Source organism: Eurytemora carolleeae, unplaced genomic scaffold, assembly GCF_000591075.1.
Source record: "Eurytemora carolleeae unplaced genomic scaffold, Eaff_2.0 scaffold317, whole genome shotgun sequence".
Lineage (NCBI taxonomy): Eukaryota > Metazoa > Arthropoda > Copepoda > Calanoida > Temoridae > Eurytemora > Eurytemora carolleeae.
Window position 1 is genome coordinate 25,665 of NW_019396274.1, and position 258,301 is coordinate 283,965.

Consider the following 258,301-nt stretch of genomic DNA (forward strand, 5'->3'; position numbering starts at 1 on the left):
GTTGGGCCCTGGAATATCATTTTATAGAAAATCTAAAATTATTGTTAAAAGAAAACCAAATTATGAAATAGACTGGTTTCATAACTGACCAATGATCATTTCACATAGACTCTATGCCTTCCACTTTACAAACGATGATTTTCCGTTTTAACTATAAATCAAATGATGTTTTTTATTCACCTAATTCATTATTAAGTTTATTTAACAGTTTAAAAAAATCGAAATTGAAATTAATAGTCTAGGGAACATACTGTATTAATGCACTCTACTCCAAATAATTTGTGAACATTTACATGATTTGTACACTTTGAACTCCCTTTCAGGCTGAAAGGGACTGAAAAAAATCATACCGAGAGATTCTTTAAATTCCCCTCTAATATATATTCTATGTATATATGTTTGTTTGTTTGTTTCCAATTAACATTTGAACCAAAAATATTATTAATTTTAAGATGTTCGAAGAAGAAATGGTAGCATGGAAAGAAACTGTAGTCACAGTTTTACTGCATAAACAAATCGCAATGTCCAATTTACAAGCCTACCCTAGAAGCTTTGTCTGATGAAGAAAGCTAAACATTGTTTTTTGAAAACTGATTATTTTCAATTGTGAATTCACTACTAAGCGACTTACGCAGTTCAACTGCAGTAAAACGTAAAAGAAGTACACACTATCAAATTAAACACTTCTACATTATTGATCAAATAAGGTTTCAAGGGTACCTTTGTGAATCGGGCATTGTCATCTTTGCATGGAGGGTCACTTGAAATTACGCTTACACACCCTTTAAGAACTTAACTTATGACCAGAAGAGGCGCGAGGCCATAAGAGAAATTATTTACTGTAAGAAAAATTTCTGGAATACCCAATGAACTCGGTTTCGGTGGCTAAAAACTGGTTTAGCAGACTGTTTACAAACAATCTAATTAGACTAATGTCAAAACAATATCTACAGTTTCGACTGGAAAAAAGGGCAGTTAGAGGAGGGGGGGGGGGGCTCTATTCTTTTAAATTCAGATCTAATTATATATATATTTCTTGTATATCTGTTTTTGGTCCATTTATTCCCTACGTTGAAATACAGAGTTTAATTTCATGTTTCGGTTCAAGTTCAAGATTAGTTTCGTATCGTTTGTTGACAAAAACTACTGTATAGAATTCATTCGTACAGCCACCGGAACTGAGTTCATTGTGAATTAAATAATTTGGTGTATTCTGAGCAAATAGAATAGAATATATTTTAGAGTGGAATTTACTTGAAAAAAGTGTAAAACGACCATTTTGTTGTACTGTTTCCATACTGCAGGTGTACTTCACATATTTGTGCTATATAACCTTTTGGGCCCTGGAACATAATTTTATAGAAAATCTTAAATTAATAATAAAAGAAAACCAAATTATGAAATAGGCCTTTCACTATAACTATAAATCAAATGATGTTTTTTATTCACCTAATTAATTCTATAAAGTTTATTTAACAGCTTTAAAAAATTCGAAATTGAAATGGAAAGTCTAGAGCCCAAAACTTAAGACCGGGTATTGTTATGAAAACCAGTTTTGAAACCCGGGTTTCAAGAATGGGGTTAGGCTGCTTAGTGGATATTAATATTTTGTTATGAAATATTCTTTTAATAAATTTCTCCATATACTCCATTTTTATAAATCTCTTTAATAAAAATCTACACAAATTTTAAGACCCCAAAAAGGAAACTCGGGAGTTTCGTTCTACGATACTCTTTTAAATTTCGGGCTTAGGGAACATACTGCATATTAATGTACTCTACTGCATATAATTTGTGAACATTTACATGATTTGTACACTTTGAACTCCCTTTCAGACTGAAAGGGACTAACAAAATTCAAACCGAGGGATTTTCTAAATTCCACTCTAATATATATTCTATTCTCTTTGATTCAGAGGTACAAAATTCTCTTACCTTGCTAAAAGCCAGGTTGCAGACGCAGTACAATGAGCAATGGATAAAAATTGTCAAAATGTAGTAAAATACTTTATTTCGAGATTCCTGGTACAAAATACAAATTGAATAAATAACACTTTGCAAATACAATTTTTTCTTTTTTTCATTGCTCCACGGTGTCACTGGGTGGAGGGGGTGGGGGTTTTGGTCCTAGAGAAAAAAACATTATAAATTTTTAAAACTTAAAAAAATGTAAAAATTATATTACCTGCAACGAATGGCGGAAGCGTGTACGCTTTGTTCATTGGTCGAATCTTCATTTCAGTAAACTTGAGGGAATAATGATAACCCTGACAGTACAGTACAGTAAATAAACAGTGCAGTACATTTATTCAACGGGGGGGAGGGGACAATTGTGTAGATTTTAATTTCGAAATTTTTAAGTTTAGACATCGTTAAAATATAATTTCTCAAAAGTTTCTTTTATTTCCTTTTATCTTTTATTTACAAAAATGTTTAGCCAACGAAATGGAATTGATTTGGTTTGCTTTAAGTTTCATTTTAAAGGGAGTGTTCGCGAAAAATGAAAGGGGGTATATGCTTAATGCGATAAAAAAGCGCTTTTGATCGCTACTAATCTTACTTCTATCTGTTGCGTCTATAAGGAGAAAATTGGTAAAGACGTCTCATACCGAATAACTTAGCCCCCATACAAATTCCGAAAATTGCAACATACGACTTAGACGGTTAGACCGTAAAAAATCAATTTAATTTCAAACAAATCATTCAGATATTACAACCTATAGTCATCGATTATCTTTCGCCACATTTGTATATAGTTTATATTTTATAATATTTTTTAATTAATTTGTTTTGAATTTGATTATTTCTCTTGTCGCTTGCGCAACTACCTAAGAATGCCGCGTACCACTCACATTTTTCGAAATCCGTTAAAACGTTTTCTAAAAAAATGAAATATTTCAAAATATAAACTATATACAAATGTGGCGAAAGATAATCGATGACTTATAGGTTGTAATATCTAAATGATTTGTTTGAAATTAAATTGATTTTTGACGGACTAAGTTGTATGTTGCAATTTTCTGAATTTGTATGGGCGCTAAGTTATTCGTTATGAGACGACTTTAACAATTTTCTCTTTATAGACGCAACAGATAGAAGTAAGATTAGTAAGGTGAGGATTCCAGGGTAAATTTACTGCCTTAAATGCAGTTTTTGAATGTGTTGTGTTGTGTAATGATTTGTCAAAGAAAGAAAAAAGTTTACAGGAAATCATGAATAAAACAAAATGGAAAGTACAAATTCCGTAAAATCTTATTTGAAATCTCAATTTTTGTGGGTAACCCTGTATTACCGAGTGCCGCTTGTGCACAGACTATTATGCAGTACAATTGCGTGGTGGTGTAGCAAGAGCTAAAAGGTTGTAACGTACAAGCCTAGGGTTTCCAGCTAACAAAACTTTTACGAAAGGAAGCGAAAACGATGCAGACATTTGTGAGAACTTTTTTTTTGCGAAACAGATTAACGCGAAATTTCGTGTAAAAAGCTAAAATTTTCGCGAAACGATTTCCCAATTTTGCTTGAAACCCTATGTACAACATAACAACAGTCAACAACTAAACTAAACCTTTACCTTCCAATCATACCAATTCACACCATTTCCAAAGGTTTCATGTTCGCCTCTAAACGCAGAAAATTTTAATGAAATATTTTTCAGAAAAAGGTTAGAAATGTTTTTCAGGCCAAATTGGTTAAAGAAAACATTTGTATCACAAGCTTCCTCATCATAAACAACGTTTATCCATTCCTACTTTACAAATGTTCGAATTAGATCAATGAAAATTGTGAAAATAATAAATAATTATTTTTGTAAAATCTTTGAGCTAAATTTAAAAATTTTCTTTTCCTAAGATATAAGCCATTCAGATTTGAATTATGGCAAGCACTGTACCACCAGGCACCTTTGAATCTAAAGTATTTAATATTAAAGGAAGCACTGAACCACCAGGCCCCCTATAATCTAAAGTATTTAATTTTAAAGGAAGCACTGTACCATCAGTCCCCGTTAAATCTAGAATATTTAATATTAAATGAAGCACTTTACCACCAGGCATCCTCGAACCTAAAATATTTTTAATTAAAGGAAGCATTGTACCACAAGGCCCCAAATTGAATCTAAAATATTAAATATTATAGGAAGCACTGTACCACCAGGCACCCTCGAATCTAAAATATTTAATATTAAAGGAAGCATTGTACCACAAGGCCCCCAATTGAATCTAAAATATTTAATATTATAGGAAGCACTGTACCACCAGGCACCTTTAAATCTAAAATATTTGATATTATAGGAAACATTGTACCACAAGGCCCCCAATTGAATCTAAAATATTTAATAATATAGGAAGCACTTTACCCTTGAACCTAAAATATTTAATATTAAAGGAAGCACTGTACCACCAGCACCTTAAATCTAAAACATTTAATATTAAAGGAAGCACTGAACCTCCAGGCACCCTTGAATCTAAAATATATAATATTAAAGGAAGCACTGAACCATCAGGCCCCCTTGAATCTAAAATATTTAATATTAAAGGAAGCACTACACCACCAGGCACCCTCGAATCTAAAATATATAATATTAAAGGAAGCATTGTACCATCAGGCACCCTTGAATCTAAAATATTTAATATTAAAGAAAGCACTACACCACCAGGCACCCTCGAATCTAAAATATTTAATATTAAAGGAAGCACTTTGTCACCGGGCACCTTTGAATCTAAAATATTTAATATCAAAGGAAGCACTTAACCTCCACGCACCCTTGATTCTAAAATATTTAATATCAAAGGAAGCACTGAACCAAGGCACCTTTGAACCTTCTAAAATATTAAAAATTACAAGAATCTCTTAACGCATGTTTCCCCAAAATACATAATAATTCAAAAATACTAAAATAGTTAAAATTTTTATTATTTATAATTAGAAAGATTTATAGCTGAAAGCAAATTTTTTTGGAGTGGGTTTTAATAGAAATATGCATAATGCGTATAGCCTAGGTTTTTAAAATTGTATATATATATATATAATCTGTAAAATGTATAATTGAAATCAATGTACAGCTGTGAATCCACCTGTGCAGATATAGACCCAGTATATTCACGATATATTGATCTTTTTAACTTTAAATATATTTTCTATTGTTTGTCTGGCTGGTTGTCTGTTTGTTATCAAAACCTTTAAATGGACTTGAATTGTTAGAAGGAAAAAACACATGCCCGAGCAAGGTCCATTTTTAACAAATTAAAATTAAAAATGAGATATCGTCAATCGAGAGAAAATATATTTCTTTATTTTACTAAAATATGTCTTGTAAATTCAAACTGTGTGGTAACATGTTGACTATAACCGTACTTAACTAGCGTACACAAACTGTACGGTAACATGTTGAATATAACCGTACTTAACCATAGTGTACACAAACTGTGCGGTAACATGTTGACTATAACCGTGTTTAACTAATGTACACAAACTGTACGGTAACATGTTGAATATAACCGTACTTAACCATAGTGTACACAAACTGTACGGTAACATGTTGACTATAACCGTACTTAACTATAGTGTACACAAACTGTACGGTAACATGTTGACTATAACCGTACTTAACCATAGTGTACACAAACTATACGGTAACATGTTGACTATAACCGTACTTAACCATATTGTGCATAAAATGTACGGTAACATGTTGACTATAACCGTACATAACCATATTGTACACAAACTATACGGTAACATATTGACTATAACCGTACTTAACCATATTGTACCCAAAATGTACGGTAACATGTTGACTATAACCGTACTTAACCATAGTGTACACAAAATGTACGGTAACATGCGGACTGTGACCGTACTTAACCATAGTGTACACAAACTGTACGGTAACATGCGGGCTATGACCGTACTTAACCATAGTGTACACAAACTGTGCGGTAACATGTTGACTATAACCGTACTTAACCATAGTGTACACAAAATGTACGGTAACATGCGGACTATGACCGTACTTAACCATATAAAGCTAAGTGGAAATCCTTTAATGATTGCAATTAAAAACATTTTTATTGAATGTATGCCGAATTTTACAGCCTTTTAACTTAAAATCTTATTTTTTAATAAAAGCGTGTTATTAAAAAATGTTTCTTTACCCGTCTAAATTATCTGTGTACTAAACCTGCCGATTAAGTAAACATACAGTCTAGGAAAGTGATTAGTAGAACAAAATACCCATGTTCAGAGACCAACCACCTCCTTTATGTGTAACTGTACAGTGTACTATAACTGTACAGTGTACAGTGTACTATAACTGTACTAACCTGTCTGCACAGTTGTTTTTCCAAGCATCGTTATCATTATCTATTGTACTAAACTTAGTTCCTTTTCTTGGGAAACTGTCAGCGAACTCTCCATCAGCTGTATCAAATATAACACGGTACCTAGGACAAATTCAAATACAGTGTGACCCATTAAACATAAGAATTGAAAAAATTATTTATATTACTGTTGCGAATTGTCGATGGCACTCTTAATTTAAAACATATTTTTTAATACTTACTTGAAGTTCTCTACGCCAATGATAAGTTTATTAACAATAATTTCAGTAGAATTATCGTCAAAATCCTTGAGTGTAATCAACAGCTGCTGACTCTAAAAATAATTCATTATTAAAAATCTTTGTGCACTCTTTTGGTTTTCGTTGGTATCATTAATATGTACAATGTACATTTTAATATTATCATATCAATGTACATTGTACATATTAATAATATCATATCAATGTACAATGTACATATTTAAACAGTTAACTCCGTAAAGTGTACTACGTACTTTTTTCTATTACAGTGTAACTTTTTACAGTTTACGGCTCTATTCATTGTACACAAGTGTGCATCTCCTCTCATTGTACAATTTTATGTACATGTTTGCTTACTGTACAGTTTGCAGGGTTACTATGTACACTATAAAGTGTAAAGTGTACAACTCTGTACAGTTTGAAGGGTTACTATGCACACTGTTGAGCTCTGTTCACTTAAAAGGGTTGGGTTAAACTATGTACACTGTACAGTTCATGTACAGTGTGAAAGGTTACTAATTAAACTGTGCAGTTTGAAGGGTTTCTATGTACACTGTACAGCTTTGTACAGTTTAAAAAAATACTATGTACAATGTACAGTTTGGATTGTTACTGTGTACAGTGTACAGCTCTGAACAATTTTAAGGGTTACTATGAACACTGTACAGCTCTGTACATGTACAGTAAGAAATACCTTTGAGAGTGTAATGTTGTTCCAATAGTGTAATCCGACCCAATGATCCTAAATAAAATTTAGGTTTACAATTTTTAGAACTATTTCAAACATGCATGCGTAAAAACTATATTTGAAAATTAATTATGTTTATGTTTAAGATAAGTTTAATGAAATACGTTATTTTATTATTTTCCTTTATTAAAATACAGGGTGTCAAACTAAATATGAGAATTTCTTCATTTGCAGAGAAGGACACGTCGTCATACATTCCCGCGAGAACTTAATAATGAACAGAAATAACCATAGCCTTGGCATTTCAAAAATAATATCTGCTTTTTAGGCTTTTTTAAAGTTTTAATATTATTGAGGTTTTCAAAAAATAAAAAATAAATGTTTTACTTTCTTTTGGAAGAACCAGAAAACTGTGGAATAGAAAGACAAATTTTAGATTAAAGTTATGACTTGAAATAGTCCAATAAATATGAGACACAGAAATTGTGCAGTGTAAACAGACCCATTTCTCTTTATAATTGATTTAATAAGTTACTAGTTAAACTATTTGCAATGTAACAACATGAAATACACTTAATTATTGCTTTAATGTCGTCTTCCTATTCCACAGTTTTCTGGTTCTCAATGTATACTTTTTGTTACAAACTTTGTCAATAGTAGTCTCGAAGAAAAGAGAAAAATCTTTAAAAGTCGTCTTTTAATTGCTAAGTTTAGTGGAACTCTCTGTATAGAAATAACCTGTGTAAGATCTCCGAATCCAAACTTGTATTCGGTCCAGTTTCTGTAGAAATAATCTTCAGGATTTCCATTATCCCCCCTTCTCTGGACCACTGTCCAGCCGCCGCCATCTTTAATTGGTTAACCATTAATTTTTAAGATTGAAAACGCAATTAAAAAACACAAAAATACGCAACTTTTAATGCTCTATGAAACCTGTTATATCTACGGTATAAAATGATAATTCTCTATCAAATTATTTATCGAAAATAACTTTAAAAATTGCGTCAGCTAAGATTGATATATTCAAAAAGATTCGCAATTTAGGTTTTTTCATTAAAGGGTTTGTTCACCTTTTTCCATATCACAGTAGACTTGGATAGTCTTGCCCGCCACAAAGATGCTGTAAACCCCACTCTCAGTCTTTCCTATAGACACCGCGGGTTCAATTAAAAGATATATCTATATCTATATATATATAATTAAAATATATTAAAGGTATTATTACACAAACCTAACTAAAGGAACAGCAAGCATAATTTCAAGGGTACCGTTGTGAATTGGGCATTGCCATCGGTACATGCAGAGTCACTTGATATTACGCTTACTGTTCCGTTTAGTTTTAGATTTTATTTCATTTTGGAAACATTATGTTTTGTATTGAACTTCCCATCTAGAGTTTGGAGATCATCGCAGGAACCTAATTCCCTAAAATGAAGAGAAGTATAACTTCAAAAATCAATGTAAAAGATCAATGTAAAAAAAAACCTGTGCTGAGAAGAAATTATTTTCAAATATCATTTTGATATTCCAATTCCAAAATTAAGAGCATATTGAATGATAGCATAGGCTAAAAGGTTTTTTTTGATTAACATAGAAGAAAACGGGGACAGATAACAAAGCTATGGTTACTTATAGAGAACTTACTGTCTTTGAACAAGCGGAGGTGAAGTAGTCAAAGCTGTTGTAGTTGTTGTTGTAGTAGTTGTTGTGGTGGTGGACCCTGGCGGAGCTGGACTGAATGTTGGAACAATAGAAGGAGGTGAAGGTGGGGCTGGTGTTGAAGACACAGTTGTAGATGGAGAAGTAGGAGGAGAGGTGGTGGGAGGAGTAGGTAATGGTAGCAATCCAACAATATTAGCACTCTCTACTTCAGCCCCAACAGGAGGGGAAGGAATTTCAGGGCCTTCACCGCCGATCTCAACGATAGTGATAGGAAATACAGGATCCACGGGAGCAGGTTCCGGGGTTGTTACACCTCCATCAATCCATTCTAATTTATTAGAATTAGTGGTTATTGCATTTTCTTCTTCTGTAGTAGCTACAGCAGTGGAAATTTCAATAATTTCAACAAATTGGGTAGTCGTTTCAGAAGTTTCATCTTCGCCAGTAGTTTCAGAAGTTTCAACTACGTCAGTGGTTTCAGAAATTTCAGCTTGGTCAGTAGTTTGAGAAGTCTCAGCTTCCTCAGTAGTTTGAGAAGTTTCAGCTTCCCCCGTTGTTTCAGAAGTTTCAGATACCGCAGTTGTAACTTCATCAGTGATAGCTTCTTGAGTAGTAGCTACAGCAGCAGAAGTTGTTAACTCAGAAGTTCCAGTTACAGCAGTAGCCACTGTAGTAGTAGTGCTTGTTGATGCTGTTGTAGAACCAGTTGATGAAGCTTGAGCAGTAACTGAAGTTGTAGATTGAGTAGAAGTGCTCCCTGATGTTGAAGTGGACCCTGTAGTTGTTGATGATGTTGCAGATGATGTTGAAGAGGTGCTGGGTTTACCAGTAACAAACACAGCAGATCCTGGAATCTAAAAACAAACTAATAATCTTGTTTTCCATATTGGCCAAGAGATATAAAACTACAAGGAGACATTGACAGGGTTTGTTTACACATTTTACTGTGCAAACTAGTTTTTTTTCAATTCAATCTCAAATATTGTACAGTGAAACCCTCAATAACAAATACATCGGAAGAATTTATCAAATGTCGTTTTGACAATTTTTCAATGAGTTTTATACTATATTTCGTAAATTTCTGTATTTGCGAAAATAAATAAATAGCCATGAATATACGGGAACAGTTTTAAAGAGTTCCATATAATCATTTAATTAAAAAACTAAATATCTGCAACATTCCATTATCAGAAAGTGAAGAATACGACATTTGATCAATTCTTTAGATGTATTCGTTATTAAGGGTTTCACTGTATAGAAAGATTGGAGTTTACATGGGGATAGCAGATATGACTAGCTTGTGAATGAAAAATCACTTTTTTTAGAATAGATCCAGTTTCTCAGCAGCCCTATAAAATCACAGTTAAATATAATCAATCATCAGCACCCTTCCTTGACTCTACCCTTATTGATTGTTTTTATCTAACCTTAGTGGTGGAGAACGTATTTTTTTCAGATGATGATGATGATGTTTTATTAATGTATGTAAAACAATAATTAAACAAATTAGAACAGGCATCTTTATTTTCAGGCCATCCTAGAAATTAGAAAAATAAAAATCTGCTTTTCTCAAATCTTAAAAATTTGACAGCTTGTAAAATATATTTTAAATTTTATAGTTTTCTTTAAATCTTAAATAAATATACTTATTTATGTTGAAATTTCTTTTTGGATGAATTTTCCCTTTACATTTTCTAAACCGTATTCCTGCATAATTTTGTGCAAATTTCTAAAGTTTCGTGCAAAGACCTGGTTTTTCATAATCTGAACAAGAGAAGAAAAGGAAAAGACAATCATAAAAGTCCTCTGGAGGGTAGTCGGAGAAATACCAGGACTAATGATAATAATAATAATAATACCTGATACAGGATCAACTTCAACCTCAAGATCTAACTCTGTTACAACCTGTCTTGGCAACTAGAAGTAAAATTATTAAAGGGTCACTCTCCACTAAAGCCCACAACATCTTCGGTCAGTGTACTGCAGATCACTGCAGTACGCGCCGAAGGCTTAGCCTAGGGTGGGTACTGAATGTCTTCATTGAAAAATGTTGATTGTCCTAGCAATAACAAAACATAGAATTCGAACCAAAATTCATATACAGGTTTACCCACAAAGGATGAGACTTCAAAGACGACTGTACGGAATTTACATAGTTTGTTCCTTACATTCAGATTCCTGCAACAGAACCTTGCTTCTTACTTTGTCAAATCTTCAGATAGGCCATACAAGAACTTTATTTAACCTTGAAATCGTCATATTTAAACAGTTTTAGGTCGTCTTTACAGTCTCATCCTTTAAGGTAACCCTGTATATTGTGTAAAGTGAAAAACTCTACACAAGAATTTGAACTTAAATCGAAATGAATGTTTTCAATTGCTACTAAAAGGCTCATTTCATCTTCTGAGGCCTTTAATTCATGCAATTAAACTGGGTTTAAGAGTATTATTGTTCAGAGTAATTTGATATTTTTAATTAGACGATAAAGTTTAATACTTCTCTCTCTACCCCCCGGTTTTATACACCACAAACCAAATATCAATCATACGCATAAACTTCCGGACAACAAGAGTAAAATTTACGTATTTAAATAAATCTCATGCGATTATATTAATACAATTAAGACGACTTTTTTATTCAGGTTTTAATTGTTTACAAGCTTTTTTCAAATTACAAGTTTACAAGTAATCAAAGAGAATCTGTTTTAATTGACAGCTTCTCTTGGCTTTTAATCACCTCCGAAAGTTTTCTGAATATTGTTTTTTCAAAATTTCCTTTAATAATGAAGAAACTGAAGAAAAAATTCGCAAGATTCATCTTTCTTTTATTGTAAACTATGAATAAATGTTTTATAAGTTAAAAAGTTCAAACATAACTTTAAATAAATGACGATTTGAGCACGATCTTTTAGTATTATCATTTTAGGTTATAGGAGTAGGGTAGGTTCGACCACTGCATAATATTCATAATTTTATTTGTAAAAAATGAAATAAAAAAATTACATGTCGGCCTTTACAGGGTTACTCGCAAGGTTAAAACTTGAATGACTACCTGCAAATCTATTAATACAAGGATTTAGAATATTCATTTAGAGTCCAGCCTTTAAAATAGTGTTTAATGGTTATTTTGTTTGACAAAGAAATGAATAACTGCAAGAAAAAAGAATAATCAAATTCTGTAGAGTTGTCTGCGAAGTCTCATGAATTGTGTATATGGATCTGTACAAGAGGTTGCGTGATAATTTTTTACTGTAAAATATTTGATTTAAATTTACTTTAGTTTAACGTGTCATATCTTATCATCTCTTAATTTATCCCACCCTAAACTTCCATGTGTAAATTTACTTTAGTTTAACGTGTCATATCTTGAAATCTCTTAATATATTCTACCCTAAGCGTCCATATGTAAATTTACTTTAGTTTAACGTGTCATATCTTGTCATCTCTTAATATATCCCACACTAAACTTCCATGTGTAAATTTACTTTAGTTTAACGTGTCATCTCTTAATATATACCACCCTAAACTTCCGTGTGTAAATTTACTTTAGTTTAACGTGTCATATCTTGCAATCTCTTAATATATTCAACCCTAAGCGTCCATGTGTAAATTTACTTTAGTTTAACGTGTCATATCTTGTCATCTCTTAATATATCCCACCCTAAACTTCCATGTGTAAATTTACTTTAGTTTAACGTGTCATATCTTGCAATCTCTTAATATATTCAACCCTAAGCGTCCATGTGTAAATTTACTTTAGTTTAACGTGTCATATCTTGTCATCTCTTAATATATCCCACCCTAAAATTCCATGTGTAAATATACTTTAGTTTAACGTGTCATCTCTTAATATATCCCACCCTAAACTTCCGTGTGTAAATTTACTTTAGTTTAACGTGTCATATCTTGCAATCTCTTAATGTATTCTACCCTAAGCGTCCATGTGTAAATTTACTTAAGTTTAACGTGTCATATCTTATCATCTCTTAATATATCCCACCCTAAACTTCCATGTGTAAATTTACTTTGGTTTGACGTGTCTCTTAATATATTCTACCCTAAGCGTCCATGTGTAAATTTACTTTAGTTTAACGTGTCATATCTTGTCATCTCTTAATATATCCCACCCTTAACTTCCATGTGTAAATTTACTTTAGTTTAACGTGTCATCTCTTAATATATCCCACCCTAAACTTCCATGTGTAAATTTACTTTATTTTAACGTGTCATATCTTGTCATCTCTTAATATATCCCACCCTAAACTTCCATGTGTAACTTCCATGTGTAAATTTACTTTAGTTTAACGTGTCATCTCTTAATATATCCCACCCTAAACTTCCATGTGTAAATTTACTTTATTTTAACGTGTCATATCTTGTCATCTCTTAATATATCCCACCCTAAACTTCCATGTGTAAATTTACTTTGGTTTAACGTGTCATATCTTGTCATCTCTTAATATATCCCACCCTAAACTTCCATGTGTAAATTTACTTTGGTTTAACGTGTCATATCTTGTCATCTCTTAATATATCCCACCCTAAACTTCCATGTGTAAATTTACTTTAGTTTTACGTGTCATATCTTGTCATCTCTTAATATATCCCACCCGAACGTCCATGTGTAAATTTACTTTAGTTTAACGTGCCATATCTTGTCATTTCTTAATATATTCCACCTTAAACTTCCATGTGTAAATTTACTTTAGTTTAACGTGTCATATCTTATCATCTCTTAATATATCCTACCCTTAACTTCCATGTGTAAATTTACTTTAGTTTAACGTGTCATATCTTGTCATCTCTTAATATATCCCACCCTAAACTTCCATGTGTAAATTTACTTTGGTTTAACGTGTCATATCTTGAAATCTCTTAATATATTCTACCCTAAGCGTCCATGTGTAAATTTACTTTAGTTTAACGTGTCATATCTTGTCATCTCTTAATATATCCCACCCTAAACTTCCATGTGTAAATTTTCTTTAGTTTAACGTGTCATATCTTGTCATCTCTTAATATATCCCACCCTAAGCGTCCACGTGAAAATTATCGCCCCAAAGAGATCCAAACAGCCATAAAAATGTGCACCAACTTTTCAGACCGGAGCCACGTTGTCGTTAGGTCTTTTCCCTTGGTTTTTTCTTAAAAACCCACTTTGTAGCCCTAGAGCAAGCCGGCGTTCCTATAGTTTTAGTTTTAAAAGAGTATTTGGCAAAAACCTGTAAAATCTCCTTTTGAAGCTCCATCAGAGGGCCTGGAAGATCAACCAGATTATCTTCTTCTAGTTCAGAACCAATCCTAACCAGAATCAGATAAAATTCAGGGGAAGAAAATTCCAAACTGTGATTTGATCCAAATCTGACAAGAAGTGTTACATCTGGCCCAAACCAACAAAGTTATTTTTTTATAAGTTTGCATCTGTAAATCAAAGTCGGGGTCGGTATACTTTTCATTTTAACAGTTAAGGCAAATTTCAGTATCTCAGAAATTCTATTACAAATCACCCTGAAATAAATAACCTCTCCCAGTTTTAGTTCTATCAAAAATGATAATGTGTAAAGTTTTGTTCATTTTGAAATAAATGATAAATTATTTTTTGTCACCAACAAAAATTACTCAAAACACTTTGGAACAAAAGCACGGTTAAAAAACGTTCGCTCCCTGGAGTTAGAAATTCATAAAAAGCCCTTCGAATGGGGTCAATGTCTACAGCTTCAGGTTCAAATAAACATTCTATGTAATTTAAAATGCACTTGAAAAAAATGAAAATACTTAATTGTATTTTGGAGGAAGAAGAGGAACCATCTAAATATGGTTTAATTACAAATTTCTCTGTAATTTATAAATTTCAGCCTCTCAAAGACGACATTTGAGGAATTCCCTAAAATTGCATGAAGTGTACCTTGTAAAAGAGTTGCCAAGGTATTCCGAGTAATCAACACTATCAACATCATTCTGAAATAGGTAAATACATTATTTATTATCTGCAACATTCAAACTTTTTGGTCATCGGTCCCTCTAAATTTGTAATATTTTCCCCAAAAAGGGAAATCGTCATATATTTCAAGGTTTATATCTCGTCATTACAGGTAACCAAAACTTGATTTTATACGAAACTTCTTTTTACAATTTTCCAGGACGATATTTTTTACGGCCATGAGCTCCAGGGGAAACGTACAGATATCCACAAAAAATTCGACTTCAGAAACGCCTATGCGGAATAGTTTTTTTTTGAAGTCCTTGTACCCTGTAGATGCACACACTTGTTTATATCTTTACCAGATAATTTTAACAACTTTATTTGGTGTAAATAAATCTAGTCTAAATTCAACCTTGATTACATCATATTTATTATTTAAAGAGTTTCAGGTCGTTATTAGAGTCTCATCCTTTATCAATAACCCTGCATTTTCCACTTTTATGTATTTAGATTTTTTTATTCGTGTTTTAATGTTTTTAAATTTTTCAGCTATTTTTATATAAAATAATTGTTAACGGCTTGTGAGCGGCTGACAACGCTAACGATTTCTAAAGTATCTTCCAACTGAAACTTGAAGAAAGAAAGGAAAATACCGTTAACGAACGGGAACTTGAAGAAAGAAAGGAAAATACCGTTAACGAACGGAAACTTGAAGAAAGAAAGGAAAATACCGTTAACAAACGGAAACTTGAAGAAGGAAAGGAAATTGCCTTTAACGAACGGAAACTTGAAGAAAGAAAGGAAAATACCGTTAACAAACGGAAACTTGAAGAAAGAAAGGAAATTACCGTTAACGAACGGAAACTTGAAGAAAGAAAGGAAATTACCGTTAACGAACGGAAAGTTCAGTTCTTAGCTAAAGACCGAGCGGCTAACAGAGCAGATTTTTTAAAAAGTTTTAACTAACCGTTAACAAACAGCTTAAATTTTTTTTTTAACGAGTCCAGCCCTACTGTGCGGTAAAGTAATTTTTATTGTGTAGGACCCAAATAAAAAGTATGTACTTGTTAAAATTAATTCGAAATATAAGGAAGACAATTTTTCCGACTCAAATTGCCGTAGCCTTTTCTCTAGATGTTTGCGTACTCAAGATCTATTTCCTCCACGTAGTGCCCACATGTCAAACCCCCCTTCTTCCCCCCCCCCCCCCTTATACAGATCCCAGCCCCGGCAGTCAGCCATGAACACTCAAGACATTAACAACTCCGTCTCAACCCTGGCTCCTCCATGATGATGATTCAGATACAGAACCAACAACAGAAGACACTGCTTACACCTAGCTCCGCGCTCCACAAAGTTCCAGAGATCCGGGCGGAACCAGACTTCCTTCCATTATCCTGTATACAGGATAAGTCCGCAATCTCTCCCTCCCACAGGAGAAGGTAACAATAGTTCGCTCCGCAATGTTCCAGAGATCCGGGCGGAACCAGACTTCCTTCCATTATCCTGTATACAGGATAAGTCCGATATCTCTCTCCCTTAGACTAAGCCTAGTTGTGAGTAAGCCTGCCGTCAAGATTGATGATCTGCACCACCATCATGTAGTTCTACAAACACCTCCAATTGATATTCGTCTATAGTTTCTTTATTAATTTCTAAACCAACCAAGTTTAATGCCACTTGGGAAACTATTTCAAAACATCCGTTTTATTAAATAAATGTTAGAAATATCCATGTAGATCTCCTTTTATTTTATCATATTGACTTTTAAAGTCAACAGTACTATATGTACAGACAAACAGGGATTTAATACCTGTCCTAAAGTTCTTAGTCTCCAGTATTGTTCTAAAGTTCTTCCAATTTCATCCAGATCCAAGGATATAGATACATCCAGTACACTGAAATATAGGATACAGATACATCCAGTACACTGAAATATAGGATACAGATACATCCAGTACACTGAAATATAGGATACAGATGCAATCAGTACACTGAAATATAGGATACAGATGCATCCAGTACACTGAAATATAGGATACAGAATACAGATAGTACACTGAAATATAGGATATAGATACATCCAGTACACTGAAATATAGGATACAGATACATCCAGTACACTGAAATATAGGATACAGATACATCCAGTACACTGAAATATAGGATACAGATACAGCTAATACACTGAAACATAGGATACAGATACAGCCAGTACACTGAAATATAGGAAACAGATACAGCTAGTACACTGAAATATAGGATACAGATACATCCAGTACACTGAAATATGGGATACAGATACATCCAGTACACTGAAATATAGGATACAGATACATCCAGTACACTGAAATATAGGATACAGAAACAGCTAGTACACTGAAACATGGGATACAGATACATCCAGTACACTGAAATATAGGATACTGATACAATCAGTACACTGAAATATAGGATACAGATGCATCCAGTACACTGAAATATAGGATACAGAATACAGATAGTACACTGAAATATAGGATACAGATACATCTAGTACACTGAAATATAGGATACAGATACAGCCAGTACACTGAAATATAGAATATTGATACACCCAGTACACTGAAATATAGGATACAAAGACAGCTAGTTCACTAAAATGTAGGATACAGATACAGATACTACACTGAAATATAGGTTACAGATACAGCTAGTACACTGAAATATATGATATTGATACACCCAGTACACTGAAATACGATGCAGATGCATCCAGTACACTGAAATATAGGATACAGATACAGGTAGTACACTGGAATATAGGATACAGAAACAGCTAGTACACTGAAATATAGGATACAGATACAGCTAGTACACGAAAGTATAGGATACATATACAGCCAGTACACTAAAATATAGGATACAGATACAGCTAGTACACTGAAATATGGAATATTGATACAGCCAGTAAACTGAAATATGGAATACATATACAGCCAATACTCTGAATTGTAGGATACAGATACAGCTAGTACACTGAAATATAGGATATTGATACAGCCAGTAAACTGAAATATAGGATACAGATACAGCCAGTACAATAAATTGTAGGATACAGATACAGCTAGTACACTGAAATATGGGATACAGATACAGCTAGTACACTAAAATATAGGATCCAGATTCCAGATACGGCCAGTACGCTCAAATATAGGATACAGATACAGCCAATACACTGAAATGTAGGATACAGATACAGCTAGTACACTGAAATATAAGATACAGATACAGCCAGTATACTAAAATATAGGATATAGATACAGCTAGTACACTGAAATATAGGATCCCGATACTCCCAGTACACTTAAAGGTACAGATCGGCTATGTAAGGTAGGTGAACTAAATATGCAGTGTTGTGGACAAATTCTTTAGGATTCATTTGATACCTATTAAACTTTTAAAAGATCTGTAAATCCTGAGTTTGAGCGCAAAGTCGACGTTAAAAATCGTACTTTTGGGTGGATACGTTTCAGAACCAGTTTTTAGTTATTAAATAACGACGACAAAAAATGTAAACAAAATTCTACAGTAAACTAATTAGTTGTCTAAGAACAGGCTGTGAAAATAAAATTAATTATATCATCGAAAATAAGTAATCTTGTTAAATTATTAATTTCTATTTTCTCATTATTCACAAAGATTTTCTGCAGATTTTCTGGAATTATTATTGAAACCATTTTCAGGGAAACACTATATAACCTTGAACTAACCTGAAGAGTAAGAATATTTTCAACATCTTGAAAGATGCTTTATTGGTTATCTATCCCTCTGCCAAGCAAAAGTTTTTCCCTGAAAAAGTTTTTAAATTCAAAAGTCGTCGTCGTATATATCAATACAATGAAGACGATTTTCTAATTCAATTTTTTTTCTAGCAATCTTTCAAACAGCAGAGAAACATAATCAAAATCTGTGTTTACTTGTCAACTGGTAATTAATTAATTAGAAATCAAAGCATTATTGATAAAGGTAGTCTTAATTTTATTGATATAATAGCCAACCACCGTAAATACATAAAAATTTGCATCCATCCTTCATTTTTAAACAAATATTAGAAAAAATCTGTATACTAGTGATAACAATAAGTACCTTTCCTTTATCCTCCGTCTTAATATGTAAACTAGTAATTAAATAACCTTGTTAGGAATCAAAGCATTATAGATAAAAAAGTCTTAATTGTATTGATATCACCGCCGACCACCGTGAAACCAATAAATTTTTTTTCTTCATCAATTCTGCATTCAGAAATGAATATTAGATAAATATATTTTAGTGATAACAATAAATAATTATCATCTATCCTCCGTCAGAAGACTAGTATATATATGCTTGGCAATAAATAATTGTTTTATCTTTAAAAATCCAGCAGTTATTACAGTAATCTATATAAATTAACAAAATACTAAACAACAACTTTGCAACGAAATTGTTAAAGACGTCTCATAACGCATAACTTAGCGTCCATACAAATTGAGAAAATTGCAACATACGACTTATAGACCGTAAAAAATCAATTTAATTTCAAGTAATCATTCATATATTACAACCTATAGTCATTGATTATCTTTCGACACATTCGAATATATTTGACATTTCAAACTAGTTTTAATTTTGTTTTAAAAAAATATTTAGCTTACAACTTGTTTTCGAACTTTCCTGGAAAATATGAAAATGTCGTCTTAATCCTCCAAACATGAACAAATGTTTTTATAACAATCAAAACATATTATGAAAAATCAACTGTATACAAATGTGGCGAAAAATAATCGATGACTATAGGTTGTAATATCTGGATGATTTGTTTGAAATTAGATCTTTCGCGAACACTCCCTTTAATAAATATAAATATTCTAGATTGATGGAAAAGGTTTGGATGTTCTCAACTCTAGGTCCAGAATACTACTGAGTGAGTACTTGCACACAACCAGGAGCAACCAAAACCATCTTGTGTCTTGAGGAACCAGCATTTGTTTTGTAATTGCCGAATTAATACATCATTTTAATTTAGAATTTACGCCGAACAATCTTTATTGAAACAAGAACAAATTTTAGGAGATTAACAAATTCAATTTATAAACATTTTTATATTATTCCCTCCCGGCATCATGCCCCTGGTAATAAACTGGACCAGATTCACTTTCCTTTACACCCGAGATTACAATCTTAGAAGGTTTTTATATCTTTCTTGTCAAACTTTCTCAAACCTATAGCTGTGTCTGTCAGTGGCAAACGCAACTTTTTTCAGTTTTTATCACGCTTAACACCAACTTTAACATACAGGGGTAACCACAAAGAATGAGACTTCAGAGACGATTGTAAGAATTTTCTTCAGTATTTTTTATATATTTATCATTCCCAGCCATTGTAAACTGGTTTATCTCTTATCGCAAATCATTGAATATATCATTTCAATTTTATACTATATTAAATTCCATTTTCATATTTCAAGTTTTTGGTCGGCATAAAGGCCATATTGAGGGTAATCCTGAACTTGATGCTTAATCTTTCTTCTTTTGGTTTCTAATCTCCTGTATAGGAACTGTTGTATAAGAAAAGAAAGTTCCTTGTGAAGCTGTGATTCGATCTTAAAATGATATTTTATTAACTCCGTGTTTAGCGTGTAATGGTAGGTTTCTAGGATTGTTTTCTCCTGTTCCGATCATATTAGAGTTCATCCTAATTTTTAGGTTTTTATCCTGATCATCTATATATGATATTTAGCTTAACTGTTTGTATCCAATAAACGTCAAAACGGCTGAACCGATCGGGCCCAATTTTTTTGTGGGACATCACGTGACCACAGGGAAGGTTTATGAATGATAAAAATTTAAAAAAATGTGTTTTAAAGGTTTTTAATTTTGTAAAAAAATTTAAATTCTTGAAAATCCGCAAATTTTTTTAAAAAATCCGCAAAATTTCTTTCTTCTTTGTTTTAAAATGTAAACAAAAAGAACATGTTCACAATTTAAATAGAAGATGGGCGCGAAGTGCCCTAAAAGCCTAGTCTCTCTAAATATAATCTAAAATAAATAATTGAAAAACATGCAGGGTTATCAAGGATCAGGATGTTTTTACATTCATGGTCATATTTTTCATTATAAATATTAATTAGTTAAAATGTCAAATGTAAAAAATAAAAATAAACACACAAAGGATGAGACTGTAAAGACGACCTGAAACTCTAAATATGTAACAATTTAAAGGTTAAATTACAGGGTGTCCCACGAAACATGACAGTTGGTAACTAGTTTAGAATGTCTTTTTCCATAATTTGTTGAGTTGTTTGGTACCAAAGATCAATAAAAATATTATATGGGAGTCATATTATATCAAAATTGATTTCAAAGTAAAAGATAATGAATCAAAAGGATGTTTTAACTAAAAATAACGATTTTTTAAATGTCATGTTTCGTGGGACACCCTGTATGTTTTGCGCCTAAAATATTGTATTTTTACGGGTTATTTGAAAGACTTTCCAAAGAATTTAAAAAGTTCACAGTTGCAGGGAATTCTGAATATAGAAAACAGACAATAAAAATTTAGGACAGAGTCGTCTTGTGAAGTCTCATCCTTCGTGGGTAACCCTGTAATAAAGTCAAAATGTTCAATTATACTAACATGTTTTTCAGTCCCTGGTTTTACTATTGCTAGATGCATAACGTTTTACGATACGATTTCTCTCTGGGTATTTAAAGTTTTAGAAAGGTTTTTATCTCATCTTAAAGTTTTTAGTGATAAGAAATCTTGTTTCTAATCTTTATCCACACAATTGGCCTTGAACCCCCCCCCCCCATAATCCAACAAAAACACTCTGACAAAATGGTTTATCAAATTCAAGCAATACAATGTTGGGTATCCAGCGTTGTCTACAGTCGTCGGCGTGTATGTCAATACACTGAAGACGACTTTTCTGTTTAAATTTTAATGTCTAACAAGCCTTTTCAAATTAGAAGTTTAAAAGTAAGAGGGCTCTCAGTAACATTTCGCTTTATAACAACATGCTATATAACATTTCGAGATAAAACAACAACTCGTCATATAAAAACAAAAAAATAATAAATTTTATTTAGTAGAAAGTAGTAGTTTATAAGTAAATATATGTACTTATATAAAATTATGAAACATTGTTCAGCTCATATAAAACTTAGGATTTAAATTTACTGCAGGAGAAGTTGTTTATGTCAACCAAAAATGGTTTCCCCCGCTGAGTTAAAGATGCGTGCAGTACTCCCAACATTGTTGGAGTTACTGTATTCGCGGATTTTGGTTTTTGATTCGTGGATTTTCTAGTATAATTTCATTTACACTACAATTTAATTTAAAAAATTATATAAAGCTAAGTTTTTGTTATATGGCGAGATGTTACTGAGCCAGTAAGAGTATCAGTTATTTGACAGCGTCACTTTGCGTCCATGTTTAAGTGTACCCAAGCTGTTTAAAAGCTTGGTAAGCATCACAATTTTAACTAAACTTAGCTTGTTCAAGCCACACCACTCGCCAATCCTAGCGTGTTCTAGAAGCAGCCTGGAAGTTGTTTATTTAAACGTAATCTTTTAATAATAATTTTAAAACGATAAAAGATAATTGGGATGATGTGTATTGTATACAAATTAACTGAAGCACTTAACTACAGTCGTTGTCGTATATATTATTACAATGAACAGGAATTTATGCTTAAATCTAATTTCCACCAAGCTTTCAAGCTTTTGTTAACTTGTAAACTTGTAGTTTAAAATAGGCTTGATAGGAAATAAAACCTAATTAATTAAAATTTGTCTTTGTTTTCTAAATATAGTTTGAGTGCATTATTAAAGTGAAGTTAAGACTATGTAGTATAGTAAAATAATAAAATATAAAATGTCTCAGTAGTGGACTAAGAACTAGTTGAACTGCTAAAAGAATGGAAAACTACCAAAATTTTTCATTAAAATTGTTTTCATGTTAAAATATTTTAACATATCAAGGGTTTGTCTTAAACTTGACACTTGACAGGAGAAATCTTGCAAATTCTTGCATTAACCCATTAAATGCAAAATATTCGTATAAACTCATTTTAAGTTTTTAACACACTTTAGCACTCTCCCGAGTGGGGGGGGGGAACCAGGCAATATCACCTGAATGCTGCAACCTCATTTAAAAAATTAATAAAAAATTAACACATGAAGAAACATTTTAAATTCAAATTATAAACTTATGTTATAAAGATTTTTAGTTGCCAAATTTTTATCATTTAGATACATGTACTGCAGGAATATTATTGTTTAGATACATGTACTGCAGGAATATTATTGTTTAGATACATGTACTGCAGGAATATTATTGTTTAGAAACATGTACTGCAGGAATATTAGTGTTTAGAGACATGTACTGCAGGAACAATATTGCTTAGATACATGTACTTCAGGAATATTATTGTTTAGATAAATGTACTGCAGGAATATTAGTGTCTAGATAAATGTACTGCAGGAACAATATTGCTTAGATACATGTACTTCAGGAATATTATTGTTTAAATAAATGTACTGCAGGAATATTAGTGTCTAGATAAATGTACTGCAGGAACAATATTGCTAAGATACATGTACTTCAGGAATATTATTGTTTAAATAAATGTACTGCAGGAATATTATTGTTTAAATAAATGTACTGCAGGAATATTAGTGTCTAGATAAATGTACTGCAGGAACAATATTGCTTAGATACATGTACTTCAGGAATATTATTGTTTAAATAAATGTACTGCAGGAATGCTGGATTAGTTTCTTAAAACAAACTGGAATATCGGGATCCTCTGAACAAAAAATAAGAAAATAACATCTGAAGGCAAGTACAGTGAAAGGCGATTATAAAATACAATGAAGGCTACTTTCCATTTCGATTCATTTTCAATTTCAATGTACAATAAACATGGGAATTAAATAACGATCCATGTGGTATTTTTTAATGAACACAATAATTGCAGTATTCCAGTTTACACAATACACTTCTAATATCGATAACGCCTGGTTTTGAGATTTTCAAAATGAGGTCTACCAGTTTTGTATATTACATATATATTAGATATTGCAAAATTTGTATCACATTTCAATTTATCTAATAAATCAAAACTGTCTTAAAATCTGATATCTTCGTAAATGTTTAAGACACGAAAAAGGTAGACCACTTTATAAAAACCTCGTAAGACGGACAGCCTTGTTTTTATACTTTCTTTGTCGTGCATTAAGTATCAGAAATTAAAGACGACTTTCAAGTCGTTTCCCAATTCCCATGTTTATTTAAATTCCACGGGCCACGGCGGGCCCTTCATCTAGAATTAGTTAAATAAATAGAGCTTTCTTAGCTTTATGCTTATTAGGACAAAAACGGGCAGCGGAAAATGTTTATTAACCTTTTTTAATACTTGATACCCATTACGATCCAGAATGGATAGATTATTGGGCAACCCACAAAAGATAAGGATAAGACTTCAAGACGACTATATGGAATTTACGGGTTCTTTTTTCATTAATTCTTGGTTCCCAGCAACTGTAAATGTGTTTTTTTTCTTTGCCAAATCCTTATAAGTACGTTTATCATACAACAACTGCAGTCAGAGAAGGACTTAAACATTTATATTTTTGTTCCCTCGTATTTTAGAGTCTTGTCCTACACAGCAAACAAACCACGGTCTTTCCTTCCTAGTCTGGTTTAACCGACTCTAACCATTTCAATTTTAAATTTTAAATAAAAAACAGAACAAAACAAATTTTATTAAAAACTAATATTATTAAAAACTAGAAAAAGATTAAATAGAAAGAAGACATAGTGGAAATAGTTGTTGTTACAAAGCAAATAGTTTTACTAAACACTTATATAAAAACACATATTGAGTGAAATCGATTTGCAAAATTGTGGGTCTTAAAGTTAATTCTAAAAGTCGTCTTCCTATTTCAGAGATTTCTTGTAATCACTGTATGATTTAGGTTTAGTTTATTTAAGAGAGGATTAAGTTTAATTAGATTATAAAATCATGAATAGAGATAATGAGTTTAATGGGATTGTTCATGAAGTTTGAATGGGGACAGATCATAAATAGATGAGTTTAATGGGATTGTTCATGAAGTTTGAATGAGGACAAATCATAAAAAGATGAGTTTAATGAGATTGTTCATGAAGTTTGAATGGGGACAAATCATAAATAGAGATAATGAGTTTAATGGGATTGTTCATGAAGTTTAAATGAGGACAAATCATAAATAGAAAATGAATTTAATGGGATTGTTCATGAAGTTTGAATGAGGACAAATCATAAATAGAAAATGAATTTAATGGTATTGTTCATGAAGTTTGAAATTTTCCTTGAGCAGTTTAGAATCCGCGAGTGTAATAGCTGGGGTTTCAAGATATAAAAACTCCAAAGCTTTACACCCAGTCACAATATTATCTAATCTGCTTATATCCAACTTCCTAAAATAATACATTCAGATTTAATCATGAAATAAATTAAAACAAAAATATTCTATAAAAATATATTCTCACAGTAAGTAAAATCGTGCTTAAAGGGACTGTTGACGATATTTCAACTTCTTGATTGAGCCACCGTTTAAAGAGTTATAATTTGCATGCATAATTTACAACGTTAACCTTAATAAACTTTTCTTAGCTACGGCTAGATTTCGTCATTTTTCTTGCTTGTCTCTACTTTACAAGGAGGGTCAATATGTAGAGAAATTACAACTGATAGAACTAATTTTCATCCTTTATGCTCAGATAAAGGTTTTCATAATGTTATTATGAGCCGGGTATACCTCTCTTTAAATGGTGGGTCAGGTGAAAATATGTTAAAAATTTGTTTTAAATTGTGGACAGGGGTGTATATTTTCAGAAAAAAATAAAAATGGGATATTAAGAGGACATTTTTTTAAAAAATTCTCTTTGATACTTTTACCCAAAAAATCATTTATTTTTCCAAAATCAGCGTGAAACCCCCTTAAAACATATCAATTCTGGGGGAAAAAATGTTTCTTAAAGGGAGATTGAATTTTAATGGAAAATATACACCCCTGACAGTGGACCTGGGAATAGCTCTGGAGTTATCTACTAGAATACAGGATTGAAGAGAAGAACAGGATTTTAATGCCGGTATTAGCTGCCGGTCCGTGGTTATCCAACTCTTCATCCCAAACCAGAAATGTCTGGGAGGTCACTCATATATATATAATGAACACCATTTCTAGATTGGATACAGTGAGATCCAGAAAAATTGGGAAAAGGAAGACGGCTTTTAGACTTCACGTTATGACTTTGAACAGTCCAAAAAACATAAAACACAGCAATTTTGCAAGGATAGATTTATATATATATGTTCCTAAGGTTGGATGTATGTAACTGTGTAGACAATTCTTGTAGAAGTTGATACTTAGGGGTCAGACTAGGGACCTGACAAGTAACAACAAAAAGTTTTTAAAGGGTCATACTAGGGACCTTACAACAACAATCCATTTAGGGGTCAAAATAGGGACCTGACAAGTAACAACAAAAAGTCTTTAGGGGTCATACTATGGACCTAACAAACAACAAGCCGTTTAGGGGTCAAACAAGGGACCTAACAAGTGACAACAAGAAGTCTTTAAGGGGTCAAAATAGGACCTAACAACAAGAAGTCTGTTAAGGGGTCAGACAAGTGACCTTAAAATAACAAGCCTTTTATTGGCAGATTCATATATTTAAGGATTTAAAAACTATTATTACATGCTTTTTTCTTCACAATATAAAGTGTGAACCAAAAAAACTTTTGAATAGGATGACAACTTTTAGACTTAATTTCTAATTTTAAAAGTCCAATGAACTGAAACACAGGAATTGTGCAGGGTAAACAGACCAATCTCACTTAATGAATTGATTTTCGAGCAACTGGTTCAATTTTTTTCTTTTAAACAGCATCAAATACATATAAGATTGATTTAATGTCAGATTCCTGTTCCAGAGTTTTTTGAGTGTCACTGTAACTCTGAACGATTTAACAATTTTTTTATTTATAGATTTCTAATAATTTACTTCTTCTAGAATCAAGTTTTCCAGCTGTTGGCATCCAGTAAACAGTTTCTCAAACAGCTTCTTCCCCACAGGAATTTTCACATTCCTTCAACCATTTTCAATTAATTTCTTTTTGAATTCTTCTAAACAGATACATTACATACCCATACATTCCTTCAACCATTTTCAATTAATTTCTTTTTAATTCTTCTAAACAGATATATTACATAGTACATACCCATACATTCCTTCAACCATTTTCAATTAATTTCTTTTTAAATTCTTCTAAACAGATACATTACATAGTACATACCCATACATTCCATCAACCATTTTCAATTAATTTCTTTTTAAATTCTTCTAAACAGATACATTACATACCCATACATTCCTTCAACCATTTTCAATTAATTTCTTTTTAAATTCTTCTAAACAGATACAATACATACCCATGCATTCATTCAACCATTTTCAATTGATTTTGAAATAAACTCCTTTCTAATGAGGTAAGATTAAAGTTTCCAGCGAACGAAACGTTTCGCGAAAAAATGCGAAAATTTTTGGTCGCATTTCGTTAAATTTCGCATTTTTTTGCGAAACAGATTGAGGGGAAATTTAGCTAAAAAAAAAACGAAAATTCTTGCATTTTCGTGAGCGAACGAAATAATAAAATGTAAGAAATGGTCGCGAAATTTTTTTTTCGCAAAACGATTTTTCCTTTTTGCTGGAAACCGCAGTTAAGATCAATCTCTCCCGTCTCTCAATGGTCAAGGTTAGAAAATTGAATCTATGCCGTAGCAACTACGAGATCAATCTGGGGCGGATACAGTTTCCTATCAACAGCTGACAGTTATCAACAATTGAACCTCTTAGGATTTAAACTCCTATTGTATCTAGCTTCAGATACGGGTAAGATTAAAAAATTCCGACCCTAATAGTTTTAAATCCGTGTGAAATGAATTTGATTTCCTAAGGTAAAGCAGAGTAAGAGCACTAAGGGAAGGAAGAGAATTAAGGATTTGATCTGATTTTTCCAACACCTCACTACTACAGGTGGCGCTGGTAATCTAGATAAATTCGATTGATTTTAAATGATAAACCATTGTAAATATAATATGTTTAAAGGAACTTTAAGAATAGTTAAAGTGATTCTCCAAAGATGGTAATGCACGATTCACAACATTAACCTAGTCATATCATACAGCAAGGGATGCGACCAACAGCTCCTTGACCTACAATGGGTATGCCATCACAATCCCTTCTAGGTGAAGGCTTTTCAGCCTGACATAGTAAAAGCTTTGTTTGATAATTACAAATTAGATATCAATGTTTATCATTTTGAAAAGTTTATGATTTTTATTTGTGATTTCTCTACGAAAGTGACTTACACAGTAGAACAGAAAATAATTACCGGATTTTTAAAACTTTGAATCACGCTCAAACTCCCTTTAAAATGTGAAGGGATTATTGAAGTTGCTCAAAGAGTATGATTATCTTAATGTTAGCGATATTTGCTTGCTTATACCAATGATGTACATAAATGCCCCCCCCCCCCCTCCCCAATTAATTCCTTCAATCACCCCTCTAAGGGAAACTGAATACGTGATATTATTATAAATCTGTGTCTTCATATGTTTGGTTTGTCTATTGGATTGTTTGTATCCAATAAACTCCAAAGCAGCCCCACAAGTAAATGTAAAATTTTTGTAGGACCTCACATGATCACAAGGAAGTGTTATAACCGGTCAAAAAAATTTCAGCTGTTGAAAAATTTCAGAAATTTACGGATAAAAAATAAAAATCTGCGAAGAAACAAAAAATACAGGTCAGTGACATTGAACAGCTTAAATTATTCCCAAAAAAGAGGGGCTTGAAGCTCCGTGGAGGCCTAGTGCAACACATTATAAAACTGCACAACTTTAGTATCACTATAATAAAGGTGACATATTTAAAATAAATATACCTGTTACAGTCCATAGTTCCTAGTCCTCATACCTGATACAGTCTCTAGTCCCCATATCTTATGCAGCCTCTAGTTCTCGTACCTGATACAGTCTCTAGTCCACATACCTTATACAGATCCTAGTCCCTGGACCCATAACTGATCCAGTCCTAGTCCCTTTTCTTAATACCTGATACAGTCTCTAGTCCACATACCTTATACAGATCCTAGTCCCTGGACCCATAACTGATCCAGTCCTAGTCCCTTTTCTTAATACCTGATACAGTCTCTAGTCCACATACCTTATACAGATCCTAGTCCCTGGACCCATAACTGATCCAGTCCTAGTCCCTTTTCTTAATACCTGATACAGTCTCTAGTCCACATACCTTATACAGATCCTAGTCCCTGGACCCATAACTGATCCAGTCCTAGTCCCTTTCTTCATACCTGATACAGTCTCACCTCCGTCAATGTGTTCTTGACTTGAAGAATAAAATCTTGAAAAAGTTGAATTCCGCCATCTAATGTTGTCAAGCTAATCACATCACACCTTAACGAACTTTTCTTTAATTTTTAGAACGTTACAGAAATTGATATTTTTCCTCCAATAAGAAGTTATTAAATTTCCAAAGAATAATTTTCCCAGAAAGGGAGAGTAGAGAGTGTAGTGCTAGAATCTAGAATTTTACTTTAAGTTTCGCGCAAAAATTTGACAACTCTAGGAAAAGTAAAAAAAAAACGAAAACACGTTAAATCAAGGTAATTGAAACACAATTTAATAAGGGCAACTAAGAAATTTAACTTTAAACACATAAATATAGATTAGATATTAAACCTATCAGTTAAATTTGAATTTTATTTGAAAAGAAAATGCTGTAACATGTATTCTAGCAACGAGATACTTAAATAACAGCACAAAACATGAATACTGAAATAAACAGTTTCAAATACAATACAAAAGCTGAAAACAATTTGTAACTTCGTAAAATTTCATGACAAAATAGAAAAAGAAACAAAAATAAACATTAAAGCCTATATCAATGTTTATTGTTTAAGTTTAGTAAATTTCTAAGTTCCAAGTAAAAAAAAAATGAAACCACTTTAAATATTACATTTAAGTTTTGAGAAGTTCAAGTAAAATGTTTAAAAAATTCTACCTAAATGAGGTTAGCCTCGTAAACTCTTGGCTGAGAAGATCACTGAGAACAAAGTTAAACACCTCCTGTTGAGGCCACACATTCAGCCTTTTAGCGGAGGATACATCGGAGGGAGAAGGATTCATGCTATTCACATTTATCTCATCCTTGTCCTTGTTTATCAGATCAGGTAAACTTATTACACTCTCCTCATTGGACTCCACTATGCACTCTGTAATGCTGTCGAAGCAAACTAAATTTAAATCATATGTTATAATAATAATATTAGTAAAAATAATAATCGTAGTCAACCCTTTTCTTTGGGATTGAGCTCCCGTCCATTTACGTTGAAATGGATTAACCCATTGATAAGCTCAGTGTAAATTCATTAGTGGTAGTTAAGTCCATGGCGGTCTGCCATATAGAGATGGGCAAGTTCGGCTTTTTTCATTTTTGTTCGTTCATAGTTCGTGAACGACCCATTTTGTTCTTTTTTTTTCAATCGTTCAAAAAAATTATATCGTTCGTTCTCAAAATTATCGTTTATTTAAAATTGATTAAATATCGTCTTCCTATTCCATGGGTTTGTGGATCTCACTGTGCAATAACATAGTATAATTCTTGTTGTGCGGGTTACCTGCAAGTTTAGGGAAGCCTGGAAGATTGAAGCTGTTAGAGGTAATCTTTTCAACATATACCCGGGCACACTGCAGTGCAGGAAACCAATCTAATATTTACAAATGTCAGACTTTTGGATTAGGAATCTCGGGATTAAGCATTGATCTCTATTTATTTAGTCCTCTTCACAATCCAGATATAACTTTAATCAAGCATTTATCCTCAAATTTAAGTCTCCACATTAGATATCGAAATCAAGAGTTCAAGATTAACCGTACTCCGCACAACAAGTTTTGACCTTGAATATATAAAAAAAACATGTAGCTTTAGATGTTATAAGTTGGCATAACTAGAACTTCAGAACTACAGTTTAACACAGAACTTTGGAGTCACATAAAGACTAATTATGAAATGTCGTTTTCTAAACCTATTAATAATAGAATGCTTGAGGTATTTAGTTTTTAATTGAATAATTATATAGAGCTCTAAAAAAGCTGTTCCCACATATTTCATGGGTATTAATTAATTTTTCCAATTAATGAGATTTATGCAGAAAAGTATAAATCCCATTGAAAAATTGTCAAGACGACATATTATAAATCTTATCGATTTCTTCGAAGTTTCGGGTTAAACTGTATAAAATGAGAATGTAATTTGGTTACCAAAAATTAAAAACTAAATTTTTGTATCATTTTATTATTATTATTTTATTTTTAATAATTCATAACCTTTTAGACTCGGACTTCCTCTTGTGTCTTTTGTGCAGATGAAGTGAATGTTAGCGGTTTTGATCCCAGGGAAGCTACTGCGGATTGGAGTTGCAAGATTCCAAGAAAAGGAAATATTCTCTTTAAATCAGTCCTTAATTAGTTTATAGCGGGGAAACAATTAAAAATTAGATAAAAAGGAAAACAAATCAATTATACATTTTGTCTAGACTGATTTAAAACATAAATTAAAACTTTCAGTCCAAAAAATGTTGAAGAAAAATCAAATTGATGGATGAGAGTCCATAACCATATCCATGTTAAAAAATGAAAAAATATACAAAAAACAAAAAACACGATTCCTATGTTTACAAGTTTAAAGTTGGTTAGGTAGCACAGTTAAATAAAAAGTAAACGCACTCACACAAATATATTTCAGAATTTTAACAATTACTTGTTTTGAAGCAAGAAACGAGCGTGTCGTATTTCAAAAATGTAGTCTATGGCTACAAAAAAAAAAAAAAAAAAAATCAAAGATCAATGAGTTGTGATACGTCAAAGTCAACTAAGAATAAAAAAGTATGCTTTATTATCATAAATGTCTAGATCTCTGGGTTTGATTTGATTTAAAAAAATGAAAAAGCCAAATTTCCTAGAAGAGGTAATTCTGCCAAGAACGCTAGAACATCCTGGCTTAATAGTTTCGTGTCAGCAATATGTAAACATTTCAACTTCTTACATTTTATCAAGAACCTAAAAACATATTTACAAAATAAAGTTCACAAATCCTAGGTTTTAATACAGGGTTACCCACAAATGATGGTACTTCAATGACGACTTATAACTCATTAAATTTAACGATCTAAAAGATTAAATTTAGTTTTCTACTTAAAGAGGGACCACGGCTAGACATGGTAGCTGAGCTGAAAGTGCAGTATTGTAGAGAAATAATTTAGGATTAGGTATCAAAATGAGACTTTTGTACGGTGTACAATTTTTTAATAAGAGCGTTAAGTCATTTGTAATATTTCATCTGTTGTTTCAGTCAACGAAGAAACGTTTTTTTTACAATTCTTCATCAACATGGACAAAACATGCAACAAAAACCATTATGCAAACTATTAACATGTATACAAACAGGTTGAAAAAAATAATGAAATTATATAATTTAAAATAAAATTCATTTTTAAATCTTGCAGGTTTATGCTAATTTTTTCAGCAAAAATGTTCTTTAAATTAATTGTGAAGACAACATTTTTAGGAAATTCTACGGTTCCACTATGTTTTTCATTGATAATTTCTTTTAAGAAATATGTTCCTAAATAGCATGTTTGTATATAAAATATCTTTTTTACATGGTTTGTCCGGGTTATTAAATAATTGTAAAAAACGTTTCTTCTACTGACTGAAACAACTGGTTACCCCTTTAAATGAGATATTAACAGATTTGGGAAAAAACAATTATACGAAATACGAAAAAAACTATATTTTTTTTGTTTTACACATTTATTAAATTTATTAAATGAAAATAAAGGGACTGTAGCCTTAATTTCCAGTGGCTCTTCGGTAAACAAAACGTGAGAGGTCCAATTTACAACACCACACTTTAAAGCTTTGTCTGATCAAGAATGAGTGATTTATCCATAATCATCTTTTTGAAAATTCACTTACAAATTGTGGTTTCTTTATAAAAGTGAATTGCACATTTCTTCGGACGAAACAATGGGATGAAATTGTTATGGTTTTTCAATCTAGAAAAATGACGATATCTTCTACTTTCTAGATCAAATAAAGGGTTAAAGGTTTGCTCCTCTTCAAATGAAGATTGAAATCACTTAAAATTACAAAATTACAGACCCTTTAAATACCTGAATTCCCGAGCTGGTATCCAGTAAATAGAATTCAAGTTCAAAGCCTCAATATTCTCAAAAACTGAGGGAAACCAGAATGCTCAATTCATCGCAAGGTTATATTAGAAGTTAGATATTCTGGATGCACTCCAACAGGTCTTTTATGCAATATTAATTGTATGAAGCGAAAAAATGCAATTCTAATTCGAGTTTTCAACTTTAGGAGTCCTTTATATTTAGTTAGCAGCAATATTATTCTTAAAAATAAGCTGTGGAGCCATATGAGGATATAGAGTGTCCATTGTTAAATAAGGTCGTTTTTATTTACAATGGTATCTAACCCTTAAATCTTTTTTGATAAGGTTTTATTTTCCAGACTTCACAAAATTATAACTAAGCAAAAAAACAATTAACATGGGAATTAAGGGAAGAAATGGGAACTATCATCTAATTGTCTTGGGAATTCAAAAATTTAGTCCACCATTTTATACCATTAAAATTGAGAAAAATACTATTTTTCTTGTAGGCACTCTTTGAGGAGAGATAATTAACTGCATGAATACCTACATATTACGATTTAAAAAGATGAGAAATCAAAACTTAACTTGTAATACTCTTATCTAGTTTAATAATGATCTTTATTTAACCTGCATCAATAATGAATATCTATTAAAAAATGTAAAAAATTAAATTGAGCGTCTTTTTCTGGTTTAACCTGGGTTAGAAAGGTACTTCTTAAAATCTTTCAGATCAAACCTTGCCTCTCTTCTAAAATAAATCTGAACAATAAGGGCTGTTTGGAGAGGGGGTGTATGTAGGGCGAAACCTAAAGATTTTGTGACGACAAAAAGACGTATTATACATACTGATTACGTTTTGAGGCCTGTTTTTAAACATTTAAAGTTTAAAAAAATGATTTACAAGAATCTTACATGCAAATACTATTTCAATAAGCATGCTAGACAAAATAAATAAGATATATAGGTGCGGCTAAGAAAGCGCTACAGCTGAGCGCGTTGCCGCAAGTCTATGTTTGTAAGCAATTGCGGGATGGAGGCTATATGGTTGCGGCTTGCCTTCCCCCCCTCAATAGAACCATGCAATGATTAAGGTTAGTCCAGAGTGTTGGGTCATTTTTATAGACAAGACAGGACATTTCATAGACAAGACGAACATTTCATAGACAAAACAGGACATTTAATAGACAAGACAGGACATTTCATATACAGAACAATTCATTGATAGGTCATTTCATAGACAGATAATATTTTTCAAAGAAAAATTCATCTTTTTATTCCAAATAATCTTATAAAATAAACCATACTCTGTTTTTTTGCAATCTCTCTCATTTTACTTGACATATTTTTTGTATTTTTGCTTTTTAACTGATAATATATCATATTGTTGATTTTTTGTTAGTCAAACTGATCACATTTTTTACAAATCCAAAACTGTATCTGAAAAAAGTGCTTGTGTCTTTGAATTTACCTATCTATAAAAATTCTTATCTGAAAAATCTACTCTGTCTATGAAATGTCCTATGTTCTATCTATGAATATATTTTTCTATGAAAAGTCCTGTGTTTAAAATTTCCTATCAACGATTTTGTTATATATGAAATGTTCATCTAAGAAATGACCTGACACCTAATAAATACCCAGTACTCATGGGATTGGGATATACTTTGATGCAAATGGATCCGTTATCAGTCAATGCATGTTTCTTTAGCTACCTTATTTTACTACCATTTTTCGATTTTTTTTCTTTTAACGTTTTTTATTTTTCTGATCTTAATGCGCAATTTTTCCTTTTCTATTTCTGTTTTATTTGATATTCTTTCACTTGAATCCAAATCCCTAGATGCCTTATGGATCCGCATATTTTTAATGACTGTGTTTAAAGGGACCGTAGTTTTAAGTGCTCCTCCATGCCCGATTTACTAAAGTACCCTTAAAAGCCTTGTCTGGTTAAGAATGAATTAGATATCCACGTTTTTTCTTTTTAATAGGTTTTACACCGTTAGGTTGCAAAGATATAGGGAATTGGGCCTTAGGATAAAAAACTGTTTTTTCTTCATTTGTGGTTTATCAGCGAAAATGAAATGTCACATGGGCATTTTTGGCTTTTAAGATGCAATGGAGCAATTATTAGAAATGAACACTTTTTAAGTCAGAAAAACAACGTTATCTTCATTCAGATTAAGGTCTCAAGGGTACCGTTGTAAATCGGACATTGCAGAGGGTCACATGAAATTACAAACAGTCCCTTTAACTGGGTTAATAGTAAACACCGCAAACTCCTCTACCAAACCAAAAACCTAGTTTTGGGAGAAAACCCAACCGAAAGAGTCTTAATTTTAGAATAGGATTCAAAATTATCCGCAACCATCATTCTGCCATAGATATGATCCTGTTGGTATCTATTACAGGACGAAACGACTGATAATGCCATAGTTTATCGAAAAGACAAAAATAAGTTAATTCATTTTAAATTCTATCGTTAAACTTGGTTAAAATTAGATAAATTCTCGGTTGCAGAGTAGCTTTTTTGTTAACTAATGAAATTTACCTGAAGTTTAACCTTCTACTCAGGGTTTTATCTCGAGATAAATTCCATATCCGTTTATTCACTGCACAATTAAATCAAGTTAAACTGAACAAATTCAGAATTAGATTTAAAGCAAGTTTTTCTATAAAAATAACAAGGGTGGGGGGGGGGGGGGCTTTCCTTGTCATTTCCACTAAGCCATCCTTAGACATGATACATAACACACTTTTCAGGTGGCTAGTTAAAATTAATCTCAAATAGTGTGTTAAATACCGCATCCCTCCCAAAAATGTAATAACTTCCTCTGACGTACAAGCCAAGGTACAGCCAAACTCACATATAAGAATACATAGCAAGAGCGCATAAAATGTCGTCTTGAAATTTATTCAAAATTTATGACAGCTGTTATGCTTCATCATTGGTCTGCTGAAATGAGATGTTCCACGATTAATGAAAATATATCCAAATATCATTATAGTCATACGTTTTTTGATAATTCTTAAGAAACTGCTTTTTATTTTTAATTCAAGGTAAATTAATAGCCCTGAAATAGGCAGGGCAGCAATCGATATAGTAAACTCGTTTTTCCGCGGCATTTGATCTTAAATATGTTGAGAATACGACATTATATAAAACTCTTGCTATGTAATCATATATCTGGGACTCACTAAGAAAAACTATAAAAGCTTTTGTCCACTAAAATGCCTCAAAATGGTTTGATTATCGATCAAACCGAATTAATGAGGAATAGCATATGTTTACTGATTTCCTTTGTACAGCTGAATAAGGTCTACACTACACAAATACGCCAGGATGTGAACTAAAATTTCATCTGATAAATTCAGCAGTTCACCCATTTTTCTCTATCGTCTGTAAAAAATGTACTTAAGTACAATTAGTGATTTGATATAAATATCATCATCAAGATATGATATTCTGTACAAGCATGGGATCTCTAGTTGATATATTCATTTCTTCGGAGAGTTCAGATTGATCAATTTTATTTTTATTCTCAGGAGCCTCTTCAGTTATTGGTTCAGGTTTCGCAATTCTCTTGGTATCATCTACAGCTGTTAACACTAAATAATAAATACTGTTAAATTGAGTTAAAAGGACTATCAACTTAATTTCAAGTGACCCTGCATTTACAATTAGAAAAACGGTGATAATTTGCTGATTATTCCTGATATGAAGGTTTATGTATGAAGGGTCTCTGGCTTCTAACTATTTAGATGGTCCCTTGAAATTACAGTATCTTTAATAACATGATTAATAATTTAAAAAAAAATACAATTTTTTTTTGTAACCTGCATTCACGAGAGGCATTAAATCCTCCTCTTTGTTTGATGAAACTCCGACAATCATCGCTGAAAAAAATGTATAATAATATGGATAGAAAATTTACCACTGGCACTGAGTTTTAGCATAAAAAGCGTTAAAGAAGCAGGGCGGGTTAAAAATACATTAAATGATTTTAATTCAAAATAAGGGATTTACTTTGATAAAATACTTTAGATCGTTGGAAAACCCAACTCTCTATTCTTTTTAGGTTTTCAATATGAAAAGGTTTTCTGTACTAGATAATAGAATGATCTACCTTTGAATCCAATATGAGTTTTTGTTAGATCTTTAAGTTGCTGAATCCCTAGAACAGGAATTCCTCTGCTCCGCATCTGAGGAAGGAGATTAATAATCAAGTTCTTAGGAGATACTGGATCAAGGAAACAGAACCTGAAATAGGAATTAAGGATCAAGTTCCTTGGAGAAAATGGATCAAGGAAGCAGAACCTGAAATAGAGATTAAGGTTCAGGTTCCTTGGGGAAACTGGATCAAGGAAGCAGAACCTGAAATAGAGATTAAGGTTCAGGTTCCTTGGAGAAACTGGATCAAGGAAGCAGAACCTGAATAGAGATTAAGGTTTAGGTTCTGAACTGGATCAAACAGAAAAAAAACCTGATAGAGGGATTAGAGTCTAGGTTTCTTTGGGAAACTGGATCAAAGAAACAGAACCTGAAAAGGTTTAGGGATCAGTTTTTGGAGAAACTGGATCAATGAAACAGAACCTGAAATAGGGTTAGGTCCTTGGAGAAACGGATCAATGAAACAGAAAAAACCTGAAAAAGGGATCAGAGACCAGGTTTCTTTGGGAAACTGGATCAAGGAAACCAACCTGAAAAAGATCAAAGATCAGTTTTTAGGAGAAACTGGATCAATGAAACAGAACCGGAAATAGGAATCAAAGATCAGGTTATTGGAGAAACTGGATCAAGGAAACCCAACCTGAAATAGGAATCAAAGATCAAGTTTCTTGGAAAAACTGGATCAAGGAAACAGAACCTGAAATAGGGATAAAGGATTAGATTTCTCGGAAAACTGGATCAAGGAAACAGAAACTGAATATAAATGACAGTTAAAAGGATTTCAACCACTTCTCTTGTGCGCCGGTTTAAGCATAAAAGAAACTGTTAACCCACTTCAGCGTCGATCAACGCTTCTCATTTTATTTGGTCCAAGGTTATTCAGCCAAAACGTTAGATCTCAAAATAAAGAAGTTTCAAATTTTTAACTTTTAGTATTGGTGTTGCCTAATCCATCATTTATACATGATCAAAAGAAAAATTGTTAGAATACTGAATTTCAAGAAAATATATGTTTGTTTTGTTCTTTAGCAAGAGTTCTAAAAGAAATTTTTTTAACTAAAATCCATACTAAAGTCTTATGTAAAATCCTATCACGTAAAAATATTTTTGATCTGATATGCACAATGCGATTTTTTTGGCTAGGATACTATCTAGTTTTAGAAACTAGGATTATAGGGTTAAAAAAAATGCTTACTGAAGTCTATCTTCTTGTAAAGCTTGCTGAACTGAATTTAATCCTATTAGAAGATATTTTCTTAGGTTTATTCTCATACCGGGTTCCCTAAGACATTAAAGTATAAGTTGTTTTTAAAAATTAAAAAATATGTAGCTGGTATTTAAACAAAAAGATATGTATTCGAAAATATTAAAGGGCACTCTTTAAACCTGTGTAAACCAGATATCTTTAATTTTCTAACTTATAGTTGATCATTTTCAATTGTGTATTCTCAATAACAGTGGATAATGTATTGCAGGTACAATGAAGAAGATTTTCAGAACTTTTTCGAAATTCTTTGTGTATAGATCATACTCTATACATGCAGGGTACAGTCCCTTTAAAAAGTTTAACAATAAAACGTTACTTGCTCAGAATGGTTCTTCTGAAGTCTCTGTTTTCTCTGAGAAGTCGTCTTCGTTCTGCCCGACTCAGCTGCTTTGATAATTCTATTTTGGAATTCAAACTCTTCTTCTTTATACAGGTTATTCCTAATATTTAACATTTTTGTAAAAATAAATATAATAAAGCTGGGAAGAATTGAATCAACGGAATAAGACTCATTCTATCTTCAAGAGAAGCCCACCCTGATGGACGAATTTGATATTGCAACCAATTAATCTTTAACATTTAAAAAAAAAATTTTTCCCAAAAAATGTTTTTTTGAGTGCAAATCAAATCAAATCAAATCATAAGTTGTAGGGATGGTCTAGGACTCCAGTAGTGGATTGGAGTATCAAGTACTCCCCATTCCTGGTTTTTCAGCCCCTGGCCTTCTGTTTAAAAGATAAATATACTTTTTTACTTTGCATTTCCGATAAATTTATTTTTTTTTCTTTGCATTTGCGATAGTTTTTTTTTTACTTTGCATTTGCGATAAATTTTTTTTTTTACTTTGCATTTCCGAAGCGCCCAGCCACACGGCCAAATTTGAGCCATGCCCCACTTTAGAATACCTAACATCCAAGGATTGCTAATCGCATAATTAATCTTTATCAATTAAGAGTAATTTTTTCAATAAAAAAGTCTTTTTGATATTTCAAACTTTGATTATTTCATCCAACAGAATTCGAAGTTTAAAATAATTCCTTGATCTTCAAAATATTTCATTCATAATAGTCTTTAATCCATTCAAGTTCAGAGCTGGCATTTTATTTCTATTTCCTGAGAGTTATCAAGATTCCCCACAAGTTAAGAACTTCCCTCACCTAGAAGTTTGACAAGTTCTTCTCTAAGATGAGGCTGATCATACTCCAGGAGGGGTAGAGGATCAAGAGGCTGAAGAACATGGTTTACACTCTTAATCTTCTTCTTCTTCTCTTGCGGAAGCTTGATCTTCTTCTCTAGTTTCTCAACTTTGTCTTCAACAGACTTCTTAGTTTTTGTAATATCCTCAATATTTTTAATATTTTCATCCATTATCCTCTGAAAATATTCGATTCTGTTACTTTTTGTGTGAATCATGCAAGTTTAACTTATAAATAACAATATAGTTAATATCCATTTATCAATTACAATTTGTTTTCAATAAATATCAAATTAAATAATTTATGTTTACTAATTCTGATATCTAGCGCTAGGCCTAAGAAAAAACATTTTAACAACTTTTATATTCTTAAACTTCAGACTAAATGATTTTTCTGGTGTTTTACTCGTTTGTTGATCCACGCTTCGTCGATTTCCGGCCTCCCTAAAAATAGATCTTATTTGTACTTGTTGGAGACAGTGTTAATATTTCAAACTTAACCTCTTTGTGTTTCTTGGTTGGCTGTAGCTGTCGTTCTGTTGGATAGTGTACTCGAAGAAACTCTCTTTAAACAAATATGATAGAATTATTTATATGATTTATCAATTGGTCGGCCTGATTATAAAAAAAAACTCGTGTCAAAAGTTAACGTATTTGTAGCGACTTTTATTTATTTATGAATTTATTTTTAAACTTGATAAAATAACAAGAAAATACTTAATTTTTTTTCTATCAACCACTTTTATTTTACTGATTTTAACTAATTGTTTTGCCGTTTATTTTTAAAAATCTACCTTGAAATCATATCCGCTTGTCTTGTGGGCTCAGGAATTCTAAACAATTTAATAATAAATTCATTCTAAATCGATAATTTTCACCAAATTGAAATTGATTTTTGATGCTTTGGAACAAATCGGATATCCACTGGCATTTTTCCCCTGCTCTTTATGGTAATTTGTACCTAAAAAACGTATATTTTCCTCTCAAATTTTGAACTTTCCCTAATTCAGGGAAGGAAATTACAAAATTGTACACATTCCTCACAGACAGATAAAAATTTAAATTTACTGGGGAGTAAATGATTTATGTAGAAAAAATAAGGAGCAAGCCGTATTTAATATATGCAGTACTATACCTGTACTTGGATAGGGTTAGAGTGAGTTTAACGGCAGAGTCTAGGGATATTCCTGACCCTACCGATACGAATACAGGGTTCACACAGGTTTCTCCTGTTCTAACCGCAGCGCCTAGTATCTCACCCTCCACTGAGCTCAACATGTAGATATCTCCCTGAGACAAAAATACATATTTGATCGAGAATTTACAGTATCATCTTTGGAATCTACAGTATCATCATTGGAATCTACAGTATCATCTTTGGAATCTACAGTATCACCTTTGGAATCTACAGTATCATCTTTGGAATCTACAGTATCATCTTTGGAATCTACAGTATCATCTTTGGAATCAAGAATTTCTTTCCTCAAATTAAAAATTCTTTAAGTTTATGGACAAGTAACTAAATGTACTTAAAATTTCCAACTTTAAACTAAATACCCTTTGCATAAGTCCCGTGATGAGTGGCAGATTTCCTTCATTACCAATGATTTTTTAACCTTCTATACACAGATAGCAGGAGCGTGAACATGGATCTTTTTTGGAATGTTAAGGTCGAAACCTAATGTACACGATATTAGATCACATTTCTAAATAAAATTATAAACCTTGAGCATGCAAAATCAGTTGTCTAAGTTTAAAAACTTTCTTGTCACCTCTTAACCCTTAAATTAATACTTCGGACATAAAACTATGCAACTGCAAGCAAGAACTAAAGTCAAAACCTTCTTGCACGAAAACTAAGGCACTCATTTTTAAAACTCATTTTTAACAAAATTTAAACGTTGAGAATGGAATGTCAGTCTTCTAAGGTTTAAGATTTTCACTTCACCTGCTACCCTTTAATTTAATCTTTCGGACATAAAACCTTGCTACTGCAAGCATGTAATACCAACTCGTACAAAAATGAGATTTTTTTTGTGTCCGTAAGGTTAATTAAAGAATACAGGAATAAAAACTCTCAGTAAAGCCGAGTCTCTATATTTTAAATGTCTTACTAAATAAATCTCTACCAATCCATAAAATTATGAGGACTCCGGTTTAAAATCTGAATCTTTTCCCAAGCCTTGAATCTTATTTCACAATAAACTAATGCTCTTTTTTACTGATTCAGTCTGTGGAAGCAGAAACGTCTCCTGAACCGTTAAACCTCATCGCCTGGAAATCATGATGTCTCAAGAAGACGAGACAAATACGCTACATCAATATCTCTAAACCCCTGCACAATATAACTGTGCATCATTTGGCTATACCTTGACTATTTAAGAGAAATGAATCTCTTTCCAAAGTTCTAGTCAGTAATGTAGAACCAATGTTCTACATGAGTCTAATCCTTAAGTTTAATGCGTCCTTGTTCCATTTGAAATTAAACGTTTCTACAGCAAACTTTTTCAAATTTAACACTTCTAAATTTCGGTGCCTGCTATGGCCACGTAGACCGTGTATATTATTAACTACATAAAGAAAAGAACATGCAGGAAGGAACCATCAATGTTCCTCGCCAGTATGTATCCCAAATATATTGTTTTACACAATTACGTCTGCTATTTAGCATCAAGACGATATAGTTCAACTAGTGTAAGACTGACGACGAACTTTCAATGTTCACCGTCAGTACAATCGTAGTTTGTTTCCCATATTACTTTCCTTGACATTATACCATTGTTGCATAAAAACTTTTTAATGCATGCCCATCAGATTGTTCTCATTAAATGCTCCAATATTATGCAGATGAATTTTAAAAATAAATCCTAGTCAAAGACTAAATAAAAGCAATTTATTCTCTACATTCCTCATTCTGTTTGTCTTGCAGGACAAATCCGAATTTCCAATTAATGGAAAAAATGAAAATGATAAAATGTATCCGTATGATTCATCAAATTTAAATATATGTACACATTATTATCGTAACACAATTGTTTAATATATGTTGATATTTTTGTACAATTAATCTTGTAAACTATAATAACCATGATACGTAAATAAATATCTAGATTTTAAAAATGTTTGAGATATGTGCCAACTTCAGTGATTAAAATAAGCTTGTTGCTTGTTATCATGGATTGAATAGTAAAATTGGCATATATAGCTGAAAGAACCTTATAATTATACATGATAAGCTTCAGGATAATTACGAAAAACGTCTTTTATACATGTCATAGCAACATTTGAGAGAACCAAGGAAAAATAATCACTACAAATAGAAAAAACATTTATCTTTTCTTCAACATAAATTATGCTTGTAATTGCTGCTGTTAACAAACAAGTGTCAAAATTAAATGAATTGGAGAGAGATTGTTGAACTACATATTCTGCCGCCCCAAATTCAACTACTTCTTAAGTGCTCACTGGCTCAAACCTTGAATCACCGATTCAAAGTTCAATTTTTTAAACAACCTTTGACAAAAAATAGATTCTTCTCAAATTTTAAATTCTGACTTTTTAGGTCATGAGCAGGCACCATTTTTAAAAATCCCCAAAAGGGCTATTTGACATTTTATGACACCAAATTGTGTACAGAATATGTTTTGTTCTAAAAATTGAGATAAAAGATCCTAAGGTATTTGTTTGAGCTTGACTGCAAAAATTTGAGCAAATCATCGTATTGGCTGAAACAGAAGTATTCACTCGGATAGTACCAAAATTTAAAAACTGTAAACTGTATACTCTGTATACTCTATAACTGTAAATTGTAATTTGTGAATTGTAAATGCATAACATATAATGAAAATATTTTAATATCTACTAAACTAATTTGTAAATTTTAAATTGTGAAATGTAAATTGTGAAATGTAAATTGTAAATTGTGGATTGTGGATTGTAAATTGTAAGCGCATAACATATAATGGAAATATTTTAATATTGACTAAACTAATTTGTAAATTGTAAATGAATAAGTGTATAATTGCATTATTATATTATTGACTTAACTAATTTGTAAACTGTAAATTGTACACTGTAAATGCATAACTTTACAATGAGAATATTATAATATTGACTGAAATAATTTTTAAATCGTAAATTGTAAACTCCTTTGTAAATTGTAAATTGTAAATAGTAAAATAGTACATGGTGTATCATCTAGGGGGGAGGTTACACTTACTAGTCTAAAATAGGGTCTTCAGGGTTTTTGGACTTGATCTAAAAAAATAAGCATTTGGTGTTAACCTATGATGGTACAGTAACAGATTCAGTAACAGACAGTGGAAAATATTTCATGTAGGGCCTAAAAAGAAAATCAAGTTTTTCAAATCTCTGCTGAATTCACTAAGCAATCTTGAACATTTTTCTCTTGTATATACACACAACAAAATTGGATAAATGTTTATTATATCTTTAACTGTTAAGAATCTCAATATATAATTTATTTTAAGCTTCCTTTACCCAAATGTTTGTGATGGTGATGGACCAAACCTCTGTAGTGTTAAAAAAGTAGTTCCACATTTATTTTTTAGAGATGCCCCCCCCCCCCCCCCAAGAGCAATGTTATGTATTTATGAATATTATTTGTGCTGTGTTTGTTATGTATCAATAAAAAAATAATTTTAATCAGATTGAATGCTATCAATTTGATTCTAATATGAGAATAAGGTACCCATCTCCCGGCATGTCAGAAAGGTAAGACTAAGACAATTCCCGGGTTGAACACTGCGGCTTTGGGATCAAAATCGTTCAAGTTGAAAACTCTTAGAAATAAGTATTTGTTTTTAAAATATATCTTTTAATAAATCCTTAGCTGAAAACTTAAGAATTAGATACTAATCCTGATTATATTATCTAAATATCCAATGTGGACACTTTTATTTTCCTCTTTAATCCGCTGTTTTCTTTCTTTTTGTATATCCGTCCTTGGTTTGACAAATGAGAGTCCAATCATTAAATGGGGCGTAAAATTTGAAATTTCCTAGCTTCTCTCATTGGCTGTTCCGGTTTCTTCAAACTCATTTGGTTGAGTTATATATATCAAGCATTGATCTCCATGTCTTAATCTACAATTCTAAAGTTTTCAGCTAGGGACAAACAATTGGATACGTCACCTTTTTGTTAAGTTTCTTTGCTAATGTTTCATTGGTCACATGCTCCAGCTCTGGTAGTTTATGAAGGTTCTATAGTTTACAGATTTAAACATTTATGAGAAAAAAATACAACATTCAAGCTGAGTAATCTATTTTTATACTTTGCTTGTCTGTCGGTCTGTCTGTTTGTTTGTGTATGAACGACCGAAAGATCAGGCCCAACATTTTTGAGGCAATTTACATAACCCCCAGGGATGCTCAGAATTTCGAAAATTTGTCTACAAAACAAATTTGATTTTCGTTATTTTTTTCCATTGAAAAAAATTATGAAATCCGCGAACTTTTTTGTCATTTTTTATATTTTACAGGGAGAAAATGCTCAACCTTTAAGCCACAATACAAAGCGCCATGAACATATAATTTGGGTACTTGGAAATAGTTTCTTTAATTCAATTTTTTGTGTAGTTAATTGATAAATGAAGTTTTTTTTCAAAACGTTTTTTGGGATATCGGGAAATTTTATTTTTTTCATAGGGCCAGATTTTTGTGAAAAAAAATGCATTTGATTTTTTCATCAACTCCAATTAGGCTTAAATTTATTTTTGTTCTTTTGTGTATTTTTGGTGCGGAAACGAATTTTTTGCAAATTGCAATTGTTGGCGCCATCTGACATATTTTAACAATTTTGAAATTGAAAAATCATGTAACTGAAATTAACTTATTCCCAATATTAACTATATATTTATCTGTTCCTTTGCTACACCAATGCAAGGTTTCCCTAAGAGTACACCTAAAAATATTTTTCTTTCGAAAATTATTTCATTTTAAAAACTATCACGAAAAAAATTTGAACGTTTATTTTTTGCAGTTTTTCCTTCACTCCAATACTAACATAACGATAATGAAAAAGACAATCTGTAAAAACATCTAATTGAATAATTGAAATAATCCTATTCCTAGGTGTGAAGCAATTCCTGCCCGGTTCGGATGCAATATTCCATTCCCATCTAACATCAGTAAATCAGGACTCACTTCCGGATTTTCTAATTCCTGTTCCTGAACTAAAATTATAATTAATTCCGTCTTTCTACTTTCTATTTTACTATTCACCTAAATCACAGAGAAAGTTTGCTTCTCTAAAGGCCAGGAATCCAGGTATATAAGGAGCGGTCATCTAATCACAAATTTATCATTTTTATTTACCAAAAATCAAACTGAGAATACATGTGACCCGAATCTTATGATCTAATTATGGTTGAAGCTATGAATAATCGAGACAAATATTAGATTGTATACCTTTCGACCTTCGCACATCCACTATCTACATTTCTGACCTACTATGTGGTTATTGCATTGGCTAGTAGGACAGGCCCCCTAGCCGCGACACTCCGCCACCTAGCCTGTTTTATTCGTAGGCAGCACTTGGCCCAGAAATTGTCTTAACTTAACCTTACCCTTAACAAAAATAAAAAGACAGATGTCGGATATTGCAGTATGGTAGGAATATTTTTTGAAAAACCTTTTACTTAACGTAAAAGTACCCAGGATTCAATCCTGTAAAAAGGACAGAGTTTGCTCGAAGATGCACATCCCGATCGTTAGTGCTATGGTCGGCACCTCCCGGCTTATCATAGCTAACGAATGGCTCAATCAAAGAAACACTCAGAAGACTCTCAATACTTTCCTAAAATGATCATCCTAGGTTTTACGTGTCTCATACTTCATATGGAATATATAATCTGAGAAAAAAATTCAAAATATAAAATATCAAAAAGAACCAACAAAAAAAACAATAATAAACAAAACAATTTTGTAAAAATTATGTTATAAATGAGCCAGTGCTTTGCCATGAAACACCTGGAAACTCAATATTTATCAAATTTTCGATTGCTTCCAGATGGGTAAAAAATACATCAGGGCTGGTTGAAACAGACGATTTAACAGACCCACCTATACAAATTGCATTAGTTTGTTTTTTCCTAAGTCCAAAAAAGTACCTTTATGCAGGTCAAAAGTTCACTAGAGAAGATATTGCCTATAGACGTATACGATGCAACTTTACCCAAATATTCTAATCTCGGTCAAAAATAAGATGCAAGAAGGTTAAAAATTTCCTAGTTTCTTGCCCTCAATTAAAGGCATCTTAAATTAAGTTCTAAATCGGATGATGAACTTTCCTGAACCATTTTGGTTTTCTGATAAACTACTTCCAGTTTCTTGTTTACAACAACATAACAAGCACAGGCATTTACGTCATCACCAACTATTATAAATATGGAATTCTAGAATGGTATTTTTACTTATTATCAAGATTCAAAAGTTTAACTTTAAATTCTTAGCTGATCGTAAACTAAAGATTAGTTTTGTTGTGTTAAGGTTAATAAATAAATGAATAAATAAATAAGTAAGTAAATGAATAATAAACAAACAAATAAATAAATAAATAAATAAACATCAAAAGATTAATGCATGATGTTGATCCAGAATAATACCATTTTTATGTGAATCCAGTTAAAAATTAAAAACTTTTAATATAATAAAAATCTACCGAAAAACTTATAGATTTGTTAAATATTGCTTATCACATTCCCAACGATTCTTTCCCAAAAATTGATATGTATCCCTTTTTAAAATCGAGAATTTTCCTTTAATTTAATATTTTTACCTATGAATGAAATGTCAAGACCTCCAACTAATATAGTTTCCATTCTAGAATCCCAATCCCTGTCATCCAGAGTAACGACTTTCGACTAGATAGAAGTAATTTTTCTTATTCACATTTTTAAAAACAATAAATTAAAAAATAATTGGAGAATATTTTGTTAACTAAGAATTCATTTTCATCTTAAACATTCGTGTGATATGAATTATTCCTCTTTTTCTGTCTAGAACTAATTATTTAAAATAAATGGCGGTTCTTAATAAAATTACAATTTCTCATTGTTGTGTAGATTAAGGTTTAAATGGTCCCATTGTAAAAAAGACATCAAATTAAATCAAATAAAATATAAATATTTTTCTGTATAACTACTGTAGCAGGAAAGCTTTGATATTCTAATACTGTATTCGTACAGCCTCCAGTAATCCTTTAATTTATTCCAATTCACAACGGTACCCTTCTAAACTTTATCTGATCAAAGATTGAACATGCTATCATGGTTTCTCTTTTTGAATTTTAATTACTTTAAATTGGGGTTTTTCTCAACAAAATTCTTGCGCATTTTTGCTTAAAGGAACAAAAGGGCTTAATTTTGTGACACTTATCAAACTAGAAAAACGACGAAATCTTCCACGTCATTGTTCAGATTAAATTTAAAAGAGTACCTTTGGTATTTGGGTTCGACCTCTTTAAATAGTGGATCTCTTTAATCGAACATAATTCGTTTATATTTCTATAATATAATTAGACTGGTTTATCGGAATTCCTTGTAACAGAGAATTTTGGCTTTTGTTTGGAGAGGATTAACAATAGAATTTCCTGCTTTAAATTTACTTTTAAAATACGAACCGTTAAAAATTCAGTTTCATATGTCCAACCTTTATAAACTCCTGTTCTGTCAACCATTTTGCTTTTGTTCTCTCCATATCATTCAGATCAGACGCATTATCTGATCTGCTAGTGTTATCCTCCATGATATATTCAGCAATCAGTTGATCTGTTACTTTTATCCGATGTTAAATTAAGCAATCAGCTGATATGTTACTTTTATCCGCCATGTTTTGTTCAGCAATCAGCTGATCTGTTACTTTTATCCGCCATGTTATAATCAGCAATCAGCTGATCTGTTACTTTTATCCGCCATGTTAAATTCAACAAATCTGGTCTTCCTTTTGGTCTTCAGTACCACGGTCTTTTCTTACATTTTAGTTTGATCTGAAACAATTTATTGGTATTTACCAACGAAAACTGTGGTACACAAAGAGTACTTGATGTTTGTATTTTGAATATAAACTAAAAACGGTATTTAATCACATTGTTTGTTTAATAATTTACAAATGTTGTATTCTTGATTACAGGGGTGTTAAACGCTTTAGTCCCATCATTAACAAAATGTTCTATGCTGGTGAATTTATGACAATAGTTCCAGATGAAAAAAATATGTTCTATGCTGCTTGATCTATGTCAACGGTTCCAGGGGTGTTTAACGCTTTAGTCCCATCATTAAAAAAATGTTCTATGCTGGTGAATATATGACAATAGTTCCAGATGAAAAAAATATGTTCAATGCTGCTTGATCTATGTCAACGGTTCCAGATGTAGAAAATATGTTCTATGCTGGTTGATCTATGTCAACAGTTCCAGATGTTGAAAATATGTTCTATGCTGGTGGATCTATGTCAACAGCTTCATATCTAATCTCAGTTAATAACTCATTGATATCCTCACACAACTTTGTTAGACCTACCCTAAAAATAGTGCAGTTTCAAGTTAAATTTTTTTTGGTCATGGTTGACCCTCTTCAAACTTCAGCTGTAGCAATATGATAACCATCAAATATAAATACATATGTATTATATATATATATATATATATAATCTAATAATCATAAGTTTCTCAAAGTATACAAATTTTCAGTCAATCAGAGTTTTTTACAAAAAAAATTACAAAAGACACTGGACTATAATGTTTAATCAATTGAATGCATTGACAGAAGTTTCTGCTGAAGGATTAAATCATGAATGGGTAATATCTGAGAAGAGTAAAACAATGGCTCAGTATGAGCGTTGAATTTAGATTTTGAGATAATTCTTACACACTTTCTTTGCAAAAAGAATAATGAGTTTAAAGATTTTAATGAGGCAGATGAATAGATATGAAGGCAGTATAGAAAAAGTGGATGAACTAGAGCATAATAGAGAGACTTTAAGGCAGAAGACGACAATACATGCTTAGCTTTACTAATCGGGAATAGAGCCTTAGAGATCTTGTTTCTAGTTTGTTTAATATGATACTCAAAATTAAGGTTTTCATCAAGAAAAACGCCAATCATTTTAAAAGCCGGAACCCTTGAACTGTTATTAATCCTTTCAATAGGGAAAAGAATTCAAATCATTGCAATTAAAAATAAACTAGAAGTCCTCAACTTTTTTTTTGCTTAGGTCTTGGTAGGGTTGTATTAATTGCAAGTTTATCGGCTCTCAGAATCATTCCCAGTTCCTGAACCTCAAGGTTTACAAAGTTTCCAAGTTCTATAATACTTTTTTTAAAGCAGTTGTATAGTCAGCAAAGAGAAAGTTCAACAGGAAATTGCTTTTAAACATATCATTTATAAAAATCAAGAAAAGTCGCGGTCCTTAAATTGATCCCTGGGGAACAGAAATATTCAAGGTTGTAAAAAAACTGGATAAAACATCATTAACCATGACATATTGCCTTCTATCTTTAAGATAGCTTTCCTTAGATTACGAATCATACACGCTAACCACTGCTCCATCAAACCCTGACAATTGGGGAATGAAATAGGGACCAGAGAGCTCAACCAACTCATTAAGTTGAGGGCCTTGCATTTGCATATATATAAAAATATAGTTTGCTGATAATTAGATGTTAAATTCAATTTTGAAATAACAAATTAAATTTTATGAAAATTCTGTATTTCTGTAAAAAGAACCTCTTTTTTTTGCCCCCTGAGCCCATAAACAAAATCTTTAATTTTAAAACACTGCAAATTATTCTCCATGCAGTTAATATCTTTTTACCTAATGAGCCGGGCATTTTTTTCACAAAGATCATCTCCAGGATTATCCAAAGCCTTAATGTAAAATATGATTATTTTAAAATTCAGTTAAATTATTATTCCTAACTGACCTGCTGGACCGCTAGCTGAAGATCAACTACAGTTTGAAGTTTCTTTTCTTCCAGTTCCTTGAAATTATTAGAATAAAATGCTGATTCAAAACCTCAGTCAATCAATGAACCAATCTATGAACCAATCCATGAACCAATGAACTTACCAACCAACCAACCAACTAATTTCTATAATCTGTACCTGCACTCTGCCGATCAGGTTTCCAAGGTTAGTATCTGAATGGTGGGTGTCCAGTTTTTTCTTGATTTCAATAATTTCTTTAGATATATCTTTGAACTTGTCTGTCACCTGAAATATTTCTCTTTTTGAACCAATAAAGGGACTATAGGCGTAATTTTAACTGACATTCTTTTTAAAGATGGGCATACGGGATAACAAATTCACAATACTCTTTCAACTCTTCTCTGATCAAAGATTATAAAAATATTCTAAATTTTTAATACTGATTACTTTTCATTGTAGTTTCTTTAAGAAAAAGACTTCCAAATGTATGCAGCAGACAATGTAGGAATTTGTCAAATTTAACAAGTTCTCAAATAGAAAAACGACAATATCTTATTAAAAAAGGGGACCGTTCTGAATCAGACACTTCATAAATTTTGGTCCACTTAAAATTACGTTTACATTTAGGAGAATGATTAGGAAACACGCAGTACAGTAAATAGACACATTTTGAAAAAATTGTATTTTTGCATTGCAATACAAAATTAAGCTCACCTCGCTAACATTCTTTTTGAATCCATCAAACCCATCTTCGTAATTCGGAGCAAACAGTAGAAACTCTTTGTGAACTTCATCTGCAGAAATCAGAGATTTGATTAAATCAATTAAAAAATGTGTGAATCAATCAATTTGAAAATCAAAGAAATCAAAATTAAAAACATTAACAATAACATAAAATCAAATTAAAACACTTCAAGCTGATTAACTCTACACCTGTTTGTAGTATTCTCGCACTACTAAACTTATGCAATAAATTAGCAAACTTAAATTGGCACTTTGATGAGATTTTACTTCAAGTTATCTTACTTGTTTTATCTATCATCTGTGTAACCTGATGACATTGCAGATCGGGTTATTCCTATCACTCGGGCCTAACCCTCATGCGCCGTCAATATCTTTGCAACCTGACATTATTATACTTCAGCTATCTCCAACATACAGAGTAAGCCTTATATAATTGTATGCACGTGCAATTATTGCCACCCAAAGTAATAAAGTCATTCTTACAACATATTTACATTTATTTACATATTTATAAATGCATATATAACATCACATAAAGATATTTACTAGTACAGTTATTAGCTTTGATCCCTTTCTATTCCTAAGGTTTCTCAGCTTGACGTTTAAGCACTTTCTCAGTTAGGTTACCAAGTCTAAAGTGCATGACTGATATAGCTTTCAGTCCGTCTATCAACTTTATATCTTTATTATTACAGGTATGCTGGTCAACCCGCTCCTGCATAATCTGGAGCAGATTCCAAACCTGATTAGACAGCCTGTCTCTGACCTCTTTCATAGTTGGGTCAGGATACAGCCTGTACTCTTGTTCCCAAGTCTTCCCTGTGTCCCAAACATCAACTTGTGGGACATCAGCAGACTGAAGGGAGTTAACGTCCTCAGGAATGGAGGACAGGAGCACATAATCTCTTTCCGGAGTTCTCTGACTTCGGTCTCAAGCTTCTTGTCTTCTCCAGGATATCTTGCATCTCCTCATCCTCATCAATGTCCTCTCATAGATCCTCCACTACGTTCTCATCCTCCGAGGCTGGAACGGTGACAACGGAAGCATTCCCACTGACAAGAGGAGCAAGATTTGTAGGATCCACTTCATCTACGTCTAAAGCAGCTTCCTTGATGTAAGCAGGGTTCATCTTCTTCCAAGTATAGCTCGTCCAAAAAGGGTCCCTCTGTATGCTGTCTGTGCGCTGTGTATAGCACAGGTCCCGGAGCGGTAATGTGCATGAGACTTGTGTCTACTCTGCTACGGCTCGGGATGTACTGACTCCTGATATCCCGTTGTATTTAAGGGACTGTTCACTCTTATCAAGAACAATCCAAGATACAACATGTTGAAAAGCTACGAAAAATTATTCTCGAATTACTAGACCGCGTTATGACAACTTATTAAAACCTGAACAGTGGACACTTTTCAAAGGACAACCATTGAACCAAATTCCAACCAATGTCATTTCAACCTTGTTTAGAGAAGCACACTGAAGGCCAAGTTCTCATGTAAGTAAACTTAATAAAAGTGAACGTGAGATATTCTAGGCGATTATTTAAAAGGACTTGAATTCCGCGAAATATTCTCTCTCTCGCTCTACGTTCCTACAGCCATATGGGACAGTGGTTGTACCTTCAAGTGACCTTACATTTAGAAGTGGGGCACGCCCCATTCACAATGCAACCGTACCTTTCAAACATTAATCTGATCAATATTATTGAAGATGTTGTCGTTTTCCTAGCAATGTTTAATTATGACGATTTCGTCCATATTGTTTGTGAAGCAGGAATATTTCTTAAAAGATACAATAGAAAAGAAAACTCTCTTGATCAGACAAAACTTTTAGAGACACAATTGTGAATCGTTGCCACTCTATAAATTGAGGCTCACTTGAAATTACGCATACTCCCCCTTTAAAAATGGGATGGCTATTGATGATTCGACAGAATGATGGGTGATCGTTTTTATTATTAAAATGAATAATGATTACCAAGTTGATGAAAAGTTTGAATCCTCTGTTCTTGAATGATCTGAAACCTGCGCACAAGTATATCCGCCATTTATTAATTGATTATTTAACTGATTTGTCTGAAAATATAATAATTATTCTTGCATAATCACAATGTTAATTTGGATATTCACATTTTTAAATGACATAAATTGTATCAAATTAGTAAAAAAAAGAAATAATGAACTGTAATCAAATAAGGATAACGATGTAAAAAAATATATCAGACATCAACTATTGAAATTTTTAATGAAATATCAATTTAGTTGAATGATTTGAAAATTGCTAAATAGCTTGATTTCGATCAAACAGACTTTAATCAGTCTTTAATAATACTTCTATCAGGCTTTAATTAGTCTTTAATTGGGCTTTCATGAGTTTTAAATTAGGCTTCAAGGAGTCTTTAAGCTTTAATAATTAAGCTCTTATCAAAATTTGATCAGGATTTACCCTAAAGATAAGTCTGTTTTAAGTGCTGTAACGACAGATAGATAAATTTTCGATATTATTCACCCGTAAATCGTAATATAAATAGATGAATGTGCATTGTGCAGTGAACACTGTACAGCTTTAAATGCACTGCACAGCGTACAGTTGATATTTCAATTATCATAATTCTTTGATCTTTTGTGTAGTCCAGCAGTGCCCTAATAACAACCAGAAATTTAAAAATATTTTTTAACTAATCTAATACAGAGGCATTATTGTGAGGGGGGGGGGGGCAAAACCAACCCTCCCTAAATACAGACAGTTATTGTGAAAATTACTTCATCTCTATCTAAGCTATATTAAAAATTCCAAGATTTTCACTCTAAATTCCAGTCTCATGTCCCCCCCCCCCCACTCCCCAAGTTGGGCCTCTGATCTAATGAGGGAATTTTGGCATAGTAATAAGTTAAATGAAAAAATATAGAATAAATCTGAGTCATAAATGTCTTTTACAACAATAACTGCACAACATTTTTTTTTTTTAACTCCAGAATAATTGAAACTCAAGCATACCTAGCTAAAAAAAGAGAGTTCCTTTCCATGCTTGGCGAATTTGATTTCGAATTTTATTTTGAGATTTTAAAATGAACTTTAAATATTTCTGATTTCCTTGCAGGTTGTTGATCTCAGGTCACGCTTTATCTTCCGTTTCCTCCCAGGATAATCACGCTAGAAGTTAATATTTATCATTAGAAAGTCCAAGTCCAAGTCCAAGTCCAAGTCCAAGTCCAAGTCCAAGTCCAAGTCCAAATCTAATTGTCCAAATCTAATTGTCCAAATCTAATTGTCCAAATCTAATTGCCCAAATCCAATTGTCCAAATCCAATTGTCCAAATCCAACTGTCTAAATCCAATTGTCTAACCCCAATTGTCTAACCCAAATTGTCTAAATCCCATCACCTTAATCCAACTGTCTAAATCCAATTGTCCAAATTAAATGGCAAAATGTGGCTGTACCTGATACTGTTCCATGTTCATGAAATCTATTGTGTAAAGGTTTCCACAAATCAATGTCTCAAACTGCTGTACCCCCTAGATAAAGATAGTACAGGGTTAACCACAAACTGCTGTACCCCTAGATAAAGATAGTACAGGGTTAACCACAAACTGCTGTAAACCCCTGGATAAGGATAGTACAGGGTTAACTACAAACTGCTGTACCCCCTACATAAAGATAGTACAGGGTTAACCACAAACTGCTGTAAACCCCTGGATAAAGATAGTACAGGGTTAACTACAAACTGCTGTACCCCCTAGATAAAGATAGTATACAGGGTTAACCACAAACTGCTGTAAACCCCTGGATAAAGATAATACAGGGTTAACCACAAACTGCTGTACCCCCTGGATAAAGATAGTACAGGGTTAACCACAAACTGATGTACCCTCTAGATAAAGATAGTACAGGGTTAACCACAAACTGCTGTACCCCCTAGATAAAGATAGTACAGGGTTAACCACAAACTGCTGTACCCCCTAGATAAAGATAGTACAGGGTTAACCACAAACTGCTGTACCCCCTAGATAAAGATAGTACAGGGTTAACCACAAAGAATGCGACTTTAAAACGTGTTAAAAGGCACATTTAGTGATCTAGCGAGTACACTGCTGTAAATGAACCATCGGGTCTCAGGTCAAAACAACCTTTTCTTTGGAATATTTTAATAATAATATGCAGTCTTCTGAGTTATTAACTCAATTTTCAGAAAATGTCATTTTAGGAATTCTTGAGTAAATCCATTTTTAAGATATTGTAGAAATCAAGTGCATTTTCAGGTCTAAAAATGTATCTTTAGTTTCAAGTATTTTTTGCAATATTTTTTGAACTGTTAATGGCAGGGTCCCCAACTTTTGTAAGTTGTCCTTAAGACATGTTTTAGCAAAAAAACAAAACCATAAGTGAACTGCATGACTGTTTAAGTACTGCCTGAAAAAGGGTTTTTGAAGTGAAATCCTTAAAAATCTAATCAAAAAGACTTTTTCAGGCCTTATCTAGTCAGTCAGGCAGTTGACTTAGGGCTTTGATTTTTTACTACAATATGTCTAATGACTGTTCATGAAAAGCTTCAAAATTTTGTGACCGTGCCATTTACAGATAAAAAATATCGCAAAAACCCCCAGAAGAAGCATATTAAAGTCTCCAAACGAAATTGAAGTTTGATCTTAGACCTGTAAATGAACTTGATTTCTGAGATATCTTAAAAATAGATTCACGGAAAATTCCCTAGGTGGCATTTTCTGAAAATTAAGATTATAACTCATAAGACTGCATATTAACATATTCTGGAAAAAAAATCAGGTGTTTTGATTTGAAACCTGATGGTCCATTTACAGCAGTGAGCAAGATAGAATCAGACCTGCAGCTCCAGGTTACCAGGAATGTAAGAAAAAAGACTGAATAAATTTCAATTGATTTTAGATCTACTTTTATAGTCTGCCCTAGAAATAATTTTCATCATCGGCTTGTAGACGGGTGAATACTATACATATACATCCTAGCTCTAATTTGAATTAAGAAACTAGTAAGTTTAGGATCAGAAGATTCAGGCAGAGAAACTTTCAGTCAGTTGATAACAACTTCAGTTCAAAAGTACCTAAAATGATCATCCTAGGCTGATGCAGTGTTAGTAAAAGAATAGGATTATTTAATGTTTTATATCATTGCCAACAAGATGGAAAAGAAATAAAAAGAAAATAAAAGTTAAACACCAAAAAAATCCAAATAGAGCTTTTTCAACAACAAATATATGTATGTATCCTGCAAGACTGTCACCGCCAGAGCAACACACCTGGCCGTCTCTTAAGTCTCATCATGTATTTTATAAGCACATCCAGATTTTAATATTATCTTAACATTAATTTAATAATTATTGTTATGTACGTACAGTATAAATACTGAAATATTTTATGAACACCATAAATGAAAAAAAAACAAGTTTTGATCTCTTAAAGTAAATCAAACAGCAGATTGAAAAAATTATTTGTAAAAATAAAATTTACCTTTCCATAATTCTCCTCGATTTCTTCACAGTTTCTTTCCTCAAACCTCCACCATCCTTTCCTCCCCTGAAAAAAAAATATATTTTCCGACAAAATTTTTTTTTAAATTAAAATTAGTAAGCAAATTAGAGAATTAACTATTGATGATAAACTAGCTGAAGAGCTTTCTTATATAAATAATGCCCTTTCTTTACTTCACTAAGTCAAACTCCAAGTTTTTTCCAATTAAAAAGATATTATAAGAAAAATGATTAAGTGAACTTCTAGTTTTTGCAATAAAAATTACCTCATAAAACCACTGCCATGAGTTTTGCTGAGCGATCAAAGGCGGTGTTTCATTTAGATCCTTAGTGACTTGGTCCAACACCTATTTAAAGGGACTGTAAGCGTGTATTTAAGTGACCCTCCAAGTCAAGGGTGGCAATGCCCAATGTGCAATAGTACCTTTAAAGCGTTGTCTGATCAAGTATAAATTAGATCTCTATGTTTTTGTTAATTAAAAACTGTTCATTTTCATTTTTGGCTTATCTATTAACGACTTGCGCATTTCTTGCATATAGTCCCTTTAAGGATGATTAAATGCGCTCATCCTTGAAAATAGAAGATCACAAGATCAATATTGTATTGTGCCAACCTTTTGTTATATAGAAACAACATCAAAAGATCAAAAGATCAATATAGTGGCAGATCAACCTTTAGTAATATAGATAAGATCACAAGATCAATATAGTGGCAGATCAACCTTTAGTAATATAGATACAAGATCACAAGATCAATATAGTGGCAGATCAATCTTTAGTAATATAGAAACAAGATCACAAGATCAATATAGTGTCAGATCAATCTTTAGTAGTGTAAATACAAGATCACAAGATCAATATAGTGTCAGATTAATCTTTAGTAATGTAAATACAAGATCACAAGATCAATATAGTTGAAGATCAATCTTTAGTAATATGAAAACAAGCTCAATATAGTATAAGACCAATATTTCGTTGTTTAAACACAAGATCAAAGATAAATATAGCGGATATCCTTTTGTAATGTACAGTGCGTTCCAAAAGTGTTTGGAGCAAATTTGACTACTTATTTTTTTTTAAAGGATTAAAATCATCGACTTGGGAAAAGTTTTACATAAAATATTTTCAGTTTATGCTTCTCTTTGTGTGACAGAACCATCCAACCAAAACATAATTAGGAAATTAACATTTTAGATGTTTAAAATCAAGATCAGTAGTTAATTATAGTGAACGATAAACCTTTCAGAAACTTGAAAAAGAGTAATTTTAGTTAAAACCAAAAACTATTTTAGTAACATTTTGTGCATCGTGCTTTAAATTGGGGGAAAAAATCATTTATAAAATCACATTCTTAATTATTAAATGCAGCTGAACAATTCAACTTTAAATATATTCAATTTAAAACTCAAGTAAATAATTTAACACAGATAATATTAACTGAGGATAAAAATGTTACGAATGAATAAGATTGAATAAGAAAAATCTAACCTTAGCTGATTCCAGGTAGTCAGGAGAGAAAGGTCTTCTGCACAATGAGCAAAGTGGTGATTGACTTCGATCGGTTAACACCAAACCCTGAATATTTCTAGATGTAACTAAAGCCTAAATATTTCTAGATCTAACTAAAATCTGATTATTTCAAGATGTAATTAAAATCTGAATATTTCTAGATGTAACTAAAATCTGAATATTTCAAGATGTAACTAAAATCTGAATATTTCTAGATGTAACTAAAATCTGAATATTTCTAGTTGTAAGTAAAATCTGAATATTTCTAGATGTAACTAAAATCTGAATATTACTAGATGTAACTAAAATCTGAATATTTCAAGATGTAACTAAAGCCTAAATATTTCTAGATGTAACTTAACCCCTGAATATTTCTAGATGTATCAATACCCTGAATATTTCTAGATGTAACTAAACCCTAATTAAACCTCTGAGTATTTCTAATTAAAACTAAAGAAAACTTAGAAATGTGAATGAGAATATATCTAAATTATCTTGGTAACCCACCCTTGCCTGGAAATATAAACTTTTCTTATAAAAGTCGACCAACTTAACTTAGAATTTTAAACCAGGCTAAAAAAACATTTCCATGGTTCTACCGTGTTCCAAAATTAAAATCTGAGAAAAATCTGTCCAGGGGTTCAAGAATTATGATCGGACATCTAGACAGAGATTACTTGTTTTTATATATATGGCTTAACCCTGTTAATTGTAGCAGTACCTTAGCACATAGAAAGCAAAATGTATGCCCGCAGGGTAGAGACACAGGATGAACTGGATCATCCAGGCATACACAACATTCATCCAGGCCATCACTACTTATCCTTAAACAGAGATACAGGATGAACTGGATCATTTAAGCATACACAACACATTTAATTCGGAAGGATGAAAATGGAGGTCTACGTAAACTTTAAAAATCTCAAGAAAACCAAAAAAAACAGGATACAAAGCAAAGATCAGATCAGATCAGATCAGATCAGATCAGATCAGATCAGATCAGATCAGATCAGATCAGATCAACAGTACAAGATTGAAGATCTGGGGGGAGGGGGGGGGGGTGACAAATTGGACGTGAAAAGGTAAGTTTTTTTATTCTATTTCATACTTTTCCCCTAAACACTTATTCATTTTCCCCGATTCATATATAAGGCAGAGAGAGCCCTGAAATATTTTAAATTATCATTGAACATTTGACTTTTAAACTTTCTAAATTTTGTCCTCCGTCCGTCTGTTGGTCTGTTCTATATTCACCGCAAACAGTGTATTTTTGATTTGGCTCTGTAGATTGTAAAAGACGATGCATCCACACTCTGGGAAATTTTTTCTCTATGCTTAATATTTCATAATTAATGACAAAAATTTGTTTTGCTAATACCTATGATATATGATAATGTTTTTGATTCCAGCCGTTTTTTAACAATTTTCTAGGATTCTATCAGGTTTCTATATTCTAATCTAATCTAATCTAATCTAATAATTTATTTTTCCGTTGAAAATATGACAGGTTGTGCATAAAAATTACATATTTATATGATTTCTATTAATTATCAACGGAAGGAGAGCAGCCATAGCAGAGCTGTTTTCAGGTTGGTCTCCTGGCAGTTTACCGTGGTATTAGTTAGGTATTAAATTCAGCCAAGTAGAGATTTCTGTCATATTTTTACTTTAAATTCTCGATAAGTCGAACTGCCTTCGTTCATTTTATATACTTTTAAACACAACGACAACAAGAACCGGTTTGTTGATATATATATATATATATATATATATCAAAGAGTTGAATGATTTGTTTCGTTTATAGTTTTTGACCTGACATCGGTCCATTGCATTAAAACCATTTTTGCATGATCAAAATTTCGTTAAGAGAAGTTATAAAAAAATCCTTACCGTTTCATTGGAACAACCCTTGGTGCAGTTTTCTCATCTTCACTGTAAAAAAAAATTTATATTTTTCAACTAAACAAAGTAATTATAAGCTTAAAACTTCAGTATTGTGGATGTCGAGATCAATGCTTAATCTCCTCTTTTCATTAAACTGCCGATTATTTTAATCTTGAATTGATATCCAGGACAGTATATAATTGAAGCGCAATCAATGGGAGAACTTTTATTGGTCGGAATCCAGCAGGGATATCCAAAAGAAAGGAATAAGAAGAAATCAAAAGTGTCCAAAGTGGATTCAGAAATTTAGCAACCTGATAAAAGTGTATCCATAACAAAAGTTTTCAGCTCTGTAAAAAATTCTAGAGTTAACATAAAAACAATCTAAATGAACAATTTAATGATATTATTTTTTAATTATTTATACCTATCACTAGAAATAAGAATTACAGATCCAGAAGACAAAGCTCCCAGGTTGTTCTGACATCCTTGCACTATAACTGAAACTCTTGGACTATTCTGCCCTCCTGGTGCAACAACGTGGTTCTTCACTCCTTGTACAGCTCTTTTGTTCTGCACTCCTGGTAGAACTATATTGTTCTGCACTCCTGGCAAAACTACGTTGTTCTGCCCTCCTGGTACTACTACCTTGTTCTGCCCTCCCGGTACTACTACATTGTTCTGCCCTCCTGATACAATGCATGTCATTATTCCAGTAACTGCAGCTGCTCGGGTGGTTCCAGTAGCTCTAAGTTTATCAATGTTGGCTGAATCCTTAGCTACAGCAGTTGATGCTCCTGCAGATAATGGTGTGGAACTAGAATTTTGGTTTAGGTTGGACAAATTGGTCTTTGCAGATGACTCGGCAGTCAGACATGGCAGTGGCAATACTAAAAATAAACACATAAAAAATCCAATATAATATATACTCTTGGCGATGTCGTACTTCCTTACATCTTTTAATTGTATTAAATTAGTTTTTGTTCTTAAACTGAGAAAGTTCAAAGCAAAGTAAAAAAAAATAAGTTACACAATATTCTTAGCGGTAATTTTTAATTAAATGGAAGAATACGACAATCCTTCCACTGTTTTATGGCTTTCACAGTAATTAGGAAAAAACTAGTTCGTATAAAAATCCTAGTAGGTTAATTATGTTATGCGGTCGATCAAGTGATGCAAGTTTACTAAATCAAAATCGTGCATGGTAAAAACATATTTCTATGAGTTGGTTGTTAAAGGGACTGTGAGCGTAATTTCAAGTAACCTTCTATGGAAAGATAATAATGCCCGATTCATAACGAGCTGTGTCTGTTTTATTATGAATTAGATATAATTGTTTATGATTATCAGAATTAGGCACTTTTAAACATAAAAATTACGCTAACAGTCCCTTTCAGTTGTTCAACAAGAAGAGTGTTAAAATACGACTAAGAAACGGTGTTTTTATTTGAATTTAACCTTGATTAATTTGAGAGATGCCGAGATCATTCAGCTGAGCAGGTTGGAAATATTGTCTAAATTTGGGTTTATTTAGTAAATAAAATAATAAAAAAAACTTAAAAAACTTTACTTTAGTATTTGAAATGACAATTGAGTACAGTTCAAACTGCATTGACCTTAATAAAAAAGGAATAGATAGACATAAATATTTGTCTACGAATATTCATTTTTTCATTCCACTTTATGTATTTGACCTCTGTAATATTTGTTAATCAAGCAAAAACAGTGGAACAACCTAATAATGCAAATGTTTAAGAGTAAGAAATCTATAGCTCATTGTCTGACAATTTAGATGAAATTTGGTAATAAGAAGGAAACATGGCACTGATCCAATCGTTGTACCATCAGAACCAGTACAAGATTGAAGATCTGGGGGGAGGGGGGGGGGATGACAAATTGGACGTGAAAAGGTAAGTTTTTTTATTCTATTTCATACTTTTCCCCTAAACACTTATTCATTTTCCCCGATTCATATATCTATCTTCTGGGAGAAAAAATATATTCAAAAGAGAAAAAAGATTGTCGGGAAAATATTCACCCCCGTAGCTGGATCGATGTGTACCTTGCATAGTTCTCAAAAAGTTGTTTGATTGTAGTTTGATGAACATCAAGTAGATTACCCATACCCTCTATCTCATCAAGCTTCTATAATAAAGACTTAGACCGTAAAAAAACAAACAATTTAATTACTAACAAATCATTCAGATATTACAACCTATAGTCATCGATTATTTTTCGATGCATTTACAGAAGGTTAATATTTCATATTTTTTATTTGTTTTGTATACAATGCACTTAAAACGCCAAAATAGTTTGCCGCCTGATGTCTCTGCTCTCGATGCTTTGAATGTGGTATAGACACCTAGCGGAAAAAACGTCGTTTTAAGTGCATTGCATATAAAACAATTAACAAATAATATGAAACATTAACCATATACAAATGCGTTGAAAAATAATCGATGCCTTTAGGTTGTAATATCTGAATGATTTGTTTGAAATTAAATTGATTATTTTACGATAAGAGTCATACATTGCAACTTTCTGAATTTGTATGGACTCTACGTTCTTCAGTATAAGTCATTTTTAACAATGTTCTTCTTACAGATGTAACAGATAGAAGTAAGATTAGTAGCGATCACAAGCGATTATTTTTCGCCGTAAGCCTTTAGCCCCCTTTTATTTTTCACAACACTCCCTTTAATGGGCTGAAACTGAAGTGACAACGTTGTTGGAAAGAGAGGGGAAGGATTTTTTCCGCGGAGAATTTTGAGTGTACATTGTTATGAAGACGACATTGTCCGTACATTGGAGTATCTACTATCTAACCTTAAAAAAAAAACCTTGATTTTCAAGCAGATGAAAAAATGTTCAATTCCCTAATACAGAATATATAAAACAAACATAAATATTCTTAGAAAGAAGACTTACTCACTGTTAATCAAAATGCAAAAAGCTAAAATTAAGAAGGTTTTTGCAAAATACTCCTTAAAAGATGATAGTAATTTAGAGCTTTAGACCCTTCATTTCTAGGGCTTCATAAAGTATGTTTGGGTTTGTGGGGTCAAACAAATGACAAAGACATGGCAACAATTTAAAATCGCCCTAGTCTCAAATGTTAAATACTATAATGTGCAATAAACAACCCGAAGACAAAGGTATTTATAAGCAAGTAATAAAATATTTAGTAATAAATAGTTATTCAAGAAGTAAGATTTGTTTAGTTTGATTCATGAGAGAAATGGCACCTCTTGAAATCTACGTATCTTGAATTCTTGTAAATAATTTGTGATTTGAGACGGAACTTTTACAACAAAAAAAGTGCCCTGGGACCGAATTAAATGAACTACCTACCACTAGTTCAAATCCTGAATCACGGATTCAAATCCTTATAAATCTTTAACTTTGAAGCATTGATTTAAGGTTTGAACCGGCGGTAGGTAGTTCTGCGACCTGGCTCAAATTCATTGGATTCAGATCTAGAACATACAAAAATCATTAATTACAAAAATCTGAGCAAGTAAAGGCAAGATATCGACGATACGTATTTTTTCTAAGTTTTCTGGTTCTCTGAGTATTACCTTAATAATAACTGCTCCTCTGCCAGCCCTGGCGAAATTGTTGAATAAACAGGGTGCGTGGAAGAATTTAAACACAGAACTTCCCTTACCAATCCTTTAAAATTCAAATGTTTAAATAAACGTAATTTAAATTTACTCTCCAATCTCCATTTAAAGATTGGTAAGTCTAATTCACAATGTTATCTTTAAAAGCTTTCTCTGCTCAACGATAAATTATTCATGTTAGCCATTTTCCCAGAAAAATCTAGTTTAACTTTCAGAATCATAAACTTCTCAAGCTGGAAATCTATCTATATTTATCTATTATGACTCCTCAATATCATAACTTCATGAAGTTTATCTACGTATACTACAATAATTTCTAAATCCAGGCATTTGGTAAAATCCGTAAACATTAGTCATGGATTAAATCTGTGATTAAATTTTTATTTCAGTCCCAGGTTCATTGAGATGTTTGCAAAAACCAATTGTTAACTTAGTTTATTAATGATAACTCGATGCTATGGTTTTACGACAGGAAGTCTTCACCTTAAATCCCATGTTAGTTCAGGCCATAAGGTATCTACTGTTTATCATTAGAAAAATGTTTAAAATAAGCGAGTTCATGTTAAAGTGGGACCTACAATACTGGGTGTTAGGTCATTTCATAGATAGGACATTTAATATTTAGTCATATCAAAGACATATTAAGGACATTTAATAAATGACTTTTCAAAGATGGGATATTTCATAGATAGGACATATCATAGACAGATAATATTTTTCAAATTTTTCTTTCTGCGATCTCTCTGATCTTTACTTCAAATATTTTTCTCATTTTTGCTTTAAATTGGTAAAATAATATATTGTTGATTTCTTGTTTGTCAAACATATTTACATACCAAAAACGTTTAATTGTCTCTAAAAAAAACTTTTCTTTCTTTGAAATTACCTATCTATAAAAAATCTTTTTCTATGAAATTGCCTGTCTTTGAAAAGTCTGACCTGTTTATGAAATGTCCTATTTATGAAATGTCCCATCTATAAATTTCTTTTTCTATTAAATGTCCTATCTATTAAAGTCTTTCTATGAAATGACCTAACACCCGTAATAGAAAGACCTTATGGTCCAAGCAATGTACTCAGACACATTTCAATTAATAAGAGGTTTTTCATGCTAATCGTAAATCGAATACCTTTACAGCAATACACAAAAGATTGCCTGAAGTAGTTTTATTGGTCCTACTTTAGTTTCGAGCAGTTTCTCAGTGAAGGGCTATCTCGTATTTCGTAGTCAGTCCCTTAAATATTTTAACAAAAACTATTTCCAGCTGTACCTGAGGTCACCCTGTACAATAACTCCTTGACATTCCGTACATTTTACTGAACGTTCAGATACACTTGCTACAAATCTCACCATTTTACAACATATCTGTAACAAGAGTAACAAAAGTATTTAAACACAGATCTCAAAATTTTATTATTAAATTTATGTGAACAAAACTGATTCTTTTTACCTAATTATACAATACATGCTGTAAACGACCTTCATTATTACTAATAAAATAGAATCCGAGGGATAGAATGAGTTGGCGGATTTTGAGAAAGCTTTCCATGGTATCTATCGATCGTCTGTGATATTTCTCCCAAAAAGTCTAGCATTTCCTATTTTTCATGTTTCTTTTTACCTCAAAGGAAATCGACTGGGTTGTTCAGAGCGGGTAAAAGAGAATGTACGCTGACAAATTATAATTTTAAAAGTTTTTTGGGGGGGGGGGGGTCTTCACGATTTTTTTTAGAAAACTGACAAATCATATAAAATACTAAAGCTGAGGGTCTCTTTGAGTATAATCTATAGAAAAATAGGGGACTCCTAAATTATCTGAACTCCATGTGATACGTTCCTTGATAATCTATAAAATACTAGGGGACTCCTGGAGTATCTGAACTCCAAGATACTATCCATGATAAACTATAAAATACTAGGGGACTCCTGGAGTATCTGAACTCCAAGAGATACTATCCATGATAAACTATAAAATACTAAGGGACTCCTGGAGTATCTGTATTCCAATGGGTACTGACCCTGATAAACTACGGATTATGGGGGGTATCCTGTAGTATTTGAACTCCAGGAGGAACTGCCCCTGATTCGATGAGCATGTTAAGGGTAGCAGGGGACAGGGGAAGGATCTGTCCATTCTCTCCACGAACAATAATCCGTTGGATTTTACCAGAGCCAGGTAAGGTGGGCGTTCCTTCATTTGAAGTAGGCGTTTTTTCAGTTACAATGGTACTTCCTTCTCTTATAACAGGCGTTCCTTTTGATATACCAGTAGCTTCAGTTGATCCTCGTACAGAGAGAGGTGAAGCAAGTTTAGGCGGAGTTCCTTTTGATCTGGGAGAATTACCAAGCTCCTGTGTAGGAGGTGTTCCTTTAACGACCCTAAAAACAGCCTTTTTAAATCAAGAACATACAATTATGCAATAGTCCATGGATATTCTTCTACAATATCAATCATAATATTTCCCCAGCCTTCATGTTTTCTCAGTGTCAAACAAACAAGTTTCCTAAACTTTTATTTTCACACCTCACAATTATCAATTTGTTTGATATCTTTCTAATTTAATATTCTAGTCTTCAAATCTTATTCATTAAATTCTGATCAGTCAATTTTATAATTCATCAATTTTCAGACCTTTTTGGTGTGGAAGCTGTAAACATTGTTCCATCTCCAGTAGCTGACACTAGACTTATAATGGTTGCTCCTGATTTGGATGGAGAAATAAGACTTGTTCCAGGTCCACCAATAGATAATTTTGCAGGAGATCCAATACTAATACCAGATGGTCTGGTAGGAGATCCAATACTAATACCAGATGGTCTGGTAGGTGATCCAGAAGTAGTTCCAGGACCAATTAAAGATCTTGGAGAGGTTACTAAACTTGTTCCTGGAGATGATCCTAAAGTAGATTCAAGATTTGTTTTAGGTACTCCTGTAGCTGATCTGGAGACAGAGTCTAATGATGATCTTGCGGGAGATCCTAGGGTTGATCTTGCAGGGGATCCTAGAGATGATCTTGAGGGGGAGCCTAGAGATGATCTTGAGGGGGAGCCTGACCTTGTTCCCAAGAGGGCAGATCCCAGAATACTTTCCCTTGCATTCTTTCTATCTCCCATGTCATCCAACTGGAATTATAATGATCTTAAAAAATATATTACTATCAAGAATCAAGATGCTGACTTATCAGAAAATTTAAAAAAATATATATCTTTAAAACGATTTATTTAATACCTTTATCTTTTTCTTAGGTCTTGGCTTTGGCTTTAGATTGGCCTGGTAATTTTCTAACTCAGCTAAACTCTTGTCCCTAGAAGTATTGAGAAAAACTGATTGGATAAGTCTATGGGAATTGAATTTAATATAAATTATAAAAATAACAAAATCAGACCAAAATATATTAGTGTGCTTCCAACAAAAGACAAGATAAACAAATAAAATCGTTCAATTATGAGAATTTAAGGTTTTTAGATCGTCATTACAATGTCATTTCAACCAGACAAAACAATAAAACTCAGATAATAATTTTCGTTTCAACCAAGGAAAGGTAATATTTTTAAACATTATCATTATGTAGCTTTAATTCATTTAATATGGAAGGAATTCAATCAAAGTCAATGCTGAAGAACCTGCGGTGTACTCTATATTTGTCTGTTTGGATGAACGTATGATCAAAACTCTGAAACCCCTGAACCGATTTGCCTCAGACTTCACCTGTGTAAATAAATCCATATTTTCCTGTTAGTATCATACTTCACACAAGAATCAGTCTCATTCTGTAACCTGAAAAATTCAAAAAAAGCAAACAGTTCCTTTGAGTCTAGAGCCTGGACTACATATATTCATAATGATAATTACATAATAATAAATAATGATAATAATAATAATAAGAAGCCTGACCTGTCCAGAGCTCCACTAACTGTAGTATTGAGACTGACTTGATCAATATTCTCTGTCAGGTATTGAGAATACAGAAGAAGCTCCATAATATCACTCCTGTATAATTGGAAATTAAGAAAATTGGAAAAAAATCTGAATTTTTGCGAGAATTGTTGAATTTAATTAGAATTCTCGATGAAAGATGCATTTCTAGCATTGGCTGAAATATTACACAAGTTTCATTAATTCCAAAGTTGGATTTTTTTAATAGATCCATAATTATGAAGCCGTTTATTATTTTCCACGCTAATTAATCAGTATTAAACCGTTTTGTTTAGATCTTTTACCTTGATCCTTCACAGCTGGATAATCTAGAGATCTTTACCTTGATCCTTCAGCGTTGGAGATTTTAGATATCTGTAGTTTGATCCTTCACGTTTAAGTAATCTAGAGAGCATTACCTTGATCCTTCACTGTTGTGTAATTAAGAGAGCATTACCTTGATCTTTCACTGTTGTGTAATTAAGAGAGCATTACCTTGATCCTTCACTGTTGTGTAATCGAGAGAGCATTACCTTGATCCTTCACCGTTGTGTAATCGAGAGAGCATTACCTTGATCCTTCACCGTTGTGTAATCGAGAGAGCATTACCTTGATCCTTCACCGTTGGGTAATCTAGAGAGCATTACCTTGAACCTTCACCGTTGGGTAATCTAGATAGCATTACATTGATCCTTCACCGTTGTGTAATCGAGAGAGCATTACCTTAATCCTTCACCGTTGGGTAATCTAGATAGCATTACCTTGATCCTTCACCGTTGTGTAATCTAGAGAGCATTACCTTGATCCTTCACCGTTGGGTAATCTAGAGACTGCATCTCTTACCAGAGTCAGAATAGTTACATAAAGAGGCCTACGCTCCCTTTTTCTTTATCTTTCTTGAGTAAAGTGCTCAGCGTTTCCCGTGGTATTTAAAACTATTTCAATAATCGGCAGAAAAAGTCTGGGGAATGAGTCCCTTTTCCTGTGTTTCCATGGGAGAGGGGGGAGGGGCTATTTAAGCCATATTTCTTTGTTTTATGGTTTGACCGTCATTAGAAAACACGTATATGTACAATGTACATTTTTCATACATAAAGATTTTAAGTCGATTTTCTTAACATTTTAGTTACAGGAAGGGTTTAACAAGAATAAGAAATTCTTTTAATTTTGATAAAAAAATTTCCTTTTAGATTTGAGCATGGTGTGATTTTTTCCTTTGACCGCCAGACCTCCCTTGACCGGCCCAACACAAGACCTGTAGTCCTGAACTCTCCATTCATAAGGAACTGTAGGAACTGAATACCTAAATATAATGTATTAAAGGGATTGTGAGCATAATTTTAAGTGACCCTCCATAGCAATGCCCGATTTACAACGGTTTCTTCATTTTTCTTTTAAGTAAGAAATGCGCTTTTGCATAGAAACCACAATAAAAAAACATTTAAAATAAACAAAAACATGAATATATTATATAATTCATACTTGATCAGACAAAACTTTCAAAGGTACAGTTGTAAATCGGGCATTGCCACCTCAGCATAGAGGGTCACTTAAATTAAAGCTTGCAGACACTTTTAAATAATTTGTAATTAGGCAAAATTTTGATTTTCATGAACAAATCAAACCGATATTCTTGACACCCTTAGAGCTTGATGATGAAGATTCTTCTAAAAGGTTACTGAACTTATGTTAAAGGACTTGGCCCTAGTGAATAATTAAAACAATTCGCAATTTCCTAAAAGAAATAGTTCCTAAGTCGCTACAGTTTCCCAAACTCATAAGTCACCGTATGATTTTCTTTTAAAATTTTCAAAAATCTTTTAAAGTGATGATTTGTTGACAATGCTTTTTCCAAAATTCTATTCAATATTTAACAGTGATATTTTAGGGTTTGCTACCTTTCAGTTTCTTGTTGTCTGTATTCAATTTTCTCCTGATGCGACCCCGGCCGAACCTTCCAGGAGGTCGGGTACCTGGCAGGGGGTACTCTACCAGGTGGTACTCCTGAATCACAAGATTCCACTCCATCCAACTCAAAACCTAAGTTGGAAACTTAAAAATAATGGTCAATTAAGTTTGAAATATTGATTATGGTTCACATTGGAAGTTTTTAGAAATGAGATTGCTAATGGGTTGATTATGAAAATTCTTTCTTTAAAAAAAAAATATTTTTTTTGACAAAGTTCTTAGTGCATGTACGATTACCGGTCTTAATATCTTGGTTCTATAATCCAACCACCCTATAAAGTAAAGATCAGAAACACACATTTTTTGTGCATGCTTGCATGCTTTTTGGCACCCATACTGGAATCTATTAAGGTACCCTAAGTTTTGGCACCCATACTGGAATCTATTAAGGTACCCTAAGTTTTGGCACCCATACTGGAATCTATTAAGGTACCCTAAGTTTTGGCACCCATACTGGAATCTATTAAGGTACCCTAAGTTTTGGCACCCATACTGGAATCTATTAAGGTACCCTAAGTTTCCTCTTTGTATAAGGTTTTAATTAGAAAACTTTATGGTTCGTAAAAATTATTTGGTAAATATTTAAATATGAATCTGAAGAAAAGGTTTTTGCTCTACACATTCAATTTTCATTCCTTAGTTGTGCAGCCACTAAAAGCCTAATTACTCTGACCATGAATCCACTTTATATGCCACTCAGTATGACTGACCTAACTATTCAGTCTATCGGTCAACTTTAGAAAAACAACAAGGAGTTGTTTAACAAGTTTTTATTTAAATAAACGTATCATGTTTTAATTTTTGCGGCTACTGCTCTATGGGCCTTATGACTGCCACCATATGCTACAGAATCATTCATAATGTACATTGATTCTCTCACAAATGTGTACACTGATACTCACATATAAAATCATTCAAAGTGCATGAAAGGTTAAAAACTCCAGAAGCCATTTTGATCTGAAACTGTCCAAGCACCACACACAAAGTTCTAGGAAGGAGAAAAATCCCAAAAGACGAAAAAAAAACATAAAAGTAAAATATGCTTTATGAAAATCATGAGTTTAGTCAACGTCTGGTTGTCTGGCTGCACTTCTCCAGACTCTCAGTATCAAGGCAGAGAATGTCGTAATGAAGATAATCAAGATGTTGGGCAACTAGGTTCTTATCGTCTACCCATCTCCTCCTGCCAGCTTGTATGAGCTGGCAAAGAAAGAAACAAGTTTAAAACCATAAATATCAGATTCAAGATTGAATAAAGTCTGGAGTTTTAGACTGTAGTCTGGCCTTAGTGGGAACATTGTAAACAGCCTCAACCTTGAACTGATGAAATTATAATATAATTGTGAATTGCAGAAAATGACGTTAAATACCCGCAAAAATGTTTTCACAACAAATTTAAATTTGTATCCCAAGAGTTGGGTTGACAATTACAAAACTTAAAAAAAAATACATTTCTTCCCTGAACACGTTACCTGACTCTGCCGGTGGTTTTGAACTGATACTAGCTTTGCATAATTCCTTTCTATCCCACCACCAGTCAAATAGATAACAGAGAGAACTTTCTCTACCCTCTCCATCCCACTAAACATTATCTATTATAATAATAATAATAGAACTCTCCCTACCCTCTCCTTCCAACTAAACATTATCTATTATAATAATAATAATAGAACTCTCCCTACCCTCTCCTTCCAACTAAACATTATCTATTATAATAATAATAATAGAACTCTCCCTACACTCTCCTTTCAACTAAACATTATCTACATAATAATAATAATAGAACTCTCCTTCCCTCTTAACATTATCTAGTCCAATAAAATCATAAAACTCTCCCTACCATCTCCTCCCACTAAACATTATCTAGTATAATAATAAAATAACTCTCCTTAACATCTCCTCCCACTAACATTATTAAGTTTACAGTAATAGAACTCTCCCTACCCTTTCCCTCCCACTTAACATTATCTAGTATAATAATAAAATAACTCTCCTTAACATCTCCTCCCACTAACATTATTAAGTTTACAGTAATAGAACTCTCCCTACCCTTTCCCTCCCACTTAACATTATCTAGTATAATAATAAAATAACTCTCCTTAACATCTCCTCCCACTAACATTATTAAGTTTACAGTAATAGAACTCTCCCTACCCTTTCCCTCCCACTTAACATTATCTAGTATAATAATAAAATAACTCTCCTTAACATCTCCTCCCACTAACATTATTAAGTTTTCAGTAATAGAACTCTCCCTACCCTTTCCCTCCCACTTAACATTATCTAGTATAATAATAAAATAACTCTCCCTAACATCTCCTCCCACTAACATTATTAAGTTTTCAGTAATAGAACTCTCCCTACCCTTTCCCTCCCACTTAACATTATCTAGTATAATAATAAAATAACTCTCCTTAACATCTCCTCCCACTAACATTATTAAGTTTACAGTAATAGAACTCTCCCTACCCTTTCCCTCCCACTTAACATTATCTAGTATAATAATAAAATAACTCTCCTTAACATCTCCTCCCATAAACATAATCTAGTTAACAATAATAGAACTCTCCCTATCCTCTCCCTCCCACTAAACATTATATAGTAGTAATAGTAGAACTCTCTCTTCCTACTAAACTTTATCTAGCATAATAATAATAATAGTAGAACTCTCCCTCCCACTAAACATTATCTAGCTAGGGTGATAAAAGAACTCTCTCTACCCTTTTTTATGGCTGGCATATTAATTAATTGATAAAAACTGAATCTTTTCTTTTTACAGCTATTAATAGCATGAAAGGGAGTGGTTGCGAAAAAATAAAAAGGAAGCTAAAATGTTCATCTTGATGTTTTAAATCTACTGACTAAACGGATATTTTCATTTCTATCTAATGTTATTGTTAAGAATTTTTGAATGGGTTATGAACTATTGTAAACTCTTACTTTAAGAACTGTCCATTAATTTCAAAAGAAGATAGCAAACCTGATAGCAGCCGTTCTTTGAATTCACTTTAATCAGGGGTTGAAAATCAGGCGGACTCTAAACAAACAAAAACTATCTTTATTAAATCATTAATTTTTTAATCTAAGAACAATCAAAACACATCATATTACGTTTTAACCTTGTGCAATATGCATCCTATAGTATAAAGAATATAGATAGACACCACTTTTATCCAATTTGGATTTTTATTGAAAACAGAAGTTAAAATTTGGTTAAAATTTTATGATCTATAATAACAATTAAACTACCGCCGGTTCAAACCCTGATTCACTGATTCAAATTCTCATGAACCGGTGATAGATTTAAACCGGCGGTAGTTAGTTCAGTGACCTCCCCAAATCATTTAACTAGGACCAGGATTTCCATTTTGTGGCTACCTGTTCAGGGAATGCCCCTGAGAGGAAAGCTATAGCGCTTGGTATACAGGTTCTCCACCCCCTGGGATCAGGATACAGTGAGTACCAGGAGTTCAAGGCAGCTATAGGACTCTCCTGCCATACAGATACACCCTGGTCCAGCTCAGTAATACGCAACCTACAATACAGATACCCCTTGATACAGCTCAGTAATACGCAACCTACAATACAGATACCCCTTGATACTGCGCGGTAATACACAACCTACAATACAGATACACCCTGATCCAGCTCAGTAATACGCAACCTACAATACAGATACACCTTGATGCAGCTCAGTAATACGGAACCTACAATACAGATACCCCTTGATACGGCTCAGTAATACGGAACCTACTATACAGACACACCCTAATCCAGCTCAGTAATACGCAATACCTACAATAGGATAATTATCAAGATTATATGGACCCCAAACATTATTAAAGGGCTGATCAATTTTTTTCTTCTGAATCCAGCAGTGTTTCGGATCCATATCATTTTGATTCGGATCCGGATCCGGATTCGGATCCTGATACGGATCCGGATCCGAGGTAACTTTTGATTCTGTGAATCGGATTTTCCCTATTAAATGTTATGCAAGGTTATAATTTTTAAACTATAGTAATCCTAAAGTTAAAAATGTCGTCATTACTATTATATAAATGTAAACATTAAATTATTAAAGATAATTTTGAAAAATTTTCGTCATGTAAATAATACATATACGAACCATTTTGATTTATTTATTCCATGGTTTTGGTTAATTTTTGGCGCTACCCGGATCCATATCAACGTTTCCTGATACGGATCCGGATCCGACCAAATGATACGGATCCGACCGGATCCGGATCCGAAACACTGGAATCCAGGATTTAGGTGAAATGAATTCTAAGGATTCTGATCACGTTTACACCCAGCAATGTTGAGGGATTGATAACATACATAGTGGGAATACAGGATTAAGATCGAGAAGAAATGAAAATTGATAAGATAAATATTGCAAATCCAGGATCTCAATAAGATAAAATGAATCCCAAGGGCCAGGTAGGCTTGGTAACATTACTGTTGTGAATCCAGAATTTTCATCAAGATGAAATGAATCCTAAGCAATGTTCCCAAGATTGATACAATGATAACCAGAAAACTCTGCAATAGGAAGACGACTTTATAACAGTACAAAAGTGTAATTGTTGTTGTTTCAAAGAAAATAGTTTTACTTGACACATATTTAGTCACTAATTAAGTAAAATGTGTCTGTTTGCGATGAACAATTGCGGTATCCCATGCTTATTGGACTATTTAAATTCATTTATGGAGTCTAAAAGTCGTCTTCCTATTTCAGAGTTTTCTGATTATCCTGTATCTATATATATCTAGTCAGACCAGATCTGAACCACTAGTTCCCATGTGGGCAAGTGGCGGAGCTCAACCCTGTTTTCCTTGTATTGTTGCCTGCAGGTCAAGTTACATTGTCTGCAGGTTGATAGATAATAATAATAATAATAATAGATCTAGTAACCTGTTGTTAGTACCAAGTTGGAATAGGTCATTGATCAGATGAAAATAAGAAGGTTGGCTTTCCTAAACAAAATTAATGCAGTATTCACTGTTCACTGCTCAGTGTTAAGGGCTAAAATCCACAATATTATACTCTCTAAATCCAGATCTGCAAAAACATTGGAATCCGTGAATCAAAGTGGAAATGGAGAAAATTTAACACTTTGCCCAAATTCTTTTAAGTTTTGAATAATGAGAAATATATTGGAATACAGTGGGACCCATAAATCTGTGGAATAGGAAAACGAAATTAAAGCAATCTTATTGTATTTGATGTTGTTATTTGATGTGAAATTTCTTCACCAGTAACTTGAATATATAAACTGATTTAGTATGATGAGTATGTCTAAAGCGTAAACTGCACAATTGCTTTGTTCCAAATTCGTTTTACAAATTAAAATCTTAACTTGAGCCTAGTTGTCGTCTTCCTAATCCACAGTTTCAAAGCCGAACTGTACAATATGTACTTTCTTTTTAATTTGGCAATAAAAAATTCTGATAAGAAAAGAGGAAAAAATAGTATATTCAGCTTGACAAGTACAGCTTTAAAATGGTTCCTATGCACCCTATCCAGTATGCACTTTGAAGATGTATAAATAAATAAACATTTAAAATTGAATTTAAATAAAAGTTTTCGGATTTTTTTTTGCGTGAAGAAACATAACGGCATACCTGTGTTAACGAGCTTCTCATTTTCTCTTGATCCAGATTAACCGGCCCACTAGGTTCTTTAGTCGTTGAATCTGATTTCCCGGATTTCGGAGTGCTTGTGCTATTTTCACAGATTTAAATAAAAAATTATGTTTTACATAAAAAATCCCAATTAGTAAAGGGTCTGTAAACGCAATTTCTTGTGACCCTCCATTTAAAGAGTGGTATGTCCGATGCACAACGGTACCCTTGAATAATATGTCCAAGTTTAATTGTTTGATTATTTTAAATTGTGGTTTCTCTAAAAAGTATATTTCAACTTCATGATAACGTTGAAGAAATTATCAAAACAAGTTCATCTTCAACATTTTGACCAGATAAAGGGTTCAAGGGTACCGTTGTGAATCGGACATGAGCAAACGAGTTTAAAGAATACATTAAAAAATCTGTGATTTCCTGTTTTTAATGTACGGATCAAATTCTGGAAGAATGTTGAATTTTATCTCGTTTTCCTAAAATTTAGATAATTTTGGTTTAAAAATTTATTTTATTAAAATTATTTATAATCTTACATCTCAATCTCTTGAATATTTTGGTAGCTTCTAATAAGAGATGAACACGAATAGTAAAAAAAGAGTCTTATTTTCTTTATTTTATCCGCTTCAACTTAATTTCTATTTAAAGGGATTGTAACGCATCGAATAGTACTAAAAATAGTATCTGTATTATAAAAAAGGCAAACAATACCTTTATAATTACAAAATTATTAACGATCTACAGTATTCACGTCTACAAGTTTGTTTATATGTCTTAAATAAATGTAAATAGAATATCAGATGGAAGTTTTCTGCAATGAACATATTTTTCATTTAATTATTATTTTCTTCTAACCTTGACATTTCTAATGATTTGCTCATCATCACTACTCAATCCTTCTTCTCCTACTTCAGCCTTTATTCTTTGCATTTCTTCCAAATATCTTCTTTTTACTCTAAAATATAGGAATTAAAGAGACTGTAGACTATTTTCTTCCGACTCTTCAATTAAAGAGTTGCATGTTATCCGCTTAAATCCTTTGCCTGAGGAAAGATTATTTTCTTGTTGTTGTCTAAAAATTAATAATTTTAAAAATGTGTTTTTATGCTGCACAGAAAATGCATGAAATTAAGAGAATTCAACAAGCTTTGGAATAGAAAAACGAGGATATCTTTTACATAGTGCTCAGACAAAGGTGATAAGGCCAAGGGGTAACACTGCTGTGCAGTATTAAGTCAATTGAAATTACGTCTGGAGTCCCATTAAGGTGCTTCTCTGATGTACTGGAAATTGATCTAGAGGAAAGCGACCTAAAGGATATCCGACATAATTATGGAGTAGTTTTTATTAGAAAATATCGAGTAGTTTTTATTAGAAAATATCGAGTAGTTTTCACTCCCCGCGTGTTTTTACGGATTATTATCATTATTATTTCGTTCAATGAAATAGGGGTCGGCGCTCCTAGCTGCCGAAAAGTATTCATAGGCTAACTGGACCCATCACTCTAGGGATAAGACTTATATTAGGTGGTCTGCCCAAGACAGCCCCATTCCTAGAACTCTCTAAAAAACAGGATTAAAACCAACTCTCCTTAATAATTACGTCCAACCCCAAACTAACTCTACCAATCCAGCTTACCCTAACCTGAGATTTTTAGATTTAATAATATTATAGGTCAGAAAACCCTTAGACCAGAAATCACTTATGCCAGTTCCTCTAGATCGGATGAACAACAAAACAAGAACGTTTTGTTTGGTGTTAAATCAAAACTAAGAGTTACCATGCAGTAATTCAGCATAAATTCGATTCCTTTTGTCTAGATTACATTGTTCCCTACCTAACTTTCATTCTCCCCCCAAGCTGAATAGAATGATTCTCCATCCGTTGAACTGTCAAGGGTAGAGAAGTGGAACTACCGGATGTAAATTCTAGTAACTTCTTCCGGGACTTCAGCAAGTCGTGCATTTGTCTAAATTGAATAAAATCATTGTGAAGATTCTTAAAAATTCAAAAACATATTTGGAAAAATATGATATTAAATGCAAGTTCGTTGTCCGTTATACATATAAGCCACAAAAATATAATCCTTTTCATTGCTGAAAAACTATTTAAAAAACAAAATTATTTAATGTTAAGGGTTATTTAAAAACAAATCCTTAACATGCACATTATATCTTTATGAATTTTGTTTAAGAAAACTGTTCTGGGAAAAAATCTTGAAAACTCCAACATACCTAAATTGCATTTCTTCTCTTTGCAGCTTAGCCTCTCTGTTTTTAGCTTGCCTAAAAATTCAAACATTTTCATATTCCACGATGCATTGAAAGCTTAAAAAAACGTTCCCTATGTAGTATGTATGAGAAAAAGTATACATAAATGACAACCCAAACACGCCTTGTTTTCTTTCCCTGTTGTTAGCCGAAGAACGTGGACAGATCGAAAGATCGAATTTTTTTTCTTTAGATTTTAAATTTGGAGTACAAACGCCCTGGCTGGGAGGCCCTCGATCCTATTCTTTTTGTAGATCCCTCCAATCAGGATCGCCATTAGCAATGGTCTCTTTTAATTTGTTGGCTCTACGAGACGTGAATGCGCGTGGCAGTGAGCAGTTCGTGCGTTAAATTCTGAACAGTATTTATCAAATCATACTTTACTGCGATCGCTTGAGGCATCCTTCCATTCGTTTGCTAATTCTGGGTGTTTAGTCCGATGTTTATTTAATTTTACATAGAAACAAATTTTTTTAAGTGAGATTGATTTATTGAACACAAAACATTTCTTATAGTGAACTTGGACTCATCGCTTTACAAACATATACGTTTAGGTATAACATTAAAACCATTTTTTCATATTTTTCAAACTCCTTCTTTATAGAAATAAATAAAAATAAACCTTATTTTTAAGATCATTTTATAAATTTTAAAAAAATTAAAAATTAAAAAAAAAAAGCTTATAACAATAGGGTTGCTATCTAGACGAATGGACGTTACTTGCTACTTACCCAACATACTGGCGCATTCTTTTCCTTTCAGGATGCAGGTTTCCTTTCAGAACTTCAGTCCTAGTATTGTTCAAGAATTAAAATAAAGATAAGGGCGAAGATGTATGAACCCCTTCCATCTTTAAAGGGACTGTCAAGCGTGATTTCAAGTGACCCCAGTGGCGTAAATACCCTCCCCCTAGAATTTAAAAACTTGATTTTAAAATTGAATATCTTTTAAATTTTCACGAAAATGTCCAGATACTTCAGATTTTAAGTCAAAATATTCCAAATGATTCTAAATTCTAAACTAATAGTCAAGGTTATTACAATTAGATTTTTTTTTTAATTGAAAAAAAGGTATGGACAATGAAAAATACAATTTTACTTCTTAATAATATCATTTCCATATTAGATTTATTTAAGATCTTAACATACTATATTGACAAGAAAATTTTAGAAATTAGATAAGAATGTAAACAAAGACAATATTTTTTCAAAGTTTTGCAGAGTAGCTTTTCTAAAGATTTAAAAAAGTAACATCCTGTTCCTCTTTGAGTAAAACTATTATCTTTTATCTAACTTTTTTTTACAGATCTTTGTAGTTAATGTAAAATGAATGACTATAATGAAGGATATACAACAAGGTAAAAGCTGAAATGAAGCCTTTATTTGATGGAGTTTGTAAATGCCAGAAATGCCGACTTGAAAAATTTTACCCCCCCTACAGAATCCTTATTTACGCCCCTGACTGATGTGTAAGAACATCTAGGGCAGAACATGTAAATGATACTTTGATGATTCTCCAAATTAGGAAGGGTCGTGGTTGATGGATATTTACATGTTTCCCATGGGTTGTAGGTTTTAGTAAAAACTGGCTAACCAGACCTGTTTCAAAGGAGTGCAAGTCGAGCTTTTCCATAGCAAGCCTAGACCCAGAGAGGTAAAAAACCTCTGTTCTCCAGGTTAATACAGCGTTGACAGATAAATGCAAGCATTCCTTGTTGATTATCTTATCTTATCATTGATCAGATAAAGGTTTCAAGAGTATCGTTTTGAACCGTTAAATCTACGCTCACAGTCAAATCAAATCATACTTTACAGGGATTGCTAAGAGTCATCCTCAATATGGGTTAATATGGTATGTAAAAGTTTTAGTTTAAACTCAAAGAAAATAGATAAAATTAACTGGTACACTATTAAATCAAGATTTAATAGACTTAAGACAGCTCAAATATCGTTATCCTATTCGACAGATTTATGGGTGTCACTGTATTTGAATCCGTACAGAGGGTTTCCAAATGCAATGTTCTGCACTGAACTATGCAGATGGTTTCCTAATACAATGTTCTAACCTGAAACTGTGAAGAGGGTTACCAAATACATTGTTCTGACCTAAAACTGTGCAGAGGGTTTCCACATGCCTTGTTCTGACCTGAAACTATGGAGAGGGTTTCCAAATACAATGATCTGACCTGAAACTGCGCAGAGGGTTTCCAAATGCAATGTTCTGACCGGAAACTGTGAAGAGGGTTTCCAAATACAATGTTCTGACCTGAAGATATGCAGAGAGTTTCCAAATGTTCTGACCAAGAAATGTGAAGAGGGTTTCCAAATACAATGTTCTGACCTGAATTTCTGAAGATATGCAGAGGGTTTCCAAAAGCAATGTTCTGACCAAGAAATGTGAAGAGGGTTTTTAAATGCAATGTTCTGACCGGAAACTGTGAAGAGGGTTTCCAAATACAATGTTCTGACCTGAAGATATAAACTGTGAAGAGGGTTTCCAAACACAATGTTCTGATCTGTAACTGTGCAGAGGCTTTCTAAATGCAATGTTCTGACCTGGAAATGAGAAGATGGTTTCCAGATGTAATGTTCTGACCTGAAACTGTGAAGAGGGTTTCCAAACACAGTGTTCTGACCTAAAACTATGCAGAGGGATTCCAAATGCAATGTTCTGACCTGAAACTGTAAAGAGGGTTTCCAAATGCAATGTTCTGACCACCAAACAACATTTCTAAAGTTCTCATCTTCTCAGATAGATCATTCTTGGGGAAGTTTGGAAGCAGAGCCTGTTAAAAGAACCTTCGTTAATTTTACCTTCGTGTTTCTTGATATTTAAAAAAATCCATTAAATCATGTCAATGAGTTATATTTAACTTTGCTTGTCTGTCCGTTTGTATCTAATAAAAGTCAAAACAGCTGAACCGCTCGGGCCCAAATTTTGTGTGGATTGTCAAAAGTAAAAAATCTCTTTGAAATAATCGAAAAAACTGTGCAAATTATTTGTTTGATAATCAGATGCATTCCTACACGCTAAAAAATGTGTCTGCACATATGGAGGCCAAGGGGCTCTGAACTTCATGCTCAATTAGCTGGCCTCCTTCTAAACTACAGCACCCACGGCCGGGGTACTAAGCCAAGAAGTAGGAATAACAAATAGAAACTGTGTCTAATACTAATCCTATTTTATATCCACTCCAATTTCTGGAAGGGCTCTTTCCCAGCTATCAGAGCAGAGCAGATAAAAGGGACAACTCCGCATAGTGCATGCAGCGGTGCACACTAAATGCGATACTTCCTAAGGAGTTCCGCTGGACCGGTAAACAGTATAACATGAGGACAAATGGAGTGATTTTAACGAAACATTCCTAATACGCCACTCCTACAAACCCTTATAATCATCTCCAACTCTCCTCTCCCTACCATCTAACCTTCTCACAAGCAACGAAATGAGACTCGAGGACATTTCTCTGTTGGATCCTACAACAAACGCCCTCTGAGAGGGTCACATGATAATCCTTCGTTGAAGAGCAACCCTTCTTGTAAAGGAAAGTAAAAATGTGCGGTGCATAGCAGGAAAGCTATTGCTCCCTCGCTTCAAAAAGAAACTAACTTGAAGTTCTAGAAGTGGTGACCTAGCCACTGCAAGTAGACAGATTGTTCGGCACTGAGGCTGAAATTACAAATAAGCAAAACTAAAAAACGGAGAGGGGTACATCTATACAATGAAAGGGTGATCCTGCACTTCCTTATAATGGCGCAAAGACAGCGACTCGCAAACATACTTTCAGAAGCAGCGCCATAACTGGACGGGCAAAGGGAGGCAAGAAAAAAGAAACTGCGGACGTTCAGATGGAGAAAGGAGAAAAAAGATTATTGATAAACATTTGAAATTATTAACTATGCCTCGTACCATTTTATTTTACAAAAATTATTGGTATTTTTTAAAAAAATTTAAGGGGAGTAGGGAACGAAACTAAAATCCATTAATTGCCTACCATCAGTTTCTGTTTAGTTAGTTCTGTAAGTCCAGTATTCCATGTGTCCATGTTAAACATGTTCTTGAAGAGATCTAAATCTGTAAATATGTCTCCTGGAACCTCAATAGTATCATCAAACACTAGCAGTTCTTCAGCAACAGGTCCAGCCTCTGAAACAATATTCTTAAAGGGACTATTGACTTCTGGATTTCTGGGGAAAAAATTTTAAAAAGAAAAAATAAGTAGCCTCATAATCATGGACATAAATCATTGATCAAACCAAACTCAAAACTAAAAGGATGACATTTTTGAATTATTTGGTTATATCAGCTTTAAACTTCAACGCTTATTTACCAAATGAATAAATAAACTGAAATTGCTAATTTATTTTTATCACAATCTTCCTCTCAAATGGGTGAAAAAATTTTGTAAAAAAAGTTTTGTAAAATATACAAATAAATACAGTAGCAATTAAATCAAAAAGGTTATGTTTCCATTTTTGCTACCTAATGAAAAAGGAACCAGAATTAAACCCATCAATATCCATCCTTTTGATAACGTAAAGTTAAAGAAAGTTCAGCTTAATACCGGTTGAATTATCCATTGAGAAATTTGATCCATTTTGAAGATAAAAAGAATCTTCAAGATCTTCTTTCTCCACTTTAATCTCCACCCCCTTCTGATCACACACTTCTAGTTTCACCATTATTAAAAATACATTTTTTCTGAAATAAAACAATTTACTTTGAGCCGAGGAGCATCTGCCTAAAATCCTTGTTGGATTTTGGTTCTGCTGCTGCACTGCTCTCACTGGTTCCATTTCCGGTTCCGTCTCCAGTTCCGGTTCCGTTTCCGTTCTCCTGATCCTTGGATCCCGCCGGCCGGACGAACTTCATGGCGAGGAGTTTAGGATCAGGTTTAGCAGGGACGGATATACTCCGGGGTACAAAATCAACCTGAGATACAAATACTCTTGTTTTTGATTTGTTCTGTTCTTTTAAAGAATACAAAATTTAAAAAAATCTTTCGTTGAAAAAATAAACCAAAAAAATGTAGGGATTAATGGCTATGCTAAGTTGCATTCTAAAATTTCTTAGTGGAAAATATTCAATACAAATCTCTGTTTGTCTGTTAATAACTCTTGAACCCCTTGACAGATTTGCCCGACATTTTGATTTGGGAAGTCAGTAGAACCATGGGAATGTTCTTAGCTCGGTCGGAAAAGCAGAATTTGACGTTAAAGGGGCAATTTTAGTTTTCAAGCAAAGCTTGGTTCCCAACCTAGTATAATATGAAAATCTTAAGAAAAATAACAAATAATCCAACCTGACTTCTTCCCTTGCCTCTTGGACCAAATCCATCTTTTTGTGTAGTTCCACCCAGAGACCGAACATTAGCCTAAAGTAGATAATACAAATGTTGTTTGGCTTTCATCTGTAAGTGTTAATACAACAATGGAATTAACGACATTTAAGTGACATCTTTAATATTTGATGTTGTTAAAAAACAAACAGTTTTATTTTTTTAATTATTATCAGCAGATAACACATTACTCAATGAAATAGGGGTAGACGCTCCTCGCCACTGATGTGTGTCTATGGGTACAAAGTGGTTTACTTTGCCGTGCTAGGGAGACTTAACCCGGGCAGACTGCCCAAAGATAAATCTCTTGGAATTGAATTATAGGTAATCGTAGAAGGATGCCTTAAGCAATCCTTGCACAAAATTAGTTGATTTGATTTGATCGTAATATCATACTTATTAGTAGTTTAAAAATCAATCAAAATCAAGTAAACTGGGTCTGAATAAACTGCTGATTTTTATTGCACATTGGACTATTTCATAACTTAAATCTAACGGTCGTCTTCCTATTTCCCAGATTTAAGGGTTTAGATCTGGATTAACCTGGGATTGTACTGGTTCTCCTTCTTCCTTCCGTTTTGGTGGATTACTAAGTGCTACTTGGATCTCTTTATCTTTCACCTAAACAAAAACATTTAAGTTGTACCTTGATGACCAATTATGCTTCTTTATCGTTTTGGTTCGTTTTTAAAACTTTTTATCAAACTTCCAACATTTTATAATTGCTTTCTGTTAAAGTTTTCTCTTATAAAAATATGCAAAATATTTATCCTCGGGGTAAAAAAGGAAAAACGAACCATAAGATGACCGTTTAGATTCGTTTGTTTTTCGTCGTTTAGTTCGTTTTTTGCATATTGTATCTCACAGGCTCAAAATTTGACATAGTGTAAGAAAAGCAAACGTTAAGAATAAACATTAAAAAGGTTTGAAATTTGTTTTACTTCTCAGATTTTTGCGGAACCTTTAAAAATTGCAAAAACCCTCAAAAACGAACCAACTTTATGTACATCACTAGGTCTAAAAGAGAGTTCGTTTTAAGGGCTAAGATTCATATTTTTTTCAGAATTACGTAAGTTCCGACCACGGCTAGAGATGAGCATCGTTTTTGTGAACGAACGAAATTTTTTGTGAACAATGTTGAGGTTCAGAAAAAACGATAGAAGAACGACTTGGAAATAAAAAACCGATCGTTTTTTAATAAAGGAACGCCGATTTTTTCGAACAGTTTTGAAAACCCGATCGATTTTTTAACAAACTTTTTAAAACCCAAATTTTTGTACTGAACTAATGATTTTTTTTACAAACTTAAAAAAACGATATTTTTATTACAAGATAGATTTTACTTAGGGAACAATTTACTGAACAATCGTTCAGTGAGAAAACGAATGAAATAAATGAACAATTTTGAGGATGAACGAAATAATTTTTTTGAACGATTGAATAAAAACTAAATGTTTCGTTGATGGACATGAACGTGCGAAATGAAAAAAGGTGCACGCGCCCATCTCTAACTTCCGTAAAGATTACATTAGGTTACCTTCATCCCGTCAGTTTTAACAAGAGCTTTGGCGGCGTTCACTTCATCCTTGTACTCGACAAATGCTAAACCTAAATAAGAAAATCTTATTTTTCCAGAACTTGCAATAGCAAACTTTGTAATTTATGTAATTTGTACAGATTTAACATCTTAAGACTTGCGGATAAATTAGAAACGTGAAAAAAGGCAATAATTTAATTGAGTAAAAACATAGTTTCACGTGACCATCCGCTTAAACAGAGACATTTTCGCTTTACAAAGGTATTTTTATCTAAACTAAGAAGATTTTCCTGTTTTTTAGTTGAAAATTAATCACTTACAATTGGGGATTCTCTGTATAACTAGTTTGCGGATTTACTCTGCTTGCAGAGACGATGAAGAAAATTGTCAGAATGCACTTTTTAAGATAAAAAATGGAGTTTCACAATTTTTCTCAGAGGGTACCGTTGTGAATCTTTCGTGCCAATCTTAAAATTTAGATTCACTAGAAGTTACCTCTACTGTTCATTTTTTTTAAATTAAGGATAGATAAAAACTGTACTTCAAGTCAGATGGGGATTTAAAAATAAACTTTATATTTCTGATTTTACCACTTTTTTACCTTTTGAGTGTCCATTTCGGTATGTGACAAGCCTGACATCCTGGAGTTCACCGTACTCAGCAAATAGTTTACTTAACTCCTCCTTTGTGATAGACTGATCCAATCCTAACCAAACACGAACACTAATATTCGAGTTAAATTAGTACTAATGGATTTAAAGATTAGCTCAATGTTAATATATTAACCTTGTGTTAATGGATTACCTCATTTTTAATTGTTTAACTCAGAGTTTATGGATTAACTCAGTGTTTATGCATTAGCTTATTGTTTATGGATTTAACTCATTGTTTATGGATTTACTCGGTGTTAGTGGGTTAACTCATTCTTCATGATTTAACTCTGTGTTAATGAATTAACTCATTGTTAATAGAATGATTTTGTTTTAATGGAATAACTCAGTGTTAATGAATTAACTCAGTGTTAAGCCTTTTAAAGAAACATAATAAGTTAAGAATTAGTGTGTTTCCTTTAACGAAAAGTTTATTCTTCTCTAGTCCTGTGGTGTACTTGAATACTGGGGCCTTCTTCTTACTAGGGTCACACTGCGAGATATATATTGGCCTAAACAAAAACAAACAAACAAATTTCAATTTAAAATTTCGCATTTTTTATTTAAAAATAAATAACTACAAGGTTAACCATTAATCCGACCCTTCAAAAATAAACGCTTAAGGACGGAAATTATTGATTAATGACACAAGTCTAGTGTGAAACACCACCGTGTCGTGAGCTGGACCAATGAAGTCACGACCCCACTGCACACTTACAGTTGCCTGAACTGGTCCTTCTCGGTACCAGTCCAGTATAACGTTTTACAAAGTTATTTCTGATATTATTAGTTAACTGATTAGAACTTTTATACATCTAGCTTGAAAATAAACATGGCGATAAAGTATTTCAGTTTTCTGAACTAACCTTCCATTGATAAGTTCGTTGTCCCTCTTCAAAGTTCCTTCAGCTTCTTCAGGAGTCTCAAATTCAACAAATGCAAATCCTAGGCGAGTAGAATATTACAGTGAGAGCCGTTAAACTGTGAAGCGACATTGAAGCAATATTACGTGTCAGTGTATTTCCTCTTGAAATAAACCAGCACCTTAAAAATCAACTTATGAAGTGAAATGGGTAAGTACTGTATAGTGTATAAACAATTGCTGTGTTTTATATTCATTTGATTATCTAAAATCATAACTCGAGTCTAATAGTCGTCTTCCTATTTCACAGTTTTATAGGTCTCACTATAGAAAAAAGATTTGAATGTACATAGGAATAAAATATGCAAGGCTAAAACTTAAAAACTATTTTAAGCTCTTATTTTAATTTTATCAAATTCATCCATTTCACCCCAAACCGTTTAGTTCTTAAAAATCAAATAATCCATTAGCTGAAATCAAGTATTTCAGCCAAAAGCTGTTAATTAATTTTATAAAGTGTCCTTAAAAATCCTTGCTCCTCGCAAACTTTCTTGTATGAAGAAAAAAAAATTTTCAAGCATAAATTCTGAAAATTTTACTCAAGGATGCACAAGGATATTTCCTTTTGTTATGAAAAAATAGGATATCAAAAGAAGAAAAATATATTTATTCTTAAATAAAAACATAAAAAATCACCTCTAGACTTTCCATTTGGATGTTTAACAAGTCGAACCTCTCGAACAGATCCTGAAGAACCTAATAAATTTAAAATAACTTTTATAAATAAACTGTTTTATAATTTCTAATTGAATGTCGTCTTTGTGGAGCTAAGATTCCTCAATGCTCATTGTCAAGTATTCTTTGTTACGGACTATGGAACTGCATTGAGAGGAAACCAAGCCACCACGTTTGTGATACTGCTGAATCCTGCTGGCGGTTTTACCTTTTCAGATAGTTTTATGCAATGGGACTCAAGTTCAATTATTAAGTTATAACTTTATAAGCCAACAGTTACAGAACCACCAGGAAAAGATCCTATAATACTTTGTAAGATATTGTGAACATCTTTTTATTTGAGATATATTTAAAATCATATTTCATCCCTATGAGAAACTAATGAAGGATATTGACTGGATTTTCAATCTGTGCAAGTCCTGCCTCAGTAGGAAAGTGATCTAAGTATTATCTATTACAGATAAAATTGCATGAGATCCCAGATTAGAGCCGGAAGTTGCAAAGGTGTGGAGAATAGGGGCGTGGCCGACATTCCTCGATCAGGCGAATTTCTAAGCTTCGTAGATCAACAGTCTTAGTTCTTGCTTTTTACGAATTGAGTTAATTAGTGATTTGCAATTGATGTAATGAAAAAAAAGACGAGAACTTCATTTTTTTCTGGTTCCCACTGTACTGTTACCTAGTATCTCCGCTATCTGGTTTTCTGTAACCTCAAAATCGAGGTTGCTCAAGAATACGGTTCGAAGCTGTTTAGCCTCATCAGTATCCTCTACTCGAGCTTTCTTAGCAGGAGGCTCAGAACCTGAACTTCATGATCAATCAAGATCAATTAAAAATCATTGTAAGAAATCAAAGATCAATCAAGATCAATCCAGATCAATCTAAATAAATCCAGATCAATCCAGATTTATCCAGATCAATCCAGATTTATCAAGTTCAATCCAGATTTATCCAGATCAATCAAGATCAATTTAAGATCATTATAAAATAAAGCAATAAAGATCAATAAAAATAAAACACTCATCAAGATCTATCGTTATTTAGCAAAATCAATCAAGACCAATCAAGATTAATCAAGATCAATCAAGATCAATCAAGATCAATCAAGATCAATCAAACTAAATCAAACTATATATAGATCAATCAAGATCAATCAAGATAAATCAAGATCAATCAAGATCAATCAAGATCAATCAAGATCAATCAAGATCAATCAAGATCAATCAAGACCAATCAAGATCAATCAAGATCAAACAAACTAAATCAAACTATATATAGATCAATCAAGATCACTCAAACTAAATCAAGATCAATCAATATCAATAATCAAGATCAATCAAGATCAATCAAGATCAATCAAGATCAATCAAGATCGACCAAGATCGACCAAGATCAATCGAGACCAATCTAGATCAATCAAGATCGACCAAGATCGTCCAAGATCGACCAAGATCAATTAAGATAACACAAAAACAATTAGGAAACTCTAAGATCAATAAATATCATTTAAAAGTATCTATCAATAAAAATACATTTTTACACATTTTCAGTATGGATTAAAATCTACAAGGTCAAGAAAACGAATTTTAGAAAAAATCTCTAATTTTGATTATTGATTGGTTTCCTTCACTAGGTTTAAACCCTGGTGGGGGCTCCACCCCTTTATATCCAGGGGGCGGGGCAACTGACTTAGGCGGTACAAAGCCAGGCGGTGCTGATACTGTTTTGGAGGCGGAGGCGGGAGAGGCGGGCATCTTGAATCCTTGAGTAGGCTGAGATTCTGATTGGTCTGTCGTCTTCCTCGCAGATGATGCTTGATGCCGTTTATCCCTCCTGTGCTGTTTATCCTTTTCCTTTAAATATATCATTTTAAAACAGAGATTAAAGGAACTGTAGACGTAATTTCAAAAGACCCCCCAATTATCAAGTAGCATGTGCGATTCACAACACCTGCTTGTCAACTCCATTAGGCTAAAACCGGTTTCCCATGGAAATCAAATCAAAAATCAATCTCCGCTTATCCTACTTCCTTTCCCTCTTTTCATTTAATGTAAACAATCCCTTTCAAAACGTATTTACCTTCTTCTTTTCAATCTTGGCGTTTAGTTGATAATCTTCCTCCTGCTTAGATCTGTTTTCCTTGTCTCTAACAGCAGATATCTTCTCCATCTTGATCTTGATAAGTTTACGACACTGTTCAAATGCATCTAGACTTCCCTCCTCACGTTCAAACTGTAGCCAGGACCTAAAACAGTTTAAATTGTCAACATTTACTCTAAACAGTAGCATAGCGAGGGATGTGTTGTGTAAGCAAAATTGACCGTATCTGTTAAAAGAAATTTTAAATTTTCCAAAAAAAAGTAGGTGTAGAAGAAAACATTTCTTCGAGAACATAAACACCCCTGGATTATAACTATCGAAAATGCTTACTTTGCAACTATTTCTGGAGTATCATGAGTTTTCTCTAGCGCTCTCTCATATCGTTTCCTTAAATGCTTCTTATCTCCAAATATCTTCTCAAACTGAATACACTCCATCCACACACTCCCCTGAAAACAAAAAAAATAAGGGGTTAAAAACACACACATTTTAAAGAAAGTGTCATGTGTAGTATATTCACAAACTATTCCCTTTTCAGCTTGTTTCTATTTTTTCATTGGAGTTATATACTAAAGCGAGTCTGAATTTAGTATACTAGGATTGAATGCTTTTCATGACCCTTCCTGAGCTCTTGGTGTTTACAACCTTGTATGCGATTATGTAGGCCTAGTCATGCAGATCCATAAACTGTATTCAATTCTTCTGTAAGTTGTTTAGAAGGGAGGTACATGCTGCGCCCATTTAGACTGATTTTATTGGGTTAAATTTAGACATCTTGCTGATTTATTGGACAGATTTATTTTTCTCTTTCACACTGAAGCTCAGAATACCTGTAGGAACGGGAATTAATACCGCACCCAAATATTTTTTATACCCTTATATACATGGACGAGGTTAAATTCCAAATTTTTGAACCACTGCCTTTATGTTAAATGTTAATCTGGATTTTAGATTGCAGGAAAAAACCATCTAAACCATGATTTAGCTCAAACCTGACATCACGTGTCAGGTTTAGAACATAAGTACGAGTTGAAACTAGCGTCCCATGTACTAAGACAAATGGTGGTTGTTATTGCCATTATTGTCACTTAAAATTAAGGTTCAGTCCCTTTAAAACACATAGTGGACTGGTAAACAAAAGTAAGTACCTTGAACTGATGAACCTGAAGAATATCTGTCCAGAGTTTCCTGGCATTCTCCATATTTCTGAACTGATCTGCCTCCAGGTTAGCGTAGTACTTTAACACCTCACACTCAGGATCCCCTCCCATCCTAGAGAAACCCCAAACTCATAGAAATTATGGTCTTTGGAAGATTTGCAGCAAAGAATAAAAAAAATTTGATACTTGAACTTTTAGCCAAAAATATTCCTAACCTAATGGAATTTTTTTTTTAATGGGGGTGGGGACTGGAGGGGGCGAATTCCAAGAAATTTTATTTTGAGAAAAAATACATTCCTGGAAAGTTTTTCAATTATTCAGATTGAAAAAAGAAATATAATTTTTGGGATGAAAATGGTGTTCTCAGTTGAGGGAAAATTCAGAATTGAAATCTCCTAACCCAGTATACGATATTTCCACAATCCACAATTTAAAATTCGGTGATGGTGATGGAACAAACCTCTGTAGAGTAAAAAAGTAGATGTTAGTTCCACATTTATTGAAAATATATTTCGGTCTGGGTTTGTACAACATCTCAATTAAATTTGTAACTAAAAAAATATTTGTTTCTCTAGTAAAATAGATTTATGTAAAGATAAATAGTAAATATAAGAACTCAACTGACCTTTCCAGGTGTTCACAAGCCCTATTAAACACTATTCTAAGCTCCTGCATGGATTCAGTTTCCTCTTTTTCAAACTCAGTTCGTCTCCGCGTATAGTCTAGATATGCTAACCAAACCTTCACAATAATATTAAACTCGGTTTTTCTCCGCGTATAGTCTATACATGCTAACCAAACCGAAACATTAACATTGAACACTTGCTCTGCGTATAGTCTAGATATACTAACAAAACCTAAAAAACTGACATTAAACTCCGCGTATAGTCTAGATATGCTAAACAAACCTACACAATAACATGGAACACTTGCTCTGCGTATAGTTTAGATATACTAACAAAACCTAAAAAACTGACATTAAACTCTGCGTATAGTCTATATATGCCAACAAAACCTACACAATAACATTGAACACTTGCTCTGCGTATAGTTTAGATATACTAACAAAACCTAAAAAACTGACATTAAACTCCTGCGTATAGTCTATATATGCCAACAAAACCTACACAATAACATTGAACACTTGCTCTGCGTATAGTTTAGATATACTAACAAAACCTAAAAAACTGACATTAAACTCCGCGTATAGTCTAGATATGCCAACAAAACCAACACAACAACATTAAACTCAGTTTGTCTCCGCGTATAGTCTAGATATGCCAACAAAACCAACACAACAACATTAAACTCAGTGTGTCTCTGCGTATAGTTTAGATATACTAACAAAACCTAAAAACCGACATTTAACTCCGTGTATAGTCTAAATATGCCAACGAAACCTACACAACAAAACATAAAACTCAGTTCGTCTCCGGGTATAGTCTAGTATACTAACAAAAACTAAAAAATTACATTGAACTCTGCGTATAGTCTAGATATGCTAACCAAACTTAAACAATAACATTAAACTCAGTTTGTCTCCGCGTATAGTCTAGATATACCAACCTAACCAACACAATAACATTAAACTCAGTGTGCCTGTGCGTATAGTCTGATATACTAACAAAAACTAAAAAATTACATTAAACTCTGCGTATAGTCTATATTTGTATGTAATTACCTCTAGATAAGCTGTTGGGTCTGTAAACCCAACCAATAAGCTTTCCTCGAATGTTTTCAGGACAGCACTGTGATCTTTTTCATACCTCTCTAGAAAAAAACAGTATTTTTAATTAGTATACCTGTAAACGAACGTAAAATCAACCATCATTCCGTAGAAATCAATAAACAAAAGACATTTTTATAATACCAGAAAACATTTTAGCTATAACCAAAAGCATTTTTGTAATAACAAAAGACATTTAGTTACATAAAAAGAGATGAAATGTTTATCTTTAAAAGACAAAAACAGTATTAAGTTAATATAAGTGCTTATTAATTTTTAATGACGTTTTTGTCAGTCCTAGTAAATAGTTCTGGTATTAACCTACCTAGAGCTCTGATTTAAATTTTCATTTATTAACTATTAAGCTGTTAAACAGCATAGAAACACATAAACATAGAAGTCAAAAGAAGCTGACAATTAAAAAAGCTTCTCTTTGACTATTTATTGTGATTCTAAAAAAACCTGGTTAACAATCAAGACTTAAATAAAAAAGCTGTCTTCCTTGTATTGATATAATCGCCTACCACTGTATAATCTAGTAAAAAGAAACCTACCTAGAGCTCTGATATAGTCTGCCCAAATATTCTTCTCCCAGGGACAGTTCCGTACTGCTCTCTCATACACTGGCAGAGATACTAGGAACAATTCAATTCAAATCAAATCAAATCAAATCAAATCAAATCAAATCAAAGCAAATCAAATCAAATCAAATCAAATCAAATCAAATCAAATCAAATCAAATCAAATCAACTAAACTTCAGACTAAAGAAGTAAGCGTTAATTCAAGTTTAACAGGAAAGAAGAACAGAAAAGGGAAAATTCCTATGTATTTTAAATATCTTTTAAACGAAGTTCGTAAAATAGAAATATTGTTAAAAATATGAAATAAACTTACCTGAATCAATTCCTAGAGTTGTATCAAGGTAATTGAGATATTCAGACCAAATATCAGATTCAAGGCAGTGATCAGTGATACACCTCTCATACACTAACTAAATATTATCATTTTATCATTTTATAATTTTATCATTTTATCATTTTATCATTCTATCATTTTATTATTGTATCATTATCATTATCATTATCATTATCATTATCCTTATCGTAAGTATATGCCCGAAGTCACCCATGGAATAAAAAATCTAAATTCCAGCCAAATTGGTCCAGCCGTTTGGCCAGCTATAGCGAACATATTAATTAGCGAAGAGCTTCATTATTGAAGATTAAACATCTCTCCTAAGCAATCTAAATCCCTACCTGGATTCTGACAGGATCCTCCTCCTTCATTACATTGAAGATTAAACATCTCTCCTAAGCAATCTAAATCCCTACCTGGATTCTGACAGGATCCTGCTCCTATATTATATTGAAGATTAAACATATCTCCTAAACAATCTAAATCCCTACCTGGATTCTGACAGGATCCTCCTCCTTTATTATATTGAAGATTAAACATCTCTCCTCAACAATCTAAATCCCTACCTGGATTCTGACAGGATCCATCTCCTATATTATATTGAAGATTAAACATCTCTCCTAAACAATCTAAATACCTACCTGGATTCTGACAGGATCCTTCTCCTCCTATATTATATTGAAGATTAAACATCTCTCCTAAACAATCTAAATCCCTACCTGGATTCTGACAGGATCCTTCTCCTTCTCCTTTATTATATTGAAGATTAAACATCTCTCCTAAGCAATCTAACCCCCTACCTGGATTCTGCTGACAGGATCCTTCTCCTTCTCCTATATTAAATTGAAGATTAAACATCTCTCCTAAACAATCTAAATCCCTACCTGGATTCTGACAGGATCCTTCTCCTTCTCCTATATTATATTGAAGATTAAACATATCTCCTAAGCAATCTAAATCCCTACCTGGATTCTGACAGGATCCTTCTCCTTAAGTTCAAACTGAATATACTCTTTATATGCATCCAGGGAAGTTTCCTGTCACAAAAAAAATAATTAGAAAAGATAAGAAATATTTCAAGAAAGAGAAACTAAGTTTCTCAAAAACGATAAATAAGTAAAACACCCTTCATTAAGCTTCAGCTAATTTTTCCACTTACAAAGTTCGACCGTATAGAGGTTCAAGTCAGAGAAGGTTGCTCTTATTCAGGAAAAAGGCAGGGGGGGGGGGATCATGCCACATCTTAAGAGAAATTACAAGTTATTAAAAATGTTGAATGTCACCTTCTCCGATACCCTGATCTCAAAATCTTCACGAAGTTTAAGTTTCTCCTTAGCCTTCTCATAGTCTCGGAGTACATTAGCATCTGAATCTGTACCAGCAACATCCTACAACATAAATTAAATAAAAACAAATAGACCAAAGAAAAGATAACTTTCAATGCTGAAAGAAAGTGTTAAGAGTAATTTAGTGAACCTCCTTGAAAAGATGGCAATGTCAGATTTACAACGGTACCCTTAAAAGCTCTGTCTTATCAAGCATAAATTAGATATCAATTTTTTCTTTTCTTAAACTGTTAATTCTCATTTGAGGTTTACTGCTAAAGTGATTTGCGCAATTTTCGTTTAAAAGAAGCTATGAATTAATTTTTCGTTTTAAACACTTTTTAATTCCAGAAAACGACGGTATCTTTCAGATTTTTGTTAAATAAGGTTTGAAGGGTACCGCTGTAAATCGGGAATTGCCATTTTTTCATGAGGGCCACTTGAAATTACGCTTACAATCCCTTTAAGACCAAAGAGAGGAAACAATTGATTGCTAAGTAAGCCATTTCGAAAAATTTGTTTCTTCTTTTAGACACGGCGGGGCGAACGAACATTTAAGCTATTTTTTGTTTCTACATACTTTTAAATATTTCTCCAATATTTCTCCTTTTGGAGAAAATTCTTTTCCGGAATTCGATGATCCGTTTAAATCATACTACCGCTTAGAATTAGAGTGTAATAAACATGAATTTTACTTTGAATAAATCACGCCAACTTCCATCTTCTATTACCTACTTTTACTTACTTTTACTTACGTTTAATTTTAACAATATTTCGTGAAAATCATTTTTTGTTGTGTTAGCAACTAACCATATACTCTCTAAACGTATCCTCTATACCAAGGTGGGGAACCCTGAGTTGTCTCTTGAACAGGTTGATGATCCTCTCCTTCTGGGCAGTGTGCTGCTTTATCTGCTCAGGAGTACTGGGAGTACCTACAGGGTTAAAGAGGTTTATGAGTGTCCTCAGAGGTCAAATTGTGTAAACAGAGGTCAATAAGTTTTATCAAAGATCAATTAGTTTTATTAGAGGTCCATTAGCGTCGTCAGAGGTAAAATAGTGTTATAAGAGGTCAAATAGTGTTGGCAGAGGTCAATTAGTGTTATCAAAGGTCAATTAGTGTCATCACAAGTCTATTAGTGTTATTAGAGGTCAATTAGCGTCATCAGAGGTAAATTAATGTAAACAATTGGAGTACACCAGGGTCAAAAGGGAGTGACATAGATCTATTGGCGTTAAAAGAGATCAAAAGAGCTTTATAAAGAATAATAATCAAAAGTGAAAGGTAAAAAAGGTCACCACTCATCAAAAGAGTTTATAGAGATCTAAAGAGGTCAAGAGATAATAAAGGTCAATAGGGGTTGACACGGGACAAAAGGAATTAACACAAGTCATTTGGCGTCAACAGAGTTTGAAAGAGTTCACACAAAGAGGTCAACAGCGGTCAAAGAGGAATACACGTGTCAAAAGTGGTCCAGAAAGGTCAAAAGAGGTCGAAAAATCAAATAAATGTTCTCCCACCTTGAAGTGCGAGAAGAGCTGACTCCAGCTCCCTAAATGATTCCCAGAGTAGGGCTCCCTTCCCAGCATGCAATCCACAAGCTGTTAGACTCCTAAATCAAGAGGGTTCAGGTAAACTTGAAAATAAAAAGTGGGTTCTTGAAGTTAATATAAATTGAAAAATAGGAATTAAGAAATTAAGAATTTTTTCTTTGAAATTACAATTCAAATGCAAGGGCAGTCAAACCTACCATACTCTTTAATTCACCAACTTAAAACCGGGTTCTGTGCAATATATTTTACTCATTTTTTCATTTCATCAAAGTTAAGGAATTCAATAATACTTCAGAAATATTCACGTTTTCTTTTCTATTTCTACTCTACCGCACCCTTTTCATTGTGTACTGACTACTGAGTTAAATATTTGCACATGAAGGAGGACAATATGAAAACAGCTCAGCGCTATCAAGTCCTCCTGCGAAAATTTAATAAACAATTTAGATAATTTGATTTGATTTGATCTTTGTTTATCTGCAGCTTCTGGGTGGAATGTAAAAAAACTTGTTTAAATTCCCCCCAGACTGCAGAAAACACTTAAGTAAAAATATAGAGTGGAGTTCCTGGTGTATCTTCCTTGCTTACATAAAACTAGCTACAACTTAGCATGAAAAATGTAAAAAAAATGTTACCTTTCATAAATAGATCTGGCAGTAGCAATACCATCTGGAGTACCAATTCCTCCAATAGAGAACTGGCAGTATTCCAACCAGAGGTCTACAGAGGAATAGTCCTGAAATATAAGGAATAGAAAACTGTATTCCAACCAGAGGTCTACAGAGGAATAGTCCTGAAATATAAGGAATAGAAAACTGTATTCCAACCAGAGGTCTACAGAGTAATAGTCCTGGAATATAATAAATAGAAACTGGTAATATTCCAGCCAAATGAGATATTTCAAAATATCAAATCTTTTAGATTGTGAAGTCAAAGTTTAAAATGTTTTAAGGTTTACACCGTCAGGTTGCAACTCTATAAGGAATATTTTAAGGCCAGTAATAAGATATTTTATAAATTTCTTCAAAAATCAAATGTAAAAATCCTTAAAATTAATTACGGGAAACAAACAATGTACTGGACCTTGACTCCTCTCTCAAAGAGTTGAATAACTGCCATCTTGTCCTCCTCAGTACTAGCAATCTTCATCTCGTCCTACAGAAACATACGTTCAAAACTTTGAAAATTTACAAAAAATTTAAAAAGCTGTTGGAAATGAAGACGACTGTTATGATTTTTAATAGTCCTGTGAACTTGAAACTAAGGTTTCCAGCGAACGAAAACTTCGTCTAGGGCTACAATAAAGTATAATAAAGTTTGTGAGGTAAAATCAAAGGCCAAGGCGTCGTGGCTGTCCAGTTTGTTGAATAGCTTTTAGATTTGTCTTTATCTAAGTGGGTTAGAACCATTGATATGATAGTGCACTATAGTTAATTGTCGTCTATGTACCTGTGTCCATTCGATCCAAAGATCTGCACTTAGAGGATACAACTTAGCAAATCGTTCCCGGCATTCGCGCAACCTCGTGAAATCAGATCCCTACAGAATTCATTCCATCAAAGTAAAGTCCATTGTCGATGTTTAGGCGATTGTTTGATCGAATCCATTTAAATATTTACATTTAAAGAAAGCCCTAGTCTAAAACGCTTGATGCTGATATCTGTGGTGGGAACCTTTAGATTCAAGGGATTAGTGCTTGGTTCCTGAACTTTATTTATCTTTCCTGGATTCAGTATCTGTGGTGGGAACCTTTAGATTTAAGGGATTAGTGCTTGGTTCCTGAACTTTATTTATCTTTCCTGGATTCAGAACACAGGATATCTTAGGACAATCCTTGGACAACAACATAATTGGATTACTGATTAATCCATTGATTAATATCACAAAAGTTCTGACCAAAATTTTTGAATTTATACAGTACTTACAAGTGCCCAGCGTTGATTGTGGAAAAAAATTAAAATTTTAAAGAAAAAAACGATTTTTAAACAGAAATGTCTATTTTTTTACCATGTTACTCCCCAGGCACCCATGGGTTCTCACAACAAATGTCAGGCTGTTCGGTCCAGCCGTTTGGCCAGCTATAGCTAACATATATATGCACACAAATATATATATATGATGTGCGAAGAGATAAATAATAAGGAAAGATAATAGAATGAATGATCCTGGTTCCTTTCTGAGTATAGATATAAGTTCTGTATGTGGATTGTAGTTGTATGGATTTTCTTGGATTTCAGCTTCAAGTCTTGAGATCTAAATAATAAAATAATAGCATTAAATAATAAAATAATAGCATTAAATAATAAAATAATAGCATTAAATAATAAAGATAATATTTGAGAAATTTTATGCACTAAATGTTTTTATTCTGAGGGGCATATTTTTAAATTTTATATTTTTCATTTCAAAAATCTGGGTGCAATGGCCAATAGGTGTGTAGGGTAAAATATGCACCAAATTGATCCTAGACGAACCTCTGCATAAATTATAAGCTAGAAGAAAGTAACAGTTTTAAAGAAACCTATTGAACTTAAGAGAGATTTTCGCATGCTGAACATAGCACGTAGATTTCTTGACAATTGTTCCAACCTTTTCCAGAGTTTCCTGGTCGAATTCTTCGTCATCTTCCATATTCTCATTATCGCTGTCTTCCTCTTTCTCTTCTTCTTCCTTTATCAACAGATTTTAAAAATAAAAAAACTCGAAAATTCTGCAAATGGGAAAACAATACTATTTTTTGTCCCCTTACTTAAAAATAAGCGATAAACGCATATGAAAATCAAACCCATAAAATATCTTAATTCTAGAAATCATGAAACAAATTTTAAAACCGAGGAGAAAATTTCCAACATAAAGATTTTCTACATGGGGTCTTACAGGGACTGTAAGCGAAATTGCAAGTGACCTTTCATTTAGGGCGGGACGTTCCCGATTTACTAGGGTTCCTTTTAACCTCTGACTGATCAGGGATGACAGCTTAGCTTTTCCTTATTTATCTACAAAAACGCTTGTAATTAATGTCCACTATGTTCATGTAAGGATTTATGAGGAAGTGGAATCTGTTAGCGGCCTCAAGGTGGACCCCCCCCCAGACCGCCGCCAGATGCAGGTATACTGTTTCGTATTTAAAAAATATTAATAGTTACTTTCTAGAAGTGGCAGAGAACAAATATTCACTTTCGAATTTCTAAATGACGTCGTTCACGTTCAGTTCTCAATGATCAAAGGTTTTGAGGGTACCGATGTGAATCAAGGTTGTCCCTCTTTAAAGGACAGGTTACTTGAAATTACGCTGATAGACCCTTTAACTTGGATAAGTAGAAAGAACTATAAAAAATGTTGACAAGATTTTCTTCTTCTGCACTCTGCGCAGTGAAACATGAACCACTTAAAAAAGTCTTGCTCACACTAAAAAAGTCGCCAAGTTGATATAAAAAACGTGCAAACCAAATTATTTTCAAGCTGTTCTTCATAAAATCATTGTCGATAAGAAAGTCGTAAATGTGGAACAAAAGCGCAAAAATCTAGTCTACCAATTTAAAAACTAATGAAAATTATTTTGTAAACTATTTCGCTCTCCGGAATAGAAAAATAATATTAATAAATCTAAATTTGTTCGTTCTATTTCCAGAAATGTTGAAGCGGAAACAAACCAAAACAGTTTAAATTTCTAAATCTGTTTTTCCCATTTCCTTTTCTTCTTCACTATCCTCTAGACCCTCAACCTCGGCCTCCATATCCTCGTCCAAATTCCGCTTCGACATTTTTCTGAAAATTCAAAATAATAATAAATTTATTTCATATTTCTTAGATTTATAGCATTTTTGACATATAAGGACCGTCCAGTTCATATCCCAGTTTCCGATAGTAGTTCCTCGTACCAACACCGGATATAACAGACAGCTTTCCTAAATAAACACTTCTTAAACTTTTAAAAAATACGACAGCTGTGACATGGGCTCTCAAGGATGAATGTTGTTTGTTCTTATCAGATAAACATTTGCTTTAAGGGGCTGTTCAATCTATATATTTGGCTTGTCTGTCTGTTTGTTTGTTTGTATCCATTAAACGTCAAAACGGCTGAACCGATCGGGCCCAATTTTTTTGTGGGACATCACGTGACCACAAGGAAGGTTTATGAATGATAAAAATTTTAAAAAATGTGTTTTAAAGGTTTTTAATTTTGTAAAAATTTTAATTCTTGAAAATCCGCGAATTTTTTTTATCAAAATCCGCAACATTTTTTTCTTCTTTGTTTTATAATGTAAACAAAAAGAACATGTTCACAATTTAAATAGATGATGGGCGCAGCCTAGTAAATTATAAATAAGACAGCTTTCTTAAAATAAACATTTGTTTAAATGGACTATTGTGAACTATTTATAAATAAGACAGTTTTCCTAAAAGAAACATTTCCTTTAAAGGGACTATTGAACTATTTATAAATAAGAAAGTTTTCCTAAAAGAAACATTTGCTTTAAAGGGACTATTGAAATATTTATAAATAAGACAGTTTTCTTAAAATAAACATTTGTTAAAAGGGACTATTGAACTATTTATAAATAAGACAGCTTTCTTAAAATAAACATTTGTTAAAAGGGACTATTGAACTATTTATAAATAAGATAGTTTTCTTAAAATTGTTAAAAGGGACTATTGAACTATTTCTAAATAAGACAGTTTTCCTAAATTAAAAATTTACTGAAAAGAAACTGTTCACTTTTAAGAATGTAAATCCCTTTTAAAGGGATTGGTGCAAAGGATGTTAAATGTCAGAAGTACTTTCTTTTGACATTTGACATTTTTAAAGCATTGCAAAAAAATGTTTAAAAATTTTCTTGATTTAAAAATGCAGAGAAAAACTGGGGAAGATTTGCACACTTTAATTGAGGGAGATTTATCAGGAAATCAGAAATTTTGATCCAAGTGAAAATTTTACCTCGAGAAAAGTGAGAAAGAGAAAACAGAGAAATCAAGACCAGGCCAAAATCATATTTTGATTTCAGGCCATGTATAGATCTGAGTAAGATTTTACAGGACAGATCCAGATTTATGGATCAAGGATCAATTATCAAAGATACAGGATTCATTATCAGTATTTACCTGATCCATGTTCTTCCCTAGCGATCCTCTCCGCCTCCTCCATGAGCAGGGTCCCGAACCCTTGGTGCTGGAACTTACTCGGATCTCTGAACAACCATTTTTAAGTTTATGTTTTTTTGTTACACATATCTGAACAATTAAGTTGTATAAATTAATTATAAATACATCAAAATATTAAAACTTTATCAAAATAAATTTCATAAATTAAAGTTACCTTGCAGCTACTGGGACAACACTGCCATAGACATGAAGTTCTCGAACCATAGATACTCCTCCCTTCAACTCAGGCCTAAACACCAATGTTGTTATATCAAAAGGCTTAAAATTAGGGGAGGAATGTTTCACAGTCCGACTGACACTCAGCGTCAGGCCTTTGCCGGATGTACGGTTTGAACTTTCCTCTCCTGCCCTCTAGTAACGTGGGCTTAAGATTATTGATTATCGATGCCTTGGGGGATAAAATTATAAATTGAAAACCTTTTTCCATATTTCTCAATACATTATACTTATTAAGACTTAATTTATTTTCCCAAAAAAATACTTTATTGTTTCTAAATTCAACGAAAAAAAAACTTAAATAAATGGCTCCACTCAAACATACGTAACAGCTGGAAGACAAACGGATTTTCAAAAGGGTGGTAGCAATTTCCAAGAAAATATAAACCCCTGCCCCTAAATCAAATTGAAAACAACGTAACAAAATCGCGAGAAAAACAATATTTTAATAAAATAATTGACAACCATAGATTACCTGAAGACCTCCTCTGAGAGTTTCCTAAGCCTGAGTAGTCCGACCAGGATATCCTGTTCCGGATCCTCGTAGCTTAAGAAGGTTTCCCATCCTCCATTAGCAACATAATCCCGTCGGATCAATTCTATTTCATACGGACGAACCTTAAATTAACATTGTAAGTCATACGAAGGACTTCATCTTTCACATTTTTGATCAGATTAAATTTTGAAGGGTACTACAATTAACTCGGGCTTGGCCATTTTTGCAAGAAGGGTCTTTTAAAATTACTTAAACAGTTCCTTTAATCCAAAATTTACTTATCAAAATAAGATGGATTTGTGTGTCGAGAAACACCTTCATTAGTCTTAACAGGCAGTCATAATAACTAAATCTATATAATATAAGGCCAAGAATAATTAGATTTTTTTCTTCAAAACTCGATTTTTTTAATTAGAATTTTTTTCAAGTATTTCCAAAAATCCACGGGCAACGCCGAGTACTTCAGCTAGTAAACAAATGAATCTGACCTTGTTATGTATCTCCTGTATCCCGACCTCTCTGGTTCTGACATCCCTGCATTCTGTTCCGAAATCCTTCATCCTGGCCAGAGCAAGCTCTCTCAGATTTCCGTGCTCAACCCCACTAGTTACCAAGGGCATAGGTATATCTCGCTGAACCCTGATATAGAGAAAGTTAGAAAGTCAATAAATGTCGTCTTCAAAAGTAAAAAATAAAATTCACCCAAATTAACGCCTTAATAATTTTTAAACTCTTAGACTGACAAGTGAGTAATTAATTCTAAACGGTACACTAACAAGTATTAAAAAAATTCTACAATTTTAAAAAGATTTACTTCATTCCTCATTTTGGTTGCAATGATATCGGTGCTAACTACACCAACGTTGTTGATTTTAAAATACTTCAATCTTTGCAAATCAATTCAAACAAGCAGAGAAATTCATTACTAAAAATAAAATAAAAAAATAAAAGAAGGTTTACAAGGTTATTGGGCATTCTAGCAACCACATCTACAAGTGAACTGTATACCTGTAAACAAAAATTGTCGAAGGGGAACAAGGGTTAATATCCTAGCAACTGATCTACAAGAGAGTTGAATACCTGTAAACTCTTGTCCAAGGGGGAACAAGGGCTATAGATCTACAAGGGAGCTGTATACCTGTAAACCCTTGTCCAAGGGGGAACCAGGGCTAGTATCCTAGCGACCAGATCTACAAGGGTAGCTGCTGGGTAGCTTCTGTACCGCCCTGTCTTCCACAGTTCATACAAACCTTGTTGTAAATAAACATTATTAACAGTAAATTAAATTTCTATAATCCCCTACTGAGACCGAAAGCAATTAAACTTCAATGTGTGTGGAATTTGAAGAATTCTAATAAACTTTCAATGTTCAGGATTTCTGAAAAACCTGGAGAATCCCTGTGATGAATGTGAAGAAGTTGGAGCGGAGAAAGTTGAAACTGAACCTACACATGAAAATTCGAACTTTCTCCTACGTTTCTAAAATTCTTGATTATTTATCCTTATACTAAAGAATCAATGTTCTGAATTATATAACCCTATATATTCTTTTAATCTTATCAAGCCATGAGAAATGTTAATCATGAGCTGTTTTATATAAAATTCTTTATCTTATTGAGAATTCAAAAGAAAGAAAGTTTTTAATTTAAAAAGTAAAGATTTTAGCTTGTATAACAATGATTTTAATTTGGAAGCATAATTTAAACTTAAAAAACTATATATCGTCTTTTTCAGACGAAGAATGGGTTGATTATATTTATAACCCAATTAAGTCTCCAGGTCTCCACTTTTACGAGGTTTATAAAACATCTTTTAAAAGATTATTTCCAATGATAAAAATAAGGGTCTTGAGCTAAAAAAGAAAAACTTTAATATATGTATTGATGTTATATAATAGTGAAACCAGAGTAGGATAGAGTTTGAGACCATCAGGTCTGAAGGCCGGGTTCTCAAAGAACTCCATAAATTGTTCAATATCACGCTCTAGGCCAACATTAGGCAGATCAGGCATCATATGGGTTACAACCTTTAACAAATAAAAAACTAAGAACACAAAAACAGCTAACTTATATCGTCTTCGCGTCGAGTTTAAAATATACATTTTTATATTGGCAGATTTTGAAAGTTTAATCTGTTTCTAGAAAATCTATCAATAATCAACCGGCGACGAAGGTTACGGAAAATAATAAAGAATCAGACAAGTTAATTCTTCTTTTTGTAATTCCTCCCCGCTCCCCAAAAAATAATGATAATAGACAGTCGATGCTAAAAAAGTCCCAACATTTTGTAAGCAACAAAGATTATATTTCAATGAAAGAATTTTAAAAAAATATAAATACTCCTGATTGATTGGATTGATTTGATTGATCAATCAAAAGTTTATTGACCTTGAATCCTGCATCCTTGGACTGATGGAAGGATTCACAGACAGCTCGAACTGTATGTCCTCGGTTCGTATCCCTCGCTACGTCCTCATAAACGGACTGAACGCCAATCTCGAGCCTAGAACAAGACTAGATTGATTGATAGATTGACGTTTATTTAAACGTGTTTGTTCCCTTAATCTCATGTCAACAGTTTTTTTAAAGAGACTGCAAGGGTAATTTCAAGTGATCCACCATGCAAAGATTGCAATGTCCGATTCACAACGGTACCCTTAAGCCCTTAATTTGATAAAAAATGTGGAAAGTGTTTATTTTTGATAATTCCAATATGTTTTCCTGCAGTAATGAGCAAGTCACTTTTAAAGTGAACCCCCAATGTAAAATAAAGAAAATAAACATTGATATCTAATACATACTTGATCTGAGAAAGCTTTCAAGGATACCGTTGTGAATCAAACATCAGCATTTTTGCATGGTAGGTCACTTGAAATTCACAAACAGTCTCTTTTCTTAGTACATTAATGCAAGCCCTACCTCGTGCACCCGTAACTAAGCATCTGGGAAAGATGTTTCTTAAGACAGTAGTCTGGTCTCGTTTCAATTGTTATTCCTAAATAGTGTCCTCGATTAAAACAAAATTAAATTAAAATTTTAACGAAAATATATCCAATATTATTTTTTTAAATAATTTCAATGCAGATGTACTTTTAAGTGACCTTCCATATATAAAGCATGAACATTGCACAACGATACAGTTTGAACCTTGACTTGCAGAATCATGCTGCAAAACAATATGAAGGAAACCTTCAGAATTAAACATGTTTTAGTATATTGTTACTCAGACAAAGGTTTAAGCGGAACCGTTGAAAATCAAAAATTCCACTTTTGAACAAAAATTTAAAAAAAAAGGATAAACATGACAGCTTCTCACCAATACACTTCGTAAGACTCTTCTCACTATATTTGACTGCCTCGTCCACATTATTACTGCAGTGACCGGACAATGCATCATGAAGATTTCTAAAACAAGGCAAAATTCTTTTAATTTGACCTATATGCTTAAAGTTATCCCTTACATAAATCCTTTATAAACTTATTTTTGTAATTTCTATAGAACGTTAATAGATTAATTTTGTTCTAAATCTTCCAGAATTTCTAAAAGTTTTGCGATTCTACCCCATTCCTTTAAAAAAAAAGAACTTTATTTTAGGAAGTTTTGTGTGGCATTTCTTTGCGCATAATTTTTGGCTTCTGAAAGGGTAAAGTAATTAAAATTATTTCCATTTTAGGTTTTTATTACCTTGAAGTTTATAATATTACACTTATCAAATATTTGAACCTGATAAAATAATCTTTATAATCGTCTGGCAGCGCCATAAAGGTTCCACCCATCACAATAAACTCCACCTTATCAACACTGTGCCCCAGCTGTTTCAGCTGATCAACCCTAAATCAAATCTAATCAAATCAAATCATAAAGGGCGGGGATGACAATGGACTCCAGTAATGGATTGGAGGTTCAAGTCCTGGTTTTTCAGTCTGGACTTCTTCCTATTTTTGAAACATCCCATCAACATTAATTGATTAAACTGATCAAATAAAATTGATCAATCACAACGGTATCCAGATAAAGTTTTCAAATCAGGAATGAGTAAGATATCCATGTTTTTCTCTTGGATAATTGATTTTCAATTTCGGTTTCTTTATATAAATGATTGGTGGATTTATGCTGTAGAAACTATTAAGAAAATGTTAAGAAATAGACACTGCTCTAGCTCGATATCTGATCAGATAAAGGTTTAAAGGTTTACTCTGGACGACGTTTGCATGCAAGTCTACATTCCATTGTGGAAGTCCTAAAGGAAATAAAGCACATGTTAGTATTGTAAAATTCGAAAATAATTTTTAAATCAAGTTCCCTCGACCGGGCTTGGAAGAAGCATTTTCTCAACTTCATAGCTTTAGTTCAAACTGACACTCTTTAGGCTCTTGCTATGATGTAAAAAATGAAAATATGGTTGATTGATTGATTGATTGATTGCTAACTCCTACCTATGTTTAGTCTGTAGAAAAGGATCGTATCTGGCTCTGATAGCTCGCATACTAGTAGGTTCATAACCGGTATACGACTGGTTACATCATAATTTAACAAATTTAAATATAAAGTAATTTTCTATTTCAATACGACGTTTCTTTTAAAGTGCTTGAGAAAAAACATCCACGACGAATCATATTCACATAATTCGTCAAGAAAAGTTTCCCGTATTTTTGAAAATGAGGATGTTTTCCGAAATAAAATAAATTGTTAGATTTGTTAATTTCCTGAGTTGAATACTCAAAATCTGAGTCTGGCCCTCCTGGGCAGTATACGCAGATATTCCCAGTAAAGTTGATGTGAGGACACCTGCAATAAAAACAAATCATTAAATGAAAAATAGAAAAAAATTAAAATTTTTTTTTAAAACAGAGTTTGTCAGTGTATGGAATTTGTATTCTTCTACAGTTGTTATCGTATATATCAATACAACGAAGACGACTTTCAATTTCAATTTTGAAGTCTACCAAGCTTTAAACAGCAATATCACTTATTTAAACAGAGAGAAGTGGTCAATTAACAGCTTCTCTTTGTTTACTTGCAAACTTGTAATATAAAAATTGCTTGTTAGGGATCAAAGCATTATGAATAAAAAGTCGTCTTCATTGTATTAATATAATCGCCGACCTCAGTAAAATAAAAAAATTTCTCAACTTTTTGTTAAAACTTTTACCTGTGTGGCTTGCACATGAGGGCTACAACAGCAATTCCACTGGCAGTTCTTACAGGTTTAGCTCTTAGCTTAGGGACCAGAATCTGCAAGGTAGGGGTATTGTATTCACGAGTTTTGTAAAAAAAAAAAATCGAAGCATAAAAAAAAACCGAAAAAAAAGATTATCAGAAAACCGAATAAAAAACCCTAAAGAACCACTAAAAGTGTTCACTCTGCTGCAAAGTAATTAATAATTTTGAACAAAGTAGGGCTGCAGATGTGGACTGAGGCGATATTAAATAAAAGGTTGAGAAGAAAATTCTTTCCAAAATCAGATAGGAAACATTATAAAGACAGATCGTAGAAGAATGTTGTAGGATGTAAGTTGATTAAGATTGCATATTTAATAAATAACAAACCTTTTTATATTGGGCTGGAACTGCTGCAATAATATCTACCAGTCTAGGAGCAGATTCTAGAGTAAACAAAATAAAATAAATTCAATATGCTGACGTGGTATTATCAACACTATCATTATAATCGAATTTGAAAATCAATACTTCCAAAGAACTCAATGCGTCTGCGAAATACCCTTGACGGGTCTCAGTGTTTTCTAATTTAAAATTATAATGTATATGAATTTTAAAATCTGAATTAATTTTAAGTTTCCTAGTTGATATTTTGATGCAAACTTTCTCTTGACTTTATTCAGATTTGCATCTTTCCCTTCATCGTGAGCTAGGATCAGTTCCTGAAAATAATTATTTAAAGGAATTGTTTTCACCTATTTGATAAAACTCTCTATTTTTAAAACAGAACCCATCTTTTATATTATTCATACGTACATGCCTTATTTTTACTAACAGAAGAATCACAAAAAACTTCTAATGCAGATTTATGATGTTTAACACTATAACTCCTACTACACCCCTTTAGGGGTTTAATAATTGTTTGCGACAAAATTATAGAAATTGCAAAAAAATGATTTTCTTTCTTATAACTGATAAAAAAAAACATTATTACTGATTTAAATAATAGCTTTGGTAAAAACGAGCATTACTTGACAAAATCTTTGTTTTATATCGCAAAGTTTCTTTCATATTTCTTACAAATTAAAAATATTTCACTTCATAACAGAATTTCAATATATTGCACAGTATTGAATGTTTAATGATCATGTTCATTAAGTTAGGATCAGCAATTGTTCCAAATAAATGATCATCGATTAATGCTCACCTGAATAACATCTCCAATACACATCATCATCAGCTCCTCCCTACTCAGCCCAGTATTCTTCTTCTTCTTGTTTGCAACCATTTTCTAGCTGAAATATATTTAATCTTCAAAATTTTCTTTTTTTTGTTTAAATTTTTCTCTTTTCTCCATTTGAATCCTTTTCTTCTCCTTCTTCTCCTCCTTCTCTTTGTTTTCTTCCTTTGTAGTTTTGTATTGATCCAATGGATCCACGTTTTCTTCTAGTTTCACCTCTACAAGCCAATCCTATAAATTAAACAGGATTAAAATACAATATTTGTTTGTAACAATAATGAGGAGTAAACTAAATACAAATCCTAAAAAACGGATTAAACCAATTTTTTAGAATTTTACTTATTGCTCACAACCCAACCCAAGCTAACTACAACGAGTATATAAATGAATCAAGGACTAATCATGATATACTAGATATTTTGCCACTAGCTGCTGGCAAAGCAAATGATTGCGCATTTATGCCTTAAATACTACAACCCAATTTTCTTAATGAATAAACTATTGAAATCTTGCTTCTAAATTCTTAAAATTAAAATTTTATGATAACTTAAAAATCTATAATCATTTTTAAAAGAGGGAATAATAATTAAATAAAGATATTCTAAATATTCTAAATTAATCACCTTGTAATATCTGGTAAATTCCTTCCATTCAGCATACCCGTTCTTCATATCTTGTACAACAGTGTACGGTACATAGCCTCCCTTTTCCTGCACATAGCAATATCTTGTACTAAGTGTACGGTGCATAACAATTCTTCTACAATACATAACAATATCTTGTACATAAGTGTACGGTACATAACATCCATTGCTCTGCACAAACAATATGTATTGGGCAACAATTCTGAAAAATCAACCGTTAATAAAAATATTCATTGGATCTCACTATTTTCGGTTATAAATAAATAAATATAAAAGTCCCACCATCTATCCGGTTATATAATGAGTTGGAAGTTATAAAAATACCTTTATTTTGATATTATGCCTGAAGTTGTTGTAGAAATTATGGAGATGGTTTAGCATCGTCTTGTTCACAAGTATCTTCTCAGATTTGACTACTTCAAGGTATTTTCTAAACAAAGCAAAATATTGTCTTCTTTCAGGTCAGACATGATGGATTATGTTAATCCCATCAAAATGCTTAACCCTTATTGTTCAAAGGAGATTTAGTTAAAGGACGCGAAAGTACCAGTCAGCTGTTTTTATCGGATTAAGAACTTATTCGCTTCATTTAAATGTGGATTTGGGGTTTAGGCCACTTTCTTATAAAAAATCACAACCTCTAGTCTCCTTATTTTAACAATTTATGCATTAGATCTTGACAAATATAAACATAGTTTAAACCAAATAAAAAAAGATATTTATCTCTTTTGCAATAAAAAACATTTTTCTAATATAATGGATGGTGGTTGGAGGCTAGAACCCTGTTAGGGCGTATAGGTTCAAATATGACCATTTTAAATTGGTCTCCAGTCTTAAAAACAGTCTTTGGAACGTATTTGTCATGCTTTTGATCAAACCTACTACCAATTTCTGCTAATATCTTAATTTTCCCCATTTGTCCAGTCCTTATTCGTCAGAAAAAAAGGACGGGGGGGGGGGGGATCATTACCTGACATCGCGTGGATTTAATCTTTCTCCTGCTCCCTGCATAAATCCAAGAAGTTAGCATTAATTTTGAAATCTTAAAACCCCATCTTGAATCAAATCAAATCTATTGGGGAGGTTGCCATCAGAGGAATATCGATTTCAAAATTATTTTCTAAACCAAAATTGTAGAATTATTTTAAATGAATTAAGTATTCATAACACTATTATTTTGGTTCCCAGTGTTATAAAGTTTTTTTTGGACAGAAGTTTTCTCTTTATCGAGAAGGTTCAAGCCTTAGCTTTAGAGACTTTATTTTGTCCCGAGCTCAAGCGAGGGACAAAATATAATCTGAAAAGGCGAGAACCTTAGAGATACAGATAAAATTACAAAAACTTTATAGCACGTCGTGCCAAAATAATATAATAAACATAAAATTCCCCAATAAATATCTGAACAATAATTGAAAATTTTAAATAATAAAAGCAGACATTGTAGATTTTAGAACAAAAAAAGATTTATAATATTATAAAACTTTAATTGATTGATATACTATGGGACCAAAAAAAAACTGTGGATTAGTAATACGGCTAAAGTTTTAAAAATTTTTAAGATTTTAGGTACTTTCCCAAAGGCATTTTCCCAAGCCGCAACTTCCCAAGGGTATTTTTCCAAGTGGCAACTTCCCAAGGGAATTTTTCCAAGTGGCAACTTCCCAATTGTGCAATTTTCTGCACTAGCCGCAGCGCTCGGCCCCCCCGCCTGTTCTAGAGCGCATCATAGCCGCAGCGCTCGCCCCCCCCCCAATTGCAGCCTGTGGCGCCTCAGAGGGCCTAACCTAATCTTTGGGAAGGTGGCCGCATAATAAGTTGAGTTTAAACATTAAATACACATTTTGCTAGAATGTCGTCTTCTATTCCACAGGTTTGTGGGTCCCACTGCACTGTAGCCAAATCTGATCAGCCAGTCAAGAAGAAAAAAAATTTTTAACTAATTTTCCAGTTCCTTGATTAGAGTTCCCATTATCTCTGTGTTAGGTTTAGCTCCATATTTGTTGAGATCAGATAATAATTTCTAAAAATACAAACTTGATAATTTCTAAAAATAAAAACTTATTTTAACAAGAAATAGAGGGTTAGCGGATGCCGCATTTCTTAATGCATTTGAAAACTTCAATCTTAATATTTTTATATCACTTAATTTTTTTTTTTATCTAAAAATATTCTCCTATGAAGGTTTTAAAAAACTTACTAGTCCAGTCCTAAGAGACGAACAGCACATGGCCAGACAACCGAATGTGATAATATCAGGTTTAAGGTTCTTCTCCGTTATCAGAGACAGGGTGGAGATACCTCCCTCGTAATCAAACCGTAGAGCGCGCTGTCGAATCACCTAGAGAAGTAACAGGTTTAAGTTCCTTCTAGAGAAAGATTGTGTCCGGCCTATAAATCAATCAATCAATCAGACTTTTAGGCACGCCCTTTGACCACATCCCTATCACAAAATGACTATGCTAAGATGGGATTGAAATAAGGTTATATGATTTGCTATGTATCTCTTAGAAGGCCTTTTATGTTGTAAAAGTTAAGTTGCATGTAATTTTTATTGCATTTCAACAGTTTTAAGATAAAATTTTAAAATTAAGCCTAACATTGAAAATCAGTATTATATTAGTATATTATATCAGTATAAATATTAAAATTTGTTATCTTTATTTTTATCATTATTGTTATCCTTTTATTTACCTGATTATAGAACTCTGTAGATGGTTGAATATCTAACTCCTCCACGAGGGAGAGAACCGTCCTCTCAGCCTCGGCCGTGTTCAGGTTCAACAACAAGGTCTGCAGGGTCTTCAGGATTGGCCTCACCTTGTCCTCCTTTAAAGAAATTGTTCAGATTTAATACAATTAAACTGTTGATTTCAAGTGACCCTCTACTTTCAGAGTGGTAAGTCCGCGTCACAAAGGTGCCAAGAGAAACCATATCTGAACAATGATATGTAAATAGCGTAGATAGCATTTTTATCGACAAGTTGAATTCTTTCAATTTCCATCAATGTCCCTCATTGTCGCATTTTCATAAATCCGCAAGTCCCAGATAAGTCAAAAATAAAAAAATCAATTCTCATAGAGAAAGAGAAGGATATCTTATGCAACATAGATCAGACAAAGGTTTAAAGGGGACAGTTGAGAATCGAACATACCACTCTATAATCGAGGATGAAACATTATAGCATTAAACATTCTTTTTGTTTAATAAAGAATAGTTTAAACCTGCATAATTCTGATGACTGTATTTATGTCGCCAAGCAACATCAATCTATTCCCTCATTTTAATTAAATATCAAACGATCATCTGTCTTTAAAAAAAATAGTAAAAAAATTGACTTTCACGGTAGATCTGATGAAACTTAGGCGAGGTTGAAGTAAATAAAATGAGTCTTTGCCTCAAAATCAAATACACTAATGCCTATATCTTTGCTACCTGCTGGAGTAAACCTTTGACATTTCAAACTAAGATTATTTGATTTAACAGAATTCATAGTTTAAAATATCTAAGGCCTACAACATTGGCTTGCTCAGATATAGGGATTAGAAAATCAGGGTTTGTGGCAAAAACTCAAATCCTATCTACTCCTAAAAAATAAGTATTGTAAGATTTGGACTTAAAAATGTTAAAAAGAATGATAGGTTTTAAATAAAGATTTTAAAATGTTTCCTATTTTTCGGAGTATCTTCTAATCGAAGTGAAACTACGTTTTCTAGGTTTGGAGAGGCTTCTAATAAACTTGGTAATCTGGAATCCATCTTTCTAAACAAATTTTCATTCATCATTTTATTTTACATTGCTCTCTGTTTGTTGGTTTGTGTGTCCGATCATAATTCTTGAACCTTCTGACCTATCTATTTACCTCAGATTTTGATTAGAAACTTGGAAGAACTACGGGAATGTTTTTAGATTTGCTTAAAAACTTATTGTTTGGAAGGTCAACTTTTTAAAGGATAAAATTATTTTCCTGTTTAAGTTTGGTTTCCAGGCTAATACAAACATATTTATAGACATTTTCATTCTTTTAATTAAGTACCACAAAAAAGCTTTTACACCTAAGATGAAACACTTGAGCTGCAATAAAACATTAAAAAAAAACACTATTAAATCAAATCAAATCACAAGTTGCAGGGATGGTCTAAGACTCCAGTATTGAATTGGGGTTTTAAGTCCTTTCTGTGCCCTGGTTTTACAGCCCGGACATTAAAATTTTTTTCATGTGTTAGGTTTTCTTAAAACGTGTGCAAGGCCATTATTTTAGTGTTTTACTGGAAACTGGAGAATACTCATTTTTCACGAAAAATATATATTTATGCGGGGGTTATAAATGGATTTCATTGTTCGTTTTTTGGCTTCAGACATGTTAATTGTAAATTGTAGTCCGTTATTATTAATATTATTAACATTCAACCTACTTACTTGACAAGATTTGACTCCTGTGATTGTTTGATATCTAGATCCCACCAGTTGATGTCTTCTTCTACATTTATAGTTTGAACCTCAACTTCTAGATTTAAGAATTTTAGATTTTTTAACTGCTAAATATCAATCTTGTGTTTTTAACTGCTAAATATCAATCTTGTGTTTTTAACTGCTAAATATCAATCTTGTGTTTTTAACTGCTAAATATCAATCTTGTGTTTTTAACTGCTAAATATCAATCTTGTGTTTTTAACTGCTAAATATCAATCTTGTGTTTTTAACTGCTAAATATCAATCTTGTGTTTTTTTTTCATGTTTTTTCTCATTGATTTTATCAGGTCCTTCGCACAATAAAAATATTGTTACTTTTTTAATGATTTTCAATTTTCTTAAAACAAACCCTCGCTGGTATTTCTAATCATGAAAAGAAACAGATTATCAACATAATTCTTAAATTCTTATTTCATCATTTTTAAAATAAAAATAAATCCGAGCTTATCGCCCTTATGAGTCATTCTACTTATCTTTTATTCATTTTTCAAGACATATATTTATGAAGATTGTGCAATGTGCAAAAATTATTTAAAATAATTAAATATCTGAATTTGGAATTTTTTTTAAAATCTCATGACCACAGTATTTATTGCATATGCTAAATAGATTACTGAATTAACCGCTTTATTTCTTGAAACTTTGTGGTTTTAAAGATAACGTTTCAGTAGATTCTCTCAGTACTCTTAGTTCTGTGCAAACACTCAGGAAAGAATAAACCCAACTCTGTTTAAAAAATATTACAGCATTATAAACAAAGGTGTATTTCAAGGGGTTTATTGTTTTATTTGTAGGATGGATTCCAAAGAAAATATCAAGATTGTCCAGGAAAACTTGAAAAATGATTTGAAAGAGGATGATATTAATATTGTTGAAACTGAAGTTGCTACCATGGGTGTAGACGAACAGGATGCTAAACCTGCAGCTGAGATTAACAAAGAGATCAGTGAAGATGAGAGTGATGCCAAAAGCTTCATTAGAGAGATTTTTCAAAGCCATCATCATCAAGACCATCACGAGAAGAAAGAGCAAGAGGAGTTTAAGCCTCCTCTAAAGGAATCTGATGAGGAGAAGTTGATACGGCTTGTGAAGATCAATGGCAATGATACATATTCAACAGAAGGGATGGGTTCAATTCAAACTTTACGTATGAAACCTTTAACTTGAATCTTGATCTGATGGATTCACAATTTTTAGTTTCTAGCCTAATAAAAGTTTTCATTCGCAAATTTATTCAGTAATATTTCTTTTCCTGATGATAATTTTAGCTTTAAATATTGATTTAAATTCATCGTTTTTTTTCAAAATTCAAACTTTTATATTTTTTCAAACTTAGCTTGCCATAAACCTGGGGTCACATGAGTTACCACAAAAAAATCGGCCCTTGTAGGTTCAGCTATTAAGTGTTATTGTTCAAAAAAGCTATCAAACAAAATTGACTCAATGCATTACTTTTTACAACATAATAATTTAACAACACAAAACATAATTGAATATTGAAAACATCTAAGGAAAACGCCGGGGGATTTGTATGATCTTTGAGAATGATATGTTCCACACTGATCTTGGCCTTAGTAAGAGGAAGGGATCAAATGTGGATCGAGTTCTCATGATAGATGTTTTCACTAAACTCCAGTTTGAGGTCAGGGTCTTCCAAAACCTGACAACAACTGAGATTCTTCAGAAGCTTGAGGCAGCAAGGTTTGAGGATCATTCCCATTCAGACATGTTTGCTATAGTTATACTCAGTCACGGAAATGAAGGTAATAGATTTTAGTGGTTTGATAAAAATGTAATTTTTAGTTTAGTTTTTTGTTAATTCTTAAAGATCTATCTAGTTTAAAAGGAAACTTTCTTCTAAGCTAAATCTCAAATCTAGGCCTGCCAGCATGCATTTTTGTGTACTTTTTCATCTTCTTTAATTCAACTTATTCTATTTACTTGAGGTTTGGAGGAATTGGAAACATGGAATAAGTTAGTATGAGGCATATTTTTCAGTGCTGAAAAAAGCCTACTTATTGCCATTTCCCACTCATGTGGAATTCATGAACTCATCTTATTTTGCACCACATTATGCATAAGAGAAGTACAAACATCTTGTTTATACCCAACTCTGGATTAGATATTTTGTAGCAAACCTTCACCCATTACGCCCCTTGCATCCTGCCTTTCAAATTTTAAAGCAGTCAGAGCTGAAAACTTTAGAATGGGATATCCTTAATCTTGCTCTCTTAATTAATCTGAAGATTAAAAATGAGAGGAGAACAAGCCATATTTAATCTGGATATTAAGAAAAAGAGTGGATTAAGCCTTAATCCCGATATCCACCATTCTAAAGTTTTCAGCTCTGATCATCTATAAGTGTGCCAAATAAAACATATATAGAGCGTAGGAACAGGGTGTCCTAAACAAAATTCTGAAACCGATAATATATTGGTGGATATGGGGATGTCCAAAAAACTTATTTTTCAAAGTTTAACCAAGAACATGAGGAATATTAAAGCACAGAAAATGAAGTAGAACAAGAACTGTGACAGGGTGTGTGCAGATGTGTGAGCACCCTGTTTAAATGCTTTAACCATCATCTATCTATTTAATAAATATTGTTAATAACTTTTTTAAAAAATTTTGCTGTCAAAAATTTGTTAAAAAAAGGTAACTTTCATCTCAGCTATCATTTATTTATTAAGTAATATTTAATAGTTTTTTCTTCGATATCTAGTTTAAAAGACAAATTTACTTCACATACTATTCTTTATTCTTTCAGATTAAGTTCAAAAGTTGAACTTTTCTATTTGTGGTCACTTATTTAAAATGTAATTGTTGATATAACTTTATTTTTTAACAAATTTTCCACTTAGTGTCACAAGCATAGATGAGAGTTTTTATCTATGAAATTATGTTTATCTATGAAATTATGTTTATCTATGAAATTATGTTTATCTATGAAATTATGTTTATCTATGAAATTATGTTTATCTATGAAATTATGTTTATCAAAAATTATGTTTATCTATGAAATTATGTTTATCTATGAAATTATGTTTATCTATGAAATTATGTTTATCTATGAAATTATGTTTATCTATGAAACTATGTTTATCTATGAAATGATGTTTATCTATGAAATCATGTTTTTCTATAAAATGATGTTTAACTATGAAATTATGTTTATCTATAAAATTATGTTCATCAATGATCATATCGCGAGTAGAAAATCTAAAAATAAAGAAGAACCCAACATTAAAAAAACGCCATTGAGGCCATGTCAAGACTTAAAAAAGAGCCATAAATTTTTTTTCACAATTTAAAAAAATCACATGATATTTTACATAATGAAATATTTTGCAGGTATCTTGTACGGATATGACCGTCCTTATGCAGTACAGAAGATTTGGGAACCATTTACTGCAGCCAACTGTGAAGATCTGGCAGGAAAGCCTAAACTCTTCTTCATACAGGTATTCTAATAGCTGTAAATGTTCAGATAAAACTTGAATGTGAAATGAAAGGTGAAAAATCTAATTCAAGGCGATCCAATTACAATAAGATGTTACAAGATACAAAATGTACTTAGAGTGGCTTGTTGTAATTAATCTACCATGAACTCAAATATCGTAATATGAGAAGTGAGTAAATATATATTATCATCTTTAATCTTTGATATTAAATACATTTTTTTAAAATTTATTTCCCGGCATATTTTAGTGGTCTAGTAATCCGTTAATAAGTATATTAATGGAGTTGTTTAAGATTAGTAGCATTTTGGTATTATTGACAATTATAACAGTAAAAAAGGAAATTTGGTATTTTAAGATACACAAATTAATTCGGAGTAAATTAAAGATGTTTTAAACCATGTGAAAAGCAATCTCAAAGTTTGAAAAGACGCAGACTGTCAGTTCAAGATATTTGTTCATATTAAAATATTATCATCATAACTCCCTTTGATGTGTGGGGTTGGAGATGTCTAAATTTGAATTTAAATTAAAGACTTTAAGAATTCCTATTTTAATGAAACACCCTTTACTGTGCAGGCCTGCCAAGGAAGCCAGATAGACCACGGGGTGACAGTCGAGGAGAAAAAGAAGAGTAGAACAGAAACTGATGGATTTGCTTCCTACAGGACACCTCTTCATTCAGACTTTATGATTGCACACAGTACTGTTGCAGGATATTACAGCTGGAGGAATACTGTTCAGGGCTCTTGGTTTATTCAGGTACATTTTTTGTCTTTTTATTTTTTGAGAGTTTTACCTTACCACAATCATATCTCTGTAAATATAAAAAAAAACAAAAAGATATTTTTTGCGTCTTATGGTCTTTTCAAGAATTAACTTTAATTTCATCGTTTTTCCAGAAAGGACAAAGTTCCTACGTTCGGTGAAATATAGGAAGATAAAAAATTAGGAGCATTTAATTTTAACAATTGTTTTGTTGGGGCCGGGAGTTGTGACCACCTCATCCCCTCACATCTTTTTAAATTACCAGCTAATAAACACCTGAACAATTTGTCAAGCAAACATTTTTGGAGATGAAAACGGTCTTCTGTCTTGGTGCTAGGAGCTGCCCTGCTGGTGAATGCCTCCAAAGTAGACCTAATCAGTATCCTTACTTAAGTGTCAAATGTCTAAGTGCAAGGTGCTGCCCTGCTGCAGAATGCCTCCAAGGTAGTCCTGATCAGTATCCTTGTCAAATGTCTAAGTGCAAGGTGCTGCCCTAATAGTGAATGCATCCAAGGTAGTCCTGATCATTATCCTTAATGAAGTTTTCAATGTCTAAGTGCAAGGTGCTGCCCTGCTGCAGAATGCCTCCAAGGTAGTCCTGATCAGTATCCTTGTCAAATGTCTAAGTGCAAGGTGCTGCCCTAATAGTGAATGCATCCAAGGTAGTCCTGATCATTATCCTTAATGAAGTTTTCAATGTCTAAGTGCTAGGTGCTGCCCTACTGGTGAATGCCTCCAAGGTAGTCCTGATCAGTATCCTTACAGAAGTGTCACATGTCTAGGTGCTAGGAGCTGCCCTGCTGGTGAATGCATTCAAGATGGATCTTATCAGATACCTTACTAAAGTGTCCCATGTCTAGGTGCTAGGTGCTGCCCTTGCCGGTGAATGCCTTGAAGATGGATCTGATCACTATCATTGCTAAAGTGTCAAATGTCTAGGTGCTAGGTGCTGCCCTGCTGGTGAATGCCTCCAAGGTGGATCTGATCAGTATCCTTGCTGAAGTGCCACATGTCTAGGTGCTAGGTGCTGGCCTGCTTGTGAATGCCTCCAAGGTTAACCTGATCAGTATCCTTACTTAAGTGTCAAATGTCTAGGTGCTAGGTGCTGCCCTGCTGGTGAATGCCTCCAAGGTGGATCTGATCACTATCCTTACTTAAGTGTCACATGTCTAGGTGCTAGGTGCTGCCCTGCTGGTGAATGCCTCCAAAGTTGACCTGATCACTATCCTTGCTAAAGTGCCATATGTCTAGGTGCTAGGTGCTGCCCTGCTGGTGAATGCCTCCAAGGTTGATCTGATCAGTATCCTTGCTAAAGTGCCACATGTCTAGGTGCTAGGTGCTGCCCTGCTGGTGAATGCCTCCAAGGTTGACCTGATCAGTATCCTTACTAAAGTGTCACATGTCTAGGTGCTAGGTGCTACCCTGCTGGTGAATGCCTCCAAGGTGGATCTTATCAGATACCTTACTAAAGTGTCACATGTCTAGGTGCTAGGTGCTGCCCTGCTGGTGAATGCCTCCAAGGTGGATCTGATCTGTATCCTTACTGAAGTGTCACATGTCTAGGTGCTAGGTGCTGACCTGCTGGTGAATGCCTGCAAGGTGGATCTGATCACTATCCTAACAGAAGTGTCAAATGTCTAGGTGCTAGGTGCTGCCCTGCTGGTGAATGCCTCCAAGGTGGATCTGATCACTATCCTTACTGAAGTGTCACATGTCTAGGTGCTAGGTGCTGCCCTGCTGGTGAATGCCTCCAAGGTGGATCTGATCAGTATCCTTACTAAAGTGTCAAATGTCTAGGTGCTAGGTGCTGGCCTGCTGGTGAATGCCTCCAAGGTTGACCTGATCAGTATCCTTACTTAAGTGTCAAATGTCTAGGTGCTAGGTGCTGCCCTGCTGGTGAATGCCTCCAAGGTGGATCTGATCACTATCCTTGCTAAAGTGTCACATGTCTAGTTACTAGGTGCTGCCCTGCTGGTGAATGCCTCCAAGGTTGAACTGATCAGTATCCTTACTAAAGTGTCACATGTCTAGGTGCAAGGTGCTGCCCTGCTGGTGAATGCCCCCAAGGTGGATCTGATCACTATCCTTACTAAAGTGTCACATGTCTAGGTGCTAGGTGCTGCCCTGCTGGTGAATGCCTCCAAGGTGGATCTGATCAGTATCCTTACTAAAGTGTCACGTGTTGTGGCCAGGGAGTATGAAAGCAATTCATCTCAAAGGTGAGAAAATTGAATTTTGCAAAAATTGGCAAAAACAGTGGAAATGTGCAGGGGTTTAAATTTCCATTGATTCTAAATTGTCTGACAGTAAATGCCATTCCTTTGTAAAAAATAACAAATTATTTCTATTATTTATTATTATTTTTAAAAGGGGCGGGATTAAATGAAAATTGTTGCATACCAAAAAACTAGCTTTTTATAAAGGAATTTGCATTGAGCAACAATCGATTGATTTTCATGCAAAATAGTTTGGTTAGTTAATAAAAATTGATAAATATGTGCAAAAATGTTGGTATGTGCACAAACTGATTGATGTGTTCACATACAGAAAAGATTTTGTTCAGGGATTTCAACCAGAAGAAGCAGATTCCCTTTATCTATTCAACTCTCACAGACAAAATCCTCCTGAAGTCCAAGAATGAAAAGGAACAAAATTAAACCAATTTCATCTTGTTAATAAAGTTTTACAATGTAAACTTATTGATTAAAAAATAAAAGATCTTTTAACAATTTACCTTCTGTAGCTGTCAGAAGTTTTTGCTCCATGTTTTCTCTGTCCTTTAAATGAACAGATTCTAGCAGAATATCCTTCGCCCAATATCCATCTCCTAGCTTACAATCGTTCGCAGCCCTTCAACAATAAAATAATCAATTTCGCTCCATTATCTTAAAATCAAAGGAATTAGATATTTGAATTGATAATGTTATTTTTAGATAAGACAAAAAACAAGGGCTCACGAAATCCCAAATCATGGCAGATCATATTTTTAATGTAATATAAAATAAAATTCTTTAAATCTTTATTTTAAATGTAGAACTATCTTTTCAAAAATGAAAGAAAATTACCTGAAGTGTTTTTCAATATATATAAAACCTCATTTGCCCTTTCAATTTTCAGAAAAGGGTTTCTTGAATCGTTGATGGCACTCTTCAATTGAATAGTCACTCTGATTTTGTTAAGATTTTCCCATGGAAACTGAAAGCAAACCGGTTTTATGTTTATGTTTACCTTAACATGAGATTGAATGAATGAATGTCGGGTTGAACTCTTTTTCTTCTCATATTCCTCCAGACAAGCAGAGCGTGTCTGAATCCCGACTCCTACAGAATATAGAACTTCATTTACAGAAATTACAAATATCGATGAAGCAAATATAAAAGATTGAGCAGCTGGTTATAGTTTGAAGTCTCCCCAGAAACATTAAAAAGAGACATTATCTGATAAAGATTTAGGTGGTTAGTTATTGCTTGAAGTCTCCAAAGAGACATTAAAAAGAGACATTATCTGATAAAGATTTAGGTGGTTAGTTATTGCTTGAAGTCTCCAAAGAGACATTTAAAAGAGACATTATCTGATAAAGATTTAGGTGGTTAGTTATTGCTTGAAGTCTCCAAAGAGACATTTAAAAGAGACATTATCTGATAAAGATTGAGCCGTTAGTTATTGCTTGAAGTCACTAAAGAGAGATTTAAAAGAGACATTATCTGATAGAAATTAGGCGGTGTTATTGATTGAAGTGTCCAAAGGGACATTATCTGATAAAGATAAGATTGAGGGGTAGGTTAATGTTGTCTCCAAAGAAACATAAATTTTAGAGACATTATCTGAAAAGCTTGAGCGATTGGTTATTGTTTGAAGTCTCCTTTGAGACATAAAAAAAACCTTGCCTGAAAAAGATTGAGCGGTTGGTTATTGTTTGTACCGCCCTTTGACCAACATTACCGACCTATAATTCCCCAAACAAAGAGCCATTTAAAGGAGACCTAATCTGATTAAGATTGAGCGGTTGATTATTGTTTTTACCACCTTTTCACCAACATTACCAACCTAAAATTCATCCAACAGAGGGAAGTTAGGTTACTTTACGTTCTTTTGGGACAGTTATGTAAACTAATATCCCGCTCAGAGAAGTTTTCAGGGAAAAATTTGCCCATTTTAATATTAAAAGACGATAAAAGTTTGTACAACTACTTTTTGAGGAAATTAGAAATTTTACGTAACCACAATTTCCCTCAACCAATTTTGTCTTTGGAACCCTCGGTTAAGTAAAATTCCCTTTACTTCCCTATAAAGTAGTTGTAAATAATTTTTACCACCCCTTGACCAACATTACCAACCTCGGATCTCCCTAGCAAAGGGACGTCAAGTCTCTTGGGACAATTAAGTAAAATAACCACCAGCACTGCGAAGTTTTTGTAATAAAATTCGCGCGTTTTATCTCAAACGATGATATAATTAAGTGTTCAACTAATTTTTCGGGAAATATGATGTTTATAGTTGTAAATAAATAAAGAGACATAAAAAAAACACCTTATCTGAGATACAGCCTTGAAGAAGAAAGTTGAAGGATTGCGAGTTGAGAGAAAATTTGTTTGCATTCATCTCATCCACTAGGCTTAGGGCTGTTCTTAAATCCCCACACCTAGATTCTTCAAGTTAAAGGACTAATTTCAAGTGACCCTCCTGTTAAAAAGCATGTTAGATTTAAAACATTACCCTTTAAACCTCTATCTGAGTAACAATAAGAAATATCGTTCTTTTTTATTCTAAATTCCGTATTTTCTTTCATAGTCTTTGCAGCATAAGTGCGCGAGTCAGTTTTAAAGAAAATGTCACAATTAAAACTAAAGATAATTCTATGACATAACCGAAGGCCGAATTTAAAGAATTTGAACCGAAGTTTAAATTTAAGCCGCGACTCAAATTTTGTTGGTTCCACATAAATTTATATTGAATTTTTCAAGATTTAAGCCGGTCAATTGAGACCGTTTTTTGGGAGATTTGAGATGCGGCTTAAATCCATTAAATTCGGAAACAGGCAAAGGTTTCATGGGATATGAATTGGATATAACCCTCTAAAAAACAGTTCTAAAGATCTATTTCATTTTGATGCGGATCAGGATCCTGGATCCGCCTTGAAAATATAATGGATCTGTAATTGAATCACCTAAAATTACGTCTAAACAGTCTAGACACTAACCAGTCCATTTAAAAGGTTTTGCTTTCTTAAGACTGAATGGACCCAACATTTAACGCAAATTTAGTGTGAAGCACACAAAATAAAAGTGTTGAGGTTTTAAGGCGGAACAGTGAACATTGACTTTTGTGAACATAAATAAGAATTCAGGAAATTATACCTGCCAAACGCTTGAATTATACTATTGTAAAGAACTCGGTTAGGGTTGATATGCTTCTCTCTAATTTCATTGAGCAGACTTGTTGCTTTTTCCAAACCCAATTCTCTAGAAAATATACAAAATAAAAAATCATATGTTATTTAATCTAATAGATTTATGTCCAAAGAACTTGATATATAAACCACTAATTGAGAACTCTGGGCCCCTGTCTCTCACTCAAATGTACATACACTTGCATACCATTTTAGGTTAGGTTAATATAGATAGATCGTCAAATCAAAGAAAAGGGATAGAGGGGGGGGCAGTCGGTGTTCCCTAGGTTATCAACAAATCCCTAATATAAGGGTCCCACAGGCTAAACAAAATTATTAGTATACATAACAACCAACAAAGCTAGAAATTAGGAACAGTGTGTCTCTCTTATCAGCTTGCAATATTTATCAACCTTCCCTAACGCTAAAGGTCACTTATGCAGACTCACTGCTTCGGAGGCACTCCTAAGTACACACTAATGAGAGGCACTTATGCGGACTCACTTATTCGAAGGCACTTATTAGTATGCACTGAGAATAAGACGCTCATTGAGGACGATTATATGAGAACTTACTTTTAAAACAATATTATGAGAACTTACTATTAATGCTGATTTAAAAATAACTTAATATTGGAACAATTTTATGAATACTTACTATTGAGAACGATTTAAGAAGAACTTAATATTGAGGATGATTAAATAAGAACTCACTATTGAGAATGATTAAATGAGAACTTACTACTACGGATGATTTAATGAGAACTTACTTTTAGGACGATAAATGAGAGCTTACTTTTAAGGAAGATAAATGAGAACTTACTATTGAGGATGATTTAATGAAAACTTACTATTGAGGATGATTTAATGAGATATTATTATTGAGGACGATTTAATGAGAGCTTACTATTGACTATGATTTAATGAGAACTTACAATTGAGGACGATTTAAGAAGAACTTAATATTGAGGATGATTAAATAAGAACTCACTATTGAGAATGATTAAATGAGAACTTACTATTACGGATGATTTAATGAGAACTTACTTTTAAGGACGATAAATGAGAACTTACTTTTAAGGAAGATAAATGAGAACTTACTATTGAGGATGATTTAATGAAAACTTACTATTGAGGATGATTTAATGAGAGCTTATTATTGAGGACGATTTAAAGAGAGCTTACTATTGAGGACGATTTAATGAGAGCTTACTATTGAGAACGATTTAATGAGAGCTTACTATTGAGAACGATTTAAGAAGAACTTATACTGAGGACAATTTTATGAGAACTTACTGTTGAGAACGATAGATCTGTGTATAATATTCCAATATACTGACCTAGAATGTGAGTTAGTACAGGCTAGGAATAGATCTGTGTATAATATTCCAATACAATGAACTAGAATATCAGTTAGTACAGGCTAGGAATAGATCTGTGTATAATATTCCAATACAATGAACTAGAATATCAGTTAGTACAGGCTAGGAATAGATCTGTGTATAATATTGTAATATAATGACCTAGAATGTGAGTTAGTACAGGCTAAGAATAGATCTGTGTATAATATTCCAATATACTTACCTAGAATATGAGTTAGTACAGGCTAGGAATAGATCTGTGTAGATGCCAATATGAAACTTTAAACCTCGTTCTTTGAACTCCCTTAATGACCACCAGTGAGTCTAAAATATAAGCCAAAAAACGTCGCCTTTTTATAATTAGAAAAACAGCTTGAACAGCCAATATTCTATGAACGATTAACACAGACTCGAAATAATTAGACTAGAATTACTAGCTAGCTATGACGGAGAGCTATTTGCTTTTGCGGTCCAAGGTGATAAAGATATTTCAGACTTTAAAAGGATGTAAAATAACAGTAAATAGATTCATCAATTAAGTATTTTTTTTGCTAATAATTTCTTAAGTTTTATTTTCGAAAGAAATAATGAAACAAAAAAGATAATAATAAAATCTCTTCTGATTGACCACTGTTAAGTTTCCTGTGTAAGCTCAAAGCTTTTAAAAGATGACCGGCCTTAGCACAAGCATGGATAAGAACTCGGTAGTGCGGCTACAACATAAAAAAAATACCGTCAAAATTAAATTAACACTTAAATGAATAAAAAATGTATCACTAAAACTATTAATATTAGCTATAATTAACTAAATGAATAAATGAATGAATGAATGATTTAGAGTGAAACAGGCAGTACATGTACATTGTACGCATGTACCTTGTACATAAACTGTACATATTGTGTTCTGGGACCAGATTTAATATATAGCGAGAAGTCGCACAGATAAAGTTCAATCACTTCTATTGTATGCCGATTAAAGCTAAAGAGGCATGGTTGAACCACATCTACAAGTGTAATCTAAAAGCTTATGAAACCTGTTCAGGCTGAACCAGTTCTTCTTTCATCTCAATCTCTAAAACGTCCAGAGCTCCCTTTAAGTCATTCCTCTCATTCAAGAGCTCGTTCATCCGGCGCAGGTAGAACTAAATTCATTCCTAGGTTACTTTCCAGGGTTTTAACTTCAAAGGTCAATTTCCGAGATCAATTTCAGAGGTCAATTTCAGAGGTCAATTTCAGAGGTCAATTTCTTGGTTCAGTTTCCAGGGTCAATTTCAGAGGCCGTTTTCCAAACTTTTGCAGAGGGGAAAAATACATTTCAAAACACAAAATAATGAATATCTTATTCATGCTTGATTAGAAAATGCTTTTAAGGGTGCAGATGTAAATCAGACATTCCCATCTTGGCTTAGAGCATCACTTGAAATTAAGCTTACAGTCTCTTTGAATCAATAATAAAAATTATCATGGTTGAGGTAATGTACAGGTTTACCCACAAAGGATGAGACTGTAAAGACGACATAAATTCGTCAAATATTACGATCCAAGTTTAAACAGTCTACTACCTTCAATGTAGTCTTTAAATGGCTTATTTAAAGATTTGGTAAAGATAGAAAGAAGTTTATAGTTTCAGAGAAACATATATGTAAGGAAACAGTAAAAATTCCATAGAGACGTCTTTGACGTAGTTCAGCTGACCTGTTTCCCTGGTCTGTAAATATCACTGACTTTGGATTCATGTCGATCCTGCTCATCGTCATCGTCCTGGGGCAAATATTGTTAAATAGATAAATCAATTGAATAACTATTCAATTCATGAATAAATTAATCAATTAACAAATCGATCAATCAACAAATCAATCGATCAATTTAGCAATAAACCGGCCGACAATTAGTTTCTATCTATTATTTACATTTTCAATCAATTATTTACATTATCAATCGAACCATCAATCCATCAACCTACAATCAATTACACGTTCAATTTATCAATTTCATTCTCAATCGATCAATCAACCCATCATTATACCAATTGAACTATCAATCCATGAATTAGCTCATCAATCTATCAATAAATCTAACAACCGATTATAAATAAATAAATAAATAAATTAATTGACCCTACTTTTAGCTGGACCGGCTGAACCGATCGGGCCCAACTTTTTTGTGGGATATCTAGGGACCCCAGGGAAGGTTTATGAATGATTGAAGTTTTAAAAAGGGGGGGGGGCCACAAAACGTATTACTCTCCGGAAAATTTAAACAGTGTTTAAACATAACTTAGAATTGTCGTAGGAGGCTGATTTTTTGCATGCAAACTCAGAATTATGTATATTACGTGCATTTTTTGGTTTTGAAGGAATCTGAGCAAAAGTGCGTGCGCGCGCGCGTTTTTTGTGAAAAAATGCGACTTTTTGACAGTAAATCAATGTTAACTTCATTAATTGCACTTGAAAATTTTTCCTGACACTCTTGAAACAAATCTGCGCTAAAAAAATTCAACCCAAAGGCTTAAATGTCCGCGCGCGCGCAATAAAAGAAAATATCTTTGTATACTAATGTGCTAAGTTTGGCCCAAGTTAGAATAACAGTTGCATGTGATACATCAAACTATAGCAAAATTGGGACAAGGAATTCATTTCCGAGGTCAAATTGAACATTGGAGCATTCTGACCGGCGCGCTAGTAGCCAACCATTACATTATGGGTCATCTTAGTACATTTTTTACATGTTGTATGTCGATTTATACGTAATTTGGCATGAGGAATTCATTTCTGAGGTCAAAATAAATATTAGAGCATTCTGACCGGCAAAAAACGCGCGCGCGCGCGCACTTTTGCTCAGATTCCTTCAAAATCAAAAAATGCACGTAATATACATAATTCTGAGTTTGCATGCAAAAAATCAGCCTCCTACGACAATTCTAAGTTATGTTTAAACACTGTTTAAATTTTCCGGAGAGTAATACGTTTTGTGGCCCCCCCCCCTTTGTGGTTAAAAGTTTTTTATTTTTGTAAAATTTTGAAAATGCCCGAAAAAATATTATGAAATCCGCAAACTTTTTTTGTTTTTGTTTTATACTGTACAAAGAGAAAATGCTCACAGATAAAGCCACAATTAAAAGTTTAAATAGAAGATGGGCGCGAAGCGCCCTGAGTTTCTAGTATCTATAAATCTATTAACTTTCCTACAGTTACACTAACATTCAAGCAATTAAACATTTTTTAACTAACTTGATTTAAAAAATAAATCAACGAGGATTTCAAACTTTTGCAAAAATCTTGGGTCCGTCCTAGTATAAGATTTTTTAAATCTTTAACTTGGTCTTAATCGTTCCTAGCACGGTGCACCTGAAGACCATTTTTAGTAAACTTGATAAAACAATCCTCAACTACGTGAAACACATTTACACCTTTTAAACAATCAAAATATTACTACAAATTAGATCAGTTAACTTCATCAAATAAATAGAATTGTCCTCAACTTTTGAAAAAAGAATAAAATAATTAATCAATCATTATTATTTGAGTTACTATCGGCCTATATACCTCTTCAAACATAAAATCACTGGCAATCTTCTCAGTAACATCTTTTTGTATATCTCCGAAAACATCTCCATCATCGACCTCAACTTGGCTTTTTTCAATCTCAAATTTCTTTTTCCCAATTTTACTATTCCTCATGGGTCCAGGACTGAAGGAAGATTGAAATAATGTTCGAGCACATTTAGCGCAGTTTTCAACGTGTAAAACTTCCGTTCTGTGCATTCTCAGAAGATTGTTAGTGCGAACAAACGGTCGAAATCGTTGCAACATTTTTGATCTGAAATTCATAAAATAGGAGTGCAAAGTGCATAAAATGAGGCCAATATCGTCTTCACATAAAAAAATATAATTCAAAATTTGTCTTGCATAACATTTTAGAAATAATTATTTGAGTGTATAGGAAGATCACAGAAGTAAAATATCACATATAAGATACAATATTTGTCTCTAGAGTGTAGAACGACAAGGTTGAGATTCAACGCCGATGATAGCGCGAGTTGTAAGCAGAATAAAAAAAGCAGGCGTTCATATTTCATCAGCATTTGGTTTAGAATCCATGTTTAGATAAACTTCTTGAAGTTGTTGTTGGTTGGCATGTGAGTTGTTGGTATATAGTAGCCGTACTGCAATCAAACAGGAGTTAAGAAACCAGATTTAGATAATAAATTCATTTATCAAGAAAATACACAAAATTTTTCTGGGGAAAAAATAACATCATATTTTTTTGCTAGTTACCTTATCTGCTTTTAGAGGTTGAGGTGCTAATGCTCTCCTTTTGCAGAAACTAAAATTATTGTAAGATTAATAAATATTTTGTCTTTTAAATTAATCTTGGGAAAAGTAAAAAAAAATAATCATACTAGAAAATCGCTACACCCGAAAAAATTATTTGTGAAGTAGCGTTTTATCTCAGTCTCATTTTGTAGTGTAGCGTTTTTCTTTGTGCTTTCAGGGTCCCTCTTTCAAATAATCATTTCAGCTGACGAAATTTCATATGTTTTCCTGTTTTCATACGTAGAGTTTATATAAAAACCAAAATTTTCAGGAAGCATTTTTTTTAATTTTGCCCGGTCATAAAACTTTTGGGTTCAAGTGAGATACCAAAGAAAATTGCACCCTATCGGTTCAGCTGTTTTAAGGATATAAACAACCCAACAGTTAGACAAACTGACAAGTTAATTATATTTTATATTTTATATTACTACCTGAAGAGAAGTAAGAGTAGATTGACCGCGTAGCTTGCTATACATACAACACAAGCTGCCTGCAGATACAAATATAATTAAAATACAAATATTTTAGAAGATCATTTTATTCAAAACTTTGTTTTTCAAACTTATTATGTAGTGTGGAAAACTTGAAAATAATTAAAAAATCAAATTTTTCATCAAATCTTAGCCATTTTATATAAAAAAAAACTAAACGAATTGAGTCTTTGCCATAAACTCAAATTTTCCAATCCCAATACCAAATCCCAATGCAACCTGATAGTATAAACCTTGCATTTTTTCAAATGTTTATGTTAGAGTTAACAGAATTCTAGTTTGAAATATCTATGTCGATATAAATCTATCCCCCCCACACCCTTCTCTTATTTATCCACAATACCTGAATGACGAAGTAAAGGAGGTATCCCAGGTAAAGAGATACTCCACACGCCCCGAGGGACAACAAAACCTAAATAATTTTCAGTAAAGATACTTTATACGCCCCAAAGGACAAAAAAAAACATAAATAATTTTCATTCAAGATACTTTACACGCCCCAAGCGACACCAAAACCTCAATAATTTTCATTGACAATACAATACTCCACACGCCCCGAGGAACCACAAATCTCTAATAATTTTCATTAACAATACTCCACCCGTCCAAAGCGACACCAAAGCCTAATCAACTTCTACTAAAAATACTCAGTAAAAAATTCAAGTGTATACAATGATGAAAATATTTTTTTTGTCACATCCGAAAACTTGACTAGAAATAAAAGCCTTTTTTATTAAAATAAATAGAATATCTTAGCCGTCGATGATCAGACAAAAGTTGTGCAGGGTACTGTTGTGAATCGGCCACTCTACAAATGAAGAAATTAAATGAACCTGGAATGTTGCGATGAATCTCCTGTTGATGAAGGAGAGGAGGAGGAAGATCAAGTAGAAGATGATCCCATACACACAGTTAGGTTGGTTTAAGGGGTGCTCTTCACCCACCAGATCACCAACCTACGACCAAATTCAATTTTTAAGGAAATGAGTTTAGAAAATCTGGGGGGAAAATTAAAATTAGATTAGAAAGGTAAGTTTTTTTTCATATTTTTTCACACTTTTTACACAAACATGTATTTATTTTCCCCTAAAAATCATTTATTTTCCCCAATTCGACGAAAAGAATCATAAAAAAATATTTCCGCTCCGCGCAAACATAGTTACTTCTAAGGGGAAAAAATTGTAAGAGTAGGGCCGGTGGGACTAAATAATTTTTTCAGGAAAATATAAACCCTTGCCATCGGAAGAACTTCTTGCTCTGAAACGCCACATTTTAAAAGTCAACTAATGAGAGATCATTAAAATTTTACCATTCAACCAATCATTAAATGAAGTTTTTTCAGTAGCACAAAAAGACACATTTTGTAAATTTGTTATTAATAAAAAGAATTGAGAATAAAACTTTAAAAATATTCACAAATTTTAGCACCGGATCTATTATTTTCACAAAAACATACCAAGATTTTTTAGCTATAGAATCTAGGTTTTAATAAACATCCCATCAGATTTATTGATATTGAATTTTATTTTAATTTAAATTTTAAATGTCTAAATACACGTTTTCCTTGATTAAATACAAGATTACTTGAGTAACAGACAAAAGCCCGTTTTATACGTTTCTTGCAGATTTCAATGAAATTAATTTCTATTTTATTTTTGCAATTTTTATTTCTTCTTCCAACTTACCATTCCAAATCCTTTTGCGAATTTAGTTTTAAAAACTTTAGAACAGGAAATATAGGAATCAATATCACACAAGGGACTATATTCTTCATCAGACTTGGCCTAAATATATAATTATAGAAAAAAAATTAAGAATTATACAATAAAAACCATAAAACTATGGAATAGAAAGACGACTTTTAGACTCAAGTGTAATTTTAATTAATCCAATGAACATGAGACACAGCAATTGTTCAGTGTAAACAGACCCATTTCATTATAGAAAAAAAACCAGCTGAGGTGCCCGGCGTTGCCTGTGAAGTAAAAATAATCGATCTTAGAAAAAAAAAATCGAAATTTTTTAGCCTTTATTATCAAAAGGGTACCCACTACCCATTGGTTCACTTTAAAAAAATTCAGCCAATTTGGTCCAATAATAGTTTTTAATAGTCACAACAATTTCGCTGTGGACCCATTTTACTTAATAAGTAGTATAATATGATACTAGTAAAACTATTTGCTTTGTAACAACATCAAACACACTTGATTATAGTTTCCATGTTGTCTGTCTACTCCACAGTTTTCTGACTCTCACTGTATAATCTTTTTTAAGTATTTCAACTAAGCATTAAGCATTCTGTCATACAAATAGGAATGAAAGTCGTCTTTTAAATTTTAAAACAAGACACGCTGCTTTAATGTAATTAATTTCAAACTGCTTATTACTGAAATTAAGCTTTAAAATTTACAAAGATATTTGAGACATAGCACTGGCAGTTACAAATCATGAACGTTTTGCAACTTTGATGGTTGTATAATGTATATAATAACTTGAAGCGAACATTTCTCCACTTCCAGAACTAAACTGAAGTCTTGGAATGAGCACATATATAAAATAGACAATATTTTTTACATTTTCGTGCTTTGGAGCTGGAATATAATAAAATATGTAGTTTCAGAGCTTTTTCAAATTCCAAGTTCTGCGAGTAATTTTTAGGGCCAGTTTAGAACCGGTTTTAACATTTGCAGAGATCAAGTCAAGATCAAAACAGAATCGGGCTTTTTTACTTGCAGGAGCAGGACAGGATTATATTTTAAACAAGACACACCTTGGTTTCCACGTAGAATGTGTATATGGAGAGACCGAGACCAGTCAAACTCAAAACTATAAATATCAAATTAAAGAGAGTGTTCATGAAAACTATTAATTTTAAAATAAAGGGAGTGTTATATAATAAAACGGAAGTGTGCATCAAAAATATAAAAACTAATTTATATCAAATGAATGTAAGTGTACAAAAAATTACTGGAATTAAATAACTGGGAATTAAGGAACTGGTCCTTAAATCGATTATCATAATCGATTGGCTCAGTTTCATTTGCCATAATACTTTTGCCATAAATACTTTTGCCTTAATTACATTTTCCTTATTTACATTTGCCATAATACATTTGCCATAAGTAACACTTGCCATAAATTACACTTACCATAATGGTTACAATTACCATAATGGTTACAATTGCTATAATTACACTTGCCATAATTAAAATAAATTTGGTTAGAATTAAAAAAAAAAATTTTTTTAATTACAAATTAAATACAAATTACAAATCTAATTTAGAGACAGTTTGAATTCGGGTTCGAATTCTCGCTGAGCACATTTTAACCGAACATTTCCAATATTTCATTTCTGTAAACGAGGTATTGGCTACATAGGTGTAGGAGTAGCTGTCTCGAACCATTGGTTTACCCTTACTTGTGGTCTCAAAGGTCATCAAAGGGTCTTCTATTGTGTGAAAATATGGAGCTCAACTAGTGTCAACTGTTCTGTTTTAAAGCAATGAGAAAACTAAAGGTGTGAATTTTCATGGGACAATTTCCCGCATTTACAATAAAAAAGACAGATTTATATCTTTTTAAAAATTAGAAAATTATGACAAAAGTAGCAAGTGTAACCATTATGGCACGTGTAACTTATGGAAAGTGTGACTTATGGCAAGTTTAACTTATGGCAAGTGTTACTGATGGCAAAGGTATCATGGCAAGTGTAATTATGGCAAGTGTAATTATGGCAAATGAAAATGAGCCTAATCGATTATCATTATGATTTGTTTAAAACCTTGTTAACATCAACCCAACGGGCCAACATTGAGAACTATTTTTTTGTTTATTCTAATGGACTCATTTCCTGGGTGCCAAAAAAAAATATAAGAACGGTTGGGTGATATTTATGTTTCTTATCTTTTTGATTACACGGTTGGTTTCCTTACATTCATTATTCCCTGCAACTGTAAACTTGTCTTTCTTTGCCAAATCTTTTAATAAACCTTGAGGGTAGAAATCCAAGAAAACTAGACTTAATTTAACCTTGTCTTCATGTCTTCAGAGTTTCAAGTCGTCTTTAAGGTTTAATCCTTTGTGGGTAACCCTGTATCTTTAGCTCACAAAGTTATAGTAAATATTTTTTTCTTTTAGCGAACTACAAATACACTCATAAAACGAACTTTGAAAAAAAAAGATATTTTGATAAACGGTACGGGGGAGCATCTGACCTGTTACCCCCCCCCCCCCCCCCTCCCATAGTAACGACAATATCTTATCTTAAAAAGTCGTTATGCCATAACTTACCAATGTTGAAAAATTTAGTACATCCACGTCCGCACATTTTAAATAAATCTTAGAAATCTGTAAATACATAATTTCTATTAATAGTTTTTAATTTAGAATCACAGAATCAATGTTTAGTTAAATATATTATTTACTTATTACTGAGTAGAGAATACAGATCTATCAATTTATTAGATTTTAATTTGGACAAAATGAAGTTTCGTATCAGTCTAACAGATGTTTAATTACTAATTTGAAAATACCGTTCAATCAGTTACTTCGCTGTAACGAGTAATCATTAATAATATTTTTATATAAATCGTAAAATCTAGTTTATGACGACATCGTAATTGCGGAACTGAACTAAATAAAAGACAACACACTTTGTAATCATATTCAAAAACATTGTCAAGATTCAAATAATCATATTTTTTAAAATTTTCAAATTAAAATCCAGGTGTCACAGAAAGTACTAGGTTTATTAAATACATATTATCTTTATTCTAAGTTTGAGGACAATTTTAACAAAAATATTTCAAAAATAAGTTTGAATAATATGTAAAATTTTACAATGACATGGATGCATACAAGATTATTTATATTTTGTTTGATATTGTTTTCTCCGATATGAGAAAACTTTAATTTACTCAATCAATAAAGTAAAGCTCGCTCAAGGTAATAAATAAGCCAATGTTTTGTACATGCTCCTTGAGAAATGAAGTAAACAACACAATTTTTACATCTTAACCACAGAGGTTAAATAACACCCGCCATGTTGAGGTCAAGAACGGCCCCGAGATCAGCCTACTCCTGGCCCCTGGTGGAGAAGACAGGTTCCCTGTTCTCCACGTCCTCCTGCTCCTCTTCATCCTCATCTTCCACGTTGTTGTACGGTACAGGCTCAATACACAACCCAAACTTACTAAATATGTACACTGGGGTTAATATACTTCACTATATCTATATATATAAAGTTGTAATCTTCGTTTGTCTGTTTTTTTCGATCATAACTCAGGAACCCCTGGACCGAATTGCCTCAAAACTCAAAAAAAAATTTTGGGTAACTCAGTAGACCCACGTGAATGTTCTTGGTTTTAAGAAAAATTTAGTTTCCCAGTAAAATCGTTCAAGTACCGGTAAACGGTGGAGGTAACTATGTGTAACCTGAGGCCGAATTTAAAGAATTTGAGCAGCAGCTTAAATTTAGGCCGCGGTTCAAATATAGTTGATTCCACCTAAAATGGAACTCAAAGTTTCAAGATTTAAGCCGGCCCTCAATTGAAAACGGACTTTGGCGGATTTTAGACGCAGCTCAAATTCATTAAATTCGGACTCTGGGCAGCGCTGGGTTCCCAAGCTAGCAACTATGTAAAATGTGACTCTATATAATATTTAAGTGCTTGAGTATTTGAAGGTGCAGTATGAAAAAACAATAACAATAAACAACTGTATAAATGGGAAGCAATCAAAACCGCCACATCTTTTTTGAAATGGTTAGGTTCTACTTTCGTAGCAGGCCTTAGCAGAATCCATCATCATCAGCCTATGGACGGGTTACTGCTATACATATACATCCCAGTTCTTTATTGAATTAAGAATCTAATAAATTATGGATCCAACGAACCAGACAAGAAAAATCCCCCCCAAAACTCATTATTTGACCTGTCATTCCACAGATCATTTTCGAAGGGCTAATGGAAAATTACCTGAAAAATTCTTTCTCTTTTTTGTTGACCTTTTATCGAAAAATTCACGACCCCCCTTTATATCATTAATTTTCCAAAATATCGCGAAAAAAATCCCAAAAATATATTCTCAAACATACCTAACATATAGTAGAAACAAATCAAATCATCAAATCATAGGGGGTTAACAGTTTTTAAATAAAATATATACTCTTGCATTACCTTGCTATCTTCTTTATCCCTGGAATAATAAGAATATCATTGTAGAAACACATTCCACTCAGCAGTATAGCAAATCCTAGAAAAAATCCATATTGTAAAAGCAAGCCTTATGATTACAGAATATCCTTGCAGTTAATAACAATACCAATAAAAATGTCCTTATTCTATGCAGACATTTTTATCGTACCCCCAGGGCAAATTGGATATTTTTTAACAGGACTCCGGAGAGTTAGTTCAGAACAACAGTATTTTTGAGCTGATGGAAACCCCGTTAAAATCAACAGCGTAGCGCGTTGATATAATTTTTATTTTCTCGAAAAAATTGTTTTGCACAAATTTATCGTCTTTTGAGATGAAAATTCACAATTTTTTAATGAAAACTTCGCAAAGCGGGTGGTTATTTTTCTTAATTGTTCCAAGGGACGTTAAAAGTAATCAAGGGGCGGTAATATTGATAAAAAGGCGGTAAAATGTATCACCAAGTAACTGTAGAGGATAGAAGCTCTGCCAGCCAACTGCGATAGAAAACATCCAGATTGTTAGGGTACGGATACTATCCAGTACCATTCTTAAATAAAATTATCATATAATATCCAGATATCCAGGGTACGGATACTGTTCAGTACCATCCTAAGATAGGATATAGAGAATATCCAGATATCCAGGGTACGGATACTATCCAGTACCATTCTTAAATAAAATTATTATATAATATCCAGATATCCAGGGTACGAATACTATCCAGTACCATTCTTAAATAAAATTAAATATAATATCCAGATATCTAGAGTACGGATACTATCCAGTACCATTCTTAAATAAATTAAATATAATATCCAAATATCCAGTGTACGGATACTATCCAGTACCATTCTTAAATAAAATTATTATAAAATATCCAGATATCCAGAGTACGGATACTATCCAGTACCATTCTTAAATAAAATTAAATATAATATCCAGATATCCAGGGTACGGATACTATCCAATACCATTCTTAAATAAAATTATTATATAATATCTAGATATCCAGGGTACGGATACTATCCAGTACCATTCTTAAATAAAATTATTATGTAATATCCAGATATCCAGGGTACGAATACTATCCAGTACCATTCTTAAATTAAATTATTATATAATATCCAGATATCCAGGGTACGGATACTATCCAGTACCATTATTAAATAAAATTATTATAGAATATCCAGATATCCAGGGTACGGATACTGTTCAGTACCATCCTAAGATAGGATATGGAGAATATCCAGATATCCAGGGTATCCAGGGTACGAATACTGTTCAGTACCATCCTAAGTAGGATATAGAGAATATCCAGATATCCAGGGTACGGATACTGTTCAGTACCATCCTTAGATAGGATATAGAGAATATCCAGATATCCAGGGTACGGATACTGTTCAGTACCATCCTAGATAGGATATAGAGAATATCCAGATATCCAGGGTACGGATACTGTTCAGTACCATCCTAAGATAGGATATAGAGAATATCCAGATATCCAGGGACGCACCATCTAGATTTAAGAGTCGCACATCTTTATTGAGGACGCACACATTATGAGTTAGGACGCAAGCATCTAGATTTAGACACACACAACCAGATTTCAGACGTACACATCCAGATTGAGAACACACACATCCAGATTTCAGACGTACACATTCAGATTTCAGACATACACATCCAGATTGAGGACACACATTAAGATTTAGGACGAAAGCGTTCAGATTAATAACGCACTTATCTAGATATAGAACGCACACATCCAGATTGAGGACACACACATACAGATTGAGGACGCAAACATCCAGATTGAGGACGCACACATCCAGAATGAGGACACAGACATCCAGATTTAGGACGGACTACTCTAGATTGAGGACGCACACATCCAGATTGAAGACCCACGTATCAAGATTGAATAAGCTTGTATTCTGACTGAAGAGTGAAGACGCATATATAATAAAGGAATTACGGACGCATTATTGTGAACACAACATTGAAACAAATATTCAATGACATTCATAGTAAATCCATACGAATATCGTAATTTTATAAAATAGGATTAAAATACTTCACGAGTTTGTTGAGTGTACCTTGTGGTAGCAGAGAGCTCCTTAGTTACTGAGATACCGGCAAAGTTGAAGAACGCGATAGATATCACAGTTCCTAAAATATCAAATATATTGCCTAAAATATATAATTATTTCCTAAAATATGAAAAATATTGCCTAAAATATATAATTATTTCCTAAAATATCAAATATATTGCCTAAAATATACAATTATTTCCGAATATGTCAATTACATTGCCATAAAAGTAAGGCTCAAACTATGGCATATAACGTGTTTTCCCGTTGGTGGTCTTAGCATCCCTAACTGAGTACGTTTCTTTATAGCACTGAAATAGTCGACCAGATGACGTATCCGACTTTGTCCGTTTTAATTATCTATTTATCAGATAAGTATCTGTTTCGCAATTTACTTTGTTGACAAAAACCATGTTTAGGCTTTGAGAATGTTGGCTGTTTTGGTTAAACATGTTTATTATTGGTTCAAAAATTGTTTTGATCCAATGTAAATATGTATGACATTCCTGGAAGTTCTTGAAGTTGTTCAGAGACTCCAGAAATGTTATAGTTTAGCTGCTTAAATTTGCATTCTCTAAGCTTAATATTTTCAGAAATTATAAAGGCCAAAATTTCATAAATTTGCCTAATCTGAGTTTATCAATGCTAGGTATACTATTTTAATTTGTTACCAATTACTGTTACCCTGACATAAAAAGAGGACTTAAATGAAATAGACAATGAGGATTGATAGATGGACAAAGACAGATTAATAAGTGTTCAATTTCCTCATTGAAAGTTATACAAGTTAAATAGAAAAAGTTAAGATGGTTTCGGCCATATAAAAAAAGTATAAAACTTCTAAAAAAACCTGTTATGCTATTGTTTGTTGATTTTTTTATTATATATATATATTTTTTAGTATCAGCGATACAGCAAATAAATACCAGAAAGGAATTACCCTTTTTTATGAAAGGAGAGACTAGATGCCATATTCCTCTCCAATTTTGGTTTATCTCTTTAACCACCCGGCATCACAGTATCTTGCGACATCCAATGGCCAAACAATCATCCCCCAAAGTATGTAATTAGGAGACGGACCTTGTTCATATACGAAGAACTTATTTTAAGGTGGCTTATAGATCACTTTCATGTGTACCTGAGAATGCTAGTGCAAGTAGAGGATTATGAGCAAGCTGATAAACACCGTCGTACGCATCCTCTAGAACCATTCTAGAAAAAAACATTTTCAGAATAAATAATAAGTTTATAAAAAAAAACAGGTTTTTTAGATCTACGAAGATTAACTAAGATAGAAATTAGAAATTATTTAAGAAAGTGGGACTGTTTCCGGCAACATAAATTAAACCGCTTAAAAATAAAATAAAAAGACTCCAAAAAACATATTCAATAACTAATCGGCGAGAAAGAGGGTGGGGGTGATATTTCAAGAAAATATATACCCCTACATTTGCACGAATAAGACATACTACTAGTCACATCTTTTCGATTCAAAGCTTACCTTGGATTAGCTCCAAACTTTGGCCCAACATAAATATAGTTAAATGGTATAAGAAGAACAGCTAATGTTGTAAAACCAAATGTGCCTTCCCATCCAACAGCCTAATAAAATAAATCTAATCTAATCAATTGATAAAAAGCAAATTGATCTAGTCATTTGATCAAGTCACCTGCTCTAGTCACATGAACCTGATCAAGTCAACTGATCAAGTAAAAATCAAGTCAAATCAACTTTAGACTGATTAGAGATCAAGTCAAATGATCAGTGATCAAGTGCACTAATCAGTGATCAAATCAACTGATCAGTGATCAAGTCAACTGATCAGTGATCAAGTCAACTGATCAGTGATCAAGTCAACTGATCAAAAAAATCCTTTAATTCTTAAAAAAGACACTTACGAATTCGCCAGAAGATTCTCATGTTTATTGGTACTCACTACACTAGTACACACAGCTTGCATTTGATACCAATGAAATACCTGAGAGCAGAAAATAAGCGCATCTCCGAGGATAAGATCAGAATTAGTCTTCGTGTCGTTCCCATATACAGCTGTTACAATAGGAGAGGACCATAGTGTGTGCTCTGTTACGTTAGTACTCGTAGAGTTACCAGCAGACTGAAATTATAAAATCTAGGTAATATTAATAAAATTTATAAAAATTAATTAAAAATAAGAAACTGTTTATTAAGAAATTAATCAAATTTTGGAACACATATATATTTATGTAAATATATATGTATATTGTTTTTTTTAGAAATTAATCTAATTTTGGAACATTTATATATTTACATGCATATATAAAAATATAAGATAAAACACAGTGTCCAGCAATAAACTTTGTTAATAAAAACAATAGAAATGTTCTGAACAAATTTTAAGAGGATAAAAAATATAAATGTATACACCTGTATCTCCTTGTATTACCTGTGCCATCAGATCGTTAACTCCTACAGTAACCAGACCACCGATAACGAAGACCATCCCCAACCACTTGAACCACTGCAACTTCCGTCGGAGAAAGATGGTTGATAATATTCCTAAACAAATTTTGAAGGTTTAAGGAACTTACAGACTCTAATCTTCAAATCAATATATCTTTACATCTAATGTCGTAGACCTATGATAAAAAACATTCTAATAAAAAATCTGGTATATCTAAGGTTTGAACCATCAGACATGCAAAAATAAAGTGTTAGAGTCGAATTATCAGTTCCTTTAAAGATATAGACCTGTGAAATTAAAGAAAGGTTAAATCTGTTCAACTGTATAGGGGGAATAAAAAATCAGATATTAACTGGAAAGGTTTGTACCGAAAAAGAAATTTATTTATAGAAAAAAAAAAGGTTTTGCGCTACTATCCTACTTCTTCAACAAGATAAATATCCTTCTTATTAATAAGACCAACCTGTGAATATTATAACTGCTCCTCTCAGCATTTGGAATGAAGAAGCATAGGTGAGAGTCAATCCAATATACTGAAATATAAATATAGCGTAATTTCAAGTAACCCTCCATGCAAAGATGCCAATGCCCAGTTTACAACGGTACCTAGAAACCTGAATCTGACCGATAATGTGAACGATATTTTCGTTTTTCTCGGTTTAAAAATGTCACTGTTGTGGAGAACTCACAATTTAATATAATCTGTTTAAAAAATTAAAAATAATTCATAATTCATCAGATAAAGCTTATAAGGTAACCTCGTGAATCGGGACATTGCAAATGACCCCCTAGACCACCAAAATCTAAATGAAGAAATAATTTGATTTGGGACAGAGAAGGAGGATGATTTCTCCAAGATGCCTATTTTTAAGAATGAATGATTTTGACGATCTGATGAAAAAATGAAAAATTGAACTTCAAAAGGCAAGTTTCTTATTCATTATGATACTTTTTATACAAAAAATTTTCTTTCTTACCACCCTTAAAATAATTCATAACGCCGGTTCCTATAAAAATCTAAAATCTGAGAAAGAAGTTATGAACCTGGATACTTGTAGCAGTCATGTCACAGAGAGCAGGAGGAAGGAAAATAAGGGGGTTGAACTTTTTAGGAGCTGTTCCATCATCTTGAAAAACAATGCTCAAATCAGGAACAAAATTAAGTTTATTTGTTATCAAAATGAAGTTAAGTTTATTTGCTTTGGCTCAAACCTTATAAAGGGGTACTGAAAGATTTATTTTGATATAAGAAAAAAATATATTAAGCCATGTTATTGCCTATTGGAGGAAACGTACTCTGGGGCTGCCGCTTGGAACGCCACCTGATAATTGTTAGATTAGAAAATCAGTTTTAAAAAGGTTAATATTTTTTTCTTAAAGATTGATGAAATGAACAATATAACTATAAAAAAATAAAATAAATGGGGAAGAAAAATTAGAAAATTAAATAAATCTGATGAAAAAATAGCGAAAGAAATAAGATAACTTGAGCAAAAGGAAGATAAGAGTAAATTAGATGTTAAAAAGAAATGAGGGGATAAAAATAGATAATAATAGACGCCTCAGTCTACGTAAGTCAAGACTGCGTTAGACCTAAGGCAATTCCTTTCAATATTACAGAGGTCGACCACATGACGTCTCTCAATAGTGGGCATACTGTCGTCGAATGAATTATCTATCTATCAGATAAGAATTTAGCGTGAGACATCTAGCGGCCAAACTATCGTACTCTAAAGTTCGATCACTGTTCATCCATTATTAGGGAGAGAACGGGTTCTGGCAACGCCCCAAATTAAATAGTTTAATAGTTCTTTTTTTTATTTTAATAATTTATTCCCACCTTAAAATCCAGAAAGCAACCATACACAGCATCTCTCCCAAGAACATACCACAGGCCTAATGTATATGTTGACGAATCATAGAACATAATAATAATAATGATATTGAAAATGTGCTCCTTTCCTCAAACATTAAAAAATAATTTACAGGAAAAGTTAAAAAAGTATATTTTCAAGAATTCACTTGAATGATTTTGATACTAAAAGGAAAAAATCTAAATATTGAACATCAAAGGATAGTTTTTTCCACCATTTTTGATAATTTTTTCCCCCAAGTTTTGAGTTTTTTATTCAATTTAGCGAATAAAATATTCCACTTCGCGCAATAATACCTAACATAAGGGGGGAGGGGGGGAATAAAATATACAACCCTAAAAGTAATAGTTCAGAAGCCATGTGTTGCTTAAAAATTATTATAAAATACTCCCAAGCGCTGTGATGAATGTTAAAATATCCGAAATTACATACACACACAGTAATGCTCAGTTTAATCCGTCTCATTCTTTTCAACTTTTTTCATACAACTGCCTACAATAATTCTGACTAGTTTGAGTACGATTTTATTATCCAGAGCGTTGAAACCAAAATCCTTTAAGAAACTGTTACCTGTAAGAATGGATGATCAAAGCTTCTAAGAGTTCCATCTGAACTTTCCGATGTCATTTTATCCGCCCATTTCACAGACAGGGTATTAAATGTACCTGAATAAAAAGTTGATAGGAACTGTCAAGAGAACACTTTTGGGCAATTTGTAGACCTGCCCCCTCCCCCGCCCCCCTCTCCTATCAGTTTATAAATGCATCTCATATAAAACACATGGATATAATTGGACAATGAACATGTGGCCGCAGCACCAAGTCCCATAGCCTGACCTCGCCGCGGCGCTCGGTCCCCTAATCTGTCCAAGCCGCAGCGCTCGGCCCCGAACATGCACTATTATACCCTATTATATAACTCTGAACAAATATAAAATAAATACTAATTTAGCTTATAATTAATTGGAAATGTAAAAAATTGAAAGGAGGGGGGGAGGGGTCCAAAAAATCGTCTCTTGGACAGACCCTAGAACAGGAGCCCCCCCCCCCTCTACAAATGTTGAAAAACTCTACTCTGTGAACCCCTCTCTACAAAAATGTATCTTACCAAATGCAACCATCATGGCAGCCAGAGCAAAGTGAATTGGCTTCCACGCCATGGTGAAGTAATCTGAAAAAAAAAAACTCTCTTTGTCAATCTTCTTTGTTTAAATGAGCTTAGAAATAATGGGAAATGCAATGATAAAATTTCAAAATTATAGAAATAAGCATATGATTTCATTTCACTGAATTATTTGAAGTAATAATTATCGCTGATTAAATTATTAATTCATCATATCACGGTATATTCAAGACGGAGTTTTAAATGCGAAGTATTACTATAATGCCGCGGAGAATCATCTAGTCTTTATCAACAATCGTCTTTTATCTGGTTGGAGTTATGAAGAGGAATTAAAGAAGGCCTGTCAATTATAAGAGGAATAAGACGAATAAAACTAAGAGAGGACTTTGATTAAATAATTTACAGTAATTTTTATCATAAAGGGGAGAGATGAGGAGGGAGGGAAAAGGGGGGGGAAGAAGAAAGGAAGAAACCTGAGGGAGGGAGAAAGAAACTAGAAAGGAAGAAAAGTAGAGGGAGGTGGAAGTGAAGAAAAGTAGAGGGAGGTAGGAGAAAAGGAAGAAAAGTAGAGGGAGGGAGGAAGAAAGGAAGAAAATTAAGCGGAAGGAGAATGAAGGGAAGGAAGAGGAAAGGAAGAAAAGTAAAGAAAAGGAAGGAACAAAGATGATGAGAATGGGATTAAAGAAAGAATAAGAAAAAGAGGGCGACAAATGGTGAAGGAAACAAGAAAGGAAAATGATGAAAAAGGGAAGAAGAAAGAGAAAAAGAAGGCAAAGCATAAGAGGGATGAAAAGGGGAAGAAGAAAGAATAAGCGGAGGATGAAGAAGGGAAACAGATTGAGAACGAAAATGAGAGGGATAAAGAAAAGAAGAAGAAAATGAAAAAGACAAATGAAGAAAAAATAAAGAAATGCAAGAAGAAGGATAAAAAGGGAAGAAGAAAGAGAAGAAGAGTAATATAGGAGGAATAAGAAAGAGTAAAAGAGGAAATAACTAAGGAAGTGACTCAAGTGAGGCTGAAGTAAATGTAGGAGAAGAAGTCAAAAAGAAAGACAAAAATAAAAATAAGAAAAGAAGAAGAAAGAAAAGAATAAGTATAAAGGAAGGAAGAAGAAAGATAAGGAGAAGAATGGAGGAAGAAGAAAGAACAGAATAGAGATTGAAGAAGAAAGAGAAGGTGGAGAGGATTGAGAAGACAAGAAGAAAGAGAACAAGAAGGCTGAAAGAAAAAAAAAGATAGAAATGGAAAGGAATAAAGAAAGGAGAACAGAAAAGAAGAAGATAAATGAAGGAAGAAAGAAGAAAAAATGAAATTTAAGAATATGAAAAAGAAAGTGAAAAGAATGAAAATGGAAGGGATAAAAGAAGGATTATATTATATGAGGGATTAAGAGAGGTAGGATAAGGAAGAAAGAGAAGATGGAAGATGAAGAAAAGAAGAAGAAGAAAGAGACGGAGAATGTTGTAAGGAGGTAGGGAGGAAGAAGGAAAAGAAGAAGAGGGATAAAGGAATATGAAGGAAGAAGAGAGAGTAAGCGAGGAGATAATTCTAAGGAAAGGAGGATCGAAGAAGTAAAAGAAGGAGAAGAATTAAGAGAAGCGGAAGAAAAGAAGAGGGATCGAAGAAGGAAGAAGAAAAAGAAGGATGAAGTAAATTAAAGAATAAAGAAAAGGAGAAGTATGAAGGACGAAGTAAGAAGTAGAAAGAGAAGAAAGGGATGGAAGAAAAGAAAAAAATGTACAAAAGAACGATTAACAAGAAAAGTAACATAACATAAGAAGATAAAAATCTTTAAAAATGTTAACATATTTTATCTTAAACTTTTAAACATGAAAATATAGAAATAATAAGATCAGCGTTTTTTCTTTATTAACGTTTTATCTGCAAGTAGTGTTTTATGAGTGTAGCGTTTATGAGGTACCTTTTTATCTATGTAGCGTTTTATGAGTGTAGCGTTTTTCTAGGTACACGGATAAACCGATAGTAGCAAAATTAATAATAATGTATTCTATGGATAAAATACAGAATCAGAACTCTGAATAAACTTTCTAATATTTAAGTGTTTAATAACAAGAAAAAGTTTTATGATGACATTTGAATATTTGTTTGTCATTGTTGTCATCCATCCTTCCTTCCTCGGGTTTGTTTGTCCAATTCGTGAGTTCTCAAACTTAAAACCTTGATCCAGGCTTCCGTTCCATCAGCATAAGGTGCCTTAGCATACACAGTGAGAACAAGAAAACTATGGAATATTTATTTTTATTTTTGACAAATAATAATAATGTGAAACTTCTTAATAAAGATGAAATAACAAATTATGGAATAATTTTTTTAAAACACAAACTAGCATAAAGTTTTAAACAATAATGTTGCAAAGATAGGATATAAAAATGTATAAGAAAATTAGAGTTTGATTCTAATTTACTTTTTTTTTATTGATCTTCTAGCTCAAAACCTTTATTTTCCTATCTATTCTTTCACTAAACTCTGATCTCACGTCATCCCGATATTTCCCAGTTTGTGGCGTAGAAGAATGATATTTCCCAGTTTGTGGCGTAGAAGAATGATATTTCCCAGTTTGTGGCGTAGAAGAATGATATTTCCCAGTTTGTGGCGTAGAAGAATGATACAAGAGAAAATATGAAATGTGTTCCCCAAAATCTGTTTCTGTGCAGTTTTCGTAGAGAACAGAAGAATAAGTGAAAATGCTAAAGAGATTAATTTTAGTCATATTTATCTTTTTTTCTACAAATAATGTATTCGGTATTGCAGGTAATTCAGTTTACACACTATTATATTCATATTAATCTTTATATTGGTCCACATGCTGCACTGTTATTCCCATCACAGTTATCCCCAGCTTATCCTTCCCAGTTCATTCCCACTTCATCCTACCCTGTTTATTCCCACTTAATCCTACCCAGTTTATTACCGTCTCATCCTACCCAGTTCATTCTCACTTCATCCTACCCTGTTCATTCCCATCTCATCCTATCCAGTTCATTCTCACCTCATCCTACCCAGTTTATTCCCATCTCATCCTACCCTGTTCATTCCCATCTCATCCTACCCAGTTCATTCCCATCTCATCCTACCCAGTTCATTCCCATCTCATCCTACCCAGTTCATTGCCATCTCATCCTACCCAGTTTATTCCCACGTCATCCTACCCAGTGTATTCCCATCACATCCTACCCAGTTTATTCCCACTTCATCCTACCCAGTTTATTCCCATCTCATCCTACCCAGTTTATTCCAATCTCATCCTACCCAGTTTATTCCCACTTCATCCTACCCAGTTCATTCCCATCTCATCCTACCCAGTTCATTCCCATCTCATCCTACCCTGTTCATTGCCACTCCATCCTACCCAGTTCATTCCCACTTTATCCTACCGAGTTCATTCCCATCTCATCCTACCCAGTTCATTCCCATCTCATCCTACCCAGTTCATTCCCATCTCATCCTACCCAGTTCATTCCCACCTCATCCTACCCAGTTCATTCCCATCTCATCCTACCCAGTTCATTGCCATCTCATCCTACCCAGTTCATTCCCATCTCATCCTACCCAGTTCATTCCCACTTTATCCTACCCAGTTCATTCCCACCTCATCCTACTCAGTTCATTCTCATCTCATCCTACCCAGTTTATTCCCACTTCATCCTACCCAGCTCATTCCCATCTCATCCTACCCTGCAGTTCATTCCCATCTCATCCTACCCAGTTCATTCCCACTTCAACCTCCCAGTTCATTCCCATCTCATCCTACCCATTTCATTCCCATCTCATCCTACCCAGTTCATTCCCTTTTCCGATTTTCCTGTATAAATTTTCTCTGATATTTTGTTTTAAAATTATTTTATTATTTTTGCATTATTTCTTTATTATTCTAGCATAAATTGTTGAAGAAACCCTTGAAGCGTAAAATCTTATAATTTGGTGATTGAAGAAGAAAATATATTTTGTTTTCCTCCTTTCCAATATTTTAATATTTACTTTTCTCAGAGAGTTCTTTTAATATTTAAGAGTTTGCATTTTTCTTCCAAATAATTTTGCTTTCTAAATGTACAGTACAAGCTTGGTACATGTGACTATTGATAGGCATCGTTTTTAGTTTTTAGGTCCGTTATATCTTAAAATTTAGGAGCATATTCAGGAATTTGTAAGTGGGAGGGGCTTACATNGTTGGGATCGGAAGACCTCCTGAAAATCATAGCCCCGATAGTCTCCCCACCTGAAAACGAATCTGTCTGACATACATATCCTATTTCAAAATTGATTCATTTTTGTTTTTATCATGTAACATTTTTACTCTGACCGAAAGTTTTAGCCCAAAGAAATTTTCATAACGTTTAGTAAAATCGTTTCAATAAATTGTATTTAAAAAAGCGAATTGGTTTAAGGCTTCGATAAGCGAATTTTTTGGCACAAAAAAAACTTACATAATGGAATAAAGTCAAGCTTTAAAAGTGAAGAAACCATAAAAATAAAATCTATTTATTTTGTAGGATCTGACGGAAAAGATTACCTTCGTATCTGGGATTTAGGAAAAAAGCAAAAATAAATTTACGGAAGAGGGGTGTGTGGTGTGTGAGCAATGCGCATAATAAAGGAAGGAAACGAAAAGTTAAAGCTTGTCTCATAATTCCCTTAGATGTAAACAACCAACCTGTCTATAGCAAAATTTTAAGTGTGGACGAAAATTTTCGAAATTTTCGTGAACTTCTTAAAGCCAATCAGATTTTTACTAAAAGAACGATTTTTTTGAACGAACGATTTTACTAAATGATCGTTCATTAAGAAAGCGAACAAAATAGATGAACGACAATTTTGAGATTGAAAAGAAACGAACGGAATGGGTCGTTCACGAACGATGAATGAATGAAATAAAAAGATTTTTAGTAAAATCTTTCAAGATTATCAAAATATTTTGTTATTATTTTATGCTTTTTCTACAGAAAATAAAATTTATTCTTTGCACGAGGAAAATAAATTATTTTTTAATTATAAAAAAATTAATTAAAAATTAATTATAAAAACGGACTCATTATTTAATTTTCAGTTGTTTCAATTTATTAATAAACAATTAATAATTAGTAAATAAACATTGTTTTAGAAGGTGCAAACGTTCTAATAGTAGAATTTGGACGCAGGGTAACCTTTTTTGCTTAGTGGAATGTCTGATTTACAAGTTACAATTGGTATCCTCAAAGATCTCTATCTAAGAAACAATCAAGAAAATGTCGTTGTTTTTTTCGAAAAATCCACCTATTAAGTTTGCCCTGTTACTCACTCTTTTTTATGCAATTCTTGTTTGTTAGATAATTTCTATTTTAAATGTTAGTTAATTCATTTACTTATTGTAAATGCTCATGATAACTAGAATTCCACAAATTAAAACCTAACCTTTAAATAATGAATTTTACCCTCCAGGGAATAAAAGATATAGACGCAGAACTGGAATTTCTTTACGCCAGGTAACACTTTCAAAATTATAAAAAAAAATCCACGAAAACCGGGGCTTCTCGAAAACGCGTCAATTATTTAGGCAGGAGGTATCGAATTATTCTTACTCTAAGGGATATATTTTTTGCTTATCTCCAAAGTTATCTACGTGTTATTTCTATTTTCAAAATGATGAATTCATTTCCATAAAGAAGCTGTATCATGTATGGTGTAAAAACTACGAAATATCACGTGATTCACAGCTGTACCCAATTACAAGTTGGTCAATATGGTCATTTGAAATTATGTCTATATCTAATCTAATCTAATCTAATAATTTATTTTTCCGTTGAAAATGACAGTTTGTGCATAAAAATTACATATTTATTAGTTTATTAATTATCAACGGAAGGAGAGCAGCCATAGCAGAGCTGTTTTCAGGTTGGTCTCCTGGCAGTTTACCGTGGTATCAATTAGAACTGAATTGATGTGATACGTCGTGGGACTGGGTTTGGAGAAGACGGAGGAACAGGGTCAGATTTGCTCAATTAACATGTTATAAATTTGGTTCTTGATTTGAGACAATAGGCAGAAAACAGAAACAGAGGCGCCAGGAACTATTGCATTCCTAATTTTTTTGCGTTGCAAAAAAAATTAGCAAAAGTTTAAGTTCCACCCATTAACAATACCTTTTCCAAAAAAAGCAATGCCAGAGCACTGATTTTTATAAGAAGGATTTTAAAAAATGCAAATTGCTTGACTTAAAAATCCATTGTCATAGAAAGAAAAATTATTTGTATGCAGTATAAAAAATGACGATTAACTAGAGCATGACCAGCAAAATAGTTTGTTGCAAATAAAATTGTCACTCTTTGACAGCAAATGATTTTTAATCGTAGNGGGGGGGGGGGTGATTTTCATATCAGAATGTAAATAATTTTTATAACATATGTTTTAATGTGTTATTTTCAGCACTTAGTCGCCATATCATCTGGAAATATTCAAAGCTTTTCTAAATTTGTTAGCAAAACATTTATTTTTAATATTTTTGATCTTTTTTTGAAAGGAAAAAGAGAATAAATACAATTTTATCATCTTATTTCTGGATAAAAATTGAAATTTCCTGCAAAACAAATTTGATTTGGTAAAAAAATATATTTATAAATCATAACAAATTTTGTTTAATTCTTGTTGTTTTTAGGCAAAATTTGTATTGGAAAGCATTGATCGGTGAAAAGTCCCTCAACTTCCGTTAAAAATAAAAGTTGAAAGTTCTTTTTAGAACTAGGCTTTAGGACGCTTCGCTCCCAACCTCTATCTTAACTTTTAATTGTGGCTCTATCTGTGACTCACAGACTGTGAGCATTTTCTCTTTGTACAATTTATAACAAGAACAAAACAAAAATTCCGGATTTAATAATATTTTTTCGAGCATTTTCTAAATTTACCAAAAATCAAAATCTTTTGGACACACAATTTTGTAATTCTGAGCATCCATAAACCTTCCCTGGGGTCATGTGAAGTCTCATCCACTAAAGGAATTGAGTCTTTGCTACAAACTCGAATTTTCTAATCCTTATATTTTTGCAACCCAATATTGTGAAGACCTTTGATATTTCAAACTATGAATTCTGTTAGATCAGATAATTTAAGTTTGAAATATTAAATATGTACACAATAAGGTTACAAATATATATGAGTTCTAAATTTGAGTTTGTGGCAAAAACTCAATTCCTTTGAGTTCGATCGGTTCAGCTGTTTTGACGTTTATTAAATACAAACGGAGAGACAAAGCAAAGTACATATATATATAGTTATTATAGATACTGGAAGTTCTAGTTATACCAGAAGTTCTGTTAAGAATAACGGAAGTTCTATTCAGAATACCGGAAGTTCTGTTTAGAATACCGGAAGTTTTGTTTAGAATGCCGGAAAAGGTTGGATTGGCCGGGAAAGGGATTACCGAGAAAAAGACGAGACGAAACCTTCAGTTTGTTGGAGTTGCCGGAGCAAGTGGAGGAGGCACAATTATTAAGTAAACACCATAGATTTTATTTAGTACTGATTAATAATAGCTGAAGTGCCCGGCGTTGCCCGTAGAATTAAAAAAAAACTTTCCAAACTGATGTCGTAGACCTTTGATATTTTATATGATGAATTTTACAAGATCAATAGTCTAAATTTGAAATTGCAAAGGTTCAAACAATCATTTTGCAAAGATATAAGGATTAGTTAATTAGAGTTTGTGGCGAATGTTTAGTTTCTTTTTCCATGATTAAAAAAAAGTCTAAAAACAAACGAGCAGAAATGCAAAATTAAGTGTTTAATCTGTAAAATAAAACCTCATACCAATGATATGACAATCGATGAAATGTATATCTGTAAAATTTCCCAAAACCTTAAAGTTGCAATTTACAAAAAAAAACTAAACAAAAATATCAGCTAAGGGTTTCTTAGAATGGAATCAATAAGTAAAAAAAATTTAATTTAAATTTTGTTTGAAAAGATGTTTTTGGCAGGTTGGCCGGTGTGCATGCGCTGAAGGACGAAGCTGGAACTTCGTTTACTATCGGAGATGTGTTCAACGTAATTGGTAAACCCACAGGGTGTCTAAAAAAAATTAAATTTTTTTTTTAATAAACATGGAAATTAAGTTACGACTTTTTAGATCGTCTTTGTTAAGAATAAGGATTGTAATAACAGTTTTTAAAGACGTGATTTAATTTTTTAATCTAACAATATACAAATTAAACAGTAAACATGAACAAAAAAACTTGGAACACTATTTATTAATATTATGTTAAAAAACGCTTATTATTTAATTAATATTTTACGGAAATCACAGCAAATTATTTTTTTTCACAACAAACAAAAAGTTGTTACTTTATTTGAAAAAAAATTTTATACATTTTTTGTCTATTTTTCTGTAATTTTAATTCTTTTTTTTATAATATTAGTTTAAAGCAGAATATTTCTTTTCACATTGAAACATGAAAACAGACAGATATAAAATTCTCACCCGTTTTGAACTTTTGCTTCACCCTGTGTTTCCTATATGGTGAGAACCTTAAAACTGTGGAATAGAAAGACGACATTACTGCTATCTTTAAGTGTATTTGATATTGTATAGTTATAATAGAAAATAGTCTTAACAATAGTTTAGAAAATTCCTCATTAAATGAATTGAAATGGGTTTTGCGTATTTTATGTTTATTTGGAAGATTGAATAAAATTAAATTATTTTTAGGTTTATCTCTGCAGAATGCAGCTTTTAGTGGAGACCATCTTTACAGGTGCAATGATGATATAATAATGATAGTAATAGTGATAATGATGATAATAATAATAATAATGATAATACTAATAATAATAATAAGAATAATAATGATAATAATGGTATTAATAATAATAATGGTATTAATAATAATAATAATAATAATAATAATAATAATGATAATAATAATTATAAAACTAATACCAATAATTATAGTAATTGTAATGCTAATAACATTAATAATAATAACAATAATATTAGTGATTATGATAATAATAGTGACAATTATGATAAATAGTGATAATGATAATAATAATGTTAAAGATAAAATAACCATAATATCAATAACTTTTTAATTCAGGGTTGCACAGAACACGTTTCCAGAATGTGGTGTTCAAGAGTTTAGGGTAACTTCATATTTAAGATAAACCCTTCACACTCCTGTATGCCGAGTCCATTAGCGCCTGATCCAATCAGGGTTTAGTCATGTGTTTGTTGTCTATTCTGAACCAATAGAAATAGTATGGCGGCAACATCTATCTTTCTTTCTATCTCATTATCCAATCAGAGTTATGAATCCTTCAATTGGCACTAACAGTAAATGTAAATATTTACTTCTACTGAAACTATAGTGTTCAATTACAAATATGAATTAGAGCAATGCTTTTTTACGATTTTACGATTTTTAAACTTTTTAAAGATACCAAATGCGATGCCAAATTTTAACCATGCAAGAAGATATATGGAAAAATGGAGTAAGTAACTAACGATTTAAAAATAAAGACACATGCAGAAAAACGATCTAAAAAATGATCGTTAAAAAAAATGCGCAAGAAATGAACTAACACACGATCTCCTTTCTTTAAATGTTCTTTTAGTAGATAATACGGCTTTGAAATGATGGAACTTTGTCCTGTTCACAGTATTTGTGATGGTGCCTTTTCAAAGTCAAAAACCAATTGTAAACGAACCAAGTTATAGCCCTACACCTCTCTTCTTGGGGTCCCCCTCACCACCCTAGAAATTACATTTAACCCTTGTAAAGCTTACAAACCCAATGTACTTGACAAAAAATTCTTATACTTTTATAAGAAAAGTATCTGCTAACTACCATACATACCTATGTTAATAAAAAAATTCACCTATTTTTCAGCAAAAAAAGGTATTTTATACGTTCACGGGCGGTCCCCCCTCTAGATATTATTACCCAAACTATTGGCTTGGGTTCTAAAGGTTTATTTTAGGTAAGCTAATTCTAACTCAAAGAAAAAAGAACAATGCTCCGTCTTTTACAAAATCTGGAATTTATGACACTAACTATTTCCCTCGGGACATGAGTTTCACTTTATGGTAGGAAACTAACAAGCAAGAAAATATAATAATAATAAAACTTAATTTCTCAAGAATATATTTCATCTTTTCCCTTTGATGGCGATCAAGGAAGAGCCATGTCTAATATTTTTTTGGTCTGAAAATTTTACTAGACACCTATCAGATCGCTTTTTTAATCTGTGTTCCTTGCTAATTCGACTTTTTAAAGTTATAACTTGATTAAAGTCCCCTTGCTATTTCAGACTTTTCTGGTTATCACTGTATTACATTCAGTTTACGTTCACAAATATTGTGTAAAAGTTTTAAAATGGTTTGAACTTTTACCTGGGGTTTTACAGGGTCCCTTACAAAGGAAGAGACTTCAGAGATGACTGTCTGTTTTCTTATATTTATGATTCCCAGCAACAATAAAATTCATTCTTTCTTCGAATTATTTAATAAACCATTTAAAGACCACATTCAAGGCAGCAGACGTAATTCAAACGATCAGGATCTTCATATTTGAAGATTTTCAAGTCGTCTTTACAGTCTCATCCTTTCCCAGTAACCCTGTACTCTATATATAGGGCGTTGTGAAAAGCAAATTTAGACATTTGAATAATAGGAATTCATAAATTTATAAAGTTATTAAGATTGTTAGGACACTGCAGACTTAACGATTGAATTGATCATGCTTTTAGTTTTTAGTTTTTAGTTTTTACATTAACTCTTATTTGATCAAGGATGAACAAATGAGTTTCAAATCATCGTTTATCAGGCAATGCTTTAAAGAGTACTGTTGTAAATCAGACATGCCACTTCTTTTATTTTCTATTTTCATTGGAAGGTTATTTGAAAATATGTTTACAGTCCAAATGTTCTATAAACGTAATCTTTTAAGAAAAGGTTTACAAAGAATCTTCTGATTAATTTCAGGAAACCTGGTCCGAATTTTATGATGTTGCAAACCTACGATCAACTTATTTACCAATATTTGAAAGATTTTCGACCACATCCAGAAAAATCAGGTAAAATTAGGAAGTTTCTATAATATTCTACTTTAAAAAACTGTTTCCCTCACATGTAACTAATTTCAAAGTAAGTTCCCCAAAAATGAATATTATATTTTTTTAGGAAAATAATTTTGTGGGGTGGGGTGTTAAATTTTTTAGACCAGTTCTCGTTAGATCACTGAAGTTAAGCACACATCCCACCGACCAGTAAGTGGATTGGTGTCCACACTGGTAGTTCTGGGCTCAAATTCCTTACCTCACCCAACAGATGATGCATTGAAATAACATATGACGATAAATTCATGATTATATTCTAAAATAAAAAACTAAATGCGTTTCTGAAAGAGAACCCTTATAAGCGTTTTGTTTTTATTCTATATTTCTATGTAGATATTATATTTCTTGTTCAGATCAGTGCCTGATATAAAACTAATGTATAACAAATGGAATCCAATTCTCGAAGGTAAAATTTATCTATACCATGAAAGGTTTGTAAGAGTAAATTCAAGTGACCCTCAGCCTCCATGCAAAGATGGAAATGCTCGATTCACAACGATACACCCTTAAAAGCATTTTCTGATCAAGTTTAAATTAGATATTCATGTTTTTGTTTATTTAAACTGAGCTGAAAACTTTAGAATGAAGATATCCTTAATCCCGATTACTTAATCTGAGTATCCAATGGACACACTTTTGATTTACTTCTTAAACCCTTCTTTCTTGGATATAGTAGAAAAAAATCAAAAACCAGTTTTTTTAATTTAGAAAGTCCCTCCCGTTTCTATATATAATCTTAGATGGCGCGCAAAATTTCAAATTTATCGGCTTCATATACGCGACTCAGATTGGTTGAATTTTATACACTATTCAGGATACAAGGACAAGATTAGGTTAGTCTCGAGATTAAGAAAAAGAGGATCAACCATTAATCTCAATATCCACCATTCTAAAGTTTTCAGCTCTGTTCAGTTTCATTTGTGGTTTCTCTGCAAAACTGACTTGAACATTTTTATCAGATGATGGTTTTAATGTTACCGTTGTAAAATAGGTATTGCAGTCTTTGCATGAAGGGTCACCTGGATTAGCTGGAATTAAAACAATATTTAAGTTTGGAAAAAGAACCATATCAATGAATTAAAATATGTTTTCTCTAAAACTTTAATTGAGGACGCTTCTTTATCTATATCTTGTTTCTTAAAAATTCTCTCTTTATTCACGAGTCCAGAGCTATATACTTTAGAATTGAGGATCACTGCTTGGTCTCCATTTTTCGTATTCTTCAGATTACTATAATCTTAATCCACTAAAGTTTCCACAGTGGATATTCAGATTAAGCGAACGGGATTAAGGGTATCAAATTCTAAAGTTTTCAGTTCAGGTTTTCGAAAAATGTTTTTCACCGATCACCAAAATCATATAAATTCCTTGTAATTTCTATATTTTGAAATTGTTCATTCTAGAGCATGAAGACGACATTATCTCTTCACCATCCCCTGTTTTGGGTAATTTGAATAGTACTTCCCAGAAAAGGTAATTTTCAATTGATAAAAAGCTTTCGTAAAGAATATTATAAGACTATTTTGAATTTAGATTCTTTCGACACATTTTTCAAATATATACGTCACTGCCAATTAAAGTAAATTTTACGTCATTTAAAATTCTTTAATTTTTTATTCATTGAAAAGATATTGAGAAGAAAAAGAATGTTTTGAATTTTATTGTCTCATACTTGTGCGTAAAACCTAAACAGCGTTCATTGTATGCGGATTTTGTGCGATTTTACGACTTCGTAAATCCTCTAGATTTATTTAACTTATCACAAAATGATAAAAGCAAAATTGCCTGGTTGTGTACGTACACTGTACAGGGGTTGTGTACGTACACTGTACAGGGGTTTCTACTTGTTTTATTAAAAGCATGAGTGATTTTTAACTGAAATGAAATGAACTTTAATTTGATATTTATTTTTAAAATATTAGTTGATGCACATTTTAAAATATTTTTCGACGAATATTTTTAATACATTTCGTTATTGGTGCTTCCTTGAATTCTAATTTTAAATTTTTATATATTTTAGAACCTCAGACCATGGTTATAATATTCTTAACATAGTTATAGATTCCTCTCCGGAAATTAAGGTATAAAACAATAGCTTTTTTACATTGTACTTTATCATAATAATTATTACAACAATTATTTACTTTACCAAGGGTTCCCAATTCCAATTTTGTCTACAAAACATCCAGGGCGGAGGGAACCCGTGGTTAGGCAAAATTTTTAATTTCTCGAAAAAGTAGTTGTACCAATTTTATCGTCTTTTGAGATGAACATGTGCAAATGTGCGGGTGGTTATTTTACATCTGTCCCAAGGGACGTTAAGTAACTTAACCTCCCTCTGTTGTGGGAATCATAGGTCGGTAATATTTGTCAAAAGGCGGTAAAATAACAAACGTCTAATCATGCGAGTCAAACTGAGTTCTTGCAACAAACTCTGATTATATCTATATCTTTGCAATACAAAGTTGTAAATCTTAGATATTTCAAACTAAAAATTCTGTTGAATCAAATAATCAAAGCTCTAAATATAAAAGGTTTACACCATCCGATTGCAAAGATGTAGGGTTTAGAAAATTTGAGATTATGGCAACAATTTAAATCCTTTATATTGAAATAATGTTGAAAAAGTTATTTTAATTATTATTATGATTATTTTTATGATTATTACAGTACCCGACATTTGAATTTGACGGTGTCAGAAATAAATGAGTGAATACGGGTAAATAGTAATAATATTTTTTTAAACACAATATACTAGTATCTATAGCGATCCCTTAATTTATCCTGATCTCCTCCACGATCCTCCTGGGCATGCTGTGGGCCAGGTTTATCAGGTCGGGTCCAATCACCTGAAGGGACTCTGAGATTTCAGGACTACTTAGTTGAGTGTTTTTGGATTTGGTCAATTCAGCTTTATTTTTTATTATCCATATGTTTCTCTTAAAAACCAGCCAGTGGCTCAATAATTGTTGATCGGGGTTTATTATAAAAAGTGATCAGAAAATTTATAATATAATTTAGAAAGCTGTCAATCTCAGCTTTCGTCAGCCGCCAAGAACAACTTTCTATTGTGAGTACAAGGGTGACCGTCAAGAGACCATCATGAGGAATATTATGGTTATGATCATTATTATGATTTTCATGATCATTACTATGAGCGACTTTTCTAAGTATCATCATTAAATGTTTTAGGAGGTTAGAGTTTTCTCCTTTATCAATAAATTAAGAAGAAATCTGAAATGTCTTCTAGGAATTTTATTCTATTCTATTTATTCTATTCTCAGCTGAGAACTTTAGAATGGTGGATATCAGGATTAATGTTTAATCATCTCTTTTGCTAATCTCGAGACTAACCTAATCTCGAGATTATGTTAGTCTCGAGACTAAATATTTAGATCATTTATTTAGATATTTTGATTCTAGGAACGCCAGATTTGTTTGTTTCTTGATTGGAAGCGCCTTCACTTAATTTCTCACTGATTTATTTATTAATACGTTAGTAAAATTGGTTAATAAAGAATCTCTAACGTATTAGTAAATATTTTTCTTCACCGATTAATTTACAAAATGGCCGACAACAAATTATTTAATTGTTAGAAATTGCGGATTTCTCTCATGGAATAGAATTCATTTTCAATGCTGTCATTGGTTAATACCATTTACAAACTATATTCCTGCACTCTCATTGGTGAAAACAATGTACGGATATCCAAAGAGAGAGAAAAAGGGTGTATTAAGGACTAAGATTATAAGTTTCTACAGTGGATATTCGGATTAAGTAGTTGGGATTAAAGTTTATCCATTCTAAAGTTCCCAGCTCTGTTCTATTATATTCTTTTCTATTCTATTCTATTCTGTTCTGTTCTATTTTATTATATTCTATTATATTCTTTTCTACGTTTTTCACAATGTTCATGCCCGCCTATTTTATGTTGCATAAAACGAGTTGGGGCCACGTACTGGGTATTCTAGTACTGCAAGTTCAACTAAAGTGATATTCTTTAATATTCAAAATTCTTAAATTGAATATCAATGGTTTGATGGTAATTATCCATATAAATAACTATTGTAATTTGTAAGTGGTCTGAGAGGAATCAAAATTATATAGAAAATATTAGAAGTGGTCTGAAGAACATCTAAAGGATTCTTAAAATATGAACAATTAAAAATTTAATAGTCAAACCAAATTTTGTAAGGAGAAATTTCCACATCCATTGAAGCATAATGAATTCACGTAATTTATTTTGTAAAACAGCCTCATTTTCCTTTACAACAGGGATGGAAATGTTAAGAATTTCTATGAAATGAAAAAAATAATAGTTTAACCGTTAAGAGTGAATCAAATTGTGAATTTTTCAAAGCCTTCTTTTTAAGTTTTTAGCTTTGCACTCGGGTCTTTTTTTTCTGTCATAATAAGTACAGCACTCACTGCACTAATAATGTATATTTTGTATTGCGTACGGAGGGGAGGAAGGCCAAACACATCAACTTCTCCTCCTAGCCACATTCTCCTCATTTCCTAGCTACCTCGGAATCCTCGTCATTTGATTATTATGTGTTTTAAAGCTTACAATTCTCAAAGATACATTTTTTTAATCCGTCTACGTTAGGGCATAAAATATGGATCTTCCAATCCATGAGAATGATGTCAAAATTTATGTAGGTAAAACAATCAAATCTCTTCTGCCTCCGTAATGGCTAACCTTTGCGATATAAAATCAATAGCAAAATATAAGTTTCCCAATGGAAGCACCCAAAAAAAATAATATGGTTTTCACTATAATTAACAAAAAATATTTAAGTTCTTTAAACCCAGAATTATTTGCTGCATTATACATCAGGAATATCTGAAAATGCGCGTAAAAAAGGTGAACATTTTTAAGGACATTAAACTTGAAAATTTAGATATTTTTTATTATTTTTTACAAAAATTCAATATTTCATTTACGCCATAACGTGGTCTGTTTCTGAAAAAACAGTTTTATCTGAGAGGATTATAGACACTTAAAAAAATAATTTTGGAAGGACGAGGATTTCGAGGTTTCTCTGAAAATTACGAGAATGTGGCTCGGACGAGAAATTGATGTGGTTGGCCTTCCTACCCTCGCGTACGTGCTGTACAGCTCCTCTAGTTTTGATTTTAAACAGAAGTCTTAAAAAAGCTTATCAATTTGATAACATCTTAAAAAATTAAAAACATTTTTTTTCTTCTCATTAGCTCTTCAATAATAGAAGTACTGATTAAAAACATGTACGATTTTGTTTTACGTGATTTTAACTTCAATTTGACATGGTACGTTACTGAATTATTCTTAATAAGATTAACATTAACTTACAGAGGATTAAAGAGATTAAAGAGATCTAAAACTGATAAGCACAAAGTATATTTTAGAATATGTTCTCTATAATTCTAATCAAGACTGGGCAACATAGTACAATTCTCGCCATAGATCCATCCATGGACTGCTATGAAAAGTTTTCAAGATATGGCCAATTTTGAAGTTTTACAACGTTTTTGCTTTCTTTCTTAACTCACTGACTCACCTATTCTTTGAAGAGCTCTAGATTAAGAATAAATAGGCAAAATTCTCAACAATTTTTGGATGAGAGCTTGCAAGCTTTGGTTCACGTGTTCTCAATCCGTTCAGATTTTACGGTCTATAATTAAACAATGTATAAACTTACGGATTTGTTTGTTTAATACTTTTCATTCAAAAAGTAATGTCGGCAAAAATTATATCAGAAAAAAGGCAAAAAACTTATGTTTAATAGGTCAAATTGTGATTGAAAGTCACAGCTTTCTAGAATATTGACAGAACCTTTAAATCCACGTGATGCTGCAATAATCTGCAGTACACTGACCGGAAAAGAAAAGTGGGTTCTTCAACGATTATATTAGTTAAAGGGGCCATTTACTTAATTTGTTAATTTCATGCTAAACTAAACAGCTGATTATAGCTATTGATTGATATTGGTCTTACTTTTCAAAGACATCCAGGGCCGGAAAAAAACGATTATTGTTCAGAATTTCAGTGCAAAGGTTTTGAATATAAATTAGACAATTAATTGAGGGGCATTTTGGTTTGGAAGTGTGGATACCAATCAACAGCTAATAGGCTGTTGAATTTACCATGAAATTACCTAAATAAGTAAATGGTCACTTTACAATAATATAAGAAACATGCCCAGAATCTTTCCATTCGTTTTCACCAAAGAGCTTTGTAATGACGTCATAGTAAAGTGTACAAAGCGTACACACTATTCGGATAAATCCCTAATGCCCATCTTCTACTGTTCTACCGTCTTTGGTTTTTACTAATGTCTGAACGATTTTTTTCGTTGTTGTTGAAATATTCCGTTTATCTACAGGGTGTTTTCAATTCTGTAATTTTTGAAAAGCTTATAAAAAGAGTTCTAAATAGCTTAATGGACGTTTTAAGATATGTATCTATGTAGCAATTAATGGACGTCTTATAATATGTATCTACGTAGCTTAATGGACGTTTTATAATATGTACCTACGTAGCTTAATGGACGTTTTATGATAGGTATCTACGTAGCTGGACGTTTTATAATATGTATCTACGTAGCTTAAAGTACATTTTATCATATGTATCTACGTAGCCTAACGGACGTTTTATAATATGTATCTACGTAGCTTAATGGACGTTTTATTATATGTATCTACGTACAGCTTGATGAACGTTTTATAATATGTATTTACGTAGCTTTATGGACGTTTTATATTATGTATCTACGTAGCTTGATGCACGTTTTATAATAATATATCTACGTAGATTAATGGACGTTTTAATATATGTATCTACGTAGCTTAATTGACGTTTATTACATTAAAACGACCTAGGCCTGGTCAATTAGAGGGTTCCTTGAAGATTACAGCCCGATCAGTCGAAAAATGAGGGCACAGCGTCCAAAAAAACCAGAACCACAAATTACAGAATTAAAAATACCTTGTACTACCTAATAAAAGATTTGTTCACATTCAATTTTACAAAATTATAAATCTAAAATTACTAAGTTTTCCAATTTTCATTTACTTTTGCATATTTTTTAGATTAACAATTTTTTGTTTATTCAGTTGTTCGACCTGAACGGTTTTCTCATTTATGTAACGAAATATTAAGGTTTTTAAAACTTATCTCTGTGTATTCGTTACACAAATACAAGATATCGAAGCAAAAATATTTGCAACTCAAACCTGTTTTTTGCAGACAATGGTCGACCGTAGCTTGTATAGAGGAATTGAGTGTTTGCCACAAACCCTGGTTTTCTAATCCATATATCTTTGCAACACAATGTCGTAGAGCTCAAATAGTTAAAACTATGAATTCTGTTTGATCTAATAATCAAAGTTTGAAATATAAATGATTTACACCATATGGTTACAAAGATATATGGATCAAAAAAAAAGTTTATTGCAAGCCAAATAATTTGTTCTGATGCAATCATACAAGGAGGGATACAAGTGTCCCCAAAACAATTAATAATAATAATGATAATAACATTTCCAAAATCGTTTTTTATCCTCGAGTAATTTTTTAATGAATATACAATTAAGTGCTTTTTAGTTTATTGCACAAATCGAGATTTTGGTGCTTTTTTTTCTTCGGCAGACTTTACAGAAATATTTAAACGTTTTTGGCAGATTTAACTATATTATACAGCGTGTCCCAGTAGACATGACGAATTAAAGACCAACTAGTATAATTTGAAAATGCATGAAGTGCTTTGAGTTTGACAATGACCTAATGTGATTATGATTTCTCGGGAAAAATATTTTATTCGAAAAAAAGGTTTTTATTTTATTTCAAAGTTTTCGTTGAAAGGATCGCAGATACCAATTAAATTTTCCTATAAGATTAACAAAAAGCAAGATATTTCGAAATTTTTTTGCCACAAAAAGGTAAAAATATTTCCTTGCTTAACTCAAAATTAGAAATGAACAATTTTTAGATAATAAAACAAAGGTTTCTATAGTCTAGTACACTTGTTGTGATTAGCGTGCAGTCACTCGAAATTACGCAGAAAGTCCCTTTAATGCACGTAGCCTTGAAAGGACCATTGGTGTCAAATCATTCAGCTTAAAGGGATCGGGAGTGTTCACGAAAAATGAAAGGGGGTATAGGTTTACGGCGAAAAATAAGCGCTTTTGATTGCTACTAATATTACTTTTATCTGTTGCGTCTATAAGGAGAAAATTGTTAAAAACGACTAATACCGAAGAACGTAGTGTCCATACAAATTCAGAAAAATGCAACATTCAGCTGGGATCGGAAACAAATCAATTTAATTCCAAACAAGTCATTCAGATATTACAAACAATAGTCATCGATTATTTTTCGACGCATTCCTAAATAGTTGATATTTTATTGTATTTTGTATTTTTCATGATCTGAGAGTTACTTTTGAAAACATTTATTCCTGTTTCGAGGATTTTAGATAATGAAGACGACATTTTTATATTTTCCAGGAATGCTCGAAAATCCAGCGCCAGCGAAAATTATTTTTTAAAAAACAAATCAAAAATATTATGATATATTAACTATATACGAATGCGTCGAAAAATAATTTAGAAAAGATTTTTGCAACAATAAACTTTGACCTGGGCATCTTAAAGATACGCACATAATTAGCAGACCAAGAGGCAGTTTCTAAATGGCGAGATGTAGATATTTCTTGAAAATACTATTATGTGATGACATTTTATGATAAAAAACTTGTTTACAAAAATACCCCCAATCTGGGGTTTCTGGCGGCATGTGTACATTTTACATTATACAGTGTACATTTCTTTATCTTATCAGCACTTAACTTTAGGAATCCTTCTAGTTTCTATCTACAGGGTTTCCAAATATACATATGAATTGATTGACGAATTCGAGGTCGTCTTTGTAAATACTTTTCAAAGCCATAATATAATTACATCTGTAGAGTTCAGTTTAGAAAAGCTGATCCTGTCCTGTCTCCGTAAGATAAACAATTGAAGACAGACACGGTTACAGACATGCCACAAAACATGGGAATTCAGTGACGAATTGGATATCGTCTTTGTTATGAATTAGCATTGTACTACCTAATTTCTAAAGTCATAATCTTATTATGTCTGCTAGAGTTTATTTTATGAAAAGGGTAAAAGACTGTAAAGATGTATCTGTAATGTCTCCGCAAGATGAACAGTAAAGACGGACAAGTTTACTCTGTTTGAATACTGCAATTTTCTTGTTTTACTAAGTACAACCGTATGCAGTCAAAACATAAACATACAAAATGTGAACATAGCAGACGAAACTCTTACAGATTACAGCTTTCTCAGTATTTATCACTGTACTAAATCAAAGAATTATTTAAAAAGAAAATACCGAATTCCTCACTGAATTCCCATGTTTATTGGGACACCCTGTATGTTAGTGGGATTGTCTTGTTTTACTGAGTAGAACCATATGCAATGAAAACACACACAAAAATTCTTAACTCTAGCTACCCGACTAACCCGACAGGTTATACAGTTTCCCCACAAGGGTCGGTCTACTGATTCAAAAACCATTGAAAAAGACGATTTCTAAATCGTCACTGAATTCCCATGTTTATTGGGACACCATGTAGTGAATAATCAGACTTTTCAAGCATATTTCTAATCAGAAATGAACGTCCTGTTAAATGATTATGTGGATAAACACTAAACAGTCTCAAAAAAAAAAAATAATGCGGTCCTTTTGTTTTCTACGATACGATCATTTCTTTAACGAAGTTTTGGTATTTAAAAAATGTCATTTCAGTACCGAATGACGACGATATCATTCAATTGAATTTGTCATTAACGATCATTATAAAGATATAATAATTTTCATATATTAGTCGTTTTCGCAAAATTACAGGCACGAATTTTATTCATATTTCAAACGGAGTGTTAAAAAAGTTTGCGGATCGTTATTTTCGTCTCAATTATATTATTTTAATGGCACGCATAAAAAAAGAAACACAGACGTAGTTATTAAGAACTATACAAATCTGTGGTTTCTGCATGGTATGATCGCGAAACTTAGATCTGTAAATCCGTAAATAAACGCCATTATTAAGAACTATGCAAATCTGTGGTTTCTGCATTTTATGGTCGCGAAACTGAAGTCGTAAATTTACATGGGGTTACCCAAAAAGTATAAGAATTCAGAGACGACTGTACGGAATTTTTACTTTCCCCTGTCACTGTAAACTTGTTTCTTTCTTTTAATAAATAATTAAAAAGACTATTGTCAAGGCAGAAGACTTAATCTAGCATTGGAATCGACATATTTAAAGAGCTACAGGTCGTCTTTACAGTCGCATCCTTTGTGGGTAACCCTGTAGAAAAGTGCAAATTTTGGCCACAACACAGAACTTTTTTATCAGGGTCTTGTAATATTTTATCGAATCCTTGCTATTTAATTTTAAGCATAGATAATTGATAACATTTACAAAAATTCGATAGATTGTAATATAAAAAGTTCTTACAGGCTAAATTATGTGTAATTAAATTCCTATGTAAAATATGTTATTTAAAGAAATAATATAATTGATTAAAGGGACTTTAAGAATAATTTCAATCCATACAAAGATGGCTATCATGCCCGGATTCACAATGGTACCAGGAAAAGCTTTGTCTTATCAAGATGGATTAGGTATCAATGTTTATAACTAATAAAACTGATTATATGTGACTGTATGCTGGGATATCAATGTTTATAACTAATAAAACTGATAATATGTAACTGTACTGCTGGGGTATCAATGTTTATAACTAATAAAACTGATTATATGTAACTGTACTGCTGGGATATCAACCAAAGTGACGTTGCGCATTTCTACTGCAGAAAAATTTCTATGTTGAACACTTTTAAACTAAAAAACGAAAATATCTTATACATTAATTATAAAAAAGGTTTAAATGATACCGCTGTGAATCGGGCATTGCAATCTTTTCACTAAAATGCCGGTTTTAGTCCCTTAAAGTGTGGTTTATTAGTAAACTGATAAGTGCAAAAGTTTCTAAAAATATAATAGAAGCAAGTTTCCCGAAGGATGTTTCACAAGTGGCACTTTCCACGTCCTTTGCCAAGGCATGGATTTAATGCAAGGAAAGTTATTTCAAAAGTGTACACATCTTTTGTACTGCAGTGTACTGTCACTGGGCGGAAAAGTAAACACAAGACGGATGTCGAAGCCTGACATGGAATCTATTCACATAAAAAATCAATGAAATATTCTGGAAACTATTATGTGAATTATCAAAATTATCAAAATTCAATGCTTTTAACCTCCTCGGATACAAACGAACACTGATGCATCTATTCTTGTTTTCAAATTCCGCCCAGAGAGAACAGGTTTCAATACGAACGCAGAGTATATGCAACTGCAATTAACTTTCCTTGCATTAAATTCTTGGAAACCCAGCCTATTTTGAATCTTGGAAATTTCCTCTGGAAAAAAAAAACAAGTCCAAAAATCAATAAATGAATGAAAGCATGAAACCATTAATGAATGAGGATGCATATAAGGATGAATAAATGAATGAATAAATGAATAAAAAGATGAGAGTATAGCCTCAAGTCGGCAGCTATTCGAACATCTTCAACACATTGAAAACACATCAATAACCAGGCAGAAAATATAATAAGCAAATTTTTAATAAAGTCAAGATTTCATATTCATTTTTGTAATAGAATCTAATTAATAGGAAAATGATATAGAAATGATAAAAATTGATAAGTTTAGATTTTCAAAATGTCAAATTCTATTAAAATCATTAACTCAAAAAAGTTAGCATTTCTTAACGATTTAATTATTATTTTAGAAAAAAAATATTAGAAGTATCACCTTATGTACAATCAATTAATTAAACAGCCTATTTTTATTTTGATTTTATCATATTCATGTTCTGATTAAGATTGTCTGTTACCAAAAAACTGCTGAATCTGCAGGTAAGAGAAAGTTTAAGTTTGTGCAAAATCTCTAAAAATGCCGGAAAATCTGGAAAACTTGTAAAATTCTAAATTCAATGGATTTACAATTATAACAATGGTCAATATAAAATTGTGAAAAGGAAGTCAACAAGCAATGTTACCTTAGATATCTAGGAATCTAATTTATTTTTAATAGTTTTACCGGTAGCTTAGAAATCAACTTATTAAGTGAAATGAGCACATTGAACACTGCACAGTTGTGGTGTTTCTAATCATTGAACTATCTAAAACCTAACTTGAGTCTAACAATCGTCTTTATATTCCACCAGTGTTATGGGTCTCACTGTGTCTAGTAGCTGAATTTAATTTCTGTTTCAGGTTGAACTTGAGAAGCTAAAAAACAATCAAGAAACTTCAGGATTCAATACTCACAGCGTAAAGTATTATCAGCCTTAAACTAGCTAAATATTTATATATCCTCAAGATGAATCAGTAACGTTATGTATAGAACATCTTAGTAGTAACATTTTGTATTAGGTTCATTACACTTTGTATAGGTAATACTTCGTATAGTTACACTTTGTATAGGTAACATTTCGTATAGTTACACTTTAAATATGTAACATTTCGTATAGTTACACTTTGTATAGGTAATACTTCGTATAGTTACACTTTGTATAGGTAACATTTCGTATAGTTACACTTTAAATATGTAACATTTCGTATAGTTACACTTTGAATAGGTAACATTTCGTATGGTTACACTTTAAATAGGTAACATTTCGGATAGTTACACTTTGAATAGGTAACATTTTGTATAGATACACTTTCTATAGGTAACATTTCGTATAGTTACACTTTGTATCGGTAACATTTCGTATAGTTACACGTTGAATAGGTAACATTTCGTATAGATACACTTTCTATAGGTACTTTTTCGCATAGTTACACTTTGTATCGGTAACATTTCGTATAGTTACACTTTGAATTGGTAACATTTCGTATAGATACACTTTCTATAGGTAACATTTCGTATAGTTACACTTTGTATAGCCTGTGCCCCTCCCCTCTCTAGTCTTTACTCCCCTTCAAACAACCATGAAGCCCTCCCTAAAGCTATTCTGTATAATGATATAATCCCTCCCCACTCCTGTTCTTTACTCCCCCTCCNGTATAGTTACACTTTGTATAGGTAATATTTCGTATAGTTACACTTTGAATATGTAACATTTCGTATAGTTACACTTTGTATGGGTAATATTTCGTATAGTTACACTTTTTATAGGTAACATTTCGTATTGGTAACATTTCGTACAGCTGTAACACCAAGGATAATTTTTCGTCAAATGTAAAAAAAACGTCAAATATAAGCTATTTAATAAGCAAATACTTTCTATTTTAGCGATTTATTATTCATCAGATTTAAAGTAATTTAATGGTACGCAAAGGTCCAATAGTTGACAATCTTAATGATAATTGTTATCAACAATGGCATCCTTGCCTTGACGCGTAGACTTACTACGTCTTATCAATTTATAAAAATGTTGTAATTTAGCAGATTTTCTTTACCATGGTTCATAGATTTCTTTGCAAACTATCTACATAATTTTATACTAAAAATTACCTATACGAATTGCTATAAATACAAAATGTTACTATACAAAAATGTACTATACATAACATTACTGATCCCTGAAGATTGCATAGCATGAAACATAATGTTGATACAATAAAAATTCATCATGTTTTGAATACTTCTTTTCTATTTTTATATATTATATACTAGCTGAATGGTCCGGCGTTGCCCGCAGAAAAAAATTTGATCAAAAAAAAAAATTTAGAAAAAAATGTTTTCTCATTTTTTTAACCAATAACACCCCTACCCATGAGTGTCCACGAAAAAATTCAGCCCAATCGGTCTAGCCGTTTGGCCGGCTATACGCAACATATGTATGAATGTCTTGTTTTATTATAAAGATAGATATATTTTTGAATATATTTGTTAATTTTTAATTAAAAAAAATTTAAGTTTTTTTTATGACCTTACCAGAATATGCAGTGGAGGGCTTAACTTAAGTAACTGATTACTTGCCTCAAACAACAGTTTCTATAACTTCCTATATCATTGCAACCTGATGCTGTAAACCATTGATATTTCAAGCTTAGGCTATTTTCGAAATAGTTGAATTTATTGTAAAAATTAAAGCTTGAGGTTAGTTACTGCAGGGATTTGACAAGAACCATAACTCCAACCAATTCCAACTAATTCCAACTCAAACATGAAAAACAAATTCTTTTAAGACACACTATTAATATCTGTAGAGGTTGGTATTTAAGAAAACTGTTTTCAGGAGTTTCGTCTGGTACCACCAAATTTGTACTATTCCCCGTTTATAGTCGGGTGTGAAAATACCAAGCATAGATTTGTCAGATAAGCGAATTGTTTCAGTAAAATAATTTCTAAAATATTTGTTTTCGATCAAACTCTAAACTCTATCACATGGCGAGGTTGAAGTACTATTTATCTGAGGTCAATAATTTTGTTTATTAATATTATGGCGCTAATCTGGCATGCTTGAGATTATTATTATTAATGGACACTTTTAATTTGAAACAAATGTGCTTAATTGGCAAAAACAACTGTCTTATGTTTTCGCTATTTTGAGATATCTTCAGAAGAAACACATCTAATCTGCAGCTGAACTTCACAAAATCTACTTTAAATGCTTTTTGAACAAAGTTCTGATCTTTAAGATTGATATAGTTGAAGGACACTCGGCACTCCCAAGTGTCCTATCTGGGGTCTAAACATTTGCGTAGATTTTTATGTAAGAAACCAGAAAACCAAAAAGAATGCAAAGAAACCACAGGAAATGATATTTCTTAACAAAAATATTGGTATCTGCGAAACTGCCTGACCCCATTTATGAAACTTAGTTTCCGATACTGGGTTTTATTAAATGATACTCTTAATTTTCGGGATCTAATGTCAACTGCGGAATCTGTGACTTAAATGGAGTGGTATGTAGTTGAACTGAGAATGCAGAATTTTTAGGAATCATTAAAGACCTATAAGATGTTTTTACGGTGCATATTTGCTCGGCAATAGCACAAATTCAATTTTTAAAATCCTCATAGATTGTTAATTTTTGAGGGATGATTTTGAGTATCGGTTTTCAAAAAATTATTCAATAACGACGACGAAAAATGTAGTAAAAATCTACAGTAAACTAATAAGTTGTTTAGGAACGGGTGGAAAAAATAAAATTAACTATTATCCTCGAAAATAAGTGATCTTTATCAATTGTCATTTTTTGTAATGACTCATTGTTCAAAAACATTTTCTGAAGATTTCCCGCGCGGTATGTTTATTGAAAAGACGAGATTTGAAGAAATCTGCGAACAAATTCATAAAGAATAAGAAATTCAATATAATGAATACAAAGAAAAAATTGATTCTAACATTGATTTATTAGAAATACGTTCCTTAACATTTTATAAGTTTACTGTAGGATTTTTTAAAATTTTTTGTCGTCGTTACTTAATAATTTAAAGAAAATCGATTCTCAAAACGTAAACACCCAAATGGACGATTTTGAACGTCGACTTTGAGTTCAAACTAAGTATATAACCATCATTAAAACGTTTTCTATAACTCGAATGAATCCAAAAAGATTCTCCACAATACTACATTCTCAATTCAACTACCATACACTTCCGGGTTTCTCCCTTTAACCTGACCTAACCTGACTTCTTATACAATTCACTGATCAAACTTATCGTATTCTTAGGCTGTTAATAACATTTCTTATCCTACGAATATCATTATACGATTAATGAGACTGTCAAACAGTTTTTTCAGATTTAATGGGTCCTTAGAGTACAAATCCTGCTTTACAGGAAGGTTTTATAAACAATCCAAAACATTTCAGCTTTTTGTCACATACAAAACAGATAATGCTAAGGAGACAGTTGGCAAAAAAAGATCTTGGTCAGATTTTTCTCATCCAGGAAATAGATAATGACGAAGAGAAAGTTGGCAAAAAAATATCTTGGTCAGATTTTTCTCATCTAGGAAATGGATAAAGATAATATGATAAATGATAAAGAGATAGTTAATTGACAGAAACTAATCTTGGTCTATTTTATTTTTTTTTTACATACGAAATAGATTATGATAAAGATACAGTCGGTAAAATTGGATTTTGGTAAATTTTTTGTTATCTATGAAATAGATAATGATAAAGGAACAGTTGACAGAAACTGATCTTGGTAAATCATATTTTTTATTACCTACGAAATAGATAATGATAAAGAGACAGTTGGGTGGAAAGGATCTTGGTCAGATATTTATTTGATCTAACAGAATTCAACGTTTAAGATATCTACATTTGATAAGAATTCAATCCAACAAGGCATATTTTTAATATCTTTATTTAAATGAAGAAAAAAAAACATTGTAAGGTGCACAAATCATAAATTTTCACTTTATGTTAAAAGGCCTATTTTGGTTGTAGTTAAAAGGTTTGTCTATGAGAACCAAGATATTCATGTGAATCAATCAAGCCAACATAACTTAAAGGGACATACGAACGCGTAATTTCAAATGACCCTCAAAGCGAAAATGGCAATGCAGGATACACAACAGTACCATTGAAACCTTTATCTGACCAAAAGAACGAAAGTTAACGTCGCTTTTCAAGGTTTAAAAGTCTTTGCCTCTGACAATTGCGATCTGTATTCCTGCGAGAGTCACTTTTGTAGAGAAACCACAATCGAAAATAATCGTACGATATTAGACAAAGTGTTTAAGGGTACATTCAAAGAGAAAGGAAACGAAGATGTGAAGCTTACCTCAGATGTACACAACCTACCACCCTATTAGTTAGTTAATAGGGTGGTCGATTGTGCACATCTCGATTTGTTTACGTATCTAACACTGATATAGAGTGATCGTATTTCCTTTCTCTATGGGTACATTAAGGATTTACAACGAATCGGGCATTCCCTTCTTCAATCAGAAAAATTAATCTTTTTTTGATAGTCTTTAACGATTTGCAAATTTGATATGCAAGTATATATGTTTGGATCTGCTATAGTGTGTAAAACTCATAGCAAATTTTAACCTAGAGATTAAAAAACTTGCCGCCAAAATTTTTTTTCTTAGAAATGTAAAAATTCATCGATAAAAAACAGAAAAAATAGAGTTTGTATGCATAAATTAGTTCAAATTAAATTCTTGCCATATTAACTAACCCCCCCCCCCCTCACCATGCTTCCCTAATCTACACTCATTCATTCATGCTGAAAGTATATAAATAGAAGGTTAAAAATAAATAAGTTCCCTGATTGCTTTGTTTTCCAAGATTAGATTACGTTTAATCCACTACTCTTTTATCCAAGGAAAAAACTATAATAATTAATTCATCAGACTTTTGGTATAAAGAAGAAACAATCCGATGTAAGCCGATATGTTTTTTTTTCAATTTAAAGTTGAGGAAACCCTGTCAGGAAACTAAATCTAGATTTAAGAAATATGATGCAGTGTATTCGCCTTGTTAGGGCAGCACGAAAAAAATACATTGATGATAAATTACAAGAATATAGTAAAGATTGTAAACAGACATGGCTAACTATCAATAGTGTACTATGAAAGGGACGTAAAACAGTTAAAATTCCTGATTTATTTGTGAGCAAAGGAAAAGTTCTCTCAGCTAGGGGCCGTAGAAATATCAGAGGGTTTTAATAATTTTTTTGCTAATTTAGGTCCTGATCTAGCAAAAACTATTAAAGGCACTAACAAACTATTTTTTGACTTTTTATCACAGGGAACGGATGAAAACTTTGATTTTTGCGAATATGACCCCTCATATAATAAATGATGATCTTAACAAATTAAAAAGTAAAACAGTTCTGGACCAGATAAAATGTCAATAAAGGAATTGAGTCTATGCCACCAACTCTGATTTTCAAATCCCTATATATCGGGATTCCAATGTCGTAGACCTGTTACATTTCAAACTATGACTTCTGTTAGATCAAATAATATAAGTTTGAAATATCAAAGGTTTAGGACATTTGGTTCCAAAGATTTAGGTATTTAAAAATCAAAGTTTGTGGCAAAGACTTAACTCCTTTGCTGAAGTCTATTTACCAATTATCATGGGTCCTATCTGTCATTTATTTAATTTATGTTTTGGTTTATTCCTACTATTCTTGAAACTGCAAAAATCGTCCCAATCTTCAAAGTTGGGGAAACGGACAATTCTACAAATTATATACCTATAAGTTTGCTTTCTTCGTTTTCAAAACTTCTAGAAGAAGTGGCAGCAAATCAAATCATGAAATATTTGAATAAATTTTATTAACTATTTTTTGAACATTAGTTTGGCTTCAGAGCCAAGCACAATACTACTCAACCCTTAATTAGTTTCTTAGATGAAATATACAACGCACTAACTAAACCTGTCTTCGAATACACTCAGGGAATTTTTATAGATTTAACTAAAGCTTTTGATACAGCTGTGATGTGGAAATTCTACTGAGCAAGCTTGAACACTAGGTATTTTTTGGGATTTATAACTTATGGTTCAAAAATTATTTAAATGAAAGAAAACAATTTACTCCAATCAGGGTGTTGGCTCTTCACGTATAGAAGTCTCCTGTGGTGTACCAAAAGGGTCGATATTGGGACCAATTTTATTTCTGATTCTTATTAATGACCTTCTTAAAGAATAGAATTTTTTTACAATTCTTTTGGCTGATAATCATATAACACTGCAAGTTTTTTCATTAGCTGACAAGACTTTGTGTTTTGGCAAATTTTGAGCTCTCTAAAGAAGAAGATTGGTTTAAAGCAAACAAACTGGCTTTGAATGTATATTCTCTTTAAAAATAAAAAAAGATGTAATTATATCACCTTTTTCATCCAACTTTTTCTAATCGGGTTCAAACTACTTAACGGATTATGATTGTTAATGTTTATTTTTTATTATGTCATTCTTAGTATTTTTTCTCTATCCTAAAATCTTTAAATTTCTTAGAAAATCTTTCCTTTTTAAATATTATTTTTTGAATGGTATGAGATTTTTACTTTACTCTGGATCCTTCAATATTTATCTTTTCTCACAAAAAAATAATCTTTCATCATTTTTATTCTCCAAATGTAAATAATTATTTATTATTTTCAAAACTATATTTGGCTTTCCAAGGTCAATACAATAATTGCAACTTTTCCATCATCTTTAAATAGTAAGTTTAACTGGACACATAATAACACTAACTTTTCTAACTTTATTCAGACTTATAACTGTACTGCAATCTGGTACAGCAGCACTACCAAACTTTTTATGTACATAGACTGGCAGATCGGTAGTATTATTAGGTTCAATATTCAACGGTACATGCAATGTAATATCCGGTACAAGAACATTCAGATTATATTCCTTTTTAAAAGAAGATCGGTCTAAAAATTTCTCGAAACTTTTTGAATTGTCATAGTATTTGGTCAAACTCTTAGGTCTAGAGGGGTTTTTAGGATCTTGATAAAGACCGCAGGCAGGTTTTTCAGTCAAATCTAATGAGGTTTTAGAGGACATTAAAGCTTGGCGGATAGCCTCTGATTGATTCTGTTCCTCTGTGTCCGCCTTGTAACGGTCTCTTTCCACCCTGTACCGGTTCCTGTCCGTCCTGTAACGGTCATTCTCTGTCATACATTCACGGCGTTTCAACTTAGATCCAGGAAACTTTTCCGACCATGGTTTTAGAGGGAAGAACTCTGGAAAAAGTAAAAAATAGTTAACTTACTTTGATCATAAATTAGTTTATTTTTGTTATTTTTGTTTGCATGTAGGCGGAGGCCGGAGATCCTCCATTTATAGTATAGTATGATACCTTTTAAACCTTTGTTAAAATGAAAATATGGAAGATATCCCGATATCTGCTTTGAAAAGTTTTGAGTTCTTACAATGTTCTTAATTGTGTTTACGGCGTATGGAGAAAACACAGTAAAAAATTTAGCTCGAACAAAGCAAGGAATAATCATGCACTTTAGATCAGACAAAGGCTGAAAGGGTTCTGCTGGGATATCTACTGCAGAAGTTTCCTAATAAACTATTACCAAATTTTTTCTTGAATCTCTCTTTCTTTTTCTCCTCTGATAAGACCAATTCCATGTTCATTCCAGCTGACAAACAATGTGAAAATCTGAAAAAAATATGTTTTAAAAATCACTAAACTCTTATAAATTGAAAAATAGGTGAAATCAAATTTTTCAACTAAATTAAATTTGATTAGGGGGTTCAGTCAATAAAGAAGTTAAGTCTTCGTCACAACTCACAAATGCAAATTTCTAATCCCTATATGCCGATGGTGAAAACCTACAATTTTGATTTTTCAAATAGAATTTTTGATCTAACAGGATTCATTGTTTGAAATATCTAGAAGGTCTACGACATAAGTTGTAACAAGACATGGGTTGCAAAAATACATCGGTTGCAAAAAGACATGGGCTGCAAACAGACATGGGTTGCAAAAAAGACATGGGTTGCAAACAGACATGGGTTGCAAAAAGACATGGGTTGCAAAAAGACATGGGTTGCAAAAAAGACATGAGTTGCAAACAAACATGGGTTGCAAAAAGACATCGGTTGCAAACAGACATGGGTTGCAAACAAACATGGGTTGCAAACAAATATGGGTTGCAAACAAATATGGGTTGCAAACAAATATGGGTTGCAAAAAGACATGGGTTGCAAAAATACATCGGTTGCAAAAAGACATGGGCTGCAAACAGACATGGGTTGCAAAAAGACATGGGTTGCAAAAAGACATGGGTTGCAAAAAGACATGGGTTGCAAAAAGATATGGGTTGCAAAAAGTCATGAGCTGCCAAAAAACATGGGTTGCAAAAAGACATGGGTTGAAAAAAAGACATGGGTTGCAAACAAACAAGGGTTGCAAAAAGACATCGGTTGCAAACAGACATGGATTGCAAAATGACATGGGAAGCAAAAAGACATGGGTTGCAAAAAGACATGGGTTGCAAAAAGACATGGGTTGCAAACAGACATGGATTGCAAAATGACATGGGTTGCAAAAAGACATGGGTTGCAAAAAGACATGGGTTGCAGAAAGGTATCATCAGAAAATCAGAGTTTTTGACAAAGACTTACTGCCTTTAAAAAATATTTGCGGAATATAAAAAAGCACCTGCAGGGTATACAATTTCTTCTCCTCCATTCTGTTATATTACAATCACCGAGTAACCTGAAACAAAGACACTCTTGAAATGATATAAAGACGACATTTGTGTGAAACCAATATGAAGCATAATTTTGGCGTAGAAACAAGAAATGATGGAACAACTTCAAATTATGAAACTATTGGGTTCGGACTCGGAGTGGGTTGATAGCAAGTATGACGGAGTACAATAGAGAAGGGGTTGACCTACCTCGCCCCACCACATGATTATGTATGCTTTGCAGAACGGTGCTTTGTTAAGAGAAGATTTGTTTTAAAGATCGTCTTTCTATTTTTTATATGTGGCTTTTTACTTCACCATGTTAAAGAAAATCAATTTTTATTGATATTAAAAATACTTGTGTTGCCATATTTTTGCCTACCAAAGTCCTTGAAAAGTAAAGCCTTCATATTCCTCCATGAAAAAGCCCTTTGAATAATGCAGAAAGAATGACGTGATAAACATGGTCTTTAGCCATTTTTCTAGCTTTGTGACTCTAAATTCAATGGTTAGGGTGCAGGCAGTATTGTGATAACCAGACAAAAAATGGACAAGGAAGACAACATTGATGATTTTACAAAACAAATAGTTTTACTTATAAAATCACTAGTTTTGGGAAATGGGTCTGTTTTCACTGCACAATTGCAGCAGTGTCTCATGCTCATTTTCTTTTTTAAACTTATAACTTGGTTTCGAAAGTAGTATTCTTATTTTACAGAATTCTGATTATAAGTCTTACTGTATGTGGCTTGTTTTTATGGAAAGCACAATTTCCCTCAAAACGAGTTTTGCTCGAAATAAATGTTCTCCACCGGCCAACGTATTTGATTTGAATTCCTTTGGTGAGATTTAACATTGAAATTTAAACAAACAAACAAAAGAATACTAAACCGTTTTAATTCATATTTTTTGCAATCTAATGGTTGGCAAAGACTCAATCCTTGTATAATTTGTATGCTAAAAGTCAAGGCTGTCTAACTAAAAAACTGAGTGTTAGTTTTCATGAGCTAAATTATTATTTTTTGTTTTTGTTGACAATGTATCCTAGGTTAATTAATTTTTATTGTATATATTTACCTGCACTGTTGCTTGTCAAGGTTAGATTTAGTTACGCGACGGAAGAAAGATCTGCAGGAATAACAGGATATACCTTAATAACAGGTTATATCTTAATAACAGGATATACCTTAATAACAAGATATACCTTAATAACAGGATATACCTTAATAACAGGATATATCTTAATAACAGGATATACCTTAATAACAGGATATACCTTAATAACAGGATATACCTTAATAACAGGTTATATCTTAATAACAGGATATACCTTAATAACAAGATATTCCTTAATAACAGGATATACCTTAATAACAGAATATACCTTAATAACAGGATAAACCTTAAAAACAGGATAAACCTTCATAACAAGAGAAGCCTTAATTATAGGATAAACCGGAATAACAGGAAAAACCTTAATAACAGGATATAACTTAATAACAGGTTATATCTTAATAACAGGATATACCTTAACAACAGGATATATCTTTATAACAGGATATACCATAATAACAGAATTTACCGTATACAGGATATACAAGTCTGTCTACACCATTTACTGTGTTTTATATGCATTGGACTATTGGAAATCCTTTATCTACAGTTTTATGGGTTCCACCGTATATGGAGACTAAAAAACTTTTTCCATTTTTAAAGGGACTGTATGCGTAAATTCAGGAGACCCTCTATTTGCAGAGTCGCATGTCCGATTCACAACAGTACCCTTTAAATTTTTGACAAGTTGGAGAACTATAGATATTTTTATTATAATTTTTGAAAACTCGTTTTTAATGAAATATTCGAGATTTTCGAGGAATACTGGTAAACTAAACTTTGTGTTGAGTTCAAACTAGCGTACACTAGTTTTATATCAATTTGAATATTAGAGATCTCTGCTCTCGATAATTAGAGATCTCTGCTCTCGTTAATTAGAGATCTCTGCTCTCGATAATTAGAGATCTCTGCTCTTGATAATTAGAGATCTCTGCTCTCGATAATTAGAAATCTCTGCTCTCGATAATTAGAGATTTCTGCTCTTTAAATGGGGGGGGGGGGTCACTTGAAAGCATGCTTACAGTCCCTTTAGTAATTAAGAAAAATGCACCAAATATTCATAAAAAATACACAAATGTTTTATCTCATAATAAATATCTTTACTTCTACCAACCTCCATAATGTATTCGGTTCTTTTCCATTGGGACCTGGCAGACCTCACACTTACTCTTCCAGCCCTTTCGGGATAGCTCTTCTATATTAGACATTGTGCTTCTCTTCTTCTTCTTTATCTTCTACTAGCCTGGGAACTCAGCTTTGCCTTGAGACAAGGTTTTCTTTATAAGAGTCAATCTATTTGATCAAAAATTGTTAGACCAAGCTATGAAGATTCCCGTGGTTCTACAGAGTTCCCCAATCAGAATTTAATGCAAATTGATTAAGAAGTTCCTGAGTTATCATCGGACATACAAACAAACAGAGATTACTACTTTATACATATAGATTTCGCTTTATATGTAGACTGGAAAATTAAAGGGACCGTTCAGTTATTTGGGTAATTTCATGGTAAACTAAACAGACATTAGCTGTTGATTGGTTTTAGTCTTGCTTTTCAAAGACAACTGTGGCCGGAGAAAAAGCCGATTTTTCGTTCAGAATTTGAGCGCAAAGGGACGGTACCTTTGTCTGAAACACTATACAGATACTAGACGTTTTTTAGCAACAACAACCCAAACAAATTTAAATTTATTATATATCAATGCCATTAAGTGTTAGCTATTAAACATATACTAAAATATAAAACACTTTTGATATTTTAGTTACCAATAAATTTATGTTTTGTTATGTTATGTTATGTTAGAAAAAGAAATTAAAAAAAATATGACATTTACAATGGGCTATTAGATACTACAGTTTAATTTTGTATTCATTTTTTTTAATCCATGACATCGACAAAAAACATCAAGTAGTGTATTGAACGAAAAAAACGGTTTTTTCTCCGATAATTGTCTTTGAAAAGTGAGACCAATACTAATCAAAAGCTAATAAGCTATTTAGTTTACCTCGACATTACGCAAATAAGTGAACGGTCCCTTTAAAAAAACTTTTAGTCGTTGATCTTTCTGTAAGCCTTTTGTATATTTTAAAAGATAACAATACAAAATTTTGCTGTTTTTCTTATTTTTATTGGAAATATATTTTTTCAAGTATTTTTTTTGTCTCAGATCAGAACTAAACTGGTCGTTTTTTACGTTTATTTGATGCTGCAAACACACCTAGTAAAAGAAGGAAAAACCAGACACGCCTGATAAATAATTTATAAATGATAGTGGTTTTGTATGTTTAAAGGAAAAGAATTGACCAGGGATTTCCAATGTAAAAACACATATGTAAAACAGTGAACTGTAAATCTGTGGAGTTTTTGCCATGAAAACAGTTGTAAAAACCAAGAATCAGCATACTAATCAATAGAGAGGCATGTTTCTGATCAAAAGGTGAATATAGCAATATTTAGAAAAGTGTTATATCTTAGAAATTACCTTCATCTTCAAATTCTGGAAAGGCCAGCTGGACTGGATTGAAAATGACATTTGCTTTTGTTTATAATTATCATCATGGGTTTAAGTGCATATTGCCCCCCCTTCCCAACCTACCCCTTCAACTTTGTATTTATTTATATGTAAATGTTGTTCAAAGAATTTTGACTACTGAGGATCGTCATGAGGCGTGAAACATTATGTTTATTATAATTCTTTATTAATAAAATGTGAAGTTTAAAAACTTTAATATATATATATATATATAATATATTATATATAATATATATCTTCTTAAAATAAGTCTAGAACATTTTCTATTGTTTATTAAGATTGGTTATAGCTGGACACTGTTTGTTTCATTTTTGACATTCATTTAATTATATTTATATTCATATTCATATCATATTCATATATTCATATTTATATATATAAATACATATATGAATATGATATGAATATATATATTTATTTTATTCACCTGCTCATGAATTGTGGGTTTTCATTTTTCTTCTATTAAATCTAAAAAAGAATCTCTTATATTTGAATAATATGAATAGTATTAATAAAAAATTCATTTAAATCTTCTTGAAAGTCTTAATTTAATTTTTAATGTGTCTGTGAGGTCACTGTATCATTGTATCAACATCTTTCTCTATATGCTCTCTGTACCATCGTATCTATATGCTCTCTGTATCATCGTATCTATATGCTCTCTGTACCATCGTATCTATATGCTCTCTGTATCATCGTATCTATATACTCTCTGTATCACTGTACATCTATATGCTCTCTGTATCCCTGTACATCTATATGCTCTCTGTATCCCTGTACATCTATATGCTCTCTGTATCCCTGTACATCTATATGCTCTCTGTATCACTGTACATCTATATGCTCTCTGTATCACTGTACATCTATATGCTCTCTGTATCACTGTACATATACATGCTCTCTGTATCATCGTATCTATATGCTCTTTGTATCACTGTACATCTATATGCTTTCTGCATCCCTGCATCTCTATATGTTCTCCCTATCCCTCTGAATCTCTATATGCATTCTGTCTCCCTGGATCTCTATATGTTCTCTATTATCCTATCCCTGTATCTCTATATGTTCTCTGTACCATTGTTTCTCTATGTTCTACCTAACCCTGTATCCCCATATGTTCTCTGCATCCCTGAATCTTTATGTTCTAATTGTGTATTCCTATACTATCTCTGTATCCCTATATCTCTATGTTCATATAACCCTGAATCTCTATATGTTCTCTGTATCACTGTATCTCCATGTTCTATATAACCCTGTATACCTATATGTTCTCTGTATCACTGAATCTATATGACTGATAAACCTAATGTCCCACTAGTACGGGATACGACTAAGAGTATTGGAAACGAAATGGAACCAGATCGAAATTCTAACTTAGATCCTGTAGATCGAAGGTACAAATAAATAATTTGTCAAATATCTGTACCTATTTACCATTTAACATAACACTGGGTTACTTTACTATGTGTTATGTTAATAATTCCACCTAAAAAATACATTTTAGAAAAGTATTTTTTTAAGGTGGAAAAATATAATCAACTGTACTTAAATTTCCAAATTAAATCGAAATGTCACATTTCCAGTTTTAAATCATAAAACCTTGGTCTAATTCTGGAGGGAAATTCTTCTGACAATTTAAAAAGATTGTCAACCTTAATTATTTGAAGTAATCTTCATCAATAAGCTGTTACAACGGTTACCTTTAATCCTTTAATTGAAAAGCTATTATAAGAAAATAAAAATGGTTTAAATTTCTAATAATACAACCAAATAAAATCAAAACTAGAGATACGGGTTCACAAAGTAGATTTCTGGTACAGAAATGTTGCATAAAGGAATTGAGTCACATACACTCAAATATTCTAATCCCTTTATCTTTGAAGCCTGGTGGTGTAAACTTTTGATTTTTCAAACTTAGATTAGTTTATTTAACAGAATTGATAATATGAAATATCTAAGGTCTACGCCATTGGGTTGAAAAGATAAAGGGGTTAGAAAATTATATATTGTGGTAAACACTCAAATCCTTTGACCGTCTCCTTATGTCCAGCTTTTACAGTGAACAGTGGCTTGTGGATTATGCAGAAGAGTCAAGATTAATTAATTTCTTTCAAAAAAATAATATCATCATCCTTCTTATTACTCCAATATAGGTTTAGACTTTACAAGGTACGCTTATGAATCGGACATGTACTTTTTTAAATGGAGTTTGACTTGAAGTACATTTTAAATCCTATTGGGAGCCAGTGGTGACTGGGGTTGGAAACAAGTTTGCCTGAAATTAAATTGGCACTAGAATTAACAAGCCAATACTTCTTATCCTGCTTTAAATGCAACATTGCACCCTGGTCCAGATAAATTGTTCATATAATCAGATTTCACAATATGGTAGGTTACAAATTTCGAATGTCTGGGCGCAGAATTATTTAGCTACACTATGATTTAATGGATTCCAAAATTTAGTGAGCTTCGCACCCCTTTCACATTTTCATCAATAATATTATATATGTCATAATTTTCCTACGTGTATAAAATATAAAAAAAAATAATTTGATCAATCTTTGCAGATTTAAGTAGACGACTTTTCAAAATAATGTCAGCAGTGCTGGAAACTCTTACATTTCAGATACTCTTAATCCCGTTCGCTTCATCTCAATATCTACTGTGGACACTTTTGATTTTATGCTTAATTCGCTCTTGTGGATTTCCTTGCTGAGTTCCAACCAATGATAATTCTCTCATTAATTGTGCTAAAAAAATTCCGGCTTTTGATTAGCAGTTCGGTTTATGCAAGCGACACTCTGATTGGTTTAATTTAGACACTTTCATGGATATTGAATTAAAGATTATATTATCAAATAAAGATTAACAAAAAGAGGAGATCAAGCATTGATCTCATATCAAAAGTTTTTAAGTTTTAGCTCAGGTTTGATTTCGAGTCTTGATCTAAACAAAAACAACCCCGAGTAAAAAGGATCCATTACAATCATTGGACCAGGAAAATACATAAATAGGGGTAAATTCTGTCCGTATCCTACAAATAAATATTTACGGTCTACAAGATTCAAGGTTTTCATGGACAAGCTTTTCTCTCAATCTTTTTATTTTTCTGAAGTAAGGGCAATCGGTCCCTAATAGTTTTAACTAGGGGTTTACAATTTTTTGAGAAATCGCTTTCGCAAAATATCGATGATTGATTTAAAAATATTTCGAGAAATTTCATGGGTTTTTCTGCCAAATGTTTGCAAAAATTTTGTCGAACTTAATAAATTTTTGTTGAGTTTCACACAATGTGTTAGAACCCTAGTCTGAAATTTTGACTATTCCTAAAAATATTTTTTTTTAGAGATATATCAGTCACAGTGATGAAAAATGTGCGCGATGTCAGCAAAAATGTATTAATTACCATTTGTCAACTAAACTTTAAAGACGAAGACGATCCGGTCTTGAAAACTGATGCTTTGTGCTGTAGCAAAAATTGCATTTTACAAAATCTTGATTATTTCTACGTGACCCTTTATCAGAGATAACATTTTTTTGCAAAGAATTTATCGTTTTTATCTGCTGAAATCTGTTTAAAGGCTACCGTTTTACATCGATGATAGCATCCATAGATTAACTAACAATACAGATTGAAAATTTTTTAAGTTTTTCGTTCACAATAACCCTGAGGTAGAGGCTCAAAGAGGTTAAGTGCAAACTCTCTCTCTGTCTTGCAATTCAACTCTGCCTGCGCGGAACTCCTTTGGGCTTCTGCCTCAGGGTTATCAGGAACGAAACCCCTGAAATCTTGAAATGACGATATCTAGTGTTTTATCTGTATTTTTATTAATCTACGATAGCATCCTTTAAAAGTGCAAAGCAGTTTAATAGAACAATGGTAAACTGAATTTGAGATTGATTAAAGTATTAAAACAAGTTTTTCTGACATTTTGTGGGTTTATTCTGTCTCCATTAGTTTCGTGCTAAACTATTAGACTATTAATATTCACACTAAGGTCCACGACTTAAACGGATGCTTAAGAATTTAAGAAGAAGAAGAGTTTAACACCTATATCTTGTAGCGGGTTATAGTTTAACACTTTTCATGATTTAAATTAATATTCTAAAATTATGAGTAAAACACACAGATTGTTAGTAAAGCAAATTAAAAGTTAAAAATAGATATAATAAACAATCGTCCAATTTCTCCGTTTCTATCTTTAGACTTGAACCCAAATTGACCATTTATTCAGGTCAAACCTTCCTTACATTTTAGTATTAAAGAAACTTAAAATTAAATCAAGTTACAACAAGGAAATAAATAATTGTCGATAATTAACCAATAATGTATTATGATGTAATTGTACTAATGTGTAATTGTTATCTAACAATATAAATAAGACTGAATTGCTCTGGCATCAGTTCCATCAGAAGACCCACAAAATGGTGACCAAACCCTAGGATCGACCCTGCTCCATCCCTGTAGGTATAAAATGCCCCAGTTTTATAAAAAAAAAAGTATATAGTGTCAAGTTCTAAGGTAGTGAGATTCATGAAAAAAATGAAAAGTGAGATTTAAAAATCCAAAATGAGAATATGAAATTTAAACTTTTATTTTCAAACTCTGGTATTGACGGTAGTGAGATTTGAAAATCCAAAATGAGAATATAAAATTTCAACTTTTATTTTGAAACGGTGGTATTGGCGGTAGTACATTTGAATAACACTTATATTTTTAAACTGTGGTATTGAGGGTAGTGAGATTTGAAAATCAAAAATCCAAATAAAAATTTCAACTTTTTTTTCAAACTGTTGTATTGGCGGTAGTGAGATTTCAAAATCCAAAATGAGAATATAAAATTTAAACTTTTATTTTCAAACTGTGGTAGTGGCGGTAGTGAGATTTCAAAATCCAAAATGAGAATATAAAATTTAAACTTTTATTTTCAAACTGTGGTATTGGGGGTAGTGAGATTTGAATAAAAAACTTCAACTTATACCACAGTTTGAAAATAAAAGTTTAAATTTTATATTCTCAGTTTGGATTTTGAAATCTCACTACCGCCAATACCAGAGTTTGAAAATAAAAGTTTAAATTTTATATTTTTTATATCTTACGTAAGGATGGATATAAACTATACAGGTTATCCTCAAAAGATGAGACTTCAGCGGGACTAATTGTACGGAATTTATTCAGTTTTATTCTTTCTTAAAGGGACTGTAAAGGAAAAATTAAAGGGGGTATAGGCAGTATACTGTTCACGTGGTACAGACAGAAACTTGTGACCAGTATACTGCACTCTCATTGGTGGGAGTTCTTGTGACGTATACGAACTTATAAATAATATTATCAATTATATCCATTAAAAATAAAAATAAAAATTATAAAATAATGATTGGAGAAAACCTAAGTTACAATAAGGTTTCTTTGGGATCTTTGTTTTCAGATTTGTTGCGTATTTTCTGAATATGATCTGTTTAAACCCACCATTTCTATACAAATTTGTATATATATAAATGTTCGTATAAAATTGACACAGTTTTATATAAATTTCTCGAGACAGGAACATCAGATCTAACTTTCATGGGTCGCGATCAAGAGCTAAAGTGATAAGCTTTCAGCCTATTCCACCTTTTAATTTTTCCTTTACAGTCCCTTTAAGCACATGATTTCCTACTGCTATAAAACAGTTTTTTAAACAAACCATGTGATGCAATTAAGGCGATTATATCAATAACATGAAGAAGACTTTTTTATATAAAAGTTTTGGTTTTTAACAAGCTTCTTTCGAATTACAAGTTTACAAGTTATTAAAGAGAAGCTTTTTTAATCATCAATTTCTCTTGACCAATTAACTGGACTATCTTGATAAGTTCAAATATTTCTATCAAATATTTTTTATGTCATAAAATTCATCAAAATAAAAAATGCATAAATTTTCTTTTCTTGCACTTGGTACAGTTGCTCTGGCTCAATTAGCCTTTATTTTTTCCATGTCTCGTATCTTAAAGGTTTATAATTTACATTTTGTCTCTAGCTTCATTTTTAGCAGAGAGACATTTTCAGTCCAAACACCAAAACAATACACATCTTTATAGAGAAGGCTTCATGATTGAAAAAAAAATGTAAAATACTATTTGTCCACTAAACACTAATTTATTTTGCTTATAATAGAAATTATGAAAATCCAAAACCATAGCAAAAGCAAAAGCAAAAGCAAAAGTTAAAAAAAATTTACTTAAATATTTCAAAATAATGGATAATCCTACTGAAGACGTATCAAAGGCAAAAACCAAGGTCTGGAGGAATTTTTTGTTAAACTTTTCCCTAAAAAGATAACCCACTCACTAGCTAAGTATTTTTAAACCACACTAAGAACATTTCCGTTGTTCTTTTGAGTTCCTCAATCAACATCTGGAAATTCAAACAATTATACAGACAGACCAACAGAGAAAATCCTAAATTCATAAAATGTTTAACCTTTTCCCATTTTGTTGCAGAAGACATTAAGTTGTAGAGAAGCTTAATATGAAATTATTGAAGACAAAAATATACCTAGTATATCTATGGGCTCAAACATGGAGCCATATAAGCTCTTTCTATATTACTTTGGATACTTTTTACAGTGAAGTTCAAATAATAATTGCAGAGATACGAGTTCGATATTTCATAATTCATAATGCATTTAAACCAAAAATCTATGGTAACGGCAAGAAGGGAATTTAGCAAGTTGTAAAAACTGCATCTTCGAACTGAAGGTTTATCGTGTCTTACTTGGCACAATTTTTTTCGAATTAACATTTAATTATCAAATTTTAGGCTCAACCTTTTATTATTGACATGACGTTTTTTGCTATATGTCGTTTTTAAGTTTAGAATGGCTCTGCGGCTAGACAGGGGAGAGTTCTGACTTGGACAGGGATTTATGATTATTTTTTTATGATAATTTATTTGTCCAATACATTAAACCTTCATGCAAATAGATTGTCAAGTACAATGGATGGCAACAAAAAATGGACAAATTGTGCACGACGTCACAAGTGTCAAATGTGAAAAGAATGACGACATTTCTCCAATTATTTGATAAGATGTCCAAGATTCAGCTGTGATAAATATCGTTTTTGTAGGAATACGTCAAAAACATTTCAGTTTTCTTAAACCTATAAAATAGGAATACAACTTAAAATTACATTCCTCTTTCTTCAGAAAAGTGTTCATTAACTCTTTAGATTTTAATATTAAAATCAGTCGTTGGGTTTGGGACATTAGTGGGAAAACCTGTATATATATTTGAAGAAAAAAAAATCAAAAATCCTTAGAAGACGACATTTCATTAGAAAACTACCTGTTCCTGTTGCCTGTATTTCCCCCAAATCTGAGGGGTTTAGCTCCATCAAACCTTTCCAAAGCCCTTTCCGAATATGTCATTTCACATTTCTGAAATATGTTTCAACGTTATATATTCAAACAATATCAGTTTTAACCCCTTTATTTAGTCAATAGAACATTGGATGAAAAAGTGTAAAAACAGAAAATAAAGAAAACATGAAATTGCTTTAATTTCACTGAAGAATAAGCACTTCAGTCTAAGATTATCACTCTTATTTCAATTTTTTTCAGACATAAAAATTGAATTTACACTTGTGACACGTAGATACAGTTGTACTGAGACTTGAGAGTGTACGCATTCCGCGTTGCAACCTATTGTACGTCATAATCTATTTGTCTACATGTGATAAATATTTGATTTGATTTGAGGCTTAAAGAGTAATTGCACCGTGTTTAGAGCAAGATAATTTGTACTCTAACAAAAGACAGCTGAACAAACTCAGATCAGTTAAAAGAAATTAAGAATAGAAAAAATGTAAGCCTCACAAGAAAACAACCTTTAAAGAGACATCTCATTTTCCTTATAGATTCGCATCATTAAAAAGTCAATAAAAAAGATCAAGGTTTTATAATTTATTTTTGCTGAAATTTACATTTTTTCTTCTCAAATATTCACTTTTCTTTCCAAAAATCTTTTCTTTCTCCATCTTAATCTGCGCCAGCTGTTCAAGAGGATCGTCGTCTTCGATTGTGTTGGGTTTAATACTTAGTGCGGCAACCTGCGCAAGCTCCTCCAGACTGTAAAGGTTTAATACCTAAAAGAAAGAACTTGTCTGCAAGAATTTGTATTTTACATCAACTACATAAAATTAATAAGGCTCGTAACTAGGACTTTCAAAAGGGGGGCAGGGCACCGTGCACCCCCCTCTTGTAGTTTGTAAGAAGAAAGTAAAGATTTCAAGTTTAGAATATTATCTGCATGGATTATTTTCCTATAATCCACCAATTTTAAGATTTAAAGCACTGCAATGTTTTTGCACAAACGCAGTTAGCTGTAAATATTCTTTTTTATCTAAATTTTAAAATGATTTTTTGGAGGAATTTTCAACAAGGATGTTTGTATAACCCCAGGAAAATTGATACAGCAGTGGGCTCCATACAACTTACAATCTTTCTAGTAGTTGATGTTGTTATAAAGCAAATAGTTTTACCAGTAGCTTCAAAATTAACGCATAAAGTAAAATTGGTTTGTGTACACTACACAATTGCAGACTATTTCAAATTATAACCAACGCAATTCTTCCTGCTCTTGCACAGTTTTCTGGGTCCAACCGTATAGAAAATAGTCGTCTCAGAACCTAAATCTGAGGTCAAAAGTAAAAAAATGTATTTTTTATGTACCTGGCCTCCCATGAGCAGATTGAGAATAAGAGATATTAGGAACCCAGGAACAAGGATTTCTACGGGAACTGGACTCTAATCAATAAATTCAAATAAAAAAAAATTATCCTTTGATTCAAGACACAAAAAAATCCTTTGAAATAAATGTAAAATTTGATGAAATAAATTAATGTTGATGCAATGACTTACCCTTAGATGCAATGCACAACCTTTGATGCAATGAATAAACTTTGATGCAATGCATAACCTTTGATGCAATGAATAAACTTTGATACTAAAGATTTCTATTGATGTAATGAAAATCCTGCAATTGAGTTTACTTTGGTGCAATGATTAACCTTTGATTCAATGACAAATCCTTTAAGTAAAGTGGAAACTTTAGTATACAATGAATAAACTTTGATACTATTAATTTCGATTAATATAATGAAATCTTGTAATTGAGTTTACTTTGGTGCATAAATAAAAACAGGGTGAGTAAAAAAAAGTGTGATTAGCGGCGTCTGCTGGTGCAAAGATTTTTTTTGTGCATGCAACTCTCCTGTTGTTTTTTTTATATTTTTTGATTTTTTTTTGGTACTCGTATGGCCCAAAAAAAATCCGCGAACCTTTTTTTCTCTCAAAATCAAATGTTCAGAAAAGCAAAAATGTGTTTATATACATTATTTTAATCTAATTCTAAGATTTTATAAATACTGAATCACAGAATCACAGAAAACTCTCAAAATTGTAATAAGAAAATTCGCAATTTTCAGTTCTGGTTTAATTTTTAAGGAAAAATTGTTTTTCTATGGCTCTTCAGGTTTTGACTGAACAGCGTAAATTTATAACTTTAGAGTAAACTTAGAAGAAAGGAACTATAGTTTTAAAAGTACTTTTCCTTAAAAATTAGACCAGAACTGAAAATTGCTAATTTTCTTATTACAATTTGCAAATTTTTTTTTGATTCTGTGATTTAACCTTTATAACATTTTAGAATTTGATAAAAATAATTTATATACACATTTTCGGGGTCCGTCCTAGAGAACGATTTTGGACCTCCCTCCCCCACTCCCAAAATGTACAAAATTGATAGGAGGGGTGGGGGGAGGGGGGGGGTATAAAAATCGTTCTCTAGGAAATTACCCATTTTTGCTTATCTGAACTTTTGATGATGGAAACCCCCCTCCCCACAGAAAGAAGGTAAATTTAATACAATGGTTCTCAACCCTCTAGAAAATTCAAAAATTTTAGCCTCCCCCTCTGGACAAATTACTTAAAACTGTGTAGTGTTTACAGACACAAGCTCTTAAGAGATTGATGCCAAACCAATGGGCATGCTCTTGTCAGCTAAAAATGTCAACAGGGACACAAGCTCAGCTCTCAAAGTCAACAAGGACACAAGCTCTTAAGCAATTAATTCCAAACTAATGGGCATGATCTTGTCAGCTTTCAATGTCAACAGGGACACAAGCTCAGCTATCAATGTCAACAGGGACACAAGCTCTTAAAGGGAGTGACCGGCTATGTAAGGTAGTTGAACTGAGGACGCAGTGTTGTGGAAAACTTCTTTAGGATTCATTTGAGACATATTTCACTTTTTAAAAGTCTGTAAATCCTGACTTTGAGCGCAAAATCGACGTTCAAAACTCCTGATTTGGGGGTGGATACGCTTTTAAAATTAGTTTTTTTTAAATTATTAATTAACGACGACATAAAATGTAAAAATATTCTACAATTAACTACAGACGTCATGTTTAGGAACCTTGTAAACATATACCTTGTAAACATTATATTCAAACATCCGACCCCCCCCCCCCCTCTATCACAGGACGTTATACTGTAAATATGGGTTAAGTATGTTAAGTTCTCCCTATACTGTGTTAATTCATGCTGCCATGTCGATCATATTGATATTATTTAAAGGGACCATCAGGGAAATTCTGAATCGTGAAAGAATGTTATAAAATGTCAAAAATAATAATAATCTATGAGTGAATTTTTCATTAAAGGTCGAAAATATCTTAAAATTTTGAAAGTTAATTTTGCCATCTGCTAGAAAAATCATAGCTAAAAAAAGATGAGGGATAAGAGTATTTTTTAATGTTGCTTTCATTTTTTAAACTTTGTTAAAAACAAACAACACATTATTTACCATTTGTAATCCATATTAAAGGGGGTTCAATTCAAGCTTAAAGGGACTGGTAAAGGAAAAATGAAATTTTTTTATTCATAATTATTTTTTATTATTATTTATTATTAAATTATTTTATTTAATTATAATTTTTTATCATTTTATAATTTTATTTTTATTTTTAATAGATATAATTGATAACATTATTTATAAGTCCGTATTACGTCACAAGAACTCCCACCAATGAGAGTGCAGTATACAGCAGGTCACGTGATACAGACAGAAACACATGACTACTAGACTGCACTACCGTTGGCTGGAGTTCTGGTGGCGTCCCTTTAAACTACGTCGACGCTCCCTTTAATATCAAAATCTATACATGATATAATTTGGAAGAATTTATCTAGAAATTAACATAAAAATCAGGATTTTCAGGTTTTCAAAACTATTTTTGAATATGAAGAAATATCATGCATGGTTGCCAGAAACTGAATAATTTAACAGATAATATTCCCGCCTATAAAACATCTAGAAATGTCAACAGACGCATTTAGCTTATGAAGAGACATGTCACATCAATCAAACCAGTCTACATTCTGTACACAAATATACTTTTGTTTGAGATCAATGTAGGGTTATCAGTGGAATTTTTACTACCGATTTATCTTTCTAGCCCAAAATGCAAGCAAGTTTGCGTAAATTCAAAACAATGTGCGAAAATTTACTTTCGGGGGAAACCATTAATCATTTGGCCAAAATAGAATTTTATGTACGGTTGTAAATCCTGCGAACAAAAACTACCTTTATTTTCGTATCTATATGATTAGTTTGATCTTAAGAAATCTTTGATAATTTTTAAAATTTTCACCATTTAATTTCATATTTTCTATTAATCTTAAGCCATATGCTTTACCAATTTTCCATTGACCATCAAAACAAAAATTGGCAATTTCCGGTTTAAAACGGTGCCCTTTCATGGAGGACAGAAATTGAAAGGATACTGTTGCAAGAATCGGACTCGATCAAAGGAAGGTCACTTGAAATTACGCATACTGTGAACTGTCCCTTTTAAATCAAGTTTGGGCAGGATTAAAGGTTAAATGTTTTCATTTTTTGAAAATCTGACCTTAGATTATTAAATGCGTTGCAATGCATTTAAAACCAATGCAGGCGAAAACTTTATACACTTACTTTCTTGCTCGCACACTCAAAAGGGGGGGGGCCACAAAACGTATTACTCTCCGGAAAATTTAAACAGTGTTTAAACATAACTTAGAATTGTCGGAGGAGGCTGATTTTTTGCATGCAAACTCAGAATTATGTATATTACGTGCATTTTTTGGTTTTGAAGGAATCTGAGCAAAAGTGCGTGCGCGCGCGCGTTTTTTGTGAAGTCGCATTTTTTCACAAAAAACGCGCGCGCGCGCGCACTTTTGCTCAGATTCCTTCAAAACCAAAAAATGCACGTAATATACATAATTCTGAGTTTGCATGCAAAAAATCAGCCTCCTACGCCAATTCTAAGTTATGTTTAAACACTGTTTAAATTTTCCGGAGAGTAATACGTTTTGTGGCCCCCCCCCTTTTCTAATCACTATATCCTTGCAACCTGATGGTTCTAAACTCAGATTATTTGATTTAACAGAATTTATAGTTTGATCGAAATATAGGTCTACAAAAGATTTAGGGATTCAAGTTCTTGGTATGATATCATTGTATTAAACCTATATCGAAAACCCTTATAGCATCTTCTATTTTAATTGTGAACATTTTCTATTTGTGTACATTGTAAGACAAAAACAAAAGAAGTTCGCAGAATTTCTGAAAACATTTCGTGGATTTTTTAAACTTAATGAAAATAGAACTTTGTTGGAGGCTAATTTTTGAAATTTTGATCATCCATGATACTTTCCTGGGGTCATGTGAGGTCCCACACAAAATTTGTGTCTTATAGGTTTAGCTGTTTTGACGTTTATTAGCCGGATACAAACAGACAGACACCCAGACACACAAAGTATATATCTATTTCAATTGTGAACATTTTCTCTTTGTATACATTGTAAAACAAAAACAAACATAAAGGTTGCGGATTTTCTAAAAATAGAATTCGTAAATTTTCAAAATTTAATGGAAATCAAATTGTGTTGGAGGTAAATTTTTGAAATTTTGACAGAAAGACAGACAAACAAGCAAAGTAATATAAACAGATATATAGGAAATGTGAAAATATTCTAAATATAATGAGGAGCGAATATTAGCATTGCTGCATCTAACTTTGCTAGAATTTGGACTAAAAAAGTAGAATTAAACATAGATAGAATGATAGGTTGAGAATAGCTAAGCGGAATTTATGATAAATGATGAATAAATCAAATTTCAAATTTTCTAATCCATATATCTTTGTAACCAGATGTCGTAGACCTAAGGAATAGGATATAATAAAAGAATTACTTTTAAAAAAATAGTTAAATGATTGTTAATTTTTAGATTTGATTTTATCCTTTAGTTGTGATGGTTCTGCAGTAAGCTTTGATTCTGGTATTTCCATTAGCTCCGCCTTTTTTAGTCTACTGTTCTCTTCTATTTCACTATGAATACAATTTGGATAAAATAAATAAAAAAATGTTTTTTTTAGTTGTATGTTTGTTTAAAAAAAAACAAATAAGGAAATCTGTGAAACATTATTTAATGTACTGAGAGAAAATAATTGCGCAAAAATAAAAGCAGAAAAAACATCGTGACAATATATAAAGAGATTTTAATTTATTGAAAATCTAAATATCGGAGGGTTCAAATGTTAAAGCACGATAAAGTCCAACAAGATACTCCTATAGACTACGTGTTCTTTATGTGTTTTCATTTTGATGAAAGTTAAACAAAATAACGCACCTTAAAATTTTTCTAGCTTCCGATATTCTTGTTTCATAACTATTTAACTCTTCAGCTAATCTACAGCAGAAATAATTTTCATCATGAGCTCAGCAATTTTTTTCAAAATCGTAACGTAGGCATCATATAATTTCAAAATTCTCATCCTCATTTAAATTAGACTTAAAATAAACTTAGTGTAGCAGGAAAATGATGGTTTGATCTTTCCTGCGACTGTAAATAGCATTTTGTTTGTCATTATTTTTACCCTTCGTTCGCAATCAACCCCATTTTGCCTCCCCCCCCCTCCCCTTTACTGATGTTTAACGGGTTTTCTTGTTTATGTTTGGTTTCTATATTTAACCCAAGCCACGCGGAGAAATCCGTTATCCCCGAACCCGGGAGCTGGTGAGCTGGCCGGCCAGCTCACGGGGCGTGGGGTAGAATGCGAACCTAGGGTGGAGCGAAATAGAGGGAAAAAAGGCAGTTGATCGTCAGCTCCCTTAAACTGAGGTTCCCTTGAAGAATTCCCCTATTTGATGAAACTGATTTGATTCATATTATTTAGTTTGTATAAGTATCGTTCGATTTAAAGTTTGTATTTTTGTATCTTTTGTATATAAATATATTGTAAGAAAAACCGACTCGTTGAATATTTGAGAAACTCAGTGCATTGCTTTATTGATTTTTATTCATATACAATATTAGTTTAGATATCAAAAGTTTTATTTATGAATATAAATTGTTTCTAAATAAAATTACCTGATCATTTCCTCTTCATTTTCTAATTTTCTACCCTTTCATTTCATTCAGATTATTCACTTAAACCAAAGAATAAAGACAGTAAAGGTGTGCCAAGAGAATCAATAAAATAAAAAAATAAGTTAGCGAAATCTTTAAGATTAAAGATTAAAAAGTAAAATTTAGCTAATAAATTTTAATGAACAGTTAGATGAGATTAATTTTATTAAATTATTTTTGCATTTTTTTAGCAAAAAGAATAACAAATGCCTGAATTTCTCTGTTAGCATTAAAAATTTCTATTTTGGTTTTGTTCTTGTTTATTTCTAAGTCAGATATCTAAAAAACATAATATTTATAATTTTGTTTTGTTTAGTAAAATATCGAATCGAACATCGTAAATAATAAACTTGAAAATTTTTCTAAAAAATAACTTAAATATATATGTCCTGCCTCTTGAAAAAGATTCTCTCTTTTCTCTTCGAATGCATCAACCTACGTATAGAGAAGAATATCCAGTGGTGAGCATATTGAGATATTGTCAGGTAGATGAGACCCATACAACTTAGGAATAGAAGGTCAAGACGACTGAGCCGACGACCTACCACATTTTGTGGGACCAGGAAACGTTATGGAGTTCAAATTTATAAAAATTTCATGAAAAAAATGTCGACATTTATTATTTTAAACATGCATCAATCAGTGAATAAATGAAAATCATTTTGTTTTGCAATTTTTGATCAGAATAAAGAGTTGTTAGAAATTATGTAAAATTTACAGCAGTTTGTTGATTAGCTAAAATTATAAATTTTGACCCTGAGAACAAATTTTGTGAAAGAACGATCTAAAAACTAACCAACGTAATGCACATCACTAGTATCTACCTGTATACAGTAAACAAACGTAATGCACATCACTAGTAACTACCTGTATACAGTGAACCTACGTAATGCACATCACTAGTATCTACCTGTATACAGTGAACCTACGTAATGCACATCACTAGTAACTACCTGTATACAGTGAACCAACGTAATGCACACATTATCACTAGAAACTACCTGTATACAGTGAACCAACGTAATGCACATCACTAGTAACTAACTATATACAGTGGCGTATGAGTTCTTTGAGTTATGTAAAGAAGTAAATTACGACATATTGATTTAAACTCTTAAAATGTTGATTTGCGTATTTTCTCAATTTTTAGGAACATTTTTAAAGTTTTAGATTTATGTTTTAATATAAAATAAAGTAAATGACGTCTAGAGGATAAACTAGAGGATAAACGATGTTCATGAAGTATAACTTTTAATCAGACCAATTGACGTATAGAGTCATGTGTTGCTAGTTAATTCATTCTCAGATATGATACAGTGGTAGGCGATCATATCAATATAAGGAAGACAACTTTTGACTTAAATCAAGCTTTTAAACAACATGGATAAACATAAACATAGAAACAAAGAAAAGCTGTCAATTAAAAAAGCTTCTCTTTAGTTACTTATAAACTTGCAATTCGGAGAAAGCTTGTTAACAATAAAAACTTCAGAAAAATGTCGTCTTCATTTTATTTATAAAAACGCCTACCACTGTATGTTTTGATTATATACGAGAGTGTTTAAAGAAAGTAGGTTAATCTGCAACATATTGCACAGTATTAATATATAAACACTAAACAAAAATTTGAATAATTTTAACTATGAGAAAATGTGAAACTCGGTATTTATCAAAAAAAACTCCGTTTCAATTCCAATTAACTAGCTCACAAATCGTACAACATCTGTGCAGGCAGAAATTATTTAGTTTACAAAGATAACCCCCCCCNGCCTCTCCCAACTCTCCCCCCCCCCAAATGTTTTCTTTCTAAATGAAATCTATTGTTTGAAAATAAAATCTTTGATTTTTGAACGTTAAGTTCTTATTCTTAAACTTTTTACAAGTCCAAAAACTTGAACCAACGAAAATTCATATTACTGGTTTCAATAAAACGAGACAAAATTTAAAGAAAAGCAAGACGTAGCTGAACCGTTCAGATGTAGTTCAGCCACTTCTATGGTTCATCGGTTCAAGCTAAAGAGAACTAGTTGAACTATGTCTACGTGGTTTAACTATGTCTCCATATTTATTAACTGTGGTCTCCTAGGTTAACTTTTGTTTTATTGCCACATTTTACCTTCTTATAAAAATATACCTGAATATTAAGCTGTGTTAGATACTTCTGTCTCTGTTTAATTTCTAAATTATTATTTGGATTACAGATTAGAAAAATTAGAATTAGAATTATAAAACCATTATAGTAAGACACTTTTAACTTCTAGGGTACGATATTTGGAAATACAGAGAGGTTTATTGCCAAACCGTTCTATTCTTTCCCAACAAATACCATATAAGAAGATTTCAAAATTAAATTTAAACTCTTGGTTTTATACAGAGTTAACCACAAAGGAAGAGACTTTAATGCCACCCTGTCGAAACTCTTAAGAATAAAACAATTTATAGGTTAAAGAAAGTCTCCATGAAATAGTCATGTAATGATATTTTAAATGACAAATTAAAGTTTAAAAAAATTCCATTATCATATATGTCTCTCCACTTGAGGTTCTGATGAAAAATATAAAAAATTACGGATGTTTTTCATTTCTCTGAATTTCTCTAATGTTCCTGAGCGCACAATCATTAAGAAACATTTTCGTTCATCACAAATATTTCGTTTGTTAAAGAAAGCAATGCCCAAAGATAATGAGGTTTTGCGAGAAAAAAATCCCTACTTTTTAAAATTCTTTATTCTCTTTCATCAAATCATTAAAAAAATTTAGTCTTTTTGCCCCAAACTCAAAATCCTATATCTTTTGATATTTCAAACTATTTAGTCAATTAGAATTCATAGTTTGAAATATCAAAGGTTTACTGCATTCGTTTGCAAAGAAAGATATAGGGATAAAGAAATCTGAGTTGTTACAATATATCTATATGTATAAAGTATTAATCTCTGTTTGTGTTTACGAAAAATAAAATGGTGTGCGGATAAAAAACGTCGTATCTTTATTCCCTTATTTATTGGGACACCCTGTGAGAACCAGAAAACTCTAAAGACGAATTTAAGACTTTAAATAGTCAAATGAACATGATACACAAGCAAAGCATTTTGCAGATGTAAACAGACTCTAATTGTGATTTAAATAGTTGTTAGTAAAACTATTTGCTTTGTAACATCAAATAAACTATTTTTACTTTAATGTCGTCTTCCTGTTTCACAGTTTTTTCGTTCTCACTATAATATACATAAAAATATCTGTACTTTTGTTTCCAATTATTTACCTGCTGTAATGTACTTTAATCGTTTCTGATGAACCAAAATATTTTTCATCATAGATTCTCCCCGCTCCTACAGCACATACAAATAAGGTGATGGACGGGNGAGATATAGGGTTGTTTTTTACATTTCAGGAATTTAAGGGTCTATTTTAAATGAACCGATTCACATTGGTACCCGTTATGTAAAAGAAAACGTAATTAGATCTGGATTTTTTGTCTTCTGGCAGCCATAGGCCACAACCGTTCTGTCTTTCATTCCAGTAACCTTTGAGTCTTCCGGCAGCCATAAGCCAAAACCGTTCCGTCTTCCATTCCACAACATTTGATTCTTCCGCGGCAATTATTACGTTTTTAAATGATGAATTTAGTTCAATGAAATTGCTATTGTGAAAAATCCAGCAAGCATCACGCGAAATGTGATACCTTTAAGAAATTTTAGAAGTTTATTAAAAAGAATAAATCGTGTATTCAGTTGATTAACTGCTTTACATTTTACATCATTGTACGCATTGTGGGCACCGAGACAAATTGTTGTGGGTTCTCTAAAAAATAAGAAAAGATGATAAAAATCACAATATTAATAATAATTAATATTGAGCGTTACAGATATAAAACATCATATATATATGACAGATAAAGAAACTATAAGTTTGGAGTTTTAGGTAAAATATCATTTCCTTTATAACTCTGATATATAATTAACAAAAATAAATGTACTAAACCAAGCAATTTATAGACTTTAAGAATGAAAGATAGACGGTTCTTTAATAGGTTTTTTTAGGGGGTGGGGGGGGCATAAATCTTCTAGGGGGTGCACAAAAAAAATTTCGCCGTGCTGACGCACGCCTGAGGTGCCCCCCCCCCTTCACTAAAGCTCTCGTGCGCCTTTGGGATTTATCATTATTTAAATTCAAAACTTAAATATAAATATCTGTAAGAATTTCTTTTGTATGAAGTTGCTGGATTTTTTAAATGAAAATCACAATTTCCGTCAACTAATTTTACCATTTGAAAACGTAATAACTGCCGGAATACTCGGCGGTATGGAAAACCAAACGGAATTGTTGTTTATGAAAAAAGCTAATATGTGGCATGGAAGAAAAAAATGTTGTAGCTTATGCACTACCTGCCTTCCACCGCTCATCACAGAGGTATTATTTTATTACGGTTCCTTTAGAAAGCAATGTAAGAATATATTCACCTGAACACCAGAAAGCAATGTAAGAATATATTCACCTGAACACCAGAAAGCAATGTAAGAATATATTCACCTGAACACCAGAAAGAGAGTTTACCATTTCTCGAACCATGCTGAACAAATAAATTTTATTTAAATATACAGCGAGACCAATAAAACTGTGGAATGAAGACGCCATTTAAGCAATATTATGAGCATTTGGTGCTATATGTTTTAAAACAATAGTTTTACCAATTGCTTACCAATTTATAAATTAACCCTATCCCCGCTGGGGTACTTGAAAACCAGGATACGCTGGGGGGGGGTCAATTTGACCCCCCCCTCTAAATACCATGTTTTATGTCCAAATATGACAAATGATACATCATTAGAAAGCTCTTGTGCTCTACTTTTAGAATCTGCAAAAAAATTTGCAAATTTGCGAAAATTGAATTTTTTATCGCAAAATCCAGTTTTATAGTAAAAATGTTTGCAAAAAAAATTTGTCCAAAAAATGACAAATTATACATTTTTGAAAAGCCCTTGACCATGCCATTTCAAATATGCAAAAATTTTTGCAAAATTTTAAATAACCTGATTTTTAATCAAGAAAAACTAAAAATGTGAAAATTTCCTCTAACAGGTTGTTTGCAAAAAATTTGCAATTTTTTTTTCGCAAAACTTGCGCAATCCGTTTCCTTATGTCATAGGCTTTCCAAAAAGCTAAATTTTATCAAAATCTGACAAGTGAAAGTGGGTCAAAACAAAGATTTAGTTTGCTACAGGCAAAAGCAGTCATTCAGGCAGTGTGCCTGAGGACTCAGGCAGTTAGTATTAAAGCCCGGTTTTAGGCTTAAAGGGAGGGCTTTGGGTATGTAAGAAAAGTCAGAAAATTTCAACAGCCTCAGACCAATACTTTTTGAGTTATGTAAAAAAAACTACAGGGGGGGGTCAAATTGACCCCCCCCCAGCGGGAATAGGGTTAAAATGGTTTTGTGTCAATCGTAAAATTGCCGTGTTTCATGTTTTTTTGCCTATTTAAAGTTATAATTTGAGTGCAAAAATCGTACTCCTATTTTTCAAATTAATGTATCATACTGTACAGTACCTTGAGAGATCTGAAGCTTGCCCGACTGCTTTATATTTTTCCTTTAATTAAACTTTTCAGATAAAAAGGGAAAAAGAATGCGGACAGAAAATAAAATAAAGGAACAAGAATGCGAACAGGAGATAAAATAAAGGGAAGAAGAATGCGAACAGGAAATAAATAAATGGAAGAAGAATGCGAACAGGAAAGAAATAAAGGGAAGAAGAATGCGAACAGGAAAGAAATAAAGGAAAGAAGAATGCAAACAGGAAAGAAATAAAGGGAAGAAGACTGCGAACAGGAAAGAAATAAAGGGAACAAGAATGGGGACGGGAAAGACAATAAAGGGAAGAAGAATACGGACAGGAAAGAAAATAAATGGAACAATAATGCGGACAAAAAAGATAATAAAGGGAACAAGAATGGGGACGGGAAATAAAATAAAGGAACAAGAATAAGGACAGGAAAGAAAATAAATGGAACAATAATGCGGACAAAAAAGATAATAAAGGGAACAAGAATGGGGACGGGAAATAAAATAAGGGAACAAGAATACGGACAGGAAAGAAAATAAATGGAACAATAATGCGGACAAAATAGATAATAAAGGGAACAAGAATGGTGACGGGAAATAAAATAAGGGAACAAGAATACGGACAGGAAAGAAAATAAATGGAAAAATAATGCGGACAAAAAAGATAATAAAGGGAAGAAGAGCTTTTTCTGAATTGGGAACCGTTTCTTACAGTTAAAAATGTTTATCTGAATTGTTCCTTTAGATTAGCGTTTATTTGAGCAAAATCTTGAATTGAAGATGCCAGGACGGGATCAACCTAGGATTATTAAAAGGGATTGTTTATCTTTTTTGAAATGAACAGAACACGTCAAAATTTTAACTAGCAACACAATAAAGCTTAATTCATGATGTAAGATACTTTCCCAAATGATTTTTCCCAAGTGGCAACTTCCCAAGTGGTATAATTCTCAATTGTGCAATTTCTTAAGCGGCAACTTCCCAAGTCTATCTTAGCCGCAGCGCTCGGTCCCCGCATGCTCTTCGGCAACATTTACTTTTAAACCTTGTTTTGCTAACCCACATTTGACAAAAGAAAGGCTTTAAAACATTCCATTTGGGTGAGTTGTAGTTGTGCTCCTAGGTTAAAAACTAGAGGTTTAGTTGTATTTTTTTACATAAAAAATCCCCTTTTGTCATATTTTGAGAAACGAATAATGTTAAGGACAAAGCAGTGTTGGATACTTATACTCTCGATCCACCTGATCTCGATATCCACTGCAGGCATTTTAATTTGAGGATATTTAAAATTTTAGTCATTCATCCCCTTCAACCCCTGACAGGGTACGATACCATGTGAGGGATATCGAAAAATTTAAGATTTAAAAGTTATAAATTTAGTAGGTTGACTATTATAGATAAAAATAGGTTTCCAAGTAAAGCTGGGTTCCCAAGATAGGTCTTCTCAAAGTAAGTAGTACTATAAATTTCACTTACTTTTTGATTTTGTTGTTTCTCTAAATTGTTTGGAAGCAGATTGCTTTCATTTAGTTGCTGTACTTCATTCTGTAGCTGTACATCAGTCATTTGCTGTACCTCATTCTGCAGCTGTACATCAGCCATTTGCTGCACTTCATTTTGAATGGTTGATTTATTTTCAACATCAAATTGATCTTGCTGTACATGTTTGTTATTCTGTACATGAATGTGCGTCTGTACATTACCCATCTCAACTCCGTACAGCTGTACACCATCTTGAGGGGAATCAACCCGGTTTTCAAGAACAGTATCTTGACAACTAAAAATTATCAGAATGAAACCGATTTGATATTTTACCCCTCCCCCCATCCACCTCTTTTTGATATATTACCCCTCCCCCCATCCACCTCTTTTTGATATATTACCCCTCCCCATCCACCTCTTTTTGACATATTACCCCTCCCCCCATCCACCTCTTTTTGACAACTTTTATACCACCCCCTTTTATACTTAAATCTAATGCATGCAACTACTGAATAAAAAAAATGAATGTTTTATTTTAACTTAAGCATAAAAGGAACAAAATTTTCACATCTAAAGAATTTTTTTTCATTATTCTTTTTCTTACAAAAAACCAGACATAGTAAAAATCAAATAGATTCTAGTACAATAGATGGCAACGTAGAATTTGTACACTCTCAGTACAGTTGTATTCTGTCGTCACAAGTGCCTATTCAGTTTTTGTGTCCGACAAAATCTTCAATAATAGTGATAATTTTAGAATAAAGTGCTTTTCTTACAGTAAAAAAAGTGCAATTTTATGTGTTCTTTAGTTTCTGTTTTTGAACTTTTTTATATAATCTTGGAAAACATGTCAACTAATTTGAGAAAATTTCATTGTCCTTGTTATTTTTGACACTTGTGACGTTGTGTATAATTGGTTAATTTCTCTGTTGCCACCTATTGTACTTGATAATCTATTTGGTAAAAATATGTTCAAATCATTTAAAACTGAAAAATTTGTAAATGTACATGCAATTTGTTGTATTTTCTATCATGAAATGCTTTTCTTAGAATGATCTAAATTATTCTCAAAAGCCAGTTTTTTCTTATTCCTTATTCTTAAATTATGAATAATGATCACAGACATAAAGTGTAAAACTAAAACAACATGAAAGGAGGTCTTTGCCACAAACACTGATTTTTTATCACTTCATCTTTGCAGCGAATTTTCGTAGACCTTAGATATTTCAAACTATGAATTCTGTTAGATTTATTAATCTAATTTTGAAATATCAAAGGTTTACATTTTCAGAGTCGAATTTAAAGAATTTGAGCTGCGGCTAAAATATGGTTGGTTCCACTTAAAATCGTATTCATTGTTGCACGATTTAAGCCGGCGCTCAATTGAATCCAGTTTTTAGCGGATTCAAGACACGCCTCAAATTCATTTAATTCGGACTCAGGTTGCAAAGATATAGAGGTTCGAAAATTTAAGGTTTAAGTCCTGAATCACCGATTCAAGATAAAATTCATGAAAATTTAAATCCGTAATTCATGATTTGAATCGGCGGTATGTAGTTCAGCGAACTCAAAACTCATTGAATTCGGTCCATAAAGTAAAAAAAGTTGATTCTTGTCACGAATTGAAAAAGTTTAATATTTAAATTTCAAAAAAAATCCGGGTTTGGTTATGTATTTTTAACAATTTTTGAATTTTTAGCAATTTTTTTATTTTTAACAATTTTTGTATTTTTAACAATTTTTGTGGTCTAAAAATCGTCTTTCTAGTCTCTCATAGGTTGTAGTTGACTTATAATTAACGTTCTTTATTTCTGTACAGTTAATTACGAGTTCTTATAGACAGAAGTAATTACTACCTTGCCAAGAAAAATAACATAATCGCTAAATATTTTTTAAGTAAATACATATTATCTGAAAAAAACATGAATACTTAATATCTGTTTCTGTATATACAAGATGAATGCTAGCAATGAACTGTTTATGTATATACAAGACTAGAAATTCAAGGCGCTTCGCGCCCTTCTTTCTAGCCTTAGAGGGCGCTTCGCGCCCATCTTCTAAATTAATTGTAAACATGTTCTCTTTGTGTACATCGTAAAACTAAACAAAAATAATTTGCGGATTTTTACAAAAAATTTCGCGGATTTTCAAAATTTTAAAAAATTTAATGACGATCGAATTTTGATAGAGACAAATATTTGAAATTTTGATGATTCATAAACCTTCCCTGGGCTCCCTAGATGTCCCACAAAAAATTTGGGCCCGATCGGTTCAGCCGTTTTGACGTTTATTGGATACAAACAAACAAACAGACAAACAAACAAACAGACAAGCCAAATTTATATATAGATGAATGCTAGCAATGAACTGTTTCTGTATATACAAGATGAATGCTAGCAATGAACTATTTATGTATATACAAGATGAATGCTAGCAATGAACTATTTATGTATACATTAGGTGAATGTTAGCAATGAACTGTTTATGTATATACAAGATGAATGCTAGCAATAAACTATTTATGTATATGCAGGATGAATGCTAGCAATCAACTGTTTCTGTATATACAAGATGAATGCTAGCAATGAACTATCTATGTATATGCAGGATGAATGCTAGCAATGAACTGTTTCTGTATATACAAGATGAATGCTAGCAATGAACTATTTATGTATACACAAGATGAATGATAGCAATGAACTGTTCATGTAAGTACATGATGAAAGCTAGCAATGAACTATTGATGTATACACAAGATGAATGCTAGCAATGAACTATTTATGTATACACTAGGTGAATGCTAGCAATGAACTGGTGGTTTTAGGGAAACTCCACTTTTTCCCAGTGTTTTACTGGTTCGTCAGGAAATATGCATGATTGTAGTATATATATTGAATACATACCACCTGTTTATGATTTTTAATATTTTCTAATTGGACGGATTTTTCATGAATGAATTGATTAATGATTGATTGGTTGTGACACTTGGGTTGATTGATAGATAGATTAATATATTATATAAATAATTTACTGATTAGTTGATAGATAGGATGGCTGATATATAAATGGATATATAGATTCAGGCTTATGGTTGATTTAACGGGTTTATCAATTAGTTCTTCAATATATATCCATTAGCATTCTACTGCATTATAATAGAAACCTAGAGAAAACTAGTAATTGGCATCGTTTATTTGTTTGCTTCCACTTTTTTATTAAACATTTTAATTATTGATAAATCTAATTGGAATCCTTTTTTTCGTAAAAATAAAATTTAAAATTTCACGTTTTTTATCACTTCAATTTGCTTTTTGTAAAGTAGAAATCTAAAAAATCATCCTTTTTAAAAATGACATGGCTGCAATATTTTGAACTTTCAGATTCAATTTGTCTGTCAATAAATGGGGGATTTTTTAAAATTTGTTTTGTAATTTTTCAATTTGTTCATAATTCATCAACGTTCCATTCGTAGAAGGCTAGAATTTCGTTTATACCGGCTTTGCTTGGGCTGAACAATAGTGATTTGCATGTATTCCTCCCCTCCCTAGTCCCTACCCTTCCCCCCACAATGCACATTTATGTACACAATTCCCCTTACTTCTCTTTATTCTCCGTCACCCCTACCCAANAGAGAAGTGCTCCCCCTCCTTCCAATCCTATGTCCTCCGTGATTCCCCTTGAGAGGGGTTTCAGTCATATTCCAGATACTGATATACATACATATATAATATACATATTTCTGGTTTAAACTTCACATCTTTTTACAAAGAAATATACCATACATAATGTTTTATGCCTTGCCGGGATTTTTTTAAAACGGGATTGCTACAAGCTATTTTGATGTAGAGAAAATGTAAGTTTTTAAAAATTCGTCAAATTGTGATTGGAAAAACCTCGAACTTTCCGTTGATCAAAAAATTCCATTATTATTAATACCTGCAGATACTGATATACGTACACAGATACTGTTATATACAATGAATATATATATATACATATATACATATTTCTAAGACATCTAAGATCTATAACATCAGGTTGTAAAGAGAGGGTCTAGAAATTGTGGCGTGAGGGGGGGCATGGAGGCTAACAGCCCCCTGGATAAACTAAATCTATGTTTTGAAGGGGGTTTTAAGCCCCCCCTAGAAAGAAAAAAATGTTTAAATTTCTAAAAAAAAACTTTTTGCAAACCTTTTTATTCGTTATTTCGAGCATAATGTGTGCAATTCCGAAATGAATTTGGTCAGTTCGATAGTTTGACAAAATGTTCGATATTTTAACAAAATGTTCGAGTTCAGATCAGTGCCTTAAGTTTTAAATTTTATCTAAGAAAAAATATTCTAAGGTAATAATAATGACAAAAGCTAAAAATTCGGGGGACTTGTATCAATGAAGAAGGGATCATATTGTCTGAAAAATGGCGAAAAAAATGAGAACCTGGAGACGTGCTGGTGGAGAAAGAAGAAAAAGATGAATTTGCCTCGTACAATTTTTTTTCTCAAAAATAAAAAGAAATTTCTAAAAAATGTATATCTAAGAATCTAGATTGGTACAAATCTTCGCCATTTCTTCAAAATCTTCCCCATTCTCTTTCAAATTTCCCCCATTTTCTTTCTAATATTCCCAAATATTCTTTCAAATCTTCACCATTTTCTTTCAAATATTCTCAATTTTCTTTCAAATATTCCCCATTTTCTTTCAAAATTTTCATTCAAATGTTCCCCATTTTTCTATCAAATGTTCTCAAATTTTCATTCAAATGTTCCCCATTTTCTTTCAAATCTTGTTCTTGCTCATCTTCCTCTATACAAACCTCTAGCTTGAGTCGAGATGTACTTTGTATTCTATTTACATACAAGCTTGGGAACCCAGCGCTGCAAAGGTTACTGAAATTTACTCCCGCCGTTTACCCGCACTTGAAAGATTTTACCGGGAAACTAAATTTTCGCATTAAAAGTCGACCCACTCAACTTAGAATCTTAAAACCAAGCTAAGAACATTTCCTTGGGTCTCCTGAGTTCCCAGTAAAAATTTGAGGCAAATCAGTCCAGGTGTTCTGAGTTATTATCGGACAAAAAAGCAATCACACAGACAAACAGAGATTACAACTTTACGTATTTAGATAAAGAATTATTTATGGTATAATTTATCATCACAATTACTGATAAACGATAAAAAACCTTGTACAATTATCTATATAATAAAATAATTATACTATTCTCAATTTTAAGATAAATTTTAACGATATAAATGAACTATAATTTTTCTAATTTTTCTAATCTTTTCAACCTTTTTAAACCTTTGATATTACAAAATTTAATTTCTGTTGAATTTACTTGTCAAATTTTAAGATATTAAAGGTTTTAAGTGTGCAAACGCAGGAAATGTGTTTGTACACTTAGTTAAAGGTGTATAGGGTACCGTTGTAAATCAAACATGACCCTTCATACATAATAAGCATTTGAAAATACATCCACAGTATTTAGAGAAAACTAAGATTTCCAGAATCAGTCATAATTTGGGAAAAGATTCCATAATTTGGGAAAAGATTCCATAATTTTGCAGTGGTAAAATGTAGAAATAGAATGGCGGATTTAAATTTAACATCTGGGGATTTCCAAGAAATCGGCCACGTGGAGATCGAAGAAAATGGAACAGTTTGGACCGTCATCATTATTGTAGGTATATATATATGAGAACATGCAAATATGCACAATAGTTAAAGATCTTAAAAAAAACATTTTGCTTTAAAGAAATATCTACTCAAAATTTGTAAGATTTAATGGTTCTAAGAAACCTACCTGTATATATATTACGTTATAATCAACTGACCGTGTTTTCTGACAGTTTAATCTTTATCTGTGCCTTATACATAAATATAGCTAGTTGAATTTAAACTCTGTTTTATTAAGGTCAGACGTATTAGCTCTTGGTAGAGAGTATAGAGTTTGAGTTAGTTGCATCTTGATTAATACACACTTAAGAATACAGAGAGTGTTGTATCTTGATTGATACACACTTAAGAATACAGAGAGAGTTGTATCTGAATTGATACATACTTAAGAATACAAAGAGAGTTGTATCTTGATTGATACACAATTAAGAATACATAGAGAGTTGTATCTGGATTGATACACAGTTAAGAATACATAGAGAGTAGTATCTGGATTGATACATAGTTAAAAATACAGAGAGAGTTGTATCTGAATTGATACATAGTTAAGAATACAGAGAGAGTTGTATCTGGATTGATACATAGTTAAGAATGCAGAGAGAGTTGTATCTGGATTGATACATAGTTAAGAATACAGAGAGAGAGGTGTATCTGGATTGATACATAGTTAAGAATGCAGAGAGAGTTGTATCTGGATTGATACATAGTTAAGAATACAGAGAGAGTTGTATCTGGATTGATACATAGTTAAGAATACAGAGAGAGTTGTATCTGGATTGATACACACTTAAAGAACTATTAAAGTAAGGCATTTGTTACAAGCCTAGTAATCTTCTATTCTTTTATTTAGTAATATATTAATGTGGAAATTAAGGAATTGAATCATTGTCACATAATCTGAGTTTCAAACCCCTCTTAACTTTGCAACCTAATGTTGTAGACCTTAAATTATGACTTATTTTGGATCAAATAATCAAAGTTTTAAATATCAAAGATTTACAGTTATTGTGAATAGTGATTGAAACTTAGAAAATTTGGGAATGTGACGAAGATTTGCAATTCCTTGATAAAAAAGGTAAAATAGGTTAAGATTCGACTAATTTACAGTGTAAATAGACAAAGTGAATAAATACTAAAGTGGAACAGACTAAGGAAACGACGACAGTTTGGGCCATAAGGTTTTATTTGGTTTGGAAATAATTTCATGAAAAGATTTCGTTTGGAAAGTAAAGACTAGAAAAAAAAGACTAAAGACCCATGTAAATGTCGTCTTCAATGGCTGGAGTGTGGGGGGGGGGAGCTCAGTCTGTGCTGGGGCTCAAACTACCTTGAAATGTAGGACCATAACTTTTCAAGCTTTTTTAAAAAATAGAAAAATGCATATCATAAGAAACTGAAAGACACACAATTTTCATCTTAACTCATTTAGCGTACTGTACCGTTAGTAGACTTCCCCCCCCGCCGTAAAAAAAATATTTGAGAGCAAGGTTATAATACAAGGAAAGTTATTTGAGAGGTGTGCGCATCTTTTGTACCGCAGTGTACTGTCTCTGGGCGGTAAGCCAGATGTCGAAGCCTGGCATGGGATCCATCTTTCACATAAAAACAATGAAATATTCTAGTCATAGGAAACTATCATGTTAATTATCAAAATTATCAAAATTTAATGGTTCTACCCTCCTCGGATACTAAACGATTACTGATCTTGTTTACAAATACCGCCCAGAGAGAACTGGTTTTAAAATGTACGCAGAGTATACACAACTGCAATTAACTTTCCTTGCATTATAACCTTGGTGGAGAGCATAGATATAAAAGACTGGTATCTTTAGTTCTAGATTACTTTTAGTTTTTTTCCCATCTCAGATTTAAACTCTTTTACCAGACACAATAAAACTTTTAGATCTGTTTTCTTTCTTCAGTTTCTACATATATATGCAAACACAAGAAAATTGTTGGAATAAAATGAAAGGATCTGAAGTCTATGTTTATATATTGTTTTAAGCAAAAAAAAATTTCAACAAATAGAAATAGAGAAACATTAAACAAGTAGTGCAAGTTTGGAAGAAAACAAATGGTGTCCCATTTTGCCAATTAAATATAGTTTTTTCGTAAACTGTTTAGCTTGCTCCAGCAAGATGCAGGTGTGTCCTTTAAAAAAATAATGAACTATGGACGAACGACTTATATCACCCAAAAAAAATGAAAAAGCGATCTTTTTAAAAACTAAGGATAAAAAACAAAAACGAATGATTTAAAATCGTTCGAACGAACTTGAAACAATTAAATTTTTACTGAGCAAACAGTTTTATTGAAGATTTTACTGAAATTAGGCTTTTAGAGCGCTTTGCGCCCATCTTCTATTTAAATTGTGAACATGTTCTTTTTGTTTACATTTTAAAACAAAGACGAAAAAAATTTTGCGGATTTTTAAAAAAAAATTCGCTGATAATTTTTTAACCAGTATAAAATAATTTCTTAATCTGTATAAAATAATTTCTTAACCTGTATAAAATAGTTTGCAAACTAAACTAAACCAATCCCTTTAACCAACATTTGATTGGTATTTTTGTCTGTTCTTTTGTTTTTTATTCTAAAAAAAAGTCATGGAACGGTTGAATTGAACTAGCCTCTAGCTTAGTTCTATGTCTAACTATATGGCTCTAAACTCCGGCTTAAAAATTGCATTGAGTGTGGACTTAAATCTATTTTAGTCATTGTACCGGGTATTAATTAAGCGCGAACAAGTTTTGCCAAGGTTTTTAATTTATTTCTAGTTTGTTTGAGCTCAAATTGAAAGTATTCTTTTTATTGATCGAAAACAAACCAAAGAAAGTTATTATCCCAGTCGTAACTTTTTCACACACATGATACCCATTACATAAATAGTTTTTTTAATTTTTAATTTTACTAACTTATTTTAAAGCATGTGTCTATAAAGTTATATGTTGTAAGGCAATTAAGTCACTTTATCGCCCTGCAACGGCAACTATAAGGTGTGATAAATTTCCTTAAATATTAATACAAAATGTTTATATGTAAATATGTAGGAAAAAAAGTATGGACAATAAAGATTGTTTCTTATTAATATAAAGATCATAGACAATACAGATTGTTTCTAGTTGATATAAAGTCATAGACCATAAAAATTTTTTCTAGTTGATAAAAAGATCATTGATTATAAAGATTGTTTCTAGTTGATGAAAATATCATAGACAATAAAGATTGTTTCTAGTTCATGTAAATATCATAGACAATAAAGATTGTTTTTAGTTGATTTTCAAATCATAGACAATAAAGATTGTTTCTAGTTGATAAAAAGATCATTGATTATAAAGATTGTTTCTAGTTGATATAAAGATCAAAGACAATATCAGTAATGTTGAAGATAAATTATTTTTTAAATTGTTGGATTCAGACAATTTCCTTCATTGTTTTTGAATCAGAAATGAGCAAGTCATTTTGAAGAGAAACTACGACAAAAAGAATCTATTTTTAAAAAGAATATAATGGATTTCTCATATATTCTAGAACAGAGGGTACAGTTGTGAATTGGACACGACACGCTATAAATATGAGTATCTTGAAATAACGCCAACACTCTACAGTCTCCTAAAAGAGAATGATATTTTTGTCAGGTTTACGAGGTCTAATTCCAACGTCTTTGCAATTTTTCCAAGAAATTGACGATCAGAAGATGTTAAAAGATTATTTTGTATTATTTTGCATCCTTTATTTATTTATCTCTTTTTACCTGGATTTTTTTTTCTTTTGTCCTTGCTTCGTCTAAGTATCTTTCATCCTTTTTTATAATTTATCCTTTCTTTTCCTTTCATCCTTTCTTTATGTTTCTATCCTGACGACCTAAATTAAACCGCCAGGAGTTGACTTGAAATTGATTGAGCGCGTCATAAACAGATTAAAAATTCTACATTTTTGATCTTATACAGTTGACAATTTTTCAATGGGGTTTTTAAGACCTAAATATCAGTAATTGTAAATATAAATAAATAGCCACGAAATATGCGGGAACAGTTTTTAAAAGCTTAATCTAATGTTTCAATTAAAAAACTAAATAACGACATTTTTTATATTTAGTATATTTATAGGTTATGTAACAAGGAAAAGATGAACTTGGATACAGTGCTTATATGTAGTATATTTCTAGGTTATGTAATAAGGAAGAAGATGAACCTGGATACAGTGTTTATATTTAGTATATTTCTAGGTTATGTTATAAGGAAGAAGATGAACCTGGATACAGTGTTTATATTTAGTATATTTCTAGGTTATGTTATAAGGAAGAAGATGAACCTGGATACAGTGTTTATATGTAATATTTCAGGGTTATGTAACAAGGAAGAAGATGAACCTGGATACAATGTTTATATTTACTATATTTCTAGGTTACGTAATAAGGAAGAAGATGAACCTGGATACAGTGTTTATATTTAGAATATTTCTAGGTTATGTAGCAAGGAAGAAGATGAACCTGGATACAGTGTTTATATTAAATATATTTCTAGGTTATATAACAAGGAAGAAGATGAACCTGGATACAGTGTTCATATTTAGTATATTTATAGGTTATGTAATAAGGAAGAAGATGAACAGCTGGACACAGTGTTTATATTTATTATATTTCTAGGTTATGTAACAAGGAAGAAGATGAACCTGGATACAGTGTTCATATTTAGTATATTTCTAGGTTATGTAACAAGGAAGAAGATGAACTTGGATATAGTGTTTATATTTAGTATATTTCTAGGTTATGTTATAAGGAAGAAGATGAACCTGGATACAGTGTTCACATTTTGTATATTTCTAGGTTATGTAATAAGGAAGAAGATGAACCTGGATACAGTGTTGCAATCTCTAATCGTCTCTTCACAGAAGAAAGGTTTGATGGAAAGTAAGATAATAATTAAACAATTATGTACAATTTGTCACCCAAAAAGGATGAGATGTAAAGACGACTTAAAATTCGATACGACGATCCCAATGTTAAATTATTTCTTCTGCCTTGAAAAATAGTAATTTTAAGGATTATTTCAAAATTTTACAAAGAAATAGCACGTTTACAGTTGCAGTGATTTAGCATTATAAAGAAACAGTACAAAGTCCGTACAGTCGTCTTAACAGTCTCCAGCCGATGCTCCATACGTGCTTACATTGTGCACGGAGTACGTTCTACAATAAATTGTATCAAGCATAAATTTAAATTTTTAGAATTTGACCATGATTTGGCAGAAAATTCTAAAAAAGTTGTGTAAAGCTAAGACACAAATATTCAGGCAGAAATAAAGAATTATATAATTATCCTGATTACATATTTGCATTAAAAAGCTTTAAGAAATTTTTACGTACATATGTCGCATATTTGAATCTCCATAATATCTCCTTTATAACGCGTCTTATCAATGTGTTTCCTTAGTAAGGTTTGAATAAGGATTATGTCATTTTCAAATATTTTTTTTTCATAAACAAAAGAGAAGACGACATGTGACAATCATTCCACTGTTTTCAAATAAATGTTTTGAATAGAAAGACGAAATGTACAGGGTGTCCCACGAAACATGACAGTTGGTGAATTGTTTAGAATGTTTTCTTCTTTAATTTGTTAAGTTGATTGATACCAGAGGCAATAATAAAACTATTATTTGGGAGTCATACAATAGTAAACTTGATTTCAAAGTAAAATATATTTGAGCAAAAGATTTTTTTAACGAAATAAACTGCAAAAAACCTTCATAATACAGTATATGTAAGACGCCATTAAATACTATTTATCAACTGTCATGTTTCGTGGAACACCCTGCATTTCATGTTTTTATAAAGAAAATAGTTTTACAGTATTTTAAAAAAAATGTTCAACTAATTAAGTGAAATGTGTCTGTATATCCCATAGATTAAATATTATATAATAGTATAATATGTTATATATTCGTTGAGTTATTTAAAATCTTAAATGGAGTTTTAAAGTCGTCTTCCTTTTTCCTTTATGTGTCCCACTATAGTAGGGATGTTAACGTTTTCATTTTTTTTTAAACGATCGTTTTGTTATGAAAACGACGAAAGCGATCTTTTTTTTTAAAATAGTTGTTTTTACAACGATAGTTTTTGGAAAGTTTTCTAAAGTTCAAAACGTATCGTTTTTTTCCTAAAACGAAACGATCGTTTTTGAAAACGATTGAAAAACGAAACAAAAAACGATCGTTTAACGATCGTTTTCAAAAACGATTAACAACCCTACACTATAGTTTTTACTTTATTTAGATCTGATCTGCCGTGTTTAAACTGCAGACTTATTGAAATGGGTTCTATGGCTTGCTATCAAGACAAGGAAAATATCTTTTTTATGAAATTAAGATATTTAAAGTGAGTGTTTGCGAAAAATTAAATGGAGTATAAGCTATTATAAGTAGTAAAGCATTTGTAAGTATTACAATGATATTTTCTTTTTGATATTTTAAAAATCTGAAGGGCCATAAATAATATTTAATTTTTTTTAAGGTCAAACAGAAAATTTGCCGCAATCCAAAGGCTGCAACATCTTTGAAGAATTTTACCAATTACTTTTAAAAAGCGGAACACTGCAAACTAGACAGACCGACAATACCGGAACAGCTAATCAATAGCTCTTCACTCAATGGAATTTCGATTTTTAAAGATTTGAGTTTGTCTTTATCTCTGTAAGCGCATATTCCACAAAACATTATTATTTACAAACGAACTCATATAATTTTTTTTGAGCAAAATTACAAAGAATTACAATTTTGAAGAAAATATTGCGACTAAATGTCGAACAGCAACTTTTAAACGCTCTTTTATTCATAGATGAGAAGACGCGAAGCATCCCGCTCAGTATTAGATATTTTATAGGGTCGCGTCGTCTTTATATTATCATGTTGAACACACTGTACACGGTAAAGTACAGTACACAGCATACAGTACATTATTTTCATTTATTATACTATGGTCGTTTTTAAATTATCATGTTGAACACACTGTACACGGTAAAGTACAGTACACAGCATGCAGTACATTATTTTCATTTATTATACACATGGTCGTTTTTAAATTATCATGTTAAACACATTGTACACAGTAAAGTACAGTACACAGCACACAGTACGTTATTTTTGTTTATTGAACATGGTAATCTTCAAATTGTTTTTTCGTGAAACACATTTTATAAAGTACAGTAATCAACAAACAGAGGACATAATGTTTATTTTAAAAAATGTTACTCGTTAAAAAATATCCATATTTAAACAGTTGAAAATAAAAGATATTATCCCCCTGCAGTGTCCTCAATGTGGAAGACCTCCTCCTACATACACCATGGAAGAACCCTAAATCATCAAAATCGTCTATTTAATAATAAAATATATTTAATATCCTGAAATATGTTTTATAAACATATACAAATACATAAAATTTTTGTTGACAAACTTTAAAATAATTAACTTTTAGATATTTAAACGCTAGAAAAGAATGTTAAAATTTCTCTAATTAGCTTCTAACTAGGAAATTTAAAATTTGAGGGCGTTTAGTTTTTATTTAAAAGATTTAAAATTTTTAAGCAAAAACATTAAATTTAAATTTATCTAATACAGTATAATCATAAAGTCGTCGTCGTTTATTTTAAAACTATGAAGATTACTTTTTATTTCAATTTTGATTTCTAATAAGTTTTTAAACAGCTTGGATCCACATTACTACACATAGACAGGGAAACATAGAGTAAGTGTTAATAAAAGCTTCTCTTTGTTTAGTTCAAAATTTGAAAAAAAAACTTTTTGGAAATGAAAACTTGTGTCTCTAAAAATCGTCATTGTATTGATATGAACGCCGACCGCTGTAGTGAATCTAAAGGAGTAAGAGCACAGTCAAACAATACTAAATAAATAACATCCTATTTTAAATATCTCAAACCTATATATATGTAAATATTAATATAACAGAAATAAAAACATATCAATAAAAAGTGCGAACTTGATTTTGTGTTAATAATTTTTATAAAAATATTATAAAAAAATAAATCACTATTTGGATAAGAAAATTTACTTGCAAGTAACAACCTGTATTAAATACAAATTTTTATAGTTCTTTGAAAATGCACTAGACTTTTTTAGGAAAAATCTTCTAAAGTCTTTTAGAAGTGGAAAAAATAATATCTTTACTAAAACAAAACATAGCCGACCCCCCCCCCCCCAATATTTCAATATTCAAAATGTCTTATATTTTAACACAACATATTTCATATAATATATGAAACTTTTAAAAGAGTTATTTCTAATCTTTAATCATTTTAATCATTTTATTGTAAATAAAAAAACGCGTTTATTTCATATTATTAATTACTGCTGCAGATATCATGAAAATACTCTAAAAATGTCCCAGTCCCTTCACATAATATTTAATGTCTAATATTGTAAAACATTGTAAACTTGTATTTTAGTTAAATAAAAAATCTATCCGTAAATTGAATTTATTTTGAAGAGATATCAATATTGAACCCTGTAATGAAATATTTTTCTTTTTACTTTGTGATTTTTTGATTTTTTTTCTTGGAAATTTTTCTTAACTTGCCCTGGGAGTTTGTTAAAATAAATAAAATGCAATAAAAAAACTAAAAGAGTAATTTTGTCTGTACCATTTATTTTTAAGAAGATATTTTAATTAATTTCCGCACTTTGACTGTTATTACTGATAGAGCTCAACTTCGGATATAATTTTTAAGCAGCCCTCTATCTGGGTAAAAATCCTTTATTTTTCAATTATAAAATTAATCATTTTGAGTTCACTGTGATTTAAAGGCTTTTCCAATTACTTCTTAAACGTAAAGTTATAAAATGTAAATGTTTAAGGTTTTAAAAAAGGATAAGTTAGTTAGAGCGGTAAAATCAAAACTCAAGGATTTGCGACACTTCTAAGTGGACCCTGTCCCTAAAATTCATGCAACATTTTATAGCAGGCCGAATCTATGTTAGTTGCGGTTCACATGTAAAAATGACTAGCGCATTTTAAACAGCAGGAGAAATACGGAAATTGTCAAAATTTGACTCTTGTTTAGATATACTCATCATTTTTGTTAAATAAAGTTAAAAGGTTTGCATCGAACATGGAGAGTAAATTGAAACTATATAAAATAAAAAAAATTGATCAAACATTTAAGTGTACTTATATCATCAAAATTCATGCTTTTTCCAAATAAGAAAAACCATACTTTTGGTTTAGATAACAATTGTTGTTTTTCAAGATCAGAAACCTGATCTAGGCATTGTTGGTATTGTGTAAACAACTTTTTAATCAATAATGCAATCAATACCTTCTCCTTTGACTATACTTCCCACTAAACATTCATACTGTCTTCTTAGTAATTAATATATATATAATTATTTAGTTATCATGATTCGTTTATTATATTTTATCAATAATTGGATAAAAGATGACTTTTTGTTTTTTTCAGGTTTTACTTTATTTTCAGGATTTTTTCGCGCTTTATGAAAATTCTTAAATATTTTCAAACTATAAAAATGTATGTATCTATACATATAAAAGATGTAATCTATGTTTGTCTCTCTGTTTGTTTGTCCGATCATAACTCAGGAACCCCAGACCGATTTTCCTCAAGCGTTGATTGCAGAAACTCGGGAGAGTCACAGAAATGTTATAGCTTGGTTTAAGAATCTAGATTGAGTGGGTCAACTTTTATAGGGAAAAAAGCTAAAATTGCAATTTACGACCAAGTGCGGGTAAACGGCGGGAGTAACTATGAGACGTATACTAGTATACTATATTGAAGATTAAAAATGTTCTTAAGAATCAAGGCCTGGTGTCATGCATCAATTCGCCCCCCTGTAGTGTTTTAACCATTTAAACACAATGTTACATTAAAAGTAGCGTTATGAAACTTGCCGATCGTTAACTAATGTATTTTTGTTAAAAAAGCATTAAAATTATCAATGTCTAGCATTTTTATTATATGGTTGATAATTTCAAAGGAAGACGACATTTGTGAGGGAATATTGTTTTTCGTTATCTTCCTTTAAAATTACATTTTAGAAATAAATGTAATTCAATAATCTTTGATGTTTTAGAATTTTTTTTTTTTTTTTGACTAATATTGTGTTGACATTGTTAAACTTGTAAGCTTACCCTGACGATATGAACAGATGCAGTGAACATGAACAGATGCAGTGAACAAGAACAGATGCAGTGAACATGAACAGATGCAAGGAACATGAACAGATGCAGGGAACATGAACAGATGCAGTGAACATGAATAGATGCAAGGAACATGAACAGATGCAGGGAACATGATTAGATCCAATTGGAACATGAACTGATGCAAGGAACATGAACAGATGCAAGGAACATGAACAGATGCAAGGAACAAGAACAGATGCAGGGAACATGAACAGATGCAGTGAACCTGAACAGATGCAAGGAACATGAACAGATGCAGGGAACATGAACAGATGCAGTGAACATAAACAAATGCAGTAAACATGAACAGATGCAGGGAACATGAACAGATGCAGGAATCATGAACTGATGCAGGGGACATGAACTGATGCAGGAATCATGAACTGATGCAGGGGACATGAACTGATGCAGGAATCATGAACTGATGCAGGAACAGATGCAAGGAACATGAACAGATGCAGTGAACATGATTAGATCCAATTGGAACATGAACTGATGCAAGGAACATGAACAGATGCAGGGAACATGAACAGATGCAAGGAACATGAACAGATGCAGGGAACATGAACAGATGCAAGGAACATGAACAGATGCAGGAAACATGAACAGATGCAAGGAGCATGAACTGATGCAGGGAACATGAACAGATGCAAGGAACATGAACAGATGCAGGGAACATGAACAGATGCAGGGAACATGACCAGATGCAAGGAACATGACCAGATGCAGGGAACATGAACAGATGCAGGGAACATGAACTGATGCAAGGAACATGAACAGATGCAGGAATCATGAACTGATGCAGGGGACATGAACTGATGCTGGGGACATGAACAGATGCAGGGGGAAATTACTGATGCAGGGGACATGAACAGATGCAGGGAACATGAACAGATGCAAGGAACATGAACAGATTCTAGGAACATGAACAGATGCACGGAACATGAACAGATGCAGTGAACATGAACAGATGCAGGGAACATGAACAGATGCAAGGAACATGAACAGATGCAGGAATCATGAACTGATGCAGGGGACATGAACAGATGCTAGGGACATGAACTGATGCTGGGGACATGAACTGATGCTGGGGACATGAACAGATGCAGAGGAAAGGAACTGATGCAGGGAACATGAACTGATGCAGGGGACATGAACTGATGCAAGGACATAAAAGATGCAGAAAGGACATAATTAAGTCAAAGGCAGAACTGTTTCGCTCAAAGCATTTTCTCAGAATATTTTTTAGAAAATTTGTTGCGACATTTTGGTAGAGTGAGAACCAGAGAGCTGTGCAATTAGTAGACGATATTTAGGAAACAGTTTAACTAGTTACTAATTAAATCACTTATTATATGGGTCTGTATACACTGCACAATTGCTGTGTCTCGTTTTCATTTGACTAATCAAAGTAATACTTGAGTCTGAAAGTCATCTTCAAATTCCAGAGTTTTCAGTTTCTTACCGCAGTAAGTAATCTCATTTTAAACATTTATATTTTTTGTTCTTTAATAAAACAATTATTTAATTATGCATTCTTATCATTATAAACTATACAAAGTAAAGTTCAATTTTAAACATTTATATTTTTTGTTCTTTAATAAAACAATTATTTAATTATGCATTCTTATCATTATAAACTATACAAAGTAAAGTTCAATTTTAAACATTTATATTTTAATTTGGTTTATAAATTATAAGGATAAATTGAAGAAGGCTACAACTTTCGAGAAATCTATTTATTTCCAGCAACATTTTTTCTTTGACTCGATTTGGTCAATTAATTGTTGCAAACGAAGAAATGATAGCAACAACAATTGTATTTTAATTATGGTGTGGCAGCGAGAATAAATAAGGTTAAGTAACACTTTTCCCCCCTCTACGACTTTATCGCTCTATAAACATAATTTCCCCTCAAAACAAAAAATTACAAAAAACTTTTATTTAATTATCTAAAATTGGTAAAAATATTTATCACAAAAGATAAAATCTGTATAATACTGTATGAATATGTAGTATATCAACTAAAGGAAGAATTATAAATAACGAAATTATCGTAAATTATCGAGAATATTTTCACGGCAAGAGATTAGGAACACGATATGGTTAAAAATAATATCGGTTTTTTATGAAGTGAATAGTTCCTTAAGAGGCTTTTTTTTACTTTTCTTTACTTTGTATACAGTCCAAAAAAATACAGGACTTTCTGTTAAATTCTATAGTTTTTGGATTTTTAATATTGAAGTTTAAGATTCAAATTCGCAAATTGCCTTTTCATCAACATCAAAAAAAAATTTAATTAAAAAACTGGTTGAAAAAGTTCCCATTTTACGCGCATACGATTTCTTTTCGAGCATACATTATTGTTTAAAAAATACAATTATAATTTTTTAATGGTTGCTTTCGATAATTTGCCAGGGCAAAAATGAGTAACAAAATCTAATATGAAATTTAGTATAAAATTTTTGATAATCACAACCACCAATAGTCTTCTTTCATGGCATACGTTGCATAGTTGTTCAAATACTGTACAACCTTTTTTTGTACAAAACTTGAACTGCTACTGAAGTCACAGGATCATTGTGTACAGTTACATCTAGTGTACGAAGTACATTTTTGTACATCATGAAATTACCATTTTGATACATTTACGGCACATTAACTACAGGGTCCCAAATAAAGGAACATCTTAGGGCACAGCGTTGACGGGAGATGCCTCGGTTAATTCCTTTAACCGGTTTTCTCCTTTCCCGCCAAAAAATCCCATTTTCAGAAGCGCTGATGTCGTCTTACTTATCAACTGGTCTTTCCATTTCCAAATAGTCGTGTCTTTCACACTATATTTTTTGAAACTGTCCACACACGACTTTTTTAGCGTAGAAACACAGTCTGACCTAAATTAAACAAACATTCAAACATCATAAATAACTGTATATAAATGAATTATATTGCGGAGAGTGCTCTTGTACCTGTAGTGCTGTAAATGTGCTAGTTCCGGTTCTACAGGATATGATGTACATACGCCTCCCAGGCAGCCCAGGGGGAAGTGATTGTGAAGAATTAATGCCTTAATAAAAAATTATGCCTTAATTGGAAATTATGCCTTAATTGGAAATATTCCTTAATTGGAAATTATGCCTTTATTGGAAATTATGCCTTTATTGGAAATTATGCCTTTATTGGAAATTATGCCTTAATAAAAAATTATGCCTTAATTGGAAATTATGCCTTTATTGGAAATTATGCCTTTATTGGAAATTATGTCTTTATTGGAAATATGCCTTAATTTGAAATTATGTCTTTATTGGAAATTATGTTTTTATTAGACATAGACCTTAAATATTTCAAACTATGAATTGTGTTCAATTCCTTTTTTATTAAGATTTTATTTAGATTTTATTTTAAAAAATCTTTTTCATTAAAGTTTCTTTTTTACCTTTTCTGGGTTATGGAAGCATTTAACATACTGTCCTGGTTTCGTGTAATTAGAACTTCTAAAATAAATAAAAAATTTTATAATGTTTCGGAAAATATAAAATTTTTATAATGTTTCGGAAAATATAAAAATTTATAATGTTTCGGAAAATATAAAATTTTATAATGTTTCGGAAAATATAAAAATTTTTATAATGTTTCCGAAAATATAAAATTTTTATAATGTTTCTGAAAATATTAAACTTTATAATGTTTCGGAAAATATAAAATTTTATAATGTTTCGGAAAATATAAAATTTTTATAATGTTTCGGAAAATATAAAATTTTTTATAATGTTTCCGAAAATATAAAATTTTTATAATGTTTCTGAAAATATTAAACTTTATAATGTTTCGGAAAATATAAAATTTTTATAATGTTTCGGAAAATATAAAATTTTTATAATGTTTCGGAAAATATAAAATTTTATAATGTTTCGGAAAATATAAAATGTTTACCATGATCCTAATTGAAAATCTATTATAAGATTTAATTATTGTCTTAGAATAAACATATATACAAGTAAAGAAAGAAGTAACAAATCATTTTTTTGGTCTGTTATTAGCCGTTACAAGTTTAAACTGTTATTAGCCGTTACAAGTTTAAACTGTTATTAGCCGTTACAAGTTTAAACTGTTATTAGCCATTACAAGTTTAAACTGTTATTATCCGTTATAAGTTTAAACTGTTATTAGCCGTTACAAGTTTAAACTGTTATTAGCCATTACAAGTAAAAACTGTGTAACCAATCAGGCCAAATTAGCAAGGAATAATAACGACTTTTCAAAATAAAAAAATAATAAATTTCGATTTTATTAGAAACCCACTAGCTATAGAAACAGATAAACCAATTAGAATTTACATTGTGATACATACACATTGCTTGTTTGTCTGTCTATTTTATCCAATAAACGTAAATACGGTTAAACCGAAAGAGTCCATTTTTTTGCGGCAACTCATATGCCCCAGGGCCAGGGGGGAGGATTATAGCTGGTAGACTTTGACAATTTTTTCACTATAAAATGGCGGTTTTGAAATACATGTTAAGAATCATTGACATCACGAAAATCCGTGATTTTTTAGTTTAGCAGAAATGAAGAAAACTGACGGCTTGAAAGCAACATTTAAACGTTAAAAAAGCGAAGTGCGCTGTAACTGTAACCCTGGATTGAGAGAAAAAAATAAGACACCCGATCGCGAAGCACTCAACAGCCTACTGATATATATTCTACCTGCTGTAAACATGTTGCAGCATATCCAGGTAAGGAGCTATATCCTTGAAATGATATAATTCTACCTGTAAACATGTTGCAGCATATGTAGGTAAGGAGGAATATCCTTAACATGATATTATTCCACCTATAAACATGTTGCAGCATATGCAGGTAAGGAGGAATATCCTTGAAATGATATTATTCTACCTGTAAACATGTTGCAGCATATGTAGGTAAGGAGGAATATCCTTGACATGATATTATTCCACCTGTAAACATGTTGCAGCATATGCAGGTAAGGAGGAATATCCTTGAAATGATATTATTCTACCTGTAAACATGTTGCAGCATATACAGGTAAGGAGGAATATCCTTGAAATGATATAATTCTACCTGTAAACATGTTGCAGCATATGTAGGTAAGGAGGAATATCCTTGAAATGATATAATTCTACCTGTAAACATGTTGCAGCATATGTAGGTAAGGAGGAATATCTTTGAAATGTCCATGATTATTACTCTCCAACATTTCATCCATAAAGTAAACATTCCTGAAGTTATAACTGGCTCTACTCTCATTCTTCACCTAAACATCAACAGTGCAGAATAGAAAAATTTAAGGGACTGTAAAAGCGTAATTAAAAGTGACCCTACAGACAAACTTGACAATGCCAAATTCACAAAAATCTTTATCTGATCAATAATGTGGAAGATTTAAAGTGTTAATTTTTGATAACTTCTATGCGTAGAAATGCAGTAAATGCGCAAGTCATTTTAGTAAAGAACCCATCCTTGAAAATAATCAGCTTTCAACATTATATACATTGATATCTAATTCATAATTGATCAGCAAAAGATTATTAGGATACCGTTGTGAATCGGGCAATGCCATCTTTGCGTGGGGGTTTAACTTGAAATTACGTTTACAGTCCTTTTAAGAACAGTAGAGAGTTTAAGTTGAACTAGCTATGACTGTGGTTTAACTACTTCTCTTGAACCACTGAGATCTAATTGGTTGAATAGGATCTTGTATAGTTCAAACCCCTTTCATAAATCTGATTTAGTAATATAAACTCTCCTTTAAATAGCTCCCTTGTAAAGCATAATTTTACAATAATACTCCTGGTAAAATGTCGTTGTAAAAGATATCCCTTGGTAAATGAAATTTTTGGAAAAGAACTCTTGGTTTTAGTAAAAACTATTTGATTAAGTTCCCCCCCCTTTCCCCTTTTTCCCTCCCTTAAAATATATATATATACAGAAAATTTTACAATGATATGTGCTTTTGATGTAACAAATTAATAGTTTTGGGTCTAGTGATTTAATGCTTTTGTTCCTTCAAAAGGCTATACAAAAAACTTTTCAAAAAGCTATCGTGCTAAAATTTACTTCGTTTTTGCATTAATCTTAACTTAAAGGGGTTAAACTGATGTTAAATATAAACATTTTTACAATTTTAAGAAATTCTCATATTTTTTGGGAACATTTGAAAGTCTGAAGATCTTTAGTTTTAAAAAATGTGATATTCATCACTATTAACTGTAGCAATAATACCTTGTTTTCTTGTTTACCTTGAGGCTTGCCTTGATGACTTCCTCCATCATATCCTGCCAGGAGTTGTGCTGCAGAGGCATGATGACCTCGTCGATATCCAGGAGGGCAACATACTCGTATCTTAAAATTTAAAATGTAAAAAAAAACATATTCAAAACTACCCTGTACATAGTCAACACTACTCTGTACATATTCAACACTAACCTGTACATATTCAACACTACTCTGTACATATTCAACACAACTCTGTACATATTAAACACTACTCTGTACATATTCAACACTACCCTGTACATATTCAACACTAACCTGTACATATTCAACACTAACCTGTACATATTAAACACTAACCTGTACATATTAAACACTAACCTGTACATATTCAACATTACCCTGTACATTTTCAACACTACTCTGTACATATTCAACACTACTCTGTAAATATTAAACACTAACCTATACATATTCAACACTAACCTGTAAATATTCAACATTACCCTGTACTGTACATATTCAACACTACCCAGTACATATTCAACATTACCCTGTACATATTCAACACTACTCTGTACATATTCAACACTTACCTGTACATATTCAACACTAACCTGTACATATTCAACACTTACCTGTACATATTTCTGTACAAACAATCATTGTACGGAATAAGTTCATTTTGCCGCTTGTTATTCAGTTTACTCTTGAGGTAAAGATGTTGCAGCCCAGGCAGGTTCGGTTGATAACCTAGAAAAAAATGTTACTAGGCATACAAAATGCATTTTTTCTTTTGTGGAGTCCAGAGTTTAGAGGTGAACCATTTTAGAAAGTTTAATTTTCAACCTTTTTGTTCCAGCAAAATTGATAAGAGCGAAGATGACAAATATTTGAATGTATAATGTTTATCTCTGTATTATACCTGGCAACGATAACTGTGTCAAATCTACAATACCCTTCTCTACATAGTGATTTAAAACCTAAAATAAACATTGTTTTAAAACTTTTTCTTTATTAAAGGTACATGTAAGCAAAGATGCCCGATTATGTAAAAAACACTTAAGAAAAACGACATAATTTTCCTTATCTATTTATTATATAAAGGCCTCAAGGGTATTGTTGTGAATGGGTAATTCCATCTGTGCATGGAGGATTGATCAAATTTATCTTACAGAACCTTAAACTTTAATTTCAATTTCAAATCTATTAATCAGAGAAATGGACCTTAAAAACAATTTAACATCATAAATGTGAATAGGTTTAGATCGTAACACATCTATATAAAAGAGATCTTCGCTCATATATTTATATTTGTATCTATACACTTAGACTATACATATTTATATGTCAGCTATAGCTGGCCAAACGGCTGGACCGAATGGGCTGAAATATTTTAAGGAACCCAAAAATTCCATTGAAAGAAAAATAAAATGACAAAAAAATGGCTACTCACCTTCGTCACATTTGGATGGACTTCTAGATTATACATAAATATTTTCTCTGCTCCAAGAGTATTCAACAGTTCCAACCATTCAACTAAAACATCAAAATCAAGTTATGTTCTGTCCGACAAAAGGGATTTTAAAAATGTAAAAAAATCCGTTAAAAGTGCACAAATCAGAAAAATCAATATGTAATTGAACCTTTTCTAGCTAATTCAACAAAAACATAAAATTCTTAACCTTTAATCTTTGCAACCTGAGCGGGAAACTTAAGAAGGGTGTATATCAGGATTAATACTTAATCCTCTCTTTTTGCTAATCTCGAGAAAAACATGATCTCGATTTTATGTTGGTCTCGATATTAAATATTTAGATCAACAAATTTGATCCTAGGAACACCAGATTTGTTTGTTTTCTTGACTGGAAGGGCCTTCACTTATTGTCTAACCCATTTATTTGGTTTTAAAAAATCTCAAACGTATTATTGCATATTTTTCTTCACCGATTAATTTACAAAATGGCTGACAACAAATTCTCTATTTGTTAGCAATTGCGGAGGTCTCCCTTTAGCAGATAGAATTTTTTTTCAAGGCTGTCATTGGTCAATACAATTTACGAACTATATTCCTGCAGTCTCATTGGAGAAAACAGATTTCCAAAGTGAGAGAAAAAGAGTGGATTACGGACTAAAATTAAAAGTTTACATAGTGTATATTTGGATTAAGCTGTCGGGATTTAAGGTTTTCCTTTCTAAAGTTCCTAGCTTAGGTGTCATACAGTAACCTTTGATATTTCAAACTATGCTATGGTAAATGACATATTTAAAGCTTAATATATCAAAGTTTCAACCACACCTGAGCTGGGTTTGAGGCGAGAAATCTTAGTTTTATTTTTGATGGTATATTTCTATTTAATCATCAATTAACATAAATTTGATTGATTGACTGATTAATTGATTGATTACCTAATCTAACGGAGAGGTCGTCATCTGGGAAATCTAATCCTTTGACACACACGGCAAACTTCTTCTTTGGGCCCTCGTGTTTGTTGTAGATCACCCTGAAGTAAATATTTTAAAAATATCATTTGGTTGATTTTTAGTTTTTGTTTTTTCCCTTGACATTAACTTAACACCATTTACAATCTATCATATTCTTTACAGAGACTATAAGGGTCATTTAAAGTGAAAATAATCATTTAAGATATGTTTTAATCCTACATATCTTATTCATACTTGATCAGACAAACCTTTTATGAGTACCATTGTAAATCGGACATTGCAATCTTTGCATACTGGTCACTTAAAAGTACGTTTACAGTCCCTCTAAATGCATAAGCTAATCCTCAAATCTTTACAACCTGATCGTGTAACTCTGTAAACCTCCAAATTAAAGGGAAACTTAAAAATACCGAATTTGTATGGGCGCTGAGTTCTTCAGTGTGAGTCGTTTTTAACAATTTTCTCCTTATAGACGCAACAGATAGAAGTTAGATTAGTAGCGATCAAAAGCGCTTTTTTATCGCATTAAGCCTATACCCCCTTTCATTTTTCGCGAACACTCCCTTTAAGTTGCAGTATTTTTACTCCTTTAAAGTTGAATTTTTTTTTACATTTGCTCACTTTATCGTTCTCAAATATCACTCCTTAATGCCTAGAAAATATCCTTATGACATCTAAAAATAATGTTTAAACATATTTTTTTTTCTCTATAAATGTGACGAGTAACAAAATCGAACTTTTAGCTTTATTTTAGCAATAGATCATCCTTTTCTCTTTATAACTTAACTTTGTGGTTTTTAATTTATAAAATACTTGTATTCTGATAAAGTTTTTCTTTTATTAAACGTTGCAATGTTTCTATCCTAAGAGAAAAATATGTAATACAATTTAACAGGTTTGTTTATTTTGCATATATTTTCTCTTATGATCAAAATTCATGTTGTTTATCTTCAATTTTTTTGTTAAGATATCATATATCACACAAAATATCAATTTTGTCAACAATTTTTACTAGAAAACCCCTTTGATCAATTCCTCTTGAGAACATGCTTCATTTTCTAATTTTTATAATATATATAATATTGTCGGCTGAAGATTTAGTCAAAAAAAATATTTTTTAAGGAGTTGTGATTATTTGAGTTTTACCCCCGGCCCTGACAAATAGTAATTTAACCAAAGTTTTACTGATTTAACTTTTATCATTAGGTTTTTATCGAAACTTATTGAGTGAAAACTGAGTAGCAAGTTAATTGTGTTTTATCATCATTTACCAATGAACATTTCAAGACGAGACAACAAATAAATATTTTGAAAATTTCATCGGATCAACAGCTGACCATTCTTGTGTTTTCATAAAAGTGACTTGAGGACTTATTACAGAGATAATGAAGGCAATTGTCAGAATTTAACACTTTTCTTTCTCATTGTTACACAGTAGCTTGTTCGTGAATGGAACAAGCTATACTAGGGCTGTGTAGTGTGTACGTTCTTGATTTTTTGAAAGCCTTCGTTCAATGTTCTTTACCGAGGACCCTGACTCTCCACATTCTGTCATTTCAAAATCTTTCAGTTCAAAAATGCTCTTTCCGTTTTTTAATTGTAAATGTTAATTATATCGTTCATTAACGTCTTTTTCGTAAACAATGTGTGATCGTTAATGAAGTCTTTTATTTTATGATGAGTGTTAAATATTGTTTTTTTTATAGTTGAGAAAGTCTCCGAAGAAATATTTTTGGTTTCCGAAAAATCAATTTAATTAGAGGGGTCTCCGATGTGTCTCCATTGAAAAATTTCGATTTCTTCTCTAAAAAATTCTGATTTCTCAATAGAAAATATTACTAATAAATGATAATAACCTAATATTATTAGTAGCATCATCACATTCCTTCTCTACTATAGAAACAGATGCTGGCACCTCGCCCCAGTGCGACTTAAATAATAAAAAATATTTTAAAATAGTTTTTTTTTCTACAGGGTGTCCCAAAACCATGGAAATTGAGTCTAGTTAACCCAGAACTTTGGAGATATCGAAAGAATTTATTGTTGTTGTTGTTTTTAACCTACGAATAATAAAATGATACAGAAATTTAGTATGTGGAACTATTTAAAATTGTCCCCGCACATTTCATGGCTATTTATTTGACAACTCCTAAGATATAAGTTTAATTGTCAAGACAACGTCTTATAAATTCTTTCGAAGTCTCTGAAGGTCTTTGTTAAACGAAATTATCATCATAATATCGAACACTCTGTGTATCTGTAGAAGTCTTAAAAAAAAGATAAAAATCAAACTCAAATTTATAAATCTCTGTATCTTTGCAACCTGATTGTGTAAACCTTTGATTTTTCAAACTTATATTCTTTGAAATAACATAGTTCATTTTAGTTTGAAATATCTAAGGTCTATGACATTTTTTTGTAAAGATATAGGGAAAAGAAAATCAGAGTTTGTGGCAAAGACTCAATTCCTTTAACGTTTTTTTTTCAAACAAAGATAAACTGAAAAAGGACTCTCAACAAATGACAATGCATCAAATGATATTTTATGGCACCTTTCATAAAATATCAATGTAGCTAAAACCCTCGATATTATTTAAGGAAACAGCGAAAATTCAAGTTTTGTGATCCAATTTTTCTTCAAGTTTCTTGTTTTATTTTAGCAATTAAAAACAGACAATGCAAAACTTATTTTTAGTTCAGCGTGGACATTTTATTGTCCTTTAGTGTAAACCCTACCTTAGGTATTTGACATGCTAAGAGATAGGGTTGAAATATTCCTTGCTTGTAGTTTCCCCATTTCTTATACCAAATATACTTGTATTCAAGAACCTGAATATAATATTTCTTATACCAAATATACTTGTACTCAAGAACCTAAATATAGGACACAGATTATATACGGGTCTAGGGCTACAAAAAGCATAATTGAGTTAGCAAGGTTATAGAATTTAGATTTTAAAAATCAATATTTTTGGTGACTTTTTAAAATTATTAAATTAAGTTATAACAAACCTTGGAAAAAATTGGTGTATTTGTCGAATTGAACCACAGCTGACAGTGAGTTTTAACCTTAAAATAAAATTTGATGTTGTTTATTTTTAAACGGAAAGAAAGGAAATGAACCTTTGCCTTTCAATTGATCAAAAAATTTTAGTTTGAATTATTAAAGGTTTCCACCATCAAGTTTCAACGATATATGAATTAGAATATTTGAGTTTGTGGCAAAGATTTAACTCCTTTAATTTAACAACTATTGTGCATTTAGTATTTACGCACACTTCATGCTAAATTGATTTATAGCAGAGCTTTCAAGTAATCATCGCGTTATAATGTTAAATTATGCTCTAAAGTCTAAACCGTTTATTATTTCTGTTTTGTAGAAAGCTTCTAGTTCTATCTAGAAAAAACTCAAGACAAGTGCATAAACCATTCATAAAAACACCTAAGTACTATTATTTTTAAACAACGCGTACGTGATAAAGCTAAATTATGATTACTAAAAGGACTCGAACCTGTCTATAAAAAGACTCGAACCTGCTCTATAAAAAGACTCGAACCTGCTCTATAAAAAGACTCGAACCTGCTCTATAAAAAGACTCGAACCAGCTCTATAAAAAGACTCGAACCTGCTTGAACCTGCTCTATAAAAAGACTCGAACCTGCTCTATAAAAAGACTCGAACCTGCAGGTTTTATAAAAAAATAACTTCGGTCCAATAACAATTAAGAGCACTGTCAACAAAAAAAAATTTTTGACAAAAAGTGAATTTTCTAGATTGTTTTTTCTTTAGAAATTGCATTCTTAATGAATTATTTTTGTTTTTTGCACAATGGATTGTAATCTGATATTTTAAGTAAAAAAGAATAAGGATGATCCATTGTTTAATTTCAATAAGTTTTTGTTTACAAATATTGTTTGTTTACAAATATTGTTTGTTTACAAATATTGTTTGTTTACAAATATTGTTTGTTTACAAATATTGTTTGTTTACAAATATTGTTTGTTTACAAATATTGTTTGTTTACAAATATTGTTTGTTTACAAATATTGTTTGTTTACAAATATTGTTTGTTTACACATATTGTTTGTTTTCAAATATTGTATGTTTAGAAATATTGTTTGTTTACAAATATTGTTTGTTCACAAATATGAGAATGGATGTACTTACCGTAGGTTCTATTCTGTTGATCATGGTTAGAATCCGTATAGTGGGCCCCAACCTGTTAGAAGCTCTAAAATAAAGTAAATTAAAATGATAATCTTAATAGATTGATTTACAAGTTTACCCACAAAGTATGCAATGTTAATGACGACCTGTAACTCTGTGATAAAGAGATAATATTTTTTTAGAGAGTAGTCAGATCTTTTCTAATACTAAACCAAAATAATTGTGCGCAAAATCTTCCTGACGTCTAAATAAGTTGCGTAGAACATACCTGACTTCTAAATGAACTGCTTAGGACCTACTTGACGTCTAAATAAGGTGCGTATAACCTACCTGACGTCTAAGTAAGCTGTGTAGAACCTACCTGACGTCTAAAAAAGCTGTGTATAATCTACCTGACGACAAATTTAGCTGCGTAGAACCTACATGACAACTAAATAATCTGTGTAGAACATACCTAACGTGTAATTAAGCTGTGTCCTATCCAACGTCTAAATAAGATGCGTAGAACCTATATGACGTCTAAATAAGCTGTGTAGAACCTACCTGACTTCTAAATAATCTGTGTAGAACCTACTTAACTTCTAAATAAGCTGGGTAGAACCTTCTTGACGTCAAAATATGCTACATATAATCTACCTGACGTCTAAATAAGCTGCGTAGAGGAAGAAAGTTCCGTTACTTGTATCAGTTTGTTGCCAGTAAATATTATTAAAATGAATATCATAGACGCTGGGATACTTGGCACATGATGAATTCTTGCTGGAAAAACAACATAATATTAATTCGATTGATTTAGATTGTTTTTTTTTTATTAACCTGGGTTACCGGGGGGTCAACTGATGGAGAGATTTTCCATCAGTTTTCAGTGCAAAGAAATGCGTCTTTATTGATCTCAAAGAGATGTTAAAGAATGCCGTCTCTTTAGAACTTGCCTTGGTTAAATAGCATTTACTTAACTAAAAACTTACTTTTATAGGAATTTGTTAAATTGTTTATAGAAATGGAAACGTTTTATTATTTTTACGCTTTAACGTTTCAGTTAAAGGGAGTGTTCGCGAAAAATGAAAGGGGGTATAGGCTTAATGCGATAAAAAAGCGCTTTTGATCGCTAGTAATCTTACTTCTATCTGTTGCGTCTATAAGGAGAAAATTGTTAAAAACGACTCACACCGAAGAACGTAGTGTTCATACAAATTCAGAAAGATGCAATATTCAATTCGGATCGTAAAAAAATCAATTTAATTCCAAACAAATCATTCAGATATTGCAAACAATAGTCATCGATTATTTTTCGACGCATTCGTAAATAGTTGATATTTCACAATATTTTGTATTTTGCATGATCTGAGAGTTATATTTTTTCCCGTTTCGAGGACTTTTGATAATGAAGACGACATTTTCATATTTTCCAGGAATGTTCGAAAATCCAGCGCCAGCGAAAATTAATTTAAAAAAACAAAATCAAAAATATTATGAAATATTAACTATATATGAATGCGTCGAAAAATAATATTATTAGGAGTAAGCTAAGTACAAATTCTGTAACTAACTTGTGAATGAATTTGCATACAGAAAATGTAAAAGTTAAATTATTCCCCAAATCATAAAAATTTAACCAAAGTAACAAAAGATGTTATAATTGGCAACATTTTAGTGAAGACAGTTGTTTACAATTAAATAGTAAACATGTAAACTTCAAGATGGCCTCGTAGCCCAACAATTATATTTTCAGCAATATGTTTAACTAGAATTAAGAAAATTAACCCCACATTTATCATACTGAAAGCAAAAATAAATATTTAAAGGGTAAATTCACGTGGTTTAAATGGCCCTTTATTTAAAGAGCTTTCATATATATTTTTACCTTCAATGTTTTCTTTTTGCCAAGTAATAATTTTAAACTTACAAAAAATTAAATGAGATATTTTTACTAAACTGCAGAATTTTCAAAGAAAAATCTTATTAAAAAATATTTTGTTGTTTTTCCTTGGATTGTTTTTTCTATTTTGAAACCAGTAGACCAATGGCAGATTGGGGATTTGAACCTAAAAATATTTAATTTTATATTTAAAGAAATTGAACACTCGCCACAAACAATGGTTTTCTAACCCCGATATCTTCATATTTAAAGCTTTGATTAGTAAATTTAATAGAATTGACAGCTTGAAATTTTAAAGTTCATTAGGTTGCAAAGATGCAAGGTTTAGAAGAATAGAAAATGTTCCCTTTTATATGAATTATATATTATCACTTTCAAAGAAAGTAATGTAAAGACTACGTTTTTTAAAATCATTGTTTTTCAAGATATTTACAGAAATATTTATTTTTTTAAAAAATTTTATTTAAAAAAAAAATTTATTATGAAAAATCAACCTGAAGTTTTATTGCTTTCTCAGTTTCGTTCATTTTTGGAGATCGATCGATATAAGGCTGCGCTTCAAACACATTCACCTGGATTAGACAGATAACTAGATAGAAGGAACAGAGACTAAAACTTTTGGATCTCTGGTTTAGTCTAGGATTCCTATTGGCTAAGCCGAAGATTGTTAAGGGCTGAACCTAAGCCGCATAATTGATTTTAAAGGAGCTGAAAGCGTAAATGCAGATGTCAATGTCCGATTCACAACGGTGTCCTTGAAACCTGTTCCGATCAATAATCTGAAATATGTTTTCCTTATCCTAATATCTAAAGTAATTAGCTTTGATAGTTCCATTATGTTTTATACTGCGGTCACTTTTGTAGAGAAACCACAATTGAAAATAATCAGTTTTTAATTCTAATCAGATTCTCCGATTTAAGACTTTTAATCCCTTCATCTATAAAATTTGTTCCCTGGATATCGAGTTCAGCCGCTGAATTCATTGGCTAAGCCGGATATCAAACAGAAAAATTCCTTGCTCTGGATATCAAACAGAAAAATTCCTTGCTCTGGATATCAAACAGAAAAATTACTCGCTGTGGATATCCAACATAAAAATTACACGCTCTGGATATCCAACACAAAAATTACTCGCTCTGGATATCCAATACAAAAATTCTCTGCTCTAGATATCCAATACAAAAATTCCTCGCTCTGGATATCCAACACAAAAATTCCTTGCTCTGGATATCCAGCACAAAAGTTACTAGCTCTGGATATCCAACAGAAAAATTTCTTTCTCTGGATATCCAACACAAACATTACTCGCTCTGGATATCCAACAGAAAAATTACTCGCTTTGAATATCCAACACAAAAATTCCTTGCTCTGGATATCCAGCACAAAAGTTACAAGCTCTGGATATCCAACAGAAAAATTTCTTTCTCTGGATATCCAACAGAAAAATTACTCGCTGTGGATATCCAACAGAAAACTTACTCGCTTTGAATATCCAAAACAAAAATTCCTTGCTCTGGATATCCAACACAAAAATTCCTCGCTCTGGATATCCAACACAAAAATTCCTTGCTCTGGATATCCAGCACAAAAGTTACTAGCTCTGGATATCCAACAGAAAAATTTCTTTCTCTGGATATCCAACACAAACATTACTCGCTCTGGATATCCAACAGAAAAATTACTCGCTTTGAATATCCAACACAAAAATTCCTTGCTCTGGATATCCAGCACAAAAGTTACACGCTCTGGATATCCAATACAAAAATTCCCAGCTCTGGATATCCAACACAAAAATTACTCACTCTGGATATCCAATACAAAAATTCTCTGCTCTAGATAACCAACACAAAAATTACTCGCTATGAATATCCAACTGAAAAATTACTCGCTCTAGATATCTAACAAATGTCACCAATATTCATTAGTTAATTGTTTTCATAAACATAATTATAAAATCTGTTGAAAAAAGTTTCAAACTATCCACTAAGGTATTATTACGTTAGGTTGAAATAATAATAATAATGTATTCTAACGAAACATTAAGCAAAAGCTTAACTTATTTCAGTAAACAGTTCTGAATAAAGAAAATTTAAAAAGCTTTTACGTTTATACGTTTATTATATCAATTTCACTTAAAATCTCGAAAATGTTAAATTGACCGTCATAATAAAAAGACAACTTATTTCGAAATACTTTTTTCGAAATTTCGTGAAATGGGTCTGTTTCCCCTTCTGATTTGACTTTTTAGAGCTATAATTTGATTCTAAAAGTCGTCTTCCTATTTCAGAATTTTCTGGTTATCACTGTACATTGCTTAAATACCTCTGTTGTTTCTGTAGTAGATTGTAGAATATTGGAGGGAGAAGTAACATTCTCCTGTCTAGCTAGAAGCTCTCTACTATGCAGGGATAAAGATGGTCGTATCTCAACATCAGGGACCCTAAACAATATATAGAATTGAAGTTAGAGTGTAGAGTGCAGAGTGCAGAGTGCAGAGTGCAGAGTGCAGAGTGCAGAGTGCAGAGTGCAGAGTGCAAGGTAAATTTATTCCAGGGAGAGGGGGGATGTCATGGGTTATAGCATCTTCTTCAATCGATAGCAATCAATCTTGATGCTGCACGGGCTGGCATATCTATTTATGTATAAAGTAGTAATATCTGTTTTCGTGTCCGATCATAACTCGGAAACCCCTGAACCAATTTGACTTTTGCTTGGGGCTTTAGGTAGAACCAAGTTCTTAGCTTGGTTTATAAATACTATAAGTTTAGCAGGTCCAATTTTGAAGGGAAAACTTAGTTTACAGACAAAACTGGATTCCCGAGCAAAAACAAATTATACCAAAAGATAACAATAGCAATAATTTTCTTATCACTATTTATAACAATGCAAACTGATGGTTTGATACATCAAATTATAAGTTTCAACTGACTTATGATTTGAAACATCAAAGTACGACGACATATTTCAGAATAAGAAAAGTGTAAGGCAAGTAGTCTGTTTCTATTAAAGCAAACAGATGTTTGCGCAAATTTTCCATCTGCACAATATCTAGCCTCAAAGGTTATGTAAATATAGAATAAATTGTTGCATTCATAGAAACCACAGACATTTCTAACTAACTCAAGAATTGCGAGGAGGGTATTCTAGGGTAACCCTGTACGCCAATTTAAAATTATAGGATATAATTCTAAAATTAACATTCTCCCCCATATCCTGGTTGCCCCTCTGCTAGCTAATGAGATAAAGGGTATCTATATCAATATTTAGCCCCCATATCCTGGTTGCCCCTCTGCTAGTAAATGAGATAAAGGGTATCTATATCAATATTTAGCCCCCATATCCTGGTTGCCCCTCTGCTAGCTAATGAGATAAAGGGTATCTATATCAATATTCAGCCCCCATATCCTGGTTACCCCTCTGCTAGCTAATGAGATAAAGGGTATCTATATCAATATTCAGCCCCCATATCCTGGTTACCCCTCTGCTAGCTAATGAGATGAAGGGTATCTTTATCAATATTCAGCCCCCATATCCTGGTTACCCCTCTGCTAGCTAATGAGATAAAGGGTATCTATATCAATATTCAGCCCCCATATCCTAGTTGCCCCTCTGCTAGCTAAAGATAAAGGGTATCTATATCAATATTTAGCCCCCATATCCTGGTTGCCCCTCTGCTAGCTAATGAGATAAAGGGTATCTATATCAATATTTAGCCCCCATATCCTGGTTGCCCCTCTGCTAGCTAATGAGATAAAGGGTATCTATATCAATATTCAGCCCCCATATCCTGGTTGCCCCTCTGCTAGCTAATGAGATAAAGGGTATCTATATCAATATTTTTGCAACTTATTATTTGATTGTAACATAATACATAAAAGGAGAATATGATACCTAAAACTCAATATTCGCTTTTTATATCTGTCTTTTGTAGAAACATTAAGATCCATTATAAAAAAAATGTTTTAATAACAAAAATGTAGAAATACAAGTTGGAGTGCCCGGCGTTGCTCGAGTTTCAAAAAATATCCAACATTTTTTTGCCTATATCACCTACTATGGTTACCATGGGTTTTCTCAGAAAATAGAGTCAATTTGGTCTAATCATTTTGGCCAGCTATATCAAACACATATATAAATATATATGTTCTTAAAATAAGTCTATAGAACATGTTCTATTGATTATTAAGATTGGCTATTGCTATAAATATATATATATATACATGAGCGAAGAGCTTTATTATATTAATGACATAAACGGGGCTGTGGGGAGGGGGGGGGGGCGGAAATGCCATGCAACTTAAATCAGATGAGACCTAAACAATTAAACATGTCATTTCCGTTGTTTATAAAAGTGCATAAAAGTAAACGAATGAATGAATGAATGAATAAACTGAAAATGTTTAATTAGCAGAGTTTAGTTTTTAAATAAGGTATTGTTCTATAAAGTTATGTTTGATCATAATACAACAATCAGATATGCACTTTTCATAATACAAGGCCAATAGTTAATCTGAACAAATTACATTTTCAATTCCGGCATTGTTTGCGGAGTAGTGGCGGAATATTAATAGGAATAGTATTTTCTATGTTAACCCTCAGGGCGTACGAGAGCTTTAGTGTAGCGTGAGCGCGCTGAATTTTTTTGCATCCTCAGGAAGACGTTGTGCCCCCCCCCCCTCTAATAACCCCTTTTTTAATAACAATAATGATCATTTTTTTTTAAAAAGGATGTCCAATTTTTATGAAAAATTCAGGGTTTTACTTGCTGAGTTTTTGCGTTAAACATATAAATAATGGTAAAAAACTTCCATTTTAATAAAAAATTCATCGCTTTTTAGATCATTAAATTAATTTTAATACCAGATGTTTTTGTGTAAAATTTAATGTCAATATTTTTAATTTTTCCCCTTCATCATTTAAAATCATCTCATGTTTAAAATGTTTTTTAATACGTCAATTTTTTCTTTGTTAACTTAATAGTGGACACAATGCTAACGAAAATATTGATAATTCTTATCCTTACTTTTGAACTATGGGATACGTGTACTTGGTATGTTTTTAATTGCGGCATTTTTATTTTCTAAAATTCGTTTTATTTCGTTTATCTAAAAAATTTGTAAAAAACTAATGTACTTTTTAAGCAAAACTGTCAATTTAAATAAATCTACATTAGCGATTAACAAAAGAAGTAATTAAAACCTTTTTTAAAGTTTAAAATAAAATATATTTTAAGTTACAAGAATTCTTAAACATAACGATTAAAGAGTCAACATAATTTTCGACACCATTCCTTAAAAAAGATAGACACAGCAGAATTTGTAATTTTTAGGATTCTTACTATTTTGCCATTTCCAGTTTTGAATTAAACTTGATATTTCTGTTTCCTCAGTCTAATGTTTTCTTAGAAATATTTAACAACAATGCTAAGAAGTGAACTTTTATTTTTTGTAGTTAATGAAGACAAATATCATGGTAATTATCATCCTCAGGGGCGTATACCGGAGTTTCTTGAGGGGGGGGGGGCTTCACCTTTTTGACATTCCAGGTGGGACTTCCCCTTGGAGCTGAATGAACACCCCCCTCCCCCCTATCTGATTAACTTCCTATATGAAATATTATGTTGATAGATGTAAATTGTAAGTTAAAAATATGTAAGTTGTGTATAACTGTTGTGTTCAATTCACAATTGTAAATTTGGTAAAATGGATTTATCACACATTTTTGATGTTGATAAAGTTTAGTTAATTTGTACATTTGTCATCAAAATATAATGAATTTTAAAATTCACTTTAAAATAGCGTTTTTCATTAGTAATAAATATGAACTGCTAGAAGAACTTCGATAACGTTATGTACGAAGACAGTTTGACCTAAAAATTATCTAACATTGCTTTCTAAGTTGGATATATTGCAACTGTGATTTAAAGGTTTCACGCTCTCAAGCAAAAATTGATGAGAATTTGCCAATTACTTGATGAAAACCATAGCTAACAACAACTGCTTTATTTTGCTAAAATGTATATTGCAAAGGGCTACAGTAAAGCATAAGTCAGTTAGAGCGGTAAAATCAAAGCCAAAGACGTTGCGACACTTCAAAGTCGACCCTGACTAATTAGCAGGTTGAATCTGTGTGATGGCTCTACGTTTCTGATTGATTAGAAATAACAATTACTTCTTAAATATTTTTTTACACTTTTTGAGATTAATTACATTTTGAATTTATTTTGACGACTACTGTACGATACTGTACTGTACTGTACTGTACTGTACTGTACTGTACTGTACTGTACTGTACTGTACTGTACTGTACTGTACTGTACGATAACCCCTCATCTAACCTGAATAAGAGGTAGCAGAATGAAGTCCATATTGTTAGAATCGCGACCGATCGGCGCAGTCCGCGCGATGGGATGCTTAAACAATTCATCATCGATAAATCGTCCAGTCGGCGATTCGGCCGATACTGTGGGGGGTTTAAGACCGGCTAATTCGGCCGGTATCGTCTATACTCCTTCTCGTCAACCGACATGCTGCCGGCAAATCATCTGAAATTAAAAAAATTTAAAATTTGAAAAAGAAAAAAAATCATAAATACAACAGAAAACACACTGTTAGAAATTTTAAGAACGTCTAATCATCTAGAAACCCTATTTTGTTAATTTTTAAGATTTCAGACTTGTTGAAAGTTTGACAAATATTATTATTTGCTTCCCTCGACAGCTGATTTACAAATAAGACTATTGGAATTTTGTTAGTTTTCTGGGGAAAAATTGGAATTGATCAAACACCGTGTACAGGGCGGGCCATGGGGAGCTGATGGGGGGAAAGTCGAAAGGGGGGGGCAACAGATTTAAATATAGGGGACAAGGAACTTAGAAGCGAGGAGGGGGTGGTGTTTAGATTTACTTTAATGTTTATACATTTATCTATTCATTACAAAACGTATTTCAATAAGGTCTTTAGAATCAAAATAAATAAAGATCAGATTAAATTCAAATTTATAACCCTAAGAATGATTTCATGAAGATCTAAATCAAGATGAAATTTCTTCCAGATCACGATACCCAGTGGAAATCTGATTTCCTCGATACCCGTGTAGAGTGTAGAGTTTTATTAGTAAATATTTTATATCCATATATTATTTATCAATCATGGTTAGATATTTGGATATTCTAATATATTTTTTATCTGGCTATCCTGAATATAATTGACCAATTAGGACAGATACAGATCTAGAGGCGCAGTCGGTAATTTTTCCAGGGGGCTGAGCCTCCATAGCCCCCCCCCCTGAATACGCCTCTGTATTGGACAGATCCGCTTGGTTTCGAATTATTGAGGAAAAGTCGACATATGTCAGAGTAACCTTCATTTACGACAACTCAATTTAGGGTCATAGAGAAATATAACCTGATGCACCTGGGTGCAGGGAAAGTTTCCCTTGCAAAAGCCTAAACAGTGCACTCTGTTCCAGATACTTCACATTGATCCGGACTGCTAATAAAAGTTGCAGCAATAGTATCTTAGTTCCCTGCTTTTAATTTTATCTAACTAACTCATAAAAATTAGTTTAGTCCTGGAAATGAACATTTTAGAAGTTATCATAGAGCCTGCAGACCTTTAAATCACTATGAGCCCTATTCTAACTATTACAAATGTAGGAATAGATTGATTTTCTAGCAACTGCATTTCCTGAAATTAATTTTCTAGCAGTAATATCTGCAGCCCTGAACCCTGACTGTTTTACTGGTCAGAAAATTCCAAATAGCGATGCGTGAAGTTTTCAAGTTACAAAAATCCATGTAAAATGCGAAGGAAGACTAGGATTTCAAATAAAGGCTCTTGGATTATCTGATTTCCGCATCGTTCCGCAAAATGCACAAAACAATTTTAAAATAATAAGTTGCGGTGGATAATATAATTTCAATCTGAGAATTCGTATTTGTACAAAAAGTAAGTCCTTACCAAAAGGAGGAGAGTTTACTTTTTGGTTAAAATGTAATAGTAAACACCACAAGTGCGCCTTGAATTTTTCAAAAGATAATTTTGGTCAAGCCCAGCTAGGTATGATGATATCAGATCAAAAAGGCAAAAAAAGCGAGTAAAAGAATTTGTTGACAAAGTGGTTGCAAATACGAAAACTAACAAAAAAGTTTACAATTTTAACTATCAAAGAAAGTTTCAGATTTCTTTCCCCCCTGTATCGTGTTACCACAAGAGCTCGAAATATAAACCAATCAAGCAAAATTTTACTTTAAGCAAGTATTAAAGAGGCTGTAGACGTAGTTTAAAGTGACTCTTCGATTCACAACCGTACCCTTACAACCTCAGGCTGATCAAGGATGACTCACTTATCTTTTTTCTCCACGGTTAACGATTGTTAATGTTGACAACTTTGTTTGCAAGGCTGGGTACCGTTGTGAATCAGGCATATGCGCCCTCATTTAATGGAGGGTTATTTTAATTTTGAATAAGAAATATCAACATTTACATTACCCTCTTTGCATGGAGGATCACTTGAAATCACGCTTACAGTCCCTTTAAACCAGACTGAGTCAGTAAAACAGAATTTTCCGAAAAAATATGATTTCCTGCAAGAAACTTCCAAAAATTACACAAATAACATGTCTGAGCGAACAAGTTTTTCAACAAGTTTTTAAATCAGAAAAAAAGTATCGAACCTTCATAACACAACGTGTTCTAAAAGTAATGGCAACAGAGTAATTGATAAGGTAGGAAGTAAAGGCCGAGGTAAAACTGTACACAGCATGTTCTTATCTCTTTCTTTGTAATTCTTACAAAATTACAGGGATCGACTTTTTTCCTTCGCTAATTCATACAAAAAGTTGTTTATTGGAGAAACAAGAAACATGAGGAAAAAAAAATTCTCAAAAATCAGGATATAAAGGATTGAGTCTGAACTCTGATTTTCTATTCCCTATATCTGTTGAATCTGAGGCCGAATTTAAAGAATTTAAGTCGCGACTTAAATCCGCCAAAACCCGGTTTAAATTGAGCACCAGCTTAAATCTTGAAACATTTGAGACAATTTGAAACCAACCATAATTTAGCCGCGGCACAAATTCTTTAAATTCGGCCTCTAATGACTTAAAATTTTAAATTTCAAACTTTGATTATTTGATCTAACTAGGGTCTTCAATGCGAGTGGATTTTACTTGCTGAGACACCATGTCCTTTCCTCACAATTTCGAGCAATACGAGAACACTTGATCGCAATTCCGCGCAACGGAATTCGGATTGGAAAACCCTAGATCTAACAGAATTCATAGTTTAAAATATATATGGTCGTGTAGCGACGCAAAATAACAAAGATATAAACGAGACTAACTGTATATATTTTGTCTAACTTACAACATGAGAAAAACTATCTTGAATAAATATGTTTGGTTTGGTCTTCAGAGTTTCCGGCAATCAGCTGGTAATCCAGGGTCTCCACAGTCGTCTATATTTGGGTTGCAAAGATAAATTTGAAAACCCGTAACATTCTTTTAAAGAAAAATATTTCAAAAATTACAACCAAGAATTGTATTTTTTTCAAACCCACTTCTAACTTTCAATACCTTTTCTTTCATTTCCTGTATAAATATTGGGAACCACTGTATTTAGCAGTGCTTAGGATCTATTTAATTTTCATGCGGATCCGGATCTGCACTGGAAAAAAATAGATCCGGATCCAGGTAATTTCCTTAAGATTTACTGGATTGTTAAACAAAAAAAAATTTTCAAATTTTGTGTTTATTTTTTTCGCTCATTTTTATCCTAAAACTTGCGAACCATTCAGAAATGAGGACATTTTTATAATCCTCTTTTTTGAAAAAATCAGATTTGGGTTTTAGGAGTAAAAAAGTTTTTTTTGGCAGTTTTTGGTTAATATTTTACCCCTGGATCCGTGGGTCCGCATATTTTTGCGGATCCGGATCCGGATCCAGGAAGCCAAAATCTTGCGGATCCAACGGATCCGAATTCGGATCCTAAGCACTGGTATTATTTAATTTGCTTGTAATGATTTATTTATCAATATACACTTCAGTGAAGTATTTAAGCTTTGTTTGTTTATAAATATATAAATATATATAGACATAGCTCGTATATACGGGTTTGTTTATTTTAGTAAAGAGGGTTCTCATATGCATAGTATTGAACCTAGATGAACCTTATCAACCCGACTTAACCTTAATCAACTTTAATCAACTAAAATCAGTCAAATTCAACATAAAGTAACCTAAAGCAGCCTAAATCAGCCTAAATCAGCCTAATTTAGCCTAAATCAGCCAAAATCAGCCTAAATCAACCTAAATAAGCCTAAATCAATCTTTATCAGCCAAAATCAATAAAAAACAGTCAAATTCAACCTAAATCTAACTCAACCTAAAGCAGCCTAAATCAGCCTAAATCAGCCTAAATCAACCTAAATAAGCCTTGATTAACCTTAATCAAACTTAATAAGCCTGAATCAGTCTACGGTGGCATAAATCAACCATAATTATAAAGAATCAGACAATATTAGCCGAAATCAACCCTTCAAGATCCTAGCTGAGCTATGGAATTAGATAATCAGAGTTTGTGGCAAAGACTCAAATCCTCTGATTTAGCTAATCTCAACCTGGACAATGGATATGTCACGTGACTGGTTTAAGTTAGTTTCGCATGACCCCTAGTCATCTTTGACCTAAGCCCTGAACTAAAATAGTTTGAGGTGCATGGATTGCCTTTCTATGCAAATTTTAAAATAAAAATATGCACACTAACACAAAAGATTTGATTTTCTTTAAAATATCCATGTATAGTGTGAAATTTGAAAACCATTTGAACTCATATAAATGTTTATGAACCAAGAGAAGAAGTTGAGCTCAGTACGATTAGTTCACCTTTATACGCTGGCCGGCTCGTAATTTAATATTAACTACCTTTTTCATTTAATTTTTCTCAATACTGCTTTCTTTACTAAAGACCAATATAGACTAACTTATAGATTTGTTTTTATCACGGAATAAACAAATTAATATATTATCTAGTTTACCATAATAATCAGTCTGGTAAAATTAAAGTTCCGGGCTACTGGGTAACAAATTAAAGGGACTATACCCGTAATTTTATGTCAACGTTAACTGCAGGATTTGTAAAGGCTTCCTCAATATTAAAAAGTAACTGCTACAAAACTCAAATTAAAAAAAATATTTTCGCCCAGACATTTGGCTTGAAAAGAGTACCGTTGTCAACCAAAATTTTATCAATTAAAAATAAAAATGTAATTATTTAAAAATGAAAACTTTTCTAAAAACTGTATAATGGGAATCTGGCACAATGTCGGATGTCCGTTGTAGTGGTTTAACTTAATGTTCTTTAAACGAACCTAGTATCCTGAATTATCATCTGGTTTATAATGAAATATTAAGGCCGGGAAAAGTACCAAAATCAGAGCAAATATAAAACCATACTGTCTACAAACTATACGACTTTTCTCCAGACATGACTTACTACTATTCACTTCGAGTTTGGGCAGTAGAAAGAGGACACCCTGGGAGTCTGATTTGATTTACACATAAGAACTAAACTTGTCCGTCATAGTTAATTAGGGTTTAAATTATCAAATCAGACTTCAAAATTCACTTAGAGACATAAAGATTTAAATACTTTCAAAATTAAAGAAATGTTAGAAAGGAATGTTTGAATTTAAATATATCAACTCAAGGTTTAAGAATTGGCATTAATCTTACGAAGAACGTTTTTATCTTGAAAGAAGATGGATCTAAGATATTTCTAGAAATTCGTGGCGACATTTACATACAGTCAAGTGTCTAGATTTAGGAATAGATATTTTTTAGTCTAGAGTCTAGACAGGAGACATATATTATAGGGTCTAGATCTAGAAGTATATTTATCTTCGAGTTTAGATCTAGAAATATACATAATCAATGGCCTATATCTAAAAATATATATCTTAGAGTCTAGATCTAGAAATCTACATAATCTAAGGCCTAAATCTAGAAATAAATACCCTAGAGTCTAAATCTAGAAATCTACATAATCTATGGCCTATATCTAGAAATAAATATCCTAGAGTCTAGATCTAGAAATCTATAAATTCTATGGCCTATATCTAGAAACTGATATCCTTGAGTCTAGATCTAGAAATCTACATAACCTATGGCTTATATCTAGAAATAAATATCCTAGAGTATAGATCTAGAAATCTACATAATCTATGGCCTATATCCAGAAATACATATCTTAGAGTCTAGGTCTAGAAATCTAAATAATCTCCTATGGCTTATATCTAGAAATAAATATCCTAGAGTATAGATCTAGAAATCTACATAATCTATGGCCTATATCCAGAAATACATATCTTAGAGTCTAGGTCTAGAAATCTAAATAATCTATGGCCTTTATACAGAAATATATATCTTAGAGTCTAGATTTAGAAATCTACATAATCTAAAGCCTATATCCAGAAATACATATCCTACAGTCTAGATCTAGAAAGTTACATATTCTATGGCCTATATCTATAAATACATATCCTAGTCTAGATCTAGAAATCTACATATTCTATGGCATATATCTAAAATATATATCTTAGAGTCTAGATCTAGAAATCTACATAATCTTTGGCCTATATCTAGAAATGCATATCTTTAAGTCTAGATCTAGAAAGTTATATATTCTACATATGGCTTAGATAAGAAATCTTTATGATCCATGCCATAGATCTAGAAATATATATCTATAATTATACTTTGAATGTATGTTTGTCTGTCTGTTTGTATCCAATAAACGTCAAAACGGCTGAACCGATCAGGCCCTAATTTTGAGTGGGACCTTACATGATTATGATTTCCAACAAAATTCATTAACTTTAGTCTAGATCTAGAAATAAATATCATAACCTATAAATATATTCTTGAGTTGAGAAGACAGTCTAGTTTCTAAGAATTACATTTATAAAAAACTGAATATTTTTATATTAGAAACAGTTGTTTATGTTTTCCATGTTTATTGTCATTTAGTCCTTTTTTGAGATGGTAATTTGACATCTAATATTTATATTACTACAGGGAGTAGACATTTAAAGCTTAGTTAACGTGCTCTAGAATATAGATTTCTGGAGTCTAGATTCAAGAAATATATAATTTCTAGATTCTAGACTCTAGAAATATATAATGTCTAGAGTCTAGACTCTAGAAATAAATAATTTCTAAAGTCTAGATCTAGACTTATATAATTTCTGGGATCTAGATCTAGATATACATGATTTCTAGAGTCTAGATTTAGTCATATATAATTTCTAGAGTCAAAGTCTAGACATATTTTCTAGAGTCTAGATCTAGACATATATAATTTGCAGAGTCTAGATCTAGACATATATACTTTCTAGAGTCTGGATCTAGACTAATATACTTTCTATGTAGATCTAGAAATATGTGAATATTCTATGTTGATCAAGTATGATGCGTCTATTCTATATAATCTAGAAATAGATCTAGTAATATGTTTCTATTCTATGCAGATCTAGAAATATATGCATATGAAATATTTATCCCATAAATAACTTTGTAAAGGATAATCTTTCTCCAAGGGCAACGGGTCAAAAGCGTAAATAGTAAATCTTGAAATAAGAAGATTTCAGATCAAGATTAATATAAGATATCGTTTGCGCTACATATTTCTTTATATTTCCTCTGAGCATCTTTATATTTCCTCTTAGCATCTTTATATTTACTATTACCATCTTTATTTTTCCTATAAGAATCTTTATATTTTCTCTTAGCATCTTTATATTTCCTCTTAGCATCTTTATATTTACTATTACCATCTTTATTTTTCCTTTAAGAATCTTTGTATTTCCTCTTAGCATCTTTATATTTACTATTACCATCTTTATATTTCCTATTAGCATCTTTATATTTACTATTAACATCTTAATTTTTTCCTATAAGAATCATTATATTTTCTCTTAGCATCTTTATATTTCCTCCTAGCAGCTTTATATTTATTCAACTTTGAGAGAATTTTGATCCCGCATTTTACACACAATTTCCTTTTTTATTTTGCGGATTTTAAAATAAAATTTCAAAAAAAATCAAGAATTGATCAAATTCATGTTCATCCATATTCATCCATACTCATCCATACTCATCCATACTCATCCAGGAAATATAATATATATTTATGCTAACGTCTTGTGTTATCATTTGGGAAATTATGTTTTTGTGGTAAATTTTACTTTTTGGTTTATTTGCTTAAACAAACGAAAAAAGTAAAAAATCCCGACAAAAAAAACATATTTTCCCGCATGTTAAAACAGGACAGTAGCATAAATAGATATTATATTTCCTATTAAAATCTTGATACTTCCTTTTAAATCAAATCAAATCAAATTATAGCTTTCCCTTCTGTTAAAAGATCTGATTTTTTTATCTCTTAATCTTTGCAACCCAATGTGTCGTAGACCTTAGATATTTCAAAAAAATGAATTCTGTTATATCTAATAATCTAATTTCAAAATATCAAAGGTGTACGATGTACATGCAATCAGATTACAAAGATTTAGAATAAAAAAGTAAAAAATTACAAAAATTTTCTCACGTCTAACAAAATTTGAAAAAGATGAAATTTAAATAAAATTTCGAACAAAGCTTTTTTTGTAATTTACATTTTTTAAAAGGAGATTTTTAAGAAACAAATTAAAACGGAAAAGAAATAAAGAACCTCTTTAAAACAAAATTGAAGTTTTATAATTCTATTTCAAGAATCTTTTGTAGAAGAAATGTTATATTTTTAATATCAAAGTTCAAAGAAAAGCGAATTTACATTCAGATAAAATTAAGTATTTGTTATGGAACCTGAACCTCAACTGATGACCCAGATGGGTTCAGGTACCTGTGTCTGATACAATGGGCCCTACAATACAGAGAGATTCATTGCGCATGTAAATTAGATTTTTACCGAATTAAAAATAGGATTTGATGCTCAAAACTGATTGCTCGCCGCAAACTCTGATTTGCTAATCCCTATATCTTTACAAGCTGATTGTGTGACCCTTTGTTATTTTAAACATCAACTTTTTGATTAATAGCCCAACTAGCTCCAGGTTTAAAATATGAATGGTGATATAATCAAACATACAATTGTTGGTTCTCTACGAAACATACAAACTGCGGGAAATCATATTATAGGAGTTATCTCAATTAAACACTTTAAAACATAAAAAAACGACAATATCTTCCACATTATTGATCAGACAAAAGTGTTAAAGGTACCGTCGTGGATCAGGCCTGCTGGGTCAAGTTTTTTCTTAATCTGTTTTTAACTTTAAAGGAAGTTAATTTATTTCTGGGAATGCCTTATACAGCTTATTAGTATATGCAAGGGATACAATGTACGTTATATTTCTTTAATTTAGGGATTTAACAACTATTATACATTTTGCTGCAGTGAGATCCTTAAAACTGTGGAATAAGAAGACGACTGATAGACTCATATTGTGATTTTCAACCTGATGATAAAACTATTTGCTTTATAACAAATTCAAATATAAAAAGGATTGATGAAATGTCGCTTTCCAGAGTCTTATATGTCTCACTGCAAAGCTTGCAAAAGTTTTTTTTGACAAAGTGACAGTTAAAAGCCTAAGTCTATTCAATTTTAATCTCTTTATAACCATTACATTTGTCATTTTAATGCATTTAGCGACAAAGGAAGTTTATATTAAAATAAGATTCAATATTTTATCACCTAGATACAATTTTAAACATATCACTTGAAGTAAAATCTACAATTAGACAAAATTGAGACATGAATTCAATTAGTTAATTTATGAATCAGATTATATACTATACTAATGCTGGAGCTGTGTCAAGCAGCCCATACAAAATTTGATTATCTCAATTCTAATATAATCTATTTGAGTTTTGAGTAAGCCATGAGTCGTTAAAAAGATCAATAAATAATTAAAAATAACAAGTCAAATTGCGCTCTAATAGAGCATTGTACAATATGGTTAAAGTCGCGCCGCGCCGGTGCAAACAAAAGCTTGTACCCTGCTGCCTCACTATCTGCAAGGATGTAATGCAAGGAAAGTTATTTCAGAAGTGTACACATCTTTTGTACTGCAGTGTACTGTCTCTGGGCGGTAATGTAAACACAAGACGGATGTCAACGCCTGACATGGGATTCATCTTTCACATAAAAAATCAATGAAATATTCTGGTCATAGGAAACTATTATGTGAGTTATCAAAATTTAATGCTTTAACCTCCTCGGATACTAAACGAACACTGATGGATCTATTCTTGTTTGCAAATTCCGCCCGAAGAGAACTGGTTTCAATGTGTACGCAGAGTATACACGACCGCAATTTACTTTCCTTGCATTACACCCTCGAATATCTGCAGGTGCTAAATCCGCAACTTTACAAATGCAGTACATAATTCTCTACAAGACCAAAAAACTTGAAGAACAGGAAATTAAAAATCTGGATTGAATGTGGGGAAAGTACAGAGTACTGCTAATTAAAGAGAAATTAGGGCGTTTACCTTATAACTAGTTTAAAAATATGAATAAATAGAACTTTTTTCACTATATGGTGGTTTATTATTGAATATAAGACGGTAATTAGTAAAACAAGAATAGATATACTTATTTTGATGGGTATGGATAAGTATGGACGAGTATGGATGAGTATGGATGAATATGGATGAGTATGGATAAGTATGGACGAGTATGGATGAGTATGGATGAGTATGGATGAGTATGGATGGATGAGTATGGATGAGTATAGTTTAGAATAGATGAGTATGGATGAATATGGATGAGTATGGATGAGTATGGATGAGTATGGATGAGTATGGATGAGTATGGATGAGCATGGATGAGTATGGATGAGTATGGATGAGTATGGATGAATATGGATGCGTATGGATGAGTATTGATGAGTATGGATGAGTATGGATGAGTATGGATGAGTATTGATAAGTATGGATGAGTATGGATGAGAATGGATGAGTATGATTGAGTATGAATTTGTATGGATGAGTATGGATGAGTATGGATGAGTATGGATGAGTATGGATGAGTATGGATGAGTATGGATGAATATGGATGAGTATGGATGATTGTGAAGGTTAACTACCCTGTATCCGGGTATAACTGTAAGAGATAAACTTGAGTATATATTCTTATATCTGCAACCAGGCAGACTTTCACCAGGACAAGTGTGAACTATTTGCATTAAATAAATTGCATTATTTGCCACGTATTTACGCATGTAATGCCACGAGAGTACCCGGATACATCATCCCCCCTCTCTCAACCCATATTTTTCTTCAATCTATTCTTTAATATTCATCCTTTCCCCTCTCTGAATATTCTTCCAAAGTGCACAATTGTTTCTCTTTCTGTTTCTTACAATTACTGTTCCTAAACCTTGTTCCTAATCCTGTTCCTAATCCTGTTCCTAATCCTGTTCCTAACCTTGTTCCTAACCTTGTTCCTAATCCTGTTCCTAATCCTGTTCCTAACCTTGTTCTTAACATTGTTCCTTATCCTACTCCTAATCCTGTTCCTAACCTTGTTCCTTATCCTGTTCCTAATCCTGTTCCTAACCTTGTTCCTTATCATGTTCCTTATCCTGTTCTTTTCCTGTTCCTAACCTTGTTCTTTATCCTGTTCCTAACCTTGTTCTTTATCCTGTTCCTAATCCTGTTCCTAACCTTTTTCCTTATCCTGTTCCTTATCCCTGTTCCTAATTCTGTTCCTAATCATGTTCCTAACCTTGTTCCTAAACCTTGTTCCTAATTATGTTCCTGACCTTTTTCCTAATCCTGTTCCTTATCCTGTTCTTAATCATGTTCCTAACCTTGTTCCTGACCTTGTTCCTTATCCTGTTCCTAATCCTGTTCCTAACCTTGTTCCTAATCTTGTTCCTAACCTTGTTCCTTATCCTGTTCCTAATCCTGTTCCTAACCTTTTTCCTTATCCTGTTCCTTATCCTGTTCCTAATCCTGTTCCCAATCATGTTCCTGACTCTGTTCCTAGTCCTGTTCCTAATCCTGTTCCTAATCCTGTTCCTAATCCTGTTCCTAATCCTGTTCCTTACCCTGCTCCTGATTCTGTTCCTAATACTGTTTTTTACCCTGTTCCTAACCCTATTCCTAGTCCTCTATCTAACCCTGCTCCTGATCCTGTTCCTAATCCTGTGCCTATCCCTGTTCCTAATCCTGTTCCTAATTCTATTCCTGTTCTGCCTATCCTTAACTTTTTCCGTTCTAGTTCCTGTTCCTTTTATTTGTACTTTTTGTTCTTAATTCCTGTTTTTTCCCCTTGTAATGTATTTTTATTTATCTCCTTTTCCTACCTTCAATGTTAAGTGTCGTTAGGTTGAAATTCAGAAGCAAAGTGAATGAATTTAAGATGTCCAAAATGCCTCAAACCAATAAATCAAATTGTAAATTTTAATTATAATTGCTCACAAACATCTGTAGTACGGTGTTTAACAGTGGAGCATTAATGTGATGAGAAAGAAAAAAAGTTTGATATTTCTTACGACGACAAACCACACTTTTAATACGTTTACATTGCAATTAGTTTTAAAGTCTTGATATGATTAAATTTTTAATCCTGAATCATTTTTTTTTCATCGAAAAGAATAGACTAATAATCATAATGATTATACTATGAACTAAATAGGATTATGCGACTTTCTGAGCTCGTAGCTTCTTTATAGTTTTCATTTTGAGCACATTAATAAGAAAACAAATTAAAAATATTTTTGATTATATAATTTAAAACTTTTTAGTTCTTCCATAATAGCTCTTCTATAAGAGGAGAATTTAATGAACACATTTAAGATTTTAAGTTCAATAATAACCTTAGTTTGTTGCGTTTTATTGTTTTTTAATCATAAATGTTTGAGTGAAATAAAATAATAGACTTACAATTATAAGTTTATAACCCCTTTATTATCACCAGATGCCGCTATTTTAATTTAAAACCGAGAAAGTTAATAAAGTATTTATAAAAATAAATTTTGAAAATTTTCCTTTGCTGACGTTATACCACTGTGCACTGATTGTAAAAATTGATGAGTTTACAGTTGAGATGAGTAATTATAGTTAGTAAACCAAATGTTTAAAAATAAATTCTCATGCAATTCGTTTTTTTTCTTCTTCTCTCAGATACAGGGTGAACCTTAAAGGATGCGACTTGATTTTGATTACACGAGGAGTTCTCGTAAAAAGTTAACTCATCATAAGAACCTTAAATGAACTATATATTCAACTTTGAACTACATATTTAACTTTGAACTACATATTTAACTTTGAACTACATATTTAACTTTGAACTACATATTTAACTTTGAACTACATATTTAACTTTCTATTTATATAACGGCGTGTGCAATGCACCACAGTACTCTTCAATAAGTCGACCTGTCTGCGTACATTTTCGATTGGTCGATTCAAAGGAAGGGAAATGTAAAATAAATTAAATGAAGAGAAAAGAAAGAATTATTTAAATTTTATCATGAATAATGTTGGTGGGATGGATTTTCCTAATTTGTGCTCAAGTAGATATGTGATATTTGATACTTTCAACTAGGTTATCAACTTTAGGGGAGGGAGGGCATGTAGATCAAACATTAGCAGATTTATATACATATATATTTATATATTTCAAGAAGTAATCTCTGTTTTGGTGTTTGTTTGTTTGTTTGTTTGTATGTCCCATCATAACTCAGGAACCCTGGACCGATTTGCCTCACATTTGGAGAATTCGGGAGACCCACTGGAATGTTCTTAGCTTAGGTTTTGAGATATCTAAGAGTTGAAAGGGTCCACTTTTATATTTCTAATTTCTAAAATCATTATTTACGACCAAGCACAGGTAAACGCTGGGTTCTCAGGCTAGAATTATATATATATTTTCATACATTTTGCAAGTGTTTCATGTGGAATTTCAATCCATAAATATCTCGGTAAATTGTTAAAAACTTTAAGAGTATAAATTCAATATCGATTATTGTATTTACTGTGACGCAATTTGTTCTTAACAATTCGTTCTGCTTGGATATTATAGTTAATCACATTTTTTTCGACGCATGTTCATTAAAATATCATCTTGTGATTGAGTTCAATTCAATACAGCCATGGGACCTAATATTTAAATAGTTTCTTTTTTAACAATTTTTTATTATTTTAAAAGGTTTTTTTAAAGATAATTTCAAAATTGTACAAAATTATTTTAATGATATATATTTAATAGTATTAACAGTATTCCAATTTATCCTCTTTGGGATTCTTGGGACCCTCCCCCCTGGAGCACAGTTGGGTATTAAGGGGGGGGGGGGGTCAGCCAAAATTCAATATCTCAGCTTCTGACATTGAACGAGGGGAGGAAGGCCCGCCACATCAATTTCTAGTCCGAGCCACATTCTCCTCATTTTCTCGTCCGAGTCACCTTGAAATCCTCGTCCTTCGATTATTATGTGTTAAAAAGTTTCCAATTCTCTAGGATAAAACTATTTTTTTTAAATCTAGCCACGTTAGGGCTTAAAATATGGATAGACTGAAGTATTGTAATGATTGCTTCATGTTAGAATCTTCGAACCCACGAGAATGATGTCAAACTTTATTTAGGTAAAACTTAAAACTCTTCTGCCTCCATCATGGCTAACCTAAGCGATATAAAATAAATAGCAAAATATTTTGTATACCTGTGCCTATCATTTTCCCCATGGAACCACCCAGAAAAATTCTATGGTTTTTACTATAATTAACGAAAAAGATTGAAGTTCTATGAACTCAGAATTATTTGCGACATTCTTTACCAGGAATATCTAAAAATGCGCGTAAAAAATTGTTAACATTTTTTAAGACATTAAACTTGAAAACTTTAATTCAATTGAAACTTTTTTTTTCGATTTACAAAATTTCGATATTTCTTTTATGCCCTATCGTGGCCCGATTCTTTAAAAATAGTTCTATCTGGGAGGATGAGACACTTTAAAAAAATATATCGAAAGGACGAGAATTTTGAGGTGGCTCGGACTAGAAATTGATGTGGCAGGCCTTCCTCCCCTCATGGAACGCATGAACAATCATGAAATTGTAACTATTGTAAGTTTTCTAGAATTGATATTTTTATCTTAATAGGTTTGTAGATTGGTGAATGATGACTATACTAAATATAGATCTATCACAATTAATGTGTATTTTCCTAGCTCTGTTACAGGGTGAGGAAAGAAATAGGAACACTGCATCAAACCCAATGTGACAATGTCAGAATCTCCAATTATAAATAATTACAAATTTTATGAAAGGAATTTTGAGTGCTAGAACGGCTAAGTTGTATTTGCCACAAATCACAACATCTTTGTCATAATTACATATGCCATAAAACTAACCATAATAATTACATTTTCTATATCACAAAATTTAACTTAAGTGACTGATAAGCGTAATTGTGTTTGATTCACAATGGTACCATTAAAAGCTTTGCCTGATAAAAGATCAATTATATATCAAGGTTTAATATTTTTAAATGTATATTCATTTTTAATTGCAGGTTTCTCTATAACAAAAGTGACTTGCGCATTTCTACAACAGGAAACATCTGGAAATTATTAGAATGAAACAGTTGTAAACTAGAAAACGACAATATCTTCCACATTATTGATCAGATAAAGGTTTGAAGGGTACTGTTGTTAATCAGTTATTGACACCTTTACCTGTAAAATATATTATAATATCGCCATAGTTTGAGTTTCAGAGAATTAAGATGAGGAGTGAGGATTTATAAAATGATAACTCTGATTGGATAATGAGATAGATAGAAAGATAGATGTTACCGCCATACTATTTCTATTGGTTCAGAATTGACAACAAACACATGACTGAACCCTGATTGGATCCGGCGCTAATGGACTCAGCATACAGGAGCGATATGCCGGTTTGGTGCTTGACCCATCTATATTTTACCGAATAAAGGGATTTCTTTAAATGATAAAAATGATAAAGATGATAATATTAATAAAGTGTATAATATATGTGAACTTATTACTTCTAAAAAATGTTGATCAAAGCACTAAAGGAGAAGAGTTGTTTATCTTGAATGCTGAATGCTTGATCTCGATATCCAATTAAGACACTTTTATATTTAAATATAAATGCTTGATCCCTTCATTTTAGTTATTCTTGCAGGATATGATCGAATATCATAGAATCTGGAAGAATAATTAAATTAATCCGTAGATTTGCATCAACGCTTAATCACAAGATTCACAAAACATAATTTCAGACATCAGAGCTGGGAATATCCTGAGCTGGAAACTTTTTCTTAATCTCGAGATTAAATAATGCTTGTTCTCCTCATTCTATTAATATCCAGATTAATTAACTGATTTGGATTAAGGATATCCCATTCTAAAGTTTTCAGCTTTTATCGATTATTCTTAATATCCACTTAATCCACTCTTTTACAATTATCTACAAACAAGTACAAGATTCCGACCAATGAGAGTTCTCTCATTAATTGGCGCGTAAAATTTCAAATTTTCCTAGCTTCTGATTGGCTGTTCCAGAGTTTGCATACACCGCTCTATTGGTGGAATTTTACACAGTTTTCAAATTTCATGATACAAAATAAAGATTTTGTATTGAGAAGAATAAAAAGAGGAGATCAGATCTCAATATCCACAATTTTAAAGTTTTCAGTTTGATTGTATTATTTCTAAACCATTTATAATTAAGCACAATGAAAAGCTTATAAAATGTTTAAAATGTATATTAATGTCTAAAATGTCTATTAATGTCTAAAATGTCTATTAATGTCTAAAATATCCATAAAATATCCATATTAATGATTTAAAGAAGATCTTTGTTAAAAAATATGTTTGAAACAATTTAATAATCTATAAAATGTGGGCATAAATCTATTCTGAGGCCGTTCCTTCCATAAAGTACATTGGTCGACAACTTGACGTCTCCTATATTGGTTGTCAAATGTACGGAGAAAAATCTATCTATCAGATAACAGATAAGAATTTAGCATGAGACATCTAGCGGCCAACGTATCGTTCCCCAAAGTACATGAAGTACACGACCACTTTCTATAGAGAGAACGGGCTCTGTACAGTGATAGTGTAAACTGTAGAGTACAGTATACGGTTTAAAGTGTATATACTAACCCCAGCTCTACCCATTGTATTGAATATGAATTCTACTTGCAAGAAGTGATCACTAGATGAAATATGAAACGCTACTGTATCTTTACGAAATGCTGAAAACTGTATTTACAAATTAATTTACATTTTTTCACGATGAACAATCGTAGGAAAACTTTTTCATTCACAATTAAGCTTTTAAAATATCAGTTTTCATATAGAAATGTTCAAAAACTAGAATTCAATCAAATCAAAATTAAATAATCTTTCGAGTATATTTATTATTAATTTTATCTCTGTCTTGTCATTCAACGCGGCATGCGCGTAACTCATATAGGCTTCTGCCTTAGGGTTATTGTGAACGAAAAACCCCTAAATCTTCAAAAAAAGAACTCTAGTGTTCTATCTCTGTTTTAATCTATGATTTGATTTAACAGAAGCCATAGTTTGAAATATCAAAGCTCTACGACATGCGGGTTGCAAAGATATAGGAATTAGAAAATCAAAGTTAGTGGCAATGGCAAAGACTCGATTTCTTTAAATATATATATATATAATATATTTAAAGATAAAAACGAGTCTCAATTTCTAACATGAGATTTTAAATGAGTTTGTGGAATCTTTATGTATGTTACCTAGTATTATTAGTAAGCTAAATTATTCCTACTTTCTCGCCCTTGAAACCGATCATTAGGGAGTAATGTTCGGTTTCTGCCTTATAGAAACCGAGCATTAGGGGGTAATCGTCGGCCATTACGACCATTTCGTTGGAGAGCCCCAACTTTTCAATAGAGACCCCCCAGATTATCATTGGAAACCCCCAGCTTTTCATTTAGACCCAAGATTTTCGTAGCCGAGCCCCAGATTTTCATAGGAGACCCAAATAAATTAATTGGAGGCCCCAGATTTTCTTTAAGATCCACAGATTTTCTTTGGAGACCCCCAAATTTTCATTGGAGACCCCCAGAGTTTCATTGGCCATTTCGTTGGAAAGCCCCAATTTTTCATTGGAGACCCCAATCTTATCATTAGAGACCCCATATTTTCGCTTGAGACCCCAAACTTATAATTGGAGACCCCAGATTTTCGTTGGAGACTTCCAGATTTTAATTGGAGGTCCCAGATTTTTATGGAGACCCCCAAATTATCATTGGAGACCACAAGCTTTACACCTAGACCCCAGACTTTCGTCGGAGACCCCCAGATTTTCATTAGAGACCCCACAAAATTCATTGGAGACCCCAGATTTACTTTAGAGACGTTCATAGTTTTATTGTAGAACCCCGGATTTTAATGGTAGATCCCCAAGATTTTCACTGAAGACCTCCAAGATTTTTATTTGAGACTCAAAATGTTTGTTTAAACCCACAATTTTCATTGAAGACCCCAAATATTTTCAATTAAGACCCAAACTTAAGTCCCAAATTTTTGTTGTTAAACCCGAAATTGGGGTCTCCAATGAAAATATAGGGTCTCCAATAAAAATCTGGTGGTCTCCAATGAAAATCTTGGGGTCTCCCAAAAATGCTGGGTTCTCAAATGAAAATATGGAGATCTCCAAAGAAAATCTGGGGTCTCCAAAGAATTTTGTAAGGTCTCCAATAAAAATCTGTGGGTTTGCAAGGAACATCTGGGGTCTCTAATGAAAATCTGCGGTCTCCAATGAAAATCTGGGGTCACTTATGAAAATCTGGGGGTCTCCCATGAAAATCTTAATTAAAATCAGGGGTCTTCAGTGAAAATCTGGGTCTTTAACAAAAATGTTGGGGTCTCCAATAAACCTTTGGTGGTCTCCAAAGAAAACCTGGTGGTCTCCATTGAAAATCAGGGGTCTCCAATGACATCTGGATGTCTCCAAATACAATTTGGGGTCTCCAATGAAATTTCGTGGGGTGTCCAATGCAAATATGGGGGTCTTGATGTAAAGCTGAGGGTCTCCAATGATAATCTGGGGGTTTCTATCGAAAATCTTGGACCTCCAAAGAAAATCCGGAAGTCTCCAAAGAAAATCTGAGGCTCCAATGAAAAGTTTGGGTCTCCAACGAAAATATGATGTCCCCATTGACAAGATTGGGGTCTCCAATTAAAATATAGGGTACTCCAATGAAAATCTGGGTTCTCCAGTGAAAATTTGGGGGGCTCCAATGAAAATCTGGAAGTCTCCAATCAAAATCTGGGATCAATTATTAAAATCTGGGGGTCTCCATTGAAAATCTTGGTGTCTCCAACGAAAATCTGGTGGTCTCCATAAAAACATGGCTCCAATTAAAATCTTGAGGTCTACAATGAAAATCTGTGGATCTCCCATAAAATTCTGGGGGTCTCCAATGAAAATCTTGGGGACTTTAATTCAAATCTGGGGGTCTCCAATGAAAATTTGTGAGTCTTTAACGAAAATCTTTGGGTCTCCACTAAAACTTTGGTGGTCTCCAATGAAAATCTGGTGGTCTCCAATGAAAATCAGGGGGTCTCCAATGAAAATCTGGATGTCTCCAAATGACAATAACAACAATAACAAATTTTCTGGGTTTCTGCAACGAAAATCTGGAGTCTCAATGAAAAGCTGATGATCTGGGGGGGTCTCCAATGAAAAGTTGGGGGTCTCCAATGAAAAATTAGGGCTCTCCAACGAAATGGCCAAACAAATTTTGTGGCCTTGGATGAATTTATTTGGGTGTTCAATGAAAATCTTGGGGCTTGCAACGAAACTCTGGAGTCTCAATAAAAAGCTGAGGATCTCCAATGATATCAGGGGGTCTGCAATGAAAAGTTAGGGGTCTCTAATGAAAAGTAGGGGCTCTTCAACGAAATGGTCGTAATAGCTGACCATTACCCCTAATGTTTGGGTTCTATAAGGCAGAAACCAAGCATTACCCCCTAATGCTCGGTTTTCAATGCACTGTTTAGTGTGTACTGCAGCGATATGCCGTTTACTGACCGAACGAATAGTGGAGAGCTGAATAAGAAGGCCGTGTTGAACCGTTTACCTACTTCAATGTACTGAGTGTGGACTACATGAAACCATATGAATAAATGAATAAAGGGACTGTTCACATATTTGGTCTGTTGTCTTTTTTACGCTCAATGATGTTCCTGAGCGCCAGAATGTGCAAAACTCTCTGTCAAATTCGAAAAAAACGAAGCTAGCGGTATTTCCCGTAAATTGAACCGACAAAAACAAACATTTGTACCGCCTGATGCATAAAATATTACGAATAGATCGACAAAGGAACTGAATTTTTGCTACAAACTTAAATATTCTAATTCCTATATCTTTGCAACCTAATGCCGCAAACCGTTGTTATTTCAAACAATGATTTCCGAAAGATAAAATAATATAAAGAAATATTAAGAATTTTAGCGATCCGTTTTCAAAAGCTTTGTGGTATAGGAAATCTTAGTTTGTGACAAAATCTCAGTTCCTTTGTATGTATAACATAAATGTATAACATATCTTTGTAAATGAATTGTATTTTATTCCGTTTCTAAGCGTATATCGAGTCCTAATCTATATAATAAAACAAGACCTTCGTATATATATAAATATATTTATACCTTGTAGCTCCTACTCTTTCGATTATATGCATATAGTATGAGAAATTAAAAGTATTTTTGATCTTCTTAGTTTCTCAATATTTGTTCAAAAAGAGTTCATTTATGATAAAAAACATAAAAAAATCCAATCTTATTTAAATTCACTTTAGTTTAACGTTATAGCTTAGTTCTGGAAGTTAAGTAGCTGTGTTCAGAATTTATCAAATTTGGGGTTTTTATTTAGTCAAAAATATGCGAACATTCCCTTTAATCAACTTTTTAATGAAATGTTGTTATGATTTTTATGTGGAAAGTTTATTAATTATTAAAAAGACCCCCTTTCATTATAATAATTCTGTGTATTTAGCTGTACAATACGAACAATTAGTGGAAAATCATATTAAATCATACAGTTTGATCCTTCAATTAGAGGAAAAATCATATTAAATCAATACAGTTTGATCCTTCAATTAGAGGAAAAATCATATTAAATCAATACAGTTTGATCCTTCAATTAGAGGAAAAATCATATTAAATCAATACAGTTTGATCCTTGAATTAGAGGAAAAATCATATAAAAGCAATACAGTTTGATCCTTCAATTAGAGGAAAAATGCAAAGATATTGAATTATAAAATTATTATATGTTCAGTTCCTTTTCCAAAATGATTTATATCACGGTATTAGAGTCAAAGATTTAATTAAAGTTATTAAATTTAAACGAATAACATAAATAAGATATAACAAACACAAGTTTCATAGCTTTTGGTGTATATTCAAATCAAAATTATTTTATTTTATAAAATTAAATTAATTTAAATTAGAAATAGATTTTGACCAATGCTGAAGCTTTATTTTATGTTAATAACTCATGATT

The 258,301-nt window shown here is 32.2% G+C and overlaps 17 protein-coding genes across 41 annotated transcripts; 2 read left to right on the forward strand and 15 right to left on the reverse strand.

The window, feature by feature from the left end:
• Window positions 1-1,991: 1,991 nt before the first annotated feature.
• Window positions 1,992-15,087, reverse strand: LOC111699906 (tenascin-R). Its single transcript, XM_023470671.1, has 16 exons — window positions 15,082-15,087; window positions 14,832-14,884; window positions 14,149-14,227; window positions 10,677-10,761; window positions 10,355-10,464; window positions 8,910-9,781; window positions 8,653-8,690; window positions 8,336-8,410; window positions 8,004-8,113; window positions 7,272-7,319; window positions 6,560-6,651; window positions 6,321-6,440; window positions 3,845-3,907; window positions 3,572-3,620; window positions 2,186-2,267; window positions 1,992-2,127 (listed from the first exon to the last, which is right to left on the reverse strand). The coding sequence occupies exons 1-16, from the start codon at window positions 15,085-15,087 to the stop codon at window positions 2,081-2,083; spliced, it is 1,929 nt and encodes a 642-aa protein (XP_023326439.1). The 3' UTR covers window positions 1,992-2,080.
• Window positions 15,088-23,189: 8,102 nt separating this feature from the next.
• Window positions 23,190-36,578, reverse strand: LOC111699921 (uncharacterized). Of its 4 annotated transcripts, XM_023470699.1 has the most exons (17): window positions 36,476-36,578; window positions 35,728-35,788; window positions 33,875-33,927; window positions 33,178-33,241; window positions 31,962-32,062; window positions 31,331-31,450; window positions 30,622-30,711; window positions 30,006-30,237; window positions 29,296-29,398; window positions 27,873-27,970; window positions 26,925-27,009; window positions 26,236-26,306; window positions 25,943-26,062; window positions 25,226-25,334; window positions 24,513-24,585; window positions 23,625-23,679; window positions 23,190-23,407 (listed from the first exon to the last, which is right to left on the reverse strand). In XM_023470699.1, exons 1-17 carry the CDS (start codon window positions 36,561-36,563, stop codon window positions 23,398-23,400), a joined length of 1,533 nt encoding a protein of 510 aa, XP_023326467.1. In that variant the 5' UTR covers window positions 36,564-36,578; the 3' UTR covers window positions 23,190-23,397. The 4 variants fall into 4 exon arrangements, with proteins under 4 accessions (XP_023326467.1, XP_023326468.1, XP_023326466.1 ...); XM_023470700.1 differs by having other exon boundaries at window positions 23,190-23,679; window positions 29,311-29,398; XM_023470698.1 differs by having other exon boundaries at window positions 23,190-23,679.
• LOC111699924 (uncharacterized) lies at window positions 36,576-40,040 on the reverse strand. The gene is made up of 6 exons (XM_023470707.1): window positions 39,772-40,040; window positions 38,931-39,054; window positions 38,543-38,629; window positions 37,304-37,437; window positions 37,014-37,073; window positions 36,576-36,785 (listed from the first exon to the last, which is right to left on the reverse strand). Exons 1-6 carry the CDS (start codon window positions 40,025-40,027, stop codon window positions 36,628-36,630), a joined length of 819 nt encoding a protein of 272 aa, XP_023326475.1. The 5' UTR covers window positions 40,028-40,040; the 3' UTR covers window positions 36,576-36,627.
• Window positions 39,988-48,832, reverse strand: LOC111699923 (endonuclease V). Of its 4 annotated transcripts, none has more exons than XM_023470704.1 (11): window positions 48,479-48,830; window positions 47,607-47,691; window positions 47,119-47,204; window positions 46,052-46,115; window positions 45,916-46,002; window positions 45,694-45,731; window positions 44,963-45,031; window positions 40,945-41,099; window positions 40,604-40,642; window positions 40,311-40,374; window positions 39,988-40,253 (listed from the first exon to the last, which is right to left on the reverse strand). In XM_023470704.1, exons 1-11 carry the CDS (start codon window positions 48,572-48,574, stop codon window positions 40,212-40,214), a joined length of 825 nt encoding a protein of 274 aa, XP_023326472.1. In that variant the 5' UTR covers window positions 48,575-48,830; the 3' UTR covers window positions 39,988-40,211. The 4 variants fall into 4 exon arrangements, with proteins under 4 accessions (XP_023326472.1, XP_023326470.1, XP_023326473.1 ...); XM_023470702.1 differs by having other exon boundaries at window positions 45,898-46,002; window positions 48,479-48,829; XM_023470705.1 differs by having other exon boundaries at window positions 45,898-46,002; window positions 48,450-48,596.
• Window positions 48,833-48,863: 31 nt separating this feature from the next.
• On the reverse strand, window positions 48,864-53,571 carry LOC111699926 (uncharacterized protein C19orf60 homolog). 2 transcript variants are annotated; one of them, XM_023470712.1, is made up of 7 exons: window positions 53,472-53,558; window positions 51,781-51,878; window positions 51,469-51,548; window positions 50,932-51,039; window positions 50,751-50,807; window positions 50,642-50,694; window positions 48,864-49,348 (listed from the first exon to the last, which is right to left on the reverse strand). In XM_023470712.1, the coding sequence occupies exons 2-7, from the start codon at window positions 51,794-51,796 to the stop codon at window positions 49,261-49,263; spliced, it is 402 nt and encodes a 133-aa protein (XP_023326480.1). In that variant the 5' UTR covers window positions 51,797-51,878; window positions 53,472-53,558; the 3' UTR covers window positions 48,864-49,260. The 2 variants fall into 2 exon arrangements, with proteins under 2 accessions (XP_023326480.1, XP_023326479.1); XM_023470711.1 differs by lacking the exon at window positions 51,781-51,878 and having other exon boundaries at window positions 53,472-53,571.
• Window positions 53,561-59,387, reverse strand: LOC111699925 (E3 ubiquitin-protein ligase rnf146). 3 transcript variants are annotated; one of them, XM_023470708.1, is made up of 7 exons: window positions 59,229-59,378; window positions 58,487-58,573; window positions 57,265-57,345; window positions 56,979-57,044; window positions 54,936-55,010; window positions 54,588-54,647; window positions 53,561-54,136 (listed from the first exon to the last, which is right to left on the reverse strand). In XM_023470708.1, exons 1-7 carry the CDS (start codon window positions 59,361-59,363, stop codon window positions 54,092-54,094), a joined length of 549 nt encoding a protein of 182 aa, XP_023326476.1. In that variant the 5' UTR covers window positions 59,364-59,378; the 3' UTR covers window positions 53,561-54,091. The 3 variants fall into 3 exon arrangements, with proteins under 3 accessions (XP_023326476.1, XP_023326478.1, XP_023326477.1); XM_023470710.1 differs by lacking the exons at window positions 53,561-54,136; window positions 54,588-54,647; window positions 54,936-55,010 and adding an exon at window positions 55,109-55,231 and having other exon boundaries at window positions 59,229-59,386; XM_023470709.1 differs by lacking the exons at window positions 53,561-54,136; window positions 54,588-54,647; window positions 54,936-55,010 and adding an exon at window positions 55,373-55,498 and having other exon boundaries at window positions 59,229-59,387.
• Window positions 59,388-59,634: 247 nt separating this feature from the next.
• LOC111699907 (uncharacterized) lies at window positions 59,635-65,390 on the reverse strand. The gene is made up of 7 exons (XM_023470672.1): window positions 65,286-65,390; window positions 63,970-64,063; window positions 62,454-62,536; window positions 61,850-61,905; window positions 60,819-61,281; window positions 60,398-60,439; window positions 59,635-59,671 (listed from the first exon to the last, which is right to left on the reverse strand). Exons 1-7 carry the CDS (start codon window positions 65,366-65,368, stop codon window positions 59,635-59,637), a joined length of 858 nt encoding a protein of 285 aa, XP_023326440.1. The 5' UTR covers window positions 65,369-65,390.
• On the reverse strand, window positions 65,380-82,509 carry LOC111699912 (nuclear factor related to kappa-B-binding protein-like). Of its 4 annotated transcripts, none has more exons than XM_023470680.1 (22): window positions 82,377-82,509; window positions 81,807-81,958; window positions 80,488-80,597; window positions 78,544-78,603; window positions 77,777-77,827; window positions 77,380-77,511; window positions 76,398-76,497; window positions 75,963-76,018; window positions 75,528-75,627; window positions 74,818-74,879; window positions 73,278-73,434; window positions 72,880-72,936; window positions 71,372-71,480; window positions 69,830-69,971; window positions 69,115-69,234; window positions 68,731-68,817; window positions 67,911-68,006; window positions 67,725-67,793; window positions 67,245-67,320; window positions 66,842-67,138; window positions 66,648-66,808; window positions 65,380-66,394 (listed from the first exon to the last, which is right to left on the reverse strand). In XM_023470680.1, the coding sequence occupies exons 1-22, from the start codon at window positions 82,492-82,494 to the stop codon at window positions 66,043-66,045; spliced, it is 2,664 nt and encodes an 887-aa protein (XP_023326448.1). In that variant the 5' UTR covers window positions 82,495-82,509; the 3' UTR covers window positions 65,380-66,042. The 4 variants fall into 4 exon arrangements, with proteins under 4 accessions (XP_023326448.1, XP_023326449.1, XP_023326447.1 ...); XM_023470681.1 differs by having other exon boundaries at window positions 66,648-66,792; window positions 66,826-67,138; XM_023470679.1 differs by having other exon boundaries at window positions 66,648-67,138; window positions 68,731-68,802.
• On the reverse strand, window positions 82,508-99,505 carry LOC111699911 (squamous cell carcinoma antigen recognized by T-cells 3). 2 transcript variants are annotated; one of them, XM_023470677.1, is made up of 27 exons: window positions 99,408-99,505; window positions 98,305-98,385; window positions 97,888-97,968; window positions 97,165-97,254; window positions 96,799-96,870; window positions 96,351-96,451; window positions 95,683-95,774; window positions 94,972-95,096; window positions 94,120-94,224; window positions 93,802-93,873; window positions 92,816-92,912; window positions 92,475-92,555; window positions 91,876-91,964; window positions 90,820-90,935; window positions 90,183-90,306; window positions 89,365-89,483; window positions 89,014-89,179; window positions 88,559-88,787; window positions 87,614-87,736; window positions 86,896-86,955; window positions 86,204-86,282; window positions 85,755-85,849; window positions 85,289-85,393; window positions 84,688-84,758; window positions 83,694-83,771; window positions 83,115-83,186; window positions 82,508-82,744 (listed from the first exon to the last, which is right to left on the reverse strand). In XM_023470677.1, the coding sequence occupies exons 1-27, from the start codon at window positions 99,477-99,479 to the stop codon at window positions 82,529-82,531; spliced, it is 2,811 nt and encodes a 936-aa protein (XP_023326445.1). In that variant the 5' UTR covers window positions 99,480-99,505; the 3' UTR covers window positions 82,508-82,528. The 2 variants fall into 2 exon arrangements, with proteins under 2 accessions (XP_023326445.1, XP_023326443.1); XM_023470675.1 differs by having other exon boundaries at window positions 99,402-99,494.
• On the reverse strand, window positions 99,479-108,051 carry LOC111699918 (elongator complex protein 3-like). Its single transcript, XM_023470691.1, is given in 17 exon segments — window positions 99,479-99,623; window positions 100,819-100,904; window positions 101,033-101,107; window positions 101,570-101,712; window positions 102,079-102,229; window positions 102,729-102,843; window positions 103,481-103,616; window positions 103,978-104,092; window positions 104,509-104,584; window positions 104,906-104,994; window positions 105,314-105,421; window positions 106,027-106,103; window positions 106,297-106,378; window positions 106,743-106,825; window positions 107,141-107,196; window positions 107,391-107,472; window positions 107,958-108,051. Coding segments are annotated over 17 exon segments (1,650 nt in total). The 5' UTR covers window positions 108,039-108,051; the 3' UTR covers window positions 99,479-99,528.
• Window positions 107,957-127,913, reverse strand: LOC111699914 (pentatricopeptide repeat-containing protein 1, mitochondrial). Of its 2 annotated transcripts, none has more exons than XM_023470683.1 (19): window positions 127,626-127,913; window positions 125,776-125,841; window positions 125,115-125,222; window positions 124,723-124,793; window positions 124,304-124,384; window positions 122,689-122,793; window positions 121,862-121,973; window positions 120,560-120,651; window positions 120,066-120,181; window positions 113,052-113,139; window positions 112,308-112,394; window positions 111,857-111,908; window positions 111,326-111,460; window positions 110,832-110,972; window positions 110,586-110,654; window positions 109,605-109,639; window positions 108,959-109,064; window positions 108,614-108,700; window positions 107,957-108,221 (listed from the first exon to the last, which is right to left on the reverse strand). In XM_023470683.1, the coding sequence occupies exons 1-19, from the start codon at window positions 127,908-127,910 to the stop codon at window positions 108,057-108,059; spliced, it is 2,001 nt and encodes a 666-aa protein (XP_023326451.1). In that variant the 5' UTR covers window positions 127,911-127,913; the 3' UTR covers window positions 107,957-108,056. The 2 variants fall into 2 exon arrangements, with proteins under 2 accessions (XP_023326451.1, XP_023326450.1); XM_023470682.1 differs by having other exon boundaries at window positions 111,857-111,902; window positions 112,302-112,394.
• Window positions 113,793-120,026, forward strand: LOC111699915 (caspase). 5 transcript variants are annotated; one of them, XR_002764856.1, is made up of 6 exons: window positions 113,793-114,228; window positions 114,617-114,868; window positions 116,457-116,566; window positions 117,143-117,325; window positions 119,051-119,550; window positions 119,895-120,026. XR_002764856.1 is itself a non-coding variant. In XM_023470686.1 (5 exons), exons 1-5 carry the CDS (start codon window positions 113,901-113,903, stop codon window positions 118,487-118,489), a joined length of 936 nt encoding a protein of 311 aa, XP_023326454.1. In that variant the 5' UTR covers window positions 113,793-113,900; the 3' UTR covers window positions 118,490-118,519. The 5 variants fall into 5 exon arrangements, 4 of the variants coding, with proteins under 4 accessions (XP_023326454.1, XP_023326452.1, XP_023326453.1 ...); XM_023470686.1 differs by lacking the exons at window positions 119,051-119,550; window positions 119,895-120,026 and adding an exon at window positions 118,427-118,519; XM_023470684.1 differs by lacking the exons at window positions 119,051-119,550; window positions 119,895-120,026 and adding an exon at window positions 118,271-118,368.
• A 34-nt stretch (window positions 127,914-127,947) lies between the features above and the next one.
• On the reverse strand, window positions 127,948-133,229 carry LOC111699917 (vitamin K epoxide reductase complex subunit 1). Of its 2 annotated transcripts, none has more exons than XM_023470688.1 (8): window positions 133,178-133,229; window positions 131,658-131,713; window positions 130,573-130,671; window positions 129,721-129,843; window positions 129,231-129,299; window positions 128,828-128,886; window positions 128,358-128,406; window positions 127,948-128,245 (listed from the first exon to the last, which is right to left on the reverse strand). In XM_023470688.1, the coding sequence occupies exons 1-8, from the start codon at window positions 133,212-133,214 to the stop codon at window positions 128,183-128,185; spliced, it is 555 nt and encodes a 184-aa protein (XP_023326456.1). In that variant the 5' UTR covers window positions 133,215-133,229; the 3' UTR covers window positions 127,948-128,182. The 2 variants fall into 2 exon arrangements, with proteins under 2 accessions (XP_023326456.1, XP_023326457.1); XM_023470689.1 differs by lacking the exon at window positions 133,178-133,229 and adding an exon at window positions 132,306-132,355.
• Window positions 133,230-133,897: 668 nt separating this feature from the next.
• Window positions 133,898-142,661, reverse strand: LOC111699909 (solute carrier family 35 member F6). Its single transcript, XM_023470673.1, has 14 exons — window positions 142,600-142,661; window positions 142,063-142,157; window positions 141,459-141,514; window positions 140,897-140,940; window positions 140,663-140,745; window positions 140,082-140,151; window positions 139,601-139,713; window positions 139,112-139,291; window positions 138,676-138,776; window positions 138,313-138,386; window positions 137,181-137,253; window positions 135,543-135,631; window positions 135,064-135,139; window positions 133,898-134,078 (listed from the first exon to the last, which is right to left on the reverse strand). Exons 1-14 carry the CDS (start codon window positions 142,649-142,651, stop codon window positions 133,961-133,963), a joined length of 1,224 nt encoding a protein of 407 aa, XP_023326441.1. The 5' UTR covers window positions 142,652-142,661; the 3' UTR covers window positions 133,898-133,960.
• A 30,150-nt stretch (window positions 142,662-172,811) lies between these two features.
• LOC111699928 (spindle assembly abnormal protein 6 homolog) lies at window positions 172,812-205,002 on the reverse strand. Of its 4 annotated transcripts, none has more exons than XM_023470716.1 (20): window positions 204,907-205,002; window positions 200,088-200,388; window positions 199,351-199,410; window positions 198,599-198,639; window positions 197,585-197,624; window positions 196,317-196,383; window positions 195,190-195,233; window positions 193,449-193,490; window positions 193,266-193,334; window positions 193,017-193,051; window positions 192,276-192,335; window positions 191,887-191,974; window positions 187,274-187,348; window positions 185,889-186,687; window positions 178,988-179,028; window positions 177,144-177,290; window positions 175,994-176,066; window positions 174,886-174,942; window positions 173,795-173,880; window positions 172,812-173,452 (listed from the first exon to the last, which is right to left on the reverse strand). In XM_023470716.1, the coding sequence occupies exons 2-14, from the start codon at window positions 200,316-200,318 to the stop codon at window positions 186,499-186,501; spliced, it is 1,041 nt and encodes a 346-aa protein (XP_023326484.1). In that variant the 5' UTR covers window positions 200,319-200,388; window positions 204,907-205,002; the 3' UTR covers window positions 172,812-173,452; window positions 173,795-173,880; window positions 174,886-174,942; window positions 175,994-176,066; window positions 177,144-177,290; window positions 178,988-179,028; window positions 185,889-186,498. The 4 variants fall into 4 exon arrangements, with proteins under 4 accessions (XP_023326484.1, XP_023326481.1, XP_023326483.1 ...); XM_023470713.1 differs by lacking the exon at window positions 204,907-205,002 and adding an exon at window positions 201,950-202,151; XM_023470715.1 differs by lacking the exons at window positions 193,449-193,490; window positions 204,907-205,002 and adding an exon at window positions 201,950-202,152.
• Window positions 205,003-218,357: 13,355 nt separating this feature from the next.
• Window positions 218,358-253,999, reverse strand: LOC111699919 (uncharacterized). 3 transcript variants are annotated; one of them, XM_023470694.1, is made up of 19 exons: window positions 253,915-253,999; window positions 237,047-237,253; window positions 233,032-233,149; window positions 231,203-231,280; window positions 230,816-230,874; window positions 229,466-229,588; window positions 228,830-228,893; window positions 227,674-227,730; window positions 227,398-227,490; window positions 226,518-226,591; window positions 224,626-224,720; window positions 223,673-223,755; window positions 223,142-223,199; window positions 222,855-222,969; window positions 222,243-222,345; window positions 221,127-221,257; window positions 219,419-219,476; window positions 218,952-219,049; window positions 218,358-218,876 (listed from the first exon to the last, which is right to left on the reverse strand). In XM_023470694.1, the coding sequence occupies exons 2-19, from the start codon at window positions 237,136-237,138 to the stop codon at window positions 218,672-218,674; spliced, it is 1,704 nt and encodes a 567-aa protein (XP_023326462.1). In that variant the 5' UTR covers window positions 237,139-237,253; window positions 253,915-253,999; the 3' UTR covers window positions 218,358-218,671. The 3 variants fall into 3 exon arrangements, with proteins under 3 accessions (XP_023326462.1, XP_023326461.1, XP_023326460.1); XM_023470693.1 differs by lacking the exon at window positions 253,915-253,999 and adding an exon at window positions 249,085-249,142; XM_023470692.1 differs by lacking the exon at window positions 253,915-253,999 and adding an exon at window positions 239,387-239,453.
• LOC111699910 (tetra-peptide repeat homeobox protein 1-like) lies at window positions 248,491-248,967 on the forward strand (the record flags this gene model as incomplete). The annotated part of the gene is made up of 1 exon (XM_023470674.1): window positions 248,491-248,967. A coding segment is annotated over exon 1 (477 nt), but the record flags the coding sequence as incomplete, so codon positions are not given.
• Window positions 254,000-258,301: the final 4,302 nt, after the last annotated feature.

Coding starts and splice junctions, on each gene's coding strand:
- LOC111699907 (XM_023470672.1), bottom strand. CDS start 65,368: ATGGTGAGATTTGTAGCAAGTGTATCTGAACGTTCAGTAAAATGTACG. Junction 62,537..63,969: donor GAGGAGCAGTTATTATTAAG/GTAATACTCAGA, acceptor TCTTTATTATAG/AAGCTTGATGAGATAGAGGG. Junction 61,282..61,849: donor CATCTCTCAAATTAATCAAG/GTTAAATTCAAA, acceptor GTTTATTTTTAG/TATTGCCACTGCCATGTCTG.
- LOC111699923 (XM_023470702.1), bottom strand. CDS start 48,574: ATGGAGGATAACACTAGCAGATCAGATAATGCGTCTGATCTGAATGAT. Junction 47,205..47,606: donor TCTTGACATTTCATTCATAG/GTAAAAATATTA, acceptor TATTTATAATAG/TTGGTGATGACGTAAATGCC. Junction 46,003..46,051: donor AAACTTTCTCTGTGATTTAG/GTGAATAGTAAA, acceptor TTATAATTTTAG/TTCAGGAACAGGAATTAGAA.
- LOC111699906 (XM_023470671.1), bottom strand. Junction 8,691..8,909: donor CCTCCGCTTGTTCAAAGACA/GTAAGTTCTCTA, acceptor TCTTCATTTTAG/GGAATTAGGTTCCTGCGATG. Junction 2,128..2,185: donor GCTTCCGCCATTCGTTGCAG/GTAATATAATTT, acceptor TTTTTTCTCTAG/GACCAAAACCCCCACCCCCT.
- LOC111699911 (XM_023470675.1), bottom strand. CDS start 99,479: ATGTCGAAGCGGAATTTGGACGAGGATATGGAGGCCGAGGTTGAGGGT. Junction 95,775..96,350: donor GCCAGATCTATTTATGAAAG/GTAACATTTTTT, acceptor CTCTTGATTTAG/GAGTCTAACAGCTTGTGGAT. Junction 93,874..94,119: donor AGATCAGGGTATCGGAGAAG/GTGACATTCAAC, acceptor TTTTTGTGACAG/GAAACTTCCCTGGATGCATA.
- LOC111699909 (XM_023470673.1), bottom strand. CDS start 142,651: ATGGCGTGGAAGCCAATTCACTTTGCTCTGGCTGCCATGATGGTTGCA. Junction 142,158..142,599: donor TGCCATGATGGTTGCATTTG/GTAAGATACATT, acceptor CTTTTTATTCAG/GTACATTTAATACCCTGTCT. Junction 139,714..140,081: donor AGCAGTTATAATATTCACAG/GTTGGTCTTATT, acceptor AAATTTGTTTAG/GAATATTATCAACCATCTTT.
- LOC111699924 (XM_023470707.1), bottom strand. CDS start 40,027: ATGATTCACACAAAAAGTAACAGAATCGAATATTTTCAGAGGATAATG. Junction 38,630..38,930: donor AGAAGAACCATTCTGAGCAA/GTAACGTTTTAT, acceptor TTAATGTCTTAG/GGAACCCGGTATGAGAATAA. Junction 36,786..37,013: donor AATGCCTCTCGTGAATGCAG/GTTACAAAAAAA, acceptor TTTATTATTTAG/TGTTAACAGCTGTAGATGAT.
- LOC111699928 (XM_023470714.1), bottom strand. CDS start 202,017: ATGTTTTTTTCAGATAATATGTATTTACTTAAAAAATATTTAGCGATT. Junction 198,640..199,350: donor AAATAAACGCTAATCTAAAG/GAACAATTCAGA, acceptor GTTTAATTAAAG/GAAAAATATAAAGCAGTCGG. Junction 191,975..192,275: donor GAAGCTAGAAAAATTTTAAG/GTGCGTTATTTT, acceptor TTGTATTCATAG/TGAAATAGAAGAGAACAGTA.
- LOC111699914 (XM_023470683.1), bottom strand. CDS start 127,910: ATGAATTTCAGATCAAAAATGTTGCAACGATTTCGACCGTTTGTTCGC. Junction 112,395..113,051: donor CAGGAGTCAAATCTTGTCAA/GTAAGTAGGTTG, acceptor AAATTTGTTTAG/AAAGATGGATTCCAGATTAC. Junction 108,222..108,613: donor AATTTACCAGATATTACAAG/GTGATTAATTTA, acceptor TTTAATTTATAG/GATTGGCTTGTAGAGGTGAA.
- LOC111699917 (XM_023470688.1), bottom strand. CDS start 133,214: ATGTGCGGACGTGGATGTACTAAATTTTTCAACATTG. Junction 131,714..133,177: donor TACTAAATTTTTCAACATTG/GTAAGTTATGGC, acceptor TGATATTTATAG/TTTTGAGTTTGACTGGTCTC. Junction 129,844..130,572: donor TCGCAAAAGGATTTGGAATG/GTAAGTTGGAAG, acceptor ATTTGGTCGTAG/GTTGGTGATCTGGTGGGTGA.
- LOC111699926 (XM_023470711.1), bottom strand. CDS start 53,541: ATGGCGGATATACTTGTGCGCAGGTTTCAGATCATTCAAGAACAGAGG. Junction 51,549..53,471: donor TCAAACTTTTCATCAACTTG/GTAATCATTATT, acceptor TGATTTCTGCAG/ATGAAGTTCACAAAGAGTTT. Junction 50,808..50,931: donor ACCTGATCGGCAGAGTGCAG/GTACAGATTATA, acceptor AATAATTTCAAG/GAACTGGAAGAAAAGAAACT.
- LOC111699921 (XM_023470699.1), bottom strand. CDS start 36,563: ATGGGTGAACTGCTGAATTTATCAGATGAAATTTTAGTTCACATCCTG. Junction 33,242..33,874: donor GAAGTACCTTTCTAACCCAG/GTTAAACCAGAA, acceptor GGTTTCCCTCAG/TTTTTGAGAATATTGAGGCT. Junction 27,010..27,872: donor CTTACTCTGCTTTACCTTAG/GAAATCAAATTC, acceptor AAATGGTTGAAG/GAATGTGAAAATTCCTGTGG.
- LOC111699915 (XM_023470684.1), top strand. CDS start 113,901: ATGGATTCCAAAGAAAATATCAAGATTGTCCAGGAAAACTTGAAAAAT. Junction 114,869..116,456: donor ACTCAGTCACGGAAATGAAG/GTAATAGATTTT, acceptor AATATTTTGCAG/GTATCTTGTACGGATATGAC. Junction 117,326..118,270: donor AGGGCTCTTGGTTTATTCAG/GTACATTTTTTG, acceptor TCAAATGTCTAG/GTGCTAGGTGCTGCCCTGCT.
- LOC111699925 (XM_023470708.1), bottom strand. CDS start 59,363: ATGATCCAGTTCATCCTGTATCTCTGTTTAAGGATAAGTAGTGATGGC. Junction 55,011..56,978: donor TCGAGGAGAATTATGGAAAG/GTAAATTTTATT, acceptor ATCTTTATCTAG/GGGGTACAGCAGTTTGAGAC. Junction 54,137..54,587: donor TGAGATCAACAACCTGCAAG/GAAATCAGAAAT, acceptor GGTTGTTATTAG/GGCACTGCTGGACTACACAA.
- LOC111699919 (XM_023470694.1), bottom strand. CDS start 237,138: ATGATGAATTGTTTAAGCATCCCATCGCGCGGACTGCGCCGATCGGTC. Junction 233,150..237,046: donor TTCTGCTACCTCTTATTCAG/GTTAGATGAGGG, acceptor TATATTGTTTAG/GGTCCCTGATGTTGAGATAC. Junction 219,477..221,126: donor ATGCTGCAACATGTTTACAG/GTAGAATTATAT, acceptor TATTTATTTTAG/AAGTTCTAATTACACGAAAC.
- LOC111699912 (XM_023470678.1), bottom strand. CDS start 82,494: ATGGTGAAACTAGAAGTGTGTGATCAGAAGGGGGTGGAGATTAAAGTG. Junction 80,598..81,806: donor TAACTAAACAGAAACTGATG/GTAGGCAATTAA, acceptor TTCTTTTAACAG/GCTCTGCTTCCAAACTTCCC. Junction 67,794..67,910: donor GTTAGTGGAGCTCTGGACAG/GTCAGGCTTCTT, acceptor TGAATTTTTCAG/GTTACAGAATGAGACTGATT.